The sequence below is a fragment of the Bombyx mandarina genome, chromosome 24 (genome assembly GCF_030267445.1).
Source record: "Bombyx mandarina strain Sakado chromosome 24, ASM3026744v2".
NCBI lineage: Eukaryota > Metazoa > Arthropoda > Insecta > Lepidoptera > Bombycidae > Bombyx > Bombyx mandarina.
The window spans coordinates 8,098,290-8,349,525 of NC_143230.1; the positions used below are offsets into that span (position 1 = coordinate 8,098,290).

The window sequence follows — 251,236 nt, forward strand, 5'->3', positions numbered from 1 at the left end:
TGACGCTTCCCGTGTGGTCCCCATGTTAGTCCAGGTCTGATAATGGTATCCATGACAAAACCATGCAAGTCTTAAATTTGCATTAAGTACGTGCGCGACAAATAGATGAATAACTCAATAACTCAATATCACGCCAACCGATTTCGATGATTTATTGTTTTTAGTGTATATTAATTTGTTTTGAAATATCTTTTTTTTTTCTATTTGAAGTCGGTTTTTGTTAAAGCAAGTTTTTGTCTATATTTACAATTATTGCAACTTAATTCGGAATCCCTTTAAAGTTTGATTTTTGGAAGAAAAAAAACTTCAAATATACTACTACTACTACTAATACTACTATCACTATCTTCAATCTTCATAATCTTCTCTTCAATCAAAAAAAATATCTTCAGGTATTTGAATGAAGTAAACTTAATTAAAAGCTACAAAATATATACTCAACCGATTTTAATTAATTTCAAATTTAAATGTTCTATCAGCGCGCCCTAATATATGCATTTTTAATAGCAAAAGTAAAAAAGTGAAGTTTTTATCTGCGTTATCTCTGTTGCATTATAAAGCCCACGAGGAGAACTCAAGGAGACATATTCCTTATTTGTGTTTGACATTCAAATTGTTTAATTACGTAAGATAAGAGCCGTTATTGTAGGTATTTTAATGGAATGCAGTTGTTTTTTTTTTGTGTTTTTAATATTTACAAATGCAACGGTTGATAATGCTAATGTTGATTTGAGGTTGCAGTTTTTTTTTGCTTTTATACGTCCGAATACGATGAAATATTTAGGTAATTATTTATTATCTTTGAGCTAGTAAATAGTTTTTGACGTCTGATAACGTCTTATAAATCGATGAACACTGGCTGTACGTACTGGTGGTAGGGCGTCTTGTGAGTCCGCACGGGTAGGTGCCACCGCCATGTCTATTTGTGCGTCTAGTAGTCTAGTTGTCCGATATCAATTACACTTAGATTTACTGCTTAATCTTGCGTATATTATTACCACTTTATTATTTTCCAACTGATTATTATTATTTAAAGCATTTAAAGCATTAAATACCACAAAATTAGTACAAAAAAAAAACAAAAAAATATTACTTTAACTTGAAATCGATTGTTGAGTGGAGGTCAGTCGTCGAGTCAAGGAAGCTTAGAGAACCCAAACACCCTTTGCCAGCGATCATGTTCTCCCAAACTATTGTGCTGAGGTGCAAATATATTAATAAACACTTAATAGCCCATCATTTTTAACGCCATTCAAAACGGAATTTGTAAATTTCATGCATTTATTAATAGTTACACATAATTGTACAAGCTGTCAAGTCAATTTTCTTTGTGGCAATTTATAATTACTGTATAGGAACCATACAGCCACAATTCCAACACTTTTAGCGAATTTCACAAGGTACTGTTTTGAATGAAGATGTTTGGTCTAATATCTTTACCAATCACAGTCAAATGAAAAATATAATCTGTCAATTAACTTTCTTTTATTCAAGCACACAATACACATTGGTTAATAAAAAACATGTATATTATTTATTATATTAATAAACCTGTAATATAAATTAAGACAATTTTTTTTCATTGTTATTGGCTCTTTACGATACCATTGTAGATATAGTGTATAGTATTATAGAGTTTATTTAAAAAAGCGACTTTTTGGCGGGAACGCGAGGAGTGAAGTTGTATGATTTGTTTTATTTTGTCTATTTAGTGTTTCTTCAGGTTTAAATGTGTAATAACGATGGTTTATTAACTGCTTAGTATCTGTGAAAGTGCACAAATGTGGGAAAATGAAACAAAGCCACTGAACGTAACTTCTCGGGATCTACCAAAAAGTCAATTGAAAAGTCTCAGTAAATGACCACCATTTTACTGAGATTATATTTCATCCCATATCATCTCATCTCATGTCATTTCATTTTGTTTTTATTTCATTTCATGCCATGTTTCATATTAATCAACTTCATTTCATTTCATAATATCGTTTTTCATATAAAAAAGTTTTCATTAAAATTACAATAATAATTGACCTAAAGGTTTTAGTTACAAGATCATAAAATAAAAATAAAAAAATTAAAGAAAAAAAATTATTTTAAATGAAATTGGGTCGTAAATAAGGAAATTGATTTATGAATTTGGAATTTTAATCCATTGACATGATCTCATTTTTAATGAAACGAAATAAGATCTCAGTAAGCCGGTAGAAATTTTCGAAGACTTCAGTTGACTTTTCGGCGGTATCCTTGAAGCCACGTCAAGCGATTTCGTTTCATTTTTTTCCACTCGTGCACGTATACAAATGCTAAATGATTAACAAGCCACTATAATCACATTTTTAAACCTGAAACAAACAAACAAAAAAAAACAACTTTGCTTCATGGAAGGCGTTCCCGCCGAAATGCCCTAAATGTCAATTTTAGCAGTGAATTCGAATAGTGACGTTAACACAATTTCACGATCGATACAAAAGATATATCGATTCAGAAGAGAATCAACTTCAACGTTGCGAGTAATAAAGTTATTTTGACAAGAAACAAGAACGGTTCTAAAGAGAAAGGTGGGAAAATTCCGTAGCATTCATTCGTATTGCATTACAGTTTGTATATGAAGATTCTCGAGTTCGATGTCTTCATGTTAATATACAAAGCGAAGTAATATCACGCCAGCTTCTCATAACAGAGGGTCCCAAGTACACAGCTTGGCGTGTATATGTGTTATTTACCTACATATTAAAAGCCAGATTTGACTTGACGCCATTGTCTGTTTCATTCGTTCGTATCGTTGATGGTTTATTGCTTAGATGGGGATGAGCTCACAGTCCACCTAGTGCTGACTGTTTAGTGGGGCCCATTGACATCAACAGCGTAAGCCCACCACCTGTTTTGAGACATGAGTTCTAAGTCTAATTTTCTATACAGTTCAACAGCTGCCCCGGCCTTAAATCGAAACGCATTATTGGTTCACGGCAGAAATAGCCAAGGTGGTGGTACCTACCCGTGCGGACTCACAAGACGTCCTACCGCCAGCCTTAAGTCAGGGTTGTCCAAAGAACAGCCCGTATACTACATTGGTACAGAAATAAATTTAAATTCATTACAATTGTACTTGTTTTATTTATTTTTTATATAAATAAATTGTATTGAATTAATTTAAAATGTAGGAAAATGGAAAACTGATACATAAGATTTTTTTTTATCGTTGACGTATTCTTTAGGCGACTCCAAAATAGGGAGGTCCTTAATTCGATTGTATTTTTTTTAATGTGTGTCCTACCTTAGACCTTTTTTCTCGGTGAACCGATTTTGATAATTTTTAATTGAAATCTGGTTATTCTTATTTGGTCCAATTTAATCAAAATTTGAGTTTTTGAGTCATCTTTGACAGTGCATTGTTTTTTCCTACCTGTGCTGGTAGCCTAGAGGGTTATGGCAGCGTAACCAAGAGAGTAGGTGAGCTCACGGTGCTCTAACCTGAGGATATTGATAACCAGGGACGTCTTAAGCTAGGATGGGGCCCTTGGGCACACAAGAAATTGAGGCCCTTTTGGAAAGTAAAAAAAACCAATTATAATAACATTTTTTTACTGAGTATGACCATTTATTATACGTAATCAAATACAGTATGATATAATGTCATTAATGATATTAGAATGCTGCTGGTTTTTTGGTTACGATTTCGATAACGGTTTCTTTCGGGATTTCTGTTGAGCAAAATCTTCTATTATAGGCATAGTATATGCCTTCTAAATACCTTCTAACTACTGATTTGTGAAAAAAGTGTAATGTGGTCGACAAAAATGTTTTGAGAATCTCTCTCACACATTTATGTGTGAGAGAAATTGTCGGTCTTTCGGGGCCCCCTAAGAATGGGGGCCCTGGGCATGGGCCCCGTGTGCCCTTATGGTAAAGACGGTATTGTTGATAACACTAGCCCTAGCTAGGGCACTGCTTCGCAGAATCTACCACCGGATCGGAATCGCGACGCATTGAAAAGATCCGGTGACATACTTACTCAGTGGGCTGTGTCTATGGGTTAAGTTACTCGCAGAGCCCTAAAAAAAAAAAGAACTACCGACTTTGACAAAATAAAAAGAAGAACATCATCGATGTAGTTGTGACGGTAGTCGTCATAGAACATAAGTTATTTGACGGATGCCTGAATCTCGCTTATGATATTTTCTAGAAAGCTGTGTTAGCACCACTCCTGTTTGAGCCCCGTGAGCTCACCTACATGTTGGGGCGAAGCTAAAATAGCCTCTCAAGGCTATCAGCATAGGTAGGAAAAAAACTGTACTATTTATGTTTATGTATTTGTTAAATATTAACCTTGCAAGTTCATTCATATACGAAAATGATTACTTTGCGAAATCCGACCCGTGCTAGTTCAATGTGTGTGCGGTGTGTGTTGTCTGTATGTGTGTGTGAACATTTTATTTTTATTTTCCTCAAAACTACGCAACGTATACCAATTAATTCATTACGACTGTTCATATTTCAAATTGAGCCTTAATATTTCATCGAACACTCAAAAGGGTCCGTCACCTTATGAGTAAGACGCCCGTCTTGATATCTAAGTACTGTTGTGGTCTAATCATTATGCACCGTACGCATGCTTAGGAACGACTTCCATGATGTAATTTAAGCAAAAAAGGCACCAAACGGAGTTTGAAAAAAAAATTGACTATCATCAGTGTAGCCTGGAGTCAATTAAATATGCACTATTGAGAATAACCCAAAAACTATTGAGGGGAACTTGTAATTTGCTGAGTAGTTACCGTCGCCCATGGACGTCAGCAATGCCAGAGGCAAAGTCAAGCCGTTGCTTACCGTTAAGTACTCTCCACAAGCCTCGTTTGAAAAAGGACACGTCATAGCGCTCTGGAAACACCGTGGAGGGGAGCTCTTTTTTTTTCCTACCTATGCTGATAGCCTTGAGGGGCTAGTTCAGCGTAAATTTAACTAGTAGGTGAGCTCACAGGGATCAAACCTGACGACGTTGCTAACACGAACCCTAAGAAGAGCCGTGCTTCGCAGAATCTACCACCGGATCGGAAACGCGACCCACTGGGGAGATCCGGCGAGAAACTTAATGGGCTGTGTCTATAGGTTAATTCGCTCGTCGAGCCCTTCGTCGCAAGCGACGGGTTCGACGAGAACGATGACCGGTGCTTGCAGTACCTAAAAGCACCGTTAGTGGATCGGGATGCTTTCCATTCTGTTCGCAGGATCGGGAATTAAGGGGAGCTCATTCTAATGCCGGATAGTGCGTAGCAAAAAAGATCTCTGGAAAGGCAATCATCGCGCCACACGAGAAGCACTAGTTTTTGACTAAATACAAAAGTAACATCAAAATCGGTTCTGAGGTGAGACGCATAACAAACAACCAATCGAAACGAGAACCCGCTTGTTTTGAAGTAGGTTATTAACAGCGTCGTGTTTTAAATGAGACCCCAAAAGCAGCGAATTTGTAGAGCCTTCATATCTGCGACGACGAGTGTGATCTTTTTTTTATGTTTGAAAGATTGCTGGTGGCCCGGAAACCTTTCCAGTTTCACCAGGACAGGTTGGAGAGCAAGGGCTCCGCCAGGAGAGGTGGGATTTGCTAACAGTTACCCGAGCGCCTCCAAAGGAGACCTAACAACTCAAGAGTAACTGCTTCGCGAATGAATCTACTACCGGATCGGAATCGCGACAAACTTAGAAGATCCCGCGAGAAACTCAGCGGGCTGATGTTTAGGTTAGGTAGCACGTCGAACTCTTTTGCCGTGTTCAGTACGGTTAGGTGGTGAAGTTAGGCCGCCCAGGCGTTGTCTAGCTTCACCATCCTTTTTTTGTTAAAGTAGGTATGTTTCTTAGGTTTCTTAGAAATAAGATTTATTCTCAGTATCTACGGATTCGTCGTTCGCAGAGTCAACCAGAATTTCCGTCGCCTTAGTAAGAAGATCAAGAAGAGAAAAACGACATAATTACTCCAGTGCGCCGCGTAGGTCACCGGTGACCTACACGGCAGTCAAAGGCTTAATTAAAAAACGGAAATGCCATATTTAAAAATGAAAATGAAAAACAAAAAAAAAACTAATACACGTAAAAATCGAACAAACAATGTTATTATTACGTCTAGAATGTCTGAATGTCACAGGAAAAGGCGTGGCATTAGAAATGCAGACCAAAATGGCGGCCAACCTAGTTTAAGTAGGTACACGTTTGTCAAACTATCGTTTCAACATTAAAATCCGTTTTTTATTTATAAATAACTTACGTGTTGATTATTTACAACGACAAAAAATAGCGACCTTTTACATCAACACGTAGATTGTATTGGAATTTTAACATAATCTTTTTACTGTTTCTTGTGAACATAAAATATTTACAAGCGACATAGATAATACGCTCGGGCCAATTAAATTCACCTTTACGGATTAATATTGCGTTTTTAATGTCATTACCTATTCATTATATTTAAAAAAAACATTAATATATTTTTTTAGTTTAATTATTACGTCTTCGTAGTCTGAAGAAAATATTACACACAGCCTATGGGCAACGAAAAACGTGGATTTGCATGCCGCCAACTTGGATACATAGGAAATATGTCATTGTAATGGTTTTAAAAATGAGATGCGACAAAATATCGAGCTCTCTGTTCACTAGTTGAAGAAAAAGGATGAAAGCTGTCGATCAAATAGGAAACCTTTTTTCTTTTGCTTGGATTGTGGTATTATTTTTTTAAATCGAAATTAAAATTTGAATCAAGGCATAGCTGAATCATTGTATAAACTTGCTTTAATTCATGTCAAGTTATGCACGAGTTGATGAAGAAAGCCGTCAATTGAAAACTTGCTTGTCTCAAGGTGGGTGATGACTGATGGCATTTACGTCATGTTGTCTCTGAGCGTTATTGGCCGATTTCAGAGGAGACGTAAGTAAGTATACTAATTTAAAAAAAAAACTGTTATGGCCTTTGAATTTTTTTATGACAGATGAAGACGATGGAATCCAAATTGAATTTAAACGTTTTAGTTGGTAGGTACTTTAAGTATCTTAATTTTTAAGCTCTGCAATGCTCTGAGTGCATTATTACGCCTGATATTCATTCAGTCCAGAAAACCTTAAAAAACTTCGTGACCATGTGTCCGAGACGTGTGGTGATAGATTGAATCGGGTCACTCAATTGATACTAATGACACAGAGCAATAGTACACGCGCTACTGACGTAATAGTCTACAATGATTTTTAAAACAATTTCCCAAATTCAAAATGGAAGCCGTGAAACAATTTTGAATGATTGAATCAAGGACATATCTTTTTTTATTTCAATTTCGTCCACGGATATATATGAATTTTGAATGTTGTTCAAAGTTTTTGTATGATAATATCCTGTGGTTTTTGTTAACTAATAGATAGATGCTTCATAGGACTAGGTAAAATATCAGTCGCACTGCTGGTAGGTATAACCGATTCGTCTTTAGGATAGTAAAAAATAAAATAAAATAGCGGTTACCTATGTTGAAACATTACAAATACCTACTTCCGTATTGTAATCATGAATGCAATGTATATAACATCAGTAGGTAGATTCATGACCAAATATTAATTAAAAATGAATTAACTTGAACAGGAAATGCTCGGAACGCCTACATAGAAAAATATAGATCAATTTTTACGTAAGTATGTATTTAATTGTTTTTTTTTTTGCTGTAAACATATAAAATACATGAACTCTTCGCCAAATTGGTTTTAACAAGTTACCTGAGCCTACTGACCACAACATGAAAGTCGCTATCCGCGCCCCGCGCTAAGAATATGCCAAATTATTATGCAATATCAGCTGCCATATTCCTTCAAACCGTAATGCATTGTGCAAATAGGCAAGATAGTGAACCTTAAGTTTGCAATAAATCCACAACCGACTTCAAACTATTGTTATTTAAAATTGTAACAACACATACAATTCCAATAAAGGTACCTACCTACTTAGGTTTTAACATTAAAAAAATGTGTATAGGCACTAATCCAATATGGCCGCGGCAAGGAACGGCGTGACTCGTATGGGAAATATAAAAATGAATTTTATACATTATATTGATTCTTACTAACAACACATTTTTTATGTGTACAAACACACACATAGGGAGAAACGTATGCACGTAAAATACACATACGGGAAGTAACGCACACAACATGTCTTTACATAGAAAAACAGCCGTTCTCTATACATATAATAGTAAAAACTTTAAAATAGTATGGCTTCACTTACTTTAGCGACCTACTATGCGAATATGTTTAAAATATATATAGTACAGGACCGGCATAGAGTTCAACTCTGCTTGTACGCGTTGCATTACTGTCTCGTTCTCACGACCGAGCGCTTTCGAGTTTTCCCGTTTCCAACTCAAAATACGCCAAAAATGACGTCGAGGCACTGCCGTTTCGAAAACAGTGTCTCGCGTTTCATTCAGTGGACACCGCGCGCCCGCTCCTCGTTTATTATTTGGAATTTTCCGATCGACTGATTACCGGTTGTCGTAAGTTTTACAAACAAATTCGTATCCGTTTCGTATTTTTCGCAATTAGCGCCAAATACGAAAGTCTTAAGTGGCAAAGTCGATACGGTCGGGTTTCGCTCGGCAATCGAGCCAAACCGACCGATTCTAAATGAAGGGACCGCTCGGAGTGAAACGCTTCAACGGGCCACGACACGAATCGGTCGCGCTGAACGTAGAAAATTCTGACAGCTCGGGGCTCGGGGCCGTCATATGAAAATAATGTCGTTTTTATTACATTTTTTGATAAATTATTATTCTAGTTTCGAATCGGCAGCGTACCGACGGCCTTATCGATTTTCCTATTTAGCGCGCTACCGTAATTTGTACATTTTCGAAAGGTTCGCGTCGAGTCTATGCGCTTTCGAAAAATATTTTACTTTGTATTTTCTCAGCAGCGAACGGACGTCGAGCGCGGTGCCGTAAATTGGTAATAATTCTGTTGATTACACAGTAATAAAGTGACCAAATATGGGTTAGTGGTGTGGAACATGTAATATGCGATCGTTGACTCCAGTCATACAATCGAAATGTTTGTTTGTGTTGATAGTGACTGGTGCATTCCTAACGTGAAAGTGTACGTTTGTGTTGTTTTTGTGCTGTAACGGATGCTGAAGTAAATTCAGACCAGGCGGGGACAATAAACAAGTACTGCCGCCTGCCGTGATCGGTCAATCGTGTAAGTATTAGACCATTCTAGAGTGACCTCCGAGGGCTGCACACTACAAAAAATATAGTGCACTTTAACTGCAAGAGCACAATTACCGAGCGCTAGAAATACCGTTTCAAACCTGAAATCATAACATTTTATTAGTTCGCGACCCTAACCTATTAATAGATTTAAAAATTTAAAATACATATCTTCTAGATCAGGATCGATTTAAATGATCCATAAAATAAAACATTCCCATGCCTATAGATCATTTGAAATTGGAACTAGGGGTCATAGACCTTTTCACTATCAGCTGGGGTTTCATTTATGACATTCTGTTACAATATTCGTTCATTTTGAACTGGGTACAAGCACAGATAACTCACGACACTAATTAAAAAAATATATTCTAAATGTAAAATGAGTTCAAAGACCTTTGCCTCTAAACTACTTTTAGTACTTGTTACAAGCATTTGAAAATTATCAACTTAACTTTTTAAAATATGAAATGCTATAGTTATCCTGACATAACATGTTTTCTATGTTAAACCTTATTTATATGGATTAGCTTATCAATAATATTATATCAGTAATAATACCTTCTAGTATTTTAGTTATAGTCCTGTTATTTTAATGTTAAAAAAATAACTGAAAATTCATGACAAAATCAAATATAATCTTCACTGAAAAAAAAAGTAGAAAAGTAGATAAATTTCTAATCAAATCAAAAAACTTTTAAATTTTTATTTATTTAAAGACATAGTTGAGTTTTATTTTAATATGTTCTATCTGATTAAAAGCTTTCTGAGTTCTTTTTTTCATCAATTTTAAAAGTTATGAAAAGTTTATTACTTTTTATAGTTACTGTATTCTGGTTTGTAGGGTAAGCCATCTACAACTAACAAATACATAATTCAAGTGTTTCAAATTAAGTGACAATAATTCTAGTATTCTAAAGTTATTCTAGAAAATTAGCTAAGTGTTCTTTATTTGGAAAACCCTACAATACATCCAACATACTATGTTAAAGATGTTTGGCAATGAAATTAAAAAAGTTCCCACTCGACACAAGATTTGATCGAATAGTGAACTTAAAATTAAATAACTTACATTAATTAAATAGTTGACAGAAACTAAAAAGGCCTATTGAGTCAATATACTTCAATAAAAAGTGTGTTATTATTGTTAGTCAAACTTAAATAATCTTGTATAATATCTATGGTCTCACTTGGTCAGTCAAAACAGGGATTTAATTCGGTTTTCACTCCAAAAATTCTTAGTACGTAGTTTTTAAGTATTCCATATTATTATACTTATTAAATGTATATTGAAGGAGGTGGAGGCGAATTATAGAGCAGTTTTCTATTAGGTCAGGAACCTTATGAAGCTTAAGAACAGCCAGTGACTTGGAACTTACCTTAATCATAGATAATTAATTACATCATCTTGTAATTAAAAGATATTTGAACCTTGAATGTCATGACAATTTTATTTATTCAGTAATTTACAAACACAATTGAACATATTCTATTACAATTATTATTAAATAGATTTTATTGATGACTGAATATATACTAGCTTCATCTTTAAGATAAACACTATAATAAGTTCAAGAAAATCATTGTTGGATATTCTAGGATACTTAATAAATGACTGAATGTAACTTAGAATGTAAATTTATATGCTGGCTTCATATAGTATTTTATTCGTCATTGAATTCTGCATAATAATATGAGTTGCAAATAGAAAAAAAATATTTATATTGTAAAAAATTAAAAATCTAAATGTCTTATGTTGAAGGTATGTTTATTATATTTACGGCCTCTGTTGTGATAACAATTCTGTTGTAACTCAACTCAACAAACGACAATCGCTCATGGACAACAGCAATGGTAGACACAGCCAAATCTTTGAGCACTCTCCGCAAGCCTCGCTTGAAGAAGAATATGTCAAAAATCATTCTCAAAAATCACTGAATGAATTTAAGTTTATCAATCACAATGCATGATGAGGTTATTTCTGGTCAATTATTGAGTATTAGAGTCTGATCTGTTGGTTTATTTTATTAGACTGTGACTAAAAGTTTTACTAAAAACGGGGTGTAATTTTTTGTGGTTAAACATATTGTATTTTAAGAGAAATAAAAAATGAGGTACCGTTGCGCAGGTCAGTGCAAAGCTCATGGTGTTTAGTGGTTACATGAGCCCATAGACATCTACAACGCAAAGGTCGCCACTCATATTGAGTCATGGGGCTTAAGTTTTTCAGTACAACGGCGGTCACACCCTTAAAACTGAAACGCATAACTGTTTCACTATAGAGATAGACAGGCTAGTGGTAACTACCCGCATGTACTTACAAAAAACCCTACCACCAGTAATTTTGGTGATTTTTTTCATTTTTGTGGCACGATTTTTATTACACGACATTGTTCCTTCACATTGGAAGGCATTCCTGAACATTAATTAAGTACATATTTCTATAAAAAATTGCCTCCGGGATTCGAATATCGGCACTTTTATTTCCCCACGTATTCGCTGGTAACCTAAGAGGCTAATCCAGCTACGCCCGAACACGTAGGTGTGAGCTCACGGGCTCAACCTGAGAGAATTTGCTAACACTAGCCCTAGCAAGAGCATTGCTTCGCAGAATCTACCGCCGGATCGGAATCGCGACCCATTGAGAAGATCCGGCGAGAAACTCAGTGGTCTATGTCTATGGGTTAGTTCGTCGTAATCGACAAGTTTAATGAGGACGGTGACCTGTGCTTGAGAGGTCTAAAAGCACCGGGAGTGAATCCGAAGGATCCGACAAGACACAATGACCAGACGGCTTTGCGTTGCCCCGTCGTGGTCCGCGAGAATCGGCACAGTCACGTCGCTCGATACAAGTGTACCGGCTTATCCTTTAGGCCACGACGACATCCGAACTACCGTCTGGTCTGATGACGAACTTAGAAGTTACTAGAACCCTTCTAATATTGCCGATATTAGATTTAACAATAAAATAAAACAAGAATCTTGTATCGTTTTGAATGATTTAAAAAAAATATTAGAATGTTCTCAATTCGACTGTATTTTTTTTTATTTGTGTTAGCTCAGACCTTTTTTTTAGGTGCTCCGATTTTGATGATTTTTATTTAAAAGCTGGTGTTTCTAATGTGTTCCCATTTTATCGTGATCCGACTAAGTAGTCTTTGAGATAGCTTATTAATGATTTTTTAATTGACTTCGGCTACACTGATTATATTCTTATTTTTATTATGTTGAAGTCGGTTTTTTATTTGTTATTTTTAGTATTCATGAAGGTAACACGGTATTTTACAATACGGTTCCACCCTAACACGAAAAGAAAAAAATCCCCAAAACCCTGTTACAACATGCGGTATTTCTACAACACGATAACGGGATTTTTGTTTTAAAATCATTTACAAAGTCACATTATGCACTATGAACACCCAATATATAGGAATAACAGAAATTTTAATGCTTATTTTTAATGTACAATAGCTAAAAAAATACATACATGCACAGTTGAGATGTTTCATTCAGAAATGTTATTCGTCCTTTTTGTACTGGCTTCTAGTCGCATATAACACGATTTCGCACAACACGGGACTTTGTAGGCACGTATCTACCGCGTTATAGGAGGGATGGGATAGTTGTACCAATAATTTGGTATTCGGATCTTGAAAGAAAAGAGGGACAACCCTGATTCTCGTAAAACGGTATACACGAATCGGCGGCACAGAACTAAAACTCGTTAGGGCAAGCCCTAGTCTTTTCTGTATGTATAAAACAGCCACTGGTTTCAATTTATTTATGTTTGTGTGTGTGTGTGTGTGTGTGTGCACTAAGTTCCATACTTGAGAGTTGGATGTCTCACAGTAAACGTTCTATTCAATACGCTTAGTATTTATAATTCCAACTCAATCATTTCATTTTAAAATATTTAAAACGTGAAAGAAAAACTTTTTACGAAAATTGCGCGGACGGAGGAATATGAAATTTCCCACACTTATAGAGAATATAGGGAAGGAGTGCAGAAAGTTAATATTTTTAATTTTTTTTTTTTAATTTTGCCTAAAAAATACATTAAATCAATAAAAAAAACATTATACACACTACCATGTATTTGACGCACACACGCATGCATACTATTTATTTATTGTCAAACTTTTGTTTTGACGTCAGTGGCCAAATTGAGAATAGATTAAATATTGTTTGTCTTTATTAATATTTTTCTATAGTGTAGTCTTGGCGAAATTTGTGATTTATGAAATAGTCTTTGAAAATAGAATCATAATAGTGTACAAGTTTACAATTTCAATTAATTATAGTCGAATTTCGACTACTGCGGGATCACTCACTAGTTTAATTTTAAAATAAAGGATATAAGTACTCATATCGCTGTAACGGAAATATTTCAAAATAATATGACAATATCTGCGGAAAAAATACTGGCCGTTTATATAGGGTGATTAGGTACATTTCAAAACGAGTTTCTCTACGGTACTGCTTTACTAGTGGTAGGACCTCTTGTGAGTCCGCGCGGGTAGGTACCACCACGGGTTGTACCTACCCGCAGGTTGTGAAGCAGTAATGCGTTTCGGTTTGAAGGGTGGGGTAGCTATTGTAATAGTATACTGAGTCCTTAGAACTTATATCCAGGGACGTCTTAAACTAGGATGGGGTCCTTGGGCACACAAGAATTTGAGGCCCTTTTGGAAAGTTAAAAAAGCGAATTATAATAACATTTTTTTACTGAGTAAGACCATTTATTATGGGTAATCAAATACAGTATGATATAATGTCATTAATGATATTAGAATGCTGCTGGTTTTTTGGTTACGATTTCGATAACGGTTTCTTTAGGGATTTCTGTTGAGCAAAATCTTCTATTATAGGCATAGTATATGCCTTGTAAATACCTTCTGATTACTGATTTGTGAAAAAAGTGTAATATGCCCGAAAAAATGTTTTGTGTGAGAGAAATTGTCGGTCTTTCGGGGCCCCCTGAGAAAGGGGGCCCTGGGCACGGGCCCCGTGTGCCCTTATGGTAAAGACGGTATTGCTTATATGTCAAGATGGGTGCCGGAATTTACGTCGTAGATGTGTATTAGCTCCGGTGACTACTTCTTTTTCCTTTTAATGATGCACAAAACAAATAACAATCATAGAAATTATAAGTTTAAATGTTTAACGTAACAATCTGGATTATTCAAAACAGGAAAAAATTTAACAACTGAACATATGCCTAAATACCATGTATACACACACACACACACACACACACACACACACACACACACACACACACGCACACACACACACACACACACGCACACACACGCACACACACACACAAACACACACACACACACACACACACACACACACACACACAGTTATTATCTGATTAAAATCTAAGGTATCATTAACTGGACAAAATTAATTATTTGAGAATATTATGTTAACTAATTTACACTATTTATAAAAAATATTCTCAATGATATCAAGATCAGTGTAGCCACTTGCCAACTCATTATATTGTCGTGCCATTCTAACAATGGGATTAAAGTATTAGATGTTATTTTTGTGAACTTCAAGTGCAAAAAGATTAGTGCAATGTGATCTACGCGCAGGATATCTGGTATTAAAAGTAATAATATTATATAATACTAGCTGACCCGGCAAACATTGTTTTGCCATATATAAGATTTCTAGGGAATTTCTAGTGTAGAAAAAAAAACTAACTTATTGTAAGTGTGTAAGGATGTGGTAAATGAGTGAAAGAGGTATGTAGTGCTGTGAACGATGAGGGAATATATAATAAAAATAAGAAAACCTCATTCAACCACATAATACCTCATTATAAAAAAAAAATATGTCCAAATAATACGTTGTTACTATAAAATTGGAACTGTGACCTCCGTTTTGTAGGGTTGGTGGCATTCACTAAATCATGACTACGGGCTCTGTTAATTACCTAATTAGATCCGGGGTACTAACCTACATTATCCGTTTAGAGTGATAAAATAACAAATACAGTTCTGTATTAGATTAAAAAAAAAATTTATTCTGATGGTCATGATAATAAAATTATTGTTAACTATAATCGGTTCGTGATTAATTTTTTTATTGCATAGATGGGTGGACGAGCTCACAGCCCACCTGGTGTTAAGTGGTTACTGGAGCCCATAGACATCTAACAACGTAAATGCGCCATCCACCTCAGTATAGTTACAACGGCTGCGCCACTCTTCAAACCGAAATGCATTACTGCTTCACGGCAGAAATAGGTAGGGTGGTGCGGACTCACAAGAGGTCCTACCACCAATAACGTATCATTTCGAGAAAGTGGCACGACACGGAAACCCTCTCGTCGTGGCCGCCTGTAACTATGTTCCTGATCTTGCGAACAGAATGATAAACAGTCGACGTCGCCCTAAACACGTCATTACGGATTCTCCCGATCCATTAACGGTGCTTTTAGGTACCGCAAGCACCGGTCATCGTTCATGTCGAATCCGTCGCTTGAGACGAAGGGCTCGGCGAGTAAATTAACCCACAAACACAGCCCACTGAGTTTCTCGCCGGATCTTCTCAGCGGGTCGCGTTTCCGATCCGGTGATAGATTCTGCGAAGCACCGTTCTTGCTAGGGCTAATATTAGCAACGTCGTCATGTTTGAGCCCCGTAAATCACCTACTCCCTCTGTGAATCTACTATAACTCCTGGAGGTTACTAGAATAGGTAAGAAAAAAAAACGAAACGTATTAATATTTTCAAGTCAGTCTTGAAGTCGGTGAAAATGACGTTCCAAGATCCCATCACATAGATATAAAGATAATGATATGGAAAACTCCACAATGAATAAATAATAAAAGACGAAGTCGAAGGCGATGTCGTCGTGGCCTAAAAGATAAGACGTCCGGTGCATTCGTATCTTCCGATCCACCGGTGTTCGAATCCAACCAACAACGGTCGGTACCAATTTTTCTAATGAAATTCGTACTTAACAAATGTTCACGAATGACTTCCACGATGGAGGAATAACATCGTGTAACAAAAATCAAACCCGCAAAAATATAATTTGCGTATTTACTGGGGGTAGGACGTCTTGTGAGTCCGCATGCGTAGGAACCATCACCCCGCCTATTTCTGCCGTAAAGCAGTTCGTTCCGGTTTGAAGGGTGGGACAGCCGTTGTAACCATGTATACTGAGACCTTACAACTCATATCTCAAGGTGGGCGGCAGCATTTACGTTGTAGGTATCCATGGGCCCGGTAAGCGGCCGTGAGCTCGTCCACCCATCTAAGCAATAAAAAAAAGACTTAATTGTGTTTTCTGTAATATAATAAGAAAACAACATTTAAAGCCCTTAATCTATCTATACCTAGTCAGGTCATAAATTCTGTCACATGTTTAATGTAAAATAATTGAAACAAGTTTATTCATTATGTAACCATTCATATACCAAAATGAACTTAACAAAACATAGATTCTTATGACACTAAAGTTTATTCAAAATGACCTCCGTGATTTTGAATACAGGCCTTCAATCTGCGCGGCCAGTCGTCTATCGCAGCACGAACGAGGTCCTTGTCAATATCGGTGGCTGCCTTAATCAAGGATGTCTTGAGTGACTCCAAATTGGGATGAGGCTTTGAGCACGCCTTTTCCTCCAAGTGTTGCCATATCTTGTAATCTAACGGATTCAAATCTGGAGTGGAGGAGGGCCAGTCTTCGTGCCGGATGAAGTCGATTTCACGCGCCGCCAGCCAGTCTTGTGTGCTCTTCGCTCTATGAGCTGGCGCCGAATCTTGTTGGAATACCCAGTGCCTGTTATTGAACATGGTATGAGAAACAGGTTCCACAAGGTTCGTCAGGACTGTATTTTGATACACAACTACATTCGTTTTTACACCTTTCTCACAAAAATGTACCTCTGTTAAGCCCCAATAAGAAACTCCCAACCATACCATGAGCGAGGATGGAAAATGACCTCGTTGGACACGCGGAAATCGGTTGCTCGCTTCTTCACTACTGTGTGCGTACACCTTATAATTTTGTTTGTTGTAGCTCTCTTCTACGGTAAAAATTTTTTCATCCGAAAAAAGAATTTCCCGATATTTTTTTCCCGCGTACCGCTTCAACAAAGCGCGGCATCTCTTCAGTCTCAGGTCCATTAGACGAGCATTCAAACGATGTCCTGTTTTTCTTCGATATTCCCGAAGCCCTAAGTCTTCATTTAACACCCTTTTCACCGTGGTTCTGCTTAACCCCATCTGAAGGGCCAACAGTTTCTGCTTATGTTTGGGATTTCTTTGAATTCGCGCCTTCACAGCTTTTATCACTGCTGGAGTCCTAACAGACCGAGGGCGACCACTTCTTGACCTGTCATCTACACTAGAGTCTTCATTGTATCGTTTGATGGTACGATAAACGAATCTTTTGGTTATATTAAAATTTTTCAGTATGTTAAAAATTTGAATTGGCGCGTAACCGCAACGATGCAACGCAATAACTGCAACACGGTCTTCTTTAAGCGTCCACTACATATTTAAAAATGAGTAAAATTCTAAAAGTATACATTTTTATTTTCATGAACAATTCGAAATTCGAATTCAATAAACTTTTTTGTGGCCAGCATTCTAAAAGAAAAGTTTTTACTGTGTGACAATACTTATGACCTGACTAGGTATATATAAAAATGAATTGCTGTCCGTTAGTCTCGCTAAAACTCGAGAACGGCTGGACCGATTTGGCTAATTTTGGTCTTGAATTATTAGTGGAAGTCCAGGGAAGGTTTAAAAGGTAGATAAATATGAAAATGCTCGGTATTAAATAAAAATAACATTTTTGTTTTCCCTTTGATGTGTCCCCCGTTTTATTGGTCATGTTGCACGTAGGGATACCAGCAATTTGGAACGCCTTGTGGTGACCGGTAAAATAGAGGGAAAAAGGCCTAGGGGTAGAGGTCCCAAACGATGGTCGGACCAAATAGCGGAGGAACTGGGGATACCTATCAGCGACGCACTCCACCGGGCTGCAGGGCGGGATCGATGGAGACAGTTGGTTGACGAAATCGGACGGAGTCACGATCCTCAGCAGTGAGGAACCGATCGAAGAGAGAGAGAGAAAGTGTCCCCCGTCGGACGGATTCCTTTTGTTTGTTTTAAGTTTATTTTATATACTAAAGTTTAGGTCTTTTATTTATCCATTGAGGCACTACGAAGTCTGCGCCGGGTCAGCTAGTCTCTTAATAAATAAAAAATTTTAAACAGTATATTATATATTATACAAAACTGAACGACAGACAGGTGAATGATTCTGTCTAAGAAACATCTATTTTTAAAACCAAAAAGTTTTCAAGGTTTTTCTTTGGCACAGGACGGGCTTATGCAGATGTGTTAAAAAGGGAACATGTGTTAAATAATAATTGTTTCTGCAGTACCTTATTACCAATACTAACCACAATCAGTTTTTGAAAATGGTCATGTCGCGCTCTATCGGGACCGATCTATTATCACGGATAGGTATATTGTTGCCAATAAGCCAGATATTGTGATAATAGATCGGTCTGCGCGTCGAGGAATGTTGGATGTCACCATTCCTCATGACGAGAACCCCGTGAAGGCAGAAAAGGACAATATAAAATATTTAGACCTGTCCCACGAGACTACCGCCATGTGGCATGTTGATTCAACCATATTTGTTCCAATAGTCATGTCGGTACATGGTTTGATAGCGAAAAGTTTCTATCAACACCTACAGAAATTTCGTTATCCAGCTGGGTTAGGGGCCTGACACAGAAGGCAGCTATCTTCGATACTGCGCGTATTGTGAAGAGGTTTTTCACTATGGAGTCCTAACCACTGGTGGCTTGTGTCGTAGACACCGCCATCAGCGGCAATCTATTTTTATATAGTGTTTTTTAAAATTTGTATTTTTATTATTTAAAGAAAAATTTAGTATAATTAATAAGATTTTAAATAAATATAGTATAATAATAATAATTCATTTATTTTTCAGACAATAATACTTAATCCATTCATTCAGATACACATTTAAGTCAAACTTAAATTACATATAGGTTCATATAAAAAAGAAAAGAAAATAAACAGCGAATAATAATAAATAAATAAGTAGGCCTTCATAAATAAGATTGCGGTCATTACGGTTCCTCCCGATCCACTAACGGTGCTTTTAGGTACCTCAAGCACCGGTCACCGCTCTCGTCGAACCCGTCGCTTGCGATCGAAGGACTCTACAAGTGAATGAATCGATAGACACAGCCCACTGAGTTTCTCGCCGGATCTTCTCAGTGGGTCGCATTTCCGATCCGGTGGTAGATTCTGCGAAGCACTGCTCTTGCCAGGGCCAGAGCTAGCTAGGGTGAAGCTGATATAGCCTCTCAAGGCTATCAGCATAGGTAGGGAAAAAACTAAGTTTATTTCTAAGCATTACTTACGAATTTTACCATATATTTGTATTTATTTATTAATGGTGTTTCTTTTTAGTTAGAGACTCTTGACAGAGTGGTCGTGATTGTGCTGACGATGTACACGTAGAAACATTCGCTAGGTCCCTTATGTACTCGAGTATTCCCTTCCTGGCGAATCACATCGAGGTCTGGCGTTTCCAGGCGTTTAGCGCATGTGGTGGAATCCAGTTGCCTTAATTATTATGCCTTATGTCCAACGGATTGGTAATTTGCCGCGTGATCTCTTGCCTTCCACCCGGACTTGAAGCACTAGTCTCTCAATCGAGTCCTCTTTTCTGGAGATATGACCAAAAAGCTTTAATAAAACCTTTAACTGTGTTTACCGTCATCGAATATAAGAAACGCTTGTGTTGTTGTTAAAGACAATATCGCTCTGAAAGTGATGGGTTTGACAGCCAATGGCCTCACAGCTTCCGTGAGACACTTAACAACCTTAGTATTGTGCTTTCAGATAACAATTGATAACGGAGATCAGTGAGAAGTGATGAGGAAAATTAAAGTGAGATTTTTTTAATAAGACAGTAATTCTAATTAAAATAACTTTTACGGCTTAATCACCACGGAAGTGTGTGACCACGAAAACCGTAAAGCATTTGAAAGTTGGAAATTAAGCTTAAAAAAAGGTAAAAAAATTGTTTTTATTATGGCCACGATTCGAGAAAAGCTTAGACATTATTGATCCGGTAGTAGATTCTGCGAAGCACTGCTCTTGCTAGGGCCAGTGCTAGCAACACTCCGGCTTGAGCCCTGAAAGCTCACCTACTCTTTCGGTTACGCTGGTATTGCCTCTCAAGGCTACTAGGTTAGGTAGGATGAAAAAAATAATACTGTCCCTATTGCGGTGATTGCACGGAACTCTGTCTCTGACAGATAGTACTGCCCTATGTGACCGTCTACATTGCCATTCGCCATTTAAAAAATTGCCCTTTTTTATTGCTTTTAGGTGGGTGAACGAGCTCTCGTTCTCGACCTGGTGTTAAGCGGTTACCGAAGCCCGTAGACATCTACAACGTAAATGCCGCCACTTACCTTGAGATATAAGTTCTAAGGTCTCAGTATAGTTACAACGGCTGCCCCACCCTTCAAACCGAAACGCATTACTGCTTCACGACAGAAATAGGCGGGGTGGTGGTATCTACCCAATTTTTATAGTCTATTTAAATTACTGGGCTACGATAAATGATTATTTAAAAGTAATAAATTCCTGTGTTGCCTCGGTTTCATTCCTGATGTCTGAGTTGTAACCCGACATATGCTTGTTTTAGTTTATAATTTACTAGCGACCCGCCCTCACTTCGCTTCGGAAACTGTAATTTATTATTGATTTCTCCACTATTGAATAGATGTTATTATACATATAAACCTTCCTCTTCAATCACTCTATCTATTAAAAAAACCGCATCAAAATCCGTTGAGTAGTTTTAAAGATTTAAGCATACATAGGGATATAGGGACAGAGACAGCAACATTGTTTTATACTGTGTAATGATATAGAGAAGGAGTGCAGATATACTCTTTGTTTATTATCAAACTTTTGTTATTGTTTAAAGTCTGTGGTCAAATTGAGAATAGGTTAATATTGTTTATCTTTAATATTATTTGTCTATAGTGTAGTCTTAGCGAAATCTGTGAATCTTCTGTAAAGAAAGAAGTATAAAACTTCAGTTTTTACAATATAATCTTAATAATTTTCAAACTATTGCCTCCGTCGAACAGCTGTTCCGGCTGGCTGCTGATAGAAATGAATATAGGAAGCTAACGGCCAACCTTCAGGATTGAAGAGGCACTGGAAAAAGAAGAAGAATGTTCAAACTTATAATTTAACTTAATTATAGTCGAATTTCGACTACTGCGGTACCACTAGCTATTATTATTATAATTATAAAACTATCTGACCCGGCAGACTTCGTAGTGCCTCAATTGATAAATAAAAGACCTAAACTTTTGTATAAAATAAACTTAAAACAAACTAAAGGAATCCGTCCGACGTGGGACACCTCAAAGGAAAAACAAAATTGTTATTTTTATTTAATTCCGAGCATTTTCATTCATTTATCTACCTTTTAAACCTTCTCTGGACTTCCGCAAATAATTCAAGACCAAAATTAGCCAAATCGGTCCAGCCGTTCTCGAGTTTTAGCGAGACTAACGAACAGCAATTCATTTTTATATATAACTAGTCAGGTCATAAGTATTGTCACACAGTAAAAACTTTTCTTTTAGAATGCTGGCCACAAAAAAGTTTATTGAATTCGAATTTCGAATTGTTCATGAAAATAAAAATGTATACTTTTAGAATTTTACTCATTTTTAAATATGGAGTGGACGCTTAAAGAAGACCGTGTTGCAATTATTGCTTTGCATCGTTGCGGTTACGCGCCATTTCAAGTTTTTAACATACTGAAAAATTTGAATATAACCAAAAGATTCGTTTATCGTACCATCAAACGATACAATGAAGACTCTAGTGTAGATGACAGGTCAAGAAGTGGTCGCCCTCGGTCTGTTAGGACTCCAGCAGTGATAAAAGCTGTGAAGACGCGAATTCAAAGAAATCCCAAACGTAAGCAGAAACTGTTGGCCCTTCAGATGGGGTTAAGCAGAACCACGGTGAAAAGGGTGTTAAATGAAGACTTAGGGCTTCGGGCATATCGAAGAAAAACAGGACATCGTTTGAATGCTCGTCTAATGGACCTGAGACTGAAGAGATGCCGCGCTTTGTTGAACCGGTACGCGGGAAAAAAATATCGGGAAATTCTTTTTTCGGATGAAAAAATTTTTACCGTAGAAGAGAGCTACAACAAACAAAATGATAAGGTGTACGCACACGGTAGTGAAGAAGCGAGCAACCGTATTCCGCGTGTCCAACGAGGTCATTTTCCATCCTCGCTCATGGTATGGTTGGGAGTTTCTTATTGGGGCTTAACAGAGGTACATTTTTGTGAGAAATGTGTAAAAACGAATGCAGTTGTGTATCAAAATACAGTCCTGACGAACCTTGTGGAACCTGTTTCTCATACCATGTTCAATAACAGGCACTGGGTATTCCAACAAGATTCGGCGCCAGCTCATAGAGCGAAGAGCACACAAGACTGGCTGGCGGCGCGTGAAATCGACTTCATCCGGCACGAAGCCTCATCCCAATTTGGAGTCACTCAAGACATCCTTGATTAAGGCAGCCGCCGATATTGACATGGACCTCGTTCGTGCTGCGATAGACGACTGGCCGCGCAGATTGAAGGCCTGTATTCAAAATCACGGAGGTCATTTTGAATAAACATTAGTGTCATAAGAATCTATGTTTTGTTAAGTTCATTTTGGTATATGAATGGTTACATCTATATCTATACTAATATTATAAAGAGGAAAGATTTGTTTGTTTGTTTGTTTCGAATAGGCTCCGAAACTACTGGACCGATTTGAAAAATTCTTTTTCCATTAGAAGCCGACATTGTCCCTGATGAACATAGGCTACTTTTTTTTTTATTTTTTTTTTTTTGTTTCATGTGTGTTTTAATGTTTCCGAAGCGAAGCGAGGGCGGGTCGCTATAATGAATAAACTTGTTTCAATTATTTTACATTAAACATGTGACAGAATTTATGACCTGACTAGGTATAAAATCAAATCAAAAAAATTTTATTCAACATAAATGAAAGTACATACTTGTTGAACGTCAAAAAGAACTAACGCCAATTCACAAAAACTAGCCTCTGTCCTGAGAAGAACTGGGAAGAAACTCAGCGGGCATGTCTTTTTTTTTTAATATTAGATATATAGATAAGTTTACGGCGATGTCGCTCTGCAAGTAACAACTTACCGCGATTGGTTCGGTCGCTTCAAGGACGACGATTTTGATGTTCACGTTAAGGGGACGAGACCAGGAACTAGAGAGTCATGTGAGCCCGCACTGGTAGGTATCATCGTGGTGATGGTACATGATACATGTGGACAGGTAATGGTGACAAACTGGCGCTTTTCAGCCGCCTGTTTCAGTCCTGAAGCCGTAATGTCTTTCCGTTCGTATGATGGCGCAGTCGTTGGCTCGTCCACAAGCCTCCAATACAGCGACTTTGAATGCTTTTTTCATTGCTTAGTTTGGACAAGCTTACGGCCCATTTAGTTTTAAATCGTTACCGGAATAGACATCAGAAATGTAAAATGAGAGATCTGAGTCTCAATTTTACAGTAAAACCCCTGCCCCGTCCTTCAGACCGAAACCGAAAATCCGCCACGTTCTGATCAAGATGAAGAGTAGATGTAAAGAATTTATTCTATCGCATATAACAGGGGTGGGCAACCGGTAGATCGCGATCGTCTGGTTGATCGTGTTTTTTGGTTTTCCTACCTAAGCTGAGAGCCTTGAGAGGCTATTTCAGCGGAACCTTAACTAGTAAGTGAGCTCACGGGGCTCAAGCCTGACGATGTTGCTAACACGAACCCTAGCAAGAGCCGCGCTTTGCAGAATCTACCATCGGATCGGAAACGCGACCCACTGAGAAGATCCGGCGAGAAACTCGGTGGGCTGTGTCTGAGGGTTAATTTACTCATCGAGCCCTTCGCCGCAAGCGACGGGTTCGACGAGAACGATGACCAGTGCTTGAGGTACCTAAAAGCACCGTTAGTGGATCGGGAGGATCCGAAATGACGTGTTTGGGGCAACGTCGACTGCTTTCCATTCTGTCAGCAGGATCGGGAATGTAGTTGCCGGCGGCCACGATGAGAGGGTTCTCGTGTCGTGCCGCTTTATCGAAGTGGGTCGATCGTGGTAAGACAAAAAATATATATACATAGAACAAACTGCGCAAGGCAATCACCAATTGCTGCATGTATCATCTTCATCTTTTATCATTTGCTAATGACCATTACGTTACATTATTTATCCTCTCTTCTACACAATAGTCCTCTTTTATTATATAATTGGAGTTTACTCCTTTAGAATCGATTTACATATATAGGCCCGGGGTATGAAAATTATGGGGACCAAAATCGTACTAGCATGTCACACGAAATGCGTTATGCGCCTGATTGGCTCCTGATTGCGTGATGCGTGCGCGCGCCAATCAAAATCGTACTAGCATGTCACACGAAATGCGTTATTCGCCTGATTGGCTCCTGATTGCGTGATGCGTGCGCGCGCCAATCAAAATCGTACTAGCATGTCACACGAAATGCGTTAGGCGCCTGATTGGCTCCTGATTGCGTGATGCGTGCGCGCGCCAATCAGGAGCCAACGCGCGGCCGCGTTATTTATTTTATAATCGTTCTTGAGGAGTAAACTCCAGTCGTGCGTCGGAGCGGACACACACACTTTTTTTCAGGTTTATTTTAGATATTTAGATTGTTTCGTCAGTAGACAGTAGATCTTGGTTCTAATCAAGTTGGCCACCCCTGGCAAATAACATAATAGCAGTCGGACAAACATTCCCAGAGTACGAAACTTTGGCGTAATAAACACACTGCTTTTTTCCTCTCAATATTCCTGTATTTATCTGTTTTTTTTTACCTTAAGCGATGCGATTAAAGCTATAAAATATACCACATATACAAAACAATATTAATGTATCAACTTCTTACATATTTGGCTCACCAAAAAGCCTATACACATCTTTGTTTTTCTGGACGCGCCAAGAACTTTTTACTGGTAGGACCTTTTGTGAGTCCGCACGTCTAGATACCACCACCTTGACTATTTCTACCGTGAAACAGTAATGCGTTTCGGTTCGAAGGGTGGGTCGGCCGTTGTAACTATACTGAGACCTTAGAACTTATATCTCGAGGTGGGTGGCGCATTTACGTTGTAGATGTCTATGGGCTCCAGTAAACACTTAACACCAGGTGGGCTGTGAGCTCCTCCACTCATCTAAGCAATAAAAAAAAACCCGTAATCTCTGACCTGGTTGGTCCTAATATCTTTCTCAGTTGTTAAACGGTCAATTCGTTCCTTGTCGTCAGGTTCGTGTCCGTCTTTTAGGAAGTCAATGAAAGTACTGCCCGCCGCTAGTCACGTCCGCCCTCGTTCCATTTCTCTCTTTATTTTTGAATTCTTGTCAAGTCTGTGTCTAGTCGTTGTAGGTCTAATGTCCTGTCAAAGAGGTTGCACGGCACGACAGTAGTTTTTGATCTTCTTCGCTTCTTTCTGTGTAAGCGTCATTGCATCGCATCCATACAATGATATTGGCCTGTGCGAGATGAAGGGGCGGAGGCTCTGATAGCTCGGGCTGTGAAACGGGTGTACAGGAGGGACGCCGCCCCGTAGGGAGGCCCAAGCACCGCTGGTCTGACGCCGTGGAAGGGAATTTACGTGAGGTCCGAGTTTTTTTTTTGTCGGACTTGCTTTGTTTTTTTTTTTTTTTATAATTGAAAGTTTACTGGGGGCCCGAAGGCCTTTCCAGTTTCACCAGGACAGGTGGGCGAGCAAAGGCTCAGCCAAGAGGGGCGGGATTTGCTAACAACTGCCCGAGCGCCTCCGAAGGAGACCTAACAACTCAAGAGCAATTGTTTCGCGAATGAATCTACTACCGGATCGGAATCGCGACCCGCTGAGAAGATCCGGCGAGAAACTCAGCGGGCTGATGCATGGGTTAGGTTGCACGTCGACCTCTTTGTCGAGTTCGACGAGTACGGTTACCGGGGGTCCCTAAGCCTGCCCCTAGTATTAGGGCTGAAGGCATCTAATGCAACGGTTATTGGATCTGATGGATCCGTAAGGACGTGTCTAGGGCGTCGACGGTGACTGGCTCCTGCATGATCAGGATTCGGGGAGTAGTCAGCGGCGGCAACGATAAGGCGATTATCATGACGCACAGCCTTATCGAAGTATCGTTCCGACGCTGACTTCATGTATTTCCGAATTGATTCGAGGCCCAGGTCGTCGTGTAGGTCAACGTTCTTCACGAACCACGGAGCCCCGACAGCTAACCTACAAAAGCGGGATTGTAGGGATTGAAGGGTGTCTATGTGTGTGCGGGCCGCGTGAGCGAACACCACACTCGCGTAAGTCATGATGGGCCTTATGCAAGTTTTGTAAAGTGTCACCTTGTTCCGAAGGGACATTTTACTCCGCTTACAGATCATGGGGTAGAGTCTACCGAGAATAAACGCGGCACGGTCACGGACTGATTTTATATGCGGGCGGAATGTCATCGATGCATCCAGGGTAACGCCCAGGTACTTGACCTTCCTAGCCCAGGGTATGGGTTGTCTAAAGAGAGTAATCGGGGGTGTGAGATTCCTCCTCCTAATCCGGGAGGAAATCCGTGTGGAGCTTCCCCTCTGAAATAGCACCGCAGTACTTTTCGCTGGGTTGATGTCTATGCGCCATTTTCGGAACCACTGTCCTAGGGCTAGGGCTGCGCTCTGAAGCTTCTTCGCGATTAGGGACTTATTTCTACTAGAATAGTAAACAGTCGTGTCGTCGGCGAATAAAGCTAAATGGGTCGGCGGCGACCGGGGACTTGCTTTGTATTGTGTAACGCACCGGGATGAATGCGGGGGTCATAGATAGCGCCGGCGCAATATTATTACAACCCGGGTCTTCTTAGTGGGTGTCGTTTCCGATCCGGTTTTTAGATTCTGTGAAGCAGTGCTCTTGCTAGAGCCAGTGTTAGCAACACTCCAGATTGAGCCCCGTGAGCTACACGCTAGGGTGAAGCTGAAATAGCCTCTCAAGGCTATCAGCGTAGGTAGGGAGAAAAAAAAATTTGGACTTACATTATGAGTATTACCGTTTTGTCTCATTGGAAATATCGGGAACAAAAATTTCGGTTATCTATCTACCAGTATAATTATATTCGGCAAAAACATTTTGATGGTATTGAATATTTTCGTCGCTGTTCGTGAGCCGCTTACAAAATTAAAAATGTTTTTACAATTTAATGTTGCGTTTTATTATTTTCATTTTATCATGTCCGATGTTGCTATATTAAATAAACAGAATAGTCGACGCTAATGACCACGCTAAACAGTAGAGTGTTCTATGTTTGGGAAATGATATGAAGACAATAAGATAAATAATAATTGAAAAAAAAAAACTTTAAAACGTGCTTTTATTATAGAAAATCCAATTAAAAGATTGTAAATAAAATGATTGTAAACAAAAGCGAGGAGTGCGCGTTGTCAATTGTTATAAATATTTTATTGACACATATGAGTAGAGGGGTTATCATTTTCTTAAGATCTTAAAAAATCAGAGATCAAGGATTTTCTATAAAAAGCGTGTTTTTAGTTTTTAACATAACAATTAAACATAAACATGTCAATAATTAGCTAATAATTTGAACAGCGGTTGAATTAGGCTTCATGAAAACATGTCAAATATAATAATCTATTAATTTGTAGGTACAGCGGTTGAATTAGGCTTCACTCAGCTCACGGGGCTCAGCCTAAGAGACTTTGCTAACACTAGTCCTAGAGCGCTAGCAAAAACAGTGCTTCGCAGAATTTACCACAAGATCGGAATCGCGACCCGCTGAGAAGTACCGGCGTGAAACTCAGAACTGTGTCTGTGGGTTTAGTACCACGACGTACCCTTCCGTCGCATTCCACTATATATAAATATTGTAAAGAAAAAAGTATTCACAGACTGGTAGTACTTAACGTTGGATAATAAAGAACCTCTCTTTCGGCATTTAGATAGACATCTTCAGACTTAATTTAGTGCTTTAAGGAGAATTTATTGAGATTTTCAGGTATAATATATTTTTTATTTTTATTGTTTCAATGGGTAGACGAGCTTACAGCCCACCTGGTGGTTACTGGAGCCCATAGACATCTACAACGTAAATGCGCCACCCACGTTGAGATATAAGTTCTAAGGTCTCAGTATAGTTACAACGGCTGCCCTGCCATTCAAACCGAAACACATTACTGCTTCACGGCAGAAATAGGCAGGGTATTGGTACCTACCCATGCGGACTCACAAGAGGTCCTACCACCAGTAAGAATTTATCAAGTTTATTGCGATTCAAATAAGATTTCTTTTAAATTGAATTCTAATAGTAGATATCTATAGGCAGTATAAGCAGATATATACATGACAGTTTTTGTGATAAGATTTGTAAATCCAATAATGTGATACGTCTATATGTCGGATGCACGCGAATCCGCCCACAAGCGATCTAAGCTATAGCATACACATGCCTTTCAATTATCACGGCTTGATATCTAATGTGATTTAGCTACAGGCGAAACTAAAGTCGAAAAAACGATCATTAAACCCAAACTTTAATAGGAGAGGGGGAGGTGGGTGGACGAGCTCACAGCCCACCTGGTGTTAAGTAGTTATCGGAGACCATAGACATCTAAGATGTAAATGCCGCCACCCATCTTAAGATATGAGTTCTAAGGTCCCAGTATAGTTACAACGGCTGCCCAGCCCTTTAAACCGAAACCTGCTTCATGGCAGAAATAGACAGTCTACCCGAGCGGACTCACAAGAGGTCCTGCCACCAGTTACATTGTAGATGTCTATGGGCTCCGATAACCACTTAAGACGAGCTGGGCCGTGAGCTCATCCACTACTTAAGCAAAAAAAGAAACATCCGAACATATGTATGATTTGTCACAATTATATTAAAATCAGTTTTAAGCGACTTAAAAAAGGGGAGATTTTCAATTCGATTGCTTTCATTTTATACTAATAAGCTTTTTAGCTGAGATCTTTTGTCTAGGTGAATCGGACTTTATTTTAAAGATGTAAAAATTGCGTATTAATAAACATTCAATGTTAAAGAAATATCACAATGTTTTATTTAATACTAGCTGACCCGGCAGACTTCGTAGTGCCTCAATCGATAAATAAAAGACCTAAGCTTTTGTGTAAATTGAACTTAAAACAAACAAAACGAATCCGTCCGACGGGGGACACATCAAAGTAAAATTTAAACAAAATTGTTATTTTTATTTAATTCCGAGCATTTTCATATTTATCTACCTTTTAAACCTTCTCTGGGCTTTCACTAATAATTCAAGACCAAAATTAGTCAAATCGGTCCAACCGTTCTCGAGTTTTAGTGAGACTAACGAACAGCAATTCATTATATATATATATAGATAGATAGATTATTATACTCAATTATAAAATATAATAAAAACGGAACCCATCAAAACGAATAAAGTTTTAAACAATAAACTCTAATAAAATAATATTACATCCGGAACCCAGATCCATTGGCCTGTGCAAGCGGCGAACGGAAAAATACCGCGTTATACATAATTTTTTTGAGTCTACAGACATTCTACAGAAAATTGTAAACAATTCGCTTTCTCGCTCGTCGCGGGCGCGTTAGAAAGAGACGGCGCTCGGTTAAGATAACATTTTATTTTTTTTAATGGCCGCCGCCGGTGACGGTGTGGTTCATAGATAGAAACCCGAGGGCGTGTCGGATCTGGAGCGCGTTGTGGAATAAACCCATTGAGTTACACGCCGGTTCTTCGAAGTGAGTCCCCATTTCGATCCGATGATGGATTCAGAGAAGCACTGCTCTTGCTAAGGAAGATTCTCTCAGACTGAGGTCTGTGACCTTTTTTTTTTTTTTTTTTTTCGGGTAGAGTGCCGAACCTCCTACGAGGTCCCCGCGCAAAAGGGGCGCGCGGGGTATGTGAGACTCAAGGATCTGCATGGTGTTGTGAGCAGACCGCGGGCCCAAGGATTTTAGGACCCACCCACTAAACGACTCCCCTGCACTCTTACACCCGACGTCCGATCCCCTCCGAGGTCAGAACCCGGATGAGGTAGGGGGGCTACCGCGGTCAACACTACAACCAGACGGCGCGGCTCACCCCAAGGACGCCCAGCCGACGGAGCCTTCGAGGCGAATCGAAGGCTCTGAAACGTCGGCCGTCTCGGTACGGCAGCCCGTCGGGCCGCCCAGACGGTGCCGCTGGTGTCCCGGAATACCCCGCTGGACTAGAACCAGCCTGCCGGGTCGGGACGCGATACACCGTCGACCGGTCGCTCTAATCACTCCACGGCAGCGCGCTAGAGTGCTGGTAGCGCGCCGCGCGGCCTCACCCCCTCAGGTCGCCCCTTGACCTTCACCGGGGGGAGGTCTGTGACCTGGCTCACTAGTTTTTTTTATTTTTTTCATTACTTAGATAGGTGGACGAGCTCACAGCCCACGTGTTGTTAAGTGGTTACTGGAGCCCATAGACATCTACGACGTAAACGCGCCACCCACCTTGAGATATAAGTTCTAAGGTCTCAAGTATATTGTGAAAGAGCTGTGTTAAAATTGAGAGTTAGTCCCAACAAAAAAACGCTAATTCTGATTATTCCAATAAGGATAACTAACCGTTTAAAATATTCAATTGTCATCGGTCCTTGATAAGTATACCAAATTTCGAGTTAATCCGACGTTTTGAAGGGGGTCAAAGTCACGTTCAAAGTTTCCGTTACATTCATACGTATGAAGCTAGTAAAAGAGTTTAAAAACAAATACTGTTCTCATATGTTTAACGTATTGGTACCAAATAATTAAATAACCGTCCGATTAGTCTCCTCCCAGCGATAAGCAAAATATACGAACGACTCCTTCGGAAACGCCTCTGGGACTTCGTTACCGCGAACAAAATACTAATAGACGAGCAGTTTGGATTATGCGCTAAACACTCGTGCATACAACAAGTGCACCGCCTCACGGAGCACATCTTAATAGGGCTAAATAGGCGTAAACAAATCCCGACCGGCGTCCTCTTCCTCGATATCGCGAAGGCGTTCGACAAAGTCTGGCACAACGGTTTGATATACAAACTGTACAACATGGGAGTGCCAGACAGACTCGTGCTCATCATACGAGACTTCTTGTCGAACCGTTCGTTTCGATATCGAGTAGAGGGAACTCGCTCTCGACCCCGTCAACTAACCGCCGGAGTCCCGCAAGGCTCCGCGCTCTCCCCGTTATTATTTAGTTTGTACATCAATGATATACCCCGGTCTCCGGAGACCCATCTAGCGCTCTTCGCCGATGACACGGCTATCTATTACTCGTGTAGGAAGAAGTTGTTGTTGCATCGGCGACTTCAGATCGCAGTAACCACCATGGGACAGTGGTTCCGGAAGTGAAAAGCACAGCGGTGCTCTTCAAAAGGGGCCGCCCTCCGAATACTACTTCGAGCAGCCCACTCCCTAATTGGCGCGTTAACACCTTCGTCGTAGCCCCATCACTCTCTTTGGTCAACCCATACCGTGGACCTCGAAGGTCAAATATCTAAGCGTCACCCTCGACAGAGGGATGACATTCCGTAATGTCGTAATGAGGCGACATTCTACAATACTTGCATACGCCCCGTCATGACGTATGCAAGCGTGGTGTTCGCTCACGCGGCCCGCACTACCTTGAAACCCCTTCAGGTTATTCAATCCCGATTTTGCAAGATAGCCGTCGGAGCACCATGGTTCCTGAGGAATGTGGATCTCCATGATGACCTGGAACTTGACTCAGTCAGTAAGTATCTACAGTCGGCATCAATGTCACTTTGAGAAGGCGGCACGACATGAGAACCCTCTTGTCGTGGCCGCTGGAAACTATATACCCCATCCCGTAGACCGAATGGTAAATAGTCGACGTCGCCCAAACCACGTTATTACGGATCCTCCCGATCCATTAACGGTGCTTTTAGGCACCACAAGCACCGGTCACCGTACTCGTCGAACCCGTCGCTCGCGACGAAGGGCTCGACGAGCGAATTAACCCATAGACACAGCCCACTGAGTTTCTCGCCGGATATTCTCAGTGGGTCGCGTTTTCGATCTGCTGGTAGATTGTGCGAAACACTGCTCTTGCTAGGGCCAGTGTTAGCATCACTTCGGTTTGAGCCCCGTGAGCTCACCTACTAGTTAAGGTTACGCTGAAATAGCCTCTCAAGGCTATCTATCAGCTTAGGTAGGTAATAAAAAGTGTTTCGTTGCACACAGGTAAGGCTCTATAATAAAAACAAAATTAGACGACAGTCTCTTTCTAAATATTGATGTGCAATATTTATTGCCTGGTACTGTAAATAACTTAGCAATGCTGTGGGCTTTGAGCTATGCGCGCGCCAGAAACCTCTCGGATGTAAAGGAAGTTTTTATTCGATAGTATTTTATCCACAGCAATGTCAGTGAAGCATGAACGAGACGCAGTTTTGCATGACGACACACAATCATTCTGTTGATTGACGGTATCGGCTGCGGAGTTTAAATCTAGAACAATTAAAAACACACACAAAAAAAAATACATTATCCTTTTTGGCGTCTATCGATTCACGTCATAATTTCGATGACGCATTCCCGCCATTTTTAGGTTAGTTTTGTTGATCCAAAATAAATTGAGCCTTCGTTTATTTTTGAGTTTTTTTTGGGAAAGAATACGTCTGCTCGGCTTTATGCAATATTTGACATTGTCAAAACAAGTCTTATCAGTCAGACAGCGTTAATGACCTGAAATCAAAATTCATACTTTTAATATTATAAACGTGAAAGCCCCGTTTGTTTTTTCGGGTGTTTGTTTGTCATTTTTCCGCGTAAGAAGTAACGGATTGACACGTTTTTCTTAAGTGTTGCAAATGATGTGACAATAAAAACCAGCAGCGTAACGACAAGTTCTTTTATTTGTGCAAGAATGCAGAAAAGTAGTTAGAAATGGCTGACACGGCTTGTTTTATTAACACTATCCCCCCTTCGTTGGCTTTGGCTGGCGGCGGTGGCAGTGGCGGTGGCGGAAGGGGGCGTGTTAACATGGCTTGGCGGCTTGGCTGGCGGCAGGGCATGACAGCTGACGTCATATCCGTTACATTCGGCCATCCTGCAACAATTGCTCCCGCAATGGGGAACACACAAAAACATTTAGTTCTCAAATAAATCAATAAGGTCTTTAGTTTCGAGCTGCTCATCGGAACTACTAGCGCTATCGGACACATGGGCTATACTTTTATAGGGCCTTAATGAATCTGTTGATACCAGGCCAGTGAAGTTTTTATAACTTCGTAAACCTTTTAGATATACTTCTAATTCGATTCCGATTGTTACCTACTACTTTAGTTACTAGATACGGACTTATCGTCTAATTTAGTATTAATCCTAGCGGCGCTGCTAACCAGTTGGAGCCTGTCTCTACGATACAAAATCTCTTTTCTTATAAACATGAGCATTTTTTTATATTAATGTTGTGTGTAATTATTGTACTCGCTCGTTTTATCCTAGCTGTAGCTATCTTACGCCGTGCGTCAACAGTTTCTGGTTCGCGACCAGGAATCGAAACATCACATATTGACCTACCAGAGCGCGCAAAGATTAAATCACAAGGCTTGTAGCCGCTGCTACTTTTAATTGTGTTGTTTGTGCCTCAAATGACGGAGTTCACTAAATTATTTGAAGCATCACTAGGATCAGTTGCCCGCAACACATAAAATTTTATGTTTAGTTTGTTCAACCTGGCCAATTAGCGTGCGGACAAGCAATACCGTTTAACGTATGCCTAAACTGTTTATCTTCTGATATTTTTTTAAGTACCTACTCGTAAAAGCTTTTCCATAGTCTGTCACCACGTGATTCGGGTATCTGGACAAACCCTATTAATATATTTTTCAATGCACGAATGGTCCCGATTGAATTTACAGTACGCGTTAGTTCAGCTATCACAAATTTAGACAACGCATCATTCATTACGATCATGTACTGGTTGGTGCCCTTTAGATGTCCTACAGAAGGGCATCATGTTATCTATTTGTACCATGCGCATAGTATCAAATGGTTTAGAGATCGGATATAGACAGTCTTCTTTTTTTTAACATTGTTATCCTTCTCATGTGTACAATAAAGACATGCTGCCACGTATTTCCTAATAAAGTGTGTCTGTCATTTTAAGAAACCAATATTGGCTTTTAATCAAAGCTAAACGATGATTTAGATCCACGTGACAAATGTCATAGTGCATTTGTACAATTTTCCATTTAGCCGAAGGGACTGCGAGTCTGTTTCCGTTAAAAGTTTTTCGAACTAGTTCATTCATAATTATCTTTAACATCAGCGCGACTTCGTCCGCGTGGAATATAGTTCACAAAGAATGCTTTATTTTAGTACAAATTGATTAGCATAAAAAAAACGTTATAGTGAGCCAACCTTAACATATGCTATCGCGGACATTTTTTTTTTTAGATCTTTTAAAGGGGTACAATTCTGTCACATTATTTTAGCGAAACTTTAACCGTTTCTGCAGCGCACGCACCGGAAGCTCTCGAAAGGGAAAATGACCCGATTTTGATACATTACTTACTGGTACTTCGCTTGTATTGGTCTTAGCGTGACACAGTGATGGTCTTAGCGGTGCTAGCGTTATATAGCCTATAACCTTTCTCAATAAATGGGTTATTTAACACTGAAATAATTTTTCAAATCGGACCAGCAGTTCTTGAGATTAGCGCGTTCAAACAAACAAACTCTTCAGCTTTATAATGTTAGTATAGATTGCTTTATAAACTAAGCTTTTCGTCCTGACATTGCACAGTACAGAATCAATCAGTAACTAAGACGATTCACGTTCATCATGTCAACAGGATGCCTATTAAGCGCGTCTACAAATGTTCCATACGTTCACCAGGTCTATACTCAACACTAATGTCATAATCTTCTTTCAAAACTCACCATCGCCCAATGCATGGTATAATGTCGCGTTTGGTAAGGGTAGCACAAACCACAGTACAATCAGTTTCTACTATATCATGTTTACCTACTTCATAAACACGGAACCTACGTAGCGATTGTTCGACCGCCAGGTTATGAGCTCTTAACTATGATATACATTCTTCCTTCCTAGTAACCCGGCTAAAATAGTATAACAGGCCGCAGTGAGTTGTCAGTTTGTTTTTGTAATAGTATACCAGAAATTCCTAAGTTACACGCATCGGTTTGTATTTCTGTAGGAAGCATAGGATTATACAGAGCTAGCACAGGTTTGAAACGTAAGCTGTTTTTCAGTTGTTCGAAATCGCGTTTTGTTCACGGCCCCACACCCATGATTTATCTTTTTTTTTTTCTTTTCAAACCAATAAACTGTCGCACACTATAAGCATTATTTGGCACAGGACACTGCGAAACGGCCGTCAATTTCTTGTTGCACCCGGCTGTATACCGTCTGAAGATATTTCATGACCTAATAAGTGACTTGTTCCTCCAAGAAGGAGCATTTACTCATATTTAATTTTAAGTCTCCACCATAAAATTTCCCAAGTAATTTCTCAATAATTATTGAACCTGATTTTATACCAACTGAGGGTAGAGGTAAATCGTTTAAAATTGCTAGTATCTCGATTTGACCTACATTTATTTTTACCCATTTTTTTTTTCCCTACAGACTAATTATTTTATTTATTAAACGCATTTAACTACCCCACCTAGTGGAATAAGGTGGAGATAAAGAAGAAACGCATGAATACAGATGGCGCATTTGCTAAACCAAAAGGAATTCTAGTGTACTAGAAATAATGACCTTGCGGTGTAATGACAGCAGTTGTGTGTCTGGCACAATGCTCAATTGATGGTAGCCCTGGGCTAAATCTAAACTCGTGCAGTACTGTTCGGTGGATACTTTTATATTTTACCATAGCGTTTAACGCACGATAATCAACGCATAGCCTACTGTCGCCGTTCTTTTTCTTAATAAGACCACTGGTGAAGCATGACTAGATTCAGATTATTTTATATCCCTTGATGTCTAAAAGTGGCGATACACGGGCTGATCACTAGTAAGCTTAATTTGCATTTGAACTAAATTGGCAATACCTAAATCATGTGTATTTTTAGCAAAGCAATGCTTATACTGTATTTTTTTTAATCTGAATGACTTAATATTTAATGGCTCCTTTTAATTTTTTTTATTTCTACCCACAAATCTCGAAATATTTGTAATGGCATGGCTAGGGCAAGTAGAAATGCAACACACCTGGCTGTTTGGCTGTGGCTCCTCGCAGCTGTTGGCCCTCGGCAGGACCTCACCCGGCGGCCACATGATGGTCTCCGAGCCCACGTTGATGACTTTGATGTAGCTGTCTTCGCCGCGCAGCAGCGTCGCAGGCAGGGAGAAGGAAGCTCGTAGCCGTGAATCTCGTGAAGCGCCGTGAAGCTCGTAGTGCCGCACAGTGGAGTAACCACGTTGCTGCTCTTTTAGTTTCCCTCTACGTGAACCAGAATGATGGAAGGACAGGGCGGCAGGCGCTTTTGGTCCGACGACGTCGAAGTCCCTTTGATTTGATTGTTCCAGGTTCTTCATCCTGTAGCTCAAGTATCGCCTTGTGGACCTCTTTCTGAAGCAATTTTTCAACACTTTCCTCGCCAGTGAAATAGGAGCTTCATCTTCTTCAAACTTGTCAGAAGACCGAGACATCTGAGCGTGTATATGACGTTGTTTCATTTCTTTATGCCACTTCTGATTGTTGCAAATGATGTGACAATAAAAACCAGCAGCGTAACGACAAGTTCTTTTATTTGTGCAAGAATGCAGAAAAGTAGTTAGAAATGGCTGACACGGCTTGTTTTATTAACACTATCCCCCCTTCGTTGGCTTTGGCTGGCGGCGGTGGCAGTGGCGGTGGCGGAAGGGGGCGTGTTAACATGGCTTGGCGGCTTGGCTGGCGGCAGGGCATGACAGCTGACGTCATATCCGTTACATAAGTTTTAGTTTTAGGTCAGGTGAGCAGTATATAGGTATTTTTAATATATGCCGTAAAAACATTCATTCCCGCGGGAAACTACACTGATACTTTTCCTTGACCACACAGGCGAAGCCGCGGTTAACAGCTTATATAAATAAATAAATAATCTTATATACTAAATAAATAAAGAGGCAAAACATCGCTGTCAAGGAGATATTTTTTTTGTAATTTATGTTGCTTATTATTTTGATTTTATTACATTTAAGCTACGAATAAATAATTATTTATTCATCGCATTTAAGTAATTAATATATTGGATGGAAGACGGACGGAAAAAATGGAAAATTTTAGAAGTTCTGTTTTCTACCTTTTTAAGTATGGCAATTTTATTGAAGTTCTGCGACGCCAATGTTTTGACGAATTAAAAAAAAACAATTATTAATTAAATACAAATTCTATTATAGGAAAAATATTATGGAGCTGAATGAGATGAAACTGATATATTTGAGATTGTACATAATTGAGTTAAAATTGACGCGATGAAATAAAGTCTCATTAAAATGGTGGTTATTTACCGAGACCACAGTGGACTTTTTGGAAGACCCCGCCAGCTACGTCAAACCGCATTGTTTCATTTTCCCACACTTATGCATTTTCACAGATACTAAACAGTTAATAAACCTGAGGAAACGAATAAATTAACAAAATAAAACAATTCACACAATTTCAATTTGCCCTGCGAAAACTATTTATGATGATAGAATAAAATAATGTACTACGACCTTGTAGAACACATTATTATTTACAAAAAGTGTCGCGACATCATATGTGTAACTATTATAGTTATGCAACAATAAGTGTTCTTTTATTTAAAAAAATAAAACCGAGTCAAATATCGTTGAAATTTTTGTTAAAGTCCCGAGCGGGCCGCTAGTTTTAATACTTTTAAAACTCAGCAAAAACAAAAAAAATATTAAAAAAAGAGCAACTAAACGATGATCATTGATAACAAAACGCATTTTAAGTTTTTGAAACTTGGCATGTGTAAGGAAAAACTGCTTTACTAAAAAGAATGCAATCGATACTGTGCAGACAGACAAAAACTACCTCTACAGCAGTATAGATTTAACGAAAATGACTTTTAGATAAAAAATAATTGAAAGGCTTGGCGGTATGGGCTGTGTATCCTTTGCCAGTCCAAACGGAAGAATAGACAAAAACAAATGTTCTTTGCCTTTAGATTCCATGATTTAAAAGTTTGAAAGTAATCTATCGTCCCAAATACATACGGTATATATTTCTGATTCAAAATAAGTCTAAACAAAACTGCTACCATTTAAAATAATGAATATTGCTCAGAAAAAATTACGAAAACATCTCACCCCCAACCTTTGAGACAAACACTATGTGGAATAATAGTAATTTACGAAATAAAATGAAATTTAGGGAGAGTTTATAAAAAAAAAATTATGAATTTTTTTATGGATACATATTAATAAATTTTGAAAATGCTTTTAACTCTTTGAACGCGAACCGTCGATACATCGAGTCTATGAATGCGTAGGAAGTGCAGAGCGTCGGAATACCGACTTTACGGACGTATCTTAGCGCGCCCTCGTATAACATCTTTAATGAGTTAATAACATTTATAAATGATAATTTAATATTTGAGTTAATAATCATTTAATATTATTTCCTGTGAATTTTTTCAAGCATTGATTTTTCTTTTATTTTATTTAGTTTTTTATAAGGTACCTTTCTTTCAAAAATCATTTAGGAATTTCTGCAAAAGGGTGAAAAGAAATAAATAAGAAACTAACCATTGAACGCATTATTGATAAGTCTGTGTGAAAATATGAAAACTGGTTTGCACCGGTTTAGCAATGTTCGCGTTTTAGTTTGTATAGTGCTTGCTGGGAGAATTGTTCGAGAAAATTCTGTAACCATGGCAACGCGGCTGTGTCGTGCAGCGTCGCTAGCATCGTCCGTCTCTGTTTATTGCTAGTAAATAGACAGAGACGAAATATTTTTAGCGCCTTTTCTTTCATGTTTGTCAACCGATTTTATTCTGTTCTTATTTTATTTTTAGTTGTTTTTTTTTCGCTTTTACGAAAAATAATGTTACTAATTTAAAAAAAAAAAAACAAATATATAGAAACGTATTTTCTTCGGTATTCGCGAGCCGGAGTCTAATGTTTATGGTTTTATCTCGCATTGTTTATTGTCATTTTATCGAGAAGTGAAAGAATATTTGGTCTATTTTCTATTAAATCAAACTTTATTAGCAGGTTTACAAAGTTGTTGATAATTATTTTATAGAACAGCGTGTTTCTATCAGGTCGGCGTGCAAATATTATTCAAAATTATATTATTCAAAATTACATTCATTTTCATTAAATGCAGTCAGTGAATATGTTAAGTAATTAATTAAAATATCAAACAACAAAATAAATTAATTGAATAAGAATTAGTTATTTATATCATAAAACGAAAACAAAGAACAGAAAGAAGCTAATTTAAAATTAACATAATGATTTATCATTTAAAAAATCGTTAACTGTATAATAAGGTCAATAATTTTTTTAAGTTGTCTCATTCTCGCTCACGACTCGGTCGTGCGCGGACGTGCTTTCCGATCCGTGGCCCGCTTGCGAGCTGCGTCTCTGAACTCACAGCTGTGCTCGACAGTGTAGTGACCGTGAATACATCGTGCTTACAATTCGGTAGTGCGGACGTTCCGATCCGTTGGTTGCTTGCGATCTGCGTATCGGAGTCCATTTTTGTGCGCTAAAGTGTTGTAACCGCGAACCCACCCTTTACCAACTGCCTTTTTCAAGGCAAAACCAATCGCTACGATCAGGCTTCCTGTGGCACTCACAGGCTAGCGATTTCCTAACCCTTCCCAAAACAACAGTCTTTTTCAAGACTAGACCCCCGCTCGCGATTCTGCCTGCTGTAGCACTATACAGCCCGAGCGGGTTCCTTTCCTTTTGCCCGCCGATTGCCGTTTTCACGGCATAGGCATTCCCCCCCCCTGCTCCTTGCTGTCCTGCAGCACAGGGGGGTTACAAATCCTATCCGGGGCCTCGCCTTTCGGCGAGTTCAACAAAAGTCCCGGGGCCGCCCCCCCCGGGCAAGAAGACCGAACGAAGAATGGAGCAAGAAGATGCTAGGGATATTGTCGGGTTCCTCCGGGATAGGTACCCGTCAATTAGGGCCGAGTACCTAGCTTATAGGGCCTCCCGTGGCAATCCCTCCCCCCCCCGCGTCCGTCGCCGCGTATTTCAACCGTGCCTCGGAGACACGCCGCGCACCCCCCGCCGCCGCGTCAAGTTCGAGCGCACGTTCCCACGATGCGACTCACGAAGCGCCTAGCGCTACCCCCACCCCCGCGCCCGCGTCGGTTACGTCATCACGCGCTACGTCCGCCGCGACCTCGATCGTTTCAAGTTCAGGCTCCGATACCGAATCGGAGATGGATTTCGAATCCGCGTCAAGCCCTCAGCCTGGAACTTCGGATGGGTTCCAAACCGTAACGCGCGGTAAAAAGCGTACTCGCGCCGTGGAGTCCCGGAGCTCCACGACGAAGCAGACCAAATCCGCGACCGCCTCCCGCCCGCAGGTAGTCGTGACACCGGAGTCGGACTCCGCTCGCCGCGTAACCCCACCGCCGCGTCCCAAACCCGCGCCCGCTCCTAAAGTAGCTGCCCCGCCCCCGCTGATTCTCCAGGAAAAAACTGCGTGTAACCGCGTTTCCCAGGCCCTTCAGGCAAATAAAATTAATTATACCCATGCGCATGGGATTCAGATAAAGGTCGCAACGCCGGGCGACCATAGGGCCTTCTCAGCATACCTCCGAAAGGAGAACATAGGTTTCCACACCTATGCTCTTCAGGAGGACCGCGAGCTCCGCGTAGTAATACGCGGAGTCCCTAAAGAACTCGACATCGACTACATAAAGGAGGATCTGACCGCTCAGGCCCTCCCGATAGTTAGTGTGCACCGGAAGCACAGCGGGCGGGGCAAACAGCCCTATAATATGATACTCGTGGCGTTAGAACCCACCCCGGAGGCCAAAAAGAAGATCGCATGTCTCACGACAATTTGCGGCCTATCCGGGATCTCGATCGAAGCCCCCCATAAGCGTGGCACTCCCGGGCAGTGCTACAGGTGCCAACTCTATGGCCACTCGGCGCGTAATTGCCACGCGCGCCCCCGCTGCGTGAAATGCCTCGGCGATCACGCTACGTTAGATTGCGTTAGAGATAGGGAAACCGCGACCGAACCTCCAAGCTGTGTCCTATGCCTTAAGCAAGGGCACCCCGCGAACTACCGTGGATGTCCCAGGGCTCCGCGAAAACGTCCAACCCACCCAGCTCCGCGAACCGTCGGCCCAAAGACTTCGGCACCTTCAGTGCCGAAACCCGCCTTCGTGCCGGCTGCAGTTCCCACGGTCTCGGCGTGGAAAAAGCCGCTGCCGTATACGAAGGCGGGAACGGAAACCGCACCCCCGCCCCCGCTCGTGACACGCCCCGCGCCCCAGCCCCTGCTCGCACCTCGCCCCGCGCCCCAGCCCCTGCTCGCACCTCGCCCCGCGCCCACGTTCCGTCCCCCGCAACCCTCTGCCGTCAACGACTTCGCGCTCGTGCGTGACTTCGTCACCGCGGTCAACTTCGACCGTCTGCGATCGTTCGCAGACGCGATACGTAGGTCGGTAACCCCCGACTCGCGGCCGCTTTCGATCACATGGACGTCTACGAGTCCGTGTCGCGTACGTTATAAAATCTTTACCGGTAATAAATGGCGCAAAAAGGTAGAGAAAAACCGTATTCCCTTACGTTAGCATTCTATAATGCTAACGGACTCGCGCGGCAACGCGATCAAATTTTTGAATTCCTCCGCGATAATCTTGTAGATATTCTATTAGTGCAGGAAACCTGTCTGAAGCCCTCGCGTCGCGACCCGAAAGTCGCGAATTACGTCATGGTTAGGAATGACAGACTCACCGCCTCCAAAGGCGGGACTGCCATTTACTATAGGCGGGCCCTGCACGTTGTTCCTCTCGATACTCCCTCGCTCTCACATATCGAGGCGTCAGTGTGCCGTATCTCGCTGACGGGACACCAGCCGATCGTCATCGCATCCGTTTATCTCCCCCCGGACAAGCCCCTTCTGAGCAGTGACATCGAGTCACTGTTCGGCATGGGAGACTCTGTCATCCTGGCAGGCGATCTAAATTGCCACCACACTAGGTGGAACTGCCATCGTACAAACGTCAACGGTAGGCGTCTCGACGCGTTTATAGACGACCTCACCTTTGAAATAGTCGGTCCCCCAACTCCAACATGTTATCCGTATAACATCGCGCTCCGTCCGAGCACTATAGACCTGGCATTGCTTAGGAACGTAACTCTGCGCTTGCGTTCCATCGAAGCAATGTCAGAGCTCGACTCAGACCACCGACCTGTCGTTATGCAGCTCGGTCGCCCTCACAACCCAGTCACTGTTAGTAGGACCATGGTGGATTGGAATAAGCTGAGCACGTGCCTAGCCGACGCCGCTCCGCCAATCCTCCCTTGCGGCCCGGATTCGAATCCATCCCCCGAGGACACCGTCGAATCCATAAACATCATTACCGATCACATCTCTTCCGCGATCATTAAATCTTCAAAAGAAGTCGATGTGGAGGACAGCTTCCACCGCATCAGACTGTCCCCCGATCTTAGGAATCTCTTAAGAGTTAGGAACGCGGCAATCCGGGCCTACGATCGTCTTCCCACGCATTCAAACCGGATTCAGATGCGTCGTCTACAACGCGAAGTCCACTCCCGCGCGTAACGATAATTGGCATAGCTATCTAGAACAACTCGCGCCCTCCCACCAAGCATACTGGCGACTAGCTAGGACTCTCAAATCCGAAACTACCGCTACTATGCCTCCCCTCATACGCCCTTCAGGCCAACCACCGGCATTCGATGACGATGACAAGACTGAGCTGCTGGCCGATGCACTGCAAGAGCAGTGCACCACCAGCACTCAACACGCGGACCCCGAACACACCGAGTTAGTCGATAGGGAGGTCGAGCGCAGAGCTTCCCTGCCGCCCTCGGACGCGTTACCCCCCATTACCACTGACGAAGTTAGAGACGCGATCCACAACCTCCAACCTAGGAAGGCACCCGGCTCCGACGGCATCCACAACCGCGCGCTAAAATTTTTGCCAGTCCAACTGATAGCAATGTTGGCTACAATTTTAAATGCCGCTATGACGCACTGCATCTTTCCCGCGGTGTGGAAAGAAGCGGACGTTATCGGTATACATAAGCCGGGCAAACCGACAAACGAAACTTCTAGTTACCGTCCGATTAGTCTCCTCTCGACGATAGGAAAAATTTACGAACGGCTCCTTAGGAAACGCCTCTGGGATTTTGTTACCGCGAACAAAATTCTCATTGACGAACAGTTCGGATTCCGCTCAAAACACTCGTGCGTACAACAAGTGCACCGCCTCACGGAGCACATTCTGATAGGACTAAATAGGCGTAAACAAATCCCGACCGGCGCCCTCTTCTTCGACATCGCGAAGGCGTTCGACAAAGTCTGGCACAACGGTTTAATTTATAAACTGTACAACATGGGAGTGCCAGACAGACTCGTGCTCATCATACGAGACTTCTTGTCGAACCGTTCGTTTCGATATCGAGTAGAGGGAACTCGTTCTCGTCCCCGTCAACTGACCGCCGGAGTCCCGCAAGGCTCCGCGCTCTCCCCGTTATTATTTAGTTTGTATATCAATGATATACCCCGGTCTCCGGAGACCCATCTAGCGCTCTTCGCCGATGACACGGCTATCTACTACTCGTGTAGGAAGATGTCGCTGCTTCATCGGCGACTCCAGATCGCAGTAGCCACCATGGGACAGTGGTTCCGGAAGTGGCGAATAGACATTAACCCCACGAAAAGCGCAGCGGTGCTCTTCAAAAGGGGTCGCCCTCCGAACATCACTTTGAGCATCCCACTCCGTAGTAGGCGCGCAAACACCTCCGCCGTTAGTCCGATCACTCTCTTTGGCCAGCCCATTCCGTGGGTCTCGAAGGTCAAATATCTAGGCGTCACCCTCGACAGAGGGATGACATTCCGTCCCCATATAAAAACGGTACGCGACCGCGCCGCGTTTATTCTAGGACGACTCTATCCAATGCTTTGTAGTCGAAGCAAACTGTCCCTCCGTAGTAAGGTAACTCTCTACAAAACTTGTATACGCCCCATCATGACGTATGCAAGCGTAGTGTTCGCTCACGCAGCCCGCACCCACTTGAAATCCCTTCAGGTTATTCAATCACGATTCTGCAGGATAGCCGTCGGAGCGCCTTGGTTCCTTAGGAATGTGGATCTCCACGACGACCTGGAGCTCGACTCTTTTAGTAAGTATCTACAGTCGGCATCGCTGCGCCATTTTGAGAAGGCGGCACGACATGAGAACCCTCTCATCGTAGCCGCTGGAAATTACATACCCGACCCAGTAGACCGAATGGTAAACCGTCGACGTCGCCCAAAGCACGTCATTACGGATCCTCCTGATCCATTAACGGTGCTTTTAGGCACCACAAGCACCGGTCACCGTCCTCGTCGAACCCGTCGCTTGCGACGAAGGGCTCGACGAGCGAACTAACCCATAGACACAGCCCACTGAGTTTCTCGCCGGATCTTCTCAGTGGGTCGCGTTTCCGATCCGGTGGTAGATTCTGCGAAGCACTGCTCTTGCTAGGGTCAGTGTTAGCAACTCTCCGGTTGAGCCCCGCGAGCTCACCTACTAACGTTAGGGTGAAGCTGAAATAGCCTCTCAAGGCTATCAGCATAGGTAGGGAAAAAAAAAAAAAAAAAAATTAAGTTGTCTTTAAATAAAAATAATTTGTCTTTTTTTATAGCATCAGGTAGCTTATTATATATTTTCGGTGCCATACATAATATACTTTTTTGCATAAGAGTTGTCTTAGCATAATGGAAACACAATTTATTTCTTCTTTCTATTTTCTACTTTATAATATATCTTTGAAAATTTGATGTATGTTCGTAAACATATTGAGGAGTTTCCTAAGATGTCGGACATACATAATAGAAATACTAGGAACAAACACAAGCTTGTTGTGCCGATGAGTAGGTTACATAAGATACGAAATTCATTCGGGTGTTTGTCTGTGCGCCTGTACAACAAAATCCCACAAGATGTTCAGAACCTACATATACATAGGTTTAAGAAAACTATTAAAGAACATCTGTGCAATAAAGCTTACTATAAAGTCAATGATTATCTAGAAGATTGCACAAAGTGGGAATGAGTTGCTCGCTCCGGGAATTTCAATATTGTAAAATTGTTATGTTATAATTACTTATTGTAATATGAATATTTAAAAAAAAAAAAAAAAAAAAAAAAAACTAATATTTAAAAAAAAGAAAAAAAAACATGCCCGCTGAGTTTCTTGCCAATTCTTCTCAGGACGGAGGCTAATTCTTGTGAATTGGCGGTAATTCTTTTGACGTTCAACAAGTATGTACTTTCATTTATGTTGAATAAAACTTTTTTGATTTGATTTGATTTGATATAGGAAAGCCATTTAAAGTAAAAAATTTGGAAAAAATATCATATCAAAAAACTGGTGGTAGGACGTCTTGGGAGTCCTCACGGGTACGTACCACCACCCTGCCTATTTCTGGCGTGAAGCAGTAATGCGTTTCGGTTTGAAGGGTGGGGCAGCTGTTCTAACTATCCTTGAGACCTTAGAACTTATATCTCAAGGTGGGTGGCGCATTTACGTTGTAGATGTCTATGGGCACCAGTAACCACTTAAAGGGTGGGCTGTGAGCTCGTCCACCCATCTAAGCAATAAAAAAAAAACTTCTTCAACTATTTGAATGGAGTAAACTTAATTGAAGTTCAATAAAAAAACATCGAACTATTGATGTTATTCACTACATAGTATAAAACAAAGTCACTGTCTCTGTCCCTATATCTGTCTGTCCCTATGTATGCTTAAATCTTTAAAACTACACAACGGGTTTTGATGCGGTTTTTTTAATAAATAGAGTGATTGAAGAGGAAGGTTTATATGGCCTTTTACCGCTCGATAAAATATGTAATCTAATTTTCAAAAGAACCGCTAAAATATCAAACTGAACTCATAATTAATTTCAACTTTTAGTCCTGTCGTTACCGGTGTCAGGATGTTAGAGCGAAGTTACAAAACTATTGTATCGCCATCGGTTCTCGACGCGCGTGCGAATTGTCAAGTCAATAGGACGTCTTCAAGTCTAAGAAAATGACGTTGAAAGATTTCATCACATACAACGCACCTACATACAAAACACGTCAAATAACATAACTTTTTATCGATGACTAGCTGACCCGGCAGACTTCGTAGTGCCTCAATCGATAAATAAAATACCTAAACTTTTGTATAAATTAAACTTAAAACAAACAAAAGGAATCCGGACACATCATAGGAAAAACAAAATTGTTATTTTTATTTAATTCCGAGCATTTTCATATTTATCTACCTTTTAAACCTTCTCTGGACTTCCACAAATAATTCAAGACCATAATTAGCCAAATCGGTCCAGCCGCTCTAGAGTTTTAGCGAGACTAACGAACAGCAATTCATTTTTATATATACATATATAGATTGCATCGTCATGTATATGTTACGGTAAAAGTAGATATTGCGGCAAATATGCACATTTGCTTCCTCGTTTGGATAATGTGCATTCAACTAACATCTACAATTTCAAAGATGGGAAATGTACATTGAATTCACAATGACCATGTCGTTTTGGTAAATGTGAGCGTGGCATACAAAATACAAAATCGCAAGTGCTAGTAATGTGGCGCGCATGCGTACCACTAAAACCTAACCTAACCTAACCTACGACATACTATATAATATGCCAGCGGTCGGGGAACTTTATTAATTATTACCCCAAAATATTTTTGTGTAAGTTGTTATTACCCCATGGCGAAGAACAATAAAAAACGAAATCACTTCTTTTTAGCATCTTTTATGTTATAGCCCACATGATAATTTTGAAAAGAAAACAATAACTAAAAATTTTATTTAATCATCATTTATTCAATTTATCAATGTAATAACCTGGTAACGTTTTATTAAATTAATTAAATATTTTATTTTATTAAATAATAATTTGCGTAATCACTGGTGGTGGACCTCTTGTGAGTCCGCGCGGGTAGGTACCACCACCGCCCTGCTTGTTTCTGCCGTGAAGCAGTAATGCGTTTCGGTTAGAAGGGTGGGGCAGCTGTTGTAACTACACTTGAGACCTTAGAACTTCAAGGTGGGTGGCGCATTTACGTTGTAGATGTCTATGGGCTCCAGTAACCACTTAACACCAGGTGGGCTGTGAGCTCATCCACCCATCTAAGTAATAAAAAAAATAATACATAACGGTAATATTAGTAATATATAATATGTAATATACAGTTGAGGAAAAAAAATCACCCCCACAGAAAATATAAGCAAATGATAATTTGTTGTTATTTTATAATACATATGATATTTATCTTGTATTATTAGACGAAAAAACTAGTTTAAATTTTATATATGTAGCCCCCATTAAAAGCTTTTTTTAATTTAAATGATTTTTTTCGGGATTGTGTTCTATCACATTCTCTCGCGGACTGAATCCTATCCTGTATTTGTGTCTCTATGGACTTATTTTTTCGTTTCGTTTCATTTCGTTTCATCGAGTTTGAAATCACAACGATTCTAAAGAAGTTTCACTTCAATATATACTTTTTATTCACAAAAGTTTCATTTTTACTCCCCAAAACATCATTTTATCCCATTTGGGGTAATTCAACCCGGTTCCCCGACCGCTGTTATATGCAAAGACAAGTATGTTTTGTTTGTCATTTACATTTTTTTATTAAAATAGTTTTCGTTATTAAAGCCTTTTGTATTATGTTTATTTAAATAAATATTTTTTTACTACAACAACATTATTCATCTAAGTATTTGTATTTCAACTTTTTTTAAAACATCAAGGTAAGAGTATCCATTTACCAATACCTGAAGGCAGGAGTACACATTTGCCGCGGAAATGTACATATACATTATCATCAGTTCACATATACCTAACCTTTTTTTTTGTTGCCCTTGTAGGCAGACGAACATACGGCCCACCTGACGGTGAGTGGTTACCGTCGTCCATGGACTTCAGCAACGCCAGGAGCAGACCCAAGCCGCTGCCTACCACTAAAATTTACACATTTACCGGTAAAAGTGTACATTTCCCAAGAGTGTACATTTACCGTAACATATATAATGAATCTTCGCGTCTTTATGTAATCGTATGCGTATGCTAAGCGTTCTCGCTGCGGACCCAGTCGTCGTGGCCTAAAGGATAGGACGTCCGGTGCATTCGTATATAGCGATGCAACGGTGTTCGAATCCCGCAGGCGGGTACCAATTTATCTAATGAAATACGTACTTAACACATTCACGATTGACTTCCACGGTGAAAGAATAACATAGTGTAATAAAAATCAAACCCAAAAAAAATTAATTTGCTTAATTACTGGTGGTAGGACGTCTTGTGTGTCCGCACGGATAGGTACCACGTTTCTGCCGTGTAGCAATAATGCGTTTCGGTTTGAAGGGTGGGGTAGCCGCTGTAACTATACCGAGACCTTAGAACTCATATCTCAAGGTGGGCGGCGGCATTTACGTTGTAGATGTCTATGGGCTCCAGTAAGCACTTAACACCAGGTGGGCCGTGAGCTCCCATAGACGCTCGACAGTCGAGTGCAGCTAGAATTACCCCTCGAGATTCTTACCAATAGGTAGTTAAAAAAAACATGTCCGCGGTCGGCTAGTGTATCTCTATGTCTATCCAAAGTTATCAGATTAAAAGGGAATGGAATGCAAATTCAATTTAACCAATATGCCCTCACAAAAACTTATCGGGCCAATGTAATTTGTCGGTACTTATCTTGAATAATTTCGAATGGAATAATTTTGTGTTTTTGATTGTTTTTCTACATCCAGAACTATTTGATAAGCTATCGTGTTTGTGACGTAATTATTATTTTTCTTTTTTTTTCGAACCAATTATTGCGTCCGTGTCAGAGGTTTAGGGACTTATCGTGTGTTCAGGGAGGGATTTCGGTGTTCTTTTTTTTGTTCACGGGGTGAGCTCACGGGGCTCTAACCTGACGACGTTGCTAACACGAATCCTAGCAAGAGCCCAGAATCTACCACCGGATCGAAAACGCGACCCACCGAGAAGATCCGGCGAGAAACTCAGTGGGCTGTGTCTATGTGTTAATTTACTGGTCGAACCCTTCATCGCAAGCGACGGGCTCGACGAGAACGGTGACCAGTGCTTGTGGTACTTAAAAGCACCGTCGAGGGATCGGGAGGATCAGTAATGACGTGTTTTGGGCGACGTCGACTGTTTACCATTCGGTCTACAGGATCGGGTATGTAATTCCAGCGGCCACGACAAGAGGGTTTTCATGTCGTGCCGCCTTCTCAAATTTTCGGTGTTCATTACGGGGGTGGGGTGAAGAAATGAAAATTACCGTACAGCGTTCAATAAGCATACGCTTATTGCGGCTCCGACTTGGGCTGGGCCGGGGGTCGTGGCTTCGATTCCCGCACCGCGCAAACATTCGTGCGACTAACAGATTTCTTTGCTATTTATCTGGGTGCTTAATATCAGTGGTCGCTAAAATGATTAGAAGCAACTGCTTACTGACGCTACCCTCTGCGATCTACCAATGACATTCCTCCAAATTTAATGAAAGAACATAATTCAGTTCATATAAAAAATTAACATATTAATGAAATTTTACCTACTTCTAGTTTTTTTTTTTCTACCTAATCTGATAGCATTGAGAGGCTATTTCAGCGTAACCTTAACTAGTAGGTGAGCTCACGGGGCTCAAACCTGACGACGTTGCTAACACGAACCCTAGCAAGAGCCGTGCTTCGCAGAATCTACCCCCGGATAGGAAACGCGACCCACTGAGAAGATCCGGCGAGAAACTCAGTGGGCTGTGTCTATGTGGCTTCTAGTAATAACTTGTTTCGTTGCGTTTTCCTTACATTGCTCGGTCTGTTCCATGGGTTAAATATTTTTTCCTTGCCATAATCGATTCGACTAATAACCGCTGTCGGTCGATTGGCCTAACCTGATCTATATGTTAAAAACGTATATAATGTAAGCTTGTTATTCTCCAGTTCCCATAGATTAACGGATCTTACTTTGGGGTCAGGGTGTGCTTAGTGCGAGCTTTTTAACGTTCTCGATAGCGTAAAAGTTAACGCAAATTTGTATGGAGTTGGAACGTTAGCCTACGTTTTAGATTCGTTTGGCGGAGCTGTGGGATATATACATTATATCGGTTGTGATGAATCGAAGAAGTAAGGCTTGCCTCTGAGTATATATAGTGGTGGTCATATGATTAGAAACACACATATTATTGCATGATTATTAATTACTAGCGGCCTGCTCCGACTCCGTTCGGGTCGGCACGCGATGGAAAGACTATTTTAGGTAAGTTTTTTACATCTTAGGTTACATTATTAGAGTTTCAGTAAGGATCCCTAATTTTTTCAAAAAAGATGTCACTCGGTAATAGTGTAGCTTCCAAACAGTGAAAGAATTTTTAAAATCGGTTCTGTAGTTTCGGAGCCTATTCGATACAAACAAACAAACAAATCTTTCCTCTTTATAATATTAGTATAATATTAGTATAGATTGAACAACTCAATCGTGAAAACTGGTGCATCGCTAGATACGAATGCACTTGACGTCTTATCCTTTAGGCCACGACGACTTTAGTACTTATGAAATCCCCTAGACATAACATAAGCTCCGCTATCTTCTTTTCAGACCTAAGGCTGAAGTTTCAATTAAGTTTCAATTAATTAAGTTGGCTACCTTTGCAAGCCTTCAATACCACAGAGCTAAGAACATCCACATAGCGAATTTAATAACAGGTCTTTAGCTATGAAGTTGCCATTTTAAGAATACTGGTCATTTGAAACGTAATTTATGCATGATCGGCTATAAATTCTAAATTAAAATGTCATTTTTTATTTTAAAAATATGGAATTCTATTTTCAAATTCGTGTCATTTGTTTTTTTTATTTTGTTTTGGCTACATTTGTATATTTTACGTCAGTATGCACTCGATAAAAATATGAGTATTTATAGAATACTGGTTCCGTAGCGGTAGCAATTACGCACAATCGGCTCAAGACATTAATGACGTGAACATTACAAACGAACGCACGACTCTATATTGATTTGAAGGCTTCCGATATGGAAATAAATTTTAATGTAAAAAATGAACCCCGTCGTCACACGAAAACTACAATCGATAATGACGAATTAAAGGCTATAATGGAAGCTGACGATACTCAATCTACCGCTGAAGGTTTCCAATGCTAACTTTGAATGCAAATCTATGTTTCCGTTTAATATGCCGAAAAATATACAAAAGTCGTCATTTTATAATAATTATTTTGTTTTATCAATCCAAATGTGCACTCAGAGTATTGATGCATCTTTGCCAGCGCAGAGGAAATTTTAAGTACCCTTCCTAAAGAAGACCGGCGTGTTGGAACCAACAAACTCCTCAGAGGCTTTTGTTGCCGTCTCTCAGGTGTTGAATCGAAGCACTGATCTTGCTAGGATCGCTGTTAGAAAATTCTGCCAGTTGGAGCCCGTGAGCTCACCTAACCCGCGCGCAGCTTGAATAGCCTCTTAGGCTACCAGTGAATAGGTAGAGGAAAAATTGTGATCATGATTGTTTTAGGCGTAAGTTTTCATTAGAGGCAATGACTACGTGTTGAATCCGGGTTTAGTCAACGTTATGACTGCATGCGATTATCAAAAAGAACCCATTTTTTATCAGAAGGGTGCGCTTCAAAATTTCCTCAATTCTGCGTCTATTGAGCGACGCAAGGTATACCTTGACGAGTTCAAGTTTGTTTACCTTGCCAATTTGACGCAAATAGACTAATATTTGTTTTGATGCTAACGTTGAAAGCTGTTACTAACTCAGCGGTAGATTGAGTATCGTCAGCTTCCACTATCGCCTTTAATTCCTCGTTGCTGATTTTAGTTTTCGTGCGACGACAGTGGTCATTTTTAATACGCTTTTATTAGCTTCAGACGTATGTATGTTAGTATGTAACGGAATATTTGAACATGATTTTTACCCCCTTCAAAACGTCAGATTAACTCGAAATTTGGTATACTGATTAAGGACTGATGGCAATTCAATATTAAAAAAATATATTGAAAAAATTTAAATTCAACTAAAAAATGAAAAATAAATAATAGTTTAAAAAAACGAACTTAATAATTGTTTAAAAAAAGCTAAAAGCATATTTTCTTAGTTTTTTTAAACTATTATTTATTTAAATCAAAATTTCCATATCGGAAGCCTTCAAACCAATATAGAGTCGTGCATTCCTTTGTAGTGGTCACGTCATTAATGTCTTGAGTCGATTGTGCGGAATTGCTACCGCTACGGAACCCATATTCTATAAATACTCATATTTTTATCGTGTGCATATTGACGTAAAATATACAAATGTAATCAAAACAAAACACTAATCAAAATAAACAAATGACACGAATTTGAAAATATAATTCAATATATTAAAATAAATAATACATTTTAAATTAAGAATTTATTGCCGATCATACATAAATTACGTTTCAAATGGCCAGTATTCTTAAAATGGCAACTTCATAGGTAAAAGGCTTGTTATTAAATTCGCTATGTTGATGTTCTTAGCTATGTCGTATAGAAGGCTCGCAGAGGTAACTAACATCATCTTGCCTATTTATGCCGCTAAGATTTTCTTCTTGTATTGGAGGACGTGTAACCTTAATTGAAACTTCAGCCTCATGTCTGAAAAGAAGATAGCGGGGCTTATGTTATGTCTAGGCCTCTGGGAGATCTGATAAGCACTGAAGTCGTCGTGGACTAAAAGATAAGACGTCCGGTGCATTCGTGTCGAGCGATGCCACGGTGTTCGAATCCCGCAGGCGAGTACCAATTTTTCTAAAGAAATACGTTCATAAAAATTGTACACGATTGACTTCCACTGTGAAAGAATAACATCGTGTAATAAAAATTAAACCCGCAAAATTATAATTTGCATATTACTGGAGGTAGAACCTCTTGTGAGTCCGCACCGGTAGGTACCACCTCATCAAACTCCGTTGCGTAGTTTTAAAGATTTAAGCATACATAAGGGACAGACAGATACAGGGACAGAGAAAGCGACTTTGTTTTATACTATGCAGTAGTAAGTAATGTTTATACATATTTCACTTTATAATGCTTACTGAAAGTTTGGCGTGCGAATTGCGCTTTTAAATCGAGTTTTCGTCTTTCGAATTAAAATGCAATATATGTATATTTTGGGTCTCAATTATCCCAATCTCTGAATCCGTCTCTGGACAAACAAAAAGTTGATTGTTTGACAAGTTAAGGAAACATTTCTGTTTGCTGTTCGTACGTACTTGTGTCGTATTTATACGAACAAATCAACGAACAGTTCAGATTTAAATAGAGACGTACTTGTATTATCTTAATAGACCGATCAACTAAATTTGACTTGACTTCATATTGGACGTATCCTCGAATTAAATAGGACGAATAATACATACATAAGTTGTCGTGGCTTAAGAGATAAGTCGTCCGGTGCATTCGTATGCGTAGCGATGCACCGGTGTTCGAATCCCAGGTGGGTACCAATTTTTCTAATGAAATACGTGCTCAACAAATGTTCATGGTGAAGGAATAACATCGTGAAAATCAAACCCGCAAAATTATAATTTGCATAATTACTGGTGCTAGGACCTCTTGTGAGTCCGCGCGAGTAGGTAACACCGCCCTGCCTATTTCTGCCGTGAAGCAGTTATACATTTCGGTTTGAAGGGTGGGGCAGCCGTTGTAACTATACTGAGACCTTAGAACTCATATCTCGAGGTGGGTGGCGGCATTTACGTTGTAAATGTCTATGGGCTCCAGTAATCACTTAACAACACGTGGGCTGTGAGCTCGTCCACCTATCTAAGCAATAAAATAAAATAAATAGACGAAAAAAGGTGAAGTCGTCGTGACTTCAAGCATTCATTAACGAGTAGAATATTAAGATTATTTTATCCTTGTTATCCTGCTCGCGATATTAGGTCAATGTAATAAAACTATTGTATCGCCATCGGTTCTCGACGCGCGTGCGATTTTTTTTTTTTATTGCTTAGATGTGTGGACGAGCTCACAGCCCACCTGATGTTAAGTGGTTACTGGAGCCCATAGACATCTACAACGTAAATGCGCCACCCACCTTAAGATATAAGTTGTAAGGTCTCAGTATAGTTATAACGGCTGCCCTACCCTTCAAACCAAAACGCATTACTACTTCACGGCAGAAATAGGCAGGGCGGTGGTACCTACCCGCGCGGACTCACAACAGGTCCTACCACCAGTAATTACGCAAATTATAATTTTGCGGGTTTCACTTTTATTACACGATGTTATTCCTTCATCGTGGAAGTCAATCGTGAACATTTATTGAGTACGTATTTCATTAGAAAAATTGGTACCCGCCTGCGGGATTCGAACACCGGTGCATCGCTTGAACACGAATGCACCGTACGTCTTATCTTTTAGGCCACGACGACTTAAATTGTCAAGTTAATAGGACGTCTTCAAGTTTAAGAAAATGACGTTCAAAGATTCCGTTACATAGAGATATATAGATAAGATACAGACCGAGCTGATAAAAGCGCATTCGAAACAATACTGACCTTAGCATAATAAAAACCCCGAAATCTCAATTTCAACTCTAGACTGGTATAGGTTCGTTCGCAACTAAACTCCCACCCTTTTAAATACTGTTACGCGCTGGGGTTCGGGATAAACATGTCTTTGGGCTCCAGTAACCACTTAAAACCAGGTGGACTGTGAGCTCGTCCACCCATCTAAGCAATAAAAAAAAAATCTACCGAATCACAAGTTAACACTGTATTAGCACTTAGAACACTTCACAAACACTTTAAAATTCTCAATTCGCTTCTTCCGCTTCGCTTCAGGTGATCCGTTCGCTGTTTCGCTTCGAGTAGTTCCGATTACTGACTGACTGCGCGCCATCTCTGCAACGCTTTTATAATCGAGACGCAATCCCTAGAATCGTCAAAAACATTCCTCGCAAGTCGAGTATTGTGTGTTTCCGCTATCTGACAACAGATGGCGTTGTACTTCACTACCTTTCTCAACGTTACGAGTTCCTTCGATATTCGTTTCGGCTATTCGGCGATAGATGGCGCTACTCTTACCGGCTTAACAATACCAATTCTGTGCAACATTATTCCGAATGAGCCCTCGAATTAAACAGCTTTCAATTGTTCCAGGTAACAACGCGCCCGCCAAAGACGAAGCTACATTCCACATTTATAATACTCTTAATTTAGTTTAAAAAAATAAAAAATATATCTATATATATCAAAATTCGACCAAAAGAACCAAACCAAAACAAGGAAGCGCTATTGACTTCTATACCAAAGCTAGTTTAATCGGTTTAAGTGGACGCCCAGAAGCGTGTGGACCAAGGAGGATCGGGTCTGACGAAGATGACGCCGCAACAGTACTGCCTGCGTTGGAAACACCACCACTCGAATGTCCAGAGCATGTTCGCTCAGCTCTTAGAGACTGGTGAGTATCTGTATATTAATACGTGAAGCAAAAACTTTGTATCCATTTTTACGAAAATTGCGCAGACGGAAGAGTATGAAATTCTCCACACTTACAGAGAATATACAGAAGGAGTGCAGAACGTTAATATTTTTTTAAAATTATGCATAAAAAATACATTGAATCAATGAATAAAAACATTACACACATGGTACACACGCATGCATATTATTTGTTTATTGTCAATCTTTTCTTATAGCTTATAGTCGTGGTCAAATTGAGAATAGATTAATATGTACATACTGTTTGTCTTTAATATTATTTGTCTATAGTGTAGTTTTCGCGAAATCTGTGGTTATAGAAGTATAATAATAGTTTTTGACTATAGAATCATATTAGTCTACAAATTTATAATTTCAATTATAGTCGAATTTCGACTACTGCGGGACCACTAGTCTGTGTAAATACGTTGGGGATACTCGAGAATTTTTTGTTTTCCTAGCTATTCTAGTAACTTTGAGGTGTTATTCTAGATTCACCGAACTAGTAGATGAGCTCGCGGGGCTCAAACCGGGAGTGTTGCTAACACTGGCCCTAGCAAGAGTGTTGCTAACACTGGCCCTAGCAAGAGCAGTGCTTCGCAGAATCTACCACCGGATCGGAAACGCGACCAACTGAGAAGATCCGGCGAGAAACTCAATGGGCTGTGTCTGAGGGCTAATTTACTCGTCGAACCCTTCGCCGCAAGCAACGGGTTCGGCGAGGACGGTGATCGGTGCTTGTGGTACCTAAAAGCACCGTTAATGGATCGAGAGGATCCGTAATGAAGTGCTTAGGGCGACGTCGACTGTTTACCATTCGGTCCACAGGATCGGGTATATAATTACCGGCGGCCAGGACTATAGGGTTTTCATGTCTCGACGATACAAAGACTATGCGACTGCGAATGAAGCAGACGTGCCGGTGTGTTTTTTGCGAGAATACAGTTGAAATTTCGATCTCATAGCACAAGTCTGGTCATAGAAGTCCGGTGTGGTCCTTAAAAAAACCCTACAAACTACACTACCCTACTTTTTGTTTAAAAGAATTTAACTCACATTCAACTGATTGACTCTCGAATTTCCGGTCTGGAGAACTGTACTGCGTGCTGTCTGATTTTTAAACTTTGGAAATATAATGGACTAAGTAAAAAATATCAAACCCGCAGAATTGTAATTTGCGTAATTACTGGTGGTAGGTTTGTTCCAGTTGCAACTACTGAATATCCTTTAAAAAAGTAAGAAAAATTACTTAACTAAATTGAAAGCCAAAGTAAAAATGAAAGCTTTTTATTCTTGGTGAAGAAGTCAGACTAAAGTGTTATATTGTCATAGATTCTTTATATTTGTGCAAATTTTCAAGTTAGCCTGATATCTCATAGTTGGTAAAAATTACATTGAAAGATTCTGGGTCACAGATAGTATATAGGAAAATACACTGAACTGGTGGTAGGAGCTCTTGTGAGTCCGCGCGGGTGGGTACCACCACCCTGCCTATTTCTGCCGTGAAGCAGTAATGCGTTTCGGTTTGAAGGGTGGGGCAGCCGTTGTAACTATACTTGAGACCTTAGAACTTATATCTCAAGGTGGGTGGCGCACTTACGTTATAGATATCTATGGGCTCCAGTAACCACTTAGCACTAGGTGGACTGTGAGCTCGTCCACCCATCTAAGCAATAAAAAAGAAGCTAAAACTGCAAACTATCGAATGAGTATAATGAAATTACGTTGGCGAATAAAACCAAACATCGTTTTGTTTAATGCACTATAAGAACATATAAATAAGAATTATAACAGCTCAATCGGTGGCTGCGGTTAGGTCTAGAAAAATAGGCAAGAACGTAATGTCTACCGACAGTGTGTGCCTTATCGAATTATTATTGTACGCAAAATATTTATTTAATTAACTAGCTGACCCGGCAGACTCGTTGTGCCTCAATCGATAAATAAAAGACACATCAAGGGGACACATCAAAGGAAAAACAAAATTGTTTGTTTTTATATTATTTTTATATATAGAGATTGAACATGAATATTAATATATATATATATATATATATATATATATATCTCATTGTATACATCACAATAAAATAGAAAAGGAAGGCTATTCGCTTTAAACGACCTTTCGCTTAATACGCCACATTTATCTTTGTAATTAATGATTAAAATGAAAAATTAAATATTAATTAATTCATTTAAAAAAAATGACGCATCGAACGAAAATAAATAAGGAAAAACGCCAAAAATAGAATCGTTTAAAAATATAGCGTATCATTGAAATGACCGTAAACGGAATCGGCAAGGTCGTCATGAGGACGCCGCCCGGAACAGGTCCTGGCATTTCAGTGAGACCGAAATAATATCAAGGAATCATCATAACCACTTTCACCATTCAACCTCGGGCTTGCCAACATCGGCGCGACTAAAGCTGCTTTCAGACTACGCTATACTATATAGTGCCGTATACTTGTAGCGTGTCGTCGTCGTGGCCTAAAGGATAAGACGTCCGGTGCATTCGTGTTGAGCGATATGCACCGGTGTTCGAATCCCGCATGCGGGTACCAATTTTTCTAATAAAATACGCACTTAACAAACGTTCACGATTGACTTTCACAGTGAAGGAATAACATCGTGTAATAAAAATCAAACCCGCAAAATTATAATTTGCGAAGTTACTAATTACTGGTGATAGGACCTTTTGTGAGTCCGCGCGGGTAGGTACCACTACCCTGCCTATTTCTGCCGTGTACCAGTAATGCGTTTCGGTTTGAAGGGTGGGGCAGCCGTTGTACTATTCAAACGGAGACCTTAGAACTCATGTCTGAACGTGGGTGGCGGCATTTACGTTGTAGATGTCTATTGGCCCCGGTAACCATTTAAAACCTTTAAAAAGTTTCGGAACCTCGACTGTATTAGATACGGACCCCTAGTGCTAAAATCAGAACCAATCGTTGCTTCATAGCAAAAAAGAGCAAAGCGCTCACTGGTTGGGGAAAATTTTCTTCGCATTTTTTAAGAAAATTCACAACATTTTTTAATATAGTTTATTTACATTTAACTAAAGTATGTAGGTACCATTTTGTTCGATAACTTTTGCCATCTTGTATAGGCAGGGACATGATCCCATTGCTATAGAAATTTTGGGGCTTCTGATCAAAATACCGCGATAGTTGGTTTTGGCAGTCCACTTGTGATGTTAACCTGACACTAGGTACCTAAAGAATTTGGAAGAGACCGAAACAGGTGGAAATCTGAAGGTGCAAGGTCAGGACTATACGGCGGATGCATTAACACCTCCCAGCCAAGCTCTCTTACTTTTTGCTAAGTGGCTAAATATGTGTGAAGGTCTAGCGTTATCGTGATGAAAAACCGCACCCCTTCTGTTGATTAATTCTGGCCGCTTTCTCTCAACTTTTTGCTTTAATCTCATGAGTTGTTCGCAGAAGAGTTCAGAATCGATGGTCATGCCCGGTGGTAACAGCTCATAATGAATAATGCCCTTCCAATCCCACCACACACACAGAATCACCTTGTTGCGAGTTAACCTGGGTTTCGCCACAGTCTGTGAAGCCTGACCGGCCTTTGACCACGACCTTTTTCGCACGTTCTTGTCGTACGTGATCCACTTTTTATCACCAGTTATCAGCTTCTTCAAAAACGGTTCGGTTTCATTACGTCGTAATAAAGAATCACAAATCAGAACACGGTTCATTAGGTTTCTTTCAGTGAGCTCGTGAGGTACTCAAATATCGGACTTTTTTGTGTACCCAGTTTTTTTTTTTTTTTTTCAAATGCGTCAAAACTCTTTTGTGGTCAATGCCCAGTTCTTCAGCTACGTCGTAAATACTGATATGCCGATCTTGTTCCACTTTTTCAAAAATGGCATCCATTTTATTCGTAATAAGGCGACCAGAGCGATGTGCATCTTTGACATCAAAATTTCCGGATTGAAAACGCTTAAACCAAATTTGTGCTACTCTCACGGACACTGCACTAGGTCCATAAACTACGCCAAATTTTTTCGCGACTTGCCTTGCATTTTTACCTTTTTTGTAGTAAAATTTTAAAATGTATCCAATTTGTTCATTAGATTCACTCATCTTGACAGTACGAAAAATAAATAAAAATCACACATTTTCCTAATTTGAATTTGGGATTATCTTCTTTAAAATTTAAACTTTTAATGACACCAAAACCAGCCAGATACAAATAGTATATCCAAAGAGATTTTATTACAAGTTCATACATACCATAATGCGAAAATACCTATTCCCCAACCTATTATATAGCTCATAGCACAATACTATCGCGCACCATACATTGTTATGGACACGCTCACATTGTACTGTACTATATTTATTATTGACTAGCGACCCGCCCTCGCTTCGCTTCGGAAACATTAAAACACACATGAAACAAAAAAAAAAAAAAATTTTTTTTAAAAAAGTAGCCTATGTTCATCAGGGACAATGTCGGCTTCTAATGGAAAAAGAATTTTTCAAATCGGTCCAGTAGTTTCGGAGCCTATTCGAAACAAACAAACAAACAAATCTTTCCTCTTTATAATATTAGTATAGACTTACTATACGCTGCTATTTTTTTATTGCGTAGATGGGTGGACGAGCTCACAGCCCAACTGGTGTTAAGTGGTTACCTGAACCCTTGTAGCGTATTGTCAAAATACATTATCGTATTATCGTCTTGACGACGAGAATTCAAAAATCTATTTTTGTAACACGTATGTATTCGTTATAATAATATGTTAATAGTCTCAAAACATAATTTTTTTTATCTTTGTAATATGAATTCTAATACATTAGAATTTAATTATATTTAAGAAGACGAAGAAGAAAAAAAAACTAGTTTTGGTGAGAATTAATTATTAGCCAATGAATTGCACAACATTTTTTTAAATTATTTTTAGGTATTTTTTGTTTTTTATCATCGTCATATCCTTTCATTAACTAATTGCTTGATTAAGAATAAATAGGATTCGTGGTGATTATCGTAGACATCGGGGAACCATATTGTGAAGACGGAGCCTCAAATATATATTTCATTAAATTTTTTTTATTGCCCGTTTTTGCAGACGAGCATACGGCACACCTTTTTTTTTTATTTCGGTCCTGGGTCCGTACCTCCTACAAGGCTAGAACCCGGATGAGGTAGGGGGTTTACCGCGGTCAACACTACAACCAGACGGCGCGGCTCACCCCAAGGACGCCCAGCCGACGGAGCCTTCGAGGCGAATCGAAGGCTCTGAAACGTCGGCCGTCTCGGTACGGCAGCCCGTCGGGCCGCCCAGACGGTGCCGCTGGTGTCCCGGAATACCCCGCTGGACCAGAACCAGCCTGCCGGGTCGGGACGCGATACACCGCCAACCATACGGCCCACCTGATGGTGAGTGGTTACCGTCGCCTATGGACTCCAGCAATACCAGGGGCAAAGCCAAGCCGCTGCCTACCGTTAAGTACTTTCCACAAGCCTTGTTTGAAGAAGGACATGTCACAGCGCTCGGCAAACACCGTGGAGGGGAGTTCATTCCAAAGCCGGATGGTACGTGGCAAAAAAGATCTCTGGAAACGCACTGTAGATGAACGCAGTGGCTCCAGGTAGTATGGATGAACTCTACTCCGGCGGCGGGCGGTGCGATGGTAATAACAATTCCTCACTCAGAGCACTCCCACACTATTAAAAAATCGCGCCAGATTTGAAGATACAATATTATATGTAGTAATGACGGAACCTTAAATAAGATAAACAGGATCTGAAGATACTATAAAATGAATTATCTTTCTATAATTTTCGGGAACTTATGATTTGACAGTAACAAACAATTAAAAAAGAACATAACAAAGAAAAATCTAATCATTTCGGGGTTCACTATTTCGGGGATCATTGCTTACACATCAAAGATAAATATATACTATCGCGAGGTTTTTTGTAGAACTATTTAAGATAAACATTTCCATTTTACATTATATACTTTACTAGTGCTAGGACCTCTTGTGAGTCCGCACGGTTACCATCCTACCACCCTTCGGTTTGAAGGGTGGGGCAGCCGTTGTAACTATACTGAGACCTTAGAACTCTCGGCATTTACGTTACAGAAGTCTATGGGCTCCGGTAACAATTTAACACCAGGAGGACTGTGAGCACGTCCACCCATCTATGCAATAAAATAATAATTTAAAAAATGCATTACTGCTTCGCGGTAGACTTCGCATTAAAGTACCTACCCGCGCGAGCTCATAAGGAGTCTTATCAGTAAGTCTCTAAACACCACTAAACATCAGGCTTCGGTATTCACGGACCATTCAACATTAAGTGGCCCGCGAGCTCGTTGAACTTTTTGTTCGCTTATAATATTTCTTACACTAAATTACTTCATCGCACGCCTGGTGTTAAAGGGTCATGTGCCTGTGGACATCATTTCAAACGCACCTCAAGCCATTAGGTCCGTAGGCTAAATCTATATAATACTATGCCCATATTTATTTTATCGGGCAAGTATATAATGAAAATTAAGTAGGTACTAAATTAAATGAAATTCGATTATATTTTTAATATTAAAATTAAAATAAAACTTGTATTCTCTTATAAATTTTATAACGAAAAACTGTAAAATAAAATTAATTTAACAAATAAAATAAAAAAAATATTATAATTTAAAAATTTATAATGCCTTATTTGACTTAACTCTTAACGAATAACTTCCATGATGACGGAAATACTTTTCGTGGTAGAGACCTCATGTTTCAAGATGGGTGGCGCGTTCGCTTTTTGACGTTAACGGGCTCCGTTGACCACTTAACGACAGGTTTAGTCGTCGTGGCCTAACGGATAAGACGTCCGGTGCATTCGTGTTGAAGCGATGCACCGGTGTTCGAATCCCGCAGGCGGGTACCAATTTTTCTAATGAAATACGCACTCAACAAATGTTCACGATTGACTTCCACGGTGAAGGAATAACATCGTGTAATAAAAATGAAACCCGCAAAATTATAATTTGCGTAATTACTGGTGGTAGGACCTCTTGTGAGTCCGCGCGGGCTGGTACCACCACCCTGCCTATTTCTGCCGTGAAGCAGTAATGCGTTTCGGTTTGAAGGGTGGGGCAGCCGTTGTAACTATACTTGAGACCTTAGAACTTGTATCTCAAGGTGAGTGGCGCATTTACGTTGTAGATGTCTATGGGGCTCCAGTAACCACTTAACACCAGGTGGGCTGTGAGCTCGTCCATCCATCTCTGCAATAAAATAACAATTTCCATAGCATACCATTTTATCGAAGAATTTAAAACTTTATTGGCTGCATCGTATACATTTACAATTCATTGTTTCATTTACAATGACTATTTTTGGATCAATATTAAAAAAAAATGTCCTTTGTATTTATGATGGAAACGCATCTACATATAGTATAATATATCTCGAATATTGTATCAGTATGAAAATATATACGAGCTTATTTTATCGGTGACTATTTTTAGAATTCGTGTAGATACATATATTTAGCGATCAATTTCATAATATCGTACGCTGTTGCATAATATTTTGTTTAAAAACCAAAAAAAATTTACCCCTAACAAACAAACCGAACTAACAATGAATTTCAACTTTTTATTTATTTCGTCCTGTCGTTACGGGTATCAGGAAGTTAGGGCGAAGTTACAAAACTATTGTATCGCCATCGGGTCTCGACGCACGTGCGAATTGTCAAGTAATAGTCAAGAAAGACTAGACTTCTATAGAATAGACTAGACTTAGACTTCGTCTTAAAGAAAGAAAGAAATAACCTAATCTCAGTAAAATGGTGGTTATTTATTACTGACACTTTTTCAGTGGACTTTTTGGAGGATCCCGAAAAGCTACGTTCGGCGGATTTATTTCATTTTCCCATATTTGTGCACTTTCACAGATACTAAACAGTTAATAAACCACCATTATTACACATGTAAACCTGAAGAAACACTAAATAGACAAAATAAAACAAATCACACAACTTCACTGCTCGCGTTCCCGCCAAAAAGTCCCTTGATAGCTAAAAAGCACACAAAGCCTGTAGAAAAATCGCTTTCATTATTATTTCACAAATATTGAAGCGAAGACGACTTCTTTGATTAAATTATCAAATGAAACGAAAAAAATAATAATTGACTGTCTTAATAACATTAAGATGCGATTGATGATAATAATACATTTATCATAATATAATAATTTGAATCTTAAATTATATTAAAGGTGTTTTTGTAAGGGAGACGAATAAAGAAATAAAAAACATATTTATGTGTAATTTAAATGCAATTTTTAGTTCACAAAGGCAAGCTATTTTATTATATTATATAAATATTATGTATATTTAACAATTACTTAATGAAGGTCAGCCTTCCTTACTTGAGCAAGCTCTGCTTGTATTTATTTATTTATTTATTTATTTTAGTATTTATTTCCTACCTATTTACTGGTAGCCTAAGGGTCGATTCGACCAAACAAGAGTAAATCTTATTCTTAGAATAACTCGTCAGTTAATCGAGAGTAAATCAATTTTACGTTTTACCATCTACAATTCTAAGAATAGTGGGCCTATTCGGGAATTGTTACTATACCGCCGTTTCGCACGGAATAACGGAGCTATTCCTAGAATAAAATAATGGCGTCAGTCAGTCCAACATCTGATTTCTGTTATTTCATAAATATTTATTCTGTTTTAATTTCAAGTCAACGCAATGCACTAAATTATTATTAATAGTCCGGCATTGTGTAATGCAACGTTTAAACGAAAAAAGATAAAACCACACGACAAAACTTGACAATTCCCTCAAACAAACAACAAATAAAAATAATATGTTTGACAGCTGGATATCTTGATAATGTATCGCACTGTTTATTTGTTTTTTGGTGTACAATAAAGAATACTCTCTCTCTCTCTCTATCTTACACTACAGCTACTTTTTCACACTAAAATACGGCATAATCGAGTTGACTCTATGTATGCTCTCGTTTACGTGGAAAAACGACTATGGATTTACTCGAGATTAAAATCATGGAATAGGTTATTCCTCGTATAGTTACTCGAGTATAAATTTAAGTTTGGTCGAATCCACCCTAAGAGGTTATTCCAGATACGCCCGGGTAGGTGAGCTCACGGGCTCAACGGGCTTTGAAGTCGTCGTGGCCTAAAGGATAAGACGTCCGGTGCATTCGTATGTAGCGATACATCGGTGTTCGAATCCCGCAGGCGAGTACCAATTTTTCTAATGAAATTCGTACTTAAAAAATGTTCACGATTGACTTTCACAGTGAAGGAATAACATCGTGTAATAAAAATCAAACCCGCAAAATTATAATTTGCGAAGTTACTAATTACTGGTGATAGGACCTTTTGTGAGTCCGCGCGACTAGGTACCACCACCCTGCCTATTTCTGCCGTGAGGCAGTAACGCGTTTCGGTTTGAAGAGTGGGGCAGCCGTTGTAACTATACTGAGACCTTAGAGCTTATATCTTGAGGTGGGTGGCGCATTTACGTTGTAAATGTCTATAGGCTCCAGTAACCACTTAACACCAGGTGGGCTGTGAGCTCGTCCACTCATCCAAGCAATAAAAAAAAACCCGAGAGACTTTTTTCGAGACTTTGCTAACACTGGCCACAGCAGGGGCAGTGGTTCGCAGAATCTACCACCGGATCGGAAACGCAAACCTTTTAGGCGACGGCGGCTTTGATTTGCCCCGTCGTCTGGGTCGGATATGGGTCGGTCGTTCAGCTGTTGCTGTTCAAGGTGGATGCATCGAACAGAGCTGATTTTCAGACACCTTCGTTCCCCTTTGGTGTATTGCGGGGTTTAAGGCTAGACACTACGTGTGCACAGACTTAAAGCGTAGTATAAACTACGATAAAAATAAGAAAAACAACAACAAAAAACTCGAATTACCCGAATATAAAACATACATATGCTCCATAGACACAGCCTACTGATTTTCTGGCCGGATCTTCTCAGTGGGTTGCGATTCCGATCCGGTAATAGATTCCGCGAACGACTACTCTTGTTAGGGCTAGTGTTGGCAAATACTCTCAAGTTGAGCCCGTGAGCTCACTTACCCGTCCGCGCGAAGTTGGAATAGTCCCTTAGGCAACCAATGACAATGTGGGGGAAAAAAGAACCACATTTTTAATGCGCTTTTGTATATATTATATTATTTGTATTTTGCACGCTTTTTTACAATAAAATCATTTTTTCTTACACTATTTTTAATTCAAATTTATTTTATTATTTTTTAGTTGGATTTTCTATAAAAGCGTATTTTGTTAGTTTTTTTAACTATTATTTATTTACTTGGATTAATCTGTACCAGTGTGAAATGCAATAAATGATTTTAATATTATTTTAAGAGCTTTTTGTTATATTTCTATTTTCTTCTTAATTTTTTTTTAACTTAGCTAGGTTGACCGACTCACGGCCCACCTGGTGTTAAGTGATTACCGGAGCCCGTAGACACCAACAATGTTAATTTTGTTATTCTCTCTTGAGACACGCGTAATTCTCAGTTTTACAGTTGATTCGCCACTATCAAACCGAAATGGATCCCTACTGCTTCGCAACACGCATTACAGCGTCTAACTAACTATCTTGACGATTTTATTATTAAGACAAAGTGTTTTGCAAGTTGTATCAAAGTACAAGATAAACAAAAAAATATTACCTCAAATATACATAGATTTAAAATAATAATAATTAAAAACGTGTTTGTAACGTTTCGTAGAATGAAAACTATAAAAAAATATACATACATTTAATTAATACTCAGTTCTTCATACATCTCGTTGTAGGCTTCGATTATAATATTATAAATAATATTTGTTAAGGAGCGTCGTGCTTCAAGAACTGTGTCCGTCACGTTAGAGTTTAATCGAATGTGAATTCAGAATTAGGTCTTTTGGCCGGAACGCGAGTAGCGGAGCTGCGTGAATTGTCTTATCTTTATATATTAATACGTGAAGTATCATACCGATTTTTACCAAAATAGCGCGGACGGAGGAGTATGAAATTTCCCACACTTATAGAGAACATAGAGAAGGAGTGCAGAATGTTAATACTTTTTTTAAAATCTATATATGTAAAAATGAATTGCTGTTCGTTAGTCTCGCTAAAACTCGAGAACGGCTGGACCGATTTGGCTAATTTTGGTCTTGAATTATTTGTGAAAGTCCAGAGAAGGTTTAAAAGGTAGATAAATATGAAAATGCTGGGAATTAAATAAAAATAACGATTTTGTTTTTCCTTTGATGTATCCCCCGTCGGACGAGTTCCTTTTGTTTGTTTTAAGTTTATTTTAGGTCGATTGAGGCACTACGAAGTCTGCCGGGTCAGCTAGTTATGCATAAAAAATACATTAATTCAATAAATAAAAAACATTACACACACTAGCATGTATTTGACACACACACGCATGCATACTATTTGTTTATTGTCAAACTCTTCTTATTGCTTAGTCTGGTCAAAGTGAGAATGGATTAATATTGTTTGTCTTTAATATTATTTGTCTATAGCGTATGTAGTCTTGCCGAAATCTGTGATTATAGAAGTATAGTTTTTTACAATATAATCATAATAGTGTACAAACTTATAATTTCAATTAATTATAGTCGAATTTTGAATACGGGGGGACCACTAGTTTTATTAATTCAGTGTTTCTTCAGGGTTTTGAATGTGCAATAACGGTGGCTTATTGATTGTTTAGCATCTATGAAATTGATCGAGTGTGGGAAAATGAAACCGAAGTCGCCATATTATGTGACTACAGGGAGGTTTTTCCAATAATCTGATCGAATATCTCAATAGATTCTCACTATTTTACTAAGACGTTTGACTTTGTATAATTTTATCACATTTCATTTAATTTCAATACAATTGATTAACAACTTCAAATAAAACAACTTGTAACGCATTTCACTTGGTTTTTTTCATTTTACCAGATTAAGTTTGTAAACAATAATTGTCAATTTATGTTTTTAAACTCGACATTGGCAATCATGACGTCACAAGAAACCAATAGGCAAAAAATATTAAAGAGGAAAAAAATGTCGAATTTCCTGCAAATGGAATACGTACGCATGTGCCGAGAACGACAATAATTTACTAAGCGAAACTAATTTAAGACAAATGTATTGTAAGTTATCACAATCTATTTTTGTGTGACAATAAATTATTGCCAAGTGTATTTTTGGATCCAAATCGCATGTCCGCAGTGAAGGAAGCTGCCGGAATTTTGGTCTAGTGTGCGACGAGACATTGAGTCTCTTAAAAATATGTTTATTATTCATTTAAAAGCATTATTAAAATATTTATTTACATAAACTAGAGGTCCCCTGGTAGTCGAAATTCGACTATAACTAATGGAAATTAAAAGTTTGTACACTATTATGATTCTATTGTCAAGGACTTCTTTAATCACAGATTTCGTCAAGACTACACTTTAGACAAATATTAATAAAGAGAAATCAGTATTTAATCTATTCTCAATTTGACAGACTATAACTGACAGACTGCAAAGAAAAGTTTGACAATAAACAAATAGTATGCATGCATGTGTGTGTCAAATACATGGTAGTGTGTGTAATGTTTTCTTTATTGGTTCAATGTGTCTTTTACGCATTATTTAAAAAAAAATTAGCATTGTGCAGTTCTCCTCTATAATCTCTATAAGTGTTGAAAATTTCATACTACTCCTCCGTGCGCGCAATTTTCGTAAAAAGGGATACAAAGCTTTTGCTTCACGTATTAATATATAGATTGACTTTTACGGCCTCACAAAAGTACGACGACGAAATTAATTTCTTAGTTTGTTTGATTGCTTGTTTGGTTAGTTCTAATTTTTTTTTTTTTTATTGCTTAGACGAGTGGACGAGCTCACAGCCCACCTGGTGTTAAGTGGTTGCAGGAGCACATAGACATCTACGATGTAAATACGCCACCCACCTTGAGATATCAGTTCTACGGTCTCAGTTTAGACAGTACAACGGCTGTCCCTCTCTTCAACCGAAACGAAATAAGCAGGGTGGTGGTGGTACCTACCTGTGCGGACTCACAAGACGTTCCACCACCAGTCCCACCACAACCCAAGGAGCGTTGACGTGAGGTAGGCAATCGGTCGTGATACTCGTGCCAAATCCAGATTCAGCATGATAAGAAGATACGCTTCGCCGACCCCACAATCACTACATTGTATAAAACAAAGTCGCTTTCTCTGTCCCTATATCTATCTGTCCTTATGTATGCTTAAATCTTTAAAACTACGCAACGGATTTTGATGCGGTTTTTTTTAATAGATAGAGTGATTGAAGAGGAAGGTTTATATGTATAATAAATAACATCCATTAAATAGTGGAGAAATCAATAATAAATTACAGTTTCCGAAGCGAAGCGAGGGCGGGTCGCTAGTGTGGGATAAAAGCAAGGATACGGAACTCAATTTTAATATTTGCCAGTAAAGTTACATAAAACGAAGGACCGTGGTATCTCTTATCGAAAATAATTGGTATATAAATTATGATTTTCATGAATCAGCGAAATTTGCCTCTAGTTTTTTTGATAATAATGTGTAAGGGGAATTAATGGCCGATAATGTTATTATAATATTATCTTTTAACATATTATAAATAATTACGAGCTGTTTTTGCTGTTAAACTCCATTTCAGCAAATAAATTAGCTCGTGCTTAAGAGAAACGGCTCTAATAACAATAATCAACATTTATAAGTATAATATACTTGTTAGTACTTGGTATTATTTAAATGTGCACATAATACCTAGTAATAAAAAAAACAAAATGTGTGCAATTCACACGTGGTAGAAGTGAAACCTTCCAAAATTAAAATACAATTATCCTAAACGTCTTAAGTATGTATATGTAAAATTTTGTCATTAGTAAATAATTGTAAGGTAGCGCCCTCTGTGAATTGATATTTTAATTTCACGTATAATCCTAAATAAAAATTCACTACAAGAGCTTTCATACACACGTTAGTATTAAAAAATCTCACAGATGGCGCTGTATTAAATAGTATGTATATTTCTGTCTCATTCTTTGCTGGCTTCATCCTACACATTTTTGTATTTGTGTCTCTTACCTGTCGTTTTTTCCGTTGCATCCGGTTTGAAATCACAACGATTCTAAAGAAGTTTTCACTTCAAAAAAGTAATAAAGTAATAAAGAAAATAGTAAGCAAAAGAAGCACCTACCTATCAGGAAAAAAAACCAAATCTAAATATTTCTCTATTAAGAAACACAAAACAATAATACAATTTAGAATTTCGGCCTAGAATAGTGGCACTATTTCTTCCCAATTCCCCGAGTTTCCCGACGGATCTTCTCGGTGGGTCGCAATTTCGATACGGCGGACATCGTTATACAATAAAACTGAGATTTCGACCTTATGTCTCAAGGTAGGAGGCGGCATTCACGTCGCGATGTCCACGTGCTCTTGAAACTACTTAAAAACTGAGTTTTTTATTTATTGCTTAGATGGGTGGACGAGCTCACAGCCCACCTGGTGTTAAGTGGTTACTGGAGCCCATAGACATCTACAACGTAAATGCGCCACCCACCTTGAGATATAAGTTCTAAGGTCTCAGTATAGTTACAACGGCTACCCCACCCTTCAAACCGAAACGCGTTACTGCTTCACGGCAGAAATAGGCAGGGCGGTGGTACCTACCCGTGCGGACTCACAAGAGGTCCTACCACCAGTGAGTGGTCCGCCTACCGCAAAATTGCTTCACTTCATTCTCACCGAACGCTCTTAATACATTTATAATTTTATACGCAAATGAATTTAAATGTATTCCACATTGCGTGAATCTATTTTTGTATTACAATAAAAAGTCAAGTGTATTTTTGGATACGAATTATCCGTTATTTAATCGGATCCAGTTTTCCTTTAAGGTGAATACGTAACCTCGCGTATGTTGGAGTTCGAATTAAACCGACTTCGAGAATAGCGGGTTGCGTTATTTAATGTTTAATGCTTTTTTTTTGTTTTTATTTATTTAATATATTTTGTACACACAGCTGTTAGACGAAACACGACAATAAGGATACAGAGTACAAGGGCACTACTTATTTCATGTTGAAATCTCTTCCAGTAGGCCCGCAAAAGGAAAGAAGAATTAGGAAAACAAAGCTAGTGCATACAGTAAACATTACATATAATAATATATATACAATATACATTACATATAATAATATATATACATATAATATACAAAACAATATATATACATACTAACATACAAACACACACACACACACACACATACATAAATACATGTTATTTGCTGTTTTTTTTTTTAAATTGCTTGGCTTGATTTACATCATGTAAAGTGATGACCCGATTTCATAATATGCTGAAAAGGCCACGCAGTTATCAAGAGCTCATCGCATCGAATGATCACAGCATTGGATGTTAGTACATCGGGAATTAATACCGCTATTTTGATTAAAAACAATTATAGTATGGTGGTCTATAGGATAAGACGCGCGGCTTAATCGCATCGACCGATGCGACTGTGCCAGTGTTCGAATCCCGGAGACGGGTACCAAAATTTTCAATGAAATACGCACTTAAAACTATACTAGCTTATACTAGCTTCACCGAAGCGAGCTCAAATGGCTCAGCCTGGGAGACTTTGCTAACATCTGCCCTAACAAGAGCAGTGCTTCGCTGAATCTACCACCGAATCAGAATTGCGACCCACTGAAAAGATCCGGCGGGAAACTCAATGAATTGCACGACGAACTCTTCGTCCCATTGGACATGTTCGACGATAATGGTGCTTGGAATTGCATCAAGAGTCGATCGGTAGGATCCAAAACCACGTGTTTCTCCTTCTTAACCTATGCCCTCTTCACACAGTTCATCCAATTTTGTTGGGAGGCCCCCTACTCACATCACCGTCTAGTTACCTACCTACTTAATACATACTCACAAATAACATTGTGTAATCAGGATATCGTGTAAACACGCAAGCATGTGGAACAGTGGTTTATGCACCACAGCTTACGCTTCGACCTCATATTCTAAGTAGGGGTACCCAGCACCACGCAGACCGTGAACTTGCCACATATTCAAGCACCAAAAAATACCCTTGAGGCTAGAAACGTGGCGTCCACGTGTCAAGCAAAACGTGACCCAAAAATGGCGTAGCAACACTCGTTTCGGAATAACTTAATTCTTTATCAAGGTCAGGGTTATCGGTTTTTTGTTCGACTCAAAATGATTGCGAATTATAAATTAGTGCCATTTTGTTTTGAACGTTTCGAGAAAACCAACCAAGCGTAGAGTCCTTGGAACCCCGGGTCCTACGGAGTTTGGTCATACTTTTCGGGGATATCTCTTCTAAAATTTTGGGCATCAGTCCTTGGAATCACGGGTCCTACGGAGTTTGGTCATGTTTATAGGGAAATCTCTTCTAAAATGTTAGGCATCAGCCCTAAAAGGAATCAGCAGTTTAAGTTTATTTATTTATCGCGTAATAGGTAAACCACCTCACAGACCACCTTTTGTTAAATGATTACCGGAGCTCATCGATAGATATCACAACGACAATGTGACCTTGAGACTTAAGAACTCAATTGGTTAGTACATAATTACGCAAATTACAATTTCTGCGCGACTTTGAGTTTTATTATAAAAAATATGATTGTTGTAAAGGTGTTACACAATGGGCCTTATCAGAAGGCTCAAAGTCACTCAAAGAGCCAAGGAGGGGGCTATGCTGGGAATTTCCCTGCGAAATTCGCAATTTTAAGAGTCAAATTAAGAAACATTTCCTGTCACTTTAATTTTATTTAAGTTATTGTTTTATGTATGTTTATTTATATGTATTGTTCTTTTTATATTAGATATATTACGTATTTATTTGTGTCATAATGGTTGTGTATATGTATATATTTTTTAAACCTTTGTTTAAATGTCATGCTTTAATACCTTTTATATTGTAAACTTTTCCCCTCTTATACATCGTATTTCTCTCAGCTAATGGTTTGCTGGAAGAAAACTCATGAATGAGTTAAGCTCGCCTTTGTACATAGTATTTAAATCTGTTTTTATTGTATTTTCTTTTTTGTGTACAATAAGTATAAAAAAAAATTCGCAGAAGAACCAAAGTAACTGACTGATAGCCTGAAGGATTGCCAGATTGAAGTGGCAGTGGGTAGGGCAATAGATAGCCGCTGGGGCCGAAAAGTTCTCGAGTGGCGGCCGCACACTGGAAAGAGCAGGGTGGGTAGCCTACCCTGAGGTGAACTAATGACCTGCTAAAAGTCGCGGGAATCCGCTAGATACAGGCTGCGGAGGACCAGCTATTGTGGCGAACTTTGGCGGAGGCATATGACGTTCGTGGTCTCAGAAAAAGGGTTACTGTAAATTTTTAGACCAGCCTGCGCGATTCGAACACCGACATAACCGCGCTTCTCAACACGAGTACACCGGCCGCCTTATCCTTTAGGCTACGACGAATTAGCGAGTTTTGCTATTACGAATTTCAAGATTGTTTTCTCTGTGTTGAAATAAATAATAAACAAACATTATTGGATTATTTAAATGCAGTCGATATTATTACTGCCTAACCACCCTGCTTAATTCAGTTAGACGCGCGACGTAAACAAGTTAAAGGTCAAGCGAACGAGCCGTTCTTGCATAACATTTTTCTGTTTCGCTTCGAAAATGTTTCGTTCTTATAAAATACAAGCCGTACTCGCCTTCGCTTCGCTGGGCATTTAAAATTAACGCACGCACGCAGCGGAAGCTCTCAAAAGGGAAAAAAACCCCGATTTTGAAACATTATTTATTGATGCTCCGGTTGTATTGGTCTTAGCGTGCTTTTATAAATGGGCTATCTAACACTGAAAGAATTTTTCAAATCGGACCAGTAGTTCTTGAGATTAGCGCGTTAAAACAAACAAATTCTTTAGCTTTATAATATTACTAGCCGTACTCGCCCGCTTCGCTGGGCATTTAAATATAACATTATTATTTATTGTTATTATTATGAGGCAGTCCAACACTCATCTAAATATTAGCCTATCCATTACGTACATGTATTTTCTACACGGAGACCAAGTTTCAAGTCAATCGGATGCATGGTTCAGTAGTTATAACGGAACATTCGTAAATACCACTGTAGATTTATATATTAGTATATAGATATAGATATAATCAATCAGTGAATATAAGTAACGGTGCGATTTTGAGGTTACAGGGATTTTGGGTATTTAAAAAAAATGGACTTTTACTGGTGATCTTTAAGCCTTTTTAGGTGAGCTAGGGTTGGGGGGAAAACACGGGCATAGACAGATGGAGTGGGAATTTCTTGAAAATTGCTGAAACGTCTTCAAAGGCCTAACATCTCAAGAGCAGCTGTTTCGCATTTATAACATTATTGTAGTGGTCGTGGCCTAGAGGATAAGTAAGACGCCCGGTGCAATCGTATCAAGCGATGCATCGGTGTTCGAATCCCGCAGGCGGGTAAAAATTTTTGTTTTGAAATACGTACTTAACAAATGTTCACGATTGACTTCGACGGTGAAGGAATAACATCGTGTAATAAAAATCAAATCCGCAAAATTATAATTTGCGTAATTACTGGTGGTAGGACCTCTTGTGAATCGGCACGGGTAGGTACCACCATCCCGCCTATTTCTGCCGTGAAGCAGTAATGCGTTTCAGTTTGAAGAGTGGGGCAACCGTTGTAACTGTCAGTATACTGATGTCTATAGGCTCCTTGAAAAATTAACACCAGGTGGGCTGTCAGTTCGTTCATCCACATTAGCAATAAAACATTAATATCGTATTTATTGCTATTAGGGTGTGTAGTAAGCTAGCAGGGATAGGTACAACAATCCTGCCGATTTCTGCCGTGAAGCAGTATCGCATTCTAGTTTGAAAGGCAGGGCAGCCGTTGGACATTACATGTGAGACTTCAATCTTACCTCGTAAGGAATAAGGTCGGGATTTACGTTCCGTAACTCCACTCATTTAAACAACACAAAATAAATAAATAAATAGTTTAAAAAAACTAAAAAAGTACGCTTTTATAGAAAATCCAACTAAAAAATAGAAAATAAATTTTAATAAATTTGAATTAAAAATAGTGCAAGAAAAAATGATTTTATTGTAAAAAAAAGCGTGGGGTGCTTTTCAGGATATTGTCAAAATAACCCTTCTACTCATATCTGATCATAAAATATTTATAACATTGATACCATGCAACCCAAATTGTTATAATTCATTGTTTATTTTTTAATATTATTTCATATATATATGTAATATGTCAGATGGTACTGGAGTAAATAACGCAAATTTGATTTATCTAAAAATAGAAAAATTTATTGTTATTATAAAATTAAACACTAAAAACATTTAAACATTGTGAATCTATTCACCTAAAAATAGAAAAATCGACAATTAAAGGTTTTTTACTTCCAATATTTCATAAATCACTTCACGGTCAAGATCAAATTCTCTATCTGAGTGTGTCAGTGCCAATGTCATTCTTATATATCATCTTACTCTATGGCCACGTACACAACATGCAGTTTACAAGCTTACATCTCCCCCCCTCAAAAGTGCAAATTAGTTCGGGCTAATTTGAATAATCCAACTGGGGAATGAGTTTTGTCACATGGTACAATCCCAAAGACTTTTTATTCTTTCCAGTGTTGATTCTACATACTGAATCTGATATCATTTCTTCGATCTCAAAAGGACCTATTCTTAGTTCATCCATTTTAGATCTGTTTAACTTATTACAGTCCATTATGTAAACCATATCACCTTTTTGAAACTTGTAATTTATTCTGTTTTTGTCAAAAATAGCCTTGTTCAATTCATGTGATTTTTTTGATCTGAGATATGCTGTATGACGGTCTTTTTCCAGTTCTCCTGGTTCCACTTGTTTTTTTATTAGATTCATTGGTAGTACATCGGTTGGTTCCCTACTTAACAGATATAGAGGCGAATAACCTGTCACTGTGTGGTTTGTTGAGTTGTAGGCTTTCACACAATCCATTGCCACGGTTGTCCAAGCTGTTCTTTTCTCTTTGCTATTCAGGACACATCTAATCCTATTTACCAGCGTCTGGTTCAACCTCTCATTATGACCATTTGAAAAAGGAGCATCTACTGCTGTAAAAATTAAATTAACAGAGTAGTCCTTTAAATATTTTTTAAACTCTTTTGAATTCAGTGCTGGATATTGATCAGAGAGCAATATTTCAACTTCATTATCCTTGATTACTTGGTCTACCAGTTTTATAAAGTCCTTAGCCAGTTGTGTCTTCGAGCATGATATGTAAGCATAACGTGTGAAATGATCTATCAACAAATGTAGATACTTTTTTGAAGATCTGTTACCACCGAATCCTCCTATTGTATCTAGGGACATGATTTGGAAAGGTTTTTCTGCCGGTCCTAATTGTGACATGAGTCCATAATTCCTATTCAACCGTGATTTGTTTTTTATACAAACTTCACATTGACGGCAAATCAATCTTATATTATCCAGTAGATTTGGTGCTGTGTAGAAAGGTCTTATTTTTGACTCAATCTGATTTATTCCTACATGACACAAATGCTCATGCACCTTTTTTATTAATATTTTACTGTAGTCTTCGGACAAAATGATTTTTTTCCTCTTGTTGTTCCTTTTGTAATATATACCATTTTCTCTAATAAAACTATGTTTGTTCTGTATGTTTAGATTTTTGTTCTGGTCCTCCAATATTTCCTCAATCCTTACAATATTTACTGTTTTCAAGTTATCTTCTTCGTTTTCGTGGCTTTCAAACACAGGATTTCTGCTTAAGCAGTCCGCTTCTATATTATTTCTACCAGGGTTGTATTTTATTTCAAAGTTGTATTGTGATAGGTAATGAGTCATGTCTCCCAGTTCATCATCTGTTCTGTTTTTTATGTTTAAATTTTCTAGTGGCTTGTGGTCCGTATAAATTGTGAACGATTTTCCTATTAGCCAGTGTTGCCAAAACTTTAAACTTTCTTTAATGGCTAAGCATTCTAAAAATATGGCTTTCTTCTGCTTTTGTGATTCATTCAACTTAAGTATGCCACTGGTTTGATTTCTCCACATTTCTGTGTTTGTTTTAGTATTGCGCCAATTCCTTTTATACTTGCATCAGTGTATATAAAGGTTGTCGCTTCTCGATCGAAAATAGCAAGAATTGGGGCAGAGCATAAATTATTTTTTATTGTTTGGAAAGCTTTTTCACAATCAGCTGACCAATCGAAATTGACGTTTTTCCTAAGTAGATTGTGTATTGGGTCAAGAGTTATTGTAGCATTCGGAATGTATTTATTATAAAAATTTACTTTACCTAGAAACTGTCTTATTTGTTTCTTGTTTTGTGGTGCTGCAAATTCTGCTATAGATCTGAGGTTATCTTTCAAAGGTGTGATTGTATTACCTTTTACTACGTGTCCCAAGAATTTTACAGACTGTGCTGCAAATTTACATTTTGTTAATTTCAGACGGAATCCTTCTTCAGCAACTGCATCCAGTAGTTTCGATAAATGGATCATGTGATCACTAAAAGTTTTCGAAAACACCATAATATCATCAATATAATTAATCACAAAGCTTGACAGCTTATGTTTTCTTATTACATTAGTCAGGATTCTTTGAAAAATTGCCGGAGATGTTTTCAGTCCAAAGGGAAGGCAAGTCCATTGATAATGACCTTCTTGTGTAACAAAGCCTGTCTTTTTTCTGTCGCTGATCCTTAATGGTATAGACCAAAAAGCAGAATTAATGTCGAGGGTGGTAAAATATTTACAGTTTATCGTTTTTACCATTAGATCTTCTATTAGAGGAAACGGCTGTGGCTGTGGGGTAATAATCTTATTAAGATCTCTAAAGTCAATACACAATCTTGACTTCTTTCCTTCATCCCGTTTGAATGCCAATGTTACTGGTGCTGCGAATGGGCTGTAAGATTCTTCAATTAATTCTTTCTTTAGCAATTGTCCAATTTGCTTCTCAATTTCTTCCTTATCATCTAAGGAGCATCTATATGGTCTTTTTGAGCAATATTTATCTATTTGTAGGTCTATAAATATTCCGGACGGCCACCGCTCAGGTTTCGGCCACCACGTGTGATTTTTAGACTTCTTACTCGTTGAAACGTGGTGGCTCGAGTATTGCCGCAGTGGCTGTCGCGGAACGGGTGCTGGGATTGGTTCGAGGAAAATAACGAAGGCTTCAAGTATGGCGTTCACACGGTCCTCGTGGCTTGACCGGCGCAGGGCGTAGGAGCGAGTCTTTTCTTGTTCGGTTGGCGCTCTCCTCTTCTTCCGGAGAGGTCTTGACTCGTCGGCTCGCTGTCTCGAACTGAATTTGCAGCGAGGTAGGCCCTCTATTTATGGTCGCCCACACGCACTCGGCCAGCGCTATTATGAGTCCGAGCACGGTGGGCGTCTATTGTTCTCTCGGCCGCCTCGCTCGCCTATTGTTTGCCTAGTCGCTCTATTAGTCGCCCGTATTGTGACTCGCTCCTGCGTTCCCACGCCAAATTAAAGACCACGAGGACCAATCTTTATTTTCAAACAAATATTTACAAATTTACTTATATCTATTTTTCTATTTTTAACTATCTCTATTCACATTTATTATTTCACAACATATCCGTTTATTTGGATGTCTATTTATTTTCGCTGTTCTTGGCGAACATATCTCTATTTAACTATTTATCTATTACTATATTTTCTATCTATTTTAAACTATCAATGTTCGTCGCGAACAATATCTATTCTAATCTTATATTTATTCATGTCCGTCGCGAACATCCTCCCGCCGTGCAGCGTCGTTCACGTCGCTGCATCCTCCCTGGTGAGCGGCGGTCATCGTGGGCAGCACGATAATCTTCTTCGCCGGGCGTCGCAGGATACCGCCGGCGGTGCGCACGTCGACCACTCGAGTGATGCCGTCGGCCCCCGGGTAAACCTCCTGGATGATCCCACGTGGCCAGGTGTTCCGTGGGAGCGTTCCGTCTGCTATTATCACGACGTCGCCTATCTTCAGGGCGGGCCCGCGGCTGTGGGGCTCCCGCCGGTTCTGCAGGTCGGGCAGGTACTCCCGGAGCCAGCGACTCCAGAACACATCTGCCAGACGTTGTGCTGCGCGCCAGTGTGCGCGCCCTATGAGGTCGGCGTCGTCAAATTTGCCCGGCACGGGGACTCGCGCCGGGCCTCCCAGCAGGAAGTGGTTCGGCGTCAGAGGGTCGGGATCGTCGGCGCTCACCGATACGTGAGTGAGAGGTCGGCTGTTCACGGTGAATTCTGCTTCAGCTAGCAGAGTGTGAAATATTTCGGGCGTCGGGTGCCTCGGCTGTTCCGTGGCCGAGAGCGCGGCCTTTACCGCCCGCACCATTCTCTCCCAGGCGCCGCCCATGAAAGGCGCACCCGGTGGGATGAAGCGCCATTGTATAAGCCTTAAGCTCGCTTCATGCTCGGTCGCCTTGTCCAAAGCTTGGCGCAGCTCCTTGTCGGCACCCCGTAAATTGGTGCCGTTGTCGCTCCATATCTCCGTCGGAGCTCCCCGGCGCGCGATCATGCGCCGGAGTGCCATCACCGCTGAGTCCGTGCTGAGGCTCGCTGCCGGTTCTAAATGTACCGCACGCGTAGTGAGGCATGTGAAGATGGCCACGTAGTGCTTCTGTGTGCTTCTGCCGGTGGTGACTTGATAGGGCCCGAAGTAATCGAGGCCCACGTATGTGAATGGTCGCCGATGGTGTGCCAGTCTGCTCGGTGGGTGGTCGCCTGTGGCTGGACGCGGTGGAGTGTCCTTGCGGATACGACACGGAAGACAATTGTGGATCACGCTCCGTGTCACTGGGCGTAGGCGTAAGACCCAGTACGACTGTCGGCACTCGGCGATCGTAGCTTCGGTTCCGGCGTGGTGCATCTTTCTATGGATGAAGTCTATCATCAGTCTCGTTTCGCGTCGGGATCCGTCTAGCACGAGAGGCGAGGTGATGACGTCAGCTCCCTCAATGTTGCCGATGCGTCCGTTTATTCTCAATATCCCGTCCGTGTAAGTTACGGGCAAGTTTCGCAGTCGGCTCGCTGGGGATATTTGTTTCCCTCGTTGGAGCGCCAAAATCTCTTCCTCGAAGGCCGCCCGCTGGCTCTGTCGCCAAATGAGCGTCTCGGCGCGTCGAAGCGTGTCGGCGTCTAAAGTCTTCCATTGAATGACTGCTTGCTCTGGCGTCCGCGGTGTGTTCAGCGGGGTCTTCGAAGTCGTCTTCTTTCTATTCTTCTCCCACGTCGGGTCCGAACGCGGGTTCCGTCTGGTCCTCTTGTAATGAGTGCGCTCGCGACTTCTGCGGCATAGGTCGACGAATTGCAGTATTCGCCCCGTTGCACGCAGGTACTTTTCCCATTTTGAAAAGCGTCTTGGGTCCGGGATCGCTTCACCGAGGCTCTCTCTGCTCACGGCGAGCGTTGCGCACTTCTCTTCGCCCGTATCTTCTGCCCTTCTTGCAGTCCGTTGTACGGGCCAATCATCCGGATGCCGTCTCAGGTATTCCGGGCCTATGAACCAGCGGTGGTTTCTTTCAAAGCCGACGGGTAGTTCTCTAGTGGCGTCGTCGGCGACATTTTCCTTCGTGGGGACCCAGCGCCATTCCTCCACAGTGCTGTTCTCTTCTATCGCTGCAATGCGGTGAGCGACGAACGGTCGATACGACCTCGACCCCGTTCGTAGCCAGGTCAGTACGGTGGCGCTGTCTGTCCAGAACACTCTCATTTTCTATTGTGTTCTTCCGTGATGGCCGCGGCCATGCGGCTTCCCATCACGTCGGCTTGTAGCTCGAGACGCAGTATCGATGTTGGCTTTACGGTTGCGACTCGGGCTTTGGCTAGGGAGGTCCTCATCTCCCTGTCGGGCGTCTCCACGCGCCAGTGCAACGCGGCGTCGTGGGCGTACTTGCTCGTGTCCACGTACGTGTGGAGCTTGAGGTCGGCGGCGTCCGGGTACTGCAGTCGGTTCTTCACGCAGATGGTGGTTGCAGGTGCGCTTGTCGTGCCGAAGATGATGGACCTCATCCGGTATTCTATAGGCTCTTGTGAAGGGTCCTCCCTCCACAAGTACCGGAGCGCGTTGCGGTCCTCGCTTCGGACGTCTATCTGTAATAACATCTCCGCGATGTCCGTGGAGACGGCGACGGCGTGCTGCCTGAAGTACATCATCGCTCCGGGCAGCGACTGCAGCAGGTCCGGGTCGGTGAGCAGGAAGTCGTTTGGGCTTCTTCCCTCTAGTTTTCGCAGCGGCGTCGTGCACGATGCGAAGCTTCTCCTGCTTCTTGGGATGTGTCACGTCGAAGTGTGGCAAGTACCGGGTTCGCTTCTTCGTACCCGTCGACGGAGTTACTTCGGCGTATCCTTTCGCTACCAGTGCGTCCATTTGTTGCTTGTAGCGCTCTTTCAAATTTGGATCCTTCTCCAGTTTCTTCTCTACGGACGTCAGGCGATTCAGCGCGGCTTCAAAATTGTTGGGCATCTTCAGGCTCTCCTCACGCCACAGCAGTGCGGTCTCGTAGCGGCCGTCGGGTCGCTGTTGAGTGGTCTCTCGCAGGATCTTCAGCGCGCGCTCGTCTGGGTCATTCTTCGGTGTCTTGGCGGCGACGGTGAGTCCCTCGATCGCGAAGTAGTGCCTGAGGGCTTCGTCCATGTTCGCGTCGGCCGTCGTCGCGTGTGCCACGAAGTTGACGCGCTGTCTCTTGCCTCCCGGATGTGCTCCGTGCACGACCCACCCGAGCGGAGTACGAGACGCCACTGGCTGATCGCGTCGTCCCGTCCGCATCTCCTCCGTCACCAGCAGGTGCCAGTTGTCTTGGCCGATCAGTATCTTCGGCGAGGCGTAGCTCGTTTTGAAGTGATGGCGGAGGTCGGTGAGGTGATGGCACGACGCGAGGACTTCGACGTTCAGTCGCTGTGGTGTTAATTTTAAGCCGTTGACTGTCCGTAGATTCAGGTCTTGCGGTTCCCCCGTGCGTCCGCATAGCTTCAGCGGGACGCGTCGTGAGCGTGTTGCGTCTATCTTGTTGTCTCCGATGGCAGTGATGAAGAGGGGTTCGATCGGTCCTTTGGCGCCCACTCGTCTCGCGAAGTCTTCGTCAATCAGCGAGATCGTTGACCCGTCGTCCAGCAGGGCCCATGTATCTGCTTCTCCCGCCGGTCCGATAACAGTAATTGGCGCCATCTTTAGGTAGGCTGTCGCACTCCTTGCGGCCCACGTCGAGGTGACCGCCTCTTCTTTTTCCTTCGGCTTCTGCCATGCTGGTTTCTTATGCAACAGCTCGTGGTGCGTGCGTTCACAGCTGTCGACGCCGCACTTCTTCTTTTTGCATACGTGTCCCCGGGACCGGAACCGTAGGCACCGGAAACACAAATTCTCGCGCTTCGCCGTATCCCAGCGCTCGCTGACGGCTGCTCTCTTGAATTCGGGACAATCTTGTGGGATGTGCCCCGGCTTCTGACATGCTGCGCATTTCCTCTCTTCCTTCGCTTGCGTGGTGTGCGTCCTCTGAGGCGTGTTCACCATCTTCCGCCGACCGCTGGTGTTCTCCACTCTCGTCTCTGGCTCCGGCTGTGCGTATGGGCTGCACAGGTCCGCCTCGCGTTGCAGGAAGCGCGACAGCTTGACGAGGTCCGGTTCTCCCGCCGGTTGAGTCGCTGAGAATTCGAACCAGCGGTGGCGTAGAGTGGACGGCAGCTTCTCCGATGTGATGTTGGTGAGCTCCGGGTTGTACATATAATGTACGCGGTCGAGGGCCCTCAGAGCGGCGACGACGTTGTTCACCTTATTCGCGAATACGCAGATGTCCCTCGGTGTGTCCGTGCAGCGTGGCAGCGCGCGCAGTCGTTCCAGCTCCGTTGCGGCGATTGCTTCTGGACGTCCGAAGCGCGATTCTAGAGTCCGCATGATCTCGGCGGGCTCGGTGTAATGCAGCAACAAGTTTTCGACCGCTTCTCTTGCTCTTCCTCTTAACGTACGCCGAAGTCTCGCAGTGTTCTCTGCGGCGCTGAAGCTGTCCGCTGATTCGGCGTAGGCGACCTTGAAGGAGAGCCATTCTTGGTGCGATCCACTGTACACTGGAAGCTCCCCGTAGTACCGATGCGATGGTCCGGGCCTGGCTTGGCGGGCGGCCGTCGCGATGGCAGCTGCTAGTTCGGCGATGTCGCTCTTCGGTGCGACAGGTACGGCAATCGGTGCCGCGGCAGGGGCCGGTAGCTTCAGCTGTTCTATTGGTGCGGGAAGTTCCAGTTGCGGTTGCTCGATGGTGGCTGGTGATCCGTGTGTTGGCTGCATTACTCTTTCTTCGACTCCGTGTAGCGCGATCGATCGTTGTTGACTGAGCCATGTATCGATGCGCTGTGATTGCTCGTTCTCGTCCTCCGTGAGTGTTGTGCGCGCATCTTCCTCCTCTTCAACGAGCGCTTCGGCTTCTAATGTTGAGATGCGGGCGGCGGCGAGCTCTGCTTGGAGTCGGGCTTGTTCTTCTTTGGCGCGAAGATGCTCTTCCTTGAGGCGCGCCATAAGCAACAGCCGTTGTGACTGTTGACTCGACTTTCTTGAAGATCCTCGTACTGGTGGCGCCATCCCGTCGCGGAGTGTGGAGCCTTCTTCTGTCGTCGAGATTTTGGCAGCGGCGTCCGTGGTGTGGGACCCGTGTACAATTGGATTGGCCGTGAGCGCTGACTCTTTTCTGTTCTGGCTCGCGGATACGACGCTCTCCGTTGCTGCGTCGCCTGAAGTTGTTGCCGGTGTCGCGGTGCTGGGAGGTCTGACCACTCGACGACAGACCCCGCTGTTCGGTCCCGTTGGCGACGCCGGCGAGTATTGCGTAGGCAATATTTGGCGGGAGGGGGGCATCGCTTGTGAGCCCCGCGGCACTCCCGGACACTTTTCCACTTGGGAGGAGGGTGCCGCCATCGGTGGCGGTCCCTGCGTCACTCCCGAACGCGGCGCGGTTGACTGGGAGGAGGTTGCCGCCATCGGTGGCGGTCCCTGCGTCACTCCCGAACGCGGCGCGGCCGACACAGCTCGTTGCTGTGCGTCTTGTGAAGTTGAGCCCGAGACAGCTTCGTTGCCGGGCCGGTCAAGGCGTGACGACCTCATCTTCTCGGACCGTGTGAGCACCATTTCTTCAATCTTCAATCTTCAATTTTCTTCGGTTTTCCTCAAATGAATCCGGCTCGAAGGACCAATATTCCGGACGGCCACCGCTCAGGTTTCGGCCACCACGTGTGATTTTTAGACTTCTTACTCGTTGAAACGTGGTGGCTCGAGTATTGCCGCAGTGGCTGTCGCGGAACGGGTGCTGGGATTGGTTCGAGGAAAATAACGAAGGCTTCAAGTATGGCGTTCACACGGTCCTCGTGGCTTGACCGGCGCAGGGCGTAGGAGCGAGTCTTTTCTTGTTCGGTTGGCGCTCTCCTCTTCTTCCGGAGAGGTCTTGACTCGTCGGCTCGCTGTCTCGAACTGAATTTGCAGCGAGGTAGGCCCTCTATTTATGGTCGCCCACACGCACTCGGCCAGCGCTATTATGAGTCCGAGCACGGTGGGCGTCTATTGTTCTCTCGGCCGCCTCGCTCGCCTATTGTTTGCCTAGTCGCTCTATTAGTCGCCCGTATTGTGACTCGCTCCTGCGTTCCCACGCCAAATTAAAGACCACGAGGACCAATCTTTATTTTCAAACAAATATTTACAAATTTACTTATATCTATTTTTCTATTTTTAACTATCTCTATTCACATTTATTATTTCACAACATATCCGTTTATTTGGATGTCTATTTATTTTCGCTGTTCTTGGCGAACATATCTCTATTTAACTATTTATCTATTACTATATTTTCTATCTATTTTAAACTATCAATGTTCGTCGCGAACAATATCTATTCTAATCTTATATTTATTCATGTCCGTCGCGAACAATAAATGCTTCATAGTTTTTCACTTGGCCTACATCATATTTATCTTTGGCAAATATGTGCTTATAATCATTTAATAATGTACTAATTTTCATTCTTTGGTCATTTTCCAAGTAAGTAGTATCTATATCAAAATTATTCACATCTATGCCCTCATTGAAATTTATTTCATAATTAAACTCCCTGGTTTCCATTTCTTTAGTGGGGCTGACATATTTATTTTCAGTTGGGTTGGCACCTTTCTGTAGTTGGATGTTTAAATTCCCATCATGGGTCAATCCAAACCGCTTTATTGTATCCAGTCCCAAAAGTAAATCATGAGTGAAGTTTTTATCCTTGCAAACGAATGCATTTATTTCTTTTTCAATATTCAGTATTTTTCCCTTTAATCTTATTAAACCTGTTGTTTTTCCCCCACCACCAATTGTGTTGAATTTACTTTCTATGTAATTTTTCTTTGAATTTGTTACTTTTATTAATTTGGAATTTATTAAGGTTATATTTGAGCCAGGGTCATAAATACCTGTGCAGTTCAATGTGTCATCCAGTGTAACTTCAACATCTATTAGTGGGGGAATATTTAGTTTTTTGTATCCTGAAATTCATCAATCTCCAACATCAAGTTTTTGCAGTGTCTTACACTGTCGTTACTCTTCTTGTCTTCTTTGAACCAGCACAAATCTTCAGAGTGAAATCTGTTTTTCTTTCCCATCTTGTAACATATTTGACAAGGTATTTTTTTTAATATTCAGCTTCTGTTTTAGTCGAGCTTTTCTTTTCAGTAAAATGTTTTTGTACATATTTATTCTGACTTTCATGCATCCGTAAGGCATTAAACAGAAGAGTTGGGTCGGTTACCTCTTGTCTATCTAGTTTACTTGTAATATAAGTTGGCAATCCTATAACAATTAAATCAGTGAGAGTTCTGGTATCTATATCACTATTATACTCGAGTAACAATCTCTGCTTTTTCAATGCATATTCCAGAAGAGAGCCATTTAAATGTTTGAAACTCAATGCATACATTACAGAGGACCAACTTTTATCTGCGAACGTGTTTAGGAAACTTGCTTGCCATATTTGCCACATCGAGTTTAAGCTGTGTTTAATTAACATAGACTCATACCAGTCACTTTCTGAGTCATTTAAAAATAATCTCAAAGCACTAATTTTCTCTGTATCATCATTTAAATCAAATCTTGTACATTCACTCTCAAATTTTGCAACCATTGTTTGGCGTTAGTGATTTTGTTATCAAACTTCTTTAAAACAAATTTTTCATTCAATTTGCTTAACTTGTTATGTTTTTCTTTGTTGACCTTGGTTTTATCACTTAATTTCTCTAATATTTCCAATAATTTTCCATCTGTAATAGATTGGCTTGTGACTTGAGTCATTTCTTGTAATAAATAATCATTAAATACCATATTTTCAGCATCATCCATGTATAGTGCTAAAACATCACTTGGCATGGACATCCACATCTTTCTATTATGACCTCTTCTCTGTAATGTTTTTTTTATTTTCAAAAATTCTGGTAACTTTACCAATTGAGGGTGATGTTTCGCTGCTTGCAAACATGGTGGTATGAGATATGTTGTTCCATCTTCTTTTGTTACTGATTTTATAATCAAGATGTTATTCTTCGGGTCTTCATCTGCCGCCAGCTCAACTTCAAATTGTAATTTTTTCATGATCTACTATTATCCAATCAAACTCTGACAATTGTCGATTTGTAATATGTCAGATGGTACTGGAGTAAATAACGCAAATTTGATTTATCTAAAAATAGAAAAATTTATTGTTATTATAAAATTAAACACTAAAAACATTTAAACATTGTGAATCTATTCACCTAAAAATAGAAAAATCGACAATTAAAGGTTTTTTACTTCCAATATTTCATAAATCACTTCACGGTCAAGATCAAATTCTCTATCTGAGTGTGTCAGTGCCAATGTCATTCTTATATATCATCTTACTCTATGGCCACGTACACAACATGCAGTTTACAAGCTTACATATATTTATTTTATTTTATCTGAATCAGTCGGTAACTTACCCGAGAAATAGGTGATCGGCGCGCCTGATAGTTTCCCTTCTTGGTATTGACGCAGACACTCCGGGTCTCAGGAAAAACAAAAAATCGCTAATCCTGATTATTCTAGTAAGGATAACGGATCAAACTCTTTAAAATATTGAATTGTCATCGGTCCTTAATAAGTATACCAAATTTCGAGTTAATCCGACGTTTTGAAGGGTGTCAAAATCATGTTCAAAGATTCCGTTACATACTAGCATACGTATGAAGCTAATAAAAGCGTATTAAAAAGAAGTGCGAGAAGAAAAGCGTATTAAGAAGAAATTACACAGAGGCTTAGCCATATGAAGGACACTTTTACGGTATTATCTCTAGCTTATTAATATTACAACATTTATATTTTTATTATTTTTGATGTTTCGAGCACTGTGGTTTTGTGTTTAACACAATATTTAAGTGCCGACGGAGAATGTCTTGTATAGCACAAGTTCCAATATACACTGTGATCAGTTTAAGGTTTTTTTTAATGAATAAAGTATTACTGGTGGCCCGGAGGCCTTTCCAGTTTCACCAGGACAGGTGGGCGAGCAAAGGCTCAGCCAGGAGGGGTGGGATTGGCTAACAGCTGCCCGGGCCCAAAAGAGACCTAACAACTCGAGAGCAGCTGCTTCGCGAATGAATCTACTAACGGATCGGAATCGTGACTCGCTGAGAAGATCCGGCTGTAATGTGTGACGTCAGTTAAGTCATCACTTGGTACTCTGATGAACGGCAGTTTTTGTAACATTACTATTTTTTATTGTTTCCCTAATCCGTTTCCTTATAGAGTTGTCTCTGATTTATAAAAGGTAACAAACCAAATATTTTCGTGTATTTATTATATTTTTAAAACTCTGCAAAAACAAAAATAAAAGCATATTTGAAAAAAAAGATAGCAACTAAACGCTGATCATTGATAACAAAAAGCATTGTAAGTTTTTGAAACTTGGCATGTGTAAGGAAAAACTGCTTTGCTAAACGGAATGCAATCGATACTGTACAGACAGACAAAAATTACCTCTACAGCAGTATGGATTTAACAAAAATGACATTTTACCAAAAAATAATTGGAAGGCTTGGCTGTATGGGGTGTGTATCCTTTGCCTGTCCAAACGGATGAATCGACAAAAAATATCGTATGCCGGTTCCAACATTCATTGTTTTAAAAAATATACTGCAAAAAAAAGCGTTAACAGTTCTGTGTAGTCGAGTAAATTAATTTTCCAATCTAGTCCTTTGCCTTCAATCAAGCGCCTTCATTACGTTGCCAGCCTAATTAAAAGCTTTCGGCATTTAGGTACAACATGAAAACACTCGTAAAGCACCGTGAAATCATATTCATTACATTTTATTACTTTCTCTGCATAAAATGCTAACAAAATCATTTAATATAACACCACGAAACACTAAAATATTGAATATAATTTAAGAGCGCCACATGACACTTCTGTGTGATTAGCGCGAGTTTCTTAACGATCTCGATAGCGTAAAAGTTAACAAAATTATGTAAGGAATTTAGAACAGCGCCCCTAGCGGCAAACGTACGCAAACGATCACAGTCCATACAAATATGAGCTAACTTTTACGCTATCGAGAGGAGAGCAGCGATCGCCCCCAAGAACGAAGACGAAGAAAGAAGAAGAGAAGAGAAGAGAAGACGGACAAGATGAAGATAAAGAAAAAGGAAAGTCCTACCCTCCACTACCTCAAGCCTGCAGTAGACCAGCCTGCAGTGCATCACCCCTGCCTCATTAGGTAGGGAGATTCAGTTCCCCGAGGCCCGCTCGGTGGCCCCGCAATGGGATACGACGACCCTCCGTCTGTCGCTATCGAGAACGTTAAAAAACTCGCACTAAGCACACTGCGTCCCCGTTAAAAACTCACTACGTATTAAAGCACAATACCTATGTTTGCAAAGTTCAAAAAATCTAATAATTAAAATAATATTCGACAATGATATTATCTATCAAATAAATAAAACTATAATACGAACAAACATGAAACTTTGATTGAAGGATTACTGGTGGCCCGGAGGCCTTTCCAGTTTCACCAGGACGGGTGGGCGAGCAAAGGCTCAGCCAGGAGGGGTGGGATTTGCTAACAGCTACCCGAGCGCCTCCGAAGGAGACCTAACAGCTCAAGAGCAGCTGCTTCGCGAATGAATCTACTACCGGATTGGAATCGCGACCCGCTGAGAAGATCCGGCGAGAAACTCAGCGAGCTGATTCATGGGTTAGGTTGCACGTCGAACTCTTTGCCGAGTTCGACGAGTACGGTTAAGCTGTAATGTGTGACGTCAGTTAAGTATACTGAGAAGGTGTTCCTTTATAAAATAGTTAACTATACCTACTGGTTAGTGTTTAAAACTAAACGCAATACAGTATAGTGCGCCGATGTTTTTTGGCATTATTTTCATTTGAACAAAAAAAGTATTGTTTAAATTTTTTATTTTCACTAGCTGACCCGGCAGACTTCGTAGTGCCTCAATCGACAAATAAAAGACCTAAACTTTTGTATAAAATAAACTTAAAACAAACGAAAGGAACCCGACGGCGGACATATCAAAGAAAAAACAAAATTGTTATTTTTATTTAATTCCGATCATTTTCCTATTTATCTACCTTTTAAACCTACTCTGGACTTCCACAAATAATTCAAGAACAAAAGTAGCCAAATCGGTCCAAGCCATTCTCGAGTTTTAGCGAGACTAACGAACAGAAATTCATTTGTATAGATTAAAAACTATATAGTATTCTTTTTAGTAAAAGAATATGTATATTGTTTTTCAAGCAACTAAACCTACTTACTACTAGTGGTCGTCCAGTAATCGAAATTCGGCCAAAATTTGTAATTTAAATTATAACTTTGAACAACATTATGGTTCTATTGTCAAAGACTTTACTTTTATAATCACAGATTTCGACAAGGCTACACTATAGACAAATAATATTAAAGACAAACAGTAGGTACATATCAATCTATTCTCAATTTGACCACAGACTTTAAACAATAAACAAAAGCGTATATATGTGTATGTTTGTGTGTGTCAGTGTGTGAAATACATGGTAGTGTACATGTAATGTCTTTTTTATTCATGTAATGTTTTTTTTATGCCTAAATATTAGCATTCAGCACTCCTCTATATTCTCTATAAGCGTGGGAAATTTCATACTCTTCGGTCCGTGCAATTTTCGTAAAAAGGGGTACAAAGTTTTTGCTTCACGTATTAATATATAAATTTAATGTATAATAATAATAACTTAATAGCCGTATCATTAAAGTGAGGTTCTTTTTTTTGGAACCAACACCAAGTGCTATTGGCCACTTTCAAAATAAAGGTTAGGAAGCAAAAAGCAAATCAGGAAATATAAGTTAGATAAGTTTTAGGAAAATTGGATTTAGGAATAAATAATATATACCTATAATTATAATACTGGTACTAATAATACTAATAATTTTAGGTTAATACTGTTGAGAAATGACAATAATTTTATAAATACTTTAACTGGGTCTACTGTATTTAATAAATAAGGTACATATACGGGGGAAGTGAGGTTATGCACGCTAAAAGTGATCACACGATCATAGTACTGTAGCATGTTAAATATTATTTGTAACATAATATTGTTATTATTACATACATTGTAAGATATAAAAATAGATTTAAATTTTAATAATTAATTGTGTGTTGAACGGACAAACGATCCGAATTTTTATATAGTGACTGCGAGTGAACAAAGCTGTTTTCAATGTAGAAATATAAAATAAATGCATATTATGTACATCTAGAAATATTTTGTATCGGCCCTCGCCAAGTCTTTGAAGTCGTCGTGGCCTAAAGGATAAGACGTCCGGTGCATTCGTATGTAGCGATGCACCGGTGTTCGAATCCCGCTGGCGGGTACCAATTTTTCTAATGAAATACGTACTCAGCAAATGTTCACGATTGACTTCCACGGTGAAGGAATAACATCGTCTAATAAAAATCAAACCCGCAAAATTATAATTTGCGTAATTACTGGTGGTAGGACCTCTTGTGAGTCCGCACGGGTAGGTACCACCGCCCCGCCTATTTGTTGTGACTATACTGAGACCTTAGAACTATATCTCAAGGTGTGTGGCGCATTTACGTTGTAGATGTCTATGGGCTCCAGTAACCAATTAACACCAGATTTGCTGTAAGTTCGTCCACACATCTCAGCAATAAAAAAAAAAAGAAAAGAAAAGTCAGTCAGCTGGTCGATTTAATGCGAGACGCTTGCGCTTTCTTAATAATTTTGGCTTACGAAAGTAATAAAATAGTTCGTAATATTATATACTGCCGCTTCATGTATTGTTTCATATGTCTTCACCCTCTTCTCCTTCTTTGTGTTTGTGCTTTCTGTTCTTTGACAATAAACTGATAGTGTTTTAAGCTGTGCGGGTGGTTTAATTTTACAACACTTCAGTACCTAAAGCACCTTACTTCGCAAACCCTTGCAGTGCTCCCAGCCGAGAAATGGCGACGATCGATGACGTCATATATGTCTCTAGGACACTGCGACTGCATACCGTCAGTCCTTAACGGAACGAATTTCTCCCCAGTAAGAAAGAGCACTGATCTGCGTGCTTAGTGCGAGTTTCTTAACGTTCTCGACAGCGTAAAAGTTAACCCAATTTTGTATGCACTTGGAACAGCGCCTCTAGCGGCTAACGTACGCAAACTATCCCATTCCATACAAATATGAGCTAACTTTTTCGCTATCGAGAACGTTAAAAAAAACTCGCACTAAGCACACTGCGCTTGCAGTGTATATCGGAACATAAGCCTTAGTCGTTGGTGATCACGGTATAGTATTCGATATGCGGCAAAAAACAAAATCGAAACGCGATATAATCCGGAAAAATATATTTTTTTAAATCTTTATATAAGGAGATTATTCATCTAGTGAATAAATATGCCACTCAATTGTTCAACAAAAGAGAGTAACAAAATCTATACTTAATAATATTATAAAGCTAAAGAGTTTGTTTGTTTAAACGCGCTAAGCCCAGAAACTAGTGGTCCGATTTGAAAAATTCTTTCAGTGTTAGAGATAGCCCATTTATCGAGGAAGGCTACATAACATCACGCTAAGACCAATACAACCGGAGCACCAATAAATAATGTTTCAAAACCGGAGTTTTTTTCCCTTTTGAGAGCTTCCGCTGCGTGCGCTGCAGAAACGATTAAAGTTTCGCTAAAATAATGTATGACAGAATTGTTCCCCTTTAAGAGATCTAAAAAAAGTCCGCGACAGCATATGTCTATATGTTAAGGTTGGCTCACTATAACGTTTTTTATGCTGACCGAATTTGCTCTAAAATAAAGCATCATTTGTGAACGATTCCACGCGGACGAATTCGCGGGCAAAAGTTAGTTATTATATTAAAAAAATAAAGGAAAATGTTAACGTCTCTGAAGGCCCACCAAAACTATTTTATAAAGTGACTTAGCCATTTCGGATTCCGGAAAGGCTAATACGTAATTTACACCTCCAACTTGTCGAAAATCTGTATATTTTGCAAAGAATTGTTGTCTCAAATCATCGTTCCGCGCACACTCCATCATAATGTGAAAAGTAATTTTAATCATGTCTTTAGGTTTTCGTAAAGTTATCTTCCTCTCCGCCGATAGATACATAAAAAAACACATAAATAAATCATTGGACTTCTAAAAAAAGCATAAACAAAGCCGTTCTTATCCACATTTGTTGAGGTGGAACGCAAAACGAAAAATGGTGTTTTCTCGAAACTCCTTTTGAAATTCGCATTCGTAAATATATATTTTTATATCAGCATAGTTCTTGTAAAATAACGCGCTATAATAATATAAGAACGAGTCTGCAAAACAAGCGAAAACGCGTTAGATTTTAATATCGAAAAGAAATAGCACTGGTGATTATCTATCTATATCTATCTTCTTCTATATATAGTTATATAAAAATGAATTGCTGTTCGTTAGTCTCGCTAAAACTCGAGAACGGATCGACCGATTTGACTAATTTTGGTCTTGAATTATTTGTGGAAGTCCAAAGAAGGTTTAAAGGGTAGATAAATATGAAAATGCTCGGAATTAAATAAAAATAACAATTTTGTTTTCTCTTTGATTTCTTTTGTTTGTTTTAAGTTTATTTTATACAAAAGTTTAAGTCTTTTATTTATCGATTGAGGCACTACGAAGTCTGTCGGGTCAGCTACTGCGTTACTACACATAAATTATTTAAACAAAATAATCTGACCTTCAATTTGCTTATATACTGCTAGGACGCCAGAAAATAGCAGGTTCTTTTTTTTCATTAACAAGATAACGTTCTCGACTGTAAAAACTATTTGCAAAAAATAACAAACAAAAAAAAGCGTAACTTGTTCTCCGTTAAATGAATTAAATTCGTAATTAAAAAGTAAAAGTGAAGCGCCATTGGTCGTCAAAACTATTAGTACCACCTTCTTATTAACACAATATTTTAAATGGCCGCCATTGTGTTTAGCGTCTAGTGTCATGACCAATAGCAGTCTTAAATTTTAATTTCATTAAATTTTTATGCAAATTAAACAACCAAACTTTTTATTTTTATTTGTTGAAATTCAGTAGTAACGCGCATACAATTTAGATAATGTATTAAAATTGATGTTTTTATTTTATTTTTTAAGTTTATCGTTGCAAAGGAATCCAGAGGGTTCTAGAAGCAAGCTAGCTAGTTCTATAAGCCCGGTAATAAAGCTAACTATTCTTGACACGTAAAGCATTAAATTAAGCTTTACAGTTCAATTTTACGATTTGAATTTTTGTTAATGCTATTTTAAATCATAAAAGCATTATAGTTTTAATTACGTCTAGGACTCGGGAAAACCGGAGATAATACCATATAGATATCATTTAGGTTTATTTTGTAAGCTGGCACGTTTATGTATGAACATTCAGCCTACTCAGTTACGTGTACCGATTTACAGAGTGAGACCTAATACAATGGAGACTGGTGTCGCATCTCAGTTGGACGTCAACGACGAAAACGCCGCCACTCGCCTTGGGACATCAGTTCTCTTTTTTTTTGTATGGAAACTATCGACATCTTGTAGCGGATGCCCCTAAACTTATATTTTGTTAAAGTTAAGGCGTTTAATTATTGTATACCTAAACACAAAACAAAATCATACAACTTTTTATTTGTTGTAGACAGATTGATCAAATTTTATTAATTTGTGGTTTCTGAAAATTTATAATATCCTTCATTAAAAATAAAATGTAGGATAGTTAATAGTTACTGCCATCTACAGGAGCAATGAGAAAATAATCGAAGCGTAGCCATCTCGTGGCCGACGCCCGTTAACATCTTTGTTGAGTGATTGAGTTGCTTATCTAGGAACAAACTTATCCATCGATCTCTTTCACTCCGTCCCCTTCCTCTACGTCATTTCGGTTTGAAATTTTTTGTTTGATGTTTGCCAAAAAACACATTTTGTGGGTTGCGTCCCTATAATTCTAAAGTTGCGGTATAAACTACAATAAACGATTGTGTTGCATATCAATATTGTAACTTCTAACTTTTACAAACTGTATATACTATTCATCAACGTCCCTTTGCCTGTGAAGACATCAAAAAAAACGTGCAGTAATTTTTTTTTGCCAAAGGTTACCAATTCGAATAATAAACTTTCCTGTGGAAGGGCAAAGGAGTTTACGGTTCGTCTGGTATCACCGGAGTCCGTGGACATAAAAACGCGGATGCCGCCGCGCGCCTTGTGTCGCTAAGCCGAATTATCAATTGCAATCCAACAACTATCTCGTAAGTATCTCGTAGGTAACAATCTAGTAGGTATCCGAAAAGTGTTATTATTTCGCGCCAATAATGACATTGACATAATGAAAAAATTGATTTCCTTATTTTAAATTTACAATACAAATGGGCACTATTTTTTTTAATTATTATTATGTTTACGCTACTGGATTGTATTATATAATTCACCCTTTTGGCTTTAAGCACAATTTGCATAAGGTTGGTTGTGGATCGACACTTAACCTAGTCTCAATTTAAACGCTTCGTCTGTTGTTTACTAAAAGTATCAAATCTATTTTCAAGCGAACTTCTAGAACGTCAACCTTGAGACTTGGAAATAATAAAGTAAATAAACTAGACATATTATTGACTACATCCGGTCTGAAGGTCAATATCCTAGTCACAATTTGCGAGCGTTAGTTCAATTGAGATATAATGTTTGTTCAGTGAGAATTTCGGGGAATAAGTTTAAAATTTAGTTGTAAAGATTGTAGTGTGATCATAAAATTGACAATATCCATTTTATTTTTCATTGTCTAAGCAACGAAATTACACAGCATAATTACTGTAGTTAGAAAAGCAAATGTGTTTTATTTTGATTCTGAAAAATTTTCGAGACGCCTGTCTGAAGTTCGGGATAAAATTACAACCATTCTGCGTATTCGGCCAACGACTTAACAGCAGCCGGGGCCCGCATCAGTCGCTCGACTACGGATTAATTAATTAAAAAAAGTTATCAAAATCGATATTAATCGTTCATAATAATTTATAGCGTGATGTGACTTCTTTTTCCTTATTCCTTTTTCAATCCACAATCCACGCCATCTGTTGACGCTCTAAGTAAAACGATGTGTTCAAAAGAAGAAACAAAGCGCGCGGAAAAAAGCATGGCGTCGGTGGTAAAAACAAAAAAAAAATAGTGAATATTGTTGACCAATCTGCACATAAAAATTTCGCTAGTGTGATAATTCAAAAGTGGAGGTTCCCGAGTGAGTCAATAACTTTATCCTTTTCTCAGTCCCAATGACATTAAACACATAACACAATGTTATTGATTGTTGAGACTACTTTATAATATTAAATACATAATATCCTACGAATTAAAGATGGCAGTTTTTTTTATATCGGCCGTATAACATTTGTTTCTCATAGGATGGAGCGGCATTGATTTGCATATTTATTTAATTTAATTATTTACCTACGTATATAATTGTTTTATTGATACTAACATGGTTTTAAGAGACGTACTACTTAACATAATGAACCCTTATTATTTTAATTAATAATTAATAAATATTGTTATTTAAAGGTTAATAATAAATTTTTTTTGTATTGCTTAGATGGGTGGACGAGCTCACAGCCCACCTGGTGTTAAGTGGTTACTGGAGCCCATAGACATCTACAACATAAATGCGTCACCCACCTAGAGATATAAGTTCTAAGATCTCAGTATAGTTACAACGGCTGCCCTACACTACCCTTCAGACCGAAAAGCATTACTGCTTCACGGCAGAATTAGGCAGGGCAGTGGTACCTACCCGCGCGGACTCACAAGATGTCCTACCACCAGTAAAAAACATACATATTAATTATACAATATTTAAAAAATAGTATTAAAATACTTATTTTATTAATAACTAGCTGACCCGGTAGACTTCGTAGTGCCTCAATCGATAAATAAAAGATCTAAACTTTTATATAAAATAAACTTAAAACAAACAAAAGGAATCCGTCCGACGGGGGACACATCAAAGGAAAAACAAAATTGTTATTTTTATTTAATTCCGAGCATTTTTATATTTATCTACCTTTTAAATCTTCTCTGGACTTCCACAAATAACTCAAGACCAAAATTAGCCAAATCGATCCAGCCGTTCTCGAGTTTTAGCCAGACTAACGAACACAATTCATTTTTATATATATATAGATATGAGGTATAATAAAACTGTTTACATGACTAGTGTACTCAGTTTTAACCCTTTGACTGCCTTGTACCACCGGATCCGAATCGCGACACATCGAGAAGATCCGGCGAGAAACTCAGTGGGCTGTGTCTTTGGGTTAATGTTGCAAAAGTAAATTATAATTTAGCGGGTTTGATTTTTATTACACGACTAGCCATACTCGCCCGCTTCGCTGGGCATTTAAATTTAACATAATTATTTTATTTATTGTCATTATTATTAGGGAGTCCAACACTCATAAATATTAGCCTATCCATTAAGCACATGTATTTTCTACATGGATACCAAGTTTCAAGGCAATCGGATGCATGGTTCAGTAGTTATAACGGAACATCCGTAAAAACCACTGTAGATTTATAAAGATGTTATTCCTTCACCGTGGAAGTGAATCGTGAACAATTATTGTTAAGTATTTCATTAGAAGAAGTCGCAACGCTTGACACGAATGCACCGGGCCTCATATCCTTTAGGCCACAACGACTTCAGGTCCGGTACTAATTTTTGTTAGGTGTAATCAAAGAAACAGGGAGTGATTTGAAGACTAGCACTGTATATACGGGAGTGTTTGCTGCGCCCAGATTGACGTATCAACTGTTTTTTTTTGTTTGTTCCAGAACGCTTTTGCGACGTGACCTTGTACTGTTCTCCGAATTTCGCGACCCAAGTGACTGGCAAGGATACGGTGGAGCCACAGAACATCCGAGGAGTCTCACTTCGAGCGCACAGGTAACAGCCGCGTCATAAAATCTAGCCAATATTGTAACTTTTAATTTTAGACTTATGTTTTTGACGTGATAGGGTCTTATAAATCGACCAGCTGTACCCGTCCGCTTCGCTGGGCATTTAAAATTAACATTATTGTTTCTCACCCCCCACAAAGATTCTCATCATTAACGCCCCCGCAACTGGTGTAGCGAGTCCAACACTCATATAAATATTAGCCTATTCATTAAGTACATGTATTTTCTACATGGATACCAAGTTTTAAGTCAATCGGATGCATGGTTCAGTAGTTATAATGGAACATCCGTAAAAATCGCTGTAGATTTATATATTAGTATAGATGAGCATCGGCTGCACGCACGAAAAAGTGTCACGTTCCGCCGTGCAAGCGAGAGCGCGGAACAAGCGATAGAGAGGCACGATCGGCCTAAGCGTTCGCTTGTGACACATTTATCTCTCTTCTCGCGTGACATCAAAACTAGCAGTTCCAATAGTTCTGCTCTCCCATAAACCGACTTTAGAGACTAGAGTCCTTTAATTTTTGTTTTATTGCATTGCTTTTATCGTCACCGATTTCAATTGTCGTATTAAATTGAAATATTGCGCACGTATCAAGGACCTATGAATATGGTATATCTCTTCGGCCGCCGTGGGTTCTACCGGTTTTCGTCGATCTTCGCTGCTTCTAAAGAGACAACCATACAAGAAAGGCGCGCTAGGCAACGTGGACCTCCTGAAGTCTACTGCCGATAAAACACTAACAAACTCATGTGCCAATTAAGCAGAGCCCACGATACTGCAAGAATTTGCGCACCACCCCCCGCCACCCCTCTCGGTCTGATTGTAATAGCTCTCTTGGGCTATCAATCACGAGCCGAACTTGTTGGTTGAACTGCACTATGGGAGGCTTAAAGACAAAGGGAATATCTTACCGACCCAGTGTAATTGCTCGGTACACTGAAGGTCCGAATGTTGTTGTTCGGAACTTGTTTAAATGCAAGCTTATCTTGTCAAATAATTGTCAATCTGTCAAATATCAGTGGTAATTTTATTTTTCCAACTGGAAAGGCAAAGGTGTCATACCGTACAGCCTTATTTTTTAAATATATTTTGTGTGAAAAATGATAATATCAAGTGAAATGAAATGAAGTTGATTAATATGAAACATGGCATGAAATGAAACGAGATGAGATGATATGGGATGAAATATAATCTCAGGGCATTTACTGAAACTTTTTCAGTGGGCTTTTTGTAGGATCCCGAGTAGTTACGTTCAGCGCTTTTGTTTTGTAATCCCATATTTGTGCACTTTCATAGTTAATACACCACCGTTATTACGCATTTAAACCTGAAGAAACACTAAATAGACAAAATAAAACAAATCACACAACTTCACTCATCGCGTTCCTGCCAAAAAGTCCTGTCAAATATCACGTGTTCTATGATGGCTACCGTTACAACACACTTATAGACTTCATTAACAATGAATAACGTTTCTGTCTCCAGGGTTGTTCTGGCGGCGTGCTCTGAGCTGCTGGGGGCGCTGCTGGGCGCTCACGAGGCTCACGGGGAACCTGTCCTGGTGATCGACGGCGCTGAACCGAAGCACCTGAAGGCTCTCCTCGATTATATGTACACCGGCGAAATGAACGTTCATCATGTAAGGTTGAGGCTCTTGCGTTCTGTTGGTAGAACCTCAAGGCACGCCTGGTCTTAAATTGATTATCCAGAGTCCTTGTGGGCGTCAAAACGTAATCAAATTAAATTCACTTTTTTGAAGAGAAATTTCTTCAAGGCGTGTTGAAAGTACAATTTAACTCGCGACAGATCCGTTACGGCTAGAGAGAAAAGATACAATTTAGGACGGGCGAGAGTGAGAAAATAGACAGAGCGTCTCGCAAACCTTTCAACCTCGGAGAGAGGGAATGGACAAAGCGAGCTAGTTCGTTTCTCATATACACAGCATTCCCTACTACAAGAGAAATTTGATTTAAGGATGAAAAATGAAGAAAACCACAATACCATACAACGCAAAAGAAGTTTCACTTCTTACACGTGCACCGAGTTGTACGCACACCATTTTTTTCAATCAAGTAGGGTTTTGTAAGCGCTTTTATAGATACCGCAGGGCGTACTCGTCTGCTGAACTTTTTTTTTATTGCTTAGGTTTGTGGACGAGCTCACGGCCCACCTGGTGTTAAGTGTTTACCGGAGCCCATAGACATCTCCAACGTAAATTCCGCCACCCATCTTGAGACATGAGTTCTAAGGTCTCAGTATAGTTACAACGGCTGCCCCACCCTTCAAACCGAAACACATTACTGCTTCACGGCAGAAATAGGTGGGGTGGTGGTACCTACCCGCGTGGACTCACAAGAGGTTCCTAACACGAATTACAATTTTGCGGGTTTGATTTTTATTACACGATGTTATTCCTTCACATCTTGAACAATTATTGTTAAGTACGTATTTCATTAGACAAAATTGGTACCCGCCTGCGGGATTCGAACACCGGTGCATCGCTCAACACGAATGCGCCGGACGTCTGATCCTTTGGGCCACGACGACTTTAGATACTTCACGGAGTTAGCTAAAGATACATGGTGCTCCCTTCCAGTCGCAGCTCGCGAGTCTCCTGAAGACAGCCGAGGAGCTCCGCATCAAGGGCCTGACGGATTTACGGTGGAATAACAAGGACGAACCGCCAGACTCTGAAACTGGTCAGTGCAAAAAACCGGTCAGATTTTTACAGCATAATGCTTCTACCTACCTAAGCTCATAGCCTATTTCAGCGTAACCTTAACTAATAGGTGAGCTCGCGGGGCTCAAACCTGACGACGTTGCTAACACGAACCCTAGCAAGAGCCGTGCTTCGCAGAATCTACTACCGGATCGGAAACGCGACCCACTGAGAAGATCCGGCGAGAAACTCAGTGAGCTGTGTCTGTGGGTTGATTCACTCGTCGAGCCCTTCGTCGCAAGCGACGGGTTCGACGAGAGCGATGACCGGTGTTTGGACTTACTGGTAGAGCAGCCGTCGTATTGTAGAACTAAGACTTAGACCTCGTGTTCTGGAGATTCTTGCGATGTCAATTGTCCTATGACAAGAAAGTACTGGGAAGACATCAGTAATACACAAAATGTTAGTTGTTCATACATCTCGACCGCTTTTGGACGCTTCTTAACATTAATAAATTAAGTTTTTTTTTCACCATCGACGCCCTAGACACGTCCTTACGGATCCATCAGATCCAATAACCTTTGCATTAGACGCGTTCAGCTCTAACACTAAGATTAGGGACCCCAGTAACCGTACTTGTCGAACTAGGCAAAGAGTTCGACATGCAACCTAACCCATACAACAGCCCGCTGGGTTCCTCGACGGATTTTACCAGCGATTCCAATCCGGTAGCAGATTAATTTGCGAAGCAGCTGCTCTCGAGTTATTAGGTCTCCTTCAGAAGCCCTCGGACAGCTGTTAGCAAATCCCTTGCCTCCTAGCAGATCCTTTGCTCGCCCACCTTTCCTAGTTGAATTGGCAAGGCCTCTGGGAAACATACATGCAAAGCTTTTAAAAGTCGAAATGAAGGTGTAGGCACATTCATTAATTAAATCCTACGCCATTTCTCTATTAAACTTTGTTGTGCAGCTAACATACTTGCCTCTGGCGAACATCGTATTTGTAAATGTATTTGGGGTTTGAGAACCGCTGAACTAACTAATCTTATTACACCCAATCTTGGAAGCTATATCGGACACAACTAACCACCGAAAAATCACTCTTCTTCTTCGCAGCCAAAATAGATGTTATGTCTTCAGGAGTCGTGGCCACGCCCACTAGCTCGCCCGTCGAGAAACAAACAGACAAACTCACCGAAAAACAAGAGAAGACGCCGTCCCCACTACCGATACTACCGAAACTAGAAACGTCCAAGCAAATTTCCCCAAAGCCCGAGACGCCAAAGTTGAATTCCCCCAGACAGGTCTCCCCGAAGATAAGTTCCCCCAAACAGGTCTCCCCCAAGCAAGTCTCCCCCAAACAAATCTCCCCGAAACTAGGGTCCCCTAGAGGGGGCTCGTCGAGTCAGGAAGCGCCCCGCACCCCGGAGGCCGCAGACCTTCGCTCGTTGAAGACCGAAAGCGAAGTCGGCGACGACAAGGCACTTGATAAATTCAATGTCAATGGTGAGTTATAGTGAGTTTTTTCAGAACCTGACTCAAAAAGAACCTGACTCAAATATACATTACTAGCTGACCCGGCAGACTTCGTAGCGCCTCAATCGATAAATAAAATACCTCTAAGCCTTTGTTTAAAATAAACTTAAAACAAACAAAAGGAATCCATCCGACGGGGGACATATCAAATTGTTATTTTTATTTAATTTCGGAGAATTTTCATATTTATCTATCTTTTGAACCTTCTCTGGACTTCCACAAATAATTTAAGACCAAAATGAGCCAAATCGGTCCAGCCGTTCTCGAGTTTTAGCGAGACTAATGAACAGCAATTCATTTTTATATATATACATTATAATAGAACAGTCAAAGTCAAGAGCTTTAAATCATCGTGGCCTAAAGGATAAGACGTCCGGTGCATTCGTATGTAGCGATGCACCGGTGTTCGAATCCCGCAGGCGGGTACCAATTTTCCTAATGAAATACGTACTCAACAAATGTTCACGATTGACTTCCACGGTAAAGGAATAACATCGTGTAATAAAAATCAAACCCGCAAAATTATAATTTGCGTAATTACTCGCGGTAGGACCTCTTGTTCTTCCGCGCGGGTACGTACCACCGCCCCGCCTATTTCTGCTGTGAAACAGTAAGGCTATAGTCTGTCTTCGTTTTCGGAAGCGGTCTCCTAAGACCCAGTATTTCATCGCGCCGCAAACACATAGTCCACATCGCCATGTTATTAAATAGGCAAAGGCGAAACAGTTTCCCTTTCTATTTCCTCTACTGACTTAATATTGACGGGCTAGCGTTATTAATATTTGCTATAAGCTAAATTTTTTCCACATTGTTCCCAGGGGGTCCTCCGCCCTTAATAAAACTGACGACTAAAGAAAGAATCAGTCCAATCAAGCGAGAGAACTCTGAAATGTAAGTACAGATCATAATCATTATTGTCGTTTGAGTTTGATAATTGCGCCCCTAACGTCAGAGCGGGGCTCGTCCTCTCCACAGATCGCTGCGTTCAACCCCTGTGCGTATTTAAACGAACGCGCGGGTAGGTACCACGCGGGTAGGTACTTGTCCGCGCGGGTAGGTACCACCGCCCTGCCTATTTCTGCCGTGAAGTAATAACGCGTTTCGGTTTAAAGGGTGGGGCAGCCGTTGTAACTATATTGAGATCTTAGAACTTATATCACAAGGTGGGTCCATGGGCTCCAGTAACCACTTAACACCAGGTGGCCTATGAGCTCGTCCACCCATCTAAGCAATAAAAAAAAACCCTTAGGGCTGGGTTTACATGGCCCCGACCCGGCAGGCTGGTTCTGGTCCAGCGGGGTATTCCGGGACACCAGCGGCACCGTCTGGGCGGCCCGACGGGCTGCCGTACCGAGACGGCCGACGTTTCAGAGCCTTCGATTCGCCTCGAAGGCTCCGTCGGCTGGGCGTCCTTGGGGTGAGCCGCGCCGTCTGGTTGTAGTGTTGACCGCGGTAGCCCCCCTACCTCATCCGGGTTCTGACCTCGGAGGGGATCGGACGTCGGGTGTAAGAGTGCAGGGGAGTCGTTTAGTGGGTGGGTCCTAAAATCCTTGGGCCCGCGGTCTGCTCACAACACCATGCAGATCGTTGAGTCTCACATACCCCGCGCGCCCATTTTGTGCGGGGACCTCGTAGGAGGTTCGGCCCTCTACCCGAAAAAAAAAAAAAAAAAGGGTTTACATGGCATTATCCTGCACGTTTATTTTCAGTATTAGTCTTAGCGAATGAACAGTGGCACGTACATTGTACATAGAACCGTTCACATCGTTTCATCATTATTCTCCTGCCCTTCTCCCAGTCACCTGGGGTCGGCGCAACATGTTTTCTCCTTCCATACTCCTCTATCATATACCATTTCTTAGTGAGCGAGGAGTGAAGTTGTGTGATTTGTTTTATTTTGTCTATTTAGTGTTTCTTCAGGTTTAAATGATTGATAACGGTGGTGTATTAACTATGAATGTGCACAAATTTGGGAAATAAAACAAAGTAGCTGGACGTCACTTCTCGGAATCCTCCAAAAAGTCCACTGAAAAAGTCTTAGTAAATGACCACTATTTTATTGAGATTATCTTTCATTCCATCTCATTTCATGCTATGTTTCATATTAATCAACTTCATTTCATTTCTTGATATCATTTTTCATATAAAAAAGTTGTCGTTAAAATTAAAATCAGACTTGACCTAAAGGTCTTAGTTACCAGGTCATAAAATACGTTTAAAAAAAAAGAGGGGTCAATGATTTGTTTCGTTCCAGAGACAGCCCGAGTCCCAAGCGACAGAGGCTGGCGAGCGCCACCGAGCACATGGACGAAGACTCCATGTCCGCATCAAGAGGGTAAGTTAATATTTTGCTATATTAATTAGAAGTCGTCGTGGCCTCGAAGATAATACGCTAGTTGTAGGTATTCAGTGTCGGTGTTCGAATCCCGCAGTTAGTCACACTTTGTTGTAATAAAACTGGTGGTAGGACCTCTTGTGAGTCCGCGCGGGTAGGTATCACCGCCCCGCCTATTTCTGTCGTGAAGCAGTAACGCGTTTCTGTTTGAAGGGTGGGGCAGCCGCTGTAACTATACTGAGACCTTAGAACTCATATCTCAAGGTGGGTGGCGCATTTACGTTGTAGATGTCCATGGGCTCCAGTAACCCCTTAATACCACCAGGTGGGCCGTGAGCTCGTCCACCCGTCTATACAAAAAAAATAAGGACTAGATATATGTTCACGAGTGACTTCCTCAGTGAAGGAATGATATGAATACAAAAATCGTCTGGGTTCATCAGGCCGCGGCGACTGAAGTCGGTGAAGAGCCGTTTGGAATTTGGTTTTGAGGCTTGGGTCAGTCCTTTACGAGACTTGGACCTCATGTCTCGAGGTGGAGGTCGATATTAGTAGTGCCCAAAATTAATGTACCACTTTTTCGTTGTTTTTTTTTTACATTCCATTGCGCTTCAAGACTGCCGTTATCTTTTTTAAATTCCATAGCGCTTTTGACTAAAGTTATATTTTTTAAATTCCATTGCGCTTTAAGACTAAAGTAAATTTTTGTAAATTCTATTGCGCTTTAAAACTAAAGTTATCTTTTTTAAATTCCATTGCGCTTTAACACTGACGTAATCTTAAATTCAATTGCGCTTTAACACTGACTTAATCTTAAATTCAATTGCGCTTTAACACTGACGTAATCTTAAATTCAATTGCGCTTTAACACTGACTTAATCTTAAATTCAATTGCGCTTTAACACTGACGTAATCTTAAATTCAATTGCGCTTTAGGACTGACGTTATCTTTTCTTTTTTTTTCAGAGACAAAGACGAATGGCAACACGGGAATCTAGTAAGTCGATGAACCATTTTAAATCTTTTCTTCGTTTCGAGTTATAGAAAACTACCCGCGTATGTTCTCTATAAAGTTTGATGAGACGTGTTTTTTTTTAAATGCTTCCTATCAATAGGCGAACGAATACTAATCAAATTATTGACATACAAGCGGCCCGCTCCGGCTTCGCTCGGGTCCTTATCAAAAATTTCAACGATATGTGACGTCTTATTAAAAAAAAAAAAAAAAAACACTTATTGCTGTATAACTATAAAAGTTAGACATATGCTGTCGCGACACTTTTTGTAAATAATAATGTGGTCTACAAAGTCGTAGTACATTATTTTATTCTATCATCAATAGTTTTCGCAGGGCACGCGATGTAAAGAATATTTTAGGTAATTTTTTTACACCTTGGATTAAATTATTGGAGGTTTAGTAAGGATCCCTATTTTTTTCCAAAAAATATTATAGACTATATCACTCGGGAATAGTGTAGCTTCCAAACAGTAAAATATTTTTTCAAATCGGTTCAGTAGCTTCGGAGCCTATTCAATACATACAAACAAATATTTTCCCTTTATAATATTATAGTATAGTATAGATGAGCTATAACGTAGGACGTATATAATTACTATCGCATCTCCCGCCATAGGGCCATAGTTCAAACATAATGCGTTTCCAAAAAATCTTTTTTGCCACCTACCGTCCGGTTCTGGAATGAACTCATGTCTTACTTCAAACGAGGCTTGCAGACGTTACTCAATGGTAGGCATTGTTGACGTCCGTGACCGACTGTAACCACTCACCATCAGGTGGGCCGCACGCATGCTCGCATACAAAAGTCATCAAATATATATCGAGAGGCGAAAGTATATTTGGTTTAAGAGACATTATTGCAACTTTACTAGAGAGAAATTTAAAGTTTAAAATATCGTAACAAAATATTTGTTCACCTGTTTGAATGTGGCAAGCTTAATTGAAGTTCAATTAAAAACATCGAACTGTTGATGTTAATACCAAATAAAATGAACCTTTAATTACAAAGATAAATGTCGCGTATTAAGCGAAATGTCATAAGCAACACAATTGAAACTTTAATTAAATAAATCGAAGTATGCAAGTCCTTTATGCTATACTAAGATTGAGCCCGGTATGAGGGCTTCGTAGTATCTACATTGGGCGGCAGGGGGCGCGTGGGTAGCTTCAACATATCTGCTTTTTTTTCCTGCCTAAGTTGATAGCCTTGAGAGGTTATTTAAAAAAAGGTTTAAAAAAAAGCGAAATCCAAACTTGTTCTCGTTACCAGAACATAACAGCAGAACGCGTCGTCGGCTGGGGAGGGGGCTCGGAGGAGTCCTCCCGGGAGCCCTCCGAGGAGGACTGGGCCGACGCGCCGGCCGACATCGGCTCCTTCCTGCACACCCGGCTGCGTGTGGACGGAGACAACAGCGCCGGTCAGTACCGAGCCGCCATGACGCTTTATACATCTACACGTCCGACGCAGCTCCCACAGAGTCCCTGAACACTTTAGGCATAAACGTTCATGATTGACTTCCACGGTGAAGGAATAACGTCGTGTAATAAAAATCGAACACGCAAAATTATAATTTGCGTAATCACTGGTGGTAGGACGTCTTGTGAGTCCACGCGGGTAGGCATCACCACCCTGCCTATTTCTGCCGTGAAGCAGCAACGCTTTTCGGTTTAAAGGGCGGGGTAGCGGTTGTATATTGAGACCTTAGAACTCATATCTCACTTCACATCAATTGATCTGTGCTATGCAATAAAAAAAAACTTAACTGGCTTGTGGTACCTACCCGTGCGAGCTCACAGTAATCCCAGCAAATACGCAAGCTATCTTTTTGTCTATCTTGTTGCTCGATAACAGTATCGTTTAGGCCGCGTATATTTTACCTGTGTATTTATTTGGTATGCCTATTGTCTCCGGTAGATGAGGAGACCAACGACAGCACGGCGGGCCCCCCCAGCCGGTCCACGGTCGCGTCGTCGTCGTCCTCCGCCAAGGAGATCAGAATGGATTTCTCCACTCAGCTGTCATTACCAAAACGTAAGTGTTTCAACTAGAAACCGTCACGTAACGAAAAATCGTTACGTCGATGTGACTATCCGATGACAAATTTGGATTTTATAATTTTTAATAGATCCTTGTTTTTCCAGTAACGTTAAATGTGACTTTTTAAGGATACCAATTGAATTTTAAGGGCCTTTATGATTTGACGGGGGAATCCCCGGACGGCTCTGCACATAGTGGTGTTTGTATGAATTCAGAGTTTGTTGTTTTGTGGAGTCCTCTGACTATACAGATCATTGAAAGACGTTATGTGACCAAGACCATATACATAAATAGATTTGCGAATAGTTTTTTGTTTTGTTTTTATTCTTTCCCACGAAAAGTCAATTGAACCAAGTCAAAAGTGTTATACACCAAACGAATCCAAACCTTGAGGTTTCAGTGATTTAAGTCGAAAGTTCGTTAAACGCATATAGGATGGAATTAAGGAGCACTTTATGACACTGTTTTTATCCTTCCACTTGCTACTGTGGCGCCACCTTAATTGTCTCCTTTTCAGCGAACACTTTAATATACTGAGATGGTTTTATTTTTATTGCCCTAGTAGGCAGACGAGCGTACGGCCCACATGATGATGGTTAACGTCGCCCATGGACATCAGCAATACCAGGGCAGAGCCAAGCCGCTGCCTACCTTATTTTTATCTACCACCACTATCCTTTTGATCGTTCAGTGAGCCTGCTTGGACAGACGCCGTCGTCCTACTTCCCATATTCTGATCAGCACGATCTCGACAGGTCCCAAATCAGACCCCACAGACCCTCGCTTCACTGACGTTGTCAAGCTGAGCGACTACCTGCAGCACGGGAGACGGCCGCAGTTCTGGGAGGAGCCCTACGTTAGGAGGGTGAGTGTTGATTACGTTCGACCGGGGTGATACTATCGCGCGTGACGTCATATGAGGCTAAACGATTTTTTTTTCGCTTTTTTTTTATTGCTTGGATGGGTGGACGAGTTCACAGCCCACCTGGTGTTAAGTGGTTACTGGAGCCCATAGACATCTACAGTGTAAATGCGTCACCCACCTAGAGATATAAGTTCTAAGGTCTCAGTATAGTTACAACGGCTACTCCACCCTACAAACTGAAACGCATTACTGCCTCACGGCAGAAATAGGCACGCTAATAAGTGGCAGCGGAACGCAATGCTTAACCACATGTGACGTCATGTGTTGTGTTTAATAGATAAATGTAAACTTTGTATTTAAATTAAAAATGACAGTTTTTTAATTTTGTTACTTACTAGTGAGGATATTAGAGCGAAATCGAATTGTCAAGTCAATATGATGTCTTGGAGTCGATAGAAATGACTTTCAAAGATTCTGTCACATAAATATATAGATATAGGATTGGCAATTTTTTTTTTTTTTAAATTAATTATAAGAAAAATTGGTTGGTATGTAAAGTAGGCTTACAGATAAATTAAAGATGACGTCACATAAGAAGAGAGATATATGTGTCGTTCTCGCTTTCTCGCTTGCACGCTCAAGCTCAGGCGGAACGTGACACTTATTCGTGCGTGCAGCCGTTATCACCTCAAAACTTTTTTTTTTGTATATTGGTCTCCTTACGCCCGTCCTCCAGGTGATGGAGTCGGTGAGGCTAAAGGAACTGGAGATGAAGCAGGCCGCCGAGATCCTGGGCGTGAGCTACGGCACGCTGTACGGGAGGTATCGGGACGTGTACGGGTGTATCAACAGGCCTTACAGGTGAGGGGCTATCAGGCTGTCCATTAGCTACAGCATTAGGGTCCGTTCACACAGACCGACTCGTATATGTCGGCGTTACACAAAGGTTTTCACATATAAGATCTATTATAATGAAAATTCAATAAAGTTCTAGAATATTATTGTTTGATTGTTAAGTGGTTACTGGAGCCCATAGACATCTACCACGTAAATGCCGTCACCCACCTTGAGATATAAGTTCTAAGGTTTCAGTATAGTTACATCGGCTGCCCCACCATTCAAACCGAAACGCGTTACTGCTTCACGGCAGAAATAGACAGGGCGATGGTAGCTACCCGTGCGGACTCACAAGAGGTCCTACCACCAGTAATACGTATAACTATACTTTATGAGCAAAGAAATCACCTTTGTATATCTCGCCTCGGCCTCGGCAGGGCTGTCCGCGACTTCTGGCAGGCAAAGGGTCCGTCCGAGGTGCTGGAGCGGCTGCAGCGCGGCGACATGACGCTGGACGCGGCGGCGCACGCGCTCGGCGTCACCATCAACACGCTCGCGGCGCACGTCGCCGACTTCGGGCACGCCGCCGCCGCCGGTGAGCACCCCCCCAACCACCCTGACACACCCCCGACCTTATGTATGAAAATTTAAACTTCCGGAACCATATTAATCTCAATACGCTCAATGGGATTCAGATTTAGGTCGCAACGCCGGGCAACCATAGGGCCCTCTCTGCTTGCCTCCGACTCCATTTTTTTAAATCCTTTTAATTTGCACATTTGGCTCTTTGGCTAATAAGTTTGCCGACCACTGGTCTAGAGAATGTCAGCGTCACCAGGCTAGGGTGTGTTGTGCGACAATAGTGACCCGTATTTATAGTAGAAAGTGGCGGTCGCTTACTAGTAGTCATTAATTCTTATGAATACCGTCTTAAACAATTGTTTACACGCGTTGGACTTACAATAGTTAACCAACTATGTCGATATTAAGGAGACAGTTAACTTTAACCGATCTCTTAGTCAACTAAATAGTGATGTTGCGCCGACATGTAAATGAAGATTATATTTAGTTTGATGTTCGTATTTGTTTGGGCTCGTAATTCTTTAAATTATCGCCATGTATTTATTTATTAACTTCATCACAGCTACGCGCTTCTTTAATCATTCACTTCATCAACGAGGGTTACCTGGCGGAGAATGCCTGCATCGCGTTAAGTTCGCCTTTGTACAAAATATTTTGTGCAATAAAGAATTTTCCTTCATTCATTCATTCGTTCATTAATTCATTCATTCGTTTGTTCAGATTTCGAGCCGATTCCCATCGAGGTGGACCCGTCGTTGAAGAGTCGGATGCGCACGTACAGCGGACAGCAACAACCCCCCGCCAAGCAGCCCCCGAGGAAACCGCTCCCTTCCAGCGCCAACGATAAGGTAAGAGTAACGCTATCTATCGCCGAATAGCCGAAACGAATGTCGAAGCATCTAGTAGTACCTAGAACGCTCGAGGAATACAACGCCATCTATTGTCAAATAACGGAAACACAACACTCAAAATGTGTGGAATGTTCTCAATAGTTGTAGGGATGTGGTATCGACTATAAAAGCGTTGCAGAGATGGCACGCAGTCAGTAATCCGATCTACTCGAAGCGAAACAGCAAACCGGAAGAAGTGAATTGAGAATTTTAAAGTGTTCTGTGAGTGTTCTAAATGATAAATACACTTTTAAGTTGTACTTTGGTGGAGCTTTTATTTATCCCGAACCCCAGCGCGTAATAGGCACATAAGAAAGTTGAATATATTAGGTACAATAGATTGAAGGGAATAGAGACTAGAGTTAGAATAGGGACAAATCTGGGATGTCACTACACTTTTGTTGAGTTGTTAGATTTAACTTTGTTGAACTGAAAATGACTCTTATTTAGTGTTTAACAATATTTAATACCTAGTTTAATTTAGTCATCAAAGTTTTGTAACTCCTTAAAGATATTAAAAAATTAATTACCTACAGTAAGGTACCTAATAACTAAATAGTGTCAGCCCTATCGAAAAACTATTGCTTAGTTTTTTTGTAAGGGATTTTATGACCTGGTAACTAAGACCATTAGGTCATGACTTAGTTTATATTTTTATTGTTATGATAATATGGAGTGAAATGAAATGAAGATGATTAATTTGAAACATTAATCAACTGGGATGAAATTAAATGAAATGGGACGAGGATGATATGGGACGAAATATAAACTCAGTAAAATGGTCATTTACTGAGATTTTTTCAGTTGACTTTTTGGAGGATCCCGAGAAGTTACATCCAGCGGCTTTGTTTCATTTTCCCACATTTGTGTACTTTCACAGATACTAAACAGTTAATAAACCACCGTTATTACACATTTAGACCTGAAGAAACACTAAATAGACAAAATAAAACAAATTACACAACTTCACTCCTCGCGTTCCCATACAAAAAGTCTCCAATTAGAATACTGGTTTTGAATGCGTATATCTCATGTACAGGGTGCTCGACATTTTTTTTTAACAATAATTCAATTTTATTTGCAGCCTCTAGTGAAAAAGCTGATGGTCGGGAGTGGCAGCGATGAGGAGCTGCAGATACCGGCGACGGTCATCAGCTCCTGCGACAATAAGCTGATCTCCAGCAATCCTCCGTCGTGTGAGTTATGATTAATCGAATAATGGGTGGTAGGACCTCTTGTGAGTCGGCACGGCTAGGTACCACCGCTCCGCCTATTTCTGCCGTGAAACGTCCGTGCGGACTCACAAGAAGTTTTATCACCAGTAATTACACAAATCATAATTTTGCGAGTTTGATTTTTATTACACGATGTTATTCCTTCACTGTGGAAGTCAATCGTGAAGATTTGTTGAGTTTCATTAGAAAATTGGTACCCGTCTGCGGGATTCGAACACCGGTGCATCGGTAGATACGAATGCACCGGACGTCTTATCCTTTAGGCCACGACGACTTCAAACTACTAACGAGCAGTTTTGTCCCCAGGCGGGAAGTGGCCGACGATCCGCGTCGCCTCAATCGACAGTCTCCGCGCCACGGAGCCCGTCATCTCCCCCGTGCCGGCCCCCCCACCCCCCGTCGCCGCGCCCCCGCCCGCCCCCTCCCTGTCGCCCGCCTCGCCCTCGCAGCTCATGAGGACCAGGCCCGACCTCACGATAGTCGCGGCCAGGAGGCCGGACCCCAAGCGAGACGAAGACGACACGTGATCCGGTGAAAACTAATTATAATATAACGTTTAACCAAAGTATTATGTAATCCCCCCTACTGTGCCCCGCGGGAGTTCTTATTTTCATTCGAGGAGGACATTCCGTCTCGCTCACACGCGTGTTCAGTGAGGGCGTGTGAGCGAGACGCGTATAAGTAATCGAAAGCAAATGAATTTGTCGAACGCGTATGAATTTAGTTCTTTAATATCAGATCTGATTAGGGATAGCTCTTAATGAGAGAGGCATAAGAACTAGTTTCCTATAAGTTATTTTTATTGTTAAGTTTAGCTACGTCGTTATCTCGAGAAAGCGCACGAGAAATACGACGATATTATTTTGTAGTTTTAATTTTGAAGATGGCCGTGACGTTCGCGACCACAGACATCAGAAGCAATAGACACGGACAAAGATTAAAATTGGAACAACATTTATTTGGAGTATGAAATTTATCAAATCTGTACCATCCTGTAGCCATCCATCTTCCAAGTTCATCACGAGGCCGGCTCGATGGCGCCGTGTCATTGCTTCTTCATTATAGTTACATTAATTGTAAAAAATTCATGACCACGCAATAATTAGAAGTGGACAAATTTTTTTATCTTTGAGATTAAATTATGGAATTTATTTATTTTCTACAAATTTAAAATTTATTCGTGGGTAGTTTGTTTTTTACGTATTTTTCCTGGTATAGGCACCCTATATTCTTTCCTGGGGTTTATATTTTGTAGGAAAGCAATTTCAATTATCAAAATCAATTCAGTTATATGATAAATCATAATATGACGATGATTTTTTGAGACTTTAATCAATGGAATGAAATAAAATCTCAGTTAAACGGTGGCTATTTTCTGATACTTTTTCAGTAGCCTTTTTGGAAGCACCGTAGAAGCCATGTCCGGTGGCTTCGTTTTACATTGGCCCACATTCGTGCACTCGCACAGATACTATAATAAGCCACATTTGAACCTACAGGAACACTAAATTAACAAAATATAATAAATAAAACGAACTACCCTCCTCGTGTTCCCGCCAATAAGCCCGCCTTGCGGGGTCATTGCCCCCGCCTCCCACGTCCCGCGTCCCAACCCCCCCTCCCCACGCCACGGGCTCGTATAGAAAAACAAACTCCTACAAGTATTACTTAGTTAATTACTAAAGCCAATATCGATTTTTTAGGGAATATGTTATTTTTTATTCCAACCTAATATAAAGAATATTAATGTAAGCGTATTATTATTTTATTTTTGTTCATTAATTTTTTATTTGTAGCCATTAAAACTATGAGCCTGAGAGTTTTAGACTGTATTATCGAGAATTTCAAATAATATAATCGTTGTTTTTTTTTTTGTTTTTTTTCTTCTTCATAAGTTGGCAACACTGATAGTTTTAAGCAAAAAGGCGATAACGCTGGTTATTTTTTAATTTCTTAAAATTGTTATAGTCGATTTTTCGTTTACCATTGAACGATTCCTTCGTATTTTAATTAAACAAATTAAAAATATATAGTTTTTATTAAAATAAATATATTTTAAGGAACTTGTTCGATTTGTTAAGGTATAGTTTATAATTGCACTAAATTTGTTTTAGTGGATTTACTCAATATAATATCTCGATATAACAGCTGTGTATCTAGCTAAATATAATTATGTCTAGTTAATATATTTATTACACTGGTATATCGTGGGGTGACAGGATATTTGGTTAAAGCGACATTTTACTTTACTGGTGGTAGGACCTCTTGTGAGTCCGCGCGGGTAGGTACCACCGCCCTGCCTATTTCTGCCGTGAAGCAGTAATGCGTTTCGGTCTGAAGGGTAGGACAGCCGTTGTAACTATACTTGAGACCTTAAAACTTATATCTCAAGGTGGGCTACGCATTTACGTTGTAGATGTCTATGGACTCCAGTAACCACTTAACACCAGGTGGGCTGTGAGCCCGTCCACCCATCTAAGGAATAAAAAAAAATTGACTTAGTACGCGACATTTATCTTTGTAATTAAAGGTCCGTTTTATTTGGTATCAGCATCAACAGTTTTATGTTTTTAACTAAACTTCAATTAAGTTTACTCCATTCAAATAGTTGAATAAGTTTTTTTTTGTTATGATATTTTTTCCAAATTTTTAAAATTTAAATGTCTCTCTTGTAAAGTTGTAAAAAATGTCGCTTTAACCAAATCGTCTTTCACTTCTCGATATGTTATAATAAAATTTAATTCGTAGTTTGTAAGTAAAGATAACGTGGAGTCATATAAAATGATTTATTGAATGTAATCTGTGTTCGCTAATTCAATTCATAATATTTAGGCACTTGATATTTTGTTTTTTTTTAAACAAAATTTAGCTCTGGTTTGAGAGATCAAACGACCGTTACACGTCCACGGTCTGATAAGCGAGAAGCCCTTGATTAATCATTAAGAAAATTATTTTTTACGATTTTATCTTTCGCGTGTACAAATAATTGTCTTGTATCGAGATGTGAAAAGCCTATTTGGTTTAAGCTACTTTTTTGCAACTTTACAAGAGAGCCATTTAGAGTTTAATGTTAGGAAATAATATATGAGTAATCATCTATACATATAAATAAAATTGCAGTGTCTGTTTGTGATATTGAAATAACCGTTTTTTACTACATGCATATGAATATATATACGGTACAAAATAACATTTTTTACAATTTTTGTCTGATTGTCTGTTTGTTCCGGCTAATCTCTGGAACGGCTGGACTGATTTTGACGAGATTTTACCTGATAGGTAGCTGATGATATAAGGAGTAACTTAGGCTACTTTTTTTAGATTAGCTTCGCCCCGCGGCGTCACCCGAGGTACGACAATAACCGCGGGTAACATCGCGGGACTCGGCTATCAATAATAAAATTTAATGTTTCCGAAGCGAAGTGAGGGCGGGTCGGTAGTAGTAAATAAAATGGACCTTTAATTACAAAGATAAATGTCGCTTAAGCCAAATAGCTTCTCACCCCTCGATATCGTATCAGACGTGATCATGAAAAACTGTAAATAATTTAAAACATCTAAAACAATGCAATTAAAATAAAAAAATGAGATGAGATTTAATCATAAAAATAGTTTATATAATAGTAAAGAAAAAAAATCGCCAAAATCGAAGAAAACGCTATAATCAAATTTACAAATATCAGCGTCATGTACATTTATTTGTTTATGGTCGCGCTTACGAAAATTCAAATTACCCGCATATCGTCTAATTGCATCGTGTACATTGCGTGTCCGTTATAAACGATTTCCATTGACGACTCTCTTCTATAAGAACTAAAGTATTTATTTTTAAAAAAAACTAAGCAATAAATAGTATTGTTAACTAGGAAATTGAAGCCATCGATCGACAGAAAAGTAATTTATTTTTGTTGATATTTAAAATTAAGCGTAGATAGAGGATGTATTTGAGGAGGAAAACGCATGTAGGTATAATAGATACGGTAATGTTCATTCGAGTTTAATGTTCCTCTAACGAAGGTATCTGAATGGGGTGGCTTATGTGGTGGGAAGTGGTGGAAATGCGTTCTATGATTACCGTAAATTGTACCCCTTCCGGATTTATAGTTTAAATTTTTATAGTAGTATTGCGATTTATTATCCTGGAATTTCTGAAGTGTGGACATCCTAATATGATGCAATTAAAACCTCAATGTATCCAGGTTAGAGGTAAGGTAATTGTCTGGTACTGGGGATAAGTTGATAAGGCTTATGTTTCGATATACACTGCGCGCACTGATCAGTGCTCTTAGGCTGGGTTCACACAGAATTGTCCTGTACGTTTTCTTTGTGTTCGTTATTGAAGTGAAACTTCTTATGCGACTTCCCACAAGGTTGCTTTAAACGTTTAACGCTACCATACTAGAAAGAGACTGAGCAACGTCCAATATTTTAATGAAGTATTTAAAAAATATATATAATATAAATGTTGAAAATGTCGCATCTCTTATCAACATCATTCCCTATTACAAGAGCAATCTGATTAAAAATGAAGAAAACCACAATACTACACATCGAAAAAGAAGTTTCACTTCATTCACGTGCACCGAGTTTTTTTAACGTACAATCATCCGGTTGTTCATACGTTAGTTTTTCATTCGTGTAAAAACGAATCGCTGCAGTCTTCACACAGTTGTCACACACGCTCTGTCTCGTTCACACACAGTTCCGTGTGAACGAGACAGAGCTATACTATGCGTCACTGCAAGCCGGTTAAAGTTCATTCGACTTGCTTGACAAGTCCGTTGAACGTTCGTTTAAACTCGTAAACGGTGTACGTTTTTTTGCAGTAGAAACGACGAAATGAAAATATGTAATGCCAAAAAACATCGGCGCACTACACTGTATTGCGTTTAGTTTTAAACACTAACCAGTAGGTGTAGTTAACTATTTTATAAAGGAACACCTTCTCAGTATACTTAACTGACGTCACACATTACAGCCCTCGCAGTGAATATCGGAACATAGCTTAAGCGTCCACTTGTGAGCAGCGTAATGCAAATAAATTTATCCACCAAACGAACGCAATGTAGCAAGTGATGCGATATAAATGAAGCGAAGTGTACAGAGTTGAATAATTTAATATGACGAGGCGAAAGGCCATTTGATTGGCGGTATTTTTGCAACTTTACAGGAGAAAGACTTAAAGTTTAAATTTGGAAATAATGTCATAACAAAAAAACGTCATCAGCTAAATATTTGAATGAAGGAAACTTAATTGAAGTTTAATTAAAAACATGGAACTGTTGATGCTGATACCAAATATAACGGACCTTTAATTACAAAGATAAATGTCGTTAAACCAAATAGTCTTTCAATCCTCGTTATAATTATTTTTGGCGCCATTTTTGACATTACACGGTTCGCTACGGTGGCGCCACCCTAGTTAGGCTCTTGTCAATGGATACTGTATACACAGAGAGCGTACTCCTTACCATAGACAATACACTTGATATCTTTACTTCTACCCTCCACACTTCAGCCTCACGGTCGAACATTAACGAATAAATTAATCTGTACCCATCGGAAGCGTAAGCAATTTTTAATATATGTATATTGTTTTATAAATCACTAGAGATTTATTTTGATTAAATTATGGAAAAAAATACAACATAATTATTTAATTTGTTAAAAAAAATGCACTTTTATAGTATATACAAAAACATAGATCCGTTTATATGTATTATATTAAAATCATGTACTAGTATTTTTTTTTATGTTAAAATTAAAGCACTACCCAATTTTGGTTTTCATGTAATATTGTGAAAAATAATTATAAAATGATATTTAGGCATTAAATGAATGAATCATAATATATTTTCTATTTTTTCAATATGGCATTCGGCTATTTCATTATTGAATATTATAATATGCTAAAAATCACGGACGTATTGTTTACTGAATTTGTTTTATCCAAAATGGCGTTTCGGACATTTTTTAAATGACTTTTCTACGAAAGGTATACAATTAATTTATGTAAAATAATTTTTAGTTTATTTTTTTTTTAACACAAGAGGCCTTATCGTTCTAAGTTTTGTGTATGTCCTAGACCCCGTGCCCTTGGAAAACTTGTATAGATTTAATTGTTAGTAAAAAAATATATACATAAATAAATAATGTTTAATCGAAAAATGTTTTATTATTGAAATTTTAAGCGTCTTTGTAGGGTTCTTTACGGCTTAGATGGGAGAACAAGCTCACAGTCGACCTGGTGTTAAGTGGTTACCGCAGTCCATGGACATCAACGTTGAGATACGTGTTCGTTTCAGTTTTACAGTAAAGAGCTTTTCAAAGCGGAACTGCTACATGGCAAAAATAAACAGGGCATTAGTACCTACCCGTGTGGACTCACCAGACTCCGTACCATCGATGATTACGCAAATTATAATTCTTGCAAGTTGGATTATTATTACAAGACGATCTTCCTTTGTCGTGGATGATTTTTTTATAGCTTAGATGGGTGGACGATCTCACGGCCCACCTGGTGTTAATTAATTACCGGAGCCCATAGACATCTACAACGCAAATACCGCCACCCACCTAGAGACAAAAGTTGCAAGGTCGCAGTTTTAACAGTGCAACAGCTGCCCCACCCTTTAAACCAAAACGCATTACTGCTTCACGGCAGAAATGAATGTGAAATGAAGTCGTCGTGGCCTAAAGGATAAGACGTCCGGTGCATTCGTATCGAGCGATGCACTGTTGTTTGAATCTCGCAGGCGGGTACCAATTTTTCTAATGAAATACGTACTCAACAAATGTTCACGATTGACTTCCACGGTGAAGGAATAACATCGTGCAATAAAAATCAAACCCGCAAAATTATAATTTGCGTAATTACTGGTGGTAGAACCTCTTGTGAGTCCGCACGGGTAGGTACCACCGCCCCGCCTATTTCTGCCGTGAAGCAGTAATGCGTTTCGGTTTGAAGGGTGGGGCAGCCGTTGTGACTATACTGAGACCTTAGAACTATATCTCAAGGTGTGTGGCGCATTTACGTTGTAGATGTCTATGGGCTCCAGTAACCACTTAACACCAGGTGGGCTGTGAGCTCGTCCACACATCTAAGCAACAAAAAAAAAAAAAAGAAATAGGCAGGCTGGTGGTACCTACCCGTGCGGACTTACAAGTGGTCCTACCACCAGTAAACACTTAACACCGGGTGGGCCATGAGCTCATCCACCGTACTAAATAACAATCGAATATCCTTTGTAACGCGTCGTCAAAAGGACTAATAAAAAAGTAAAATAGGCTTTATTACAACTGTATGATTTTATTTTGCTACACACGGAACGTATCCCCCTATAATCCTTTCCTAATGTCACCTTTAGAATTATAGGTTGTTTTCAAATTTGGAGCCAAAAGCGAGTTATTTGATTTAATTCTCATAACCTTAATGTTACCGTGATTATAAGTCATAGACCTATATAGTAGGGACACGACATATTGTTCTATACGTACAATTGCTTATATAAATAGCACCCATTTTGAAGGCACATACATAAACATATATCTATCTCGTTCTTACTCAGCACTTTAACTCGCAGGAAAACAATATAACAGTATTTCAGTGCGTACATAAAATGAAACATGAATATACGTAAATATCTCCGTCTCCGTCTAATGAGGCCGAAAATCCGCCATGTTTAGCGCGCCAAATGTCATTGTCACGTCAGTTCGGCCGTCTGTTTTGGGTTGTACATTATTTATTGACTTTGATATCGATTTAATATGATTGATTATATAAAATTTCATAATTTATCATGCTTAAAACATACAAAAATAATAATTAAAACGTATTTTATAGGATCTCAAGAAAGTCGATGCCCTAAAACTATTATCTATATGTATTTAAATTCATTATGGAGCCCTCATCCGAAAAATCCATTTTTCGGTCGGAATCTATTGATCATGACACTAATCATAAATACCACTTTAAAATATGTCATCAAAACATATTTAGACATTCTGTTTAGATATTTCGGGAAAAAGGCTACCGACAAAATCTCTTCGGAACTATTTAAATAAAATAGTTTTATTCCGCAGTGAGTAAAACACTATTGTAAATTTGTTAAATATTTAATAATTAAGTGATTTTAGAGAGGAAGTCACAAGGAATGACGTTTGTAATTAATGAATAAATGTTCTGTAGGTGTTTTTTTTTTCACGCGGTCCCTTGATAAGTTTAAAATTTGAATCACTCTCAAGCGAAAGTGATTCAAATGGTGCGGCGCACCTTCCTTGGGGTGCGCTGCGGTAGTATGTTACGGACTTTAGAGTCAGCAAAACAATTAAAATAGATTGTAATAGTCTAAGAAAAACACGTACTCAAAACACGATAACATTTAGCATGCTAGAAATGGGCTGATGACTTTGAACTACGCCATATCTTTGTGTTTTGCGACAAACGACAACTTTATAAAATCAGTGTAGCAACTTTTAAAAATCATCATATCGTTTACTTGGCAAATTCGAAGGACGAACTTGTCTTAGATTTCACCCATCTAAATCATATCATATTTGCACATAACAATATACCTACTTACTTCCCATTAAAGTATAAATTCTACAAATAAATAATACTCAACAATATTTAAAATAAAATGAGCCAAGAACGTTTATCGATAAAACCTGATAACATTGAAATCTTTTGTACAGCACTAAAGCCGCCATGTTTTGTGGCCAGATGACGTCACAGTGGCACGAAATTTTGGTTGACGTTTCATTTCCATAGGTTTCCTACTTCATTGTTATAAGTACCTACAGTAAATTTATTGTCATGACAACAGGCACGTGGTCCCATAACTATATGTTCGTAAACGCTGTTAAAATAGGAGTTATGCATTAAAAACACTGAAGTAGGAAACCTATGGAAATGAAACTAAACAAAAAATTCGTGCCACTGTGACGTCATCTGGCCACAAAACATGGCGGGTTTAGTGCTGCCCAGAAGATTTTAATGTTAGTAGGTTTTATCGATAAACGTTCTTGCCTCATTTTATTTTAAAAATTGTTGAGTGAATGTATTTGTAGAATTTATACTTTAATAGGAAGTAAGTATATTGTTATGTGCAAAGATGATGTGATTTAGATATTATGTGAAATCTAAGACGAGTTCGTGCTTCAAATTTGCCAAGTAAACGATATGACGATTTTTAAAATTTGCTACACTGATTTTATAAAGTTGTCGTTTGCCGCAAAACATAAAGATATGGCGTAGTACAGTGCCATCTGCCCATTTCTAGCATGCTGAATGTTATCGTATTTTGAGTACGTGTTTTTCTTAGACTATTACAATCTATTTTAATTGTTTTGCTGACTATAAGATCCGTAACACACTACCGCAGCGCACCTCAAGGAAGGTACGCCGCTGCGGCGCGCATTGTGCGGTACCGTAGGTTTTGTGGAGTCGGAGTGGTGGAGCTCGATGGGGTTTAGTCGGTAGTCGGTTTTGCGGGGCGGGTCCTGCGTGGTAGACGCCGGGCAGCGCCTCGCGCGCCTTTCTCAGAGCGTAGTCTCCCGGTAGGAATTGGAGGAAGAGGAGGACTTTGGTCTTCCTCTTCTCCCTCTTCTTCTCTGGAGGCGCCGGAGTCCGACATAACCCGGTCTATTAAAAAGGAAGGTACGCCGCACCATTTGAATCACTCTCACTTGAGAGTGATTCAAATTTTAAACTTATCAAGGGACCGCCTGATAAAAAAAAACACCTACAGAACATTTATTCGTAATAAAATTACAAACGTCATTCCTTGTGACTGCCTCTCTAAAATCACTTAATTATTAAATATTTAACGAGTTGACAATAGTGTTATAAAACTATTTTATTTAAATAGTTCCGACGACTTTCTTGAGATCCTATAAAATATGTTTTAATTATTATTTTTGTATGTTTTAAGCATGATAAAATAAGAAATTTTATATAAGCAATCATATTAAATCGATATCAAAGTCAATAAATAATGTACAACCCAAAACAGACGGCCGAACTGACGTGACAAAGACATTTGGCGCGCTAAACATGGCGGATTTTCGGCCTCATTAGACGGAGACGGAGACATTTACGTATATTCATGTTTCATTTTATGTACGCACTGAAATACTGTTATATTGTTTTCCTGCGAGTTAAAGTGCTAAGTAAGAACGAGATAGATATATGTTTATGTATGTGCCTTCAAAATGGGTGCTATTTATATAAGCAATTGTACGTATAGAACAATATCTCGTGTCCCTACTATATAGGTCTATGATTAAAAACTACCCCAAATATCATTTGCGTCACTGGTTCGAAATTCGAATTCTAACTTGTTTGCTATTTTTCCAGTAATGCGTGTGGAAATTCGGCAATTTTATTTAATCAGTATATACTACAATAATAAAGGAAAACTAACTGGATATTAGAACGTTATTAAAAACCAAAGAAGTACGATTTCTAAGCTTTTAAAAAAAGTTCCTATTTGAATTGTCATCCGTGTTCAGATTATCAAATGCGTAAAATTAAAATTAAAAACGGATATTATAATATAATATTATCAATAAACGAGTGATTGACTTGATTGTGATGAAGCATTTTTTATTCTGAACACGCCTAAATACAAAAAAATGGAAAATTAGAGAAAGTCTAAATTCATGAAATCGTTACTCTTTTGGTTGCAAAATTGAAAATGACCCATAAAGAGACCTAATAAAAAAAAAGTTTTTTTGGAAAACATTAAAAAAAGTTTTCAAACCGAAAAGCCATGGTGAAAGGGGACGGAGTGAAAGAGACCGATGAATAAGTTTGTCCATTTTTAAGCTACTATTGGTCTTTTACTAATTACTCTACTTTCTATGCTACTTTGACTATGATTCGCTGAAAAGGGTCGTTCTAGCGCCACACTTTGAATTAATGTCGAAACCCAAAAAATTCGAAATGCGTCTTTATAATTATATAAGTGCGATATATGTATAAACTACGTTTCGTGATCACGTTGGACATCAGCAATGCTACTCTCTTTCTCTCTGCAAGCTTCGTTTGAACAAGGACATCTCATAGCGCTCGGGGAACACCGCGGAGGGAAACTCCAGGTACCAGTGTGCTTAGTGTGAGCAGGGTCGGATTTAAACTTAATGCCAATCCTGGACACCGGAAAAAAATCCGCCCCAATACTGGAATTTTAGCTAAACGTATAGTTTATATATTTTATTATTCAAAATTAAAATAACTGATTTATTGCGGAAACTCCAAAAACATAAATTCATATTTGTTTTTTTCTAACAATTATAAATTTTTGACTAAGGGTGACTCATAATTATATTACATAAAAAAAAAACTAACTAAATTTCTTTAATTACAGAAAAATCGATTATTATTTTAAATCTCCAAGGAAATAAATTGATTAAATCATTTTGATCATTAATTTTTACCAAAAGTGCCAATATTATAATTCACAAATAATGGATGAATTGAATTTCTTGATTTATCAATTAAAAAGAAAATTATTAATTATTAGAATTAATTATTTTCATTGAGCAATCTTGAGGAAAAAAAAAAATATTTTCAAAAATTTCGCCGCCCTGGACACTTGCCCCGACTGCCCCTAGTGTAAATCCACTACTGCGTGTGAGTTTTTTAACGTTTTCGATAACGTAAAAGTTAGCTCACATTTGTATGGAATGGGATCGATTGCCTACGTTAGCCGCTAGGAGCGCTATTCCAACTGCATAGAAAGTTGGGTTAACTTTTACGCTATCGAGAACGTTAAAAAACTCGCACTAAGCACACAGCTCTGTTACGTATGAACTCTGCTCCAGTGCCGTGCGTGAGACGATGGTAAAAACGAGATGATGGAGTCCTCTCACACAATTCTTGAGACTATATTGACCTTTTTTCCAAGTACACATAGATCAATACCCCGGTGGTCACCACACGAGGGGACCGCGCTAGTAGCTCCAAGCTATCCATTGCATAGATAATACATATAAACAAGTTATAGATAAGCCACTCGAGCACTCAACAAAAATGTTTACGGCGTCGGCCACTAGATGGCTTCGCTTCGATTAGTTTTTCATTGGTCCTGTATACGGCAGTAACATAATATTACCTATCCTATATTTTATTTTTAATGAAGGATGTAGTAAATTTTCAGAAACTACAAATTGATAAAAGGGGAATGCCCACTCTCCATAGTGTGCTAGGCCCAAGATGGACATCAAATATTACTATAAAAATGTACTGATTCAAATTCTTAAATGTATTGGATATCTAAAAAATATATTGAAATTGACGCCACTATTATAAAAAATATAATAAAAATAAAATCTTGTTTTGAGGTTAATTTTCTATATAAATAAGTGTCGGATTGTGAGATACTTCAAGAACTTTTCTTTTCTTAATGTTTAAGATGTTCCTAATGTATTTTTATCCAATAGGGTATAAAAAACACACTTAATTATTTAAATATCTATATTTTCTTCATCTTCATACACAATTATTATCATCTAAAAATAGCAAAAGAGAGCATATACACGGTTTTAAATCTCGGTCAGGGTAAAACCACAATTCACAGAATCTTTTTTAGTCGTAGTATGAAACGTTATTGATAAAAGTAAAATAAATCGAAGAAAAATCAAAACACATCCATTTTGCACGCAAGCACAACACCACAAGCAGCAAGCGAAGTGTTAGTCAGTCAGATTAAATTCAGTGTTGTCAGTACAAAGAAAAATAATTACATGAAATTCATATATCGATTTTTTTTTTAAATAACCGATAATTGATTTTTATCTTAATCTTTTTTTTACGAGTACACATAATTTTTTATGTTTTTGTTTTAGTTGTACATATTTAAATAACAATACTAGTAAAGTTTTTTTTATTGCTTAGATGGTTGGACGAGCTCACAGCCACCCTGGTGTTGCTAAGTGGCTACTCGAGCCCACATACATCTACAACGTAAATGCGCCACCCACCTTGAGATATAAGTTCTAAGGTCTCAAGTATAGTTACAAGTTAAAGTCCAATGGGTATGTCTTCGATGTTATTTTATGTGCATAAAATCCATTAAAATCGATTGATTAATGATAATACTTAAAATGATTTATTTATATGTTTTATTTATATACTCAAAATATTTACTTCATACGTAAAAGGTTTTGAAGCTGGCAATATTTTTCCCGCAAAAATAAAAATCCTTGTTTTTTCAATAGAGTTACTTTTTTTAAACTACTTATTCTAAACTGTAGTGGCGCTTATTTGCAAGAAAGTAAATGCATATTTATTTATGACAAAATTAATGCACTAAGTATTTTTTCTCTAATCTATTGTCCGCTTTGGGCCTAAAATGGGCCGTCCCCTTTAATCAATTTATCTATAACAAATAAAGACTTGTATGTTTATTTATGTTTTTTATTTTTGTGTTTAGTTATATGACGGAGTAGGGACGTCCGTATTGTTTGTAAAAAGTGTGACGTCAGCCTTGCGACGTCACGGTCATTAATTTGTTGACGAATGACTCATGTTTGGGTTTCCGAAACAAAACTTCACGAGAACTTCACGAGAACTTCGTATATTGCACGAGAAGCATAACAACGTTACAGAGATATCCGTACAGTACAACGGCTCGGACACGAATCAATCAGTGCTAGACAGCACGGCCGTATTTATGGGGCTTCGTACCCGTGAGCGTGTTGACACGTTTTAAACACGTGAGCGTGTTTACACGTTTTTCAAACACGTGAGCGGGTTTACACGTTTTTCAAACACGTTTTAAAGTATTGAAATTACAATAAAAGGAACTGTTTAACATCAATTTCTTATCACAGTGTAATTAGTTGATGATCAGTAGGTAAATAGTCATATTTGCGCCGACACGGCCATACTGACAGGCGGTGCGCGCTCTGCACCAGCCGCCCATGTATGGTGTATCACCAGAGAGTTCTTGGAGTCCATCTGAAACAATGGAATGCCTGTTTCGTAACTTATTTTGTGTAGTTTTATATTGTGACGTACACTGTGGTACTTATGTAGTGAACGTACACTGTGGTACTATGTAGTGGACGTACACTGTAGTACTTATGTAGTGGACGTACACTGTGGTACTTATGTAGTGGACGTACACTGTGGTACTTATGTAGTGGACGTACACTGTGGTACTTATGTAGTGGGCGTACACTGTGGTACTTATGTAGTGGACGTACACTGTGGTACTTATGCAGTGGGCGTACACTGTGGTACTTATGTAGTGGGCGTACACTGTGGTACTTATGTAGTGGGCGTACACTGTGGTACTTATGTAGTGGACGTACACTGTGGTACTTATGTAGTGGACGTACACTGTGGTACTTATGCAGTGGGCGTACACTGTGGTACTTATGTAGTGGGCGTACACTGTGGTACTCATGTGGTGGCGTACACTGTGGTACTCATGTGGTGGCGTAATTTTATTAATCAAAAATAAAAACTTATCCTTATGCCGATTGTTGATTTTGTTGTTCGACCATCCTGGTTTGTGAAGTAGATGGTAGAGGTTCATCGGCTGATGCTGGTGGGTAGTCTTCTTCCGCCGATACGGTTATCTGGTCTCCAGGTTGTTGCTCAGCGGAGGCAGCATGTGATCCCACTTGGGCGGTGCGCGCTCTACACCAGCCTCGTTGATTCTCGTAGGTTTTCTTTGATTCCCATTGATCTGCAGGAATAAAAAGTTTCTCTGAGTAGCGCATCTGTTATACTTGCGTTACTTGTAACTATGTAAGTTTGAGACTATTAATGCGATTTTATTGTAGGGTTCTCGGAGCTTTTCGTAGATTTCTCAGAGGTTCTCGTAGATTTCTCGGAGGTTCTCGTAGATTTATTGAAGGTGGGATAAGAATGTGTAAGGTGTTGTTCGTTGTGTAAGGATATATCATGGTCTTCAGATGAATTTTGTGGTGAAATTTTAGTAATCAAAAATAAAAACTTATCTTTTGTATTCATTGATCAGTTGATTGTTGATTCCGTCGCTCGACCATGCTGGTTTGTGAAGCAGACGGTACAGGCTTATCGGCTGATGCTGGAGGGTAGTCATTATCCGCCGATACGGTTATCTGGTCACCAGGTTGTTGCTGAGCGGAGGTGGCGTGTGATCCCGCTTCTGATGACGGAGTAGGGACGTCCGTATTGTTTGTAAAAAGTGTGACGTCAGCCTTGCGACGTCACGGTCATTAATTTGTTGACGAATGACTCATGTTTGGGTTTCCGAAACAAAACTTCACGAGAACTTCACGAGAACTTCGTATATTGCACGAGAAGCATAACAACGTTACAGAGATATCCGTACAGTACAACGGCTCGGACACGAATCAATCAGTGCTAGACAGCACGGCCGTATTTATGGGGCTCCGTACCCGTGAGCGTGTTGACACGTTTTAAACACGTGAGCGTGTTTACACGTTTTTCAAACACGTGAGCGGGTTTACACGTTTTTCAAACACGTTTTAAAGTATTGAAATTACAATAAAAGGAACTGTTTAACATCAATTTCTTATCACAGTGTAATTAGTTGATGATCAGTAGGTAAATAGTCATATTTGCGCCGACACGGCCATACTGACAGGCGGTGCGCGCTCTGCACCAGCCGCCCATGTATGGTGTATCATCAGAGAGTTCTTGGAGTCCATCTGAAACAATGGAATGCCTGTTTCGTAACTTATTTTGTGTAGTTTTATATTGTGACGTACACTGTGGTACTTATGTAGTGAACGTACACTGTGGTACTATGTAGTGGACGTACACTGTAGTACTTATGTAGTGGACGTACACTGTGGTACTTATGTAGTGGACGTACACTGTGGTACTTATGTAGTGGACGTACACTGTGGTACTTATGTAGTGGGCGTACACTGTGGTACTTATGTAGTGGACGTACACTGTGGTACTTATGCAGTGGGCGTACACTGTGGTACTTATGTAGTGGGCGTACACTGTGGTACTTATATAGTGGGCGTACACTGTGGTACTTATGTAGTGGACGTACACTGTGGTACTTATGCAGTGGGCGTACACTGTGGTACTTATGTAGTGGGCGTACACTGTGGTACTCATGTGGTGGCGTACACTGTGGTACTCATGTGGTGGCGTACACTGTGGTACTCATGTGGTGGCGTAATTTTATTAATCAAAAATAAAAACTTATCCTTATGCCGATTGTTGATTTTGTTGTTCGACCATCCTGGTTTGTGAAGTAGATGGTAGAGGTTCATCGGCTGATGCTGGTGGGTAGTCTTCTTCCGCCGATACGGTTATCTGGTCTCCAGGTTGTTGCTCAGCGGAGGCAGCATGTGATCCCACTTGGGCGGTGCGCGCTCTGCACCAGCCTCGTTGATTCTCGTAGGTTTTCTTTGATTCCCATTGATCTGCAGGAATAAAAAGTTTCTCTGAGTAGCGCATCTGTTATACTTGCGTTACTTGTAACTATGTAAGTTTGAGACTATTAATGCGATTTTATTGTAGGGTTCTCGGAGCTTTTCGTAGATTTCTCAGAGGTTCTCGTAGATTTCTCGGAGGTTCTCGTAGATTTATTGAAGGTGGGATAAGAATGTGTAAGGTGTTGTTCGTTGTGTAAGGATATCATGGTCTTCAGATGAATTTTGTGGTGAAATTTTAGTAATCAAAAATAAAAACTTATCTTTTGTATTCATTGATCAGTTGATTGTTGATTCCGTCGCTCGACCATGCTGGTTTGTGAAGCAGACGGTACAGGCTTATCGGCTGATGCTGGAGGGTAGTCATTATCCGCCGATACGGTTATCTGGTCACCAGGTTGTTGCTGAGCGGAGGTGGCGTGTGATCCCGCTTCTGATGACGGAGTAGGGACGTCCGTATTGTTTGTAAAAAGTGTGACGTCAGCCTTGCGACGTCACGGTCATTAATTTGTTGACGAATGACTCATGTTTGGGTTTCCGAAACAAAACTTCACGAGAACTTCACGAGAACTTCGTATATTGCACGAGAAGCATAACAACGTTACAGAGATATCCGTACAGTACAACGGCTCGGACACGAATCAATCAGTGCTAGACAGCACGGCCGTATTTATGGGGCTTCGTACCCGTGAGCGTGTTGACACGTTTTAAACACGTGAGCGTGTTTACACGTTTTTCAAACACGTGAGCGGGTTTACACGTTTTTCAAACACGTTTTAAAGTATTGAAATTACAATAAAAGGAACTGTTTAACATCAATTTCTTATCACAGTGTAATTAGTTGATGATCAGTAGGTAAATAGTCATATTTGCGCCGACATATACAATAATTAAATGTCTTCTTAACCTTTAACAACATATAAGTTTTGGGGCATCCGCTACAAGGTGTCGCAAGTTTCCATACAAAAAAATATTTATCTTAAAGTATCGCAGTTTCAGAGCCCTGATACATTGTACACATACAGTATTACAAAACTGTGAGGAGAAACTTTGTGGGTCGCGATTGCAATCTAGTGGTAGATTCTGCGAAGCACTGCTCTTGCTAGGGCTAGTGTTAGCAAATACTCTCAGGTTAAGCCCGTGAGCTCACACCTACCCGTCCAGGCGTAGCTGCAATAACCTCTTAGGCTACCAGTAAATAGGTAGGAAAAAAACACAAAGCAAAAATGAAAACACACAAAAAAAAATCATAAATTATTTATTTATTTATTTCGCATTATAACATTTTATTTTGTCATTAGCACTTATAATTATAATCTGTGACACCGAGTCCCGAACGCTTAAGAATAAAATAAAACTTAACTTAAATAATATATATTTTATAAAATCATATACAAACAAACAAACAAACAAAAAACATTTTTACCGTCAAAATTTTGTCTCCAATAATTACTTATTATATCGAGGGGTGTAAATCTATTTGGTTTAAGAGACATATTTGCAACTTTACACGAGAGAGCCATTTAAAGTTTAAAATTTGGAAAAAATATCAGAACAAGAAAACTTCTTCAGCTATTTTTTTGAATGGAGTAAACTTAATTGATTTTCAATTAAAAACATGGAACTGTTGATGCTGATACCAAATATAACGGACCTTTAATTACAAAAAAATAAATGTCGCGTATTACATGTAGTGGTCGCGGAACTAGTTGGCCACGCCTTAGGTGGCGACAGGGGTGAGGGGGCGGGTTGCCTACTGATCGTAACGCATATGAGATTAGACAGTGATGACTAAATAAAATAAATAAATGAAATCTATAAATATAAAAATGAATTGCTGTTCGTTAGTCTCGCTAAAACTCGAGAACGGCTGGACTGATTTAGCTAATTTTGGTCTTGAATTATTTGTGGAAGTCCAGAGAAGGTTTAAAAGGTAGTTAAATATGAAAATGCTCGGAATTAAATAAAAATAACAATTTTGTTTTCCGTTTGATATGTCCCCCGTCGGACGGATTCCTTTTGTTTATTTTAAGTTTATTTTATAAAAAAGTTTAGTTATTTTATTTCTCGATTGAGGCACTACAAAGTCTGCCGGGTCAGCTATGATAAATAAAAAACAATCGAACTTTTAGAACTTTATAGTGTACCTATCTAATTATATTGTAATAGTAAAATAAACCAAAAAATAATAATTAAGTATATGAAATTACTCTGACATATCCTCTGAATCACTTGATTCTTAACTCCTTGAACTTGATTCAGAATCATCTTGTAAGCTTATAATGATTTCGTCCATCACAATATCAAATCTCTCATCAGTAATGACAGCAAGCCCCCGCGCCCTCCGTCCCACCCCTCACATACCTAAGGCGCGGCCAACTAGTTCCGCGCGGACAATAAGCGAAATGTCGCTTAAAATAAATAGCCCCTCGATATACAATTATTGTATTGTATTATTATGTATTTGTGAATTCCCTCCAATATTGAAATTAAACAAATTCTCTTTCATATTATTACACCGTAACAAGACGTCTTAGACATAATATTTGTTGTTAGCGGTTAGGGTGGTAGGGTGAATGAAAAAAAAAAAAGTGAATTTTGTTAGCTTGATATATCGCACCTTTAGAATCAAAGTGGCCTAATTAAAATTTTTAATAAAATCAGTTTTATACTTTGAAAAGCTTATAAACATGTGCTCTACCAGTTTATTAAAATTTTTTTAATTAATTAAAAAATGTGAAATTTAAATTTTAGTTAGCAAAAGGACAAAGTACACTTTCCGTCTTTTTAAAATCAAACGCATACCTTAAAGTTTAAGTCATAAAATCAAAATTGAAAAATTAAAATGCCTCAATTAGCTTTTTGGCTTGTATCAGAAAACAAGAATTTTGGATTAAGCCACAATAAGCCACACAATTGAGCTAATTCTAAAGGTGCGATGTATCTAATTTTATATACAGCAATCCCTCCTATAACGCGGGCATTTCCCACATAAATATTCCGGTACTGTGAAATTTGAAATTCATAATTACTTCGCGTACCTTTGCACGTGTCTCAATTGTGTTATTACAAAATTAAATTATTTTATTAAATTTGTGTATTAAAAAAAACTATTAAAAGCTTAACACGATCAATCCTATACACGTAACGCGTTATATGTTAATACCCATATAACGCGGAACCAATATACCGCGTTATAGTGGTTATAGGTATTACTATATATCTCTATGTAACGGAATTTTTGAACGTCATTTTCTTAGACTTGAAGACGTCCTATTGACTTGACAATTAGCACGCGCGTCACGGACTGATGACCGATACAATAGCAAACCCAGGCGCCTCAGTAACAGAAATCGACATAATAACTTCACTGCGCCGCGTAGGACACCGGTGACCTACACCGCAATCAAAGTGTTGAAGACAGTTACTATTACATAAAGGCGCAAGTGCCTGTGTCTGCTGGAAAGCGTCCCAATACAAATCGACCTCACGTCTCAAGGTCATTATTACTATGATCTCTTTATACCCTAGTACAGAAATAAAAATTACGTTATAATTTTCTATAAATAATTTAGAGATTTAGAGAAAAAATTGTCTAACAACACACGAAGCGTACTTATTCATAGACACCGAGAATCAAACGCGCGTTCCGATAGCTCGCAAAGCACTCAACTATGTCCCTTCTAAAAAAATATTAAAAAAAAACATTTGTACGATGAAGCAACAGGAAGATACAAAAACAAATAGAAAAAAAAAATGGAATGACAGATTCTTTTCGAGTTGACAACTGCGGCTGTCAAAATGACGCGAGAAGTTTGTGACTGTCAAACTAGCGCGACCAGAGCGAGGCGAGGCGTGGGCAAGGATGTCTGTGCATAAGGCGTAATGAGACGTTCTCAAAATCGAAGATCAAATAATTCGAATTTTGCTTGAGCATTAAAAACAGCTGACGCTGCGGCCAATGCCCCGGGAAGACCCGGCTAAATTTTATTTCGGACGGGATTTTAGAGCACCCTGTACATACACGAATTGACCGGGCGCGAGATACCTACGTATTATGTTCAATAATATACACATGTACCAACAATTTTGAGAGAAACTAATAATATTATTATGTTTCTATAGTCTTTAATCTAGAAATTTTAGATAATTCATTTAAAATTTACAGTCTAATCCGAGATTGAGAAATTATTTCACTTGAAAACAAAAATATTATTATTATGCATAAATATTACGTTTCTCTCTGACGGTGGTACCTGCTCGGAGAAATATGGCGAATAATCTCGTTTCGATATCGGGACACCGTTTAAGCAAACGGATATCAAAACTGTGGTAACGAAAAAAAAAAAAAAATACTAGCCACAACATACCAGCTCTGTAAGCTTAATGCGAGTTTTTGAACGTTCTCGATAGCGTAAAAGTTAGCTCCGTATTTGTATGGAGTTGGAACGTTTGCGTACGTTTGCCGCTAGGGGCGCTGTTCCAACTGCATACAAAATTGAGTTAACTTTTACGCTATCGAGAACGTTAAAAAACTCGCATTAAGCACACTGGAATAAAAAGTGTTCTCCCTGTACCTGTACTACAATAGTATTACATACGCTCTGATCGCGCGCGTCACGGACGAAATTCATAGAAATAACGTTGAACAAATCGATTTCCTATTGACACTACTCATCTCCGTTCACACCCTGGGATCGACAGCGGCAACCTCACACTCAAACTGAACAACGAGGATTACGCGAGGGAAATTGTACCAGAGTCCAGATTAGTGGATATCGTGAAGTTATATATATATATATCAGTAACTGTTAAATACTAGGTAAGTTATTGGTAAATATCTGTGGAATATTAGTGTGCGTTGTAGTTAAATAATAGTGCGAGTCACAGTCACGTACCTGTGATGTACTAGTATAAATCAAAGTATCTGTGATATATTAGGATAAATCACAGTTGCGTATCGGTGATATACTAGGCACTACTACCGTTAAGTATCTGTGACATATTAGGGAACAACATGATGTATTTACCAGACATTATTCTGAACACAACCAAGAGATTTCTTCGACACTAGAGGCCTGGTCCGAACCGCTTTGAGCAAATATCGCTTCCTACGCGAATTTATTTCAATATACTTGTATTTTTCATGGAATTTAGACTATTATTCTTAGACATATAATAAAAAAAAAATCATATCAAAATCAATTCAAATCGTGGTGCTACAACAATTCTGCTGTTGTCATTCATTACGCGCACATACAAAGCGGTCTCGACCGAGGCCGAAAGAATAAACTAGTATTACAACACATAAACAAAAATTTACATTCCATTGCGGGCTCGAAGTCTGACGCTGTGACGTCACAATTGTACTTATAGGTCGATGTTCTCGTGCAAATCATTCAACATTATTTCTACGTTTGAAACACAAAATACAACCGGGTCGTTTAGTTCAGAGGCGACATGTAGGTGATGTCGTCCCACGGATGACGGTACAGAGGCTGCTTCATCCTCTTCTGGTCCAAGTAATGTCCGACCAGACCTATCGTGCGACCCAGGACGAACAGAGCGTTGATTGAGCCCATCTGAATATAATTATTGCCTTCATCTCTGAAATTGACAACAAAAAAAATACATCAGTATAGAGGTCACACAATGACACAACAATCTATATATTAATACGTGAAGCAAAAACTTTGTATCCCTTTTTACGAAAATTGCGCTGATGGAGGAGTATGACATTTTCCACACTTATAGAGAAGGAGTGCAGAATGCAATTTATTTTTTAATTATGCATAAAAATGCCTTAAATCAATAAAAAAAAACATTACACGCACTACCATGTATTTGACACATACATGACGGCGTTAACGATATTTCTGTTTAGCACGTGCAATAGGAGTGACTCACACAAGCCAGGTGCGCCGGCCAGTATAAAAAGGCGGTACGTGCCTCGCAATGAACATTCGTTGGACTGCGTTTGCCCGGTGCACTTACTATATCGTTGTTACGTTGTGTGATTCAGTGACTGTTGTACGTACTGGTTAAAGTTGGACAAGTGTTAAAGTGAATTGTTAAGATAACATATTGTTGATTAAATCAGAAATCAAAAAGTGACATCGTTTTACTTGGTGTTCAACAAGATAATGTCTACCCTCAAGCTTACATACATATATATTATAAGCTCTTTGTTTATTGTCAAACTTTTGTTATTGCCTAAAGTCTGTAATCAAATTGAGAATAGATTCATATTGTTTATCTTTAATGTTATTTGTCTATAGTGTACTCTTGGCGAAATCTATGATTATAGAAGTATAATAAATAGTCTTTGACAATAGAATCATAATAATGTTCAAATTTATAATTACAATTAACTAGTGTTCTCCGGTAGTCGAAATTCGATTATAATTACTTGAAATTATAAGTTTGTACACTATTATGATTCTATTGTCAAAGACTATTATACTTTTATAATCACAGATTTCGCCAAGACTACACTATAGACAAATAATATTGAAGACAAACAATATTCAATCTATTCTCAATTTGACCACAGACTTTAAGCAAGAAGAAAAGTTTGACAATAAACATAGAGTATGCATGCATGTGTGTGTCAAATACATGGTAGTGTGTAGGATGTTTTTTTTAATTGATTTAACGTATTTTTTATGCTTACTCTTTCTCTATATCTATACTAATATCTACAGTGGTTTTACGGATGTTCCGTTATAACTACTGAACCATGGATCCGATCGATTTGAAACTTGTTATCCATGCAGAAAATACATGTACTTAATGGATAGGCTAATATTTATATGAGTGTTGGACTCCCTACTCCACTTGCGGGGGCGTTAATGATGAGAATCTTTGTGGGGGTGAGAAACAATAATGTTCATTTTAAATGCCCAGCGAAGCGGACGGGTACTGCTAGCTCTCTATAAGTGTGGGAAATTTCATATTCCTCCGAACGTCCAATTTTCGTAATAAGGCGTACAAAGTTTTTGCTTCACATATTAATATTATATAGATAACAGTCGTAATCTCGACTACTGCGGATGGAGGGGGGGGGGGGTCGAGTACTCACTGCGTGAAGAGCTGGCAGTGGCGGAACAGGTCGACCATGGCGGCGGCCACGATGCCGTCCACGTTGAGGATGAGGTTCGGCTTCTTCCTGGTGGTGATGGCCTCCACGTCGAGCGCGTACCGGGTGACCGGCCACGCGGGCCAGCGCGCCGTCACGTACGCCTTCAGCTCGCGCACGCGGGAGTCCGGGTTGTTTATCGACTTCACCCTGCAGCCGAGACAGAACTAAGGATGATCGATAATAGCAAAACATCGATATTTTTGATAGGAAATAAAACTGTCCATTTTATTATTTTTATTATTTATTGCTTAGATGAGTAGACGAGCCCACAGCCCACCTGGTGTTAAGTGGTTACTGGAGCCCATAGACATCTACAACGTAAATGCGCCACCCACCTTGAGATATGTTCTAAGGTCTCAGTATAAGACCGTCACTTGTACTTTTTTGTTTTTAATGTACCACACTGTTTATTTGTTTTTTGGTGTACAATAAAGAATACTCCCTCGCTCTTTATAATTACAACGGCTGTCCCGCCCTTTCAACCGAAACGCATTACTGCTTCACGGCAGAAATAGGCGGGGCGATGGTACCCACCCGCGCGGACTCACAAGAGGTCCTACCACCAGTAAAGAGTGCGCGATCTGGAACGAGCAATGTTGGAGGGAGTCAGTCACCTGTGTCCGATGCCCATGATCAGCTCTCCCTTGGCCCTCTTCTCGTTGACGAACTCCTGGGGGTGCTGTCCCTTGTCGTAGGCGGCGCAGAAGTCAGCCGCGGCGCGGTCCAGGGCCCCACCGAACCGGTCGCCCTGAGACACACAGACAACCATGTAGATACATATCGACGCTTGAAAGGCAAACGTGACTAAGCGACAATAATTGCTTTGTACATAAATGATAGGCAATAACCATATTCGATGCGCAAAAAATATATATTTCTAGATCTATTGAAATCATTTCAGTCCTACAGCTACTAGCTAAATTCTACTACAGCTAGATTCGTTAAAATAAATTTTGTTTTCAGGTATTTCAGCTTTAAATTAGTCTACTGTAAAGTTCACGCATTGTCGCTTAGTCACGTTTGCCTTTCAAGCGTCGATATAACGATATGGAGTACTTGAGAATGAATAAACAATATATAATTGCGTTTTCTGTTGTATATATTGTTCGCCGGTAAGAGTGCTAACGTAAGTAACGAGTGAGGGTACTAACGATGGTGAGCAGGCCGCTGACGACGGAGGAGATGAGGTCCTTGCCGGCGCGCGCCGTGACCATGGTGTTGTGCGCGCCGGACACGGCGGGCCCGTGGTCCGCGGTCACTATCAGCACCAGCTCGAAGAACCGGCTCGCCCACTCCGGCAGCTCGCGCTGGAACCTGCCGCGGGACACGAGCACGTTATTGTTTGTAATGAATTATCAGTTTTTTTTTCCTAATAATATTATTCGTGGTTGGGAGAATATTCTAGAATTAAACACATTAGCGTTGCACATTGTGCACATTAGTGTAGTTTTTGCCGTTTTCGTAATTACTCGTAATTATTTAATTATGAAGTCGACGTGGATAAGACCGGGACGTAATTGGGCTGTATCTATGGAATAATTTACTTGTCGAGCCCTTCGTCGTCATAACAAGCATAAAGTGTACCTTGTAAGCCCGCATGGGTGGCAGTAATGTGTTTCGTGTGCTGCCGATGTATTGTAAAAATTGAAACTTTAGACCTCGTGTCTCAAGGCAGTGTACACGTCGTAGAAGTCTATGGGCTCCGGTAACCACTTAATACCGGGTGGGAAGAAACTATTGAGGCACGTTGCAAGCGTCCACGGTCACAGACACACTGCACGTAAAACAGTGGAAGTAGTCAAACAGTTGGGCCCAGCACTGCGGAGGGGTCTCACCACAGCAGGCTGATGGTGCCGCCGACCCCGAGCTGCCTCTCCAGCACCTGGGAGATGGGCACCCCGCAGTAGCTCAGCTCCTGGCCTCGCTCGTCGCATATCGTGCTGATGAAGGCGGCCGGCTTCCGGATTATACCCAACTTCTGTAATTCACATTCAAATACGTCATATAAAGCTTAGCTATAAAGTCAATGATTATCTAGAAGATTGCACAAAGTGGGAATGAGTTGCTCGCTCCGGGCATTTCAATATTGCAATAATTGTTACGTTATAATATTCATTGTAAAAATGAATAATACAAAAAAATAATCTAATATTTAAAAAAAACATCTAATATTTAAAAAAAAGCAATGCCCGCTGAGTTTCTTGCCAGTTCTTCTCAGGACGGAGGCTAATTCTTGTGAATTGGCGGTAGTTCTTTTGACGTTCAACAAGTATGTACTTTCATTTGTGTTGAATAATTTTTTTTTGATTTGATTTGATTTGTCAATTACGCAATTGTTCAATCGAGAAAAAGAATGAGAATACACTTTATTGCACACCAAAACAGAATTTACATTTAAAAAAAAACAATAAAAAAGCAGATACATTTGTACAATAGGCGGTCTTATCGCTAAAAGCGATCTCTTCCATACAACCGTTTAATTTACGAAAATTCTGGAAAATATAAATATATAGCAGGTATGTTGCGGCGTACTAGATAGATAATACATTATTATAGAAAATATATACATACAATAGACAACATATATGCATACTAATACATACTAATATACTTATATACACATAATAATTTATCTCGAGTTTAACTCGAGATAACATCTCGCTTTTTTTTTTTAATACAAAAATTTTCAGATCTGAGAAGGAATCTATGTATGTAATTGTCACATAACAAGACATGGCCGCTTATGACGTCACAGCGTGCGAGCGAGATAGCGTCATGTTCTCGATAAGCATTCCTAAAAATACAGATTGTCACTTCCAACTTATCTCGAGTTCGTTCTCTGACAAACATTTCGTTCTATTTATGTATTTTTAATTGTCGCTTTGTTTTTCCCTACTTATGCGCTAGTATCCTAAGAGGGTAGGTATTCTAACTACGCCCGGACGGGTAGGTGAGCTCACGGGCTCAACCTGAGAGAATTTGTTAACACTGACTCTAGCAAGCGCAGCGCTTCGCAGAATCTACCACCAGGTCAGAATCGCGACACATAGAGAAGATCCGGCGAGAAACTGTCTATGGGGTTGTCACTTACGTACGTGGAGTTGCTTAGGAACGTGATATCTATTTGTGGAAGCTTGAAGTAACCGAACAAATAAACTGGATGTTCCAACTGACCCGAGCCCAATCGTAGTCCATGGGGACCTTGGGCGGTTCCACCTCCTCCTTGACGATGATCTTGCCCTCGTCGACCAGCCTGCGGTAGACCTCGCCCACGGCAGCCCCTAGGCCGTCGAAGGAGTCCGGGACGGTGGCTCCGTAGGCCTTCAGAGCCTCATTCTTGACGGCCGCCTTCTCAACGGCGGAGCCGGCTAGCGAGCCCGCGTGTCCGAACTGGACCTCAGACGTGAACATGTCTGCGGATTAAGGACCCGTCAATATACTATCACGACTTGGAGTCGAAATATTGAAGTCATCGTGAGCTAAAGGATAAGACGTCCGGTGCATTCGTATGAAGCGATGCGCCAGTGTTCGAATCCCGCAGGCGGGTATTAATTTTTCTAATCAAATACGTACTCAACAAAGGTTCTCGATTGACTTCCACGGGGAAAGAATAACATCGTGTAATAAAAATCAAAACCCGCAAAAATATAATTTGCGTAATTACTGGTGGTAGGACGTCTTTTAAGTCCGCGCGGGTAGGATAGGTAATGCATATGCAATAGGTAGGAATGCATTTCGGTTTGAAGGGTGGGGCAGCTGTTGTAACTATATTAAGAGTTGGAACCTTAGAACTTATATCTCAAGATGGGTGGAGTCTTTACGCTGTAGATGTCTATAGGCTCCAATAACCACTTAGCACCAGGTGGGCTGTGAGCTCGTCCACCCATCTAAGCAATAAAAAAATATATAAATTAAAACTCAATCTAATTAGAACGCATAAGGTAGACTTTCAATCATACTACCTCCATTTAACTATGAAACGTTATGTCTACAATAATCGAGAATATTCCCGATAGTACTAGTCGTTTCGATATACGTTTTCGCTGTTCAAAAACAGATGGCGTTACACGTCTCGAATGTTCTCGATATTATTAGTTGTTTTGATATTTGTTTCTGTTATTTGACGACTTTTTTACTTCTTGATGAAAGATTAACCAAAAGGTTATCTTGAAAATTTCATCTGCAAATCTGTCAAATGTTTGAGATTTGGGATAGCCACATATCATTTGATCTAATTGATCAGAGAACAATGAGTCTACAGGTTTAAAGTCGCCAAAGCTGTGTTAGTTTGTGTGCGTGCGTGTGCGTGTTGAGGGTCAATGATATTAATGAGGCTCAATTATATACTATGATAATGAAATAGGCAACACAATGACGGACTGACCGGAGCAAGTTCCTATGCACCAGGCCACGAGGGGCTTCTTGATGATTCCGTCCCTGATGGCCTTGCAGACGTGGTACTCCTCGACTCCCCCCACTTCTCCAAGCAGCACCAGCATCTTCACTTGCGGGTCCGCTTCGAACCTAATGAGAAATATTAATGTGACAGAACTCACTCTTTACCAGGCATGACTCTGTATATACGCGTCGTCGCAACGCGTAACATAGTATTGGAGGTAGAACTAAGAAGTACCATCTTAGTGTATTAAAAAGTGTACACTAAAAAGGAGCCAATGAAGGTGGCGCCACAGTACCAAGTGGAAGGACTTGAAAAACACCCTCTTGGGTAGATATACTACCAGGGTGACCGTACCTGAGCAGGTGGTCGATGAAGGTGGTCCCGGGGTAGCGGTCGCCCCCGATGGCGACCCCCTCGCACACGCCGTCCGCGTCCTTCGACAGGATGTTGTTCAGCTCGTTGCTCATGCCTCCCGAGCGGGACACGTACGCCACGCTGCGGACGAACACGCACACAATGTCAAGAATTTCCGAAGTCAAACTTCTTTAGGCGCGTTGAGAGTAATTCCCGGCTGTGGAATGAGCTCCCCTCCACGGTGTTTCCCGAGCGCTATGATATGTCCTTCTTTAAAAGAGGCTTGTGAAGAGTATTAAGCGGTAGGCAGCGGCTTGGCTCTGCCCCTGGCATTGCTGAAGTCCATGGGCGACGGTAACCACTCACCATCAGGTGGCTCGTCTGCATACAAGGGCAATAATAAAAAAAAATCGCAACAGATCCGTTACGGCTAGAGAGAAAAGATACAATTTAGGACGAGCGAGAGTGAGAAAATAGACAGAGCGTCTCACGAGTCGACCGTGGAGAAAGGGGATGGACAAAGAAAGCTAAGTAGTTTTTATTATACACAGCATTCCTTATTACAAGAGAAAGTTTATTTAAGAATGAAGAAAACAACAAAAGAAGTTTCACTTCTTTCACGCGCACCATTTTTTTAGTGTTAAACTTATTTTCAGATATTTAGAATTCTTTTAAATGTACCCTATAAAATACTTTAAATTAGAAAAATAATATAAAAATCAATGCTAAATTCACAGAACAATAATTTAAAATGGTTATTTATGAATGTTATTGTATTGTATATATATACTTGGCGCTAAGAGGCGTCAGTACAGGTCGATGCGTACTACTTATAATCAAACTGCACAATAGTCGGTGATCCGACGCTCCGAATTTCATACGTCTTAATAGAGAGTCGATGTATCGACGGTTCCCGCTCAAAGGACTAATTACGGCGATGGTAATCACTCACCATCAGGTGGGCCGTATGCTCGTCTGCTTAGAAGGGCAATAAAAAAAAAGTATTTTTGTAGTACTAAACTTTTGTATATAATATAAGGGGTCGAAAGAGGACCTCACGATACGACATGAGGTCGAAGTCACAACTTTATTTTCACAACCTCTCACAGTAGGGATGAGGTTCGCAGTACGGTATTAGTTTAGAAGACTCTAGTGCAAGTTACGCACCTCCCAGGCCGGTACAGTTTGCTGTCAATGATATTGTCAATCATGCCAGCCGTGTTACCGATCTTGAAGCAGCCGGGTTTAATGCCTCCCACAGTGGCAGGCCCGATTATGTTCACCTGAAAAACAATTAATATATTAACCCTTTGCACCGTCGGCTCGTCGACTGTACTATATATGAATGAGGCCGTCAGCGTAACCTAACCATGGTAAGCTGAGACCACTTTTGCGCTGACGGCCTCATTCAGAGGCAAACTGATGACGTCATATTTACATACTTACATTACTGGTGGTAGGATCTCTTATGGGTAGGTACCACCACCCCGCCTATTTCTGCCGCGAAGCAGTAATGCGTTTCGGTTTGAAGGGCGGGGCAGCCGTTGTAACTATACTGAGACCTTAGAACTTATATCTCAAGATGGGTGGTGAATTTACGTTGTAGATGTCCATGGGCTCCTGTAACCACTTAACACCAGGTGGGCTGTGAGCTCGTCCATCTATCTAAGCAATAAAAAATAAATAAATAAAATACATCACACACAGTCGAGTGCACTCACCCCTCTGACGTCAGCGAGCTTGATGATCTTCCGCGTCATGTTCTCGGGGATGCCCTCCGCGATGATGACCACGGTGTTGATCTGAGGGTGCTGCATGGCCTGGAGACGGAGATGACAGTGTGGTTGTGATTGACAGCTCATTTGATTCGAAGGGGAGGTCGGGTTGGGGGGTGGGGGGTGTTACTACAGATTTACTCGGGGTTCGTGTGTGATCCAACCCCCTCGTGGTAGCCTAGGTCTAAGGGAAGCCAGGAAACCAGCACGAGGGTCCAGTCGAACACGTGCCGCGATCGCGCGACGCAGTGACGTATTTCATTAATAGATTATTATTAGTTTATCCCTCACCACGGATGGCCACGTCGCATCGCCTTAGGATTTTTTTAAGGGATTTTATGACCTGGTAACTAAGGCCTTTAGGTCATGTCTTATTTTAATTTGTATTCTTATTTTTATGATGAAAAATTATACGTAATATGGAGTGACATAAAATGAAATGTGATGATATGGTATGAAATATAATCTCAGTAAAATTGTGGTCTTTTACTGAGATTTTTTCAGTGGACTTTTTGGAGGATCCCGAGAAGTTATGTCCAGCGCCATTGTTTCATTTTCCCACATTTGTACACTTTCACAGATATTAAACAGTTAATAAACCACCATTATATTACACATTTAAACCTGAAGAAACACTAAATAGATAAAATAAACCAAATCACACAACTGGTTTACTGGTGGTAGGACTTCTTGTGAGTCCGCACCTACCCGGTACCACCGCCCTGCCTGTTTCTGCCGTGAAGCAGTAATGCGTTTCGGTTTGAAGAGTGGCGCAACCGTTGTAACTATACTTGAGACTTTAGAACTTATATCACAAGGTAGGTGGCGCGTTTACATTGTAGATGTCTATGGGCTCCAGTAACCACTTAATACCAGGTGAGCTATGCGAGCTCGTCCAGCCATCTAAGCAATAAAAAAAAACTTCACTCCTCGCCTTCCCGCCAAAAAGTCCCGCCACAGATTAGTTTCGAACAACGCCACTAATGTCGCAGTACCTGCATGGTGCTGTCGTAGGCCGAGCGAAGCGAAGCGAAGTTGACGAGCACCGTCGCCTCCTGGTGCTTGCGCATCGCCACGTCCATGTCCGAGAACACTGGAATCAGAACGAGACTCGTGACGTCGCCGCACGACCCGCGGGCACGCGCCCTCCGAAAAGGACACTTAAATTAACTCGCCGTCGTGTTATCCTAACATACCGAGGGATGAAAGGCTATTTGGTTTAAGCGACATTTCGCTTAAATTTTTTTTATTACTTAGTTTGGTGGACGAGCTCACAGCCCACCTGGTGTTAAGTGGTTACTGGAACCCCTCCTTGAGATATGAGTTCTAAGGTCTCAGGTATAGTTACAACGGCTGCCCCGCCCTTCAAACCGAAACGCATTACTGCTTCACGGCAGAAATAGGCAGGGCGGTGGTACCTACCCGCGCGGACTCACAAGAGGTCCTACCACCAGTTAATACGCGACATTTATCTTTGTAATTAAAGATCCGTTTTATTTGGTATCAACATCAACAGTTCGATGTTTTTAACTGAACGTCAATTAAGTTTATTCTGTTCAAATAGCTGAATTTTTTTTTTTATATTTTTCCCAAATTTTAAACTTCAAATAAATCTCCTGTAAAATTGCAAGAATGGCGCTTAAACAAAATAGCCTTTCACCCTTCGATATGACGTCAGATGTGGGTAGTCTGCGTATTTAATGCCCGACCGTCAAAAGATAAGCATTCAGAATCGAACCGGCAGTATTACTTTTAAATGACGTTCTGTTTATAAAGTTTATTGTTTACTAACAAACCGCCCAGACTTCGCTCGGATAATAGAAATTATTTTCAACAAAATTATCCATACGAAAATAAACAGCAAAAAAACTTTTATTCAATTTAAAGATTAAAAAAAAGCTTAAAAGCTTTATCAAATGACATTGACTCCGCGGTGCAGTATTTAGCACCTCTGACTACTGGATCGAGGGTCGTGGTTTCTTTAACCAGATCTAACAAACATTCCTGTATTAATAACTTTTTCGTTTCTTGTCCTATTAATGAGGAATCCTCATGCTTTACACAAACTTGATTTTAATTCCATCTTTATTTTAGTAAAGTAAATAAAATCGATATGATAAAAAAAAAACTCATTTTTTTTATGTTAAATGTAATCTTCTTTCGAATCAATCCGTCGATTGTTTTGACCTCAAATGACGTCATTTGTAAGTGAGTAACTTTACGACTTGAGTTAAAACAGGCAACTTTTTATGCTAAAGGCAGGGAGGGCGTATTTCGAGCCCGCGCGGGTAGGTACCAGTCTCCGCTCACCCGGTATGAAGACTTCCTTGTTCCCGAAGTAGTACTTCTGTTTGTGGTCCGCCGTGAACGGGTACACGATGGCGACGACCGAGGGCTCCGAGCGCCGGCAGATGTAGTCGAAGTCCAACATGCCCTGGAAACGAGACGGACGGGTTAATGTTGTCCATGGACATCACCGTATAAATGCCCATATGAGGCCAGTGCAAGTTGCATTTTACGATCTAGACTTATAGACCTCACGTCTCAAGATGGAACGTGTCTCATTCGCAGCAAAACGATGCACAATGGTGGTTACCGTGATATATAGCCTATAGCCTACCTCGATAAATGGGCTGTCTAACACTGAAATATTTTTTCAAATCGGACCAGTAGTTCCTGAGATTAGCGCGTTCAAACAAACAAACTCTTCCGCTTTATAATATTAGTATAGATTAATCTGGGAAACGTTTAAATTTGACTTAAAAGTCCAGAACCTAGGGTCTCATAGAAAAAAAAAAAAAAAAAGGCTGACCTGTATGGCCCTATTCTGCATGCCCCATATGATGGCCTTCGTTCTGTCGCTGAAGAGGGGCATTGAGGTGGAGACACCCTGCCCTAGGTCCAGTTTGGTCGGGGCCTGGGAGCAGATCAGGTCGAGCAGGCTGTGGGTCACGTCAGGCAGGTCCAGTTTCGGAGCCGGCTGCGGAGGACGACAACAGATATTAATACGCTTTTATTAGCTTGAGACGTATGTATGTTAGTATGTAACGGAATCTTTTTTGAACATGATTTTGAACCCCTTCAAAACGTCGGATTAATTCGAAATTTGGAATATATACAATATTTAGAAAAAAAAATTGAAAAAATTGAAATTCAACTAAAAAATTATAAAAATAAATAATAGTTTAAAAACTAACTAACAAAATACGCTTTTATAGAAAATCTTATTAAAAAATAGAAAATAAATTTGCAAAGATAATTAATATTAAAAATATTACATGTTAAACCTTTAAAGCACTCTCCTGTAAAATTAGTAAGTTTTGAGATTATACAGTTTTAATGCTAGAAGACAATATTAGTATAAATTTTAGTTTAGGAAGTAGTAGCGTTGGGCCGATATATACATATATAAGTTGTCACCGGGACTCACCGCGGGCTGCGGCCTGGGCAGCTGCTTGGGCGCGTAGTCGAGCTGGTGCTCCTTGGGTATGGGCGAGTGTCCCAGCGCCAGGCCCACTATGGACGTCATGTTCGTCTCCGGACCGAACACGTACAGCGGGATGCGGAGGCGCTGGCCCACCTCGCGCATTTGTCTGTAACGAAGCCGGAATGTAGACACGGTGTGTGACGTCATACGTGGCTAATACTTCGGTCCTCTTCTTTGTTTCTGCCTTATCCCACTAGGCTGGATCGGCACAGCGAATTTTTCTATTCCATTCTTTTCTATCAGCCGTTATCTCAACACTCACTCTTCTCTCTCTCATAACGTCATTCACACACTCCATCCATGTCTTCTTCGGTCGACCTTTTTCCCCTCTACCTTGACTACAATTAGCCTCTTATGACGTCACACGTAACAAAATTGCAGAGGTGTGTCAGATGTGATCTCGTCTCGATATTTGCAGGATAAAATACAAACATACATTGACGTAGGGATGATCGATATTCATCGATGTTTGGCTGGAAAAAGTCAATGTTTAACCATCGATGTTTTGGTTCCTTTTTTACTGGTGGTAAGACGTCTTGAGAGTCCGTGCGGGTAGGTACCACCGCCCCGCCTATTTCTGCCGTGAAGCAGTAATGCGTTTCGGTTTGAAGGGCGGGGCAGACATTGTAGCCATATTGAGACCTTAGAACTTATATCTCAAGGTGGGTGGCGCATTTACGTTATAGATTTCTATGGGCCCCAATAAGCAATAATCATAAAAGCTGTCAATGGACATCATCGGATAAATCCCGCCAGACCTTGAGACGTTGAGTCGGTAGTCCCCTCACCTGAGTCCCTCCTGGTAGTTTGGTCCCCCTCTCCTCACGAAGATGGTGACGTTGTACTGCTTTAAGGCGTCCTTGTACGTCTCTATGGCGGTGATGATGCCGCGGAATGTGTCCGCCACGTTGGTGAAGTTGGCGATGCCGCCGCCCACGATCAGTACCTGGGGAATGGAACACGCGCTGGAGCCTAAGGACCGATACCCCACGCCCCGGATGGCTGAATTTTAGTGATGATGTCCATGGACACTTGTGACCGGTAAACGCTTTAGAGCTTACCACGCTAGTCTAGTTCATCAAAAAAAAAGAAATATGACAGAGACAGAGTCATGAGTTCTAAAGTCTAAGTTTTTTACATTGTGGTAGAAATGAGAGGAATGGCGGTACTTACCCACGCGGGCTCATAAGACCACCAATAATTACGCATACCATAATATTTGCGGGTTTAATTTTTTATTATACGCGTTCGTAGCAGTACTTCGGGGGGTGAAAGAGCGAGACATTTCGGTCAATACGCGACATTTATCTATATATTAATACGTGAAGCAAAAACTTTGTATCCCTTTTTACGAAAATTGCGCGCACGGAGGAGGAGTATGAAATTTTCCACACTTATAGAGAATATAGAGAAGAATTTTATATTTTTTAAATAATGCATAAAAGATACATTAAATCAATAAAGAAAACATTACACACACGACATACCATGTATTTGACGCACACACGCATGCATACTATCTATTTATTGTCAAACTTTTGTTCTTGACGTCTGTTGTCAAATTGAGGATACATTCAATATTGCTTGTCTTTGTTAATATTTTTTATAGTGTAGTCTTGGCGAAATTTGTGATTATAGAAGTATAAAATACAATCATAATAGTGTACAACATTACAATTCCAATTAATTATAGTCGGATTTCGACTACTGCGGGACCTCTAGTTGTAATTAAAAGACCGTTTCTTGAGAAATGAAAGAGCGAGACATTTCGGTCGATACAGGACATTTATCTTTGTAATTAAAGGTGCGTTTTATTCGGTATTAGCATCAACAATTTGACGTACTTAATTGAACTATCAATTAAGTTTACCCCATTCAAATAACTGAACAAGTTCTTTTGTTATATTTTTTCTAAATTTCAAACTTTAAGCGGCTCTCTTGTAAAATTGCATAAAGTTGCTTAAACCAAATAATCTTTCAATCTTTCATCCCTCGATATGATCTCCATATACGAATTAAGCATATTGACGCTTGAAAGGCAAACGTGACTAAGCGAAAATCCATGAACTTTACAATACACTAATTTAAAGTTGAAATACCTGGAACAAAAATCTATTTCGAATCTAGCTGTAGGATTGAAATTATTTTAATAGACCTAGAAATATACATTTTTTTTCGCATCGAATATGGTTATTGCCTATCATTTATGTACAAAGCAGTTATTGTCGCTTAGTCACGTTTGCCTTTCCAGCGTCGATATATATTTATTAACCTATTCGTTATCAGATATTATTTTGTTTTGACTAACTTCAAGAACAATTTATTTATGACTGGTAGTGCGGGAGTACGGACCTCATTTCGTAAGGCAAGTGACGGCAGTTCAAGTTTCTACTTCGGCCATTAAAAAAAAAAATGTTATTGATATGGGCAATGGCAAAGACATGTTAATAATTAAAGAAGCTTACATGTTATTGACGAGTTTATAAACCACATAATCTAATATATAAAATTCTCGTGTCACAATGTTCGTTCCCATACTCCTCCGAAACCGCTTGACCGATTCTCATGAATTTTTTTATGCATATTCAGTAAGCCTGAGAATCGGCTACTATCTATTTTTCATACCCCTAAGTGATTAGGGTTGTCCACCCCTAACATATATTTTTTTATTTGGACTTTTTTTTTTGTTATAATGAGGTATTATGTGGTTGAATGAGGTTTTGTTATTTCTATTATATATTCCCTCATCGTTCACAGCACTACATAACTCTTTCACTCATTTACCACAACCTTACACACTTACAATAAGTTAGTTTTTTTTTCTACACTAGAAATTCCCTAGAAATCTTATATATGGCAAAACAATGTTTGCCGGGTCAGCTAGTATACTAATAGAAATTATCAAACAAGTTTATCCCATTCAAATAGCCAGAGAACTTTTTTTTGTTATGATATTGTTTTTCTAAATTTCAAACTTTAAATGGCTCTCGAGCCGACTTAACGTAATAGGTGTATGGCTCTAATAAAAAAAACAAAAAAAGGCACTCGTGTAAAGTTGCAAAAAACGTCGCTTGTTTCGTGTGGAAGTTAGTACGCACCTTCCCGTCGGGATGCTTCTCGCGGCACATGAGGCTGAAGATGGTCTTCGCGTAGTCCGCGGTCTGCGTCTCCGTGGGCGCCCCGGAGTACTCCCCGTAGTTGGCCAGGTCGTGGGCGCCGCCCAGCGCGCACACCGTGTCCGTGTACACCACGCTGGCGCCGCCGCCCGCCACCATCGTCCACACGCGACCAGACTTGTTCAGCACCGTCAACTACAAGGGGGAGAAATCATACCACACGATCCAGTATAGTCCGGCCAACGAGAGATCGTTTCAATTTTTTAATACGCTTTTATTAGCTTCAGACGTATGTATGTTAGTATGTGACGGAATCTTTGAACACGATTTTGACCCCCCTTCAAAATGTCGGATTGAATGACAATTCAATATACAAAAAAAAATTTAATAAATTGAAATTCAACTAAAAAATTAAAAATAAATAATAGTTTTAAAAAACTATCATAAAAAATACGCTTTTATAGAAAATCCAACTAAAAAATTGAAAGAAAAATAAAAGATAGAAGGGTGCTTTTCAGGATATTATAAAAATAACCCTTCTACTCATATCTGTTCATTAAATATTTATAACTACTGATACCATGCACCCCACGCTTTTTTTACAATAAAATATTTTTTTCTTACACTATTTTTAATTCAAATTTATTTTCTATTTTTTAGTTGGATTTTCTATAAAAGCGTATTTTTTACTTATTTTAAACTATTATTTATTTTTTATAAACTCTAAGAAGACAAGACTAATAGTTGAAATGCAAAGCCCAAAGCCGGCCAATGACACAAGGTCATTACTTACAGTCCGGCCGCTGAGAGATCGCGGTCGTGACAAATCGCAAACTTAATAACAACAGAATAAGATCGTTTAAAAACTTCACATTCATTTTGACAATTTTTTTTTACACACTCTGAGAAGACGGACTATAATAGTTAAAATTCAAAGTGCAAATAGAAGATCAAATCATAAATTCTCATCGATATTTTAAACAAACATTATTAATTACGAGTTTTCTTAAAATGATTTCTAGTTTTAATGTTACAATCTATTCGAAAATGTTTTTTACCCTCATCGAGTTCCAGTGGTACGAGCAAAGACTAGAAAGAGGGGGTACATAGATTTATCTGCTCCGAGCATCCTACCCGCAATTTTCAGTCACCTCATAAACACGGCTCTTTCAACGCGTCGAAATAAATTCAATCAGTTTCGGGGCGTCCCCTATCGCACATCGTCGGCACTAACTGGTTTAACTTCGCACAGATTATGAACAAACAGTACTCATGTTGTCTATGGAGTCTGATTACCACTACGGCTCCCGATACCGTCCCCGTCTGATCCCAGGGCATACGAGTCACTCAGCACTGGACTAACAAGGAATTAATACAATAAACCGTATTCCACCTTCAGACTGGCCCCGCTCTTGGCGTCCAGGTCGGCGATGTGCGCTTCTTCAGGGTAGGCGTCCCTCCCGAAGGGCGGAGGGAACGTGACCTCGCCCCAGTTCTTCGCGCAGATGAAGTCCGCGGTCTGGTCCAGTTTCGCGGCCAGGTCCAGCAGGTATATCCTCTCGTTGGTCACCACCAGCGGATTGATCTCCATGTACGTGAAGTACAAGTCAATGTAGACGCGGTATAGAGACACTATGAACGTCGTCAGGGTCCTGGGAAAGGGATGATCCATGTATATTGTATATTAGCGTATCCTTTTTTTATTTATTGCTTAGATGTGTGTGCCTGGGGTTTTGTGTGTGTATGGATATACATGTATATACACACAAGGTATTTAGGCATCTGCTCAGTTGTTACTTTTTTTCTGTACGCACCTATTTAGAATTGCAATGCAAATTGTTATGTTAAATATTTAATACTTATAATTTCTATGGTTGTAATTTGTTTTGTGCATCAATATAAATAAAAAAAATAAAAAAACATATGGGTGGGCAAGCTCACGGCCCACCCACCTAAGTAAAGTGGTTACTGTAGCCCATAGACATGTACAACGTAAACGCTATCACCCATCTTGAGATGGTTCTAAGGTCTCAAGTATATTTACAACGGCTGCCCCACCCTTCAAACCGAAACGCATTACTGCTTCACGGCAGAAATAGGCAGGGCGGTGGTACCTACCCCTAAGGACTCACAAGACGTCCTACCACCAGTAATTACGCAAATTACAATTTTGTGGGTTCGATTTTTATTACGCGATGTTATTCCTTCACCGTGGAAGTCAATCGTGAACATTTGATAAGTACGTATTTCATTAGAAAAATTGGTACCCGCCTGCGGGATTCGAACACTGATGCGTCGCTCAACACGTACGCACCGGACGTCTTGTCTTTTAGGCCACGACGACTTAAATTTCCAAATATACCACTTTAAATGTTGCAAAAATGTCGCTTAAACCAAATAGGCTTTCACTTGTCGATATATTAAATAGGTAACTAATACAATATACATATAAACATCGTATATTTATCTATGTACATATGTGTGATAAATAAAAAAAAAACATACCTTTTAGTAGATGGAGATTTGACGTTCTTCAACAAAACCCTCTCGACGTCTTCTCCCGTCGGGAAGGTGTCCACGGGCACCTGGCAATCAGACCCCTCGTTAAAAACTTTCCCTAGATCACCAACAACTACCGTACCAAGTATTAAGTCGATCAGGCAAACGAATCGATACACCGGCCGCATCTCAGATTCGATAAATTTTCAAAACATCGATATTACATATAGTATGCACGTGGAGTTCATGTCCATCGGGGCCAGAGGCGACGCGCGGGGGGCAGCTCGCGCCGCCTTCGCCCACCTCCCCGCATTTGTCTGACTTCGAGTGTTGTCCTAGATCAGCGGTCGGGGAACCGGGGTGAATTACCCCAAATGGGGTAAAATGAAATTTTTGGGGCGTAAAAATGAAATTTTTGGGGCATAAAAATTAAACTTTTGTGAGTAAAAAGTATATATTAAAGTGAAACTTTTTTAAAATCGTTGTGATTTCAAACTCAAAACAAGAAATTATCATTTACTTATATTTTCTGTGGGGGAGATTTTTTTCCCCTCAGCTGTATATTACATATATTACTATTATTACCGTTTTGTATTACTAGGTATTAAATTTAATACCTAGTAATATAAAACTAATTTATCGATGGGTAAATTGAATAAATGATGTTTAAATTAAATTTTTAGTTATTGTTTTCTTTTCAAAATTATCATGGGTGCTATAACATAAAAGATGCTAAAAAGAAGCGATTTCGTTTTTTTTTGTTCTTTGCCATGGGGTAATAACAACTTGCACAAAAATATTTTGGGGTAATAATTAAAAAAGTTCCCCGACCGCTGTCCTAGACGGTTGTAACGCGCGCTTATCGATATTTATCGATATTTACGCTAACGCTATTGTGTTATTTAACCATGACTACTGCGCTTCCAACAAGTTCAGGTAGAAAAAAACCTACTGAAAAAAGATACATACTGATTCCGACTCTGATCTGTCGGATGTCTTTTCATCTGATAAGTGATTGAATTAGATTTTAATAAATATTTTTCTATGTTAGAAATAAATAAGTAATTACTTATCACATTTATTTTATTCCACAAATTGCAAAATTACCTTAAGTTACACTAAAACCAAATTGACAGCTGTTGACTAAATCGGTAGTTTTTTTTCCTACCTAATCTGATAGCCTTGAGAGGCTATATCAGCGTAGCCTTAATAGGTGAGCTCACGGGGCTCAAACCTGACGACGTTGCTAACACGAACCCTAGCAAGAGCCGTGCTACGCAGAATCTACCACCAATCGGTAGTTATTATCGATATTACCATAATTAACTAGGTCAGAGCACTACCGCATTCCTCAAGACGGGACATGAACTCGCGCGCCTACTGTACAGTCGCACATCGCTCACCTCTAGTCGGATGGCCAGGGCGTCCACGTCTCCGACGTCGACCCCTCCCTGGTGGTGGAACAGGATGGTGTCGGAGCGCCGGCCCGACTGTATGCACAGGTACATCTCGTCGCTCTGGAAACATAACTAGTCAATTAGAACTACAACAAAGGGTTCCCTGGAACGGACATACCTTGTTAGCATTCAAGATATTAACATAAAAGACGGCAAAAATTGGAAAATGTGCATAAGTGTACTTGTGCGTGCGTGCGTGCGTGCGTGTGTGTGTGTGTGTGTGTGTGTGTGTGTGCGCGCGCGCGCGCGCGTGTGTGTATGAGCGAGAGGGAGAATGATCTGTGTGTTTGTTTGGTAGCATAGGGGACTATTCCAACTTCATGCGGACCAGTAGCAGAATTGCTAACACCGAACAAACACTTAGCACTAGCTAACACTTAGCAAGAGCAGTGCTTCGCTGAATCTACCACTGGATCGGAATCGCGACCCACTTAGAAGATTCGGCGAGAAACTAAGTGGGCTGTGTCTATGGGTTAATTCACACTTCGACTCCTACGACGACCTGGGTAGGATATGTAGTTAGCGGTGTCCACGATAAGATGGTTATCGTGTCACGCTGCTTTTACAAAGTAGCGTTCTGACGCTTCCTTACGTGTCGGCTCTAAATTTATGTCGTCATGAAGATCTACATTCCTCACATACCACGGTGCTTCGACGGTTTTTTTTTTCAATAAACCAATTAATCTACCACAACACTCTACTTCATTATTGATGGACCAGTACAGCATGCTTCAGGCGTAAACATCATTACGGTTGTGCGTCGAGTTAAATAAACAAACAGACATAGGGTACTCTCACCGGTTCGTGTTTGACGAAGGGCTCGACTATAAAGTGCCTCAGCCGCCCGACGCAGGCCCCTATCGTCTGCTCTTTGGCCATGTGCTCGCCGAGCCAACGCCGGACCTCCGCCGCAGTCTTGTTCACGCCGACCAGACCCAGCTTGCCGCGACGCTTGATCAGCTGGTCCGGCTTCACGACCAATTGCTGAAACGGGACGGCGATAGCGTTTTTGTTTCTTTCTAATACTGGTGGTACTGGTGGTAGGTAGGACCTCTTGTGAGTCGGCGCGGGTAGGTCACCACCGCCCTGCCTGTTTCTGCCGTGAAACAGTAATGCGTTTCGGTTTGAAGGGTGCGGCAGCCGTTGTAACTATACTTGAGACCTTAGAACTCATATTTCAAGGTGACTGGCGCATTTACGTTGTAGATGTCTATGGGCTCAAGTAACCGCTTCACACCAGGTGGGCTGTGAGCTCGACCACTCATTTAAGCAAAAAAAAATTATAATAATAATTTTGTAGATGATTTTTTTCTCCTACCTATGCTGATAACCTTGAGAGGCTATTTCAGATTTTCCTTGACGTGTAGATGAGCTCACCGGGCTTATACCGGGAAGTTTTGCTAATACTGGCCCTAGCAAAAGCAGTGCTTCGCAGAATCTACCACCGGATCGGAAACGCGACACACTGAGAAGATCCGGCCAGAAACTCAGTGGGCTGTGTCTATGGGTTAGTTTACTCGTCGAGCCCTTCGTCGTAAGCGACGGGTTCGGCGAGGACGGTGACCTATAGATGAATGGTACACTCATGCAAACTGACGACTTGACTTGAAAGGTCCATCGCATGGGCAACCTTCCACGCGGTGTGGTGATTTCTACTTTGTCCCGAACGACAAGGCGCTTTATGGAGTTATTTCCTCGCTTGAAGAAGTGGCTATTGCTCGTGAGGCACATAGCGTCTGCCCACAGCCATAATACTTAATGAGGACAACCACCGCTCTGACAAGTGATACGGCAAGGAAAAACAAAAGATGAATCGACACGAGATCTAAGTTCTCGAGTATAATGGCGATCGCAATAGTGCTTCAACAGAAATAAGAGGGTTAATTAGTGCCTACCCGCGCGGGCTTACAAAGCATCCTGTGACGTTGTAAGGATACCTTTCTTTTGTGATCACGTACATATTATGTGTTATCCTGTTGGACGTCAATCCAATGCCAATCAGTGCAAGTCAGGCCAATGCCTTCGCATTATAATTCTCCTGCGTGACGTAGACCATTGGGTCTAAATTATGAAGAGAAACGCACTGCGAATGAACGCAGCAGGTAGTGGTGGATGAACCCTGCTCCGATGGCGGGTGGTACGATCGTGAAAAATACCTCAATGACATATCCTTAAAAATGTATAAGACCGTATTCAAGATTCCGTAGTCTAACGATACAGAAAAAAAACCTTACAGTTCCATCACGTTGGCTTTTTTTTAAGGGATTTTATGACCTGGTAGCTGAGACCTTTAAGTCATGTCTTATTTTAATTTATATATATTCATATTTTTATGAAAAATGATAAAATGGAGTGAAATGAAATGAAGATGATTAATTTGAGACATTAATCAACTGGGATGAAATATAATCTCAGTAAAATGGTGATCATTTACTAAGATTTTTTCAGTGGACTTTTTGGACGATCCCGAGAAGTTACGTCCAGCGGTTTTGTTTCATTTTCCCACATTTGTGCACTTTCACAGATATTAAACAGTTAATAAACCACCGTTATTACACATTTAAACCTGAAGAAACACTAAATAGACAAAATAAAACAAATCACACAACTTCACTCCTCGCGTTCCCGCCAAAAAGTGATCACGTTGGCATTTCTGTATATAGAACAGATCAGATCAGATCACAGTTTTGATAAAATACGTAAGGTATATTCTGTACAAGTCTTGGTTTTCATGTCGATTTATCTCACCGCTGTAACTTGCATTCTATATCGGTGGTAGTCATTACGACTAAGTCTATAAAAGCTTATTTAAATAAAATAAAAAATCTTTCAACTTTACAAAAAACTGTCAATTTTTTGTCGGAATCACGAACAAAATACTTAGCGTAAAAACGTAGATAACTTTCTTGACAAATATTTTATGTAAAATCAACGTAAGCATACCTCCTTCGAGAGCCATGGATTTTTTCCCAGCTCATCCTCCCACACAGTGCTCTGTTCGAATGTGGCGAACCTACACGGTACCAGGGCCGTACCGGAGGCTATGTGTCTGGAACGAAAACAAAAAAAAAACTAACAACAAAGCCTCGAGATACGTTGACACTTTCTTTTAATTATCTGTGTGCTTAGTGCAAGTTTTATAACGTTCTCGATAGCGTAAACGTTTGTCGCTAGCGGTGCTGTTCAAACTGCATACAAAGATTTAACTTTTACGCTATCGAGAACGTTAAAAACTCGCACGAAGCACACTGGTTAGCCCTCAGGCGCCTTGCGACACCCACGGGATGAGGTGGTGCGGTAGGACGTTTCGCGCTCTCTCTCACACTACGGCTTGCCTATAGCGTTACTTACTCGCACCTATACATAACTTTTTAGATCACCTGGCAGGTAGAAAGGCCCCACCAAAATGACCTGCCTTTTTAGGAATAGTATTTTTTTGTCTTAAAAAATATCCTATAAAAATGTCAAGTTGCCTCAAATACATTTTTTACATATTTTTGCACGCGCCTGGCAATATAAAAACCCCGACTAAATTGTCTGGCTTAATTTTTTGTTTTTTTTTTTAAACATAAAATTACAACATAATTATATTATATAAATTGCATGTTGCCTCAAACACATTATTTGAAAAAAAAAAAAAAATAAGGGTTTATTTAGCCCACTAGCCAGGTCTGTAGTTCCGAGTTGGGGTGTATCAGGAGAGGTATGGAACAAATTTTCAGCTTGCCTCAAATACCTACCCAAAAATTGGTGCCAGCTCTCGGACTAAAGAAACAGATTGCCATATTAAAAAAAAAGGAGAAAATGATGGTGTCATTCAAGACTTATAGGCATTCACATACGTTCCTAACGAAGCAAAGGACATGGGCCACTCTCCCATTAAACGAAGTTCAAGGACAGTAATGAAATTAAGTTTAAATAACAGACTATATATCCCTTTTATTATAGACAAATTAAAATCAATATTGTTCATGGGGATACAGAGATATTTAAAAAATAAGATAAGAATTTTAGGTTCTATCATATGATTTTGCTGTCAACACACTGACACTTTAACATCATCATCAGCTTAAATATTATTTATATTACTTATATTAACACTTAATTTTATGCACAACAAAATATAATAAGCAGGTCTATCGCAACGAAACACTTAATAATATCCACAATCCGCACGAGTACGAAAACGACTGATCAAATGTAAAACGTCAATAAACATTAAACAAGCGTAGTTTTTTTTGCTTAAGATCATAATTATTCAACCATGTAATAATTTATTCTACGGATTTAAAAGTATAAAAATAAGTTTTTGTTTAGATATAATATATTATATTAATTTTAAAATCCATTAACTAAATATGTTAATATATTTTGCTAGTTTTTTTGCAATATAATGTTTTTTTTTAAGAAGATTTAATGTGAATTGTATAAAATATAAATATATTTTACCTATGGCAACTCCTTCAAGATTATCAATGTAGCTTAGTCAAGCTAATTTCTTTTTATTTATGATTTTAATTATCCCACCATTAAAATATCCTTAAATTTTATAATAATTATGTAAAAATGAAATTTTTTTTTTCTATAGATATTTTAATTAATCGATGCCTCCAATGAACACTACTTTAACTCAAAATTTTGAAATTTTCATTTTTCACGCAAATCGCTTCACTATGTTAAAAGTATTACAATTAATCATTATTAATGGGGTTCAAAGCAAGGGTAAATCAGCTAGCTACACAAAAAAACCACATAAATATATCTGCAATAATAAAGATTTTATCAACTTTTTTCGTTTAAATGCTCCTCCTGTAAATCTACGAATTTGGAGTTAGCGTAGTGTTCATTGGAGGCATCGTAATGTCCTTGAGAGCACGAGTAGCAGGGCCGAAAATGGCCCATGTCCTTTGTCAAGTACGATCCCAACGCTTGGATCGGCTTAGCTCATAACGTTATCACTCAGCGAACTCCTCACCTGTTGATCAGATCCTTCCCCGTTGCCTCGTAGATAGCTTTCGACGACATTTTTAGTTTTGAAGAATTTATAAAAATAAATAAACAACCACAATAATAATTGTAACCCTTCGTCAGTTTTCACGACATATGGCCGGTCGAGATCTGTGAACAAAAGAACAGAATGACATAAGTATTTGTTTATTTAGACTAGTGGTCCCCGGTAGTCGAAAATAAAAATATATATATTTTATTGCTTAGATGGGTGGACGAGTTCACAGCCCACCTGGTGTTAAGTGGTTACTGGAGCCCATAGACATCTACAACGTAAATGCGCCACCCACCTTGAGATATAAATTCTAAGGTCTCAGTATAGTTACAACGGCTGCCCCGCCCTTCAAACCGAAACGCATTACTGCTTCACTGCAGAAATAGGCAGATTGGAAGTACCTATCCGCGCGGACTCACAAGAGGTCCTTCCACCAGTAATTACGCAAATTATAATTTTGCGGGTTTGATTTTTATTACACGATGTCGTGTTTTATTACACGATCCTTCATCGTGGAAGTCGATTGTGATCATTTGTTGAGTACGTATTTCATTAGAAAAATTGGTGGATTCGAACACCGGTGCATCGCTCAACACAAATGCACCGGACGTCTTATCCTTTAGCCCACGACGACTTGCAAACACAACACGCGACTTTGTAGGAACGTATCTACCGCGTTATAGGAGGATTATCGGTACTTAACTCACGAATGACTTCCACAATGAGGTCACGTAATAAAAACTAAAACCGCATGATTTAAAATCATCATTATTACTACATATATAGCGAAACATAATAAATCTCGAACCTAGGTGAGTGGCGACATTCACGTAGTAACGATTATGGGTCAACACCAAATTTGACTTTGATTGCAAAGCATAAAATTTCGATATTTTAAATTAGTAATAAAGTAAATAGACGAAAAAAAAAATGCATGGCATGAAACAATTTGCTTTTGAACTTTAATAAATTGACCACATACGAAACAAAATGCATCAGCATCGTATTTACACTTTCGTGACATTTTATGTTTTTCTGGGCTTGTACAAAACACCTGTAGGCTTAGTGCGAGTTTCAAAAATGGAATCGATTGACTCGCATCGAGTGTACGCTCTTCACGGTGAAACGTGCGGAGCTCTGAGTGCGAGTTACTGGATTTGCAGGACGTTTATTCATCTTGAGAAGCGATATTTTTTTTCTTTTATGTTGGTAGCACGCAAGGGTTTTTTTAAGGCGTTTAATTGAAATGCCAAGCTTTCTAACGATATTTATAATTATTCGAGTAATGGGTAATGTACCTGTGCTTAGTGCGAGTTTTTTTATTTACTCAGTCGATGTTAATGATATGTTTAATTTGTGTGAGGTTGTATCAGTGCCACCTAGTGGTAAGCTTATGAATCTCATTTTGTGGGAGAGAGAAGGTTTGTTTATGTTGCTGTCTCATGTATCGAATAGCTTTACCGAAGTGAGCCTCTCGATTATTGTATGTGCGAGTGCGAGTTGCAAATTAATGGATTTTGAGAGTATTTCTTCACTTTCAAGCAAGTTAAGTAGTCACTAAAAATTTTGCCGTGAAACCAATACAATATCAAGATTTTTTCTTTCGTTTTTAATAATAACGTTGTTTTTTAAGGTTTTATCTATTCTGATGGTTTATACACATATATTTTTTCGGTTAGAAAATTTTATAAACTTCTAGCTAGTTGTAAATACATATTAATTCTTTGCTTTTTCATTTAATTCTTATTAAATCATTGCTTTTTTTTAAAGAGTTGTTTGATGAGAGAGAGAGAGTGAGATAGAGTTGTTTTTTTTTATTGCTTAGATGGATGGACGAGCTCACAGCCCACCTGATGTTAAGTGGTTACTGGAGCCCATAGACATCTACAACGTAAATGCGCCACCTCGAGATATAAGTTCTAAGGTCTCAGTATAGTTACAACGGCTACCCCACCCTTCGAACCGAAACGCATTACTGCTTCACGGCGGAAATAGGCGGGGTGGTGGTACCTACCCGTGTGGACTCCCAAGAGGTCCTACCACCAGTGAAAGAGTATTCTTTATTGTACACAAAATGAATAAATATTGTGAAACATTCTTTCTTGGTCTTATCGCTAAGAGTGATCTCTTCCAGACAATCATTAGATGGGCAAGAATAATTTCGAAATGAATTGCACACTGTGTACCTATCTATTATAGAAATATATACACACGCGCACACTAACACACACACACGCGCGCGCAATATACATATTTACAGGTACATACGTACAGATTTATATTTATAAATTATATAGAAATTTGAACAATGTAATAATAATTTTGCTTCTTTACACATTTATAAATAAGGATGGATGCTCGTAATAATTTTAGTATATTTGGGCCACCTACTGAAGATCATCAACACTATTACCGTAAATACAATCATTTTATAAACGTTCAACGGGTAAATGATTAAACCTATGTAAAACATAATTTCTTTAATTAAAAAAAGCTGAAATAATTACCTATTCCAAGATTAATTATGTTAAGTATGTCTAAATATGTAATTACAATTAAATAAATTCTATAATAAACTTCTAATTCTAATACTTCTATTAAAGTTACTAAAAAAATATGTTTATGCTGGGCAGTTTTCGTGTATTTTAAAGGTTACGCCATTACGGCAAAGTTTGTTTACGAAATTGCACCCTTAGAATGGAAGTGGTATAACTAAAAAATTTACGATTAGTTTTATATTTCAAAACACTTATGTATTATTATTAAGAACCTACATTTTAAGTAGGTAATACGTGAAGCAAAAATGTTGTTCTCCTTTTTACGAAAATTGCGCGGACGGAGAAGTATGAAATTTCCCACACTTATAGAGAATATAGAGAAGTAGTGCAGATTGCTAATATTTTTTTTTAAATTGTGCATAAACAATAAAAAAATAAACTAAATGAATAAAAAAACCTTACACACATTACCATGTATTTGACACACACACACACATGCATTTATACTTTTTTTGTTTATTGATTTATCAATCTGTGGTCAAATTGAGAATAGATTAATATTTTTTGTCTTTAATATTATTTTTCTATAATGTAGCCTTGGCGACATGGAGCAATTATTATTATAGAAATGATGATAATAGAAAGGTGACAATAGAACTATAATAATGTTCAAACTTAAAATTTAAATAAATTATGGTCAAATTTCGACCACTGGACTACCATTAGTAGATAATAATAAAATCATTTATTGCCTTTCACACAGATTTAGATTATTACAGGCAGCCTACACGGAAACAACAAAAAAACAAAGCACTATTATATCATTTCTGGCAAGCAGCTCAACATTTGCACTTGTATATTATTAATAGGACTTTATTAAGAATATTGACAATTTATGAGGAATTTGACAAGTACGGATTAGTTATAGATATATGTAGTTACATATTGTAAATTAAATTAGTTTTATAAGTGCAATAAAAAATAATTTAAATGATAAAATGATAAAGCCATACCTTTTTCCAATGTGACGATTAGAGGGTATCCTATTATTCTTTTCTATATTATTCTATCAGCTTATAAAATTAAACAGTCTCTTTTAGTCTAGAAAAGGACAAAGTACTCTTTCTGTCTTTTTCAAATAAAATGGCATGCCTTAAAGTGTTTAAACCGAAAAACTAAAAAAATACAATTATTGTATTACAATATTGAAGTTTACCAGAAACTAAGAATTTTGGGTTGAGCCACTTTAATTCTAAAGGTACAAAATAGTATTGAACACGTGACATTACCCGAATAATTTTGAAAGTGGTCGGTTCCCATTAAAATGCTGTTAAAATGCGTTGTATTTCATTTAGACGGTCTAATGCCAAAACATCACGTGCTACCAATATACGAGAAATAATATTATTGCTGCTCTCGGTGAATAAACGCCCTGCGAAGCGAGTAGCATATCTCAACTCACACTCACAATTCTTCATTTTTCACCGTATAGAACGTAAACTCGATTTGATTTTGATTTATTCATTTACAATTGAACAACTAGGAAAAAAAGATGAAAAGACATTTTGGAGGGACCGCGAGGAGCTAAATTGTGTGAATTGTTTTATTTTGTCTATTTAATGTTTCTTAGTTAATGCGTATTTAATATTTCTTCGTGTATAAGTGTAATTTTGAGACCGTCCTGGCCTAAAGGTTAAGGCGTCCGGTGTATTCGTATCTTGCAATGCACCGGTGTTCTAATTTCAATCAATTTTTCTAATGAAATACGTACTTATTAAATGTTTACGATTGACTTTCACTGTAAAAGAATAGCATCATGTAATAAAAATCAAACCCGCAAAATTAATTTGCGTAATTACTGGTGGTAGGACGTCTTGTGAGTCCGCACGGGTAGATATCACCACCCTGCCTATTTTTGCCGTGAAGCAGTAATGCGTTTCGGTTTGAAGGGTGGGACAACCGTTGTAACTATACTGAGACCTTAGAACTAATATCTCAAGGTGGGAGGCGGCATTTGCGTTGTAGATGTCTATGGGCTCCGGTAACCACTTAAGATTAGGTGGGCCGGGAGCTCGTCCACCCATCTATGCAATAACAAAGTAACGTGGGTTTATTAACTGTTTAGTATCTGTGAAAGTGCGAAAATTTAAAAAAATTAAACAAAACCGCTGGACGTAGCTTCTCGAAGTCTTCGAAAAGGTCCACTGAAAAAAATCTCAGTATATAATCAGCATTTTGCAGAGATTATATTTTATCCCATATATCTGATCTCATTTCATTTCATTCCATGCCAATTAATTAATGCTTCAAATTAATCAAATCCATTTCACTCCATATTATCATTTTTCATAAAAAAAGATTAGGCTTTATGGCATGATACTTTTGCCTCTCTAGTTGGAAAAATAGAACTACTAAAGAAATACTCGATCGAAACGTTAAAACCCACTAATTTGTAACACGCACTCGCACAAATGTCATTCGTGGTACTCCTTTCGGTAAAATTACTCGGTTACGAGATCACAACGTTAATATGAACTCGCACTCACAAAATAACACCGGGTACGTTTGCCGCTAGGGGCGCTGTTCCAATTGCATACAAATTTGAGCAAACTGGCTCGCTAGTGAGAGCGTTACAAAACTCGCACTAAGCACACTGATCGTTGTTTATGACTGGAGTGCCATCTAGTGGCAGTGTGTAAACGTAAGCACCCCACTCACGGAGCGCGGTTTTTTTTGCAAGTATTAAAATTAATTAAAAAAAAATTAAAAATGAGTATTATTACTATAACTATCACAAAAGCAAACTTTATACCAAAAAAAGGTATTTTATTTTCGGATTTGTGAATAATTAACCGGAAAAACCTAATAAACGTTAGCACAAAGAACGAGAATTTTTTTGTAGAGTTGTGTTATAGAATACGTTAAATAATGAACTCCAGGGAAAAGAAGACTCACTATTATTTGCAACAACAATAAAAAAAATTGTGCTTTTCAGAAAGATGGTAGGTAGGCAGCGGCTTGGCTCTGTCCCTGGCATTGCTGACGTCCTTGAGCGACGGTAACCACTCACCATCAGGTTGGCCGTACGGTCGTCTGCCTACAAAGGCAAAAAAAAAACACGCGGCAGTGTGAACAGCATCAATAATATGCTGTCGTCTCTGTTTTACTAAAAAGCGAAACATCCGTTTTCCTTCCGTCATTATAGTTTAATGTTTTTCAACGCCAGGTAAGGCACGATAGATTCCCGCACCAGTGTTTTAGCAGGACGCGTACAGCAAAAAACATTATAAGTTTGTTTTTAATAAAACAATTAACTACTTTTCGATTTGATATCATGTTTACAATTATCATAATAATTTCAGGTTTTTCGCATAATTCAAAGAGTTCTCAACCGTAAATGAACATTTGAGTCGACTATTATCAAAGCCGGCAATGTGACTTTTCGACAATTATTGGTAAATCAGAAAAACGAATTATTGACTTTGTATTCCATTGGCAGTCACAAAACTCTTCTGAACGACATCTTAGATAAATAACAGGTTAAGTATTAACCTTTATTTAATGCAGGTTTTGAACCGTATTATTTGAAGGAGACGATTATATTCTAATCAATCTGTATTGACATATCAATAACATTTTTTTGTCCAAATGCACAGATTGCCACCTTTGATAATAAACGACTCATTATAAAACAAAAAAAAAGGGAGTCCATCACGAAGAAAAGTTTGGAAGCTTGTAGTATACATTTAATAGATAATACATTTATTTTATGACAACTCAACATAGGTCATTGACACGACATCTAAAATCCAACCACCTTAAGAATCACAATTCCAAATTTAAAAAATAATCCATTTTTTGTAACGCCACAATTGTAATGAAATATTGAAATAGAATTTTTTTTTTTTCGTTTTTAATATGTACATAAATTTAGTGTATGCGCTTGATTTAAAAGAGATTAAAAAAGTACTTTATCCTTTTCTAGATTAAAAAGAGATTGTTTAATTTTACAAACCGTTATAAAATACATCGTACCTTTAGAATTGAAGTGTCGTAACCCAAAATCCTTGTTTTTATGAAACGCCAAAAATGTAATTCAAGAATTGTAATTTTTTAGTTTTTCGATTTGAATACTTTGAAGTACCTACAGTAAGAGAACGTTCGCGCTTTCTGAAGTAAAAGAGACTTTATTTTTATAAGCTGATAGAATATTTGTTCATAAATCGTTCAAAGTATAAAACACACTTTCATAAAGTTTTTAGTTATGGGCACTACAATTCTAAAGATTTGACATGTAATAAGTAGGTATAATTATATATTACTTTTTAGTGCAAAAACATTAAGAACAAAGTATAGGTACACATATTTTAACACACCATACAAACACGAAAATACATAAGCGGCTATAACACGAATTCGCGAAATAGTACTATGTAATAAATAATACAAATGAAAAAAAATGAATAAGAACGTGTCGCGCGAATCTCGTCGACGCGCGGCCAAAGCGGAGAGACGCGCTCTGATTGGTCGAGAGAAGTGGTGTGGCATCGGACGATGAAATCACACGAGAGTCGAACACGCTTCGCTCGTACGGCGTTCGAATTTTGAAACAGAGTTCAGTGAAATTACACACTTTTGGAATGTCAAAAAAAAAATCGCGCGAAAATTTCACTAGCTTCACTTTGAATATTTCTTATTTCTATAGGTACAGCGAAGTAAATATATTTTTTAACTACTTTGGCCAAGGATCTCGTTCCCAGAGACATCAGCCAATGAATATCTACACCGACTTTGGCACATGAGATCGAAGGCTCACTAGTATTGTACAGTTGTCCCACTATATAAAACTGATAGGCAAGCTTTTTTTCCTACTTATTCTAGTAACCTCGAGGGATTATTCCATATTCACCCAACTAGTAGGTGAGCTCACGGGGCACAAACCGGAGTGTTGCTAACACTGGCCCTAGCAAGAGCAGTGCTTCGCAGAATCTACCACCGGATCGGAAACGCGACCCACTGAGAAGGTCCGGCGAGAAACTCAGTGGGCTGTGTCTATGGGTTAATTACTCGTCGAGCCCTTCGTCACAAGCAACGGGATCGCCTCGCGTGAATGGGCCCTACATACATTTTTTTAGCACTCAGATAAAGGAGGAAAGCTAAAAAATGCATCCCCAAAGGAGGATTAACATCTTAAGGGTAGCTAATTCGTGCTGCCAGCAAATTGGAATCGCGACCCACCCACTAAGACTGAGAAACTCGTCAGGCTAAGTATACTATAGTGCAAAGTGCCTTAGCACAAGTAATTTATTAAGATTTATTATCTTTACGGTAGATTTGTTTTTAATTAACAGTTGTGCTAACACATCTCTGTTGACTTAAGTGTATGAATGCACTCACACGGCTAATGTTAGGATATCGTCACGTTATGGAAGGTCGAGGTAAGGAGAATTTAGTGAGTTTCTTACCGGATCTTCTCAGTGAGTCGCGATTCAGATCTGGTAGTAGATTCGGCAAAGAGCTGCTTACCTTTTAGGACGCTTAAAGAAAAGCGGCTCTAAATAAAATAACAAAATATTTATTTCATGTATAAATGTACAATGCTTTTCGTTAAAGGGGCGGGTATCATGGCCTCCTAGATTTCGTCAGTCGCGCATGCGCGTGACGTAACCAAATGTTTCACCACATTAGGGCTAGTGTCAGTAAATTCGTCAGATTAGAAACCCGTGAGCTCACCTCCTGACTTATAGCGTATGTAGGAAAAAAAAATAAGGTGTCCACTTGTGAGCTGCAATATACACCTTAAAAATCCACCAAACTATAGTAGCGTAGCAAATAGTGTGATATGTACCTTATGTAACGGATATACACGGAGTTAGTCTGGCGAGTTGAGCGACTAAATATAATAAATTTTGACATTAACATTGACATTACTCACCTGCTACAACGGTACTACCCTATAATATACGCATTAATCAGAAAAAGTTTTTATTTAAATATATTTATTTTAGACCGGTATATGAATATATTAACTCTACTTTCGGAGACTTATAATGGAGAATACTAATTAGGACTTTTTACTCGGATTACTGACTAGACGGATTTGAAAAAGATAAATGAAGAATACTAGAGTTGGCGTTTTTTGCCTCGAAATATAAAACTAGATACGAAAATGTAAAACTTAAGATTTGGCTGTATGGCGTAGTTCAATTCGTTCGCCGTCGGTAAATAAATAACAAAATTCACAATGTGTGACAATTGAAATTGAGTTTAACTCTATAAACATTAATGATTAATTTCGACAAACAATTGTCGTATTGTGTACTCTTGCGATGTTGATACAGTTGTCGCCTATAAACTGTTGGCTTCTCGTCTAATTCATAACTAGCTTCGCTCGCGACTTCGTCCGCAACAGAATGCAATTTTATATCAAAACATAAAAACCATAAAGCCTTCGTCAAACAGAACGCGTACTTAGCGCCGCGTACTTAACGTCGCGCTCTTCAAATTGACTAGATGAGTCTAACGCTTGACGCAACGCGTTCGCCAAATCATAAGTGCCTTTCGATAGCGGTGTGAAAATTTAAAAGTATTAAGAAATCGGGTGATTCAGTTGTGGCATTGTATAAGCATGGGTATTTTCTAACTATTTATATCATTTTTTCGGGCATTATCTAGTATTTTAATACACATTCATTCGGGCGCTAAAATTAAATTTGTAAAAAATTACAACGCCTGACGTCAAAGCGTCCTAACGCCGCGACAGATCGCTGCGTACTTATAGCGTTGGGGCTCTGTTTGACGGTATGTTACCATAGTAGTACAACACATCTCGGCGTCATAGCGCGGCGTCACTTTAGCGCTCTGACGCGCGCTATTTACGCGTTCTGTTTGACGAAGGCTTTAGATGATTCAGAGAGTAAAGTAAGATCAGTTGGAATTACGCTTATTACGCCAAAAATGTTTAATGTCCAAATTTCAGAGACGGGTAAACGTAAAAACAGATTTCCTTTGAAAATGAGTTTAATTTTTATTTTTACTGCTTAGATGTGTGGACGAGCTCATAGTCCACTTGTGTTAAGTGGTTACTGGAGCCCATAGACATCTACAACGGCTCAGTATAGGTACAACGGCTGTCCCACCCTTCAAACCGAAACGCATTACTGCTTCACGGCAGAAATAAGCAGGGTGGTGGTACATACCCGCGCGGAATCATAAGAGATCTTACCACCAGTAAGATCGCCAATCGGCATTAGAAAAACTTCTTTTTTTTTATTGCTTACATGGGTGGACGAGCCCACAGCCCACCTGGTGTTAAGTGGTTACTGGAGCCCATAGACATCTACAACGTAAATGCGCCACCCACCTCGAGATATAAGTTCTAAGGTCTCAGTATAGTTACAACCACGGAATAGATAAATAAGGTTGGAAAGGCCTTTGCTCTAATTTTGTATTAGAACCAGTGTTGCCGCTTCATCCCCACTATTTTAATTTCTACACATACACATACTGTGATTACAAGTATTTCGCACACAACAAAAACACCCACACATAAATCTCAGGACAGATATTCGTTCGCAAACTAGCACAAAACACCCGTAGGCATACACACTCACACACGCAAAAAGGCAATAAAAATGTTCATACACGCTAGTGCTTGATAAAATCGATATTCTTTATCGATAAATTATCTGATGAATGAATGGAGAAAATGAAACATGAAATAAATATTGAAAAAAAAACTATTTTACTTTTACTAATTACAAATAGTCACTGTCGCTGGAATAAAACGTATTTGTTAAGCAGTTGGCGCTTGCTATTAATTGCGAATGAATTTTTCAAAACTAAGTGTATTCTGATTTTTTTTATGGTAAAATCATTTTCAGTAAAATGTTTAGAGCAAATAGTACTCGTCTTTATCTCCAGTTTCCTCTACCTGTCACGTCAATCCATTGTTCCCTGGCGTTAGGTTCTTTAGGAAACCTAAAATTTTTAATTTACTGCATAAGTCAAATAGCATTTTACTTAGATTTTAATACGTCTTAGACAATATAGTAAATACCCGTAAATGAGAGGTCTACATGTCCCTTTATATTATACCTTCACTTTAATTCAATGATAATAATTCAATAATACATATTTATTTTACTCAAAATACGTCTCACTAAGAATATAATAGGTATCATTAATTAAATATAAAATAATGCAAAAATTATCCATGTCAAATGTAAATATAGTCGAGAATTCTGTCGATGATTTTATTTCACCACATGATCACCTCACTATCGACAAACTGCACCACGGCCAATCAGGGCAAAGGCCGAAATTTCAAAGATTGAAGTGTAGAGAACGCAATGCATGTAGTACATTGGAAGCTGACTTGGTCATTGCGTTCATTGGGCGAGTACACATCGCGCAATGTATGCTATTTATAACTTGCTGCAATAATATTGTTAATGTTTGGAATTTCATAATGCTCAGTATATTTTTATGTTTTAGACAAATAATATTGTAATTAAATGGTAATTTCGACTTACCGATCGAAATATATACCTCCTCGCTCTATACTTGAGGTCTGATTTTTTGTTTTACAAGTTATAATTGCACAACACGGCACTATAAAGCGGAGATCTGTTCGCCAAAGTAGTCCGAAGCGCACTAAACGCGGTGAATGAAAGAATCGGTCGAGTTAAGTTTGTACAATCATAACTGTGGCACGCTTGCCCCGCCTACATTTCCATTCCAACCTTATTTATCTATTCCGTGGTTACAACGGCTACCCCACCCTTCGAACCGAAATGCATTACTGCTTCACGGCGGAATTAGGTGGGGTGGTGGTACCTACCCGCGCGGGCTTACAAGAGGTCCTACCACCATTAATTTATAATTTTGCGGGTTTGATTTTTATAACACGATATTATTTCTTCACCGTGGAAGTAAATCGTGAACATTTGTTAAGTACGTATTTCATTAGAAAAATTGGCACCCGCCTGCGGGATTCGAAAACCGATGCATCGCTAGATACGAATGCACTAGACGTCTTATCCACGTCGACTTCATAATTAAATAATAAGGAAATTACGAGTAATTACGAAAACTAGATTTTCTGCGGGTTTTTTATTACGACACATACCGTAATTCCTTCATCGTAGCAGTAATTCTAGAACAATCCCCCAAGATAGAATTTCATTAGAAAAAAAAAACTGATAATTCATTACAAACAATAACATTATCCAATAGGTCTCGTAATGTAATCATCGTATACGCTTTATTCGCATAACAAAACGCAATCGTTATTATGAATTGACAATTAATTTTAATCTCACCGTAAACATATTTATAATGTTGCATGTATTGATAATTATAAAAGCGTATGAATGATAAGCGAATAGGGTACGAGCTACAGAATTTTCTTAGAAAATATAAAGTGGAACTTCCGTCAGAAATGTCCTCTGAATGAGACTTACGGAGAAGACTCTGTGGTTGGCTGAGAAACTGGCATTGAATAGACGATGTAGCCCATTGAATTTCTCACCGGATCTTCTCAGTGGGTCACGATTCCGATCCGGTGGTAGATTCTGCGAAGCACTCACTGCTCTTGCTAGGGCTAGTGTAAGCAAATTCTCTCAGGTTGAGCTCGTGAGCTCACCTACCCGTCCAGGCCTTAGCCTTAGTGAATAGGTAGGGGAAATAAAGGAATGTGTGCTGCTGCTACGGTGGTAATAAAAAAAAGCAAGAATGCTTTTACGAGGTTAGAACAAGAAACATAGGTTAACCATTGTCAAGGACTTTTTGGCGGGAACGCGAGGAGCGAAGTTGTGTGATTTGTTTTATTTTGTCTATTTAGTGTTTCTTCAGGTTTAAATGTGTAATAACGGTGGTTTATTAGCTGTTCAATATCTGTGAAAGTGCACAAATGTGGAAAAATGAAACAAAGCCGCTGGACGTGACTTGTCGGGATCCTCCGAAAAGTCCATTGAAAAATCTTATTAAATGACCACCACTTTACTGAGATTATTATATTTTATCCCATATCATCTCATCTCATTTCATTTCATTTCACTCCATAATTCATTTTTCATAAAAATGAGAATATAAATTAAAATAAGACATGACTTAAAGGTCTCAGTTACCAGGTCATAAAAATACTTAAAAAAACCATTCTCGAAAAACTCATGCGATCGGATACGCAGAGTAGAAGATAAGAGGAGTAACACAAAGGCAAAAGAGCTGAAGCCTCTGACTCATCATCATCACAGTCGGTTACTCTTAGCAGTGCAGTTGCGGTCATGTGCAATCCTTGTTTATTAAAGCCTTGACAGCTGTTCTTAATAGTTCGCTAACTGAGGCCCAAGCCTCAGTTAGCGAACTATTAAGAACTATTATTTAAGGAGTGCGTGCTCCAAAGCACGCACTCCTTAAATGGGGTTTTGTAATGATTTTCACTTGATCATTCCAGCGTATGGGGCTTCGTCCACGATGTCTTTTACCGTTGACCCTACCCTGAACAACAAGTTTCTCGATATACTCTGCTGGCCGTCGCGACAGGTGTCCGAAATATCGGAGAATCTTGCATTGCGCTTCAAATACTATAGTCCCATAATCCCATGCCTTTGCTGTTTGAAGTGCGAATATGAAGTCAAATATATGGGCGGAGGTTGTGTTGGGCACGGGAGAGTATCGCAGAAACCAACTCTTTGTTTTAAGAGGATCGCGTTCGTAGTCTAATCATTAAGACGTCCGGTGTAGCCTCTATACGAGTGATGCGTCTATCTATTACTGGTGGTAGGACCTCTTGTGAGTCCGGACGTGTAGGTACCACCGCCTTGCCTATTTCTGCCGTGAAGCAGTAATGCGTTTCGGTTTGAAGGGTGGGGCAGCCGTTGTAACTATACTGAGACCTTAGAACTTACATCTCAAGGTGGGTGGCGCATTTACGTTGTAGATGTCTATGGGCTCCAGTAATCACTTAACATCAGGTGGGCTGTTAGCTCGTCCACCCATCTAAGCAATAAAAAATAAATAAATAAAATCTAGACGTTAAAATATAAAAAGGACCGGCACCAAAATTCCTCCATCGGTACGACCCCGAGACGTAACCAAACATAACATAACAACAAACATAACGAAATTTGAATCTGGAAAATTAATTACGCAACAAGAACGACATGAGGTCATTTGGGGGTTAAAATACAACTACGTACCTATGTATAACCTTAAGCTTCGTCACGTAAAAAGTATACGCGCTATTTTAAACTTTACTAGCTTTTGCCCGCGACTCCGTCCGCGTGGAATAGTTACTTTGGCGTAACGTTAAATTTTACGCCCACTTCATTTACGTAAAAAGTGAAAATATTTTTGAATTATAGAATGTTAAGGAGCTATTTAAACCCCTATTTTGAAACATTCTTTATTGGTGCTCCACTTGTATTGGCCTTTCCGTGATGTTATATACCCTATAGCCTTCCTCGATAAATGGGCTGTCTAACACTGAAAGATTTTTTCAAATCGGACCAGTAGTTCCTGAGGTTACCGCGTTCAAACAAACAAACTCTACAGCTTTATAATATTAAGTATAGATTTACCGATTTAAAAGATTAAAAAATACTCTGGCAACAAAAACTTTATTTTGGGATTTATTACTGATGTCTGCCTACCTTCAGACACAGGATTGGCTCCTCGATTTCTCTCTTACAGTGGAACTATGATATGAAAGCTGTATAGCATCAGGATGATTGATGTAAAGCTTGTTACAATGCAATTAACTAATCTCAAATCACGGTTCTTTCGAATAATCTAAGCAATATCTTATCGACAAATGTAAATACGAATGTAATTAATTGAGCACAATAAAATAATACAAAAGAGAACGATTATCGTTAACTAAAACACTGATTTCTATCAAATTGATTTGAATCGATTAGTTTTGTAAACTGATTTTTTTTTTTTTTAGAAATAGTTAAGAGCTCTGAACCAAAGGAGTGTTTGTTTGATTTTCGCGTATCGTTTTTTGTTTTTTAGAGGTTGTCAAGGACCAAAGGAGTATTTTCTTTCTTTTTGCATGTCGTAGGCGTAATTATAACTACTCTTACGGTAAAATCTCGTGTTTTTATTGTTATTATTAGTTTAGTCATTGTCTTTATTAGTATTGTCATTATTAGTCATGTCATTGCGTTTCTTGTTATCAATGATGACGAAAACTGTAGAGTATTCCGAAACTTCGGAAATAATCTAATGAACATAAAAAAAAATCGGGAGATTGAATATAAATTAAATAAAAACTACAGCGGCAGGGGAAGGTCCCCTAAGTGAGTGTAAGTAAAGTTCAACACTACATGACGCTCACGACCACTCTGTCAAGAGTGACCCGATTGAGAAGAAGAAAACTATTTACCAACATTTTTATAGCCACATATGACGTCACACTTAATAAGCAAACGGTTCCACATAGTGCCGTTTCAATTTAGCATTCAAATCGCCCGGATTAAGCACATACGTGTCTAGAACAAATAGTTCTAAGACTCGAATGGCGAATCCTTTCAATACGATACTAACTGAGCCCGTTGAGAACGTAAATTCAAGATCAACAGAAGAAAAAACATATAATTTTACAGAATGAAAAAGAAAATTAAGATATCATCAATGTAACTAATTCAACATGAATTATTAATAACTAAATGACAATAGGTCATGTCTTGATTAACAGAACATAAATAAAATAAGATTTAAGAATATCTGCGTCTTGGGACGCCCGACAAAAGTGATAAATTAAGCCAATCTAAGTTGAATCGTTTAATATTGAAATTGTTCAACTGGAGAAAAGCTTACGATATTACTTAAATTTTATGTATACTTAGTCTGGCCGTAAATACTGTTACAATTAAAAATAAACAAAATATTACATTTGAATTTGGAATCTGTCATTTTTATATGATTGCTCATTGAGTTTTCTCATTTTGGCGCCAATACATTGTACAATATTTTGTGATATTAAAATGGAGTGGGGTGATAAAGAGAACCGAATCGCTGTAATTGCATTACACAAAGTAGTTATGGAGCCAAATGCAATTTTTAAAACTCTCCATACGCTTGGTATTAGTAAAATGTTTGTGTACCGGACTATTAATAGGTGCAATGAGACCTCCTGTTTGTGACAGAAAAAGATCTGGCCGTCCCCGTAGTGTTCGTACGAAAAAGGTGGTCAAAGGAGTAAGGGAAAGAATTTGAAGAAATCCTGTTCGAAAGCAAAAGATTTTATCTCCGGAGATGAAGATAGCACCTAGAACCATGTCGCGTATTTTAAAAGATGACTTAGAACTTGTAGCCTATAATAGACGTACTGGTCATTTCTTAACTGATAATTTAAAAGAGAATAGGGTGGTAAAATCGAAACCACTACTGAAGCGGTACGCAAAGGGAGGTCATAAATTTTTTTTGTTTACGGATCAGAATTTTTTTTATAATTGAGCAACATTTTAACAAACAAAATGACCGTATTTATGCTCAAAGCTCTAAGGAAGCTTCCCAATTAGTCGACAGAGTGCAACGTGGGCACTATCCGACTTCAGTGATGGTTTGGTGGGGTATTAGCTATGAAGGAGTGACTGAGCCATACTTTTGTGAAAAAGGTATCAAAACATGGGCACAAATGTATCAAGATACCATTCTTGAGAAGGTAGTGAAGTCCCTTAACAACACCATGTTCAATAATCAAGAATGGTCCTTCCAGCAAGAACCGGGCTCAGGTCATAAAGCTCGGACTGGCCGTCGTCTAGTCCCGATCTTAATCCGCTGGATTATGATTTATGGTCAGTTTTAGAGAGTATGGCTTGCTCTAAACGCCATGATAATTTGGAGTCCCTAAGACAATCCGTACGATTGGTAGTGAAAAATTTTCTCATGGAAAGAGTGCTTCTATTGATAACTGGCCTCAACGTTTAAAGGACTGTATTGCAGCCAATGGAGACCACTTCGAATAAGCTTTTTATACTTTAAATTGTTTTATATTTATGTATTAAACTAACACACTGTAAAAGTAATAAATGTTATTTCCAATAGAATTTTTTAAATTTTTTATTGTAACAGTATTTATGGCCAGACTAAGTATATAAGTCGTCGTGGCCTAAAGGATAAGGCGTCCGGTGTATTCGTATCCAGCGATACAACGGCGTGTGAATCCTGCAGGCGGGTACTAATTTTTCTAATGAAATACGTACTAACAAATATTCACGATTGACTTTCAAAATCGGTTCACCCAGAATAAATACTTACAAATTAACACTCGCATTGAGAGAGAATCCCTCTGTTCTTTAGTCCTGTAGGTATAAATATCCAACTCTGACCCGCTTTTTTCGACCGAAAATCCAACAACCATTCAATATTTAATCGGTAAACAAACTCCGCGTTGCTTGTTGTGAATTTACATAGAATTACGTCCGGACCGTCCGTCGTGGGGTCAAATTCTTGCACCCGACGACAACTCTGCGCGATATTAATGAAAATTCTATAACGTCAAAACCGAATATTGTACGTAGAAACAGCAAGGCAAATAAAGACCCTTTTAATTAGACATGTGTGGTCTCTAGTTTTCTGAGCGGACTTCGAGAAGTTTCTGAATTCGATTGGCTTTTAAAGTGAAACTTCTTTAGGCGCGTTGAGTGTAAAATTTAACTCGCATCAGATACGTTACGGCTAGAGAGAATACGATAACTATACGTTTTTTTTTTATTGCTTAGATGGGTAGACGAGCACACAGCCCACCTGGTGTTAAGTGGTTACTGGAGCCTATAGACATCTACAACGTAAATGCGCCACCCATATTGAGATATAAGTTCTAAGGTTTCAAGTATAGTTACAACGGCTGCCCTACCCTTCAAACCTAAACGCATTACTGCTTCACGGCAGAAATAGGCAGAGTGGTGGTATATACCCGCGCGGACTCACAAGAGATCTTACAACCAGTAAAGATCCTACCACTAGTAAAAAATGATGGTAGGAAAAACGTCTGCGACTGCTAGTCGAAGACGTAATATATCGTCAATGTGAAGTCAGAGTATGACGTCACTTCGTGATGTCATAATGACAGTTTTCTTTTTTAATACGCTTTTATTAGCTTCATACGTATGTTATTACGTAACGGAATCTTTGAACATGATTTTGACCCCCTTCAAAACGTCGGATTAACTCGAAATTTGGCATACTTATTAAGGACTGTTGACAATTCAATATTTTAAGCAGTTTGATCCGTTAGCCTTAATAGGATAATCAAGATTAGCGATTGTCTGCCGATCACCTATTTCCCGAATATGTCACCGACTGATTCAGATGAAATTTTTGAACCATTGTAAAAAAAATTGGATAAATTGAAATTCAACTAAAAAATTAAAAATAAATAATAGTTTAAAAAAAATAAAAATAAACGCTTTTATAGAAAAACCAACTAAAAATAGAAAAAAGAAATTAATAAAAAAGCGGGTGCGTGGTATCAATAGTTATATTTTATGAACAGATATGAGTAGAAGGGTTATTTTGATAATATCCTGAAAAGCACCTTACGCTTTTTTTTTGCAATAAAATCATTTTTTCTTACACTCTTTTTAATTCAAATTTATTGTTGGATTTTGTATGAGAGTGTAGTTTTTACTTTTTTTTTTTCAAACTATTATTTATTTTATTGGCTTTATACGCCAATGAATATCCGGCCGAACTGACAGTGAGTGGTTGACGGTAACCATCAACCATAGACAGAAATGCGAGGGGCACAGACCAAGCTGCGTCCTACGAATCGCAAAAAGAATCAAATCATAAAAAAGAGAAGGCATTGATATTGACTGATGATGACCTTCTCAATAACATTATCGTATAGTCAGCTAATCACTCTGAGAGTAAAAAAGGGAATTTAAATTCCGATCTTTGATACTCGTGTCTTTATTTATTGCCTTATCGGACGAGCGTCCTTTTTCTTTTATTGCTTAGATGGGTGGATGAGGTCACAGCCCACCTAATATTAAGTGGTTATCGGAGCCCATAGACATCTACAACGTAAATGCGCCACCCATCTTGAGATATAAGTTCTAAGGTCTCAAGTATAGTTACAACGGCTGCCCCGCCCTTCAAACCGAAACGCGTTACTGCTTCACGGCAGAAATAGGCAGGGTGGTGATACATACCCGCGCGGACTCACAAGAGATCCTACCACCAGTAAAAATCAAATAAATCATTCGTAGTAGAATACAATAGTGCCGATTAGGAGGCCACTGAATTTGGAACGTTAAAATACGTAATTAATACTACTGCCGCGATTCGAATCTCGCTTCTGTTACAATCATTATTTCTTTGTAATTAAAGGTGCCTTTTATTTAGTACTAGCTGACCCGGTAGACTTCGTAGTGCTTCAATCGATAAATAAAAGACCTAAACCTTTGTATAAAATAAACTTAAAACAAACAAAAGAAATCCGTCCGACGGGGGACACATCAAAGGAAAAACAAAATTGTTATTCTTATTTAATTCCGAGCATTTTTATATTTATCTACCTTTTAAATCTTCTCTGGACTTCCACAAATAACTCAAGACCAAAATTAGCCAAATCGATCCAGCCGTTCTCGAGTTTTAGCGAGACTAACGAACAGCAATTATTTTTTATATATATAGATAGATATATATAATTATAAAGAGGAAAGATTTGTTTGTTTGTTTGTTTCGAATAGGCTCCGAAACTACTGGACCGATTTGAAAAATTCTTTTGCCATTAGAAGCCGACATTGTCCCTGATGAACATAGGCTACTTTTTTTTATATTTTTTTTTATTTTTATTTTTTGGTTTCATGTGTGTTTTAATGTTTCCGAAGCGAAGCGAGGGCGGGTCGCTAGTAGATAGATAAGACTAGCGGCCCGCTCCGGCTCCGCTCGGTACTTTAAATAGAATAACACTTATTGCGGCATAACTATAATAGTTCGATATAAATGCTGTCGCGACACTTTTAATAATGTGTTCTACAAAGTCGTAGTACATTATTCTATTCTATCATCAATAGTTTTCGCAGGGCACGCGAAGTAATATTTTAGGTATTTTTTATTACTCCTTGGGTTTATTGGAGTTTTAGTAAGGATCCCTATTTTAAAAAAAAAGGATTATAGCGTATGTCACTCGAGAATAGTGTAGCTTCCAAACAGTGAAAGAATTTTTCAAATCGGTTCAATAGATTCGGAGCCTATTCAATATAAACAAACAAACAAAACTTTCCTCTTTATAATATTAGTATAGAAGTATAGATAAAGATACGCATCAACAGTTCGATGTTTCTTATTGAACTTCAATTAAGTTTAATCCATTCAAATAGCTGAATTAGTTTTTTTTGTTATGATATTTTTCCCAAAATTTAAACTTTAAATGGCTATCCCGTAAAGTTGCAAGCATTAGGTTAAACCAAATTGCCATTCACTCCACGACATTGTTTCCAAGGTTTCGAATACAATAAGTTAAGGTGGTATACGTCATAATTTTATGGGATTTCATGACCTGGTAACTAAGACCTTTAAGGTCATGTCTTATTTTAATTTATATTCTTATTTTTATGAAAACTGATAATATAGAGTGAAATGATTATTGAGATGATTCATTTGAGACATTAATCAACTGGGATGAAATTAAATGAAATGATATTGGATGAAATATAATCTCAGTAAGATGGTGGTCATTTACTGAGATTTTTAAGTGGACTTTTTGGAGGATCCCAAGAAGTTACGTCCAGCGGCTTTGTTTCATTGTCCCACATTTGTCCACTTTCACAGATACTAAATAGTTAATAAGCCACCTTAACCTGAAGAAACACTGACTAGACAAAAGAAAACAAATCACATAACTTCACTCTTCGCGTTCCCTCCAAAAAGTCCTATACGTCATAATTTGTATAATATGCGAACTACTGTCTTAATCTGTATTGTGTATTCGGACACGATGACAACAAAAAAAACAAAAACAAAAAAGGCGCGAAATTGACTTGCCAAAAGTACATGAAAAAACTATTGAATATACGAAGAGTGAGAGGCCATTGAATTTTGAACGTTAATATAATTGAATACAGTTTAACTATATTTTCTTGCGAATCACAATTATTGTCATCTTAAAGCTTTCAAGTTACGAAGAGTGTGCGCGTTTCGTCTCAACAAATATCCGTATTACTTGTGTTCAGCAATGATCACAGCGAATCTCACATTCAAGAATGTCCTTGAATGACCGCGAAAACTATTTAACCCATAGACACAGTCCACGAAGTTTCTCGACGGATCTTCTCAGTGCGCTGCGATTCCGACACTCGATTGCTAGGGCTAATGTTAGCAAGTTCTTTGAGTCTGAGGGCCGTACAGTGGATCATTAGTAAAGGTGAAATCAGAATAGCCCTCAGCGGCTAATGGCTAATGGTCCACAAAAAACAAGCGAAGACTGCAACATTCGAAGCTTTATCCGTTGTAGTTTTAAATGTATTTTTTTGTACTTTTTGCCGTCTAATTCATACGACGATGGCTTTAAGTTAAACAATGAACTTCGATCCTCAAGTGTGAATTAGTATTCACGTGAACGTATGTACTTTCTATCAGTTCGACAAAACGAAATCACGACGATATTAAACCCAAAAACTATCAATTCAAAATCTACTTTCGCATGTAAATTAATAAAATGCTATAATAACACAAGTCATTGAACTCGATCTAAAGGTGAATTTATAGAAGAAAAAACGGGTTATCATAGAAAGTATTTGATTTGCGAAAAAAAAAAATACACACTTACATTTAGTCAATAACTCGGTCCTCGATTGAAGATAATCCAAAATAATATTTAAATAAAACAAAAATCAAATTAAAGACACGCGCGCAATCACTCGCGTAATCAGATGGATATTCGCTATACGTTTTGATTGAATCCGTCCACTCTGGTCGGCTGCCGGCGGGCGACTGTTTGAAATACACTTGAAGTCGTCCGGCCAATCACGGATTCAAACGACCCAGCAAAATTTACCTTTTAAATGATAAAAAAAACATACATAACTCTATGGGTTATCATTGCGCACGCGAGTTCCGTGTGAAGTTTGATAGTTGACACGTTTTTGTATGTGTATCACACACAGCATCAGAGTGCACGAAAATTATCGTGGGTCGCTCAAGCTATCCTTGGGTGATGTTATATTGGATGCCGAATTTGATTAAATATGTGGCGTTTAAGAAACCTTTTTATGATGCGTAAGCCGGAACGCACGAGAGTCTGTGACACGGGACCTTTTTACCGCCAAAAAATTTAAATCGTAAAATAATTTATAATGTGTTTAATAACCAATATAATATAATAACTTAGAATTGTTTATGCCGCTTCAAGAGGTTACAAAGTTTACTGGTGGTAGGACCTCTTGTGAGTCCGCGCGGGTAGGTACCATCACCCTGCCTATTTCTGCCGTGAAGCAGTAATGCGTTTCGGTTTGAAGGGTGGGACAGCCGTTGTAACTATGCTGTGATCTTAGAACTTATATCTCAAGGTGGGTGGCGCATTTACGTTGTTGATGTCTATGGGCTACAGTAACCACTTAACACCAGATGGGCTGTGAGCTCTTCCACCCATAAAAGCAATAAAAAAAAAAGCAAAATAAAAAAATACCAAGCGACAATCAAATTGAACCCCAACAAATACAATTTGAAAATATTTCGTAACAATGTTAACTGAGAGTGTCTATTAGGTAACTCCATTAGTTAATGTAAATAGAAATTTTATTGCATAACACGTTTATTGCTTGGTAAAATATTTTAGTGCGATTCGCGTCGAAATAAACTATTATACATTGAATTTTGACTGACTCGGTGGTGCCGTAGTTAGCGCCTGTTCACTGTTCCGCCAAGGGTCGTGGATTCGATTCCCACATCGACCAAACATTTTTACAGTACTTACAGTTCTTCTTCTTCTTCTCAGTCGTGTCACTCTTGACAGAGTGGTCGTGATCGTCATGTAGTGTTGGAAGGGGCAGACTTGATGCGTCTCACGATGTCGCGCCATCTCTCCCTGCTCGAGGCCATTCTACTGCACTCATTTAGGGGACCTCCCACTGCAGTTTTAATTTGGTCGGTCCACCGCATTGGTGGCCTCCCGCGCGGTCTTGTACCATCAACGCTTCCCTTTACAACGAGGCGTTCTATGGACCGGCCATCTCGTCGCGAAACGTGTCCGAAGAAATTCACCATTCGAGACTGTACTATACCAAATAGACGCTGCTTGATGCCGAGTTCCTGAAGTATCGAGACATTTGTACGAAAGTCGGTCCACGAAACTCCAAGCATTCTTCTCCAGCACCACATTTCCAGAGCGTCTATTTTCTTCCTTTCCACGTCTCGCACGGTCCACGTCTCAGCAGCGTATAGAAATATGGAGAATATTAGTGTTCTAACGAGCCTGATCTTTGTGGTTTTGGTTATGTTTCTATTTCTCCATACTTTCCTCAGCCCGTCCATCGCCGACCTCGTGACAGCCATGCGCCTTCTGATTTCGTCCATGCATCCGCCATTATTTGAGATTAACGCCCCAAGGTATATGTAGGACTGGACCACGTCGCAACCCGCTATTTGAGCCACGTCCGGCGAGTTATTCATAGCGCGATCGACAATCATCACCTTGGTCTTACTGCGGTTAATCTTTAATCCAAACTCAAGGCTCACACGTTCCATCCTCGACAGTAACTCCCCCAAGTATTGCGCATCAGTTGCAAACAAAGTGGTATCATCCGCGTATCGCAAGTTTGCAATCCTATACCCCCCAATTGCTACACCATCTGTCCAGTTCTCCAAAGTGATGCGCATTATGATCTCTGTGTACGCATTGAATAAGAGCGGCGATACAATGCAACCTTGGCGAACCCCAGCACTTGGATGGAAGTTATCAGAGAGAACGTCATCCGCGCGCACCGAGGCCGTACCATTCTCATATAAGCGTCTCAGTAGGTGCACAAGATGCTTCGGTGTCCCCAGATCCAGTAAGGTCTTCCACAAAACAGGCCATTTCACCGAGTCAAACGCTTTGGAGAAGTCAACTAAACAAATGTATGTCGGCCTGTTGAATTCTCTTGCTTTCTCAATTATCTGACGTACGATGAAAATTTGTTCCCGAGTGCCTTTCCCCCTCACGAAACCGGCCTGTTCCGGAGCAATCTCTTTGGACAGATAGGTTTTTAATCGCTCATTCAGAATATGTAACATAGTTTTGCTAGAATGTGATGTAAGAGCAATTAGACGATAGTTGTTACATTTCTTCGTAGAGCCCTTTTTATGCAAGGGAGTAAACACGGTATGTGTCCATTCCGACGGCCAAACTCCCGTCTGCCATACCCTGTTGCATATCTTATGAAATATGTGGTCACCGCGTTCTCCTAAGGCTTTTATTGTTTCAATAGGAATTGCATCTCTACCAGTCGCTTTCCTGTTTTTGAGGTGTTTTATAGCAGCCCTAACCTCAGACAGGAGAATGCTTGGCTCCAAGTCAGTAAAACTACAGTAAAAGACAGACTTTACAGTAAAAGAGTAATAAATTTTTTCTCTATATTTGTGTTTTTATTATCTATGTACATGCGTATATATTATATTTTTTTACATGCTTCTTTAGTATGTTTGTACGTTGCTCTTCAATCCAATACGAAAACTGAATTGGGACGATGTCTACGCATAGCACATACGGTATAAAACACAGAGAGAACCGAAGTCCCTCCACAGATGCAGAGGTTCTAAACGTTCCGTGATACCGGAGCTTTTTATTTTTTATTGCTTAGATGAGTGGACGACCTCAGAGCCCACCTGGTGTTAAGTGGTTACTGTAGCCCATAGACATCTATGACGTAAATGCGCCACCCACCTTGAGATATAGGTTCTAAGGTCTCAGTATAGTTACAACGGCTGCCCCACCCTAAAAACCGAAACGCATTACTGCTTCACGGCAGAAATAGGCAGGGTGGTGGTACCTACCCGCGCGGACTCACAAAAGTCACAAAATTATAATTTTGCGGGTTTCATTTTTATTACACGATGTTATTCCTTCACCGTGGAAGTCAATCGTGAACGTTTGTTGAGTACGTATTTCATTAGAAAAATTGGTACCCGCCAGCGAGATTCGAACACCGGTGCATCGCTCGATACGAATGCACCGGACGTCTTATCCTTTAGACCACGACAACTTATCGACATTACGAACAGACCTCTTCCATTTGGATTCAAAATGAAATTGTCCGCGTAACAAGTAATCGAACCAAACTTCAAACGTCAAGATCAGAAACATGAATGATGGCGTTATCGTCTATCCAACTATATTTGTCAATGACCTTGACCGTAAGAGCCTTGACTTGATGAATGCCAATTTTAAAATACAATTAGATCGCTTCGGTTGCGTGCTTATGTAACCGACTTTACCGCATCTTGAAAAGTTCAGTACTTTTTTTTTTATTTATTGCTTAGATGGATGGAAGAGCTCACAGCCCACCTGGTGTTAAGTGGTTACTGGAGCCCATAGACATCTACAACGTAAATGCGCCACCCACCTCGAGATATAAGTTCTAAGATCTCAGTATAGTTACAACGGCTACCCCACCCTTCGAACTGAAACGCATTACTGCTTCACGGCAGAAATAGGCGGGGTGGTGGTACCTACCCGTGCGGACTCCCAAGAGGTCCTACCACCAGTGATTACGCAAATTATAATTTTTGCGGGTTTGATTTTTATTACACGATGTTATTCCTTCACAGTGGAAGTCAATCGTGAACATTTGTTGAGTACGTATTTCATTAGAAAAATCGGTACCCGCCTGCGGGATTCGAGCACCGGTGCATCGCTACATACGAATGCACCGGACGTCTTATCCTTTAGGCCACGACGACTTCAGTATGTTAAATTTGTCAAAAAAATACGCCGAGAATTTACGTAGAAACAAAAAAAATATTGGTTGTTTGTTATGTCGGTATATATATGTATATTTTCTATAATAATGTATTGTCTATATTACACAGTACATTCGTGTTGCGCACCCCCTCTATATTTCTATTTCGTATTAAAAACTAATTTCTCGAAGTTTCCTTCTGATGGTATTCGTTGACGCGTACAAAATTATGTATAAAAAAAAAAAATTCAACGGGTCTGAGATACGATCTGCTATTGTGTTATTTATTTTGTATTTCCAACAAATAATATATTTAATGCAGATTTATTAAATACATCCCGCAGTAGCAGTACTTACACACACATAGGTAAGTAATCTAACACCAAGGATTTACAAGGAATAAAAAGATAAACATCATCAACAAACAATCGTCTAAAATAGAAATCGACTCCATTATAACCGTAACAGTTTATTTACAGTTAACGAATCTAATTAACTACATCAGGAAAATCGTCATGGAATTAAAAAAAAAACGAACCATGTTAATTACAAATTTACCGGTGTGTTCGACCAATGATTGAAATGCAAACGTAATCACTGAAAATACGAAATCTAGATTTATTTTGTACTAGAGGTCCCGCAGTAGTCGAAATTCGACTATAATTAATTGGAATTGTAAGTTTGTACACAATTATGATTGTATTTTCAACGCCAAGACTACACTATAGAAAAATATTAATAAACAATATTTAATCTAACACCAAGGATTTACAAGGAATAAAAAGATAAAAAAAAAAGAAAAGTTTTTTTTTTTCGAGAACAAAAGTTTGACAATAAATAAATAGCATGCATGCGTGTGTGTGTCAAATACATGGTAGTGTGTGTAATGTTTTCTATGATTTAATGTAATATTCATTATTTAAAAAAAATATTAGTATTATGCACTTCTTCTCTATATTCTCTATAAGTGTGGAAAATTTCATACTCCTCCGTCCGCGCGATTTCCTTAAAAAGGGATACAAAGTTTTTGCTTCACGTATTAACAATATATTATTGATACCTACATGCTACATTCGCTCTTTCCTGTAGTTGAATTGTTCCAGAGAAGAAAAAAAAAACAAAACAGTGTATTTTTTCCGAAATTATTTTATTGCAAACACTCGTCACTCGTCACCCGTCGCTTAACTAACAGAAGAAAAAATGGTATTTAATCGTTTTTGTCTTGACTTTTCTATGTAGACCCTAGAGATTCCGGAAACACATACTAGCACTCACTCGGAACACGAATACCTACCAAATATATTTCGCCAAGACAACTCCAACCAACGAATAAAACGAGATGGCATCGCTTCATAAAAGGATAATCCGATTGTAATGACTATTAAACCAGTAAATTTAAGCTAGATTTCTATACTTATCTACTTGAAGTTTTCTGTTGTGAAATACGAATCTGAAAATTAAAAAAAAAAGCAACGAAAATAATACGTTGTCACAGATCACACTAATAAATCTTTAAATTTTTATGGCGGCATCATTTTTTTATATGCATTTAGCCTAAAGCGTCTACTTTCATACGGCCACAAAAAACTTGTTAGTGTTAAAATACGAAAACAAATTATAATCAAATTTAAAACTTTACCATTACAAAAGTGAATGTAAGGGGGTTAATAGTATGCGAAGTTAAATTTTATACAATAGACAGACAGGCAAGGTAAACGCACTCTTGACCCAGCAGCGATAGTCGCTACCTATGATCATTCGTTACAGAATCGATTCGCTATGCTTAGATAATATATTATTTATTTCTCTATTAACAGCATACTCAGAAAATCAGTCTTGTGTCTCAAAATCGCAATAATTATTATTTTATTGTGATGGCAACAGGTATAGTCCTTTAGATATTATGAAGAATAGCTTAAAATCAATTGTATTTAAAATGCAGAATGACTTTGGATTCTAAATACGTAAATAAAACTAAATACGTCCTTGGAGCGGTCTCCAATTTTAAGAACAATAATTTTCGCTGAATTAGATAAGTATTAGATGTTTGTGCATTCATTATTAACCTATAGTTTTCAGGTTGATAATTAAATGTAGTTTATTTAATTGCTATCGCTATCGAGCTATCGATAAGACAACTCCGTCAGATATCATACCTTCAGAAAAGTGAATGTCTTCTAAAGGTGAACTAGATACAGTCAATTTAGGTCATTTGGTTAATGTCAAGTGTGACATTACAGATATTCCAAGTTAAACGTGTGACGGAGTGCAGGATGCGTGAAGGCTGTGTAAACAGACAACCATTAGCCGACGAAATTAGTTTGAAAAAAAAAAGAAGTTCCATTGCATCTAATGACAGCTGAAACTAAAGTCGTCGTACGGAATATAGAGCTACAACGCCAGTGCATTCGAATCGAGTATGGGGGTCAGAAGTAAGGAGAATAGGGGAATTGTATATGGGAATAGTTGAAAACTATCCACTTGTAAACAGAAGACTGAACGAAAAGAGCAAGTTTTTATTTTTTATTTATTATTTTCTTAGATGCATGTGAAGGAAATGGAAATGATGTGAATAAAGCAGTTTCAAACAGATTGAAGTGTGCTGGGTTGAAAAATTTAATATTTATCGTTATTACATAAGTTTTTATTTATTATTTTTTTTATATTAAGTTTTATAGCTAAAAAATATGCAGTATTTAAAATCTCAAATATTTATTTTTATTACCATTTACGTATGACGTGTTTCTTTCCCTCTTAAGTTACTATTTTACTCTAATAGTTTATGGCTGTTTTTTTAATCTTTCCACGTGCTACTATGGCGCCATCTTAATTGGTTCTTTTTCAGCGGACACTTTTTAATACACTGAGCTGGCCTTTTGTATTGCTTAGATGGGTGGACGAGCTCACAGCCCACCTGGTGTTAAGTGGTTACTGGAGCCCATAGACATTTACGACGTAAATGCGCCACCCACCTTGAGATATAAGTTCTAAGGTCTTAAGTATGTTTACAATAAAAGTTAGTGGCTGCCCCACCCTTCAAACCGAAACGCATACTGCTTCACGACAGAAATAGGCAGGTTGTTGGTAACTACCCGCGCGAACTCACAAGAGGTCCTACCACCAGTAATTACGCAAATTATAATATTGCGGGTTTGATTTTTATTACACGATGTTATTCCTTAACCGTGGAAGTCAATCGTGAACGTACGTTAAGTACGTATTTCATTAGAAAAATTGGTACCCGCTTGCGTGATTCGAACACCGTTGCAACGCTACATACGAATGCACCGGACGTCTTATCCTTTAGGCCACGACTGTTTTTGCAAAGTTATGACTTCCACCTTGCGCGAGATGGGTATCATCCGTGCTTTTGCATGTCAGCAACTACAGTACTGGAGAACCGCGGTCACGTCTCGTGAATCAAACCATTTCGTTAATTCAGCTTCGAAGTCGTCTCTAAAAACGACTTTAAATAAATACTTCGTTTTATTATTCGCTTAAAAATACTAGAGGTCCCGCAGTAGTCGAAATTCGACTATAACTAATATGAATTGTCAGTTTGTTCACTATTATAATTGTATTTTATACTTCTATAATCACAAATTTCGCCAAGACTACACTATAAAAAATGTTAATAAAGACATACAATATTTAATCTATTCTCAATTTGACCACTGACGTCAAGAACAAATGTTTGACAATAAATAGTATGCATGCGTGTGTGCGTCAAATACATGGTATGTAGTGTGTGTAATGTTTTTTTTATTGATTTAATGTATCTTTTACGCATTATTTAAAAAAAATATTAGCATTGTGCACTTCTTCTCTATATTCTCTATAAGTGTGGAAAATTTCATACTCCTCCGTCCGCCCAATTTTCGTAAAAAGGGATACAAAGTTTTTGCTTCACGTATTAATATATAGATTTAATTTGACGTTTTCGGTAGTGCTTGCAGCGATCGTAATGTACCTATTTCTTCTTCTAGGTGGTGTATCAAAGTCCTGGAAACGCGATGGCGGGAAAATTCAACGCATCGTTGGACTTAGATATGCGTTCCGCTCAAACCCTTCGTTCGAAGCCAAACATCAAGTTCGATACCTAACTGATCAGCCAAAGCGACTCCAAGGTCGCGTGAATTACGTTAGAACAAACATAAAGAACGTAGGTATTATCCGTAAAAAAATACCTATTATTTCAAAGTGCAAAGTACGGTAGCCTTGACACCGCGCGCGAGAATCACATCATATTAATGTATTTGGCGATAACAAACAATATGATTTGATGTTACATCACGAATCCAAACCTGAAGGGTATATAGAACAGCCGCTGTACCGATAAAACTTTGATAAGCGCTGGTTTTTTGTCTTTTTTCTACATTTTTGAGAAACCTATCCAAATAATGAATATAAAATTCGCTCAAACCATTCATTGACTTCGAGTTAGCTGACTTGGCGATGATAGAGCTGTATCATAAGATATTTTACAACATAGTTCCACTTTAACACGAATATAATAATTCGACAAAATCCGCAAAATTATAATTTGCGTAATTACTGGTGGTAGGACCTCTTGTGAGTACGCACGGGTAGGTACCACCACCCTGTATTTCTACCGTGAAGCAGTAATGCGTGTGAAGGGTGGGGCAGCCGTTGTAACTATACTGAGACCTTAGAATTTATATCTCAAGGTCGGTGGCGCATTTACGTTGTAGATGTCTATGGGCTCCAGTAACCACTTAACACCAGGTGGGCTGTGAGCTCGTCCACCCATCTAAGCAATACAAAAATAACCCTCTTATAATACGCGGTACTTCTACAATACGATAACGAGATTTTTGTTTAAAATTATTTATATAAGATTACATTATGCACCATGAACACTCAATATTTAGAAATAACCCAAATCGTACTACTTATTTTTTATGTGTAAGATATAAAAAAAAGAACATACAAGCATAGTTGAGATATTTCATTCAGAAAAATTATTCGTCTTTTTTGTACTGGCTTCTAGTCTCATATAACAGGATGTCGCACAACACGCGAACGTATCTACCGCATTATAGGAGGGATACCTGTATTAAAATTGTCCCGTGGTTTAAAATGGAACACACGACTGCTTCACGTCAAGAATAGGCATAGTGAAACATCGCATCAAGTTTGTACAATGCTATACAGCCTTTATAGAGCCGTGACTAAGACCTTACACCTCAAACTGTGTGATAACGGTAGTAACACTTTACAGTTGCAATAGCTATGGACTCCGATAACGACTGACCACCAGACTGACAAACATCGGTAGATACAATTTTTATGGCGTTTCGATGATTAAAAAAATACACCCTGTATTATTCTGGATCACCTTGTAATTACTAAGGACTACTTGAAAAACTACTTATCAGATCTTAGATCAGATTTAATTTATTGAAAATTATATGGGACCACACGAGAACTTCTCGTCGAGATTTAGATTTAACTACAAAATAGAATTGAGAATCGGCACAATTTTTTTGGAGCCTATGCAAATACACCCTATATACCTAGTCAGGTCATAAATTCTGTCACATGCTTAATGTAAAATAATTGAAACAAGTTTATTCATTATGTAACCATTCATATACCAAAATGAACTTAACAAAACATAGATTCTTATGACATTAAAGTTTATTCAAAATGACCTCCGTGATTTTGAATACAGGCCTTCAATCTGCGCGGCCAGTCGTCTATCGCAGCACGAACGAGGTCCATGTCAATCGGCGGCTGCCTTAATCAAGGATGTCTTGATTGACTCCAAATTGGGATGAGGCTTTGAGCACGTCTTTTCCTCCAAGTGTTGCCATATCTTGTAATCTAACGGATTCAAATCTGGACTGGAGGAGGGCCAGTCTTCGTGCCGGATGAAGTCGATTTCACGCGCCGCCAACCAGTCTTGTGTGCTCTTCGCTCTATGAGCTGGCGCCGAATCTTGTTGGAATACCCAGTGCCTGTTATTGAACATGGTATGAGAAACAGGTTCCACAACGTTCGTCAGGACTGTATTTTGATACACAACTGCATTCGTTTTTACACCTTTCTCACAAAAATGTACCTCTGTTAAGCCCCAATAAGAAACTCCCAACCATACCAAGAGCGAGGATGGAAAATGACCTCGTTGGACACGCGGAATACGGTTGCTCGCTTCTTCACTACTGTGTGCGTACACCTTATCATTTTGTTTGTTGTAGCTCTCTTCTACGGGAAAAATTTTTTCATCCGAAAAAAGAATTTCACGATATTTTTTTCCCGCGTACCGCTTCAACAAAGCGCGGCATCTCTTCAGTCTCAGGTCCATTAGACGAGCATTCAAACAATGTCCTGTTTTTCTTCGATATGCCCGAAGCCCTAAGTCTTCATTTAACACCATTTTCACCGTGGTTCTGCTTAACCCCATCTGAAGGGCAAACAGTTTCTGCTTACGTTTGGGATTTCTTTGAATTCGCGCCTTCACAGCTTTTATCACTGCTGGAGACCTAACAGACCGAGGGCGACCACTTCTTGACCTGTCATCTACACTAGAGTCTTCATTGTATCGTTTGATGGTACGATAAACGAATCTTTTGGTTATATTCAAATTTTTCAGTATGTTAAAAATTTGAATTGGCCCGTAACCGCAACGATGCAACGCATTAACTGCAACACGGACTTCTTTAAGCGTCCACTCCACATTTAAAAATGAGTAAAATTCTAAAAGTATACATTTTTATTTTCATCAACAATTCGAAATTCGAATTCAATAAACTTTTTTGTTGCCAGCATTCTAAAAGAAAAGTTTTTACTGTGTGACAATACTTATGACCTGACTAGGTATTACTAGTAAATACATCGATTTTTTTTGGATTGTGCTAAAATACATCCTGTACATTATTAATCAATTAGTTAAAAATATTGATAAGAAACGAAGTCAATAGTACCCACTGAGTTTCTCGCCGATCTTCTCAGCGGGTCGCGATTCTGAGCCGGTAGTAAATTCAGCGAATCACTGCTTTTACTAGGGCTGGTGTTAGCACATTCTCTTAGGATGAGCCCGTGAGCTCACCTACCCATCCGCGCGAAGCTGAAATAGCTCCTTAGGCTGTCCCTAGATCGAATACTACCCATGAGCCCCGGATAAGGGTTTTAAAGACTGCCCTTTCCTCGTGAATTTCTGGTGGTATAACGTCTTTCGAGTCCGCACAGGTAGTTACCACCTACCCGCCTATTTCTGCCGTGAAGCAGTAAGGCGTTTCGGTTTGAATGATGGGGCAGCCGTTTTCCTGTAAAAACTGCGATCTTAGAACTCATATCTCAAAGTTGGGTGGCCGTATTTACTTTGCTGATATCTATGGGCTCGGCTAACTATTTAACACCAGGTGAGCCGTGAGCTTGTTCAAATGTAATAGCAATTAAAAAAAAGATACTTCTCCGTTGTTGTTGTACGGTTGTCTTGAAGAGATCGCTTTTAGCGATAAGACCGCCTATTGTACAAATGTATCTGCGTTTTTTGATTGTTTTTTGAATGTAAATTGTGTATTGGTGTGCAATAAAGTGTATTCTCTCTCTTTCTCTCTCCGTCCACGCCAAATAGTCGAAAAGCTATAGTTACACTATTTAAACGCAATTCGTGCAAGATAAAAGAATCAAAAATCAAAACACAAGAGACGTGGCAACAATTAACACAATCGCTACGGGCTGATCGATGCGTGAACAGATACTGTTCCGAGGGTCGCGACCCGGGCAATGTCAGTGCAATGTCAACGTGGCGACCAATCACGATTACGTAACACTTGAATTATACGTATGTATTGCGCGTTCTCTGTGCTTAGTGCGAGTTTTTTAACGTTCTCGATAGCGTAAAAGTTAACGCAAATTTGTATAGAGTTGGAACAGCGCCCGTCGCGTATAATAGTGGCAAACTTTATACAAATTTGATTTTTTTATTGCTTAGATGGATGGACGAGCTCACAGCCCTCCTGGTGCTAAATGGTTGCTGGAGCCCATAGGCATCTAAAACCACCCACCTTGAGATGAGTTCTAAGGTCTCAGTATAGTTACTTTTACTTTACGTTAAGTTTAGTTCAGTTAACTTTTACGCTATCGAGAACGTTAAAAAACTCGCACTAAGCACACTGTTTGTCCTGACAGCCGTTGACGCTTCAAGGAAATGATTTTCCGACCGTATGTTGTTCATACGACAAAAGGCGCTGGGGTAGTCCTAATTCAGTTCGTGATTTTGTGACTTTGATTCGATGGCACAATAGTAAGCGCACGTGATTAGCGGAGTCGAGGGTTGTGGGTTCAAATCCTACATCGAACAAGCATTCTTTTTGTCTGGCTGCTTAATATTTATAATATCGACAGAAGGCTGTTTAGTTTAAGTGACATTTCACTTTGACTGGTGGTAGGACGTCTTGTGAGTTCGCGCGGGTAGGTACCACTGCCATGAAGCAGTAACGCGTTTCGGTTTGAAGGGTGAGGCAGCCGTTGTAACTATACCAGCTTTAGCCAGTTATGGCTCCAGTAACCACTTAACATTAGGTGGGTCGTGAGCTCGTCCACCTAATTAAGCAATAAAAAAATTAAAAAAATAGACGCACAGTTGAGATGTTTCATTCAGAAAAATTACTCGTTCTTTTTGTACTGGCTTCTAGTCTCATACAACACGATTTCGCACAACACGCGACTTTGTAGGAACGTATCTACCGCGTTATAGGAGAGTTTCCTGTACAGTCAAAACAACATCATGCCAATACCGACAGAGCAAAACCTATAATCGACTCGTATAAAGAAAAGAAGGAAAAAAAGATTATCTTTGAAATTTTAATATTAGATCTTTACGATACTGGCCATTACATTCGTAGATAAGTTTATGTATGGCCGACAATAAATTCTAAATTCAAATTAATTTTTATTTTTAAAATATGGAATGCTATTTTCAAAATCATCCATTTGTTTATTCATTAGTATTTTGTTTTCATTACATTTCGCTATAAATAAATAAAAAAACTACGTTTTACTGTCTCAAGTTTCCATAGTAGGGGGAACCTAGTTTGAGGCCACGTCACTCTAAGTGATTTGTCACCAATTATAGATTCATAGCTTACCAGCTTTTACCCGTAACGTGATTGTAACAAGAGCGTGGTAACAAAGACAAAGTAAACGCATTTATATTCGAAAAGGAGCAACCAAACGATCACCTGGAGCGAAGCGAAAAATTGCATTGCGATACCAAAGTCTACCCATAAGACGTTCGCGTGAGCAACCTTTTTTTTTTAAAGGGATTTTATGACCTGGTAACTAAGACCTTTAAGGTCAAGTCTAATTTTAATGATAACTTTTTATATGAAAAATTATGTTATGAAATGAAATGAGATGATATGGGATAAAGTATAATCTCAGTAAAATGGTGGTCATTTACTGAGACTTTTCAGTGGACTTTTTGAAGGATCCCGAGAAGTTACGTTCAGCGGCTTTGTTTCATTTTCCCGCATTTGTGCACTTTCGCAGATGTTAAAACAGTTAATAAGCCCCCGTTATTATGCATTTAAACTTGAAGAAACACTAAATAGACAAACTAAAACAAATCACACAACTTCACTCCTCGCGTTCCCGCCTAAAAGTCCGTGAGCAACCTCATTTCTGAATGTTGCTACTGCGGCGCACCTTTTTCCCATACAAAGTTTAGCAACGTCTAAAAACGTCCCGCCGCAATACGTACATCTTATGATGATTTTTGTTTAGGGAACGCCGCGGTATAGACAATGAAAATCGAATGAGTTGCAGCGCTAAGTAGATGCGCTATACAAATTTGCCCATAAAATAGACATCCAAAGAAGTTCCGACAAAATAAATATGGTAATCTAGAGGCCGTCATATGACGTCGCGCCATTTCATAATTTTAAAAACACGACCATCCAGATTTAAAAACACGATCGACAAGATCCAGTAACCCTTGCATTAGACGCCTTCAGCTCTAACACTAGGAACAGGGTCCCCGGTAACCGTACTCGTCGAACTCGACAGAGATTTAGGCGTGCAACCTAACCTAAATATCAGGCCGCTGAGTTTCTCGTCGGATCTTCTCGGCGGGTCGCGATTCCGATCCTGTAATAGATTCATTCGCGAAGCAGCTGCTCTCGAGTTGTTTGTCCTCCTTTGGAGGCGCTAGGGTAGCTCTTAGCAAATCCCACCCCTCCTGGCTGAGCACTTGCTCACCCACTTGTCCCGGTAAAATTGGCAAGGCCTCCAGTAATCTCAAAAAAACTTGTTTTTTATTTTATTGCTTAGATCGGCGGACGAGCTCACGGCCCACCTGGTGTTAAGTGGTCACCGGAGCCCATAGACACCTACAACATAAATGCCGCCACCCACTTTTGAGACAAGAGTTCTTAGATCTCAGTATAGTTACAACGGCTGCCCCACCCTTCAAACCGAAACGCATTATTGCTTCACGGCAGAAATAGGCAGGGTGGTGGTACCTACCCGCGCGGACTCACAAGAGGTCCTACCACCATAAAAGTGTCTTAATAGCTGAGTTCTAATTCTGTATTTCGTTGAAGTTTTATTTATACTCAGTGTAACTATGTCGGCGATTATCTCGTACTAACACTCAATTAAATAATACTAGCTGTTATCCACAGCTTGGCCTGCGTAATTAATGCTTTTTCGGAATCATAGATACCCTACGCCATTCTATTGACCTAAAACTATCACTTAAAAAATAATGTAAATTCATTGACCGTTTCGACGTGAAATAAGGACAAACAAACACACACTTTCAATTTTGATATTAAGTATGGATTTATTAATTATAGCTGACCCGGCAAACTTCGCAGTGCCTCAATCGATAAATAAAAGACCTAAAGTTTTGTATAAAATAAACTTAAAGCAAACAAAAGGACATATCAAAGGAAAAACAAAATTGTTATTTTTATTATATCCGAGCATTTTCATATTTATCTACCTTCTCTGGACTTCCACAAGCAATTCAAGACCAAAATTAGCCAAATCGGTCCAGCCGTTCACGAGTTTTAGCGAGACTAATGGACAGCAATTCATTTTTATATATATAGAAGATAGAAGAAGAAGATAGATAGATAGATAGATGACAGTTCACACGAATCTTTAGTTTTCAATCAAATCAAAGTTTCATACAAAAAAAGTGAAAATAAGTGAAAATTATATTGTAAATATATTCAGAATGAGTATATCGCATCATTAGAATTGAAGTGATTTAATACAAAATTCTTGTTTTTTTTTTTGGTAAGCGCCAGAAATGTTATTAAAGAATTGTAATTTTTTAGTTTTTCGATTTTAATACTTCAAAGTAATTTAAAAATATTTTATTAATTATTAATAATTTAATACTTGCGCTTGATATAGAGCAAACGGAAATGGTACATTTGTCTTTATCTAGACTAAAAGAGACCATTTAATTTTATAAACTGCTAGAATACATGTCTACAATTCGTTCTAAGTATTAAAATTTTCTAACTTTTTCTTAACATTTTTGTTAAGCCACCTCAATTGTAAAGGTGTCATTTTTATTTATTTATTCTTTATTAGATCCATACACCTATTAGGTTATGACGGCTAAGGTGTCATTTAAAGAACTAATTTCGATATGAATATATTTTAAGTAGGTATAAATATCTAATAACTTTAAATACTTCTGTTTTTCTCAGCTTGTACAACTGTTTGTATGGTTTAATCTCATATTTATTTTTCTCATTGTTTTATTTCTTATGTTTTAAATACTTTAAAGTTTTCTTCATCGCAGGTGACTTAATTTTATAATAATTCAATTAATTAGACAGAGGCACATTAGGGTTATTGCGATACAGATAATATTATTTTTATGAAAAATGTCTAGGCTAGAGGCCAAAAGTAAAGTAAACTGGCCAAAGAGTATACCAGTATTGAATTCAAACCTCAAATACTATTGCTATCCGACTATATAAACTATGACTATTTATTGTAGACCCTTCGACTGCCCCAATATCATATCCCCTCTTTATGATATCCTTCCAAAAGACATCCCCTGGCTTATTAATATCAATTCTCTATTAAGTTTAGTCTATTCTAAACATGTAAATATTCTATGTAAATTTTTATCTGCTAATAATATTTGTCTTTAAAGAAGTTAGTCTAAGATATATTTGTTTGCGCTGTGCTTAAAATCACAGGTTCCCATATGGAATAACTGATCAAACTTATTGTATTTAATAAAAAAAAAAACTCTCTAACCACAGGTCATTTTTGTGCATACTATGACATTGGCCATGCCAAAGGCGTTGGAGCGAAACTTCTTTATAAAGAAAAAAAATTGTAGACAATACACACCTATAAGGCTTAAAATGCACTCTACCATCTGTAGAAATCATTGAGTATTTATTCCGAGATCAGAAAATGAATTTTTTTCTATTCTGACATCTGTAAACCAAGGGTCTACTGCCTAGCAATGAAAACTGTTTTCAGACCTCATATTAGATGGGATTATTGCATTGATTATTGATTGGGATTACAGCATTGTGCTATACAAGTTCTTACTTATTTCTGCTGCAGTGCATAAAATCACATAAATTGCAATGATATGTCCATTCAGATCCCAGTAATAGTGAACATAGCCTAATAAATAGATACACTATAGCGGTTCTCTGTGGTCTTAGAAGACAACAGTTTAAATGCCACCACCCATAACATGACATGAGTTCTAGCTCTCAGTTTTATAGTACAACGGCTACCCCACCCTTCAAACCAAAGACATTACAGCTTCACAGCGGAAATAGGTTGGTTGGTGGTACGTACTCGTGTCAGGTTTACTTCTACTATACTTTTTTAAATGTGAAATTTTATTCGTACAGATGGGCATTATTTTATCGTGCAATCGTTAACTTCATGACATTATGTACCAGATCTATAAGTGGACAAGCAAGCCTATTTTTATCTCCAGAAAAACAACATTATATCTAAATTACAAAAGTAGCATGAAAAATATTTATATATATACAATGCATGTCAGATTGAGATTTCTATATGGATTTTATAGTTATGAGTTTTAATTGATACTTTTTTTACTGGACCTCAAAACATGATATTCTACAGATCTCGTAATGTCTTCTTTTTCTTGCCTTTATCCCACTACGTGGGATTGGGGCAAAATGTCGTCTTTTCCCATTGAGGCTTATCATCTTCAAATTCCCACTTTTCTCTCAAATATTCCCTTTCGAACGGGCCATCGTAGTCTTTTAACCTTAACCATCTTTACATTAACGACTACTCAAATCGCATAAATTTTTCACTTAAATAATTGGCAAATTTTTCAATACAAAATAATGAGTTTAATTCAAGCAAAACCTCCCAATCACACCTAATTAGAACCAGTTCAGGGGTTTATTAAAATTTCAAAATCATTAAACATTTTTTTTTCTCTACCTATTCAATGGTCTATTCCAGCTACACCCTGACGGGATTAAACATAAATATTATTATATATTTCGGTTGAACTGTGTTTCGAAAACAAGCACTTCAATTTTATTTACAACACCGAATAAATTAGAAATACAATTAGAAAAATCACAGTCGATAAACGATCGATTTGTATATGCACATCATGTTTCCGTCGTATCATAAAAAATTTAAAAAATTAATTGTCCCTAAGTATAATATTTTTCCGACACGAACACTACGCAACATTGCGTAAAATAAAATGTATTAAGCTGTCCCTATAAATGTTAAGAATCGTAGCTTTGAAACAATCCGGCAATCATTGCTTTATAATATGCTAATCATTAAATGAGTGCTGAATGCTGATATAGCGCCGAATTGACGAGCGAAAGCGACTTTCACCCGTTTAAAACGCTTTGCAATCGCTAACTAGACTCAACATTACTCGACAAACGCTTAACATGTAACAACCGGCTTATCCAATCACTTCTTGTAAAATCAGTAATAAACAGATAACATTATCAAATACTTTTAAATTCTATTAATAAATACATTTACTAATACTCACTGATTGCAAAGCGGCGGGACGGCTGATGTCTGTAATCGATAGCTTATTGATAATTGTGAAATGATAATAAATTATAATCGTCGTGACCCGACGAACGCGTTATTAATCCGAATGATAGGAAACAGTGTGTGACAGAAAAATCTCCTTGTTCTGTCAATTTCTTTATATGACGTTCTGATTTTCGTCTGTTAGTGTTGCAGCTTAAAAAAATGAAATAGAACTATTTTTGAATTTCATTTGTAGTTTCTAGGAATTATAAAGTCACCTTCAAAGCTAAATTCTTGAAGAAATCTATCTTCAACTACCTTATTTTGTTTAACATTTTAATATGATGAATATCAAAACTAATTTGATTAGAACTGAGCATTCAAACTTAATCAATATATGGACCAAATTAACTATATATGGATGAAAATCGATATTTTAACTTTTAAATCAAATACGATTAAAAATGCTTTAGTGCAGAAAAAGTTACACTTGGCTACTATACTGTTGTAACTTAATTTAGAAAAAACCTAAAAACTTTTTTTCTTTCATAACAATAATGATCTAAGGGCTGGTAATACCAATAAGCAAGTTTCGTTCAGAAACTGGTCCCTTTCTTACTTTTTCAAATGCTTCATTTTACAAAATATATTTCAAGACATAAATTACTCGCAATATTTAATTTCTAAAATTACTCTTGAAAAAAATTTCTAGATGTAATTAATAGTTAAAATCTTAATGGAATTAACCTACCTTGCTATTAATTACAAGAATCGAATGCATAGCCAAACGGTTAACCCAAAATTTGAGGTGGAACCAAGATTGCTTTGTTAAAGCTTCAAATTCATTTTTTAAATGTTCAAATGTTTCATGTTAAGTAATGTAATAAAGTATGGCAATCCGGCAAGGGCGCATATTGTCTACCGCGATGAATGCGCCCTTGTCTACCGCGATGTTGGGATGAATAAAAAGAGGCCACTACGATATAAAAACCAGTAAACACCACTTTATGGCACTGATTTCGCACGCAAGTAAAACTTTGCGTCACGTCTTGAATTATTCGGCAGTTATTTCTTTTGAAGGAAATTACACCCGAACAGGCCTGCTTTGTAAGCGCAAAAAGTACTGGAGAACTTATCGCCTCGTCGTCGTCCTCGTATATACTTATCGTATCGTTTAAGAATTTATCGCCTCAGTTACGGCATTCGTCAAGGATGTATAGCATCACCGATCTTAATCATCACCTACACAGAGCTCTTAATGAGAATTACTTCCAAGAACGGTAATTTAAATTTAATCGAAGTATTGTCCATCACTAGCAGCTACTTTTTCCCATCTCTCAGGCAGAGTTCGGATTCCACGTCTGAAGAACTCCTCGTCTTTTGAGGCTATCCACGAATCAACCCAATTTTTGGTATCTTCATATGATGTAAACCGCTGCTCCGACAGAGCATGTGCCATTGACCGGAACAGATGATAGTCAGACGGGGCAATGTCTGGTGAATACGGCGGGTGAGGTAGTACTTCCCAATTAAGTGTTTTTAAATAATTTTTCACCGGTATCGCTACATGCGGACGAGCATTATCATGGAGCAGAATAATTTTGTCATGTCTGGAGTAGTATTGAGGGCGTTTTTCCTTCAGAGCTCGACTCAATCTCATCAATTGCGTTCGGTAGAGAGCTCCAGTGATTGTTTCGCCTGGATTAAGCAACTCGTAATACACCACACCCAGCTGATCACACCAAATAGACAGCATTTTTTTTTTTCATGAATATTCGGTTTTGCTATGGATGTTGACGCGTGGCCAGGTAGTCCCTATGATTTTCTTCTTTTTGGATTATCATAATGTATCCACTTTTCATCACCAGTGACGATTTGATGTAAAAAACTTTTTTTTTGGTGTCTAGCTAGCAGCATTTCACTCATGCATAATCGGCGTTCAACATCTCTCGGCTTTAATTCGTATGGAACCCAATTACCTTGTTTATGAATAATTCCTAACGATTTTAAACGATGTGAGACTGCTTGCTGAGTGACTTCTAAAGTAAGTGCAAGTTCTTTTTGTGTTTGAGAGGAATCTTCCTCCAATAATTCCGTCAATTCTGCATCGTCATAAATTTTTGGCCTTCCACTGCGATCTTTGTCTTCTACGTCAAAATCACCGTTTTTAAACTTTTTAAACCACTCACGACATGTTCTCTCACTCAAGGCAGCTTCATTATATGCTTTTACGAGCATTCGATGCGCCTCGGCTGGAGATTTTTTTAAATTAAAAAAGTAAATTAAAAGTTCCCGCAAATGACGCTTATTTGGTTTTAACATTTTTGGATAAAAAAAAATTATGATGCTAATACGGAGTTATTGTTCTTAAATGATCAACTTAATTTTCAAGCCGATTATCATCTGTGAATTCGAACGTAAGCCTCGTGCCACACCATCTTTCTCAAAACGGCGGAAACTTATTTGTACACCTTTATATTATCAGAAACAAACAAAAAGGTGGAAAAAAAATTACATAATGAAAGGAAAAGTAGGTACACAGTCTTGACTTTTGAAAAAAATGTATACTTTTTAGCAACTTTGAATTTTTAGTTGATTAATATCGATGTCTCGATATTCTTTTTTACATTCATAGAATTTCGTTCCTTTGTCTATAAATTGTGTAAGACCTGAACTAACGGAAGTATGAGAGCTAAATGCTGATAGCTTAAATAGTATCGTAAATTAGAACAAACACAGAAGACACACACAACATAAAAGACTTTCAGGAACAACAGCTGAAAGTTTTTTTTTTTTTTTTTATTGCCTTTGTAGGCAGACGGGCATACGGCCCACCTGATGGTGAGTGGTTACCGTCGCCCATGGACTTCAGCAATGCCAGGGGCAGAGCCAAGCCGCTGCCTACCGCTTAATACTCTCCATAAGCCTCGTTTGAAGAAGGACATGTCATAGCGCTCGGGAAACACCGTGGAGGGGAGCTCATTCCATAGCCGGATGGTACGTGGCAAAAAAGATCTCTGGAAGCGCACTGTGGATGACCGCAGTGGCTCCAGGTAGTATGGATGAACTCTACTCCGGTGGCGGGCGGTGCGATGGTAAAAACGAGATGCTGGTATCATCTCGAACAATTCCTCAGAGCACTCCCCATGGAACATACGGTACAAAATACAGAGGGAACCGAAGTCCCTCCGCAGACCCAGAGGCTCCAAACGATCCGAGAGAATGGGATTATCGACAATCCGAACGGCCCTCCTCTGTATGGAGTCAAATGGAAGAAGCTGGTATTTGGGAGCCCCGGCCCAGAGATGGGAGCAGTACTCCACGCGAGGCCGGACTTGTGCTTTATAAAGCAAAAGTCTTTGTCCAGGCGTGAAGTACCGCTTCGCTCTGTTGAGGACTCCCAGCATTTTGGACGCCAACTTGGCTTTGCCTTCCAAATGACTCCGAAACTGGACATCGCTCGAAATGTCGACCCCAAGTATCCCGATACTCTCGGAAGGTTGCGGGGATACTCCTTGGAATTGCGGCGCCATGACAAAGGGGTCCTTCTTCGCAGTGAACGCGCAAACCTGTGTCTTCAACGGGTTGAATTGAACTAAGTTCGATTCACCCCATTTGGAGACTCGCCCCAGAGAGTTCTCTACTTCAGACACAAGTTTTGATCGTCTCTCTTGCACCACGCTCCGAGAGAGACTCTGATGGCCGATATATCGCGCATCCCCCGTGCTATCATCTGCATAGCAATGCATGCCATCAATAGACAGCATGTCATTGATATACAGGATGAAAAGCGTGGGGGAGAGCACCGAACCTTATGGAACGCCAGCGTTAATGGTCATGGTATCAGAACAGTCACCGTCTACAACGACCGTGATGCTCCGCCCATCCAAAAAGCTAGCGATCCACTTGCAGAGACCCTCGGGGATTCCGTAAGATGGTAACTTCGATAGAAGTGCCCTATGCCAGACCCTGTCGAAGGCCTTCGCGATATCAAGGCTCACAGCAAGAGCCTCGCCCTTGCTCTCCAAGGCTTCAGCCCACCTGTGAGTAAGGTATACAAGAAGATCGCCAGCTGAGCGACCGTGACGGAAACCGTACTGTCGGTCACTGATCAGCTGGCGATCTTCAAGATACTTCAGGAGTTGTGTATTTATAATTCGCTCCATCACCTTGGAAAGCAAGGAAGTTATCGCGATAGGCCTGTAGCTCGATGGGTCCGACCGGTCACCCTTCTTGGGGATAGGGTGGACGTGGGCGGTCTTCCATGAAGACGGAACCCTGTTAGTGCAATAAGAGAGGCGATACAAACGCGTTAGCGCAGGTGTCAGCTCAGGGGCGCACGTTTTCAAAACCACTGCGGGGATGCCGTCTGGCCCACTCGACTTATGGACGTCCAGGAGTCTGAGCTCCCGCCTGACTGCACACTGTGTGAAGCAGATTTCCGGCAGGGAGCTATCACACCGGGGGATGTTCGGTGGTGTGGCACCCCCGTCGTCCACAGTCGAGTTCGAGGCGAAGAGTTTGACCAGAAGGTCAGCCTTCTCTTTCGCGCTGTGGGCCAGATTGTCATCGGACTTGCGCAGTGGTGGGAGACTAGACCTGCAGAAGTTTCCTTCTGCAGCTTTGGCGAGCGACCAAAAAGCACGGCTCCCGGAGGGATAGCTCTTCAATCGCTCGCCAACTCTAGCGACGTGCTCCGACTTCGCCTTGGCAATTACCTTCTTGTAGGACCTGGAAGCGGCGTTATATTTCCGCCTTTCCCCTGAGATGTTAGGATCCCGACGTCTCCTGGCATTATCCCATGCCACGTATGCGGACCGCTTGAGGTGTGCAGCATCCCTGCTGGCATTGTTATACCAGGGTCTGCTGCGACCCCCAACGGGCACTTCAGAGGAGGGAATAAACAATTCCATCCCCTGGAGCACCACGTCTTTAAGACGGTCCGCACAGACGTCAGGATCAGCAGAGGAAAAGCAGAACCGCCCCCATGGGTAGGATGCGTAAAATTCACGCAATCCATCCCAGTCTGCTGACATATACCGCCAAACTCTTCGATACCCGGTCGTCGTTCGACGATCAGGACCAGAGAGTGGTACGGCAGCACGTCATTATAATTTATGGGAACACTGCTCTGCAATTAAATAACTCGTGGCATATTATATAAAATAGTCTGCGGTAGCATAAACTGTACTTTATTTAATAAAGTATTCAAAATAAAAAGTATTAGTAATAAAATTATCTAAGAGATGTTAGTAATTATAAATTTAATATTTCCGAACGTTTTAACTTGTATGGAAGCAGATCAGATGGTATAGTGGACAGATTAGTCAGTAACTACGGTGGCACACAGAGTATTTTATATGTCAAAAGTAATGTGGAATAGAATTAATTTCAAATTGATGTCAACTTTATGTAAATGTTTAAGAGGTGAATGAAGTTAGCCCCTCAAAAAATTTTTTTTTTCCTATTTTATACTTATTCTCTATTAATTCGTTTGTTCATCATTTGTTCATGATTGTTCACTGTTAATAATTGTTTGTTCTGCATTTATTTATTTAAAAAAAATATTTAAAAATATACCTACAAGTTAGCCCCTCTAATGCAATTTTTAATACTTTTTCATCCTTAATGACTCGTAAATATTCATTTTCGATTGTTCTTATATAAAACATGTTTGTTCTCTTTCGAAATTACTCGTTTTTTGTTTAATTTACTATTTTTATTAGTTGAATAAATGTATGCAAAATATGTGTACTGCGCATGCGTCAATTATAATGCCTAAACTTTCTACACGGTTTTAATCGTGAAAAAAAAACAAATATAAATCCTGAAGGAGCAATTAATTGGTATACAGTTTAATTAAAAAAAATTAAAAATAAATAAATGAAGTAATGTGCATTGGCGTTAAGTTAGACCAAATACATTTTTTTCATCCTCTTACCTATCGTATTAAAATGTTATTTTACTAATGTTAGGAATATAATTTCGACTGTGTAAAAAAGTTATTATAATGTATACCTATATTATCTCTTGAAAGATAAATAATGAACATATTTACTTATTTGTTTATATTACCTATGTGAACTCCCTATCTTTTTTATACCTTCATAAAAATAAGTAGGAAGATGGAAAAAATATATTTGGTCTAACTTAACGCCAATGCACATTACTTCATTTATTTATTTTTAATTTTTTTTAATTAAACTGTATACCAATTAATTGCTCCTTCAGGATTTATATTTGTTTTTTTTTCACGATTAAAACCGTGTAGAAAGTTTAGGCATTATAGTTAACGCATGCGCAGTACACATATTTTGCATACATTTATTCAACTAATAAAAATAGTAAATTAAACAAAAAACGAGTAATTTCGAAAGAGAACAAACATGTTTTATATAAGAACAATCGAAAATGAATATTTACGAGTCATTAAGGATGAAAAAGTATTAAAAATTGCATTAGAGGGGCTAACTTGTAGGTATATTTTTAAATATTTTTTTTAAATAAATAAATGCAGAACAAACAATTATTAACAGTGAACAATCATGAACAAATGATGAACAAACGAATTAATAGAAAATAAGTATAAAATAGGAAAAAAAAATTTTTTTGAGGGGCTAACTTCATTCACCTATGTTTAAGTTAATTCTGAAAATTTAAACAAATGTTGTTTAAAACAAGATAATGTTAAGAGTTACTTACTATAATCTATGAAATGATTACTGAAACATAACCCTAATAAGATTGACAGTTTAGTACAAAATGATAGAGGAATATGACGAAAATTTGCATAATAAAATACAATTACTATCAATAGAGAAGTCTTGTAGGATCTGCATTACCTCTAGTTACGAAATGAGCAACATATTTAACGAGAAACATCCGGAGATACTTGAAAAAATCGAATTCTGCACTGGTATTTTGGTATGCCTCTGTGTGTTTACAAATAATGACTTTTTTATGGAAGGACAAGGTGTTCATAACCGAACCTAAATAAATTTGAAAAAGATATTTAAATCTATTTTAAAAATGACTACACTAAATATACTAAAAGATAATCACATTCCAATCAGCCTCCAAAGTGTTAAAAACTGAAATGTGGGGCAAGTGATTATACTTGGGTTTGAAGTATTAAATAATTACATTTTATTAATAAAAAAATTCTGATTATTTAAATTAGACGTGAGGCTTAGATTGTGAGGTACAATATAATTAAAATCCTTACAGCACACAGAAAGAAACCTGATTATGAATATTTAGTTTTTTCCAATGCATTCAATTGGTAGTTGGAAGGATGCCTCCGGTAGTTGATAGTGTTAAATAGTATCTAGAGTCTTTAGACAGTAATGTGAATGTTACTATCAACTTTGTTTTAATTCTCAAATGACTACCTCACCCTTCAAACTGGAATGTATGACTTGGCGTCAGAAATAAGGCAGTAATGGCGATGTTTGAATAGAAAACAAAACTTATTGTTTGCTGTCTGTTTTATTACTACTCTTAAACTACATACACTATTGATTTGGACATTGTTTTTCATTAATTAAATGTGATAAGCGAGTAAGATCTGAGCGTAAATACGTGTTTTTGATCTTGATTTCATTGTGATCTGTATATTTGTAAATATTTGAAACAATTGGTTGAACTATCCATGCCTATTTCGCCTGTGAAGCAGTCAGACGCCGAGAGTCAAAATTCATGTCTGTATATAGGTGGCCCTGGGCATGAGATAACAGTGTTACGTCAGCAGTGTTTCTATGCATTTACACGAATGAAAACAGGCAATTACAGAGAGTGTAGAGTAAGCAAGGGTATTAGAATTGCTGATATGGGATCCCAGATCTTACAATAATATATAATTGCGTCTATAGTTTTAAAACGACTGTGATAAATTTGTAATATCAAAAAAAAACAGTAAACTTTTAGCATGAAGGTATTTATTCTGTTTAACGTAAAAAGTATTAATAAGTGCAGATAGTATAAAAACAGATACACAGAGAACTGACATGTTACAGCCCACCTGGTGTTAAGTAGTTACTGGAGCCCATCGACATCTACAGCATAAATGCTGCCACCCACCTTGAGATATGAGTTCTAAGGTCTCAGTATAGTTACAACGGCTGCCCCACCCTTAAAACCGAAACGCAGTACTGCTTCACGGCAGAAATAGGCGGCTTGGTGGTACCTACCCGTGCGCACTCACAAGAGGTCCTACTACCAGTAACCGAACATATATGCTTAAGTATAAAATTAACTAAATAAAATAATAAAATTGTTTCTTCATTAACGTCATTGACAAACTTCCTTCTTTCAACTTACAGTTAAAACCTGAAGACGGTCTACCGGCACACATATGCGGAATGTGCAGTAAGAACCTGACAGTTGCTTTTGATTTCAAAACGAAATGTATATTCAGCGACAAAATCTTAAGGAAACTCTGTACGGCGGTCAAACAGGAACACAACTGCATCAGTGAAATCGACTATGAAGATGACAACAATGATTTCTTCACCAACAACAATGAAACAAATAGTAAATCAAGCAAGGATTGTGAGGTTGACGTAACCATTGTTAAGACGGAATGCATGGATGCTCAGAATGACTTTAAGAAGATTAATTTGAAAACATTTAAATGGTTAGCTTAGCTTAAAATGACTATAGTTTTTTTTAATACTGATTGCTATGGCTGTAATATTGAATTTCACTAAGCCGATTTCAGTATGTGCTATATTTTTTGTTTTTTTATTATTGCTTATTTTTTTAATTTTTTTTTTATTGCTTAAATGGGTGGACGGGCTCACAGCCCACCTGGTATTAAGTGGTTACTGGAGCCCATAGACATCTACAACGTAAATGCGCCACCCACCTTGAGATACAAGTTCTAAAGTCTCAGTATAGTTACAACGGCTGCCCCACCCTACAAACCGAAACGCATTACCGCTTCACGGCAGAAATAGGCAAGTTGGTGGTACCTACGCGGACTCACAAGAGGTCCTACCACCAGTAATTACGCAAATTATAATTTGGCGGGTTCGATTTTTATTACACGATGTTATCCCCTCACCGTGGAAGTCAATCGTGAACATTTGTTAAGTACGTATTTCATTAGAAAAATTGGTACCCGCCTGCGGGATTCGAACACCGGTACATCGCTACATACGAATGCACCGGACGTCTTATCCTTTAGGCCACGACCATGAGATCAATGATTTCTCTTTTGCAGCAAAACCGTAAGACGGAAAAAGAAAAAGAAATCTATACTGAGGAATCGGGAGGTAATTAAGAAAAAGAAGGTTGTGGAAGAATCCTCTGAAGCCTTCGGACCTAAACCGCCGATTGTATTCCCGTGCGGTATATGCGATTTGAATTTCGATAACAAAAAATCTCTATTGGCGCATCGAAAAGAAAAACATTCCAGTAAAGACGGACTTATATGCGAGGTAAACGCACTTATTTATTTGAGACAAGCGAACGACCTCACGGAACGTCTGCTGTTGCTGAACGTTGATGCTACTACCCACTTTGAGGCTTGAGGTTTATTATTATTATCATTATTTTTTAATTATTTTTCTTAGATGGGTGCACGAGCTCACAGCCCACCTGGTGTTAAGTGGTTATTGGAGCCCATAGACATCTAAATATATACATATATATTTATAAATGTGATTCTGGCAGATATGCGGTAAGCTGTTCCCGCGCGCTTCGTACAGCACTCACCTACGTACGCACAGGACGCCGAACTATAAGTGCGACCACTGCGATTACGGGACCGTTTACAAGAGCGACCTGGTCAAACACGTTCAGAGGCACTGCGGTATGATGTTTGTACGTGTATTTTATTATAGAAGTGAAACTTCTTTAGGCACGTTGAGAGTAAAATTTAACTCGCGACAGATTCGTTACGGCTAGAGAGAAAAGATACAATTCAGGACGAGCGAGAGTGAGAAAATAGACAGAGCGTCTCGCGAGCCTTTCAACCTCGGAGAGAGGGAAAGGACAAAGCGAGCTAGTTCGTTTCTCTAATACATATTCTCTAATAGCATTCCTTATTACAAGAGAAATTTGATTTAATTATGAAAAATGAAGAAAACCACAATGTTACAAAAAGAAGTTTCACTTCTTTCACACACATTATTAGGTACACATAAGAAACACTGAATGAACAAAATATAACAATTCACACAACATCGCGCCAAAAAGTTAATGTGGAATTCGCTCAGGTACATGAGTTAGTACGTGTTTGTTTAATAATCGTCATTGTTAATTCGATTCTATTTAATTTAAGCGACATTTCGCTTAACACGCGGCATTTATCTTTGTAATTAAAGGTTCATTTTATTTGGTATCAGCATCAACAGTTCGATGCTTTTAATTGGACTCCAATTAAGTTTACTCCATTAGAATAGCTGAAGAAGTATTTTTTTTGTTTTGATATTTTTTCCCAAATTTTAATCTTTGGTCTCCTGTAAAGTTGCAAAAATGTGGATATGAATAGTGCTTACTAAGTAATAAACTCTCGCTGGTAAGTACCACTAATTACTTAGTTAGTCACGCGAGCCAATTTGAAATGTGGGACAGCCGTTTTATAATCAAAACTTAGTTTTCGACCTCACGTCTCAAAGCCAGCGAGCGACATTCTTGATATCCACTGCCTCCCCTAAACATCTTACAATACGGACGAATATGGCAAAAAATTTTATTTTCCCTAAAAAAAATAATTCCCCAATTTCCAGGCAACACCAAAACGTACAAGTGCGATTCCTGCACGTGCTCGTACTACACGTGCTCGAGTCTGTACGCCCACCGGCGGCTCGTGCACCAGGGCGAGAGGCGCTTCCCCTGCACCCACTGCGAGAAGAGATTCAACGATAGAAGCAAACTGCAGAGGCACATTGACACGCACTTCGGCGTCAAGCGGTAAGAGGCAACAGGGTTCTCTGTTCCTTTCTCTCACAGGTCTAATCAAATAGTGCCGTCTCACATGCACTCGAATGTTTTTTTTAATGGGATTTTATGACCTGGTAACTAAGACCTTTAAGTCATGTCTTATTTTAATTTATACTCTTAATTTATAAAAAATGATAATATAGAGTGAAATGAAATGAAGATGATTATTTTGAGACCTTAATCAACTGGGATGAAATTAAATGAAATGAGATGATATAGGATAAAATATAATCTCAGTAAAATCGTGGTCATTTACTGAGACTTTTCCAATGGACTTTTTGTAGGATCCCCACAAGTTACGTCCAGTGGCTTTGTTTGATTTATCCACATTTGTGCACTTTCACAGATATTAAACAGTTAATAAACCACCGTTATTACACATTTCAACCTGAAGAAACACTAAATAGACAAAATAAAACTAACGGCCGTCTGGTGTAGTGGTAAATGACATGGTCATTACACAACGGGGTCGCGGGTTCGAATCCCGCCAAGGGAAGATATTTGTATGATAATTATAAAATGTTTTTTCCGAAGTTATGGATGTTAATTAAATTTAAGTACATATACATATGTATAATAAAAATCTTACATTTATTTCCGTTATCTGGTAACTGTAAACCAAGTTTTTTACGAACTTAGCACGGAACCAGTTAATGTGGCGTGATCGTTAGTAAATATTTATTTATTGTTATTATTTATTTGTTAACTAGCGACTCGCCCTCGCTTCGCTTCGGAAACTGTAATTCATTATTGATTTCTCCACTATTTAAGGGTGTTATTATACATATAAACCTTCCTCTTCAATCACTCTATCTATTAAAAAAAAACGCATCAAAATCCGTTGCGTAGTTTTAAAGATTTAAGCATACATAGGGATATAGGGACAGAGAAAGCGACTTTGTTTTATACTATATGTAGTGATCACACAAATTCACTGCTCGCATTTCCGCCAAAAAAAGTCCCTCTCACCGATCTCTTGTCGGCAGATACGAATGCGAGATATGTCATTCGTGTTACACGCGGCGTTGCTATTGGAAGAGGCATCTGCTGAAGCAACACAACATCGAGACCCCCCGCATGAAGCCGGGACGGCAGCGCGCCGGGACCCTCCCGGGGGACCACCAGAGCAAACGCCTCAAGTGTAACTACAGGACGTGATGGGGGGTCGACGGAACGCGATTAAAAATTTTATTTATTGAGTGTAAATTATTGTTATGGATGTTTATTAAACGTTTATTATTGTGTTGGAGTTTGTTTTTTTTCCATTTTGTTTTGATTTATACTGATAGTAGGACCTCTTGTGAGTCCGCACGGGTAGGTATCACGACCCGGCTTATTTCTGCCGTGAAGCAGTTATGCGTTTCGGTTTGAAGGGTGGGGCAGCCGTTGTAACTATACTGAGACCTTAGAACTTATATCTCAAGGTGGGTGGCGCATTTACGTTGTAGATGTCTATGGGCTCCAGTTACCACTTAACACCAGGTGGGCTGTGAGCTCGTCTACCCATCTAAGCAATAAAAAATAAATTAAATACAAAGAAAAAAGTACAATTGGCGGTCTTATCGCTAAAAGCGATCTCTTTCAGACAGCCATCAGGTGGAAAATAAATGAATGTCATGAAAGTGTTAGGATCATATTATTTAAATTACAATACTAAGTACATATATTTATTTAGAGTCAATCGTCATGCCCATCGTTTATGTCAATTTTAAAGAAGTAAATAATTAAAAACAGTCGACTATTGACTTGTAGGATAATTCATGACTTCAATACTAGTTTTTAGACTATCCTAGACTTTGTACACTCCCGCCCTGTTGGTAGAAACACTGACAAACGTTGACACAACTGAACCCTTGTGTCAACGAGTTTTCGACCTGCATTATACTCATACATGTAGGAGTAATGTCAGAGACTTTTTGGCGGGAGCACGAGGAGCGAAGTTGTGTGAATTGTTTTACTTTGTCTATTTAGTGTTTCTTCAGGTTTAAATGTGCAATAAAGGTATCAGTAAAAGTGCACAAATGTGGGAGAATAACACAAAGCCACTGGATGTAGCTTTTAAGGAGCCTCCAAAAAATCCACTGAAAAAGTCTCAGTAAATCACCGTTTTACTGAGATTATATTTCATGCCATATCATCTCATCTCATTTCATTTAATTTCATGCCAATTGTTTAATGTTTCAAATTAATCATCTTCATTTCATTTCACCTAATATCATCATTTTTTATTAAAAAAAATTATAAAAGATTAGGCTGTATGGTAAGATACCTTTACTTTTCCAGTTGAAAAAATAGGACTACTACCTACTACTTACTACCGTGTAGTTGACAGCTTCAGTTGTCAGCTATCAAATGTCACCGTCCGATTGTTGCTACTGTCATTAAAATTCAAAATTTCGATGACGTTCCTTTAAGTCTTATAAAAAGGGTGTTCAAAAATAAAATAACAAAAAACGTTTTTTTTTTTTCGTTTATAATGCTTTACGACGTCGACATCTCAGTCGGCTCTGAGACATCTGTCCGCGCACCTCTTGAGGCAGTCCGCGTCGTTTCTGCAGTGAGCTCGGCAGCTGGACTGGCATCGCGTTACCGTGCGCACGTTGGTACGCGAAAGACGCTCTTCAAACATGATGCTGAAGTAAACGAGGTGGTGGAATTACAATTTTTTTAAACCTGTTTGGGCAAAGATTTCCTATCGATTGTTTTCAGTTGGGCACTGATTATGAAGTATCGGTAATACCAAGAAGAGGTGCCGCCATTAACCTTGTGATCGACGCCTTAAATTTTTATTTTTATTACTTAGATGGGTGGACGAACTCACAGCCCACCTGGTGTTAAGTGGTTGCTGGAGCCCATAGACATCTACAACGTAAATGCGCCACCCACCTTGAGACATAAGTTCTAAGGTCTCAAGTATAGTTACAACGGCTGCCCTACCCTTCAAACCGAAACGCATTTCTGCTTCACGGCAGAAATAGGCAGGGCGGTGGTACCTACCCGCGCGGACTCACAAGACGTCCTACCACCAGTAAAAAACGTGGATTCATGGAACAACAGCTGTCTCCCCTCAAGACAAAACGCATGGCTGATGGGAGACAGGAATAGACAAGTCAGTGCTCTCTATCAGGGCTTATATTACGCCCTATTAGCAACGTCAATTGAAGATAGTAGGATGTTAGTTTGATACTCAGAGAACGCTACTACTTGCTCTCCGGGGAATCCTTACGACATCCACGGGAAAAGAATTGGGGTGCTTTTATAGAACATCACATAGCCAATGGTGAGAAGGAAGTAGGGTTCTCATAAAAAAAGGTGAAGTAACCAATCCAGTTTCATTAGGACAGGTGGGCGAGGAAAGGCTCAGCCAGGAGGGGTGGGATTTGCTAACAGCTGGCCGTGCGCCTCCGAAGGAGATCTAACAACTCAAGAGCAATTGCTTCGCGAATGAATCTACTATCAGTTTTTTTTCCTACCCAAGCTGATGGTCTAGAGAGACCATGTCAGCGTCGCCGGGCTAGTAGGTGAGCTCACGGGTTCAAACCTGACGACGTTGCTAACACGAACCCTAGCAAGAGCCGTGCTTCGCAGAATCTGCCACCGTATCGGAAACGCGACTCACTGAGAAGATCCGGCGAGAAACTCAGTAGGCTGTGTCTGTGGGTTAATTTACTCGCCAAGCCTTTCGTCGCAAGCGACTGGTTCGACGAGAACGATGACCGGAAACCGGATCGGAATTGCGACTAGCTGAGAAGATCTGGCGAGAAACTCAGCGGGCTGATGTTTAAGTTAGGTTGCACGTCGAACTCTTTGCTGAGTTTAACGAGTACGGTTACTAGAGTCCCTAAGTCTAGTGCTAGAGTTGAAGGCGTCTAATGCAAGAGTTATTGGATCTGATGGATCAGTGAGGACTGATTCCATAATAATACCTGTCGATAAATGGCACGGATGTGCATGTAGCCGCGTCGCAGTGCAGGACCGGGGGTGCCACGGCGGCCATCAGGGAGCTGTCCTCGCCCACCACGTACGGAATGTGGTCAATGTAAACATTGTCGAATAGGCACATGCGCTTCATGTACTCTTCGGGGTGAGTGAACAGCGTCGGCGGTATTCCTGGATACAAAATTGAAATAAATTGTTGTCCCCATTTTAGTATAATTGGACTTTTTTTATTGCTTAGATGGGTGGACGAGCTCACAGCCCACCTAATGTTAAGTGGTTACTGGAGCCCATAGACATCCACAACGTAAATGCGCCACCCACCTCAAGATATAAGTTCTAAGGTCTCAGTATAGTTACAACGGCTACCCCACCCTTCGAACCGAAACGCATTACTGCTTCACGGCGGAAATAGGCGGGGTGGTGGTACCTACCCGTGTGGACTCCCAAGAGGTCCTACCACCAGTAATTACGCAAATTATAATTTTGCGGGTTTCATTTTTATTACACGATGTTATTCCTTCACCGTGGAAGTCAATCGTTAACATTTGTTGAAAATACGTGAAATACGTACTATTTCATTAGAAAAATTGGTACCCGCCTGCGGGATTCGAACACCGGTGCATCGCTTCATACGAATGCAACGGACGTCTTATCCTTTAGGCCACGACGACTTTAGTTTTTTGCTTGACTTTAGTTGCTTGGATGATTGAAGACCAATCGCGCTGGTGGCGAGTGTGTTAGTGGCTAGTCAGGGGCTCGCTAGATTCGTGCGAGGAGGGTAGTTTGTTTTAATTCTTTCATTTTGTTAATTTAGTGTATCTTCAGGTTTAAATGTGTAATGACATTTGCGTATTCACCGAAAGAGCGAACGTGTGGGGGATTTAAAGAGAAGTCGCTTAGAAGTGACTTCTTCAGTTGATTCTATTTATATATATTTCGGTCAAGAGCATTTATCTTGGTGAGATAACTCTCCTACGTCCTTTGCTGGACGTAGGAGACAAGCCTCCCCCAAGCTTCGCCATAATGCCCAGCCCCACTCGAGAACTTAGCGAGCGCAAGACTGCGCTATAACGGTGGTTTTAGGTACCCCAAGTACAGGACTCGGTGAGTAAATTAGCCCAGACACGGCCCAGTGAGTTTCTCGCCGGATCTTCTCTGTGGGTCACGTTTCCGATCCAGTGGTAGATTCTGCGAAGCACGGCTCTTGCTAGGGTTAGTGTTAGTCGTCAGATTTGAGCCCCGTGAGTTCACCTATTTGTTAAGGTTACGCTGACATGGTCTTTGAAGACCATCAGCTTAGGTGGGAAAAAAAAATTGCGCTAGAAATAGATAGAACGCAGTCCCGTGTGGACTTACAAGTCCTTAACCCGACTCACCGACTGCGTAGTATCTCGTGTTGCACATGTGCTCCTGTATCAGCTCGGAGCGGTTGTTGAACCAGCCGATCAGCCACTTCAGGTCCTCGAACTTGGTGATCTCATCGTTGATAACCTTCCGGGTCAGACGCAGATACTCCACGTCGGCTTCTATCACGGATTCGTCTTTGTCCTCGCCGTAACTGAAGATTGTTTTTTTTTTATTGCTTAGATGGATGGACGAGCTCACAGCCCACCTGGTGTTAAGTGGTTACTGGAGCCCATAGACATGTACAACGTAAATGCGCCACCCACCTTGAGATATAAGTTGTAAGGTCTCAGTATAGTTACAACGGCTGCTCCACTCTTCAAATCGAAACGCATTACTGCTTCATGGCAGAAATAGGCAGGGTGGTGGTACCTACCCGTGCGGACTCACAAGAGGTCCTACCACCAGTTATTGCACAGACGTGCGCACGAGCATATTAAGTGGCTACCGAAGCCCGTAAACGTAACAACGTTAAGGCCGCTACTCGCTTTGAGAGCTGTGTGCTTAGTACGAGTTTTTTAACGTTCTCGATAGCGTAAAAGTAAACTCATATTTGTATGGAATGGGATCGTTTGTGTACGTTTGCCGCTAAGGGAGCTTTTTTTTTTCTTTCGGGCCGGGTGCCGAACCTCGTATGAGGTCCCCGCGCCTAGGGGGCGCGCGTGATATGTGGGACTCAACGATCTGCCGGTGTTGAGAGCAGACCGCGGGCCCAAGGAATTTTAGGGCCCACCCACTAAACGACTCCCCTGCACTTTTACACCCGACGTCCGATCTCCGTCCGGAGTCAGAACCCGGTCAGAGTAGGGGGGTTCCCGCGGTCAACACTACAACCAGACACGCGGCGCCACCCCGAGGACGACCGACCGACGGGTCGTCGAGGCCATAGTCGACGACCAACGACGTCGGTCTCCGCGGTACGGCGGCCCTGCCAGGCCGCCCGGGCGATGCCGCTGGTGTTCCGGGATACCCCGCTGGGCCAGAACCAGCCTGCCGGGTCGGAACGCAATACACCGCCGACCGGGTTGCTCTTCCACAGTATGCTCGGCGACGACAGTCCCGACAGGGCCGCTGTTCCAACTGCATACAAAATTGGGTTAACTTTTACGCTATCGAGAACGTTAAAAAATAATAGTTTAAAAAAACTAACAAAATACGCTTTTATACAAAATCCAACAAAAAAAAAGAAAATACTACTAGATGCTTTTCAGGATATTATCAAAATAGGTAACCCTTCTACTACTATATCTGTTCATAAAATATTTATAACTACTGATACCATGCACCCCACGCTTTTTTTACAGTAAAATCATTTTTTAGTTGAATTTCAATTATTCAATTGATTTTTTTATCGCGGGAAACTGTTTTATTGTTTTTAGAGAATTTCGCTATTTGACAACTAATGCTGTTACCCGTATGTACCGTACCGGCTCATTAATTTTGTTAGCCAGCGCGAATGTATACCGCCATCTTGTTTATTTTTGCCTCGCGAAAAAACATTTTATAATGCATTGGGTAATGGAAATGGTTTCGACTTCAGTGTCCATAAAATCACTAATACTTTATAAACAAAACAAAAAAAAAACGATATAAAAGCAAGTCGAATCAAAAAAATCAATACTGTCGTTACCGATGTCAGGATGTTATAGCGAAATTAGCGAAGTTACAAAACTATTGTATCATCATCGGCCCTCGACGCGCGTGCGAATTGTCATGTCAATAGGACGTCTTTAATGTAAGAAAATTACTTTCAAAAATTCCGATATAGATATGTAGATACAGGACAGGAGCTGGTGGTAGGACCTCTTGTGAGTCCGCGCGGGTAGGTACCACCGCCCTGCCTATTTCTGCCGTGAAGCAGTAATGCGTTTCGGCTTAAAGGGCGGGGCAGCCGTTGTAACTATACTGAGACCTTAGAACTTATATCTCAAGGTGGGTGGCGCATTTACGTTGTAGATGTCTATGGGCTCCAGTAACCACTTAACACCAGGTGGGCTGTGAGCCCGTCCACCCATCTAAGTAATAAAAACAAAAAAAGATACGGCTTAATAAGTACACATCGTATATTATAGGATACTAGCGGACCCGACAGACGTTGTCCTGCAAAAATTCATTCAAATAGGTACCGACTGCAGCGCCATCTGCCAGGCTGATTTGTGAATCTAAACCATCCAGGGCGCCACCCAAACGCATACAAAAAAAATCAATCAAATCGGTCCAGCCGTTTAGGAGGAGTTCAATGACATACACACGTATAGTAGAATTATATATGTATATAAAGACTAGCTGACCTGGCAGACTTCGTAGTGCCTCAATTGATAAATAAACCTAAACTTTTGTATAAAATAAACTTAAAACAAACAAAAGGAATCCGTCCGACGGGGGACACATCAAAGGAAAAACAAAATTATTATTTTTATTTAATTCCGAGCATTTTCATATTTATCTACCTTTTAAACCTTCTCTGGACTTCGACAAATAATTCAAGACCAAAATTAGCCAAATCGGTCCAACCGCTCTCGAGTTTTAGCGAGACTAACGAACAGCAATTCATTTTTATATAAATAGATAGATAGATATCGAATATCTTCTGATCAGAGCTCATAACTTCCAGGCAACTAACAAAAGTAGTTCTTACTTTCGGTACTGCATCTTCAAGATCGCTTCGGCCATGTGGATTCTGAAGATCACTCCCGGCCTCAGGTGAGCCTGGTAAAGATCCTTAGGCATCTCCACAAAGCCGGACTCCCATTGCTGAAACATATTATTTTAACATGTTTAATAACTAGTGAACAAAAATTCATTCGAGTCAATTTTTCTCAAACAACAAGTTATTTTCCGGAATCAGTCTTTAGTTGCCGAACAACGAATTCCATTATTTAGAATTGAATTATAATTGATTAATGAAGTTGCATAATCCAAATTCTTATTTTTTGGTAAATGTCAAACATCTAAATAAAGAATTGTCATTTTTTAGATTTTAAAATTGTACTTTGGTTAGCGCCTGATTGAAAAGAGACGGAAAGAGTACTTTTTCCTTTTATAATTTTATAGACTAAAAAAGATTTTTTATTTTAATAAACTTAAAGAACACATCGCACCCATTTCGAAATTTTTAGATTTTGACTTTAATTCAAAGTGTGCAGCTAGAACGACCCTTTTCAGCGACTCTTAATAATAAAAGTAGCATAGAAAGTAGAGTAAATAGTAAAATACCAAAAGTAGTTTAAAGAGGGACACACTTATCTATCGATCTCTTTCACTTCGTTCCCTTTCTTTACGGCTTTTAGGTTCGAAAATTGTATCACATATTTTCTAAAAATCACATTTTTTAGGTTGGGTTTCTATAGTTCTAAAGGTTCGATAGGTTCATAGGTCAAAAACTTTGTATCCCTTTTTACTAAAATTGCGCGGGCGGAGAAGTAAGAAATTTTCCACACTTATAGAGAATACCTATAGAGAAGAAGTGCACAATGCTAATTTTTTTTTAAATAATGCATAAAAGATACATTAAATCAATAAAGAAAACGTTACACACACTACACACCATATATTTGACGCACACACGCATGCCTACTATTTATTTATTGTCAAACTTTTGTTCTTGACGTCTGTGGTCAAATTGAGAATAGATTAAATATTGTTTGTCTTTATTCATTTATTTTTATAGTGTAGCCTTGGCGAAATTTGTAATTATAGAAGTATAACATACAATCATAATAGTGTACAAACTTACAATTCCAATTAATTATAGTCAAATTTCGACTTCTGCGGGATCTCTAGTATGTTTAAATACTCGATACTGACAACAATGGCGTCGGAAGAATCCAATTGCCATACTTATTTTGTGTACTTTATCATTATTGAAGTCGTCGTGGGCTAACGGATAAGACGTCCTATGTATTCGGGTTGAGCGATGCACCGGTGTTCGAATCCCGCTGGCGGGTACCAATTTTTTTAATGATATACGTCCTCAACAAATGTTCACGATTGACTTCCACGGTGAAGGAAGCCTGCGCGGGTAGGTACTGTCGCCCTGCCTATATCTGTCGTGAATCAGTAATGCGTTTCGGTTTGAAGGGTGGGGCAACCGTTGTAAGTAACTATACTTGAGACCTTCGAACTTATATCTCAAGATGGATGGCGCATTTACGTTGTGGGTGTCTATGGGCTCCAGTAACCACTTAACACCAGGTGGGCTGTGAGCTCGTTCACCCATCTAAGCAAAAAAGTCCTTGAAACAAGGTCTTAAGGTTACTTATTATGAATTCATTGTATTTATTATCTACAGGTTACCTTGACGGGCGGATCGTACGTTTCATATGTGGGCCGGTGTTTTTTGTTTTTTATCTTTTTATTTTTGCTCTGCCGCATGCTGCTGTCGTCGTCGCGGGATCTGCGAGCCTTCGGGCTCCTCGAAGTGGTTGTGTTTCCTGACTGCGAAATGAAGATGGCGGACAAGTTAAATAATACTAGGTCTATACTTAGCGTAGCGGCCGCTTCACAATACTCGCCGAAATAAATTAATCCATAGACACAGCCCACTGAGTTTCTCGCCGGATCTTCTCAGTGGGTCGCATTTCCGATCCGGTGGTAGATTCTGCGAAGCACTGATCTTGCTAGGGTCAGTGTTAGTAACGTCGTCAGGTTTGAGCCCCGTGAGCTCACCTACTAGTTAAGGTTATGTTACGGGGTTCAGCTACGCGTGGACTGGTAGGCAAGCTCACGGGCTCAAACTGAGAGAATTTGCTAACACTAGCCTTAGCTAGCGCAGTGCTTCGTAGAATCTACTACCGGATCGGAAAGGCGACCCACTGAGAAGATTCGGCGAGAAACTCAGTGGGCTATGTCTATGGGTTAATTCACTTTTCGAGCCCTTCGTCACAAGCGAAGGGTTCAACGGTGACCGGTGCTTGAGGTACCTAAAATCACCGTTACTGGATCGGGAGGATCCGTAATGACGTGCTTTGGGCGACGTCGACTGCTTACCATTCGGTCTACAGGATTGAGTATGAATTACAGCGGGCGTGCACCGTACTCTCCATACTATTTACAAATAATCTTAACAACTTTGATGTTGATCCATCGCTTTAGAATCGATTGATAAATTAGTCCTTACCTCAAATTCATCGCTTGGCGTACTATTATACTTCATTCGACGCCTGCTTTTGCCGCGGCGGCGCTGGAATGCGATAATGAAATTAAAGAATTTTTTGACCATCCTGCAATGTTCTGAGGAATTATTCTAAGAGATTCCGTTGTCTCGTTTTCTGGTAACCCAAACAATTTCGCCGGTTGTGTTCCAGAGAACATTTTTTCCATGTACAATCGGTCTCTGGAACGAAACCTGGTCTTTCTATGAATTACTTTTCTTCATACGATGATTAAGAAAGAGATCTATTGTATTTCTTCCAGTAGGAGCGTCTTTGGTCGACAGTAACCTGTTCATACCTGGTAAGTTATATGCTAATATTTTTTATTAGTTAATCTGGAGAACGAGCTTACGGTCTGCCTGGCATTGATTGGTTATCGGAGACCATAGACATCAACAACGTAATTGCCTCAGCCCATGTTGAGACATGAGTTCTAAATTTTAGATTTACAGTACAATGGCTGCAGAAATATATACAGATTACAGATAGAAATAGATACAGATATAGATGGAATGGTGTTGGCAGGGCATCTTTCGGGCTCTTAAGATGCTCATAAGAAAATTCACAAGATGCATAAGATGCTCATAAGAAAACCGCTATCAACGGTCTTTAGTCAGTGTAATAAGATCAAGATGAGCAATTCATTGAAAATTTATAGAGAACGCTACAGTTTTGTGTGTTCTACCAGCTTTGCGTTTTTCATAGCAAGTCGTTTAAACGTCACAGTCGCTATCTACATCTTTAGAGGCTTGGAGGAAACGGAACAGAGAAAATCATCCATCGATCGAGTGAAATTTTTTAGTGTGAATTTTTTTACTGGTGGTAGAACGTCTTTTGAGTCCGCGCGGGTAGGTACCACCACCCTGCCTATTTCTGCCGTGAAGCAGTAATGCGTTTCGGTTTGAAGGGTGGGGCAGCCGTTGTAACTATACTGAGACCTTAGAACTTATATCTCAAGGTGGGTGGCGTATTTACGTTGTAGATGTCTATGGGCTTCAGTAACCACTTATCACCAGGTGGGCTGTGAGCTTGTCCACCCACCTAAGCAATAAAAAAAAAGTCCGTAGACTGACCGCACAGAGACCTTTCCAGCTTCACCAGAACAGTCGAGCAAGCACGGGCTAAGCCCGGAGGGGTGGGATTTGCTAACAGCTGCCCGAGTGCCTCCAAAGGAGACCTAACAACTCAAGACAACAACTGCTTCGCGAATGAATCGTTGTTGTTCGGAACTTGTCTATTTGCAAACGTATCTTGAAAATGTCGTTAGCGCAATTCAGGCCTCTAAAAGAAACACTGAAAGAAGAAAGGACGACTTTTGGCGGGAACGCGAGGTGCAAAGTTGTGTGATTTGTTTTATTTTGTCTATTTAGTTTTCTTCAGGTTTAAATGTATAATAACGATGGTTTATCAACTGTTTAGTATCTGTGAAAGTGCACAAATGTGGGAAAATCAAACAAAGCCGCTGGACGTAGCTTCTTGAGGTCTTCCAAAAAGCCCACTGAAAAATTCTCAGTAAATAACCACCATTTTATTGAGATTACATTTCCTCCCATATCTCATTTAATTTCATGCCAATTGATTCATTTGCCCAATTAATCAACTTAATTTCACTTTATATTATCATGTTTCATATAAAAAAAATTGTAAACGATCAGGCTGTATGGTATGATACCTTTGCCTTTCCAGTTAGAAATAATATATAGATAAAATAAATATAAATAATTTCTATTTATTTTTATTGCTTAGATGTGTAAACGAGCTCACAGCCCACTAGGTGTTAAGTGGTTACTCGAGCCCTTAGACATCTACAACGTAAACCCACCTTGAGATATGAGTTCTAATGTCTCAGTAAAGTTACAACGGCTGCCCCACCCTTCAAACCGAAACGCATTACTACTAAAAGCAGAAACAGAAAAAGTCCCTTCCTAGGGTACGTCGCAATGGATGTACCACCGGAGATATCACCCGAATAGAGTTGACGTTCTAAATCCCTATGCAGCAGATAAAAGACCAAGCTGCGTCGATCCCACGTTTTATCCGATAAGGGTAAAGGTACTATTACACATGCTCTAAAATAGCATGCTAAAAAGCGTGCTATTGAGTATGCTCAATACGAGCATGCTTATGAACAGTTTACATTTGCTAGCAATAGGCATGCTAGTTTTAAGTATGCTATTTATTTATGTATTTTATCTATGTATTTATATTATACCTGTTGCAAACGACTGATCGATACTAGCATGTTTAATAACCAAACCTGTTTAGACGCGCATTAGGCACGCCCCCTTCCACCCGTGCCGCAAAAATCGCACGCCTGTTGATATTTAAGCAAACTCGAAATGAGCATGCTACTTTTGAGCAACATTCCGACACACACGCTACTAAGTAGCAACTGCTCAATAGAAGCATGCTACTTTTGAGCAACATTCCGACACACACGCTACTAAGTGGCAACTGCTCAATAGAAGCATGCTACTTTTGAGCAACATTCCGACACACACGCTACTAAGTAGCAACTGCTCAATAGAAGCATGCTTTCATGCTTGAAATGAGCGTAACAGTACCTTAAGACCACCAAGAATTTGGCAACACAAAAAAAAACACAAAAACTCCTTAATCCGTTTATTGGTTACTCCTCAAGGTCTCTAGGTTCAGTGATCGAATCCACGAAAACGACAGAGTTACATTCAGCCGCGTCGCATTGCAGCATCGGAGGCACCTCGACCGGCGTTACGGTATACTCATCTCCGATCACGTAAGGGTTGCCGTCTATCCACAGAGCATCGAAGAGGCAATAGATATGAACTTTGATCGTCATGTAGCTTATGAATTTGTAAATCCTGCCGCCACACTCTCCTAAATGCTCCTTGATGCTCCTGTCGGTTTTGTACATGAGCAGTAGATTGTGGAACTTGGTGATCTCGTCCATAACGATCTTCTTTATCAGGTTCGTGTATATGATGTCCGCTTCTATATGCCTCTCCGGGTCCTCGTACATTCGCTGTTTGATACGTAAAATGGCGTCTGACATTCGCACCCTGAATATGACGCCCGGATTCATCTGGTCCGGCAGGATACCCGGCTTCTTTGTTGTGGTCGTGAACTCGAGGATCCTGTCTTTGACCGGTTCCGGGTAGAGATAGTGGTGGGGTCGCTCGCGAAGCTTCGGGCCGCTGACCGTGTCGAAGCGACGGGTGTTCTGCGTTAGAAAGAAACGTTCGTCAGTCTCGTCGATTCTGCGATTGTATAATTTACGCGATCTTTCGTTTCGTTACGTGTGTTTCGACGTTCTCCCGTCTCTAGGTACATGTTTATAAATGATTCTAGTTTTGTGTTCGAGATGGCGCTCTCCTCGTTTCAATTCGTTTATAATTTCTATTTGAGCTTCAAAGTTTTACATAAATCACGGATCTGCTCGTGTAGGTTTTTATTTTGCGAAATTTCACAATGTTTTACGTAACCTAATTAACGTTACGCATTCATTTTTTCTTCTTGTATAAGCTTCCCTAGCTCTCTTCAAAAGCGTAAGTTTTGTATTAGTTAAAATAGATTAAGCTGTTGCATAGCACCTAACACCAACACGCCTACCATGTAGCTCGCGTTCAACACATTCACACGTTGCGCTTGTGTAATGTTTGTGAATAAGCGCGCGGCGTGACGTCGCACTACATGCGCGTCATGAAAAGTCTGCCCATCTCTCTCTCGCGCGATCTAGCTTATGAGTGTGAAGGGGACAGTTAATGTTTTGCTTTTGTTAATGTTTATAAATATAGCGTAATCTTATTTTATTCTTGTTTTAATATTAAATTATTATTGTCTAATTATAATTGCTTAAGTTAATAAAAAATCGGATGTTGGTCCCAATATATTGGCAGTCTGGTCCTTCATATCGTCAGTTGGGTCCAACCCATTGGCAGGTTGGTTCAAGATATCGGTAGTCGGGTTCAACATGGCAGCAATTACACACATACACAAACACATCGCGCGAGCACTCAGAACCAACTTCCTCTCCGATCTATGATATATTATAGTAGTAGATTACAATAATTATTGTTATGATCGCCGCCATTAGATGTATTTAGTGATAGACAATGATCGCACTATATGGCAACAACGAGGTCAATGTTCCCGTTCATAATCCGCATTACAAACTCGCCATGACAGAAAAATGGCACGAGTAGCTCCTACGAATCTCGAAAAACTTTAAGCACCTTTATCTCAGGACCGGGTGAGTCGATTCAAATTGCTTCTTCATTAGACACTGAGACCAAAAAGTTGTTCGCCGACAAATTTTTTGACTCATATGCGTTTAAATCGAATTAAACCTTTAATTACGACTGTCGTATAATTAACGTCAGCGACAATTTCAAAGACACGCCCACTGAGTTTCTCACCGGATCTTCTCAGTGGGTCGTGACTCTGTATCAAGTCGAGGCCAAAATAGGTCCCTCGAATCCGCTGACAGTTAGGTGGCTAAAAAATGATACCAGTATCTAAACGGTTGATTGTCAACGTTTTTATTCGATTAAGCGAGACACACGCCATCAGTATTGTTAGGCGCAACGCACAATGTTGGAATAAACTGTTTTCAAGCCTCAATTCGAAGGAGAAATCTCATAGCGCTCCAATTCTGATGGGGAAATGGGGAAGGTAATTCCAGACGTAGAGGCTACGTAGAACAAATTACTTCTAGGAAAGCCCTCTTTTGGTTACAATTAGGGTTGGATTCTGCCTCGGTGAAGGATGCGATAGTTGAAGGTTGGATTTATATTAAATGAAATCTTGCAATCGTCTGCGTATTCGCAAAAAAATATATATATACTCGGCACGTCACTAATTCGCGCGCGAAGGAAGGAGGTCGGCTTCTGGCCCAGAAAAAAAAACCGCTCACATTACCGGGAGCAGAGTAAAAACATCGTTCGGTTTTCGAAATTTGAAATAATTGACATGACATCCTCAAATATTAAGTGAATAATCTATTATGACATCTATGTAGATGTTTGGCTCTATGTATATTAAATATGCTTCGTTCAAACTTGTAGTAATTTGTAGATAATAGTTTCGTCTTTCTGAAGTGGACAGGGTATCTTTTAATCATCATAATAGTCATCTCATCATAAGAACATATTATTGTAATGAGCTCCTCTTTGCTAAACATATTTTAAAACGACCTATAATATTTATCTTTTAAACTTTAAACTGTAAAGTTACATCGACATCATTAGGAAAAAAGAAAAAAATGATCGCTTAAATTATGCATCACTAATTAGGCATGTTAGATATAAAAATATTCTTGGAAATATGGCCTTACGTATTTAATTTCTAATATATCTAAACAAACATAATTATGTTAATTACAGTAATAATATAATCGTAATAATGAGGTCAAGTAGAGTTCAAACATATAGAGGGTATTGTCCACAGACAAAATTATTTATTGGCCCTTCATTATAATTTCACATTTTCCCGTGTTAAGTGTGCAATCTGTATAAATAATTTAATATGTATTTTCTCGCAAAATGAAACAAAGCCGCTGGAGGTAACTTCTCGGGATCCTCCAAGAAATCCCTTTAAAAAAAGAGATATATTTCATCCCATATTATCTCGTATCATTTCATCTCAGTTGATTAATTTGGGTTACCTTCGTTTTTTTATTATTCATAAACGGTAAATTATTAAAACGGCGAATTGTAAGAATCTTATTACTTCACCCTAGCTAATGCGCAAACCGTGCGGGAGCCAAAAAATAAGGAAGAACAAAAAAGATGTGTGGTGTCGTGGGACACCGGATAGGAACGAAGTTCCCCATTAAAAAATATTAATTTAAAGTTCTATTCGAGTAATGAAGAAAGAGAGAGAGAGACAGACAGACAGACAGAGAAACATGCGACACCGCACAGCTTACAATAGCTTACTATAGCAAAAAGTGTCGTGACAACTTTTCGTAAGAATTTATAGCAAAAAGTGTCGTGACAACTTTTCGTAAGAATTTTTTCCGTCTAGCCCCCTTTCTCAACGCGCGATAAGGAACTTCGTTCCAAAAGTGTCGTGACAACTTTTCGTAAGAATTTATAGCAAAAAGTGTCGTGACAACTTTTCGTAAGAATTTTTTCCGTCTAGCCCCCTTTCACAACGCGCGATAAGGAACTTCGTTCCAATATTTGTAGTTCACTGAAGTATTGTAGCTTTTGGCGGGAATGTCAACTGTCATGTCGTGTCAACTATTTTGTCTGTCAGTCAGCTAACGGCCAGACCATAGATTTCACAATGTGCTGCCTTCTTGAACCATTAGTCACATGTGGCATTATTGACAATTTTATGGTAATGTAATCGACAGACTACATACCTTAGCTTTGCGTTTTATTCTGTTGCTGCCTTGGTCGCCGTCGTTGTTGAGATACGACTCGAATTTGGAGAAGTCGAATGTTGGCCACGTCTCGTCGTTAGCTTTGGTCGCTTCCAAGGGATCGTCCTGTGGGAATTAAATAATATTGTTATAACAATAACATTAGGTATATACATAGGAACAAATCACGCACGTTCATCCGGCCTCAAATTAAGATTCCCTGTGCTATGGGTACTACAGAATAAAATAAAGTTAGTAAAAGATAAACGCGTCATACTAAATTTTTATTGAACACTCCTAATATTTACATTAAATTTTCGTCAAATAATGTAACTATACTTCATAAAAGTAATAGTATTTGTTCGTTTGCTTATCCTTTTTACACGTCGAAAGGAAGCAATTAATTATAGTCGAAGTTCGACTATAATTAATTGAAATTATAAGTTTGTACACTATCATGATTATATTGTCAGAGCCTATATTAGCGTTACCCTAGCGTATAGGTGAGCTCTCGGGGCTCAAACTGGAAGTGTTGCTAACACTGACCCTAGCAAGAGCCGTGCTTCGCAGAATCTACCACCGGATCGGAAACACGACCCACTGAGAAGATCCGGTGAGAAACTCAGTGGGCTGTATCTATGGGATCCTTAGTGGGTCGCGATTCCGATCCAGTGATAGATTCAGCGAAGCCATGGCCTTGTCAGGACTAGTGTTAGCAAATACTTCAAATTAAGCCCGTGAACTCATATACCCGTCCGCGCGTAGCTAGAATAACTCCTTAGGTTACCAGCGAACAGGTACAGGATAAATATAGAAAAGGTCGTCTCAGGCCAATATCAAAAACCGGTCTGGCTGTAATTATACCTAATCTATGAAGACAGGTGGGTTAATGGCTTAAGAAAGTACTAATGTACTGTTAAGCGCTGGGGTGCGGAATAAATAAAAATTTGCGCCGTAACGCGTTACGTAATGAAGCGGTTTACCCTCACATATGAAGTTATCAGTTCAAAGAATCACATATGAACCTACCTTAGCGTGCGGAACCTTTTTGGGATTCATCAAATTGACTGGCTGCTCGTAGATTTCATCTTTGACCTGATAAAAAACCATTGTAGCTTATCATAAATTCAAACTTTTTTCTACGTATTTATTAATAAAAATAATTTAAAAATTACTTTTTGGAAGGTAGTACGCGAAATATGAAGATGCGTGATTTTTTTTCTTTCGTTAATTCAGTGTTAATATAATGTTACGATAGTAAGAGTAACGCCATCTATTGCCGCATAGTCGAACGAATATCGAAGGATCTAGTAGCACCTAGAACGTTCGAGAAGTACAACGCCATCTATTGACAGACAACGGAAACACAATACTCGAAATGTGTGGAATATTCTCGATAATTCTAGGGATGTGGTATCGGCTATAAGTATAGATAATATAAATTACTTATATTATAATGATATTGTTTAAAATATAAATTTAAATAGAGATATTCAGGGATTTAAATGTTTCGTATTTATATGTCTACAGAAAAACCTTTATTATTTAAGAATCTTTAGTTTTTAAAAAGGATATTTTCTGTTTCATTGGGTCATGGAGTGAAGTCGGTTATTCAGTAGAAAGAGAGTTGAGTTTTATATAGTTTATTAATACTGTTTACTGTTTAATCTATACTAATATATAAATCTACAGTGGTTTTTACGGATGTTCCGTTATAACTACTGAACCGTGCATCCGATTGATTTGAAACATGGTATCCATGTAGAAAATACATGTACTTAATGGATAGGCTAGTATTTATATGAGTGTTGGACACTAGGGAGTTAGGATAATAACAATGATAAATGAAAATGATAATTTTAAATGCCCAACCAGGCCGGCGAGTACGGCTAGTTATTAATATTAATTTTAAAAGAGAGTAAGGGCTTTAAATGTTGTTTTCTTATTATATCACAGAAAATACAATGAAGTCTTTACTGTTTATTCATTCTGAAATACTCCATAACATTATATATGTGTTATGGGTGTACTACAGGTGAGTGAATATGTTGTTAGATAAATTTATTATAGTTTTAATTTTATATTGTTAATAAACTCGTATTTATATCACAGAAAACGCAGTTAAGTCTCTCATTGTCTAGAGTATTTGATATCATTACATTAATATAATAATTAAAGATTTTTATAAAACTCGAAACTGGTATATAGCAATGGTATCGACAGACTTGATTGCCGTACTAAAAAAAAGTATTTTAAAAAATGTACAGAAATTAAGTTTAGTCTTGGAATGAAAAATAGACATGGCAAAAAAGCAAAATGGCCGACAGTCGCACCGGATCAAATAAGCTCCCGAGGGCATCGATCTAAAAGGTATGTATTTTGCAAAGATCTATAGTGTATATGGGCGCAAACGCCACTATTGGCAATAATTAACATAATAATATATAGTTTAGTTTATTCTATGTTAATATTTATTTATTATTAGCAAGATGAAATTGTTATTCTACCATATTTAATAATTAGCAGACACTGTTTTGATGTGAAAATGTTCAGAATATGTTTAATGTTTATATTATTGTTTAAAAACACAAATGACTGTATAAATAATTAAATATGAATAAAGCATAAATATTGAAAATAATTTATATTATAATTAACAGTAATAATTAAGTATTGTAATTGTTATGCAATGATGTTGTTGGCGCCATCTATTATTAGGCTGGATAATAACATTGTTAGTTAATAGTACTTAAAAGTAATTCATGTAAAATAAATTAAATGTCAGTCATGTAAAAATCACTAAAATATGTATTGTGAATATTAAGCTATATTTTGTGAATTGTTTCGCAGTAATTACATTTGTTTGTATAAAAGAAGTTGTAGTTGCTATAACCATCAATCACAAAATGGCTAATTGTGTAAGAACCACTGAATAACTCAGACGTGGCTTTTTGTTGTAAACAAGCAATGTTAAAGTTTTATAGAATTGTATTGTATTGTCATTATAAAATAACTTATGTGTGAAAACCCTGGCTTAACGCCGACATGTACGTACTGAAAATTTAGATGCAAACCAAATTATGTAATTTAGTAAACGATTATTTTTATTGTACTAATTTGATATTTGCAGTTATAACTTACTAGCGACCCGCCCTCGCTTCGCTTCGGAAACATTAAAACACATGAAACCAAAAAAATAATTTTTTTTTTTTTTTAAAAAGTAGCCTATGTTCATCAGGGACAATATCGGCTTCTAATGGAAAAAGAATTTTTCAAATCGGTCCAGTAGTTTCGGAGCCTATTCGAAACAAACAAACAAACAAATCTTTCCTCTTTATAATATTAGTATAGAAAAATCTTCTAAAACGTACATTACAATTTTAAAACAAGAAAGTTATTATTAAAAACGATCGTGTAACAAAAAAAAAATATATATCTATCCAATTGTTACATTTACAAAATTGAATATGTACTTCATTTATTACGTAACTAAAGGTCAGTATTTAAAAAATATATATATTTCCCAGGCAATATTTACTCGGTCTCTGCTTCTTGGTAATTCTGAGGAACATTTGACAACAAGACCGCTGTTTGTTCGTAGAACAGCACAACAAACTTTGGTGATTTAAATATGAAATTACCGGAAACTAGGTAGGTACTCTCCTGTTGCTTATGAAATAAAACTCTGTGTCTCGTTTTTTTCTCACGGATCGTTTGGAACCTCTGGGTCTGCGGAGGGACTTCGGTTCCCTCTGTATTTTGTACCGTATGATCCATGGGGAATGCTCTGAGGAATTGTTCGAGATGATACCGGCATATCGTTTTTACCATCGCACCGCCCGCCACCGGAGTAGAGTTCATCCATACTACCTGGAGCCACTGCGGTCTTCCACAGTGCGTTTCCAGAGATATTTTTTGCCACGTACCATCCGGCTATGGAATGAGCTCCCCTCCACGGTGTTTCCCGAGCGCTATGACATGTCCTTCTTCGAGGCTTGTGGAGAGTATTAAGCGGTAAGCAGCGGCTTGGCTCTGCCTCTGGCATTGCTGAAGTCCATGGGCGACGGTAACCACTCAACATCAGGTGGGCCGTATGCACGTCTGACAACAAGGGCAATAAAAAAAATCATTCGTCGCCTTTCTTATTTCCTAACACGACATCTCCTATCTCTCTCACTCAGTCATGCTTCATATCTCTCATTCATCCATATCGCTCCGTTCCGTTCCTACATGAATATTAAAAAAAAGAGTGTCAGAACGTTTATAGTAATCGGCAAACTTCTTAAGCAAATGACCTTGACTGCGCAGAACCGAATTTTAGATCACTTTGGTGGTGAGGGTGAGGCGCAACGGCAGGGGAAATCGTATCGAGCGCGTTATTGGTAGATCAGTCGAGCCTTGCGTCCCGCACCGCGCCCTCATTCCGCTTGCTCCCAAAAGTACGCTTGCGTACAGTGGAAAGTCTATCGTTATTAATCGTTAAGTTATTTGTTATAATTGCTTGTGGACTTTGTTGCCATTGCTATTTGTTGAGTGTTTGTTGATTTTTTATAAAACATACACTATGCCGTGACAAACTGGTGTAGTACTTAAAAGAAAGGTTAGAAAAATTGTGTACGATGTATATTGCTTCATTATAAAACAGGGGAAGAATGATATGGAAAAATTAAAACAGACTTCGGAAGCAACAAAAACATCAGTGAGTACTGTTAGGTGCATTATTAACGAAGCTAAAGGCTCTGGCTTGCTCGCCGTGTTTCGGACTCCGGGTAAGAAAAGATCAGGGAAGAAGAAAGTTACCGGAATGGATAGTTTCGTTCAATCTGTAATAAAAAGATGTAATCATAATAACTACATAACAAGCAGCGACACTCCGTACCGTAGAAAGGCTTCGAAAAATTTAAAGAAGATATAAATTTTAATGGCTCTGAATGAAGCTTACGACGAATTATGAAAGAGCTAGGCTTCAGATGGAAGAAAAGAACAGAAAATAATCGGAAGCTGGTAAATGAAAAAAGTAACATTCGATTACTACGAATCGAATATCTTCAAAAAATAATTAATTATAGACAAAAAAGAAGACCGAATCGACCGAGTTGTAAACTACGCCGATGAGCCCTATGTCGACTCATCACGATGATAGCGACTCGGGTGACGAAAACAGTGATGATGATGATGGTCAAGATAATGATAACGAAAAAAAAATTACAAATACCAGCTTCGCTTCAACTGAACCAAGACCTGGCAACAGCTCTAGTTTTGACTTAATAGAAGGAATATCTATTTTACCCCAAGATTAAATTATTACAATTATTAACCTATATGTTTTGTTGATGTTCTAATAAATATGTAAATAAATACATATGTTGATTTTAATAATTTAATAGCATTATGACGCAGAGTAAGTAATGTTTTTGCACGTGAGTGTACCATGCGCAAACTTACCCCCACTACGTCAACAAATGCTCAAGAAGTTTGCCGGTTATTATACCAACGAACTTTTAAAAAAAAAAATGTGTTCACGACAATTATATTTATATTTATTATTTCTTTAATCTGACGAAGCATGTTGCGGATAATATATACTTTTAGGTTAGGAATATTGTGTTCTTTTTTTTATAATAAATAAAGTATATTACTTATATAAAAAATTCTATTTTAAAACATTACTCACGTTTGGGTAATCGAAGACTAATCCAGGGGACGGATCCGACCCCACTAACGTCGTTAAGGCGACCACCTGCAAAATTAACAAGTAACAAAATTAAATGTTGTTTGTTTTTATATGTTTATTAAATTAAATGCTATTTTTATATTAATACGCCTGCATAAACCCATCCTATCTATATATCTGATCTGTGATGAAATTGTTAATGTTTTTTTTTACCGACTTGAAGACGTTCTATTGATTTGACAATTCGAACGCGCGTCGAGAACCGATGGCCGATACAATAGTTTTGTAACTTCCCTCGAATATCTATTTTTTTTGGGTCATGGGCCGATCCTCCTAGGAGATCCCTGCTTCTATAGGGCGCGCAGTTTATATGGGACTGGACTGTCCACAGATATTGGAAGTGACCCAAGGATGGTATTGAAGGCCCTACCCACTAAATGGCTCCCCGGTACTGAGATCAGAGCCCGCTAAGGAAGCTACCGCGGTCAACACTGCAGTCAGACGCGCGGCTCATGCCAAGAACACTCGCTGACGGTGCCTTCGAGGTGAAACGGAGGCTCCTATCTTGACTGGCATATCAACAAGATCAGTTCGGTTGGCTGTTATTTAGACGTGGATTTTTTGTTTTTTTATCTATATTTATTCTTTACTAGCTGACCCGGCAGACTTCGTAGTGCCTCAATCGATAAATAAAAGACCTAAACTTTTGTATGAAATAAACATAAAACAAACAAAAGGAATCCGTCCGCCGGGGGCATATCAAAGGAGAAACAAAATTGTTATTTTTATTTAATTCCGAGCATTTTCATATTTATCTACCTTTCAAACCTTCTCTGGACTTCGACAAATAATTCAAGACCAAAATTAGCCAAATCGGTCCAGCCGTTCTCGAGTTTTAGCGAGACTAACGAACAGTAATTCATTTTTATATATATAGATAGAAGATTTCAGTCTGCGTTTTCTCTATTTCACGAGAAATAGAAATACAGCAAATAGGAATGCAGAAAACGCACGTCTTCGATGGAAATTGCAAATTACATCCGCGACCCTGACGAGGGGACAAAGAACGGCCTACAACGACAAAAGCTATTTCGCATTTCGGATCCTTCCGATCCCCTTTCGATTGAATGAGACAAAGAATAGTTCATTGCTTCCTCTCAGGCGGTTACGGTGCAAATATCCGATTAAGATTGCGGTGAGCACAAGAAACATCAGCATAAAACATGGTTTCTTATATTCTTTTTTTATGATTGAAGTATTACTGATGGCCCGGTAGCCTTTCCAGTTTCACTAGGACAGGTGGGTGAGCAAAGGCTCAGCCCGGAGGGGCGGGATTTGCTAACTACTGCCCGAGCGCCTCCGAAGGAGACCTAACAACTCAAGAGCAGCTGCTTCGCGAATGAATCTACTACCGGATCGAAATCGCGTCCCGCTGAGAAGATCCGGCGAGAAACTCAGCTGATGTATGGGTTAGGTTGCACGTCACAGTCAAACACATTTTAGAATACCTAAAGCAACGCAAAGCCGCTATCGCCCATAATATGTCTTGTCGACTCCTCCGGGTCGACTGCATCGGTATTAACAAACCTCACAGGGCTCACCCACTGAGCTGCCCCAACAACCAGTCAGAGTGAAGGTAATAATAGTTCTTTGAAACTACTAGCAGATAGGTAGGAAAAAGTGAGGATGACCCAGTTTTAACGTCATCTATCTATATACCTATATATAAAAATGAATTGCTGTTTTTTTTTGTTTTTTTTTATTGCTTATATGGGTGGACGAGCTCACAGCCCACCTGGTGTTAAGTGGTTACTGGAGCCCATAGACATCCACAACGTAAATGCGCCACCCACCTTGAGATATAAGTTCTAAGGTCTCAAGTAAGTTACAACGGCATTGCTGTTCGTTAGTCTCGCTAAAACTCGAGAACGGTTGGACCGATTTGGCTAATTTTGATCTTGAATTATTTGTGGAAGTCCAGAGAAGGTTTAAAAGGTAGATAAATATGAAAATGCTCGTAATGAAATAAAAATTACAATTCTGTTTTACCATTGATGTGTCCCCCGTCGGACGGATTCCTTTTGTTTGTTTTAAGTTTATTTTATACAAGTATAGGTCTTTTATTTATCGATTGAGGCACCACAAAGTCTGCCGGGTCAGCTAGTCATTGATAATAATCATTAAAAATAATATAGGTTTCAGAAAACTATTAAAGAACATCTGTGCAATAAAGCTTACTATTAAGTCAATGATTATCTAGATCTAGAAGATTGCACAAAGTAGGAATGAGTTGCTCGCTCCGGGCATTTCAATATTGCAATAATTGTTACGTTATAATACTCATTGTTAAAAAGAAATTAAAAAAAAATCTAATATAAAAAAAAAAACATGCCCGCTGAGTTTCTTGCCAGTTCTTCTCAGGACGGAGACTAGTTTTTGTGAATTGGCGGTAGTTCTTTTTGACGTTCAACAAGTATGTACTTTCATTTATGTTGAATATTTTTTTTGGATTTGATTTGAATACACGAGGATGACAGCCTACTAGTAGGATGGTTTTAAAACATTAACCCAAACTGCTAGTTGAATAATTGAACTGATGCAACAATTTGCGCGGGCCACAGTTACAGAAGAGAAGAGAAGATTGAAGAGAGAAGAAAAGGAAGAAAGAAGAAAAAGCGATCCCACCCAACATCACAACTCCAAGCCTGCTTCACTCAGTCCTGCAGCGCACCACCCCTGCCTCGATAGGCGGGGAGTTAAATGCCCGGGCAGAGGGGTTTCCCCGAGGCGCGCTCCGTGCCCCCGCAAGGGGGTACGACGACACCACGACGACGACTTAGGTACCAGGGAATATGATTCGCAGTGAATCACAGCCCCCTATACTCTATTCTAATTACGAAGTCCCATTTGACAGATGTTATTGGTATATGTTATTGTGTGTGCGAATTAATTGTTTAATGATTTAGATTGATTGTGTATTTTTTAAATAATGTTTACGACCATGAACGAAAAAATATTATTATTTCAACTTATGCGACACGTGAAGAGTTACGTTCTAAGAAGTGTCAAAAGGGACCTCGTAATTGGAATAGAGTATAAGTGTTTGTATTTGCGTGTTTATCATATTCGTATGATATGGTGAATATAAATATACTTATAATATTATAAAGCTGAAGAGTTTGTTTGTTTGAACGCGCTAATCTCAGGAACTACTAATCCGATTTAAAAAATTCTTTCAGTGTTAGATAGTTCATTTATCGAGGAAGGCTATAGGCTATATAACATCACGCTAAGACCAATGAAGGTGAGCCCCAATAAAGAATGTTTCAAAATCGGGGTTTTTTTTCCATTTCGAGAGCTTCCGCTGCGTGCGCTGCAGAAACGGTTAAAGTTTCGCTAAAATAGTGTATGACAGAATTGTCCCGCTTTAAAAGATCTAAAAAAAGTCCGCGACAGCATATGTCTATATACCTAGTCAGGTCATAAGTATTGTCACACAGTAAAAACTTTTCTTTTAGAATGCTGGCCACAAAAAAGTTTATTGAATTCGAATTTCGAATTGTTCATGAAAATAAAAATGTATACTTTTAGACTTTTTACTCATTTTTAAATATGGAGTGGACGCTTAAAGAAGACCGTGTTGCAGTTATTGCGTTGCATCGTTGCGGTTACGCGCCAATTCAAATTTTTAACATACTGAAAAATTTGAATATAACCAAAAGATTCGTTTACCCGTACCATCAAACGATACAATGAAGACTCTAGTGTAGATGACAGGTCTAGAAGTGGTCGCCCTCGGTCTGTTAGGACTCCAGCAGTGATAAAAGCTGTGAAGGCGCGAATTCAAAGAAATCCCAAACGTAAGCAGAAACTGTTGGCCCTTCAGATGGGGTTAAGCAGAACCACGGTGAAAAGGGTGTTAAATGAAGACTTAGGGCTTCGGGCATATCGAAGAAAAACAGGACATCGTTTGAATGCTCGTCTAATAGACCTGAGACTGAAGAGATGCCGCGCTTTGTTGAAGCGGTACGCGGGAAAAAAATATCGGGAAATTCTTTTTTCGGATGAAAAAATTTTTACCGTAGAAGAGAGCTACAACAAACAAAATGATAAGGTGTACGCACACAGTAGTGAAGAAGCAAGCAACCTTATTCCGCGTGTCCAACGAGGTCATTTTCCATACTCGCTCATGGTATGGTTGGGAGTTTCTTATTGGGGCTTAACAGAGGTACATTTTTGTGAGAAAGGTGTAAAAACGAATGCAGTTGTGTATCAAAATACAGTCCTGACGAACCTTGTGGAACCTGTTTCTCTTACCATGTTCAATAACAGGCACTGGGTATTCCAACAAGATTCGGCGCCAACTCATAGAGCGAAGAGCACACAAGACTGGCTGGCGGCGCGTGAAATCGACTTCATCCGGCACGAAGACTGGCCCTCCTCCAGTCCAGATTTGAATCCGTTAGATTACAAGATATGGCAACACTTGGAGGAAAAGGCGTGCTCAAAGCCTCATCCCAATTTGGAGTCACTCAAGACATCTTTGATTAAGGCAGCCGCCAATATTGACATGGACCTCGTTCGTGCTGCGATAGACGACTGGCCGCGCAGATTGAAGGCCTGTATTCAAAATCACGGAGGTCATTTTGAATAAACTTTAGTGTCATAAGAATCTATGTTTTGTTAAGTTCATTTTGGTATATGAATGGTTACATAATGAATAAACTTGTTTCAATTATTTTACATTAAACATGTGACAGAATTTATGACCTGACTAGGTATTAAGGTTGGCTCACTATAACGTTTTTTATGCTAACCAAATTTGTTCTAAAATAAAGCATTATTTGTGAACGAAGTCGCGGGCATAAGCTAGTCTTCATATAAATCAAACAGTCCCAACCACAGTACTAGGCCATTAGCTTTTTATTGATTTATTTCATTTGTATCGATTTAACTCACCAGAATTGCCGATTGTAACATTTTAGCTCACTGCCCTGATCGCTCCGTAACGAATGCGCTGTGTTTGTTATTGCAAAACAGTCGGTGACTAATTGCCTGTTATTTTTATTAAAGATAACAGCAACTAATGATTTTAATTGGATTTTACTTTTTACTTTACGGCTATTACTTGTGGTAGACCTCTTGTGAGTCCGCGCGGGTAGGTACCACCACCCTGCCTATTTCTGCCGTGGAGCAGTAATGCGTTTCGGTTCGAAGGGTAGGGCAGCCGTTGTAACTATACTGAAACCTTAGAACTCATATCTCAAGGTGGGTGGCGGCATTTGCGTTGTAGTTGTCTATGGGTTCCAGTAACCACATAATACCAGGTGGGCTGTGAGTTCGTCCACCAACATAAGCGATTAAAAAAAATTTAGCATATTCGCCTGACTGAGCCTCGTGAGCTCACCTACTCGCCCGGTTTCATTCGCGAAGCAGTTGCTCTTGAGTTGTTATGTCTCCTTTGGAGGCGCTCGGGCAGCTGTTAGCAAATCCCACCCCTCCTGGCTGAGCCTTTGCTCGCCCACCTGTCCTGGTGAAACTGGAAAGGCCTCCGGGCCACCAGTAATCTTTCAATTATATAAAAAAAAACGCCCGGTGAAGCTACTGTAACCCCATGAGGTTACTAGAACAGGCAGATAAAAAAAGAAGAGCTTTCATCATCATCATCATCATTAACAGCCCACAGTCGTCCACTGCTGGACATAGGCCTCTCCCAATCCACACCACTGAGCCCGGTCTGCGGCTCTCCTCATCCACTTCTTCACACTTCATCACACTTCGAGTGGAGACCGTGCAGCGGAAGACGTAACGTGGACGTCCCCTAGCTATGTGGTGCGATGACCTCCGCAGGGTGGCCGGCAAGAAGTGGATGAGAAGAACTTTCTTTATAAGCAATTCGTAAATCTTCTAGAACCTTTCCTCGGTGCTCCGGTTGTAACAAGAGCATCCTAATTGTCATCAGAAACTCGTCAACATTAGCAAGAGGAATCTAGAACACTCTCGAAAGTTTTAATCCGGAATGTTCTGAAAATGTCTTGGCATAATCGGAAATGAATGTAAAATCATAACACATTTCATTAGAAAATTGGTACCTGAGATTCGAACCCCAGTGCATCGCTCAACACGAATGCACCGGACGTCTTATCCTTTAGGCCACGACGACGACAATGCTAACACTAGTCCGCTAGGAAGAGCAGTACGTCACTGAATCTACCACCGGATAGGAATCGAAACCCGTAGAAAAGAACCGGCCAGCAATCTCAATGCACTGTGTCTGTGAGTTATTTTTACGACCAACCGCAATGTCGCCTTCGACGAGAACAATGACCGGTTCTTGAGGTACCTAAACGCACCGACATGGCGACAGTGGATCGGGAGGATCCGAAGTGAAGTACTTAGGACAGAGTCGGGTTTGTAGTTACCGCTGTGGCGTTTAAGAACGCACCTTTTTATGTTGCGTAAGCCGGAACGCACGATAGGTGGGAAAATGAAGATAGTCTGTGACACGGGACCTTTTTTTTTACCGCCGAGGCCTTTTTGGCGGGAACGCGAGGAGTGAAGTTGTATGATTTTGTTTTATTTTGTCTAATTAGTGTTTCTTCAGGCTTAAATGTGTAATTACGGTGGTTTATTAACTGTTTAATATCTGTGAAAGTGCACAAATATGGGAAAATGAAACAAAGCCGCTGGACGTAGCTTCTCGAGGTTATCCAAAAAACCCACTGAAAAAGTTTCAGTAATAAATAACCACCATGTTACTGAGATTATATTTCATCCCATATCATCTACCGCATCTCATTTAATTTCATTCCAGTTCATTAATGTCACAAATTAATTGTCTTCGTTTCATTTCATTTCACTCCATATTATAATTTTTCATAAAAATAAACATACAAATATAAGACATGACTTAAAGGTCTTGGTTATCAGGTCATAAAATCTATTAAAAATTTTACCGCCGAAAATTTAAAACGAAAAATAAAATGTAATGTGTATAATAAAAGTAATAATAAAACTGCTATTGTTTCAACTGTGGTGTTAATTACATAAAACACGATTTTACAGCGAAATAAAGAAGGGACTCTATATGGACTCCCTCACCACCACGATAACAGAGTTAAATGTGCCAGATATCGGAACATCGATATAGGAATAACGTTTTTGCTATTTGACGAGAGATGGCGTCGCTCGTAACGGAAAATATTATTATTGTTTTTTATTGTATAGACAGGTGAGCGAGTTAGCACCCCACCTTGAGACTTGAGGTCTACGTCTGAATTGTACAGTAATAACCCTAATTACAAACCTTGTGGGATTTGATTTTTACCACCCGATGTTTATTCGTTCGCCGTGGAAATTGTATTTTATTAGAACAATGTGCACCCGCCTGTGGGATTCGAACACCGGTTCAGTCGTGTCGCTCGACATTAAATACAACTGGCGTCTTATCTTTGAGGCCACAACGACTTCGATCTATTTCTACCCACTGCCCTTCTCTGACCCTTAAAGTGGTCACCCTTATCTCAGTCAGAGACTTGGAGATCTCACTGCGCCACTTCAACAAGCATTAAGCAATTATTAATAACTAGTTAATGACCGAGCTTTGCTCGCTATTTTTTCTTTTTTGATAAATTGTGTTTTTTAGAAATTATATTTAAATACGAATTACATATTGATAAAATAATGAAATATGAATAGTATATTTCGATCTTACCGACAGAATAATAAAAAAAATATGAACTGATTATTTAAAGTAAAAATCAAAATTATCGATAAAGTCGATTATTGAAAACACGAATAAAACAACATTTTCTGAAAATAAATCGTAGCTAGATCGATTTATCGCCCCGGAAATCCTCCGTATACTAAATTTTATGAAAATCGTTGGAGCCGTTTCCGAAATTCAGATTATACCTAGTCAGGTCATAAATTCTGTCACATGTTTAATGTAAAATAATTGAAACAAGTTTATTCATTAAGTAACCATTCATATACCAAAATGAACTTAACAAAACATAGATTCTTATGACACTAAAGTTTATTCAAAATGACCTCTGTGATTTTGAATACAGGCCTTCAATCTGCGCGGCCAGTCGTCTATCGCAGCACGAACGAGGTCCATGTCAATATCGGCGGCTGCCTTAATCAAGGATGTCTTGAGTGATTCCAAATTGGGATGAGGCTTTGAGCACGCCTTTTCCTCCGAGTGTTGCCATATCTTGTAATCTAACGGATTCAAATCTGAACTGGAGGAGGGCCAGTCTTCGTGCCGGATGAAGTCGATTTCACGCGCCGCCAGCCAGTCTTGTGTGCTCTTCGCTCTATGAGCTGGCGCCGAATCTTGTTGGAATACCCAGTGCCTGTTATTGAACATGGTATGAGAAACAGGTTCCACAAGGTTCGTCAGGACTGTATTTTGATACACAACTGCATTCGTTTTTACACCTTTCTCACAAAAATGTACCTCTGTTAAGCCCCAATAAAAAACTCCCAACCATACCATGAGCGATGATGGAAAATGACCTCGTTGGACACGCGGAATACGGTTGCTCGCTTCTTCACTACTGTGTGCGTACACCTTATCATTTTGTTTGTTGTAGCTCTCTTCTACGGTAAAAAATTTTTCATCCGAAAAATGAATTTCCCGATATTTTTTTCCCGCGTACCGCTTCAACAAAGCGCGGCATCTCTTCAGTCTCAGGTCCATTAGACGAGCATTCAAACGATGTCCTGTTTTTCTTCGATATGCCCGAAGCCCTAAGTCTTCATTTAACACCCTTTTCACCGTGGTTCTGCTTAACCCCATCTGAAGGGCCAACAGTTTCTGCTTACGTTTGAGATTTCTTTGAATTCGCGCCTTCACAGCTTTTATCACTGCTGGAGTCCTAACAGACCGAGGGCGACCACTTCTTGACCTGTCATCTACACTAGAGTCTTCATTGTATCGTTTGATGGTACGATAAACGAATCTTTTGGTTATATTAAAATTTTTCAGTATGTTAAAAATTTGAATTGGCGCGTAACCGCAACGATGCAACGCAATAACTGCAACACGGTCTTCTTTAAGCGTCCACTCCATATTTAAAAATGAGTAAAAGTTCTAAAAGTATACATTTTTATTTTCATGAACAATTCGAAATTCGAATTCAATAAACTTTTTTGTGGCCAGCATTCTAAAAGAAAAGTTTTTACTGTGTGACAGTACTTATGACCTGACTAGTTATATAAATTTATATACAAGAAATGCTCGTTTAAACATATAAATAAGATACGTAATTCTATATATTAATAGGTGAAGCAAAAACTTTGTATCTCTTTTTACGAAAATTGCGCGGACGGAGGACTATGGAATTTCCCACATTTATAGAGAATATAGAGAAGGAGTATGCATGAGATGGCGCGACATCGTGAGACGCATCAAGTCTGCCCCTTCCAACACTACATGACGATCACGACCACTCTGTCAAGAGTGACACGACTGAGAAGAATGCATAAAAAATACATTAAATAAATAAAAAAATAACCTCACACACATTACCATGTATTTGACACAAAACATACATATAATATAATAATATATACTCTTTATTTATTGTCAAACTTTTGTTATTGCTTAAAGTCCGTGGTCAAATTGAGAATAGATTAATATTGTTGATATTTAATATTATTTGTCTATAGTGTAGTCTTGGCGATATCTCAAAAAAAAAAAGTATAATAGTCTTTGACAATAGAACCATAATAATGTTCAAACTTATAATTTCAATTAATTATAGTTGAATTTCGACTACTGTAGGACCACTATACTAACAAATACACGCCCGTTGATTTTACTTCGTGGGTTCCTCACACGGAATAGATAAATAAGGTTGGAATGGTAATGTAGTCCAGTAATGGTAATGTAGGTTTGAAGTCGTTGTGGCCTAACGGATAAGACGTCCGGTGCATTCGTGTTGAAGCGATGCACCGGTGTTCGAATCCCGCAGGCGGGCACCAATTTTTCTAATGAAATACGTACTCAACAAATGTTCACGATTGACTTCCACGGTGAAGGAATAACATCGTGTAATAAAAATCAAACCCGCAAAAAAATTATAATTTGCGTAATCACTGGTGGTAGGACCTCTTGGGAGTCCGCACGGGTAGGTACCACCACCCCGCCTATTACCGCCGTGAAGCAGTAATGCGTTTCGGTTCGAAGGGTGCGGTAGCCGTTGTAACTATACCTGAGATCTTAGAACTTATATCTCGAGGTGGGTGGCGCATTTACGTTGTAGATGTCAATGGGCTCCAGTAACCACTTAACACCAGGTGGGCTGTGAGCTCGTCCATCCATCTAAGCAATAAAAAAAATAAAAAAAAATGTAGGCGGGGCAAGCGTGCCACAGTTATGATTGTACAAACATAACTCGACCGATTCTTTCATTCACCGCGTTTAGTGCGCTTCGGACTACTTTGGCGAACAGATCTCCGCTTTATAGTGCCGTGTTGTGCAATTATAACTTGTAAAACAAAAAGTCAGACCTCAAGTATAGAGCGAGGAGGTATATCTTTCGATCGGTAAGTCGAAATTACCATTTAATTACAATATTATTGGTCTAAAACATAAAAATATACTGAGCATTATGAAATTCCAAACATTAACAATATTATTGCAGCAAGTTATAAATAGCATACATTGCGCGATGTGTACTCGCCCAATGAACGCAATGACCAAGTCAGCTTCCAATGTACTACATGCATTGCGTTCTCTACACTTCAAACTTTGAAATTTTGGCCTTTGCCCTGATTGGCCGTGGTGCAGTTTGTCGATAGTGAGGTGACCATGTGGTGAAATAAAATCATCGACAGAATTCTCGACTATATTTACATTTGACATGGATAATTTTTGCATTATTTTATATTTAATTAATGATACCTAGTATATTCTTAGTGAGACGTATTCTGAGTAAAATAAATATGTATTATTATTATTGAATTATTATCATTGAATTAAAGTGAAGGTATAATATAAAGGGACATGTAGACCTCTCATTTACGGGTATTTACTATATTGTCTAAGACGTATTAAAATCTAAGTAAAATGCTATTTGACTTATGCAGTAAATTAAAAATTTTAGGTTTCCTAAAGAACCTAACGCCAGGGAACAATGGATTGACGTGACAGGTAGAGGAAACTGGAGATAAAGACGAGTACTATTTGCTCTAAACATTTTACTGAAAATGATTTTACCATAAAAAAAATCAGAATACACTTAGTTTTGAAAAATTCATTCGCAATTAATAGCGCAAGCGCCAACTGCTTAACAAATGTTTTATTCCAGCGACAGTGACTATTTGTAATTAATAAAAGTAAAATAGATTTTTTTTTTTCAATATTTCTTTCATGTTTCATTTTCTCCATTCATTCATCAGATAATTTATCGATAAAGAATATCGATTTTATCAAGCACTAGCGTGTATGAACATTATTATTGCCTTTTTGCGTGTGTGAGTGTGTATGCCTACGGGTGTTTTTTGCTAGTTTGCGAACGAATATCTGTCCTGAGATTTATGTGTGGGTGTTTTTGTTGTGTGCGAAATACTTGTAATTACAGTGTGTGTATGTGTAGAAATTAAAATAGTGGGGATGAAGCGGCGACACTGGTTCTAATACAAAATTAGAGCAAAGGCCTTTCCAACCTTATTTATCTATTCCGTGGTTCCTCAGGACTGACTGACGACACTTGTATGGATTAACTTTGGTATGTATAGGGTCATCGAACAATTCCTCAGATAACTTCTCGCCACTTTATTCATCATCTTTACCGAGGTCTTTCTCATCCGTCGTTGTAGCTATACTGAGACTTTAGAACTCTAATCTCAAGGTTGGTGGCGCATTTACGTTGTAGATGTTAACACCAGCTGGGCTGTGGGCTCGTCCACACATCTAGGTATGTATATAAAAAAAACATCCACACCATACCGTTCAGATCTGCTATGAACTCCACTGTGTTACTGGATCGCGGTGATACGCCCTAAAATCTTAAAGTGGTCAATCAATTATTTGACAAATACGAAATGAGTAGCTTCAAATCCGATGTAGTGAGTTGTGAAATTTTTACGACGGTGCTATATAAATCTCCTGTTTGCGGTAAAGTTCTTATTCTAGTAGTCGTGCGACGTTTATGTCATCTCGACTGGCGGTCGGGCGATGACATTTTTCATTGTAATTGTAACTTCGTCCAGTTGCCGCTTAGCTTTGAAAAGAAAAGGACAAATTAATAAAACTAGTGGTCCCACCGTATTCGAAATTCGATTATAATTATTCGAAATTATAAGTTTGTACACTATTATGACTCTATTGTCATAGACTTTTTTTTTGATACAATTTTTCCTTATTAGGAAAGGCAAGGGGATCTAAGCCCATACAGCCTGTCTGTTCTATATAATTTCTGAATTATTATATTTCTATAACCACAGATTTCGCCAAGACTACACTATAGACAAATAATATTAGAGACAAACAGTATGTACATATTAATGGTTCACTGAATTTTTATTTTTAATTATTTGTTCGTCGTTTGTTCGTTAATGTTCGAATGTAAAAATGGTTTGTTCGTCTTTAATTTATTTATAATTAATTAAACAAATGATCACCCTTAAGTTGGCTCCCTTACTAGATATCTTTATTTTTATCGCTTAGATTAATTAATTTTGATCAATTATCGTTTGTTAGACGACTATTGGTGATTGTTCGATCATAAAAACAATTAAATTCCCAATTATTAATTATTTTATATCTAATAAGCAAACCATCACCTCACGCCTACGATTCTGAATAAAAAAAACTAAACCTTGTAATATATATATATATCAATTAAGATACTTCTCGATGATAATAATTTAGTTAATATACTTAGTCTGGCCATAAATACTGTTACAATTAAAAATAAAAAAAATTCTATTGCAAATAACATTTATTACTTTTACAGTGTGTTAGTTTAATACTTAAATATAAAACAATTTAAAGTATAAAAAGCTTATTCGAAGTGGTCTCCATTGGCTGCAATACAGTCCTTTAAACGTTGAGGCCAGTTATCAATAGAAGCACGCACTCTTTCCATGGGAAAATTTTTCACTGCCAATCGTACGGATTGTTTTAGGGACTCCAAATTATCATGGCACTTAGAACAAGCCGTACTCTCTAAAACTGACCATAAATCATAATCCAACGGATTAAGATCAGGAGTAGACGACGGCCAGTCTTCAGCTCTCTTGAAGTCCGAAACGTTCGTTTCCAACCAAGACTGCGTAGACCGAGCTTTATGACCTGGCGCCGAGTCTTGCTGGAAGGACTATTCTTGATTATTGAACATGGTGTTATTAAGGGGCTTCACTACCTTCTCAAGAATGGTATTTTGATACACTTGTGCCGATGTTTTGATACCTTTTTCACAAAAGTATGGCTCAGTCACTCCTTCATAGCTAATACCCCACGAAACCATCACTGAAGTCGGATAGTGCCCACGTTGCACTCTGTCGACTAATTGGGAAGTTTCCTTAGAGCTTTAAGCATAAATACGATCATTTTGTTTGTTAAAATGTTGCTCAATTGTAAAAAAATTCTCATCCGTAAACAAATTTTTTCTATGACCTCCCTTTGCGTACCGCTTCAGTAGTTGTTTCGATTTTACCATCCTATTCTCTTTTAAATTATCAGTTAAGAAATGACCAGTACGTCTTTTATAGGCTGCAAGTCCTAAGTCATATTTTAAAATACGCGACATGGTTCTAGGTGCTATCTTCACCCTTACTGCTTTGACCACCTTTTTCGTACGAACACTACGTGGACGGCCAGATCTTTTTCTATCACAAACAGAAGAGGTCTCATTGCACCTATTAATAGCCCGGTACACAAACATTTTACTAATACCAAGGGCATGGAGAGTTTTAAAAATTACATTTGGCTCCATACCTACTTTGTGTAATGCAATCAGAGCGATTCGGTTCTTTTTATCACCCCACTCCATTTTAATATCGCAAAATATTGTACAATGTATTGGCGCCAAAATGAGAAAACTCAATGAGCAATCATATAAAAATGACAGATTCCAAATTCAAATGTAATATTTTGTTTATTTTTAATTGTAACAGTATTTACGGCCAGACTAAGTAGACGTAAATATTATAAATATTTTTTTTATAAAATACTGTTTATAGAGTATATATATACTAAGTTTATTCTTCCATATTAAATGAATTTCTACTAAATGTTCCTGCAATATATTTCTTAAACTTATAAATAATTAAGTATCATTTCAACAAAAACAGATTTTGTGTGCATTACATTTACATTTTTTGAACTACGTAATGAATTTAGGAATTATTAATTTTATTATAAAATACAAGTATCATAACTATCTCCTATTGCATGGTAATGATTAGTATCATTTTAACACGAAAGTTGTACTCCTAAAATATTCTTAGAATAATAATCTATTCTCTATCGATCTCTTAGGTTTATGGCGTTTCCTTTTAGATTTCGCCAATAATCTATTCTCAATTTGACCACAGACTTTCAAAAATAACAAAAGTTTGACAATAAATACAGAGTATAATATGTGTGTGTAAAGGCGTTGTGTTACATACATAGTAGGGTGTGTAACATTTTCTTTATTGATTTAATGAATTTTTTATGCATAATTAAAAAAATTATTAGCATTCTGCAATGCTTCACTATATTCTCGATAAGTGTGGGAATTTTCAGACTCCTCCGTTCGCGTAATTTTCGTAAGACGGGGTTACGGGGTTAAGGGGTTACAAAGTTTCTGCTTCACGTATTAATATATATGTCGTGGTTAACGACTTTTAGTAATATTAAGACGTTGTTTTGACTATGATTTTAAATGATGAAATGTTGTTTTGATAAATATCACAAAATGTAGGGTAGACACCGTAACGCCACAGTATACAATGGCGGTACGTGGACAGAGTCGTGGCATTCCGTGTCAGACAGTCATTCAGTCCGTATCGGACGGTCCGTCCGTCTCAGTCAGTGAGTCTCTAGCAGTCAGTCAGTCAGTCGGTCTGTCAGTATGTAGAACGAAACTGTCGGTTTACCCTGTCATTGTGAAAGTTGTGTGTGTTGAGTTTCAATAATTATTATTGAAAAGGTTTTATTGACTTTTTATAAACTGAGTTCAACCAAATACGAGTGATGACGGAAACTACCGCTTAGCCATGCGCCCCGCGACGACATATAGATATTTATATCTGGCCCACGAGATTACCGCCATGTGGCATGTTGATTCAACCATCTTTGTTCCAATAGTTGTGTCGGTACACGGTTTGATATCGAAAAGTTTCGATTAACTGCTTAAGAGACTTGCTATTCAGCCGGGCCAAGGGCTTGATACAGAAGGCAGCTATCCCCTATACTGCGCATATTCTGATGAGGTTTCTCACTCTGGTACTTTTTTTATTGCTTAAATGGGTACACGAGCTCACGGTTCACCTGATTTTAAATTATTACCGGAGCCCATAGACATCTACACCGTAACTGCCGCCACCCATCTTGAGACATGAGTTGTAAGGTCTCACTTTTAACAGTACAACGGCTGCCCAGCCCTTTAAACCGAAACACATTACTGCTTCACGGCAGAAATAGGCAGGGCGATGCGGACTCACAATACGTCCTACCACCAGTTATTATGCAAATGTTAATTTTGCGGGTTTGATTTTTATTACACGATGTTATTCCTTCACCGTGGAAGTCAATCGTGAACATTTGTTAAGTACATATTTCATTAGAAAAATTGGCACCCGCCTGCAGGATTCAAACACCGGTGCATCGCTACATACGAATGCACCGGGCGTCTTATCTTTTAGGCCACGACGACTTCAACATCACGATGTCTTCAGGCTTGTGGTTGATTTTTTAATTAATGTCTCATTAATAAGATTTTAAATAAATATAGTAGATATGTAATAATAATACTAAACATTAATTTAGTTGAGTAAAAAACAAAATTTAAATAATTCCTAAGTCACCCAGAGCCAGTTAAACTTGAAATTCAATATAATAATTCTCGTTCTTTAGATTAATATTGTTGAAGGTCGTTGACATAGGTATTTTATTTATTTATTGCTTAGATGTGTGAGTGAGTCCGCGGCCTATTTGCTATTATGTGGTTACCGCAGCTCTTAGACGTCAACAGCGCTTATAATCACCATTTAAACTTGAGACATGAGTTCTAAGTGTTTGTTTTTTTTAAAGTACAAGGTTTTCCCATCCATCAAATCGAAATCTACCACTGTTTCACGGCAGAAATAGGCAGGGCGCTGGTACCTACCCGTGCGGACTCACAAAACACCCTACCAGCAGTAATTGCGCAAATTACAATTACAAGATTTTATTCCTTCACCGTGGAAGTCAATCGTGAATATTTGTTAAGTACGTATTCCATTAGAGAAATTGGTACCCGCCTGCGAGGTTCGAACACCGAACGACTTATTACGTAGGTCACGACCTCATAGGTATATTAAATTATTACTGGTGGTAGGACGTTTTGTGCGTCCGCGCGGCTAGGTACCACCACCCCGCCTATTTCTGCCGTGAAGCAGTAATGCGTTTCGGTTGGAAGGGTGGGGCCGTTGTAACTATACTGAGACCTTAGAACTCATATCTCAAGCTGGATGGCGCATTTACGTTTTAGATGTCTATGGGCTCCAGTAACCGCTTAACACCAGGTGGGCTGTGAGCTCGTCCACCCATCTAAGCAATAAAAATTGGTGGTGTATCGGGTCCCGACCCGGCAGACTGGTTCTGGTCCAGCGGGGTAATCAGGGCCACCAGCGGTACCATCTGGGTGGCCTGACGGGTTGCCGTACCGAGACGGCTGACGTTTCAGATTCGCCTCGAAGGCTCCGTCGGTTGGGCGTCCTTGGGGTGAGCTGCGCTGTCTGGTTGCAGTGTTGTTGTTAATTAATTTCTCCCTTTTGCTGCGAACTAAGTAGGTACAATATCTTTGAAAAAGTTCGAATCGACAACCTACATGCTTTGAGTTGAATTTAGAAAAGTTTTGAAGTTTTGAGGTTATCAATAAGATCGTAATAAAACTGACGATTAAGTCGTAGGTACGCAGAGTCTATAAAATTATAGAATACAGTATCTGTTTGAATAAAGCCAATGATGACGACATTTGAGGATAAACAAAGGTCAAACATGATTGATTAAAAATATTGTTAGTTAAAGAGCATTCATTATATCAGCCTATTCCTCGGAATAGTTTTTCGATAAATAAATAAAAACATAAAAATGCAATTTTCATTAAAATAACAACATAAAATTCGTGTCTAGTTTTTGGAATTGTGAGAAAATTAATTCTGTTTGTCTATACTATCTATACTTCTATACTAATATTATAAAGAGGAAAGATTTGTTTGTTTGTTTGTATTGAATAGGCTCCGAAACTACTGAACCGATTTGAAAAATTATTTCACTGTTTGGAAGCTACACTATTCCCGAGTGACATAGGCTATAATATTTGTAATGAATGCTTGAATGTCAATCTGTCATATGACAGTTGTTTAAAATAATGTTTCGGTTAATGGACGTTGTGAAATGTGTGATAAAGAATTATTGAAGAAAGGGGACTTTTTGGCGGGAACGCGAGGAGTGAAGTTGTGTGATTTGTTTTATTTTGTCTATTTAGTGTTTCTTCAGGTTTAAATGGGTAATAATGGTGGTTTATTAACTGTTTAATATCTGTGAAAGTGCACAAATGTGGGAAAATGAAACAAAGCTGCTGGACGTAACTTCTCGGGTTCCTCCAAAAAGTCCACTGAAAAAATCTCAGTAAATGACCACCATTTTACTGCGATTATATTTCATCCCATATCATTTCATTTCATTAAATTTCATCCCAGTTGATTAATGTCTCAAATTAATCATCTTCATTTCATTTCACTCCATATTATCATTTTTCATAAAATTAAGAATATAAAGTAAAATAAGATATGACTTAAAGGTCTTAGTTACCAGGTCATAAAATCTCTTAAAAAAAAAAGAAAGGGCATTAAATGTTGTTTCTTGTTGTTCAGAAGAAACGCAATTTCGTCTTTTCTTATTTAAACACCGTAACTACTACTATATATTTTAAAAAAAAAATTAGGAATCCTTATTAAAACTCCAATATCCCAAGGTTTAAAAAAATTACCTAAAAGATTTTTTACATCGCGTGCCCCGCGAAAACCATTGATGATAGAATAAAATAATGTACCAAGACTTTGTAGAACACATTATTATTTACAAAAAGTGTCGCGACAGCATATGTCGAACTATTATAGTTATGCTGCAATAAGTTTAAAAAAATAAAACAACGTCAAATATCGTTGAAATTTTTGTTAAAGACCCGAGCGGAGCCGGAGCCGGCCACTAGTATGCAATATAGACGAATGCGTAGTAACAACGAGAAAAGTTAAACATTGACATAACGCGTCGTATGAGGTCACTCTACGGGCGCGTTATATGACAGCACTCCTGCAACGCGACCTGTATTGACCTACAACGCGGAAACAAACAACCATCTTATTGCGAGGATTTCCAGTTTGGTACGCTTGGTTTTTGGTAACATTCAAGTTTTTCATTTTGTTCTTTTTTATTGCCCTTATACGCAGACGACCGTATGGCCCGCCTGATGCCAAGACAAGCCGCTGCCTGCCCTTACCGTTCCACCGAAAAAAGGTGTTAAAATTTGAAAAAAATTTATGGTAATTTTAGAAAATTTCTACCGCACGGGTATCTACCACGGTCCTGTCCATTTATGCCGCGAAGCAATCATGCAATCAATTCATCATCGTAACGTGGGTAATAATCAATGAGCTGGCCTGACGACCTGGTGACAATATCTGGTAGGAACTGGATGCAAAAGGCCAGACCGTAAAGAATGGGGCGCTTATGAAGAGACCTATACTCCGCATTGGGTAGACACGGGATGAACAAGAGAATCTTGCGTTTCGGCTTCAAGGGTAATTATGTACAAACAAACGTGTATAGCGAACAAATTCATCCTTAAATAAAGCATGTGTGCAATCTACTGGCGCTGGAACAGAAATATTTGGTATTCCATCTCTTTCTCTCGCAGGCTAAACCATATAAATGTATAATATACGTGTCTCTCTTTTCTCGTTTCATCAAGTTTTAAATCGATGCTAGAGAATGTAAAAGTGAACTTTCAGAAATATCCTATCTTATTCTTTCACAGCCATTCAGATATACATTTATCTCTCTTCAGTGTTTCATCGAATGAAAGGTATTTTCTCTGGTCTTCGAGAATTTCGGACGCCACTAAAACTACTGTTTGCACACTTTACTATATTTCTTAATCAAGGCGGTCGGTATATAGATATTATTTTGTACAGGTATAGATGTGTAGCGTGCAACACTGACAAATCTAAGTCGCATTCGGGTGTCTTCGGGGGAAATCGGAATTCCCGAATACGCAAGTGTCCATAGATAATAAATACTTCTTTTTCTTCTTCTTCAATTTTTTGGCTCCGGTACAGTTTGTGCGTTAACCAGCGTTACGTCAAGTAATAAGATTTTTATAATTCGCCGTTTTAATTATTTACAGTTTATGAACAATAAAAAACGTAGGAAAAAATAGTAACTAACATAGATGATTAAAAACGAATTAAATTTACAAATGAGATGATATGTGATGAAATATAAACTCAGTAAAATGGTGGTCATTTAATAAGACTTTTTCAGTGGACTTTTTGGAGGATCCTGAGAAGCTACGTCTAGCGGTTTTGTTTGATTTTCCCAAATTTGTGCACTTTCACAGATTCTAAACTGTTAATAAACCACCGTTATTACACATTTAAACCTGTAGAAACAATAAATAGAAAAAAATAAAACAATTCACACAACTTCGTTTCTCGCTTTCCCGCCAAAAAGTCCCTGTCTATTAATACACTTACACTTAGTATTTGAGACAGGTGTCACTAGATGTCAGCTGACACGATTCGCGCGCCGATTTGACGATAACATAAAAACAATATCTTCGGAATTTAATATAATTATTATCTCCTATTGCTTAACTTCGTTTTCTCCGTTTCTTGATAATATTATATTATACTGTATACTACAAAAACATTATATATGTGTATATATCTATATCTATACTAATATATAAATCTACAGTGGTTTTTACGGATGTTCCGTTATAACCACTGAACCATGCATCCGATTGACTTGAAACTCCTGTTCTGGTGAAACTGGAAAGGCCTCCGGGCAACCAGTAATCCTTCAATCATTAAAAAAAAAGGCTTGAAACTTTGTATGCATGTAGAAAATACATGTACTTAATGGATAGGCGAATATTCATATGAGTGTTGGACTTCCTACACCACTTGCGGGGGCGTTAATGATGAGGATTTTTGTGGGGGTGAGAAATAATAATGTTAATTTTAAATGTCCAGCGAAGCGGGCGGGTACAGCTAGTGTGTTTATAAAATAGTGTGATTGACTTATTTCTGAGTCCTAATTTCCCGCTAATATGAGGGTTAATAACAAACCACAGATGCATAAAGGGATAGCTTATAGTTTACGGCGGGAAATTCATGTGGCTTAACGAAATATAAAATATTTTTTCTAAATATTAAACGACGGATGAATGGCTATTTGATTTAAGTTATTTTTCTAAATAAAATTTACAAACATTAACAGTTAACTTAAATAGAAAAAATGCAAACATTATTGAATTCACCCTTTTTGGGTGTCAACACAACTGTGTCGGTTCGGTTGTGAAGTCGTCAGAGGCTGACCTTTATTTATTAAGTAATAAAATAACAATATAGATAGATATAAAAACTAAGAGAAAAAAACTGCAAAAAAAAAACTAACAACAGAAATTCAACAATTTACGACCACAGTGTTTAAATATGTAATACAGGATGTCGATCTTCCACGTCGTCTAAGTCGTCGTGGCCTAAAGGATAAGACGTCCGGTACATTCGTATGTAGCGATGCACCGGTGTTCGAATCCCGCA

The 251,236-nt window shown here is 39.1% G+C and overlaps 7 protein-coding genes and 1 long non-coding RNA gene across 11 annotated transcripts; 2 read left to right on the plus strand and 6 right to left on the minus strand.

The window, feature by feature from the left end:
- Positions 1-2,142: 2,142 nt before the first annotated feature.
- Positions 2,143-8,392, minus strand: LOC149500029 (uncharacterized). The gene is made up of 2 exons (XR_016325313.1): positions 8,258-8,392; positions 2,143-2,342 (listed from the first exon to the last, which is right to left on the minus strand). It is a non-coding gene; the product is annotated as an uncharacterized LOC149500029 (long non-coding RNA).
- A 190-nt stretch (positions 8,393-8,582) lies between these two features.
- Positions 8,583-117,859, plus strand: LOC114247089 (uncharacterized). Of its 2 annotated transcripts, none has more exons than XM_028179929.2 (17): positions 8,583-9,222; positions 55,787-56,087; positions 97,568-97,679; positions 99,183-99,336; positions 100,294-100,396; positions 101,496-101,861; positions 102,710-102,782; positions 104,146-104,226; positions 105,193-105,223; positions 106,515-106,662; positions 107,160-107,276; positions 108,038-108,147; positions 108,884-109,008; positions 109,422-109,579; positions 110,287-110,414; positions 111,541-111,652; positions 111,998-117,859. In XM_028179929.2, the coding sequence occupies exons 2-17, from the start codon at positions 56,006-56,008 to the stop codon at positions 112,216-112,218; spliced, it is 2,121 nt and encodes a 706-aa protein (XP_028035730.2). In that variant the 5' UTR covers positions 8,583-9,222; positions 55,787-56,005; the 3' UTR covers positions 112,219-117,859. The 2 variants fall into 2 exon arrangements, with proteins under 2 accessions (XP_028035730.2, XP_028035726.2); XM_028179925.2 differs by having other exon boundaries at positions 8,951-9,222; positions 101,472-101,861.
- LOC149500030 (uncharacterized) lies at positions 33,247-37,321 on the minus strand. Its single transcript, XM_089737958.1, has 2 exons — positions 36,622-37,321; positions 33,247-33,486 (listed from the first exon to the last, which is right to left on the minus strand). The coding sequence occupies exons 1-2, from the start codon at positions 37,087-37,089 to the stop codon at positions 33,472-33,474; spliced, it is 483 nt and encodes a 160-aa protein (XP_089594084.1). The 5' UTR covers positions 37,090-37,321; the 3' UTR covers positions 33,247-33,471.
- Positions 80,928-85,046, minus strand: LOC149500031 (uncharacterized). Its single transcript, XM_089738237.1, has one exon. The coding sequence runs from the start codon at positions 84,321-84,323 to the stop codon at positions 80,928-80,930; it is 3,396 nt and encodes a 1,131-aa protein (XP_089594363.1). The 5' UTR covers positions 84,324-85,046.
- On the minus strand, positions 85,503-87,141 carry LOC114240542 (uncharacterized). The gene is given in 5 exon segments (XM_089738238.1): positions 85,503-85,856; positions 85,859-85,907; positions 85,909-86,333; positions 86,336-86,895; positions 86,969-87,141. Coding segments are annotated over 4 exon segments (1,053 nt in total). The 5' UTR covers positions 86,808-86,895; positions 86,969-87,141; the 3' UTR covers positions 85,503-85,749.
- An 11,487-nt stretch (positions 117,860-129,346) lies between the features above and the next one.
- ATPCL (ATP-citrate synthase) lies at positions 129,347-196,916 on the minus strand. The gene is made up of 23 exons (XM_028179956.2): positions 196,754-196,916; positions 157,308-157,450; positions 155,276-155,381; positions 153,131-153,316; positions 152,279-152,392; positions 150,882-150,961; positions 149,770-150,028; positions 148,359-148,571; positions 146,049-146,206; positions 145,204-145,366; positions 144,586-144,753; positions 144,084-144,207; positions 142,769-142,866; positions 141,720-141,818; positions 141,166-141,281; positions 139,999-140,139; positions 139,630-139,769; positions 138,420-138,658; positions 137,081-137,223; positions 136,397-136,559; positions 135,860-135,993; positions 135,186-135,392; positions 129,347-133,711 (listed from the first exon to the last, which is right to left on the minus strand). The coding sequence occupies exons 2-23, from the start codon at positions 157,355-157,357 to the stop codon at positions 133,549-133,551; spliced, it is 3,264 nt and encodes a 1,087-aa protein (XP_028035757.2). The 5' UTR covers positions 157,358-157,450; positions 196,754-196,916; the 3' UTR covers positions 129,347-133,548.
- A 6,438-nt stretch (positions 196,917-203,354) lies between these two features.
- On the plus strand, positions 203,355-208,933 carry LOC114247070 (uncharacterized). 2 transcript variants are annotated; one of them, XM_028179907.2, is made up of 6 exons: positions 203,355-203,664; positions 205,062-205,375; positions 205,964-206,180; positions 206,416-206,565; positions 207,474-207,657; positions 208,674-208,933. In XM_028179907.2, the coding sequence occupies exons 1-6, from the start codon at positions 203,503-203,505 to the stop codon at positions 208,736-208,738; spliced, it is 1,092 nt and encodes a 363-aa protein (XP_028035708.2). In that variant the 5' UTR covers positions 203,355-203,502; the 3' UTR covers positions 208,739-208,933. The 2 variants fall into 2 exon arrangements, with proteins under 2 accessions (XP_028035708.2, XP_028035705.2); XM_028179904.2 differs by having other exon boundaries at positions 206,416-206,554.
- A 1,198-nt stretch (positions 208,934-210,131) lies between these two features.
- On the minus strand, positions 210,132-242,489 carry LOC114247098 (uncharacterized). Of its 2 annotated transcripts, none has more exons than XM_089737956.1 (10): positions 242,166-242,489; positions 230,204-230,269; positions 225,559-225,624; positions 224,530-224,655; positions 218,150-218,212; positions 217,327-217,467; positions 215,669-215,784; positions 213,003-213,184; positions 211,614-211,797; positions 210,132-210,320 (listed from the first exon to the last, which is right to left on the minus strand). In XM_089737956.1, the coding sequence occupies exons 3-10, from the start codon at positions 225,586-225,588 to the stop codon at positions 210,185-210,187; spliced, it is 978 nt and encodes a 325-aa protein (XP_089594082.1). In that variant the 5' UTR covers positions 225,589-225,624; positions 230,204-230,269; positions 242,166-242,489; the 3' UTR covers positions 210,132-210,184. The 2 variants fall into 2 exon arrangements, with proteins under 2 accessions (XP_089594082.1, XP_089594081.1); XM_089737955.1 differs by lacking the exon at positions 242,166-242,489 and adding an exon at positions 235,163-235,780.
- Positions 242,490-251,236: the final 8,747 nt, after the last annotated feature.

Bases quoted from the DNA above. Each gene is read 5' to 3' on its own strand.
- LOC149500030 (XM_089737958.1), bottom strand. From the start codon at position 37,089: ATGAAACAACGTCATATACACGCTCAGATGTCTCGGTCTTCTGACAAG.
- LOC114247089 (XM_028179925.2), top strand. From the start codon at position 56,006: ATGACGCCGCAACAGTACTGCCTGCGTTGGAAACACCACCACTCGAAT. The intron at 99,337-100,293 runs GTAAGGTTGAGG...GCTCCCTTCCAG, and splicing joins GCGAAATGAACGTTCATCAT to TCGCAGCTCGCGAGTCTCCT. The intron at 106,663-107,159 runs GTCAGTACCGAG...TGTCTCCGGTAG, and splicing joins GGACGGAGACAACAGCGCCG to ATGAGGAGACCAACGACAGC.
- LOC149500031 (XM_089738237.1), bottom strand. From the start codon at position 84,323: ATGGTGCTCACACGGTCCGAGAAGATGAGGTCGTCACGCCTTGACCGG.
- ATPCL (XM_028179956.2), bottom strand. From the start codon at position 157,357: ATGTCGTCGAAAGCTATCTACGAGGCAACGGGGAAGGATCTGATCAAC. The intron at 150,029-150,881 runs GTATGTTTTTTT...TCCCTTTCCCAG, and splicing joins AAATCTCCATCTACTAAAAG to GACCCTGACGACGTTCATAG. The intron at 139,770-139,998 runs GTACGGTCACCC...ATTTCTCATTAG, and splicing joins TTCATCGACCACCTGCTCAG to GTTCGAAGCGGACCCGCAAG.
- LOC114247070 (XM_028179904.2), top strand. From the start codon at position 203,503: ATGATAGAGGAATATGACGAAAATTTGCATAATAAAATACAATTACTA. The intron at 203,665-205,061 runs GTATGCCTCTGT...TTCAACTTACAG, and splicing joins AATTCTGCACTGGTATTTTG to TTAAAACCTGAAGACGGTCT. The intron at 207,658-208,673 runs GTAAGAGGCAAC...TCTTGTCGGCAG, and splicing joins ACGCACTTCGGCGTCAAGCG to ATACGAATGCGAGATATGTC.
- LOC114247098 (XM_089737955.1), bottom strand. From the start codon at position 235,183: ATGTTACAATCGGCAATTCTG. The intron at 218,213-224,529 runs GTATGTAGTCTG...ATCGCATTCCAG, and splicing joins GAATAAAACGCAAAGCTAAG to CGCCGCCGCGGCAAAAGCAG. The intron at 210,321-211,613 runs GTATTATTATGG...CGTTTACTTCAG, and splicing joins TCCGTGCCATTTATCGACAG to CATCATGTTTGAAGAGCGTC.